This window comes from Eublepharis macularius, chromosome 1 (genome assembly GCF_028583425.1).
Source record: "Eublepharis macularius isolate TG4126 chromosome 1, MPM_Emac_v1.0, whole genome shotgun sequence".
Classification (NCBI taxonomy): domain Eukaryota; kingdom Metazoa; phylum Chordata; class Lepidosauria; order Squamata; family Eublepharidae; genus Eublepharis; species Eublepharis macularius.
The window spans coordinates 226,967,042-227,224,350 of NC_072790.1; the positions used below are offsets into that span (position 1 = coordinate 226,967,042).

General features: G+C 48.0%; 8 protein-coding genes across 16 annotated transcripts; 5 read left to right on the forward strand and 3 right to left on the reverse strand.

Annotated features, from left to right (window-relative positions):
* Positions 1–601: 601 nt before the first annotated feature.
* EHBP1L1 (EH domain binding protein 1 like 1) lies at positions 602–48,185 on the forward strand. 6 transcript variants are annotated; one of them, XM_054990419.1, is made up of 20 exons: positions 602–926; positions 11,215–11,272; positions 11,420–11,515; positions 11,858–11,911; positions 13,007–13,185; positions 13,427–13,581; positions 15,044–15,079; positions 16,137–16,250; positions 20,943–21,279; positions 22,869–24,651; positions 25,608–25,777; positions 26,596–26,644; positions 27,049–28,335; positions 37,713–37,776; positions 38,000–38,076; positions 40,552–40,672; positions 43,320–43,419; positions 45,280–45,353; positions 45,739–45,853; positions 46,606–48,185. In XM_054990419.1, exons 1-20 carry the CDS (start codon positions 823–825, stop codon positions 46,691–46,693), a joined length of 5,061 nt encoding a protein of 1,686 aa, XP_054846394.1. In that variant the 5' UTR covers positions 602–822; the 3' UTR covers positions 46,694–48,185. The 6 variants fall into 6 exon arrangements, with proteins under 6 accessions (XP_054846394.1, XP_054846399.1, XP_054846410.1 ...); XM_054990424.1 differs by having other exon boundaries at positions 40,555–40,672; XM_054990435.1 differs by having other exon boundaries at positions 27,049–27,231.
* Positions 48,175–54,953, reverse strand: KCNK7 (potassium two pore domain channel subfamily K member 7). The gene is made up of 3 exons (XM_054990463.1): positions 54,629–54,953; positions 52,492–52,887; positions 48,175–50,714 (listed from the first exon to the last, which is right to left on the reverse strand). Exons 1-3 carry the CDS (start codon positions 54,951–54,953, stop codon positions 50,497–50,499), a joined length of 939 nt encoding a protein of 312 aa, XP_054846438.1. The 3' UTR covers positions 48,175–50,496.
* A 2,459-nt stretch (positions 54,954–57,412) lies between these two features.
* On the reverse strand, positions 57,413–92,966 carry MAP3K11 (mitogen-activated protein kinase kinase kinase 11). Its single transcript, XM_054990475.1, is given in 11 exon segments — positions 57,413–59,056; positions 60,202–60,546; positions 63,721–63,812; positions 64,941–65,067; positions 66,495–66,608; positions 66,799–67,039; positions 67,643–67,818; positions 73,136–73,284; positions 74,298–74,478; positions 91,640–92,357; positions 92,359–92,966. Coding segments are annotated over 11 exon segments (2,634 nt in total). The 5' UTR covers positions 92,395–92,966; the 3' UTR covers positions 57,413–58,601.
* Positions 92,967–101,740: 8,774 nt separating this feature from the next.
* PCNX3 (pecanex 3) lies at positions 101,741–137,652 on the forward strand. 2 transcript variants are annotated; one of them, XM_054990488.1, is made up of 35 exons: positions 101,741–102,682; positions 104,904–105,100; positions 106,119–106,221; positions 106,870–106,909; positions 107,393–107,488; positions 110,611–111,900; positions 112,851–112,983; positions 113,057–113,226; positions 114,279–114,375; positions 115,202–115,337; positions 116,399–116,559; positions 117,249–117,402; positions 118,974–119,006; positions 119,402–119,573; positions 119,701–119,811; positions 120,506–120,597; positions 121,495–121,604; positions 121,872–121,977; positions 122,365–122,457; positions 122,740–122,890; positions 123,552–123,699; positions 124,675–124,852; positions 126,419–126,527; positions 127,555–127,684; positions 127,842–127,900; positions 128,126–128,341; positions 128,600–128,853; positions 130,579–130,809; positions 131,531–131,634; positions 131,717–131,864; positions 132,103–132,333; positions 134,027–134,301; positions 134,501–134,697; positions 135,496–135,917; positions 137,011–137,652. In XM_054990488.1, exons 1-35 carry the CDS (start codon positions 102,530–102,532, stop codon positions 137,200–137,202), a joined length of 6,492 nt encoding a protein of 2,163 aa, XP_054846463.1. In that variant the 5' UTR covers positions 101,741–102,529; the 3' UTR covers positions 137,203–137,652. The 2 variants fall into 2 exon arrangements, with proteins under 2 accessions (XP_054846463.1, XP_054846472.1); XM_054990497.1 differs by having other exon boundaries at positions 112,854–112,983.
* Positions 137,653–138,595: 943 nt separating this feature from the next.
* Positions 138,596–178,879, forward strand: SIPA1 (signal-induced proliferation-associated 1). 3 transcript variants are annotated; one of them, XM_054995036.1, is made up of 16 exons: positions 138,596–138,682; positions 148,256–149,535; positions 151,195–151,319; positions 152,276–152,464; positions 153,473–153,647; positions 154,122–154,225; positions 154,674–154,831; positions 162,571–163,168; positions 165,239–165,513; positions 167,718–167,945; positions 170,555–170,645; positions 171,677–171,845; positions 171,975–172,073; positions 173,290–173,368; positions 174,206–174,287; positions 177,492–178,879. In XM_054995036.1, exons 2-16 carry the CDS (start codon positions 148,626–148,628, stop codon positions 177,642–177,644), a joined length of 3,435 nt encoding a protein of 1,144 aa, XP_054851011.1. In that variant the 5' UTR covers positions 138,596–138,682; positions 148,256–148,625; the 3' UTR covers positions 177,645–178,879. The 3 variants fall into 3 exon arrangements, 2 of the variants coding, with proteins under 2 accessions (XP_054851011.1, XP_054851002.1); XR_008598011.1 differs by lacking the exon at positions 138,596–138,682 and adding an exon at positions 144,106–144,143 and having other exon boundaries at positions 173,290–173,361; positions 177,492–177,612; XM_054995027.1 differs by lacking the exon at positions 138,596–138,682 and adding an exon at positions 144,106–144,143.
* Positions 178,880–180,657: 1,778 nt separating this feature from the next.
* LOC129325266 (insulinoma-associated protein 1a-like) lies at positions 180,658–181,473 on the reverse strand. Its single transcript, XM_054972910.1, has one exon. The coding sequence runs from the start codon at positions 181,471–181,473 to the stop codon at positions 180,658–180,660; it is 816 nt and encodes a 271-aa protein (XP_054828885.1).
* An 8,102-nt stretch (positions 181,474–189,575) lies between these two features.
* On the forward strand, positions 189,576–229,807 carry LTBP3 (latent transforming growth factor beta binding protein 3). Its single transcript, XM_054990543.1, has 28 exons — positions 189,576–190,036; positions 202,369–202,671; positions 203,757–203,971; positions 204,619–204,724; positions 207,809–207,901; positions 208,360–208,482; positions 209,306–209,464; positions 209,726–209,914; positions 211,136–211,152; positions 211,682–211,766; positions 211,906–212,001; positions 212,246–212,371; positions 213,243–213,374; positions 213,492–213,620; positions 214,584–214,703; positions 215,540–215,662; positions 216,162–216,284; positions 216,817–216,936; positions 218,016–218,144; positions 218,257–218,418; positions 218,531–218,614; positions 219,224–219,352; positions 219,541–219,678; positions 222,125–222,265; positions 222,804–222,965; positions 223,661–223,738; positions 226,805–226,936; positions 227,323–229,807. Exons 1-28 carry the CDS (start codon positions 189,763–189,765, stop codon positions 227,472–227,474), a joined length of 3,840 nt encoding a protein of 1,279 aa, XP_054846518.1. The 5' UTR covers positions 189,576–189,762; the 3' UTR covers positions 227,475–229,807.
* Positions 229,808–235,690: 5,883 nt separating this feature from the next.
* On the forward strand, positions 235,691–248,226 carry MEN1 (menin 1). The gene is made up of 10 exons (XM_054981277.1): positions 235,691–235,767; positions 238,283–238,730; positions 239,359–239,567; positions 240,107–240,235; positions 241,373–241,413; positions 242,264–242,351; positions 242,827–242,963; positions 244,435–244,573; positions 246,241–246,411; positions 246,989–248,226. The coding sequence occupies exons 2-10, from the start codon at positions 238,295–238,297 to the stop codon at positions 247,418–247,420; spliced, it is 1,782 nt and encodes a 593-aa protein (XP_054837252.1). The 5' UTR covers positions 235,691–235,767; positions 238,283–238,294; the 3' UTR covers positions 247,421–248,226.
* Positions 248,227–257,309: the final 9,083 nt, after the last annotated feature.

Here is a 257,309-nt window from a genome sequence, read left to right on the forward strand (position 1 = left end):
TGAGGCCTGGCTGGCAACAGAACTAGGATGCCAACTGGCCAGGATCCCACACCCCTGGCCACTTGCCCAAGAAAGAGAATGTACAGCCAGGAAAGAGAAAGTGAATAGTGTTTTCCTTATTTCTCCACTCCCTAGAAGAAGCGAGTTTCAAAACAAACGCGGGGGTGTCGGTGGGGAGAGTAAAAACGAACACTAACGTTGGTTCTCTGTCCTTTGTACATGTTCAATGGTCCTACTGCATTATCATGGCTTATTGTTTAAAGCTGCTGCTTCTCAGAGGAGAAAAGCACTCTGTACAAGCAGAGAGCCACTTCGTCCTTAAAAAAAAGTTGTTTAGGGAAAAGATACTCTGTGCATGGTCAGAAATACTCTGCTCCAAAAATGCCAGACCACGTATGTATCTAAGCAAAAGGTGGCCAAGCTGAGCGCGGAGAGATGATTGAACCCACGTTCTCTGCTCCAGCCCTCCGATGCTGACTCGCGAGGAGAGGGGGGAGCCACTGTCAGCTGTCGCCTCCCTCCACGCTCCTTTCCTCCCCCGCTCCGCCTTCTCTGAGGTTCACACCCACAGGCTGCCGTTCCGCCTGCACCACTAGCGGACTGCGATCCCCCCTCCCGCGGTTGGATTCTGCAACTTTCTTGCACCAACTTCCTCCTCTGCGAGCGCAGCCTAGGCGGGCGGCGGCTGCTTCGCTAGTCCCGTCCCAGATCTGGGGAGACGGCGATGGGGGCCAAACGGGGAAGAGGCGGCCGGCTGTGAAGAAGGCGAGCCAGCCAGCGAGCGGACCGCGGCAGCCGGCGGGGACGGGAGGAGGGTGGATCATGAGCTCTGTCTGGAAGCGGCTCCAGCGCGTCGGGAAGCGAGCGGCCAAGTTCCAGTTCGTGGCCTGTTACCAGGAGCTTGTCGTGGAATGCACCAAGAAATGGTGAGCTCACCAGAGACTGGTGAATGGGAAGGGGGAGACGGGGCGGGGCCTGCAGCTCTTGTGAATACACAAGGGAAATGGGGGCGGGGCGAAGCAACCAGACAGCAGGAAGTGGAGCGGGCACGAGAACTGGTGAAACGGACGTATGCACCACAGAGGGCGATTCGGTACAATAAAAAAGGTTATGTGATAAAAATAGCGTTTCTACAGCGGTTAATGTTGTTCGCATACATCATCGCTTAAATCTGTACACCCATCCTGTAAAGTAGACCACTGTAAGTAATATTAATACCCCAGATTGTAGGTAGAAGGAATTATGAAAGAACGGTCAGACTAGTGGTACATTGTCTAGTTCTGCAACTTTCACATAGAGGGAAGGAAAAGAAACAGGGCATAGGGGCCAAGATCTTCCCTTGATGTTGCCTTTCCATTGGTGGTATCCAGAGCTTTCCTGCTCCTAAACTTGCAAAGTCTCTTATTAGAGATTTAATGACTGAGAGTTCAGTGTTGGTGAGTGTAAGGTGAGGTACATTGGAATAAAAAACCCTCTTCCCTACATGTCACTGGATTCTGGCCTGGCTAAGGTCAAGAGCGGGGAAAAGTACAGAAGCGGGCAACCAAGATGATCAAGGGATTGGAGCCCCTTTCCTTTGAGGGAAGGTCAGAGTCTGGGACTTTTAAGTTTAGAAAAGGGACAGCTAAGGGGGACATGATACAGGTTTATAAAATTATGTGCAGGTTGGAGAAAGTGGATAGATGGATGTTTTTTCTTCTCTCCCAAAATGTTAGAGTTCAGGGACACCCAATGGCGTTCAGGACAGGCTAAAGGAGATACTTCTTTTTTCAAAACGTAATTAAATTATGGAATTTGCCACCAGATAAGGTAGTGATGGCCACAAACATAGATGGCTCTTAAAACGAGTCAGACAGATTCATGGAGGAGATGTCTGTCACTGGCTACTAGTCATAGTGAATAAGGGGACCCTCCATATTCAGAGACAGTTAACCTCTAGTGCTGGCAGGCAACATAAATAGAGGGCTTTGGCCTGTATGCCCAGTTTGTATGCCCTTTAGGGCAACCAACCAGACACTGTGAAATTGGATGCTCGCGTGATCCAGGATGGCACTTACTTACGTTCTTATGGAAGAGGGATTTGGACCTTTGTGGGCTTTGTGGATGATGGTACAGGCCCTTGGCCATCTTGCTACATCAATACAGTGAGCAGCAAGGTCAGGCATTGTCATGCATTTACAGAATAGTGGGTTGGGGGTGGGATTTGCACACTAGGAAGTGGGGGAGGGGACATGTGCATTGAGAATGAATTAAGTAGATGTGCTGGAAATGATAAACTAAGGAAAGGGAGATCTTGAAGCCGAGGGGATCCTTCAAATGTGCTGGTCCAAAGCGGCCAAATTCTTCATGTTACAAATGCAAAACTACAAATGAGAGATTATGATGTTTTGAGGAAAGGAGAAGGTCAAAGTTGGGGAGGTTAAAAATGCAGCTCCTTACACCTTTGGCCAATATCAGGGGTAGGAACCAAAGTGAACTTTCAGCTGGTAACGCCTCCTTCATCATCTGCCTTGCCGGTATGGATTGGATAGCTCATATCGATGATGGGCGATGGTGAGCTCTTCTGTAAGGATAAAGGGCCACACTTGCTTCATTTTGGGGAGGAGGGCATTGGTTCTAGCAGCTGAGCGCCCAGCCAAGGAGCAAACCAGGAAGCAAAACCCACCAACAAAATATATTTGTAACCATCCATGCTACAGACAAAGATGCTTTATACCATATCAGATGTTTGGTCCTGCTGCTCTGGTATTATCGATGTGCTGAGCTGACTGACAGCAGCCCTCCTGCCCCCGGACTCAAGAGAGGCCTTCCCCTGTATCTGAGGTCTCTTAACTGAAGGTGCTAGGAACTGAACCTGGGACTTTCTGAAGGCAAAGCAGGTGCTCTGTCAGTGAGCCATGATCCCTCTTGGTTGCTTTAGCCCTCAGGGGAAAAAATGAAAATATGTGGCTCAAAAAGCAAATCGAGTTGGGAGTGGGGCTGTGGTTCAGTGGTAGAGGATGGCATACAAGAGGCCCCAGGTTCAGTCGCCAGCATCTCCAGTAAATGGACTTGGTAGTAGTTGGTGTGAAAGACTTCTACTTCAGACCCTGGGGAACCACTGCCAGTAGACAGAGCTGACGCTGAGGGACCAATGGTCTGATTCAGTATAAGGCAGCTTCATGATTCTGTTGTTATTCATTGGCAACTGGCTCTTCATAGGATAAGAACGACTTTCTGGGCTAGCTCATTGGTCTGCTTTCTTCCATAGTAGCTGTAGAAGCATTGCTGGGGAGTGGTATAAAACTCTGATAAACTGGCTTAGCAGTCGGCTACTTTCTCTTTTCAGTCATAGCTCCTTTCTAGTCCTTTGGCATGCCGCAGTGAGTGATCAGTTTTGGCATCCTGCCTGGGAAAGGACAGTGGGTCTGGCAGTCCTGCCCCACAGTGTGATATGGGTCCATACAACAGATAGCAGAGGTGAGGTCTGCCCAGCACTCAGAACTAAAAAAATGACCTTCTGGAACTCATTGATATTTTATTTCTTTTATTCCCCACTGTTATTCCCAATGGGGTCCTAGTATGGCTTACATTGTTCTCCTTCCTTCTGTTTTATCCTCACAACAACCTTTTGAGGTAGGTTAGTCTGAGCGTGTGTAACTGGCCCAGGTTCACCTGGTAAGCTTCCATGGCAGAGTGGTGATTTGAACCTGGGTCTCCCAGATCCTAGTCTGACACCCTTAAACGCTGCAGAACACTGGCTCAAACATACTGGAAAGCTTTCCTCTGCCAATCTGAGGTCTCTGCACATGCTCCCAGGCATTTGCTTCTTCTCATGGTTCCAGGATTTTTCCTAGGTATTGGAAGTTCTGAGCCTGAAGTTTGTATCCACAATAAAGGGACAAAAGAGAATAGGAGGACTAGAACGGCACTTCTGGCATTCTTCAACATTGGAGTGGATGAACATTGGTTGCTTTGTTTATGCGATTGAAAAGTGACGTGGAGAAGTGCAAAAACCGAGCCTTTTCCAGAAGGCAAATTTCTGTCTCTTAAATTCAGTTCTGTCAGTAGTAGGTTTATTTTGCAGTTTTAAGTGAAATGCACACTGCACATGCACAGAGGCTCTTCTTTGAGCTGAACCCTGGCATTGGAAAATAGGATCTAGAGCTGAGTATTGACAGACAGACAATCTGAGCCTTTCTGCTGAACAACTGTGGGATAAAGAGAAGTCCCCCCCCCCCCGGGAGGATTAGATTCACCTTTGCTTTCCCTTTAGTGCTTAAGTACTTAATCTGTAGTTCTAAGCAAATGCTCCTGTTTTTCTGAGGTCCCTGTTAGGGTAATTCCAGATGGGTAGCAGCAAAATAAGACAAATGATCAGTGGTGCTTTAAAGACTAACTCAAATAAATTTGGTTAGTCTTGAAGGTGCTACTGGACTCCTACTTTATTTTCCTTGTTAGTTTATATTCAGAAGGGGAAAGGGAAGCATCGGGAGGCTACAGAAGTGAGCAGGGGAATTGGAGTGGGGCAGAGCCTGTCTAGTGGCACGTGCATGCCAAGTGCTTTCTTGGGGTGCCAGTGAAATTGCATGTACTATAAAAGGTACCCCCCCCCCAAACTTTTCAGTGTCTTGGAATGTGGATGGTCATGTATCTGTCTTTTGGATTGTGTCATTTGGTTATGTTGATGGGGGAGGCAAAATGTCTTCAGGAGATGTGTCCCCTCCCCCAGCCAGGGCAAGAAGCGACTGCTAGGCTTTAGAAGATGCAGATGGAATAGTTTCATGGAGGATGCGATGAGATCCTCCCTCCCCATTCTGACATGACAAAGACCTTATAAGGGCCTCGGGAAATGATAAATATTTAGTCATTGCAGAAGCTAAAAATGGAAAAGGGAGGGTGAACGCTGAAGGGGGAGTGCATTAGAATACCAGACGGGCTGAACAATTGAAGGGGAGCACTGTGGCTTATCAGATGGAGGACCCAACTGAATTAGAGCAGAACCAGGCCCCTCTACCTTGGGGATTTGGGGGTTCTCTGGCTACTGGGCTCTCCGTTTTTCTGCAGCTCAAGTCTTTTTCTGTGCTTCAGGCCTCAACCCCACCCTTGTTCTCATGACTTGGCGAGATTTGGCCCTTTCTTGGCAGTGCAAAGTGGGGGGATGGGGGGACAACCAGAAAGTGTTCAGTTCTTTTTTTAAAAAAAGTTGTTGGAGTTTAAGCCCAGCTGGGAAGTTTTTTGTCTTTAATTCCTCCCATGAGAGAGACCTATTTATAGTTGGTGGTGAAAGACAGGCACTCAGTGCATGTTCAGAGGCACCTATTTTTATTGCTCCAAGGCTGAGCAGTTGTATTAAAATAAGTTTTATGGATAAATCAAACTCCTGCAAGTAACAGTGCTTTAATCACAGAGGCTTAATTTTGGCAGGAATCAGCGAAGGATGGAAAATTTCAGGCTTGGATTCACAAAGCATCCATCTCAAGCCCAGTTCATTGTTCCTAATGTGAGAGATTCTGGGGTGATTCTGGATTTTAAGATCTCTTGAAACTTGTGCTATTTGGTCTGGAAGCTCTTTGTTTTAATATTTTTTTGGGGGGAAAGGAGTTATGGGGGGTTACAGGAAAGTGCTCTGGATGCGTTCAGAGAGACTTTACAATGAGCAGGGCTTTTTTTCAGCAGGAACGTGGGGGAACGGAGTTCTGGAATCTCTTGAAAATGGTCACATGGCTGGTGGCCCCGCCCCCTGATCTCCAGACAAAGGGGAGTTTAGATTGCCCTCCGCGGAGGGCAAATCTAAACTCCCCTCTCTCTGGAGATCAGGGGGCGGGGCCACCAGCCATGAGACCATTTTCTCCGAGGGCAACCCACTGAGTTCCACCATCTCTTTTCCCAGAAAAAAAGCCCTGACAATGAGCGTCCTTGCGCCAAGTCCTTGGGTTAAAATGGGTTCTGTGGATCTTACTCTTCCCCCAGCAAAATGACTAGAAGAGCAGACATTTCTGCTATGGTTTAAGTTGGATTTTGTCTGTAATACCAACATTGTTATGAGTGGTTAGAGCAGTCATCCCCACGATGGAGCCCATGAGTGCCATGGCTTTCAGTGAATTTCCTGGCACCTATGCATTTCTTTCACAAAGCAGAGTCAACTTTCCTGTACTTCATTGATGTAGGGGATGCTTCAGAAGAGCCCTGGAGGCACCACCTTTGTGTCTTCTGGGAGCATCTTTTTGGAAACAGGTTCCTCCATCGTAGGCTTGGAACCTCCTGACATTTTGTAGAACCTTCCAATGTTCTGTGATTGGCCCTTGTAGCAGCTGTTTTGTTACGGTGTCCACTCTCAAAATTTCAAAAGTGCCTGCAGGTTGAACAAGGTCAGGGACCCTAAGTTAGGGTGTCACAGTAGGATTAGGAGATCCAGCTTCAAATATCACCTCTGCCACAAACTTGCTGTGAGTTCTTGGGACACTCACTCACTCTCAGCCTAATTAACCTTATAATGTTGTTTTGATGATTAAATGGAAGCAGGTAGAAATGTCTAAGCTCATCTTTAGAGGAAGAGCGAGATAAAAATGTAAAAGATAGAAGACTGATAATCATATTCATATTTAATTTCCTGTCTAGGTGTATCTCTTGCATGGGGATCCTGAGTTATTTGTATGTGCTTTTCCAGGCCTGTTGAAAATATTGGAGAGATTTTCTACCGCTTAGTTACATAACCAGAACTTGTTTCAGCCTCTGAGCATGTACAGGAGATATGGCTGGCAAGGTAGACTTACAGTGCAATCCAAAACAGAGTTACTCTATACTAAGCTCATTAACTTCAATGGGCTTTGAATAATGTAACTTTGTTTAGGAATGTTGCACTGTTAAGCACCCCCCCACACACACGAGTAACCTTTGTTACGGCTTGTGGCAGGCATTGGTCCACTGTCTCAGTTCTATGGTGAAAGTGATACCAACACTGCTAGGCCTTGCTGTGAGGAGAAGAGAAAAGCGCCTGGTGGCTGTATTGAATTTCTTTGCTCAGCCCAAATTTAACCCAGCGCATGCAGTGGATTTATGACCCCCCCCCCCCCCCGGGACTAAAATTAGCCTTTGGCCACTGGCCTGGGAGGATAAAAGATGCCATTAGATGAAGCTGTTCATCAGAGCTATGTTCTCATGCATAGTCCTTATGGTGTGATCCCATTTGCTGTGGTCATGGTTGTTAAAGCTCCCAGAGAATATCTTGGGTGTGTTAGGGAGAGATTTGGAGGTGAGCACCATCTAACACAACCAAAAGCCACACTATCAGGTACTACGCTTGCCATGAAGTGCTTATTAGCATGTTGGGAGAGGTTGTCGTCGATGGTCTCTGGCCACGTGATCAGCAGCCAACAATATTTCCCTCCATTTTCCCAAGATTCCTAACGCAAGCAAACGACAGCAGCCTTCACCATTTGGTGGGAGGCTGCAGGTGACCGACCCCTCAGAGCCAGGGTAGGTATTTTGGAGTGTGAGAAGGAACAGAAATGCAGCAGGCCCATTGATGAATATGGAACCCAAACAGTGCCACCGGGAAGTTCTCCTGCACATATCTCATTGAAATGAATGGGGGTTTGTTGTGGTCTTGTGCTGCCCCATTCATTTCAGTGAGGTCTGTTCAAGAAAACCTCCTGAGGAATTGAGCAGGGTAGGCCCGAGCTGTCCCCCTTAATGGTTCCAAAATCGCCTCAAATTGCCTCAGAGCAGAACTTCCATTGTAGCAGACTATGACTAAGATGGATTCTTGCTGCCTTGCTGCATTCACCCATGTTATTCAATATTATCATTATTTATTTCATTTATAGTCTGACTGAGGCTCAAAGTGGAATTACACAGTTAAAAACAAAGCAATAGGTAATATTATACATACAACCAAATCCCCATTCTGCTGGGTGACCGTGAGCCAGTCACATTCTCTTAGCTTCACCTACCTCACAGAGTTGTTTTGAGGAGACAATCCGAAAAGGAAAATTCTCATTTTAGAATTTAAAACGCACTAACATGTGAAAACAGGGCAGGATTGGATATAAATGAGAGGTACAACCACACCCCCATAGTCTTAAACTGTTCTTTCTTGTGAAAGGGGAGTCAGGACATATGGGATATGTTCAGAACATGGGAGAGTAGGGATATTGGATTAGAGCGGGTTGGGGATGGGGCTGTAATCCTGGTATCTGTGGGTTTTATCCTGATTTCCACATGGGGAAAGGAATTTTATTCACCCTGGTGCAGACAGCCAGGGTGCCTGGCTCCTATCTCATGGATCTCTGATAATTAGAGAAGGTGGAAAGAAACATGATCGGGCCTGAAGGACAGTAGAGGCTGTTCTTCCATGTGCTTGTGTTGCTGGCTGGGTGTGGCTCACCCTGCTTAGAGGAGGTGGAGGATTGGAGACACACCCGAGGAGCCTGGGAAGGGGAAGATAAATGTATTCACCAAAATAACTCCTGTGCGGAGCAGGAGTTCAAGTTACCACATGGTTGGGATGTCTGTTTATAAAGCTCTTTCAGAATGGAAATCAGGACTTATTCCCTCACAATCTCTGCCACCCCACATACCAGCATAGGCTACAGCACCGGTGGTTAAGGCCCTGCTGCCCAAAGAGAAGTCCATTCTGGGCTCAAAATGAGCTGAGTGCATGAAAACGACAGCCACATTTTTCTTGCTTCATTAAAAGTGCTTGGCTGCTGGACATGTGGAATTGAATCCAGGTCCTTAGCAGGTGCCAGTTGGCCTAACGCTCACTTCTGCTCTTCTACGGAAACCTTTGAGACCATTTCCTCCGCAGAGCTGGCTTGAGGAGAAAGGGGAAACTCTGACACCCTCCACCATAGCCAGCTGAGTGCTGCTGAGGGCTAGGGAAAAGAGAAGAGATTAGGTAATTGACACTCTGCCCTAATTTCTGACCTGTTTAAGTATCCAAACCCCAATATATATGGTGGGATAGTGTTGTTCTCCTTTCTCCTAAAAGCTGTGGGGTTTAGTTCCTTTCTTTATAACACACTGACATAAACCCCCTGTTCTCCTTTTGCACAGTTCTTTAAGCAAGCTGGGGTTACTTGGTGGTGAGGAAAAAGTAGTTTGTATGTGCTCAGAAGTACTCCTTTCTTAATTACTTTGCATATCTGTTTTTTTAATCCTACTCTTCCACCAAGGAGCACAGTGTGGTATGCAAGGTTTCCCCCTTCTCCATTTTATTTGGAAGTAGATCAGACTGACAGAGATCCAGAGGAGTTAGCCATGTTAGTCTGTAGTAGCAAAATATTAAAGAGTCCAGTAGCTCCTTTAAGACTAACCAACTTTATTGTAGCATAAGCTTTCGAGAGCCACAGCTCTCGAAAGCACAGACTGACGAGACAGCTTAATGAGTCAAAGTTCAACCCGTGAACCTCATGGCAGACTGGGGACTTGAATCCAAGACCTTCCACATTCAGATTTAACATTCCTAACTGCTATACCATGCTAGCTGTCAAGCTTAACCATAGGGAGACAAGGGCCATTTCCACACTACTCACCTTCATCCAGAACGGGATGCAACATTGCAAAAAAACCACGGAAAATAGCATCTTCTTGCGCGAGTATGTGCAGCGTCGCGCAAAACTTGCGTGAGAAGACGCTATCTTCCATGGATTTTTCGTGATGTTGCACCTCGTTCCGGATGAAGGTGAGTAGTGTGGAAACGGCCATAGTGTGGACAAGTGACCGATTCAGTCTTCTTCACCCCATTGCTAGAGCATGTCAGTTCTACCCAAGAACCACAGAGTAGCCCCCTTGTTACTGGGTTCAGATGGCTTATCCCCAGTCCAGTATGCACATTTCTTTTTAATGTACAAATTTGGCAATCGGCGAAGGGTAGTTTGTGCTTTTTGAGTGTGATGTGCATTCCTATTTGTGTTTTCTGTTCTGCGGCATAGTTGGAAACACATAATGCAGCCGGACTGAAGCTAAGAAGGGGTTGGCCTGATCAGTGCTTAGGCAGGAGAACTGGGGTGTCCCTCCTTTCCCATGTATGTCACCTAGGGTATCACGATGGCAAGGCATAAATATTTATTGATTTCTCACAGACAGGGACACAAAACAGCTTATATTATTCTCTTCCCCTGCATTTTATCTTCATAAGATCCCTGTGAGGTAGATTAGGCTGAGAGTATGTGCGACTGGCCCAAGGTCACCCAGTGAGTTTCCATGGCAGAGGAGACTTATAAATAACTTTTAATCCTGTGATTCAGAAGCAGGATTGACCTTATTGTTAGGAAATAAATGTTAGTGAGTTATAAAATAGTGCATGTTGTGGAAAAGTGGATAGCGATACTTTTTTCTACCATCTCCTGTAATATTAGAACTTTAAGGACACCCAGTGAAGTAGATTGGCATAGTTTAAAGAATGAGAAAATATTTCTTTGTATGAAATTTACTGCCACAAGATGTGATAGCATCTGGTTTAGATGTGTTTATGGAGGAAGAAGAGTCCATGTATTGGATTTTGTTAATCCTAGCCTTCCTCTAAGGATCTTGGGGAGACAGATATGATACCCCTCCCTTTTATCTTCATGACAATCCTGTGAGGTGGATATGCCAAGAAAGAGTGACAGGCTAAAGGTAACCCAGTGAAGGTAATGGCAGAATCTGTATTTGAACCCAGGTCTTCCCAGCCCTAATCTAGCTCATTAACTTTTACATTAACTTTTCCAGTCATAATGGCCTTTCCCAAGTCCAGCATGAAGTTTTTTTTTTTTTAATTTACAGGTTTGGTAATTGCAGCTTCCACATTTAGGGACAATATACCTCATATACCTCATATTACCAGATGTGGTGTGTGTGTGGGTGCATGTGCATGTGTGCACACACAGAATGTGGGAGGCAATTGCTTTTGGGCCTTGTTGATTTGTGAGTTTCCCAGTGGCATCTGGATGGCCATTCTGGGAAGCAGAATGCTGCAAATGGGTGGGTGGTTGCTCACCTGTGGCAAGTGAGAATTGCAGGAACATATTTGTAAATGGGAATCTTTTAGGTCTTCAAAGTGCCTCAAGTGGGCAGATGGGCAAGTAGGTAACTTTCAGTGATATCCTAAGCAGAGTTATCCCAGTCTACACCCATTGATTTCAGTGGGTATAGACTGAAGTAACTCTGCTTAGGATTTCACTGTTTGTAGGCTAATAAATTTGCATCTTTTTGTGTTCTGTTTCTGAATTGTTCCCTTTCCAACCCTAGGCAGCCAGACAAGCTGGTTGTGGTCTGGACCCGAAGAAACCGGCGGATCTGCTCCAAGGTGTGTACCCATCTCACACAGGTTGGGAATTATCCAGAGGGGCTAATCTTGGGGGGAGGGGGGAGTTGCAGGATTCTAGCCTGTGCCAAAGCTACACCTCTGAAGGGCCTGGTTTATGTTTTAGCTGTTCCCTTCATCTTTTTCCAGGCCCACAGCTGGCAACCGGGGATCAAGAACCCCTATCGTGGCACAGTGGTCTGGATGGTGCCTGAAAATGTGGACATCATGGTGACACTCTATCGGGTATGATAGCCACATGCTAGAATCTAGCCCAGCCTGGACAGTCTTGTGGGTTCTGACACATGGAAGGTGTTAAGATGAGGTCCTTTCAGGATCTGTCAGCAGGTCCTTAGTTAGAATGTGGACAGGGAGCTTGCTTTCAGAAATCCATGTTTACGCTTGTGTCTTTCCCTATATTCACAGATAAATGTACTTGAGCTATCAGCTGTGCCACGCGTGACCCCAGCTTTGTTCCTGCACTAAATTGTTTTCTCGAATAAGGCTAATTGGAGTGTTGTATCCCAAACTTGTGGGTGTTTTGTAGTTCGTGCCTTGTACATTCCATCTGTTCTTTTTCTCTTCCAGGACCCCCATGTGGAGGAATATGAAGACAAGGACTGGACCTTTGTGATTGAAAACGTATGTTGAAATAGGGCAGATTACAGGGGTAGGATTTGGTATAAGCACACCCAAACACAGGGCCTAGGAGCTGGGTTTTTCTCCTTGCCTCTGGAAGCAAAGCATGGTCTTAATCATTTACTATGCTTTATCCTACTACCAAGTCCATTATGGCCTCCGACAAGCCATGCAGCAAAGTTCAGCAAGTAAAATGCAATAAAGTTTTAAGCATAAGCAAACAACACAAAATGTCACTCTTTGAACTGCCACACACAATGGCCAATCAAAGGAAATTATAGGAGCCTTCTTGATAACAGAAGTCTTATCTAGTCCCGAGAGCAGGCTACCCAGGCCTCTCTAGGGAGGCCAAAACTGATTTTCCCATGGGAGCACCTTTGACTCTTCTGACAGAAAATTGCCCACAGCAAGCCCTCTATGGCAGATCTCAAGGCATATGGGAAGATCATCAGATATCCGGAATGCTTAGGGCTTTCAAGATCAAAGCCAGTACTTTGAATTCAGCCAGAAGCCCACAGGTAACCAGGGTTGAGAGTAGGTAGCATGTGGTCCGACTCCTTATAGCTAGCGCCTGTCAAGAGACATTGGTCACCCTGGCCAATGTATTTATATTTAGTGATTTTGAAAAACAATTGTTTTTCTATGGAGGAGAGAAGGACAATGTAATTTGCTGTGGGTCTCCATTGTGGAGAAAGGTGGGATATAAATGAAGTAAATATTAATTTGTTTTGAAGCATGGGAAGTTGGACTCCTGGGTTTGGTGAGAATTTTATTACAATCTGCTGAACAGGGATTCCAGACTCCTATCCTTTGTGCTGAGATTTTATAGTTTTGAAAATCCAATACAGATTTATGCTGCTCCTGCCCCCAGTGACACATCCCAAAATGATGTTTCAGCAGAGATGAACAGGGTTGCTATTTCAATAGCAGGATCCATTGAGGTTGGAGAGTATGGATTGTGAGTCTTGCATCTTTTAGGGCACTGCAGGAAAAAGAAGCCCAAGAGTGGTAAATTGTGGGAGGAGGGAAAGAAAGGCTGAGTTTGTGCGTGGCGGTCAGTTCCCCCTGCTGAAACTGTGACCATTGCCTCTGCACCAGGAGTCCAAGGGGCAGCGCAAGGTCCTGGCTTCGGTGGACGTAAATCTCAAACGCTTTGCCAGCCCAACTCCTACCCAAGTCGACCTAAATCTGAAGCTGAAGCCACGGTCAGTGAAGGTGGTGGCAGCTACACTCCAGCTCACGATCTGTTGTGTGTTCCTGTACGAGGGGAAAGCCACGTGAGTACTACCTCAGGGGAAGACAGGCTGATCTCCCATGGGCCTTTCTTAACCAGAGACTGGATTGGGCTCTACCAATCCCTTCTCACCATATCATAGGATCTCCAGAAAATGAAAGGGTGTAAGAGAGCAGGGAAGTCACTTCAGGCTAAAAATTCTGCCATGGGCAGCGGGAGGGTGTCTTTCACACATGCATAATTTGTGCTGAAACCTCTTCCCATCTCTTCTCATCCTACTGCAGGGATGAGGACATGCAAAGTCTAGCCAGCCTCATGAGTGTCAAACCCTCTGATATCGGCAACCTGGATGACTTCGTTGAGAGCGAGGAGGAATCAGAGGAAGCCCCAAAGCAGAGCCAACAGGGAGACGGTGCAAACCAGGGGGTGCCTCCTAAAGGTGGGGGCAAAATATTAGCTTGCAGTGGAGCTGAGGTTCTACAGTGTGTTTTACTTGGCTCTTGTCAAGTTTAGTTTGAAAGGAAAAGAATATTGCTCAGGATAGAAATGGAGCCCACCCAAACAGTGCCAGTCCTAAATGGCTTGGAGCCAGGTTATGTAAAGCATCGCCTGTCTCTACCTAAACCTGTTTGGATGCTTAGGCCATTATTGTTGGCCCTGTTCAAGGTGCCCATATGGACCTTTCTCCACATGAAAACCCAGGTGGTGTCTTCCCTCATCTCCTTCTGTAGGCTTGACTTGGGCTCTGCCAGTCTTTCCTCCTTGTATATAATAGGATTTTCATTTCTTTGGGAAAAGATAATTGCATGTGCAGTGGGCTGTAAATTTTCCAGCTGTTGCTAGTACCATAGATATTGTTAGAAACTTGCCTTGACTCAAGCTTTGGTGAGAGGTGGGTTAAAATAGTCTAAATCATAAACAAAAGTTTTTTGCTAACAATTTCAGTTGAAATGCTTGATTTCATTTTGATGCTTGCATTTATTGTGCTTTTGTTTCCTCTTTTTGTCAGCTGACTCAGAGTCCTGTTGTCAGGCAGAAAGTGGCATCAAAGAATTCTTATCTAAATATGTAATAAATATGAGAGATGATATTTCAGAGTGGGAGATGCACCACGGAAAAACAGGATGTCTTTCCTCTTTTTCTAGCCCCCAAAGTTGCTGGTTGCTCTGCCATTGTCCTGGGCCAGAGTTCCTCTTGTTTTCTACAGATGTTCCTAAATCTCTACCTCTTCCCTGTGGTGCCTGTACGAATTCAGGATTGTGTGCACGCTTTGCTTTTCTTATTTTTATAATGGTGTAAATTCAAGAAGCTGTGCAATGTGCGAAAATTAAACATTTGCATCATTTGTTATTCTATTACTGGTCATGGGAGGAATGTCCAGGAATTGTGCCAGACACTGAAGACCTGCCCTGCCCAGCCCAGAAAATCTCCCTCACCTTCTTGCTTTTGAAGTTTCATCAAGCTTTTGCAGCCATGAGGCCTAGAAACACAATTTTTAATTATTTATTTAAAGCAGACTTTCTTGAAAGTCTGACCCCTCTGTTGTGTACCAAGTGCTGTATTGGTACTATGCTAACATAACATTTCAATGCATTCCAATCAGACCCTGTGTGAAACCCTTCCTTTACAACCCCACCTCAGGTATCTGTGGGTGATGGGTGTCTAGACTTTCTTTGTTGTGCATCAGGAAGTTTTGCATCTTCTTCAACTGCTGGAAGCATCAATACTTATGCATGCACTTTTTCAAATGTCTCTTTATTTTTTTCTCCTCTTAGGATCAGTAGTTTTCCCCACACCGGCCTGTGCTGTTGCATGCCTGATCTTCTGCCCATAGTCATTCTCCTCCTTTCTCTCTCTCTCTCTCTCTCTCCGTCTCTTTCTGTCTGTTTTCATGTGTTCAGGATTCCTCCAAAACGTGTTGACGGACTATTTCTCAGGTAGGCTTTCCCAGACCCCTTTCCTGGTTGCATATGGGTGCAAAATCAAGGTACACTCAAAATCCTTTAACCGCACAGTCCTTTTCACAATCAGGGTGTCAAAAGGGCAGAATTGCACTCCTCTAAGTTCCTATTTGGGTCCAATCATAACTCTCATTTGGGTTAATGCGTCTGACTGCTTCTCCTGGGGTATTGCTTACTCTGGATCTTTCCTTCATTTATTTATCTTCACCAATGTACAATGATGGACAACTTAAGCAAATAAGGACAGGTCTCTGCCCTGAGCTACTTACAGTGTAATTTTAGAGATGAGTAGGATGCAAGGAAGAGGCCAGGGAAACAAGAGACAACTGATCAAAAGCTGTTCTGAGAACTGTGTTGGCGTTGCAGTTGTGGATAAAGGGTTAAACTTACACATGACACTGGAATTCCACAAATGGAACTCCTGACATGTTTGCTTATAAAAAACAAGTACAGTGGGGCTCTAAATGGATTGGGGCTATGGCGCTGGGAAAGGGTGGGTCAACTCTTTCATTCACTCACTTCCACATTGCTTCTCTGATTGGAAATGGTCCCCTCAGGCTGTATTTTTAGACCCAGCAGGGAAAAAGAGAGTTCTTTGTATTGTACAACTAAGTTTTCTCTACCAGAACTTAAAGCAACCTGAAAGAGTCAGTTTCAGTTTGGGAAGAATTAACCTTTTTCCCCAGAGTGGTACCTTCTCCCTCTTGGAAGGGAGCATGAATAACATGTCTGGAGTTCCAGTCATGGAAATACCAGAGACTGAACCTGGGATTTGTTGAACAGCACATGTCATTTGGCCACTTAAAGGAATTAAACCGAAGGCTTCACAGGTTAGGTTGTTTTGATTTGAAGGGAGAGAGAGGGATATCAGAATAATGAAAATATGTGGGAGGTGTTCCAGACCAAAGAGCAGCAAGGGAAAATGGACAAAGTCATTAGAGATCTTTAGCAACCAGGGCAGGCAGCAAATGTTCACCCTCTCTTTGTTTTTCTTTTCCCCTTGGACTTGATTTCTCCCTTCCCCATTACACAGACACTTCCCGAGATTTAAACACGTTAGCAGAAGAAGATGAGGATGCCTCGGCCCAGGGCACAAGCAAAGTGGTGTCAGCAACTTCTGTTTCTTCCCAAGCCTTCAGGAAAGAAGGTACCTGCTATGGTAGCATCTTCAGTTATGCAGGGGAGCCAGCTGGGCAGAGGGGTGGCCTGGTGGAATTAGAGCAAGGGGAGGTGGGGGAGACAGGACTCCTAGATGTGACCCTCGGGCCTAGCAATGATGAAAAGTTGTACTAGAAAGTAATAGTTGGCAGAGGAAAGAATTAAAATGCTGACATATGAAGCTGCCTTAATGTGAAGACAAGCCGTTTGTCCATCTAGTCCCAAAACAGTTCACTGTGATTGGCAGCAACTCTTTGGGGACTTAAGAAGTTAAAAAGTCTTTCCCAACACCTGTAAACCAATAGCCTTTAAGTAGAGCTGCTGGGCTTGAACCTGGGACCCTCTGCTTGGAAAGCAGGAGTTCTGCTATGGAACTACAGGCCCAGCCTGGAAACTGGAGTAATGTACAGCACAACAGGAAACCAGTGGATGGGCAAGGGACATTTATTTTTATTTATTTATTTATTCGATTTTTATTCTGCCCTCCCCACACCAGCAGGCTCAGGGCGGATTACAACCATATACAATTAAAACACATTAAATAACATGAATTTTCCAGTGTTCTATGGAACTGACTAAAATGGATGGTGGGCAGACAGGCTAGCAAGGATTCAAAGTTCCAGTCAAAAGTGAGGATTGTTATCTTTAGAGTCCTTCATGGCCCAAGTCTAACATATCTGAAAGACTATTTCTTCCCCATATGCCAACTATGGTCTTCTGGTTGTTACTTTCTAGTTAAGGTGTTCCACATAAAGTCTCTTCCTTTTCTATAGCAGCTCCCACCTTGTGGAAAAGGCTACCTGGGGTGGTGAGAGGTTCTTTAGAGGTTTTTAGGAAAGCCATTTTATTCCTATTGGGTTTAAGCTGCAGGCATTTTCTTGTGGGAGGGAAGAGGGTAAATGGGGTTTTACTGTATTTTTGTATGTTTTTAATTTTTGGAACCGTGAGCTGCCCTGGGACACAAGGCAAAGACAGGGTAGAAATACTTCAACTACTGAAAGAAAAGATGGATGGCGTTCAGACATGGCTTGTGTAGTGTAGTGGCTATAGCATCGAACTGGGATCTGGAAGATGCAAGTTCAAATCCCCACTCTGCTATGAAACTCCGTGGGTGGCCCTGGGCCAGCTACACCCTGTCAGTCTAACTTGAGTATAAAATGGGGAACAGATCTGAGTTCTTCAGAGGAAGGATGAGGTAAAAACTGTTGTAGATGGCCTGGGGGCCACTTCTGTCATTGTTCTTCATAGGTTCAGGATTGGCTCAAAAGCTTTACTGGCCTGAAGGAAACAAACCAAAGAGCTACCTTTCCCAAAATGGGGGACCCTTACATTGAAAATTCTGACATCATTGCTAAAAGATTGCCTTCCATTTTTTTTCTTGGTAGGCTCCTTGCTTTAAAGAGCTACATGAAAGGCAGTAACTGAATCTATTCCCATCAGTCCACTCCCATGAGAGGAAAAGCTGCTTCTGTTGAATTTCCAACTATCAGTCAGCTGTTAAGAGACAGTGCTAGGCCTATAAAGCCAACAATTCATTTTCTCAAATGTATGAGTTGGTACTGTAAGGAAACTGAGGAACAAGTGTCTTTTGTGAGGCTGTGCTGTGCTAATAATCCCTAAACATCTACAGAGTGCCTTTTTGTAACCACGGTCCTTTTCTTTGTATAACTATCTCCCTTTTGATGGTTGTTGTGGACAATATATCTCCCTTTCCTTCACAACAGTTCTATACGATAATTTCCAAATCATTATATTAAGCAAAAAAGAATATTGACACGTATCCAATGAAGTTGATGGGCAATAGATTCAGAACCTGTGGTATTCTCCATTACATTGTATGGATGTGAAATTTGGACAGTGAAGAAAGCTGACAGGAAGAAAATTGATTTATTTGAAATGTGGGGCTGGATGAGAGTTTTTGCAGATACCATGGATGACCAAAAAGACAAATAAGTGGGTTCTAGATCAAATCAAGTCTGAATTCTCCCTGAGACTGAGGTTATCATACTTTAGTCACATCATGAGAAGATAAGACTCACTGGAAAAGTCAATAATGCTAGGAAAGGTAAAAAGCAGTAGGAAAAGAGGAAGACTCAAAATGAGATTTCTTGACTCAATAAAGGAAGCCACATCCTCCAGTTTGCAAGATCGGAGCATGTCTGTTAATGATAGGATGTTTGGGAGATCTTTCATTCATAGTGTCACTACAAGTCAGAAGTGACTTGACAGCACATAACATGCACACTCAAAGATTCAGAATGGACAAAAGGAAATACTTTCTCAATGAGTAATTAAAATGTGAAATTCACTGCCAGAGAATGTAGTGGTGGCCACAGACATAGATTTCTTTAAAAGGAGTTAGACAGATTGATGCATGATAGGTCTTTCAGTGGCTACTAGCCATGGGATCCTCCACATTCAGAGGCAGTAGACCTCTGAATACCAGTGGTGGTAGACAACATCAGGGGAAGTCCTTGGCTTCTATACCCTTATGTTGGCCCTCCATGGTAACTAGTTAGCCACTGTATGAGACGAGATGCTGAAACAGATGGACCACTGGTGTTTGATTAGCAGAGCTCCTCTTACGATTTTATCCCAGAGATCACTAAATCCTGAATACTTACTGTATCTTATTTTAAATTGTTTGGGCTTTAAGAACTCTACTGTATTCACAGCCAAGGTGGTTTCAAGCAGCGAAAACGCAAATGTGTACACACAGCATCCATTTTAATGCATACTCTGTAAGTGTGAAAAGAAACCATGGCATTGCAAATTTTTTTAAAAAAAGATTTCTGTGTGTTTTTAAAGACACTTTTGGAGCAAACGAAGATAGATCACACTTTCACTTTCCACAGAAAAGATGAGGTTTTACTATGTCAGGTGTGCATGCATCTAAAAATAAAGAGTCAACACTTTTCAGATATAAAAAGGGGTTACGTGTTGAATTGAAGAGACCAACGATCAAATCTGTCTCAGCCGCAAAGCTTGCTGGGTGGCTATTCTTTCATACAGGGCTGGATCTAGGGTTGCTGGTGCCCAGGACAACTCAGGTCACTCCCAGCATTGCATGATGACGTCACTTCTGTGAAGTCATCACGCAGGGGCGGAGCATGCCACCTGCGCGACAAGCCGGGTGCTCCGGCGCACCGCGGAGTTCGCGGAGGCAACGTGGAGGGCTAGGAAGCTGCTCGCGCCATTTGCCTGCCCTGCAGGACAGGGGGCGGCCAGCCACCCCCTGTCCTGCGGGGCAGGCGAAAGGCGCGGGTGGCCTCCCAGCCCCCTGCGCTGCCAGCGGCTGGCAGCTGCGCTCGGCACCCCCTCCTTGGCGGTGCCAGGGGGAGACTACCCCCCCTGCTCCCCCTTGATCGGCCCTGCTTTCATAGCCTAGCTTACCTCACAAGATTCTTTTGAGGATACACAGTACACAGCCCTGAATCCCTTGTAGGAAGGCAGAATAAAAATGTAATAGGTAGCTAAATAATCATCACGATATGATGTGATGGGAAATGTCCAATTTGTGCCAAAGTCCAGCCCCCTAGTTTTGGAGGTTTTTTTTTTAACGTTAAGGCTGAGCCCTGGAATATATAAATGCCTCTGGGCATATGCAGAGCGGCTCTGTTCAATATCTTCAGCCTGTTCCCATACATTTAGGTTTGCACCTTAAGCACAGTTCTCAGGAAATAAATCCCATTGCCCTTAGCAGAAAATCTTTAGCTTGAACTTTTTAAAACATTGACTGCTGGAGATCCTGAGCAGATGGAGCGCCAACTCCCAGGCCTTTTACAAGCAAAGCAGTGGCTGTGATAGAGCAGTCCATGCACCTTTGTCTCCTTTCTCAGGAACTAAAAAGAAAGGAAAAACACTTCGCAGGAGGATCACTCCTGTGCAGACTTCTTAAAGCCATACCTTCTGGCTTCTTCTCTCCATCTACACATTCTAACCATCCCTATTTAGGGGTTTCCTTATTATATCCGCATTTTTGTCTTTTAACGCCTTACTGCAAAAACTGATCGTCTACTTTGGCAAATCCACATCCCTTTTGCAGCTTCTTTCAAAGCTGCAACTTTCTGTCTGATGATTTCGGCAGGTCTCCAGTTCCTCCTTTGCTGATGCTGTGCATGGGCACTGAGAGTGGAGATTACTATTACTTGTAACGCTGTAAGCCTTTTCTTAGGATCATTTTTGTCTGTCTTTTATGCAAAGCAGCTGCAAAGGCTGTGATCTGAAGTGGAAAACCAGTGTGGGTGGAAAGGGGTTTCTTAACCGTCCCCCTACACTGTTTCCCTCCACTGAAAATTGCCTCCTCCCCCTAGCTCCTTTTGTGCCAGTATGATGCCCACCCGTTTCCCTTGTGCCTCATTTGTCAGTCACCGAACCTCTGTGGGATTCTGGCCTAGGAATGTACAGTTTGTCTAAAAACTCTAATAACATTTTGTCATTTAAACATTAATCAGAAACAGCCTCTGTTCCAAGGAGGAACAGAGCCTCCGTTCCAAGGAGGGGGATTAACTCTGCAAACACTCTTTTTTTTCTCTTGGCTGTCAATAACAGAATGCCCTGCTCATCACCGGCATTATTGTTCAAATGTTACAGAAATATATAAACAGTAAAAAAAATACTTATCTCATAATCATTTAAATGCTTAATAATTTATATCCCTAATTTGGTCTTGTCCTTGCAGCCGTCACTGAGGTACCCAGGAAAGCTGCAGACTCCCTCTCTGGTAGTACCTCCCGCCCGGACGCCCCTCATTCCGTGGCAGAGTCCGCCCCTGCCATCTCCACGGTCGCACCCCTAGCAGTAAGTGGTGCAGATTATGCTGGGAATGTGGGATATGGAGGGGCAAGCAGTGTGTGCCCAAGAGGAGCGACTAGCATCCAGAGGGGGACAGGCACCCGGAACCAAGGGACAGGCACTTCCGCAAAACTGGCACAAGCACGGGCTGAAGAGGAGAAGGAAGAGAAGGGGTCTGAGCGGTCAACCGAATGTCCAGCGTTACCGAGCGCCACTGAAGTTTGGTGAGTCCTGCACTTGGAAGGGGGCAGAGATTGTTAACCTGTGTCCCTCTTCTGAATTGAAGGGAAGGACGACTTGGCTGGTAACAGCAAGAAGGACTGGGCTGATCTCTCCCTAACGTGGCACAAGGGAGTGTAGGAGCCACCGGGCTATCTGTCCTCTGCTTGGTCCTGCAAGGAAGATGCCTCTATTTTGAGTGGCCCAAAATGTTATGCAGCACCAAAGAGCAAGCAAGACAGACAGCTGCTACTCTTGTTTCTCCTTTTTCGGAGGGGGAAGAATGCCAGATATAGTTTTCCTCTCTCCCCCTCTGAGACCAGGAAGAAGCAAGGCTGTTTCACCCGCAAGGAGAAAAGAGAAGTTTGTTTTTCGAAGCAATGGGAAGTGAAAGGCTTCTGAGTGCAGTGGAGGGGGGGTGAGATTCTACTTTTTGGCAGAAAGGAAGGAGGGAGGGAGCAGGATATTGCTCTGCCCTCAATCATGAACGTAACAAGCACTGTTCAATTTTCTTTTGGTTTCCCCACAAATGGTCACTTTGGGGTTCTATGGAATTTTCCCTTCTCCTGGAGCACATGACTGGACTCGCTTGCTCAAGCTTTCTACAGTCACTTCCTCCACAAGGGCCTTTCTCTGGGTTCTCCTGCATGTGGCCTGTCTGAGTCATGCAGGGTGTTCAGTGGGTGGGAGCTGGTGGGTGGATGGCCCTGCTGTCTAGCAGCACCAGGGAGGGGGTCATGGTGGGTAAACTAGCTGCCCTTTTGACCTCTTTCTACTCTGTGATCCTAAAGAAAGGACTGCAGGGGGCAAGATGCATTTAAAAGGAAACCCAACCCATAAAAACAAAACCAATCATTATGAAGAGTTGTGGGCCGTCATGTGAGATAGGAGAGGGCCAGCCCCATTGCATAACTGACCCAAGGGATTGCCATGATTGCAGTAGATGAATTGAGAATCTGTGCCCACAAATAATTTTTAATGTGGGATTTAATGATGGGATGCCGGAGCATCCATGTTGGGCTAGCCTGAAGTCCTCTTTGAAGACCTCTGGTTCCTGGCAGGTGGAGGCAGTTGCCTCCTGGGGGCTTGTGGTGCTTACAGGGGTCTATTCTACCCCTGACCTGTATCAAGGTCCTTTCCTGTATTCCCACCATGCCTCCCAAATTATCCCACCCATCTCAATTTCTTGAGGCCAGTTGCTAGCCCTCAGGCCTTTTCTCTGGCCTTCCTGTCGAGCGTATTTAAAGCCACCGGGTTTTAGCACTCATAACAGTCTTTCTCTACATAAAAAAGAGAGACGTCTCACTAGGAGACAGACTGACTAAAAGTCAACAGAGTAGGTTCTGCATGTTTCTGAATATTTGCCTTGAGAACATTTATCTCAAGGGTGCAAAGTGGAATGGAGCAGAATAGAAGAAATTTGATTCCTGGATACAACTCTAAAGGGGGGTCATGGTGTAGAATAGGTGGAGATATGCTTAAGGGTTCTGTCTTGGAGGATATAACTTTTCTAGCCAGAGGAAGGTGGGTCATCCTTTTGGGACTACTCCTCAGAACTTATGCAACTCCCAAAATCTCTCTCTCTCGCCTCCAGGCCTACTGATGTCTGGAGACCCCGGGAGCAGAACCCTGTATCTGCACCACCGAGGAAGAAGAATCTTTCCAAGGGACCTGCCATACTCAAGGGCATGCCTGAATTGCATTCAGCTGCACCTGAGGCACCCCCTGTGAGGAAACGCCGTGTGGAGAAGGCCCCGGCACCTCCAGGGAGTCCCCAGGCTATAGTGGAGATGTCCCTACCCCCAGAGAATGACTCTCACCCCATGACATCTGTTCCCCTGGGGAGCTCAGCGTTGGAGAAGTCCTGCGGAAGCCCAGCGGAAGTGCCCTTCTCTCAACCGCAGTCCCACAGTTCTGTAGTCATGTATTTTGTGGAGGAGACAGGCCTGGCTGAACAGAGGCCTGTCATTGTCACTGGTGAATCAGGATCAGCAGGGTCTTCAGATGCAGCTTTCCTGGCATTGTCTCCTGTCGTGGGGCTCTCCCCAGTCGCACAAGATTTTAGAGAGCCACACAGCCATGAAGCCCAGAGCTCAGGGGAGGATTGGTCAATGCCAGAAGCCACCCCTGCGTCAATGAGTTGTAGTGTTTGGGCAGAAGCGATGGAAATGGAGTGTGGGGGAGGATGTGCAGAGGCAGTGCAGCCATTGGAACTACCAGTGGTACCCCCAGCAGAGCCGGCAAGGTGTGGGATGGAGGAGGAACAGCCTGTAGTTGAGCTTTTTGACAGTGAGAGGAAGCCTGTGATGGGAGAAGCATCCCTTCTGTGGCTTGTAGCTGAACCAGAGAGAGGCCAGAGAGAGGCTGAAGTCAGTCCAGAGGACTGTGGTACTGCTTCTGGAGGGGAAACTGAGTCCGTACCTTTTCCAGAAGCCTCTCCTCAGATGGAGAAGTGTTGGGTAGGGGGAGGGTCGGATGCAGAGAGCTGCCAGGTCTCTGGAGTGTCTGTAAACCCGGTTCTGCCAAATGATCTTTCCACAGAAGCCCTTACAGAGCAGGAAGGGCAAGAGGTACAATGGGAGGTCGAAAAGGACTTTGCAGGTGGCAAACTTCGAATCTCAGCAGACTCATTGCCTCCTGAGGAGGGGTGCCAGGAAGAGGTTGCAGGAGTGGGCTGGGCAGAGGCACCAACACCTCCCCTGGCTGTCCTGCCTGATCCAGAGGTGTGTAGGGGAAAGGAAGAGGACCCAACAGGTGTGGAACACAGTCTCCAAAGCCTGTTAGAGGATGTGAAGGTTCCTGTCGAAGAGGAGAGAGGAGAGCTGGGTGATGGAAGCGACGTGGGCCAGAGTATGGCTTCTAGAGATGCCCCTCAGCAGGCAGCAGAAGAGGAACTTAGAAGAGGGGAATGTGTTGCGCCAGAGAAGGAAGAGGAGTATGGCGAAGGGGAGGATGGTGGATGGAAATTTCCACAAGGTTCTCTGGAGGTCACACTGGCAAAGGCACACAGACCTGTCCAAGAAGCTTTGCCTATAGAGGTCTTGGAGAGCAGCACCCCCAGCGTGGAAGGGGTGGGGATTGGCCACGAGGAACTGAAAAGCCATGATCTGCTTGACAGAGAAGGTCAAAAAGAAGAAAAGGGAGCTGCCATGGAGGGGCCGCATACAGAGCAGACACGAAGGAACAGTGAGGGAGCAGAGGCCTTGGCCACATCTCCCCCCAACCCAAGCCCCCCATCACCTCAGGATACCACCTTGCCCCTCCCAGCTCCCCAGGCCCTCCAGGAGAAACATGACAAACCTACTCACAAGGTTCTGGTGCCCACCCCCATGCCCTGTGGCACAACACCGGATTTCAGAGTTCAAGAGGAGGCCCAGGTATAGATGGCCAAGCCTGCTCCCTTCTCGTCTTTGAAAGCTGCCTATACATTTTCCAACTAATTCTGGTTGGATTGTTTTTGGGTGGGGGGGGTGCTTTAATTTGGGTGGGGAGGGAGGAACAGGTAGGCAGGGTTGCTATGGTAATCTGTGAAATTTTGGGCCCTGAGAGTCTGTTTCCTTTAAACTGGTAAATTCTGGAGTGGTGAGTTTTAAACTCTGTGAACTGAAGTGGGGGTTGGGAAAGTACAGCTAAGGGGTTCATGGGAGAGAAAATGCAATCTAGAATGGAAAAAATGGAATCCTGCACTATATGACGTGGAATATGGGATTGGGTAGATCCGAAGACAAGGGGTGGACATTGCATTCTGGCCAGGGAACAGGCTAGCAGTGTGTCTTGGCTCCTTACAGAGCCAGTTCAGGGACCCTAGAATATGTGCATGAAGCAACACACACAAAGCTATTCTACAAAGTGTGTGTTTTCTGCAGCAGTGGTAGTGCAGCACAAGTGCATTATTTACTGCCTGGTAAGGAATTTGGCATCCATTCATTTTCTAAACAAGCAAGCAATTGCACTCTATGATACTACCAGGAAACAGGGTGCTTTGTCATCTTGTTAGAAATGATTCAGAAATTATCTGGAAGAAAACAGCACTAAGGTGAATAAGTTCTGCTGCTGATGCCGAAGGGAGCAAAAGGATACAAAAATATTGTAATCCATGTGATTCTGTTGTTGTTGTTGAAAATTCCTGGCCGCTGAATTTACACAGCAGTATACAGAAGGGGTTCTGTGCATATGTGCTTCGAATGGGTTCTCCCACCCCTGCTGTAAGGTCTGGAGTATGGAATTTGGGCCAAAAAGTCTCATACCTGTAGTGGTTCAGCTGGGACGTGCTTGTATGCCTCCCCTCCACCACTGCCTGCGGCCATAACTACTTGCCTCCCTGCTCCTTTAGGTTGATTCCCCTTGCAGCCCAACGCTCGTGAGTTCCAGCCAATCGTTGTTGGAATGGTGTCAAGAGGTGACGGCTGGTTACAGGGGCATCCGTCTTACCAACTTCACCACATCTTGGCGCAACGGCCTGGCTTTCTGCGCTATCCTGCATCACTTCCACCCTGAAAAGATGTGAGTTGGGTAGCTGTAAAGTGGGACTGAGGCATATCATCAGAGCTTCTGGTGCAGAGGGGTTCCTGGCTTTGATGGGATCCTGCATTGCTGTTTATTAGGACAGCGCAGCGGCATGCAGGGCACTGTACAGAAAGAACGCAGAAAGGGCAGGCATGCTGAGGTCTTGCAGCCAGGGCTGTCAATCAATATGCAGCATTTTAGTTGGATCAAGCGCCTCTTTTTTAATCAGTGCATGATATTTAAATAAACTTGCATATTACCAAAAGCTCCCCATAAGAAGAGGTCATATTTAATTCTACATGTACAGTAACACACTGGAAGAAAAGTAGCTTCCAGAAAATAAGTAAGTGTGCCTTTTTACTTATAACTTCACCAGTATAAAATGCCCCTCACTGATCCAGTGGCAGAAACTTTTAGCTGATTCATGTACATGTTCATCTGATAGTAAAACTCTGAGCCCTTATCAGGTGACTGGAGTAATAACAGAAGGAGAAGAAAGAGCTTGAGAGAGGAAGATGGGTCTGAAGGGGGACCTGGTGTTGGTAGTGGAAAGTGCAGGCTGATGAGGGAAGGGCGATCCACGGAGGGGTTGGCTGAAGAGGAGAGGAAGGGAGAGAGAGACACCATGGAGGGTGGTTGTTGCAGGATTACAAATGGAGGGGAGAATGGAGAGTGGGAGAAAGACTTTGAGGAGGGGCAGTGTGTGAGAGGGAGAAGAGTCCGGGATGGCTTCTGAAGTGATAGAACATTAGAGGGTCTGGGACTGGGGCAGCCAAAGGCCACTCATTGAGTTTATATTCCCCCTCCCTCTTCAGCACATATGAAGCCCTGGACCCACTGGATATCAAACAGAACAACAAACTGGTGAGTTGGAAGCTCCAGCCTCCGTGGGGTGGGAGAAAAATGAAGGCCACCTAGAAACACTGTAGTATTGGGAGGGTGTGGAAAAGGGAGGCTTGCATCCTTTGCTCTGCCAAGGACTCTCTGGGTGGCCTTTTGGGCAAGCCACTGTTAGCCTCACCCACTTCCTAGGGCTGTTCTGAGATAAATAAAGAGGTGGGGTGGTTTGTGAGGGTGGGGCCTGGATTCTGGAGTCCCCTGTCACACTTTGCTCTCTTCTTCTCTCAGCCTCTGTATGATTACTGGAATTAAAAAATGCCATGGAGGAGGACAGGTTAATGATTTGAAAAAAATAGTTCCCTTATGTTGGGAGAAGTTTGGATAAATATCAGACTCTGAGTTTCTCTCCCTTCCTCTCCTGCTATTAGGCCTTTGATGGTTTTGCTTCCCTGGGGATCTCTCGGGTGATGGACCCTGCTGATATGGTTTTCCTGACAGTGCCAGATCGGCTGATTGTCATGACGTATCTCTGCCAAATCCGGGCTTTTTTCACCGGACAGGAACTGAACGTGGTGCAGCTCGCTGACCACAGCAGCCAGACCACCTACAAGGTGGGTAAATTTGATACGGACTCCTCTGGCTCCGTTGATCCTGCCATGTTTTATTCTCAGCATCTCCAAGCTGCTGCTTCTCAGCCAGAGGCTGCCAGGAGCCTAGATGCTGAGGACTCTGGGATGGCAGTGGCCTCTTGCACCATTATGGGGGAAGATAAAAAAACAGATGTAGAGGATCTTCCCCCAAAGCATACGGGGAGTGTGAAAGGCGCAGACGTTGCAAAGGGCTTTGGGAATGGAGCTGTAATGGAGGACTTGAAGGTGGAAGCAGGCAATGCGGAACCCGTGCTGGTTGCACAGCCAGAGCAGGTGTCTGAATATGTGAATGCTGCAAAGGATGATGGGAAGACGGTTGTAAATGGCACCACTGCCAAACCAGTTGAAGAACTGAAGTTGGATCTCCTCGGGTCTGTGGACTATAAAGCAGAGATTGCAAAGGCTGATGGGCAGGGTGAAAGTACCCCAAGCTTGCAGCCTTTCCCCAAGAACTCTGTGGTAGAGGCCTCAAGGTCTGAGGAAAAAGCATTTACAAATGGTGCTGTTGCCTGTTCAGCCATAGAAAATGAGGCAGAGTTTCTGGCTCAAGTGGATTCTGGGACTGAATCCTCAAAGCTTGATTGGGACGCAGTGCCTAACAGTGCCATGATCAATCAAAGTCCTGAACAGAAGGAAGACTTCTCTGCCCCTAGGGATTCTGGGACTGAAGCCTCAATGCTTGATGGGAAGGTGTTGGCTAGCAGTGCCGTGCCCATCCAAGACACAGAACCAGGAGCTGCAAGGGATTATGGGATAGAAGCTGAAAAGTCTGATGGGAAACCATTGGCCAGCAACGGTGAAAAGCTGGTGCCCCCTCCACGGCTAAAGCGGCTTGCCTCCCGGACGGGTGGTGAGCGCCCCCTGCAGCGCACCCTCTCCACAGGGAGCCAGCAGGGGCCTGTAGCCCCACCGCGGCCCCATGCAGGCAAGTCCACTTTCGCTCATGTGCGAGATGCAGACCTGGTAAAGAAGCGCCGTTCGCGGCTCAAGAGCGAGTCCTCTCTGTCAATGGACGAAACGGATGTCGGTGGCCCTTCAGAGGAACCCACCAAAAGGCCGGCTGTGGTGAGTGGTGCTCACAGGAGGCACTGCATGCGCTTTCTGGTGTTTCTGGTGGGGTGGATGTCATATGACAGGTCGTCAGTCACGGGGCCTCTGACTGGGCTAATCTTTTGGAGATGATTTGTGCTGCCCTGATGAACGAAGCCCTTTTTTTGCTGGAGATTTGATCAGAGACCTCAATGATGTACGCAGAATCATGTTCCCCCTCCCCTGGCTGAAGCCAACCCTGCATGTTTGTGTTTGGGGACAGTGCTACCCAGCATTTCGGACGACGCATAAGTTTGATAAACAAGGTGTCTTCCCCATAGGAATGGGATTTTGTGGTTTCCCCATCTCTGGTGCAGGCAAAACACAGCAGTAACGGGGCCTCCACGAGGCAAGTTTCCCCACAGTTTCCCTGCCCCAGACTCTGGAAATGGCAAACTCTCCTCCCTTGAGCCTAGGATTGCCAAGTCCCTGTACCCTCCCAGCAGGTGCGGGGGGTGGGGGGAGAACTGGCACTTATCTCATGCCTCCAGAGTGTCCTGTTTCACATGCGTGCAAAGTGCATGCTCCCGGCATGTGCGTGATGACGTCACTTCTGGGAAGTGACGTCATCACGCTGGCTACAGGTGTGCTTCCACGCTTTGTGTGGGCCTAATTCTGGCTCATTTAGTGCCAAAACTGGCCCCGGCGAAGTGCGGGAGCACGCCTGCTGCCATTGCGACAATGGCTGATTCCGCACACGTTGGATACTGCACTTCCGATCCTCTTTATAGATCATTTGGAACGGATTTTTTTGTGTGCGGAACAAAAAATGCACCTCAAACGATTGATAAAGTGCATTGAACGTGCATTATCCAATGTGTGCAGAATCAGCCTTGATCACTTCAGGCAGTGGCATTATTGCACCCTGCTGGGAGCACGCCCGATGTGTGTTTTCCTGGGTTGCCAGTGACCAGTGGGCAAGGAGGCAAACCCCTGGGAGATTGCCTGCTACCAGCAGGCACGTGGGAAGCCTACCTGGAGCACCAGAGCTTTTGCAATTTTAAAAAAAGTAAGAACTCAAATAGCATTCTATTGATATACTATTATAGTAATAGATTAAGCAGGTTCTCTGAATTCCCAGCTTTTCATTTTAAAAAGTCTCTAGCTCCTTTGGTTGCAAAGATATGCCTTTTCCCTTATATCTCCTCTAGCAAAGGGTCTTGAGAATTTTTTAAAATGCAAGCTGAGAATTCAGAGATTCTGCTACACCTATTATTATAATGGTATATCATTAGAAAGCTGTTCTACTGCCAATTTTGAAATAAAAAATATAAAAGCCACCCAGTAGTGGGGGAAGGAAATGGCTGCCTTGAGGACAAAGTCAGGGAAAATGGCTGCCATGTGGGCCAGAAAATCCTAATTTTTCTACCCAGCTTTACTGCAATTTCCCCCAAAACTTCAAAGTAAAGCAGGTTTGAGAAATATTGGAGAAAAGCCCTAGGGGTGCACAAATGCACCACAATGGGGAAGCAAGAAAAAACCCTACTTCCCAACAGGAATGCCAGGTTCCTAGGGATCCCAAGTGGCCACTGGTGGCAGGCTGTCCTGCTTCCAGAGGTTGCCGAGTCTTAAGAGTGCTGCTGACAGGTAACGAGGTCCAGCTGGCAAGGCGAGGAATGTGCAAAGTCCGTAAATCAAGGGAGTAGTCGAGGACAGGCCGGGTCGGAGGTCAGAGAGACAGTTCCAAGGAGCAAACACAGGCAGTACAGGAGCAGCTTAGAGAACTCGTTGAAGCCACGCTGAAGGGAGCCCTCCCTCTGGCTTTTATAATCTAAGGGCATTCAGTCAGCTCGCACAGCTGCTTCAAGTCTCCTCCTCTGAAGCCCCTCCTTCCTCTGAGAAGGCTGGCCTGTTCAGAGCCCGGAGGCGTGCAGATTGACGTCGGGTCTGTAAGTCTCTTCTGTCCCTGCTACGCCGACGTTGCTCTCGGTAGTCTGGAGATGTTGGAGGGGATAAGGAAGCTGGCTGCATCTGGGCCGGTGGCTCTGGGTGGGGAAGGGGAACTTCTGGCTGGGATTCAGCCTCTGACTGTTCAGCTGTGGTCGGCTGCTGGGAGACAGGCTGCTCCTCCCCAGGAGGAGCAAGGCTGTCAAGCAAGCGTCAGCTGTTCCAGTTCCTCCTCCTCAGAGGACTCGTCAAGCTCAGGCTGTACTATGACACCATCCCCTCCCCCAGGGCCCCCCACACTGGATGGGGCCGGTTTCCGTGGATAGGCCCGGTGGAAGCGGCGCACCAAGTCGGGGGCATGAAGATTCTCCGCAGGTTCCCAAGAGCGGTCCTCGGGTCCGTACCCCTTCCAGTCCACCAGATACTGGAGTTGGCCACGTCGTCGTCTGGAGTCCAATATTTGCGCTACTTCATATTCCTCCTGGCCCTCTATCGTGACAGGTAGTGGTGGCGCCTCTGGATCTCGGAGAGGATGTGGGGGGGCAACGGGAACAAGGAGGGACCGATGAAACACAGGATGAATACGGAGCGTAGAGGGTAGCTGTAACCGGTAGGCCACGGGGTTGATTTGGGCAGTAACTAGGAATGGGCCAATAAAGCGGGCATCCAACTTTCGGGAGGGCCTCTGACTGCGGAGGTGTCGAGTTGAGAGCCACACCTTGTCCCCAACCTTGAGAGTCTCTCCTGGCTGACGCCTACGATCAGCAGCCTCTTTGTATGCCTCTTTGGCCTGGTGTAGTTGGTCCTGCAGGACCTTATGCAGTGCCTGCAATTCCTCCACAAAGTCATTGACAGCTGGTACTGGTGCAGTGGGCATGACCGGCGGGAAAAACCGGGTATGGAACCCATAATTGGCCATGAACGGGGTCTGACGGATTGAGGTATGCACTGAGTTGTTGTATGCAAACTCCGCCAGGGGGAGCAGTGGGGCCCAGTCATCCTGCTGGTGGTTTACATAGCACCTGAGATACTGTTCCAGTGTGGCATTGGTGCGTTCCGTCTGGCCATCAGACTGGGGGTGATAAGCGGAAGATAAGTGTACTTGGGTGCCCAGTAGGGTGTGTAGGGTGCGCCAGAAGCGGGAGGTGAACTGGGTCCCCCGATCAGAGATCAGGTGTTCTGGCAATCCGTGGAGGCGGAAAACATGGTGTAAGTACAGCCGGGCAGTTTCGCGGGCAGTTGGGAGTCCGGAACAAGGAACAAAGTGAGCCATCTTAGTCAGGAGGTCCACCACCACTAGGATGCTTGTGTTCCCTGCAGAAGTAGGGAGGTCCGTGACGAAGTCCATGGACACAGCTTTCCAGGGGCCATTAGGAGTGGGCAGGGGGAGCAATAGTCCTGTAGGCCTGCCAGGGGGATCTTTGGCTTGCCTGCAGGTGCTGCAGGAGGCTACGTACTGGGCTACATCGGTCTGTACATGGGGCCACCAAAACTCCCGGGTCAGCAGATGTGCTGTCTTATACCGACCAAAGTGTCCAGCGGGTTTGGTGTCATGCGCTAGTTGCAGGACTTCGGTCCGTAGTGGCCCCGGTGGCACATAGACCCGGTCTTGGTGGGTGAGCATCCCCGCCTGCTCTCGGTAACCCCTGGGGGGATTCTGCGTAGGATCACGAAGACACTGGAGCATCTTCATGGCGAAGGGGTCACGTAGCTGTTGTTCCTGGATCCGTTCCTGGAGCGAGGCAGTAGGGGGCACGGCAGCAAACACTTCCGGCGGTAGAACTGTGGATAGAAGCGGCTCCTTAAGGGACGGGGAAGCGAACTCAGGTTTTCGAGAGAGGGCATCTGCCCGCTTGTTCTGGGAGCTGGGAATGTAGGTAATGGTAAAGTTAAAACGGGAGAAAAACAGGGACCATCGAATCTGCCTCTGGTTCAATCTACGAGCAGTCTGTAGATACTCAAGATTCCGGTGGTCTGTGCGAACTTGCACGGGGTGCCGGGCACCCTCTAGGTGGTGCCGCCAGACCTCAAACGCTGATTTAATCGCCAGGAGCTCCCTCTCCCAGATGGTGTAGTTTTTCTCGGCTGCGTTGAGTTGCCGGGAGTAGTAGGCGCAGGGTCGTAGAGGGCCCGCGGCAGTGTCTTGCTGGGATAACACAGCGCCAAGTGCGACACTGGAGGCATCAGTCTCGACCACAAAGGGTATGCTTGGGTCTGGGTAATGTAGGAGCGGTTCCGTTGCAAACCGGGTTTTTAGCTGCTGGAAGGCCTGTTGCGCTTCTACTGTCCAGCGGAAGGGTTCTCGGGGCCGTAGCAACTTGGTGAGGGGCACTGTTAGGAGGGCAAAGTTTGGGATGAATTGCCGATAGTAGTTGGCGAAGCCAAGGAACCTCTGAATGTCTTTCCGATTTCGAGGTGCCTGCCAAGACAGCACTGCCTCCACCTTTTGGGGGTCCATCCTTATGCCCTGTGGGGTGATGAGATGCCCTAGAAATTCTACAGTGTCTAAGTCAAATGCACACTTCTCCAACTTAGCATACAGGCCATGTTGCCTCAGGCGTTGGAGGACAGCCCGAACATGTTTGGTGTGTTCAGCGGGGTCCTGGGAGAAGATCAGGATATCATCAAGGTAAATTATCACAAAGTGATCCAGCAAGTCCCGGAAGACATCATTCATGAAGCGCTGGAACACAGCTGGGGCATTACAGAGGCCAAAGGGCATGACTAAGTACTCATACTGGCCATACCGGGTACCAAACGCAGTCTTCCACTCATCTCCAGGGCGTATACGCACCAAATTGTAGGCGCCTCGCAGATCGAGCTTGGTGTACCTTTGGGCCCCCCGTAATCGGTCCAGTAGTTCTGGGATCAGTGGCAGTGGGTAGCGGTCCCTTATGGTGATGCGATTGAGGGCCCGGTAATCATTACATAGGCGCAACTCCCCGGATTTCTTTTTTACAAACAAGACAGGGGCTGAGGTAGGGGAAGTGGATGGACGGATGAATCCTCTTTGCAAATTCTTGGCCAAAAACTCTTGTAGGGCTCCTCGCTCAGGTTCTGATAGGGAATACAACCGCCCAGTGGGCAAGGGGGCATCAGGAATAAGGTGGATGGCGCAATCATATGGCCGGTGTGGGGGCAACCGGTCGGCGCCTTTCTCTTGGAAGACATCCTGGAACTCTGCATATTTGGCTGGGAGTGCAGACAGATCTGAACTGGTGCTCCCTCCCAGGAGCACAGAGGGCGCCTCATGGGGACATGGGGTCTGGAAGCGCAGGTTCTGCTTGCTCCACTCAATCAAGGGGTCATGCTTCTTCAACCAGGACATCCCCAGCACTACCGGGAAGCGAGGCATGGCAGCGATGTCAAAGCTGAGCTGCTCCTGATGGTTCCCTATGTGCAGACCTAGAAGGTGGGTTTCCTGAGTAACTGGACCCGAGCGTAGAGGCCGACCATCGATGGCTTCCACCAAAACTGGCGTCTTTTTGGTGCGTGTCGGCACTTGGTGTTGCCTGACAAATTGGGCATCCATATAGGACTGGGTTAGCTCCAGAATCCACCATGGCGTACACCAACAACCAGCGCCCCTCTGGTAGCTGCAGCTTCACGGGGATCAGAAGATGCTGGGGCCCAATGTCAGGAGGCTTTTGGTGTTCTATGGGGGGTCCAGAATGATAGGGGTGGCCTCCCCTTAAACCCTGGGGTGTAATGCTGACAGCCGAGGCTTCCACTTCCCTGGGCTCTGGGGTCAGGCTTCGGGACAAGTAGGAGCAGGGGTTGGATCCCACAGCAGGTGGTTGGCTTTCGGAGTGGCAACGTACTTCCTTGCGGCCCTGCCGTCGACTCTCCAGGCGACCGTCGATACGCAGGCAGAGTAAGATCAGGGCTGGGAGATTTGGAGGGCGCTCAACTCGGGCCACTTCATCTAGCACCTCCTCAGACAAGCCCTCCAGGTACTGGTCCATGAGTGCGGCCTCATTCCAGCCCAGGTCCTGTGCCAATAGCTGGAAGTCAGTGGTATAGTCCCTCAGAGTACCTGGCCCCTGCCGCAGCCGCCGAATGCGGCGGTTGGCCCGCTCTGCCTTCAGAGGGTCTGCAAAGATAGCCTTCAAGTGTGCCACAAAATCAGCAAAACTACTCAGCAGTGGTGAATTCATGAGCAGTAAAGGTGTCACCCATTTGGCAGCGTTCCCCTTTAAGAGGCTTAATACAAAACCGACCTTGGTCTTGTCATCAGGAAAATCTTGAGCCCGCAGCTCCATGTAGAGCTGACACTGTGCCAGGAATACAGGGAACTCTTCAACATTCCCTGCAAACTTCTCTGGAGGCTGCACTGGGCATTTCCGGGGAGGTGCAGGACCTGGCCTCAGGGTTACCTGCTGCTGCAACAAGGCTATGGTCTGGGTTAATTGCTGCACCTGTGTCTGCAGCCACTGGGTCTGGGCAGCAAGGTCAGTAGCAACAGCAGTGCCTTCCTCCATTGTGCTGGAGAATTTTGAGGGTGGCTTCAAACTGTCCTGCTTCCAGAGGTTGCCGAGTCTTAAGAGTGCTGCTGACAGGTAACGAGGTCCAGCTGGCAAGGCGAGGAATGTGCAAAGTCCGTAAATCAAGGGAGTAGTCGAGGACAGGCCGGGTCGGAGGTCAGAGAGACAGTTCCAAGGAGCAAACACAGGCAGTACAGGAGCAGCTTAGAGAACTCGTTGAAGCCACGCTGAAGGGAGCCCTCCCTCTGGCTTTTATAATCTAAGGGCATTCGGTCAGCTCGCACAGCTGCTTCAAGTCTCCTCCTCTGAAGCCCCTCCTTCCTCTGAGAAGGCTGGCCTGTTCAGAGCCCGGAGGCGTGCAGATTGACGTCGGGTCTGTAAGTCTCTTCTGTCCCTGCTACGCCGACGTTGCTCTCGGTAGTCTGGAGATGTTGGAGGGGATAAGGAAGCTGGCTGCATCTGGGCCGGTGGCTCTGGGTGGGGAAGGGGAACTTCTGGCTGGGATTCAGCCTCTGACTGTTCAGCTGTGGTCGGCTGCTGGGAGACAGGCTGCTCCTCCCCAGGAGGAGCAAGGCTGTCAGCAAGCGTCAGCTGTTCCAGTTCCTCCTCCTCAGAGGACTCGTCAAGCTCAGGCTGTACTATGACACAGGCAAACTCCTGATGGTGTACTGGCTTGACTGCCAGTCACTGGCAACCAACGGGAGGTTATGGGCCACCCAGAGATTGCCCACCACTGGTCAGCAACCCGGGAACTTGAGTGGTGCCCATGCTCCCAGGGGATGCTATGATGTCACTTCCTGAAGTGACATCATTGTGCTGGCCACAGAAGTGCTCTCGTGCTTCATTTGGGGCCAGTTCTCAAAGAATTGGCTCTGCACAGAGCACAGGAGCACTCCTGCAGCTAGCATGACCACATCACTTTTGGAAGTCATGTCATCCCATTAGTTCTGGGAGTGCACATGAGAGAAGAACACACTCCCAGTAGGTATTGGGCCCCCCCCTCTCCTGCCAGGAGGGTATAAGGACCTGGGAACCCCACAGGTCCCCCCAACCTAAAAGTGGGTGAGAGAGTAATGCAGGGGCTGGGGAGGTGATATTTACTTTTTCCTGTGCACATGCACAAAGTGCTTGCCTGTGTTCTGGTCTGATGACATAATTTCCAGCATGACCTCGGAAGCATCAGCCAGAGCCAATTCAGTAGAAAGTTTAAATCATAGTCTTTTGGGGCTGGTTCTTACTGAATTGGTCCTGGCATGACCTGTTGCTTCTAGTTCTCACTAGAAATGGCATTGTTGGCCAGAGCTGCGTACCTGCGCACCCTCTTCTCTAGCCTGCATCCTGGCTTGCCTTCCCCCTTCCCCCCTCCGTTTTGCCCCTGCTGGCAAGGTCAGCTGTGGTAGGGGATGGCAGCTGGAGGTGGGGGATCCCCTGCGCCGAGCAGGGGGCTGGCAGCCGCGCTTCTCAAGTATTGAGCCCAGGGCAGATAACCCATGTGGAAGCCCGCCTCCAGTTTGGTTTTCTGCGGTGTGCAGCTTCTGGGGTGTAGGTTGCATGGTCTGAAGTAGCGAGGGGGGCTCTGGGAAGTGGATGACTTGTGTGTCGCCATTAGATACCTTCCCTCTCTTGTGGGAGTTTCTGCTGCACAGCCTTTGATTCCCCCTAACCCCCCTTCCTCTGCCTCACAACCCTGACTCTGTGGTTCATTTCTAATTTGGTGCCAGTTTGTTCTGTTGTCTCGGGCCTCTCTTCTTCCCTAAGAGCAGGTGCATTTTCTCTTCCATACTTTCCAATGGGCAATTTGCCTCAGCCCAGGATTAACAGTGATGGGTTTTTAGATTGCAACATAATGGGAACAAATGCAGTATTTCAAACTGGTGCTGTGGAGCAAGTGTTGAGTATGCTGCATTTTGGGAGGCTCCATTTCTCATCATCCTGGTAACCTATGAACTAATCAACTGTTATTTAAAAGAACGTTGTATCTTTTCTGTCTCTGGGGTTGTATACACCTGTCTGGCGAGGTGTCCCTGCATGTAACAAAATGGTGTTGGATCTAGAAATGCTTCTTCTACAATAAACGTATTAACCTTGAAATGGTTGCATGACTGTCTTTTTAAATCCTGCAGCAGACTAACACCTTTGGAATCTGCTTTTTCGACCTATCATGCCTCTTCTGGATCTCAAGATTCTCTCCATTCATATTCACTAATTCTACATTAGTGTTTACCGTGGACGGCTGGGCTGACAATGCCCTCCTTACTTTTGCCAGAACCAGAACTTGGGAAGGGGATGGGTGGCCATCAAGCGAGTTCTGTGGCTACCCCTCTGTCTTCTGCATTGCCTTTTCCACCTCTGCATTTGCATCTGATGCAGGCAGGGAGCCCCCCCCCCAAAAAAAACTGATTGTTCTTTGCTTGGGTGTAGGGAGTGGTGTCAGATGCAAATGCAACAATCCTTATGTCTCCCGTGTTTATTCTTATGAATAACATGGCATAAAAGAGGTAAAACCAGTGATAATTCCCATTGAACTTGAGGACTCTTCACACATTACAGAGTATGCAGGTTGAGAACGCAGTGTACAACTGTACCCCTGAGTTTCTCCAGTGTGCCCGATAGTACCCCCCCCAAGACTGTTTCAGGTTGGGGAAGAGGTGCAGGGTGGAGAAGGATCACAGTTACAATCCAGATCAGGTACAATGCTTCTGAGAATCAAGAAGAGTCCACAACTCAAGTCTGACTGTTATACAGGACTCAGGGTGGGGACCTCAGACCCAACCTGCATGTTTTGCAATGTGTGCATTGGAAGAGGCAGGTTGAAAACGTGTGATTTCTCCTATTATGATGAGATTTCCCCTTTTAAAAGTGTGTGTGTGTAAATAGTTGGGTTCTATAAACAAGTTTATTTTTTCCTAAGATAAAAATAATTCCAAGGCTCGACTGTGTGTGTTCTGGTGTGGTGACCCCTTTTCCTCTCTGATCTCCCAGGATGATAGCCCTGATGAGAGTTTGAGACTCAGACACGGCTCTGCAAAGGCACAGCAAAATACAGGTGAGTTTTGGGGTTCTTGCCTGGGTGGGTAGGTATAAGCTAACGCTTGCAGCTGTGTGTGGGAGGGGCTTTCTCTCCGCTGCATCCCAAATCTTCTTTTGAGGACCATCTGGAGACCATGGAAGCTCCATCCTACGCTGGTTCTAGCTATTAGCCCATGCCCTCCTTCTTAGACACCTGTTGTCAGCTCAGAGTAATCAACCTTTTGCTGTATCCATTATAGCTCCTTCCAGCACTACTTCCCAGAACCCGATCCAGGACTCCAGCCTCAAGAACAGCACCAATGAAGAGGAGGTTCCGGTAAGGGGCTGGGAGAGCCAAGTTACCTGTCTCATGAGGTGTGGCGCACTTTGCTGGGACAGCACAGAGTGGGTCCTCCATGGTCAAGAGCAATCTACCTCTAATTAATTACCAGATGATTGAGAACAAATGGTGTGAGAAATCAGCAGCCTCGAGGTGGGGGGAGATGGGTAGAAGTGCAGGATAATTAAAATATTTTAAAGAAATAAGTATATGGTCTTCCTTCCCATTGTGCCCTGTTTGTGAGCATCTAGATGGCCTCTGTTGTAGACAGAGCACTGGGCTACAAAAACCTTATTCTGATACCAGACAATGTTTAAGTCCTTAAAAATAAAGGAGTTAGAGCCAATGCAAGAGTTCTCTTGCAGATTTCTTAATTCAAGATCCCCTTGGATTGCAATCGCACAGATTTAGAATCATGGAATCATAGGATTGGAAGGGACCTCTAGGGTCACATAGTCTAACCCCCTGCAGAATGCAGGAAATTCACAATTGCCTCCCCCCTACACACACACCCAGTGACCCTTACTCCATGCCCAGAAGATGGCAAAACTTCTTTAGGATCCCTAGCTAAAGTGGTCTGGGGAAAATGGCTACTGACCCCAAGGTGGCGATTGGCATTACCCTGGACATGTAAGAAGGGTGCCACAAGAACTTGAGAACTTCATTTATATACCACTTTTCTTCCCAGTGGTTTTTATCCTCACAATGACCCTGTCAGGTAGGTTAGGCTGAATGTGTGTGACTGACCCAAGGTCACCCAGCAAGCATCCACAGCAGAGTAGGGAGGGGAGTTGAACGTGGGTCTCCCAGATTCGAATCCAGTACTCTAACCAGTATACATCACTGCCTCTGAAATAAAAATACTTTCATGCTCTTGTGGATAGTTTCAGGTGGGCAGCTGTTAGTCTGTAGTAGTTGAACAAAACTGGGGTCCAGTAGCACCAACAGATGTTTGTTCACTCCTGGGAAGATCCCCAGATACTTGTTCAAATCTTCTGCCTGCTTTGTTGCTCTGGAGGCTGTCTCTCCCCCCAGCCCCAACCTGGATCCAATTATGTTTGTGGTGAGCCACTCACCCAACCCCTCCTTAGTGGAGAGTAGAGCCATCCCCACGTACTCTGTGCCATTGTAGAAATTGCACGAGTGATGTGCATGCAGCATGCATGATCTTAGGACAGCAGCTCCTTTGGACCACAGGAACCAAATTCAGCAGATCCATTCCTCATGAGAATAGTTGGATCTCACAGGGCAAATGGCTGGTAATAGGCCAATTTCCTTAAGACAGCAAGGTTTTAGGCCTGAGAAGGCTGGAAAACATGCGGCCAATCCAGGAGAGAGCTGGTTGGTGGAAAGGGGCACGTTCCTAAGCTTTCCCCAGTGGGTATGTTCAGGGCTTTTTTTCTGGGAAAAAAGGTGGTGGAACTCAGTGGGTTGCCAGCAAAGGGGGCAACTCTAGGCAGGAGGTGGTGCCCCTGGTACCACATGCGCGCGCGCAAAGTGCACGCATGCTCCCAAGACCAATGACGTCACTTTGGGTCAGCTGGAACAAGGGGGGAGTTTTTAAAAGTTTAAATCGCCCTCGGCGAAAATAGTCACATGGCTGGTAGCCCCGCCCCTAATCTCCAGACAGAGGGGAGTGTAGATTCCAGTAGATGGTTCCTGGATTCCCCTCTCCTAGGGAAAAAGCTTTTGGCTATGGAGACACAAAGCAACCATGTGGGCAGGGAAAATTGATGGGGAGGCAGTGGGACAACTTGACATAATTCCAGAAAAGAAGCTGTTGGATCCTGCTGGAGCGGCGTGGAGGGCAATCTAAACTCCCCTCTGTTTGGAGATCAGGGGGCGGGGCCACCAGCCATGTGACCATTTTCAAGAGGTTCTGGAACTCCATTCCACAGTGTTCCAGCTGAAAAAAAACCCTGGGTATGTTCAACCTCTTTCTCTCTGCCCTATGCCAGAAAAGCAACATAGTTCATAATTTACAACAAATGCTTTGTATGCAGAATATATCCCAAATTTAATCCCTGACATTTTCAGCTGGAAGCTCTCAGGCTCTCAGTAAAGGAAGCTGCTGCCATTCAGTAGCTGGTAATACTAGGCTAGCTGAACCACTGGAGTGATTCTGTATAAGGTAGTTATGTATGTCCGGTTCCCCCTCCTGGTAACCCTGTGAGGTAGGCTGCTGTTCCCATTTTAATGACTGGGGAAGGTGAAGCTGAAAAACTGAGCAACCTGCCCAAAGTTGGGTGGGCAGGCCAAGGCAGAGAGGAGACAAGTCCCCCCATGTCTGAGCATGGCTCTCCAGCCCCTAGGCCACAAGTTTCTTGTGAGAAAAAACAAGGCTTATATTGAGAGGGTGGGGACTGTTCGAATCTCATCGCTGTATTTTGCTTTCTGGAGGGCAGCCCTCTTGCTGGCTCATGCTGCCCCTCACGTCCTCTGCTTCTAATGTCTGTCCTGGATTTGCCTTAGAAGTTCCAGGATACCAGCCAGTACGTGGTAGCTGAACTTCGGGCCTTGGAGACGGAACAGAGGCAGATTGATGGACGGGCAGCCATCGTGGAGAAGGAACTAAGAGGACTCATGGAATCAGGTAGGGAAAGGATTCCAGATGCAGAAGTGACCGAATGTCAGGGAGGAGCTTGTGGAAGAGGAGAGTGTGCACCAAGAGAACATGGTTCTGATGGAACAGTTACAGGAAACGGGATTTCCTTAGAAGTGACCCTATGTAATGCCCCACAGCTGGGGGGGGCTCATCCTCCCCAGGAATGAACCATGGTTTATCCACATTGTTAAAGATGAGCCAACACTCAAGAGATGCCAAGGTTCTACTTTTTATTGATTAGCTTCATGCTAATGAGCCACTTCCAAGGTTGCAGCTGGGCTGGTTTGTTCACTGCCTGCTTTCACCCAGGTTCTTAGGCATGCTGACATCCTTCACCAGGTCACTAAGCCCTAGCCACCTCATCTTCTGGCAGGGTTACCACTGGCTGTAGCTAGGTCCCCCCAGCCTGGCCCAGTGGAAGCTGTGGCTTCTTTGGCCAGGAATGCCACCTTCCTGGTCCAGGGGACTCCTGTGTCTCTACTCACTGTAGAGAGCTCAGCTCAAGTTGGCTATTCTCCTTCCCTGTTCCTTGCTGGTCCCAGTCAGGTACTTTCCCCTTACCTCCTTCAGGTGAGCCCTTCTTATCCTCCTCCTGGCAGTTCCTGATGCTTAGTGCCTACTCCTGAGTAGATCTTTTCTCCCAATTAGACCTTTGTCTTGAGTAGGCCTTCTCTCCCTGGGGAACTAGCCCTAGTTGTCCTTCCTCTTATTTGTTCTTGCCATGCCCTTACCAAGCCACATGTGCCTTTTTCTATCCCATTACAGGACTTTGGCATGTTTAGAGCAAAGCCCTTGTTCCACCCCTTCTCCACCAGGGCTCAGGTGCCCACGGTCTATGACACCCTCTCTGGTCCTTGCTGGAGTTTTGCTGTTCCAAGCAAACTTCTGGTGCCACCCACTGTCTGAAAGTGGAACTGCCACAGAAGACCTCAGGGTGCCTTGGAGTTTGTTGGCTGGGAAAAGCCGTACAGCTAATATTGGTCCACGCAAAATCTAAAAACAAAATCTATGTAATACCTTTCTTTGGACCAACCACATTAGAACAAAACTCTGTGTAAGATTTCAAACTCACCAGCATGGTGGCCTGAGGATTTTGCCTGACTTCTGTCTGGTTTGGGATGTCTGTGTACTCGAGGAGTCTGGTAATTATGGAACATCTGCACCTCAGATGTAAACCAGTTCAAGAGCTTCTCTTGTACAACCTTGATTTTTGTCATTTTGTGAAGATTAGAGAGTGTTTTTTTCCCACAGAGCTGCAGAGCCACAGATTTCACTTTTCTCTTATTTTGCACCCATGACAGTTAAGCAGATCTGAAAGTGCTTTAAATATGTAGTTGTGGATATGCCCCTAAGTTTCTTGTGGGGGAGGATGCACATGCCCACAACACTGTGAGGAAGGCAGAAAGGTGCCTTTGTATGAGTTAGAACCGTCCTGACTTGATGCAGTATTGGGGCGGCAAGAATGTTTCTCCTATACACATGCCAGCTGCATTGATGCTTCCTTTCCCCCTAATTGCATTTCAACTGTCATCCTTTTAGTAGTTCTGTAAGAGAGAGAATACCAATGGCTCTGGCTTGTTCTACCATTCTCATGCTATGAAGGTAGAAGCTTCACTTGGAGAAATTCTCTCTCCTGGGTAGCTATTACAGGAAGAAGGTTTCTGTCCCACATGACAGGGCACTGGATTTGAAAGGGTGGCCAGATCCCCGCCCCATTGTTGCTCTGACTATTTTTTACAATTTAGTGGAGCTGTCTTGTGTTATAAAGTTGCCCTGGTGAATGGTCTACTGGTGGGAGCTGCAGACGCTCAAGATTGTGGCTTCCCTTCCATTAAAAAAAAAGCTTCAAAAGGAGGGGGGAATCTTGATCTTGTGTAAATTTGTGGTTCCTGTCTCAGCTGTACATGTGAGTAAACTGCTCAGTGGCATTTCCCCCACATGGCCAGCAGGCTCATAATTGATAGTAATTCTGAGAGTCTAATGAGGAGAAGGTACAAAACTTGCCTTGCTGCTATCTTTTTTGTAGTGTGCTGACTCACAGCATTGTTCACTGTCAACTTGCCTGTAAAACTTTCACTTGTCACTTTCAACGTTAAGAGAACTCTCTTCCTGTTCACAGAAGCTTTTCTGTCTGATCGCTTAGAGGTGATGCATACTTCTCGTAGGTGACCAGAGGAATGTCTGTGACCAGAGGAATGCCTGAGAGCCAGTTTGGTGTAGTGGTTAAGAGTGCGGGACTCTAATCTGGAGAACTGGGTTTGATTCCCCACTCCTCCACTCGAAGCCAGCTGGGTGGCCTTGGGACGGTCACAACTTCTAGGAGTTCTCTCCGCCCCACCCACCTCACAGGGTGTTTTGTTGTGGGGATAATAGTTACACACTTTGTAAACTGCTCAGAGTGGGCATTATGTTGTCCTGAAGGGCAGTATATAAATTGTTGTTGTTGTTATCTGTAGACAAGCCTGAATTTAGGGATAATGAATCTGCATTGAAATGATCCCAGGCGAATGCCCCCAGGCTCACACCCAATGGTTCCGATTAGACATAGTTGAACAACTGAGGCCAGGAAGTGCATGCGTGGGACATGCTAGAATGAGATGATTCTCTCCCTCTCTCTTCGGCTGGTCCATCTCAGGTGCTGACAAAGTGAAGGAAGAGGAGCTGATCCAGGAATGGTTCACGCTAGTAAATAAGAAGAATGCCCTGATCCGGCGGCAGGACCAACTGCAGCTTCTGTGAGTGTGGGTACGGAAGGGGTGGCAGAGAGGAAGAGGAGGGACTTCTTGCGGTCCTTGGCCATGCCAGGGTGAAGGAGAGGCTTTACGCCTATGGGGATGGTTACCAGTCAAGAGAAGGTGTTCAGTATGAAACTCCTGAAAAAGGCAGCGTTCATCCAGCACGTGACCTCACTTCGGCAAAGCGTGGTTGCTCCTGTTCCTTCTGATGTGCCTGTTCACACCCTTGAGGGCTTCAGCTCCAAGTGTAAATTGTACATCTGAACGAGCCATTGCAGAATAAATGACCCAAGGAGGATGGTTGTTGTGGGTTTTCCGGGCTGTATTGCCGTGGTCTTGGCATTGTAGTTCCTGACGTTTCGCCAGCAGCTGTGGCTGGCATCTTCAGAGGTGTAGCACCAAAAGATAGAGATCTCTCAGTGTCACAGTGTGGAAAAGATGTGGCAGGTCATTTATATCTACTCAGGAGGGGTGGGACTGAGCTGAGTCATCCTGTAAGAGTTTCCCAGGGTGTGGAATGCTAATGGCGGGAGGCTTCACTGTATCCTGAGGAGGTTCTTTTGCATATGGATTGGTGCTTGATGTGCTAATCTTCTCTGCAGGGCTATTGTCGGGTGTGGAGTGTTTTGTTAGCCTGGTGTTTTTCAGAACTGGAAACCATGCTCTGTTCATTCTTAAGGTTTCTTCTTTCCTGTTGAAGTTTTCCTTATGCTTGTGAATTTCAATGGCTTCCCTGTGCAGTCTGACAAAGTAGTTGGAAGTGTTGTCCAGTATTTTGGTGTCCTGGAATAAGATACTGTGCCCTGTTTGAGTTAGGCAATGTTCGGCCACTGCTGATTTTTCCGGTTGTCCAAGTCTGCAGTGTCTTTCATGTTCTTTTATTCTTGTCTGGATGCTACGCTTTGTGGTCCCGATGTAAACTTGTCCACAGCTGCAGGGTATACGGTATACTCCTGCAGAGGTGAGGGGGTCTCTACTGTCTTTTGCTGATCATAGCATCTGTTGTATTTTTCGGGTGGGTCTGAATACTGCTTGGAGGTTATGCTTTTTCATAAGCTTTCCCATCTGATCAGTAATTCCTTTGATATATGGCAAAAACACTTTTCCTGTAGGAGACTGTTTTTCCTTGGTTGTTTGATTCATCCTGGGTTTGATTGCTCTTCGGATTTCATTTCTGGAGTAGCCATTCGCCTGAAGTGCGTGGTTTAGATGATTAATTTCCTCATTGAGAAAGTGTGGCTCACATATCCATCTTGCACAATCCACTAATGTTTTCATTATGCCTCTTTTCTGTCGGGGGTGGTGGTTGGAGTTTTTGTGTAAGTATCGATCAGTGTGAGTTGGTTTCCTGTAGACCTTGTGACCTAACTGAAAGTTTGCTTTGCGGATGACCCAAGGAGGGTCTAGCATTCCTGGAGGCAGTTGCCACATCTGGTTGCCTGTTCATCAAGGGTGGAGTGTGACAGGTTTGTCTGAACTGGCTGAAACCGAGGCTTGCATGACGAAAGAGCTGAACTACAGGCGCCACACTGACAAGAGACTCTGTGTGTGTGTGCAATGTTGCCTTTAGATCAGGGCCCTGCTCTGATGCTTCTCAAAGTGCCTCTGTTCTCCACCCCTTTCTAAAGCGGTATGGTGGAGAACATTCAAGAAGCCCCTGAACATAACCTCCCTTGCTGGTAACCCACTCCTGTCTAGACGTGCGCATATGCGAGAGAGAGAGAGAGAGAGAGAGAGAGAGAGAGAGAGAGAGAGAGAGAGAGAGAGAGAGAGAGAGAGCGAGTATAGGACTCAAGGCAGCCGCTCCTAACACTTGTTTGCCATCCTTGGTGTGAACACAGCCTTTGCTTCCTCCTCCAGGATGGAAGAACAAGACCTGGAACGGCGATTCGAACTCCTCAGCCGTGAACTGAGAGCAATGATGGCCATTGAAGGTGAGTCATTGGCCCTGGGAAGGGAGAGGAAGGGACAGGGAAGCTGCAGCCTTGGCTGTAGGTTGCCCACCTCACAGGGTTGTTAGAAGGATGAAATGGAGGATGGGAGAATGAGGTAAGCCGCTTTGGGTCCCTACTGGAGGGTGAAAGACACAGTATACATGAAATAAATAAGAATGCCTCTGGATTCAGACTGTTGGGTGACTCCAGCCTTCCCTCTGTACCTGGACATGCTGCCATCTCTGAGGCATCCCAAGAGTCTTCCTGGACTGGGGAAAGGTCAGCAGAGTCGGCCACAGAAGGGTGCAGAGCAGCATAAGGGATGGGACGGATGAACTGTAAAGCCCGTGATTAACGAGGGTCTGCCTCTCCCCACCCTCCCCAGACTGGCTCAAAACAGAAGCTCAACAGCAGCGTGAACAGCTCCTCCTGGAAGAGTTGGTGTCCCTGGTGAACCAGAGGGATGAACTGGTGAGAGACCTGGACATCAAAGAAAGGATGTGAGTAGCCTTTACTTGGTAGGAGTTGCCAAGGCAAAGATATAAGCACCAGGGAGAGAAAGCATCCCAAGAGAGCAGGAATCAAAATGCAGAAGTTTAGAGGCCCTTAGACTGGATGTCCTCAACACAGGGATTCCATGGACTGTTGAAGAGGGGCTGTGGCTGAGTGGTACATCATTTGCTTGGCATGTAGAAGGTCTCAGGTTCAATGACATCTTAGTTAAAGTGGTATATATAAGGGCACTAATCTGTCTTGAGGAGTGGTATATATGTGCAGTTGTTATTAAAGTAGCTTCAGGTCATTCTGCCAGCAACCAGAAGATCTCTTGTTCAGACTTCCTGCAGAGATGTTCCTGCGATTGGGAGCAGGGCAGTAAGGAAGACGTTAGTGCCTCTGAGCATGTGTGGGCTGCTTTTCCCTTCGTAACCACAGCTTACCTCCGGAATGGGCAGGGGCAGGGCTTTCAAATCTGAGAGAAAACGATTCCAGCAAGGCGTGAATGGTACCTTGCATTGTAGAAATTAATTTCTGGGTGTGGAATGGTGCTTAGTGCTTAGGGGACACACACAAAGCATGAGAAAAGTGTGCATATAGATGGAAATCTTAGAGGATAATTAAATTTGTGCCTCTGTCCATTGGGCACAATATATTAACATATGGGCATATGTTAACAAAGGGTTAACATCTCTCTATTATCTCCCCCCACCCCCCAAACCCCTTCCTTTCTCCCACCCTACTTTGGACCTCTCAGTGCTCTGGAAGAAGATGCCAGACTAGAACGGGGACTGCAACAGAGACGGCGCAAGCTCAGTCGCAAGGAGAAATGCCGCGTCAGCTGAGGCTGGCAAACTAAGTTGCCACTCTTCCACCACCCCACCCCGCACCATATACGTCAGTGAGGGGGGAGTTAGCAAATGAAAGCTCTTCTTGCTCCCTAAAGACAGCCCCTGACCCAATCCCCACCAGTCTTCACAGGGGCACCCTTCTGCCTTGACACAGTATTGCGTCCTGCCTGTGCCAATCATTACTCACAGTCCTTTGGGGCCTTAAGCTGCTTGTCGCTTGACATAAGTTATGCCAAAGAGGATTGGGGGGGGGTGCAGTCCTGAGCTGCTTTCTTTCTCTTACCCCATTTCCAAGACTTAGACAATATTTCGGATGGCATTTTTTAGGGCAGTGCCCATGAATCTACTCTCCGGAGAGAGCAGAAACCAGCCTTTTAAATCTCTCTCTCCAAACTTAGAACCTATTTATTCGTGTGCGTGCTTGTCTGCGTGTGAGCTCCCACTCTGGTTTCAATGGCTGCCTCCTCCCCTTTCCTTCCCGACCAAGGATGCTGGTGGTTTTTTTTTTTACAAAGCTTTCTTGGGGCTCTGTATTTTATTTGTTGTTCTTATGGATGGTACAAAAGTCACAAAGTGCCTTCGACTCTCTGACAGTGATATTTGATCATGCAAAATTTCAATTCCCAGTTTTGCACCAACCTTCCCTTCCCCCACCACCCCGCCTCAAGCCCCCAGTTCAGTCTGTTTCAGGTTATTTGCACTAAATTTGTACCAGGGTTTGAAATAAACATATCAAAAGACACGAGACTTGAGAAATTAGTTTATGGCAATGCATTTATCCAAAGTCCTCTTTGTATGTTTTACACACACACACACACACACACACACACACACACATTTTAAAAAACAGCCTGTCACTAGTGAGATCCTTCAGGGCTGCTGGTCATGCCACTGTTACAGGAGCCTGCAACCTGTGGTTCCTGCACCAAATGTGGCTCAGTACAGAACTAAATATGACTCTTAAAAAAGAAAATTTTAAGTTAAAATATATTGGAGGGTAGGTGGGATGCTAGAATAACCAGCATGTGAAGAAATGGCAGGCAAGTTTTTTTTAAAAAAATGGGGCTAAAGGGCTTTGTGCCCTGACCTGGATAGCCCAGGTGAGCCTGATCTTGACAGATCTCAGAAGCTAAGCAGGGTCGGCCTTGGTTAGTAATTGGATGGGAGGCCTCCGGTGAAGACCAGGGTTGCAGAGGCAGAGAATGGCAAACCACCTCTGTTAGTCTCTTGCCATGAAAACCCCACCAGGGGTCACTATAAGTCAGCTATGACATGAGGGCACTCTCTACCACTAAAGGGCTTTGTAGAGATGCCTTATGGAAAGGGAAATGGTAGAAGTGAACAGTTGCCAGGAATCCACATGAAAACCATGCAGATTTCTGCCACTGCACTAAAGCAATTTGGCACGGTTCTCCTACCCCATTTATGACCCACTGTGAGACCACTCCTGAGCCACTTCTTAATAAAGGACTTGCAACAATCATCATTTGGGCTTCAGAAATTTTATGGTTTATTAACCCACATCAGTGATCAGTCATGGTAAGTTGTTTATTTTCAATTGTCTACATGGATTTTCTTATGCTGGGTCTTTGTCGCTCTCTGAATTTTGATGTGCGTTGGCTCTCACAAAAGGTGGTTGACCCCTGCACTGTTATGTCATGTTTCAGAATATTGCAGCAACTCAAGGAGATGTCAGCAATAGGATGCTGACAAACAGTGTTGCTTCTGTGAGGGAAGAGAAAGTTCAGCTTGAATGGAAAAGGAAATGTGTGTGTGTGGATGCACATGTGTATGCATGCATTCAAAAAAGGACATCTAGGCTGTGCAAATAATACAAATGATTCGGGACATATTATTAATATTGCCCCCAATGGATCAGGAATCTCACTGGCTTCTCAGGATAGTCCTCCAATCGGGTGTCATTTCGTAGAAAAAGAGCTGGAGGAACTTATTAGCATAACTCATTAGCATATGCCATGCCCTTTGACATCACCAGAAATGTGTCATTAGCATAAGTGATTTGCATATGACACACCCCCTGACATCACCTATCCTGGCTGCTTTGGAACCAATCCTGGCCATTCAGGGCTGAAATTGGGCCCAAAATGGCAAAAGGGGCTGAAAATGGCTGAAAAGGGGCCCAAAATGGTCAGGATTGGGCCACTGCTGAACAGGAGAGTAATCTACCACCCATCAGCTTGATCCGGGCCGTTTCAGCCCCAATCCAGGACAAAACAGACCCCAAATGGCTGAGAGTCAGGTGGGAGGGGCCACCTGACACGTGACCTTTGGGGAACTGCCGGAACTGTGTTCCAGCGTGTTCCCCCTCGAAATGAGCCCTGCCTCCAATACAGGAGACTTTTTTACCCCTAAGTGGCTATAAAGTCATCCAGACTCTATGCTGTAATTCTTTTTAAGAGCAGATTTGATGTCTGTATGCCTGTCAGCAGGGCAGCAAAGACAGACCACTCACCAACTTGCTGTCTGTATATTTGGGGAGCTCCCCAGGTAAGTAGGAAAAAACTAGTTTGTAAATTACCCCAAGAAATGGCTTGATAAGGACCGAGCATGCTCACTGCCCTCCACAGGACACGGAAAAAAGGAAAATGGGAGATTTGGCCTGTCCTGGCCCTTAACAGTTTATAACATTCTGGAGCAAGTGCAAGGTACATCCCCCGCCCCGCCCCCAGCCCTCTTCTACACATCTTTTTACTCACACTGCAAAGTTCAGTCCCTAGTATATCTAGCGCAAGAGGATATCGGAAACAAAATCAAGTCCCATAGTACTTAAAGACCAATAACGTTTTCCAGGGTAGTTTTAGGTGAGTAGCCGTGTTTGTCTGTAGTAGAAGAGCAAGAATTGGGTCCAGTAGCACCTTAGAGACCAACTAGGTTTCCAGGGTGTGAGCTTTCAAGAATCAGAGCTCCCTTCGTCAAACGTGGAGCAGAAAAAGTGAGGAGTCTTTAAAATCCAGGTACAGGGTGGGAGGCATATTGCAAATTAGATAGGTAGCTAGCTATAATAAATGTTGTAATTAAGTTGATAGAACAGAGGTGTGAAGTGCATAAAATTAGCATCTGTAGTGTGAGAAAAATCCTATGTCCCAATTCAGCCCTGGGATCCCCAGGGTTCACGTTGCTAAAGCATTGGGATGTTCAGATATGTGACACAGTTGGGAAAAAATATGGATCTGTTGTGTCTCAGTGTCAAGTGTGTCTGAAGCAAGGGAGTGTACATTTTTGGAGCGTCCAAAATTCTGCCAGCAGCTGAGCCAGCAACCACCCCAAGATTCTTGGAGGCCCAAGTCAGAGCTGAACAACTCTCCTGTGCAGCACTCAACTAGAATAGTTGTTTTCATTTGCTAAGATATGGCAAGGGGCAACAGGGACATCTGCTGGCCCAAACTAGGTATCTGGCGCCAAGCTTCCTCTCGGGCTCTGGAATAAATTTTTTTAAAAAACTGCCAGGGGTTAGCCTGGAAATGTGAAGTATCCTACTTTGGTACTGAGCATGGGCAAAGAGCATCTTGCCTACCATGGAAGAACAAGCTCTCCACGCATCTCACTATACAGAGTTGGGTTTTGCAATCAGAGCAGGATCCAACGGCTTTTTTTCTGGAATTATGTCAAGTTGTCCCACCGCTTCCCCATCAATTTTCCCTGCCCACATGGCTGCTTTGTGTCTCCACAGCCAAAAGTTTTTTTCCCTGGGAGAGGGGAATCCAGGAACCGCCTACTGAAAGGGAGTGAGGCTGCCGTTGGCGTTGGGGAGGTTGCTCGCCTCTGCGGAGGAATCGTCAAGTGGTTTCTTTTTCCATGGGCATGTCTGGGGGAGGTGCCCCAGACACAGTGTCCAAAGCAAACTGGTCCCTGCCCAGAATTTCCACCTGGTCATCATCCTCCCCGGGAGTGTCACGGGCAGGGGCGAAGAAGCGGATGAAAGCACGGACTTCCCGCAGCTTGTATGCGGTCTCAAGAGTCAGGATCATGGCCAGCAGACCCACAAGTAGATAGCCTGGAGAGAGGGCGGGAAAGAGAAGACAGTGAGGAAGGAACAGCTTCTCATCTCCTCCACCAGAGCAGGAAATATGGAGCACAAGTTACCACTGTGACGTTCTCGTGATATTGTTAATGTGGTATAGTCATAGCATCCCCTGAGCACGTACCTGGAAGCCAAGCTACCAGTCCTCCTTGTTACAGATCTCCATTATTTTCAGCCTTGCTTTTATTTATTGCTTCCTTTTGCACAAGCCCATAAACCATTTTTCCTCCCGTCTGCACTTTGTTCTCTCCCCACCTCCCTGCCTCCAAACTTCTCTGTGTGGGTAGCTCTGTCCAAGCCAGTCTTCCCACCTGTCATCTAGCCCCATCCTTACTACTCTTTGCTGCAGCTTCCTTGGCTGTTCTTCCCATTTCTGTCTTGCCCGCGCTCATGCAGACAGATTACTAGATTCCTGGAGCTGAGAAAACACGGCATCTTTGTTCTGTAGAACACACAGCACACCTGTTAAGTTTATTTCAAACGGCGCTCTGCAATCCTTATTTTCATTCCTGTGCCAGTGAGGTCAGGACCTCCGTTTTATCCGCTAGGGAAACCAAGGTATGTGACTTAAGCAGGCTTTGAACCCAAGAGGTCCAGGCACTAGTTTAATTACTAACACAAGAGAGGCTGGCCTTACACTTAACCATTTAGCCCCATCCTGTCTGTTTTTGCTTCCTTATCCCAGCTGAAAGGCTTTAATCATTTTGTAGAGAAGTGGATAATGCGCTGTACACACAAAAGTGTGGTTGTAGTTTCAGACTAGAATCTGGGAGATCCGGGTTCAAATATTCACTGTTCCATGATGCTTGCTGGGTGATCTTCGGCCCGGCCACTCACCCTAAACTGGTGGTCAAGCCATAGCTATGGCAACTCCTAGTGGGGTTTTCAAGGCAAGAGACTAACAGGGGTGGTTTGCCGTGGCCTGCCTCTGCGCAGAGACCCCAGGCCTGCCTTGGAGGTCTCCCATCCAATTACTAACTAAGGCTGACCCTGTTTAACTTCTGGGATCTGATGAGATCAGGCTCACCTGGGCTATCCAGGTCAGGGTCACCCTAAACAACCTCACAGGATTGTCACAAAGGTAAGCTGGAGGAGCAAAAACGGATGTCTGAGCTCCTTGGGGCAGGATAAAAAGTATTAAATAAAATAAATATTCTGCTTTTTAAGACACAACTCTGAATGTTTCAAAGAGGAGCCCTGACATTCGAAGCAGGCTCTTGTCGCTAAGCCCTTATCATACCTTTAAAAAGAGTGAATGAGTCCAGAGCCAAGTCCTCTGTCCAGTTCATCTCCTTGCATCTACAGCTTTCGTTTAATGTTATCCAGGCTTTGTTTTCTCAAAGAGTTTGCCCCCCTTTCTACTGCACCTTTAACAGCCATATGATAGGCAGAAGGTCAACAGGTTACTCCCACCCCTACACACACACACACACAGCAGCTCCATCTGAGAAAAGATGCAGCTGCCAGATTTCTTATGCAGCTGTTACAAACTTAAAGAGACTTGCCTGAAAAACTGGAGCTCACATCCCAAACCTAGTGGTAAAACACTCCTCACCCCCCTCACCATAGACATACTGACTTGCCCAATAATAGAAAAGATCAACAAAAGCTCATATCCTTCTACAAATTTTGTTAGGCTTATAGGTACTACTGAACTCTTGGTCTTTTCTACTGTTACAGACTAACACAGCTACCCATCTTGATCTTGCCCAATAATGTTTGGGGGGCAGTGCCCCCGGCGGCGGCTTACAGGTGATGCTGAGCTCATACAGCTCATGCAGAGGTGGCTGGGAACTTCCCTTGGGTACGTAGTCCCCTAGGCCAATGGTGCTGAGTGAGATAAAGCAGAAATAAACAGATTCCAGGAAGTTCCAGTTGTCCTCCAGAGCCCAGAAACAGACAGCTGGGATCAGGATGAAGAGTCCGAGGGTGGCCAGTCCAAGCCCTGCGGCATGTGCCAGGGCAACATGGGGCAACGAGAAACCCCAGCGCGTGTGGATGTACAGAACGGGCCGATAGCTCACAAAGGGCAGCAGGTGCTGGAGCAGACAAGCCAGAAGCAGCAACGTCATTGGGATCCCCAGAAGTGAGTACAAGATGCAGAATATTTTGCCCCCATCTGAGAGAGGCACCGTGTGGCCGTAACCTGCAGGGAAGAGAAATGGAGCCGTAAGCCGCTATCCAAAGTCTGCACAGTCACCTTTGGACCCATGGACAAAGAAAGGAAGAAGCAAATTAAGTAATTCTTTGGATCAAGTCATGTCTAAAACTCAGGATGCAAGCTTTCGAATTACACAGGGTTCTCCCTCAAAGTGGATGTTCTAAATGATTTGGTGTTTATAGTAATGTGGTAGCTGTTGCAGGTGCAGGGATCTTGTCAATTTCATTCAGAAGAAGGAACCAGAATTAAAAACCACTCTCACTCTGTTTGCAGTCTACAACTATCACACCCAAACCAGGAAGAAATTCTTACTATTTAATCACTGCAATCATTATGATGTCAGTCTAAAAAGTATTCAATAGTAACTGGTTCCTTTTATATTATCCTGAACGTATAGCCTGAAGGGCGATTTCTTTTTCCATTTTTCTTTGCTGATCTGTCCCTCTATCTTTAGCAATCCTCTCTAAGGCACTCCCCAAAGCAAAATCAGAACAGTGGCTTCCTAAGGACCGGAAGTACAAAAATCAGGATCGCCCCTGGTTGCATGTATGTGCCTTTCTGAACTAGAGAGCATCTCCCACCATGTGAATCCTCCTGGAGATCAGTGTGTGTGTGTTTGCTTAAGGATCCAAAATGAGTGGCAGTTTGGCGTTCCTTGCTTTAAAAGACTTCCCTCCCCTTCCTTTCTGCTTTGTTTCAAAATCCCAGCCCTTGTTTGTCATTACTGTGTGTTCAGACATCTCCTCTAATCCCACTTAAATGCTACCTCCTAGAGATGCCACCTGGACATTCTGTTTATAGTCTGTATTTTGGGAGCTGAATGCCTAGAGATTTAGTCCGAAGAGATTGTCTCCATGCTTTCTGGGGAGGCAGAATGACATGCCTGAACAAAGGAACTTTAATCACTGATGCCTGAAGTTTGAACAAAGTGTGTTTGTGAAAGAAAAGGGTTTGGCAGCTGAGAGTTGTTCATAGCAGCGCAACGCAGACATTCTTTTGTGCATTTTCTCTTCCTTGCGAACAAAAATTGCCATGCCAGGATAAATAAAAGCTTATCCTGACCATTTGTTTTCCAGTTCTGCATTTTCCTACTTCAGGCTATACTCCTGGATGGGCTGTTTTTTTTATCTTGCCTCATTGGAGCACTAAAAGGCTGGCCTGTCCCAGTTCTGCCTGATTAAAAAGGTGGCAGCTCTTTAACTGTGGCTGATTTTATTTTTATGATGTTTGGTTCTTTTAGTGCCTTCAGTGGCTTTCAGTTTTCAGATTTCCCCTTGTGTCCTCTTATGACAGCACTGCTGATGGAAGTCCTGGCAGGGAGGATAGAAATGTGCCAGCAGCCCCTATGCAATAAAATGGCCCTGAGTATCTGGAGACGTGTCATGTAGAAGTCTCAGGAACCCAGAGGTGAGTTCCGTAGAGTGATCTGGGGGAGATCACCTCCCAAAGTCCTTTTACACTTAAAGGATTTGCGTGGTTCTTGACAGCAGCCACCCCTACCCAATCCCAAGTCTGGGTCGGGAAATTCCTGGAGGGCAGGTTCTGGGGAGGGGAGGGGTATAACGCCATCGAGTCCACTCTCCAGGGGAACTGGTCTCTGTGGCCGGGAGGTCTCCGGCCACCACCTGGAGGTTAGCAACCCGGACTAAGGAGCTGCTGAGGTGGGAGCATCGGGGCCACGCCTGAAGAGCGCGGGGTCCCCCCTCGACAGGCCCCGGCGGCTTACCGGTGGTGGTGAGCACGCTGGCGGTGAAGAAGAGCGCCGAGGTGAACTCCCAGTTCTCGTCGCCGGAGACGTTGCCCAGCCCGGACACGCCGTAGCTGCCGGCGGCCACGAGGCGCTCCAGCAGGCGCTCCAGCTGCGGCGCCGAGAGGCAGGCGCGGTGCTCGGTCAGCAGGCTGGCGCGGGCGGCGCGCAGCTCCCGGCGCAGCGCTTCCTCCGGCGGGCCCTCGAGGGCCACCAGCACGGCGGCGCCCAGCAGGAGGAAGAGCAGGTAGGCGCCCAGCAGCAGCCCGTAGCGCCACGACCGCGGCACGCCGCGCAGCTCCATCGCCCGCCGGCGCCAGGTGCGCACCAGCCAGGGCCGGCTGACTCAGAGCCGCAGGCGGGCAGCGTCCCGGGGCGGCGCTCGGCGCTGCGCGCAGCCACCAGCGCCGCTCCTCCGCCCCCAAGAGCGTTTCGGGTCGGTAGCCGCCTTGGGCTGCGGTGGAGCGGGAGGGCGCCGCGGCCAGAAGGGAGCAGAAGCGGCAACGGGGGAAATGCGGCGGGTTGGAGATGGACGGCACGCAAGCCTGGGCAGAGGAGGAAAGCCAGCCGGCCGCCCAAGGGGGGGCGGGGGTTGGGTGCTGGGAGAACTTGCAGAAACTACCTGCTACAGGTACATCAGGATGAGTGGCCGTGTTAGGCTGTCTGTAGCAGTAGAAAAGAGCAAGAGTCCAGTAGCACCGATCAGACTAACAACATTTGTGCTAGGGTGTGAGATTTTGTGAGTCACGAAAGCAGCAAGAGGTTTTCTATAGACTGGAGGAAGATTCTTCGGCAGGCTGAACAGCAGGATTGGAGTCCAGTGGCAGCTCTGAGACCAACAAGGTTTTCGGAGTGTAAGCTTGGGAGGGTCAGAACTTTCTTTTTTAAGACACTAGTACGGCACTTGTGCTTCAGGTGCCTTCCTCAGTCCCGCTTTTGCCTCTGGCCAACAGCTTCAGCAGGGCTGTTTTATGATTGGGAAACCTTGCCAAACCTGTTTGTCCAGTAGCAACAGTAAGGAGGATGTCTACATGCTACAGGTAGTGAAGCCTCCACCTTCAACTCTCTTTAAAAAAACTCTAGGGTCCCCCTCTCAACCTCAATTGCCATTTGAATGGCTCCCTCCCCTAATAACAGATGGCACCCACAGCAGGTACTTTTAAATTAGGACCAATGAAATTGTCAAAAAGTTGGGGGAAAGGTTTCCAAGTTCCCACCAGGCTTGATAAGGCTGGATGATGAGCTCCTCACCACCACCCAAAAAGGAGAGAGCTAAGTGGCTGCCAGTGGCCCACGATCTCTTCTAATAACTAATATTACACTGCTCTCACTTTTAGATATTTTCCCTAATTTTTTTCTTCATTGCTGCTATACAAAAATCAACATTTTCAGTGAGTCTTTCGTTATTCCCTGATTATGCGTTTCCTACGTGGTTGCACCGCCAAGGTAAATGCCATCAGAGGCTATTCCAGCGCAAAGCTAACACAAGTGGGTTCTCAGGACAGGAGACAGCTGGCAAACTGCAGCAATGAAAGCAACAGATGGGACTGAGTCTTGGGGCGGTGGTGGGGGGGAACCACACCATAGAATTGCAGCACTGGTTTGACCTGCTGCTTCATTTCCAGATAAAGTAAGCAGGAAGTTTTCAGCTTCTAGCTATCAGTAACATATGGTAACCCTGAGGGTTGCTGGGGCAAGGGAAGAGCCCCTGCGCTAGTTTCGTCCTTGGATTTTGTTCATACATTCCAAGGTGCCAATCAGGAGACCCAGCCACCCTGGCCATAATTAGGGGCTCTTCGACACCCCCCCTTTCCCCCAGCGCCAAGGCAAATGCTAATTCCAGAGCAGGTTCCAAGTCAAATTACTTTTGATAACAGAGCGCTGTGTGTTCTAATCTGTATGCAAAGTATACTTTCAAGCAAGCCAACGCTTACAAAGAGCCACCTAATAGCCCCCTGTACTATCTTTGGTCTAGCCTCTCCAGCTCTCCCCCCCCACCTCCCCCAGCAAAGGGATTTCACCAGCCTTGATTCCGAAGAACTGGAGGTGCCAAGGACTGAACTGCAGCCCTTTAACATACGAAGCAGGAAGTCTAACAAGGAGCGACTTCTCCTCCCAAATAAGTGCAGCAGAACAATCTAGCCCGGGAAGGTGGTGGCAGCTCTCCAAGGTGTTTATTTTCCTGGCCAAGAGCATTTTTGCTCATGGGGTGGGGAATTGCAGAGGCTCCAAGAGAGGCTCAGGGACCTGCCAGAGAGCCAAGAGGGTCAACAATGAGGGTGTGGCCAAAATGCCTAGGGAGTCTTAGCTTTATAATGGAACAGACTAGCATTTCAGGGTATCAGCGCTGGGGAAAACGTACAATCTCCTGTGGGTGTGGAGCAAGCCTTGCATTATCACCCATGAACACACTAAGAACACACAAGAAATTGCCTTACATCCGAGTCAGATCACTGTCTGCTCTGACCAGCAGTTGCTCTCCTGGGACTCAGGTCAAGGTCATCCATGTCATCTCCTACCTGATCCTTTTACCTGGAGATTGAACCTAAGACTGTCCGTACGTAAAGCAGACGCTCTGCTACCAAGTCACGGTTCCTCCCCCGGCACAGAATATGGCCAAGCTGCTCTTTGGAACCCCCTGCAGTCTCTAGCCCTGAGGCCCTGGTGCTGATGGAGGGATGTTCAAGCTGACCTGGAGCAACCCTGGTTGCAAGATCTTGGGTCTCTTTTTAGACAGAGACAAGAATGGAGACCGGAGGCAGCAACTGGAGGTTTATTTGGTCTCATTTCACAGGCTTGGCCCTTTCCAAGCTGGGCTGGGCTTGACACAGGTGGCTCCCTTGCACAACTGGGGTGGGAAGGGAACAAGGGAGCCTGGCACAGGCACAAATTTAAAGGAAGGGTAGAAGTGGACACAGTAGAATTGCACGTTCCAAGTGCTAATGACTGCCAACTGCAGGAGCTCCTCTTGCTGCAGAATCCTGGGCATGAAGAACAGTTTTTGCACACATGTACCATGACATGCATGCATGCACAAACACACACCACACTCACACACTCACAATGCTTGTCACACAGGTGGCAATGCCCTGAACCACAAGCAGCCCTTTCCCCACTTTCCAACTGGCCTCTTCTCATGCTTGCACCGCAGCACATGTGCAGCATGTGCTCACTTTTGCACATGGGTGTTGCAAGGCAGCCTTTGCTCCTCCAGTGTGCACAAGGGGTTCTGTGCTTCTGGCTCTGCTAAGCTTGAGGAGGACGAATCTTGAAAAGTATTGGGGGGGGCGGGTTTTGCACACAAACACACACACCCCATCTCCAATGGGCACAGCCATGGCTGCAGAAGCAGCAGGGGCCAGCTGGCAAACAGAGAAGAGATGGGGAAGAAGATAGCTGCCAGTCAGCAAGTCTGGTTGATCCACTGCCAGGGGAAGGAGGGATCTCTGGCAAGATGCTCAGTTGGCGCATGCAGGGGTGGGGAAACGAGAGGCAGCTCCCGCCACCATGGATCTGACTGGTTAGTGTTCATTATACGGAGGGGCATGAGAAATGGCTCATCCATCACACTGCCCTCTTATTCCACTGCTCTCAGTATACACATGCACTTGCACACACGCACACACCCTCCCAACTTTCTCAGCTCTGTGTTGCGCAGGACGCTTCCATCCGCTATAAGTGGTTTCACATCCTTGAAAGAATTGGCTGAAGGAGCTCAGTGAATGACAAGGAGGAGGGAAGAGGAGTGTCGGAGGAAGGCCCCTCCAGTAAATTCCCCCTCCCCCTTACAATCTAGGAATATTCACATCCTCCCTTTGGAAGCAGTTCACACTCTGGTCTCACACTTGCAGCCTCGTGTCCAATCACGGTTGAGCGTGAGGTTCTGTCAAAGACGCCAACTTCCTGAACAAAAGGTGCACCTGGAAGGTGGGACTTCCTTTTTTGCTCCCATTCATTTGGGGACTGCCCTTCCTTGAGGCGTTGCAGCTGCTGACCACCAGGGTGGGGCTGGGAGTTCTTCTTTGGGTGGGAAGGGTCCAGTGGTCCGGCCCTGCGACAGAGCGGGACTACGCTGCCCTGGAGCAGCCAATCTGGATGCAACAGTAAAGGGGTCAGAGGGCACAGGTGTAGAAGGCTCCGTTGGAGCTGAGAAGTCCCCACAGGCAAATGGATCAGGGTCACACACCACAAACGGATTGGTTCCGTCGGAACTCCGTGGTTTGAACAGGCGTGTCCCCAGTTGCGGGGACTGGACGGGTGAAGCGCGGGGTCCAGAAGACACAAAGCTCCAGGGGTCGATACGACTGCGGACGGGAGAAGGCCGGGGCCGGGAGATGAGGCTGGAATGAGAGGGAGGGCGAGGTGACCTTGGGCTACGGGGAGAAGAGGGAGATGGGAGAGCTCCATCTGAAAGGAACAGAGAAAGAAGAAAATGTCAGCAAATGTGTAACAGTACGTTCAAGGAGGGGGGAAAACTTTCCTGAGCAGACGGCGTTAACTGGAATTGGCTTGCAAAAACCCACACCCAAATGGCAAGCTTGGAGATGGGCAGATTAATCAACTACAGCTTTAGCTTGATCAGTGAAGCCAAGAACGGCATGCACACAGCTTGTTTTTAAGCTACGTTGCTTCCGGTGTTCACGTGTAATGGGAAATTGAAAAGAAAGTCTGAAAACAATGACTTTTCCTTGTTGTGACGAAGGGTAGCTTTTGTTCACCAAATTGTAAAAAAAACTCTCTCATTCTTCCTCTGACAAATCAGAAAGGAACCCACGTTGAGATTTTGAAAACATGCAAGTGTATTTACATGTCATTAACCAAATTAATAACCTTGTAATCAAATTAAAAACCCTGTATGCATATTTTCTTCAATCAGCATGTCTATATGTATACACACAACTCCCTTTTCAATAAAATGTATATGTCCTGTTGGCTATAAGGGCCCTGATCCGACACAAGAATCAATGGTCTGCTATTGCGTCTGCTTATCCCTGTCAAATGATCGCTGGCTGCATCATTCAACTGTTAATAGAGCAAGGAGAACCTAGGATGAGGGATCTAAATGTATATCCTCTCAATCCCTGTTTTTGTTCACCAAACGAACGGTGCTATTAATGCACATAAGCTGACTAGGGGACCAGCACATAAACTGCACTGCTGGATGGAGTCAGGAACTATGAATACCGCACCCAATGGTACCTGTATCTGCTTTTGCACTTGTAGCTTATACCTGGGAGGTCTGGATAAGAAGAGACGTGTGCCACAGACTTCCCATTCACAATAATTGCCTTGGTATTGTGGTGCTCGTGGTAAAGGCAGGACAAGGGGGAAACGGGGATCTCGGGTCTCTCCACATGTGGGTGGACTGAGCATCATTCTAGGATTACAAGATTTTCTTTTCATGTGTCCTGATACAGACTATCCAGACTAAAATTTGAAATTTCAGCATTTTGGATTCAAATTTGATTTCGGCAGATTTTTGGTTATGCTTCTTGTTCGTGTCAACTTCACTTGAATGTTGTGTTGTCCGAATGACTCGGCCAGTAACCTACCCCATTTCTGAGCTTTGTTGCTACGACCCTCTGCAAGTCTTGGGATCTTGGGCGACAGCTGGGCCCAGAGGGGAGGCAAAGACTCCCTGTCGCCCCCTGAGGCCAAGTCAACGAGGAGATCAGTGGGCGGATCCTCTTTACACAACTCTACCAGTAGGGCAGGGGTGGACTCTCTTTGGGGAGGGGTCGGTGGGAGTTCCTGAGGCACAGATGGCAACTCTCGACCCAAGCCGAGGGACGCAAGCAACGCTGTGCCCCGGAGCAGGGCCCGCTGGATAAGTCGCGGAGGGCTGGGCCGTTCCGGTGCTGGATCCTCTGCTTCTGCAGAATCACCTGGGATGCTGCCTAGAAGGAGAAAAAAGGCAGTAAAAAAATTAGGCATTTTATAGAATTAAAAAATGTGCCCTGGAGACTGTATTCCCAGGATCAAACGCAATCTTTAAACTGGATGCTGTATCCCCATGTTTAGATCCCCTAAGTGTTGCAAGTCAATTTGGTGTCAAAAAGAAGGGAGCGGGAGGGGTATCTGAGAAAGGCTGGTATTATGTTCCTGTCTGCAGCCCTCCTTCCATGTGGTTCACTCAGGGTTGGTGCATCAAAAGATCCTGTTTGTGGCAATTCTATAATTTTTGCTTGGCTTTCTAGACCGGCCGTTTCCCTGAAGAAATTCAACTAAGAGGCAAGACATAAGGACCACTTCTAGTGAAGTGGTTGGAGTGCTGGACTAGGAGACCTGGTCCAGGTACAAAAACAGGCTGGAGCACTCCTGTGACCCACAGCCACCCAATTTGTCCCTGCAGCTGGCTGCAGAAGTGGGGAGTGCTGCTGAGGGGGAGGAGTGGCAAGGGCCCTGGCATGTTCTGGGAGTACAGAGACCAGGTCTACCCAGCTGGCAGAGCCATGACAAGTAGACCTGGCCTCTGTGGGTCCAGAAGCCAGGTCTACCAGCCCAGCCAAGGAAGGGGAAGGTAAACCTAGTCTCAGAGGGAACAGGAAAGGCTGGGAGGGGGGAGGAGGAGGAGGCAGGCACCCGGGGTGCTCCTGCGCCAATCAGGTGGGTGGAAAGGCGGGGGGGGGGAGAGGAGGCAGATGCCTGGGGTGCTCCTGTGCTGATTGGGCAGGTGGAAAGGTGGGGGGGGGAGGAGGCAGCCGCCCAGGGCGCTCCTGCACCCATCAGGCGGGTGGAAAGGCCAGGTGCACGGGGAGAGGAGGATGCAGGTGCCCTGGCGGTCTTGTGCACCCGGCAGCGGCCCGTTCTGGCCCCCTTGGGTCTGGATCCCACAGCTGCAGATGGGAGTGACACTCTGCTTATCCCCGCTAGGGGTGCGCTATTGTGCCTGTGCTCTGGGATAACCGGTGAGTCGTCGGAAACCCGCTTACTGAATTATGTTATAGGGTAAGCTTTTTTAAGTCAGAGCACACTTTAGGGGCTCTTTTTAACTGGAGATGCCAGGGACTGAACCAGGTGCCATCTGCAGGCAACACTGGCTTTGCCGCTGAGCCATATTCCCCAGTTAGCATCAGCAGGTGCCGATGCTCCTTTCCAAGCTGTCAAAAGCAACACTAGCTCTTTTCCGCACGTGTGTGTTTTAAAGCCACTAAAGCAGGCCAAACCGAGTTTTTTGTCTGTTTGGCATCAAAATAAGGGAATGGAGAGGGGAATTGGGGCAACGGCCTGGTATTAAGTTCCTGTCCTTGGTTTATTAAGATGGCCACCTTGCAAGATCTGTTCTTAGCCTCCCGGGAAATAAAATCATAAAGAACAAGTATAAGAAGAAGAGCCATGCAGGATCAGACCAGCCCCTGGTTTCCAATAGTGGCTAATCAGATGCTGCAGGGAAGCAGAGCGTGCCTCCCCCGGCAACTAGAACATAAGAAAAGCCCCGCTGGATCAGACCATTGGCCCATCTAGTCCAGCATGCTGTCTCACACAGTAGCCAACCAGTTACTCTGAGGGACCAACAACAGGGCACGGAAGCCCTGATATTGCCTCCTGGCACAGCTACTCAGAGATTTAATGTCTCTGAATGAGGAGGTTCACTTTAGTAACCAAGGACAGAATTATCCTCCATGAATCTATATAATCCCCTTTTAAAGCTGTCTATGCCTGTAGTCATCACTACACCCTCTGGCAGTGAATTCTGTATTTTAATCGCCTGCTGCGTAAAGTATTTCTTTTTGTCCGTCCTGAATGTAACGCCCATCAGCTTCATTAGATGCCCGTGAGTTCTTGGGAAAGGGGAAAAAGTTCTCTCTGTCCACTCTCTCTACACTGTGCATAATTTAATAAACTTCTATCATGGTGTCCCCTTTAGTCATCTCTTTTCTAAGCAGAAAAGTCCTAGACTCTTCAGGTTTTCCTCATAGGAAAGATATTCCAACCCCAATCATTTCGATTGCCTTCTGTATTTTTCTAGCTCTGCAATGTCCCTTTTGAGATACAGTGATCAGAATTGCACATGGTATTCCAAATTAGGCCACACCAGAGGTCTATACATAGGCATTATAATATTGCAGTTTGAATTTCAATCCCTTTCCTAACAATCCCCAGCACAGAGGTTGCTGTTTTCCCTGCTGTAAAAGGGAGGGGTGGCAAACCCCGTTATAACCTGGTATGCTAGGAAGGACAAGCCCACGGCAAATAGCCACTTATGTGGCTATGTATATATATATATATATCTATGTATGTCTTATGGAATCAGACTAACGGTCCATCTAGTAAAGCATCCTGTTTCTCAGAGTGGCCAACCAGGTGCCCTAGAATGACTCCAAATCAGCAGCTCAGAGGCTAAAGCCACCCTCTTTGGTTGCTCCCCAGCATACGGCATTAACAGGGACATTGCCTCAGAACACAAAGGCTCCATTTGATATCATAGCTAATGGCCATTGATGCATATACCCCACATGACTTTGCCTAGCCCCCTTTTAAAGCCATATAAACTCGTGGCCATCACTACACCTTCTTGCAGGGAGTTCTATGAAGTTCATTACGTGTCATCTTAACAAGCATTTTCTTATTGTCTGTCTTGATTCTACTACCCATCAAACTTCATTGGCTGTTTCTCGGCTCCTACTTTTTTGGAGGAGGAAGAAAATTTCTCTCTATCTGCTTCTCCACACTATGCATCCTTGTATAAGGATGCCCTGAAATGGCTCCTTTTGGCCATCCCCCTTGACTAAGCACCCTAACCCAACGGCTTCAAACTAGATTGTGGGCAGCAGCTGGCACTAATGAAATTAGTTCATCGCTGGGAATTTAACTGGAGGAAATTGGGCATGGGAGAAAGCATGGCTTCAGCCTTGGAGCACTGCTAGAACCCTAAGCCGACAATGCCAGCACTGCTAGAACCCTAGGCCTTTCTTGAGCGCTTCTTTTTTCCATGTGAGTACACAGATACACTCAGTATCTGCAGGGAAATCCTCAATGTGCAACTCCAACGTGCCAGATTCAACTGACCGAGCACTGTCAAGGCAACAGCAGCGAAAACTTGCTGCAAGGGAGCACAGGCAGGGACTCACCATTCTGGCTGAGCTGGGTCTGGATCTGCAGAGGAGGATTGGGTGCTTCCGGCTCCATGTACCAGGTAGTTTCTTCCAACCGTGATCTTCTCCTGGAGGGGACGAGAGAGGAAAGTGTTTATCATCCATTCAGAGATATTGCACATCTCTTTCCCACTTGCATGGATGATGAGGAGAATCCCTGGCCTTGCGCAGATTATTCATGCTCACCAGTGCCACAGCATACCTTTCCTTTTCTGCTTACCCTCAACAGGAGTGTTGGGAGCCATCCTGGGGAAGCTCCACGGGGGCATACCTTGAGAACCCGGAAATGTTCCTGCCCAGCTTATTCACCCTATTCAATGTTTCCCTTAGGAACTGATGTCCTGGGAAAGTATGGAGGGGCTGTGTGGCTCACTGACAGAGCCTCTGCTTTGCATGTAGAAGGTCCCAGGTTCAATTCCTGGCCTCTCCAGTTAAAAGGATCATATAACAGGTGATGTGGAAGGCCTCTGCCTGAGATCCTGGAGAACTGCTGCCAGTCAGAGTAAAAAAAACTGACCTTGATAGATCAATGATCTAACTTAGGAAAAAGCAGCTTCATCTGTTCTCGTTTTAGGTTTCCTTCCCATCTCAGTGAAGTGACCAGGAATTCGAATGTCCAGGGGTTCTAACCCCCCTTCCCCGCAAGCCTCCTTGCTCCCAAGAAGCCAGAAATTTGGTCATTACTCCTCTCTTTCTGACTTAATTTCCAAAAATGGGGTGAGTGATGCTATGCTTCAAAGTCAGTTTGGAAGCCATGCCCTGGAAGACCTGACCTCAAATAGGTGGGTGGGGAAGGAAGTTATGTTGGCTCAAGAGTGAGGGAAATACCCTTTGCATATGCTCAAAGGAACACTTCTGTATCATCATCTCACCGATTTCTGCACTGAGTCCCCCTGTTCTGACTCCACGGCACAAGCAGACAAGGCAAACGAACAAGACAGACTCACCCTCCTGCTCTTCTTGCTAGAACTAAATCCCTGCAGCATTTGTTCAAAGTGAAGTCCAGAAACAAAATGGCTACAAAACGTCCAACCCCACCCTAAATATACCAACCTACTTTCAAAGTGGGGACAAGAATACGGTTGCCATTTGGCACAAGACCATCTCAACTGTTCTCTGCTGCAAAGGGGCATAATTGAAAATTAGCAGGACAGACAAGCAATAGTGGGGAGGGACAGAGAAAGGGTGCCCCCTACCTTCCGTTCTGTGTAGTGCTCTCCCATGGTTTTGGGGAATTGGGGCTCTTGGTACGGCCGTTCCAGGTCTCCTCCCCTCGACGTGGTGATTGGCGCCCCCAATTCTGATCATTTTCACTTGGGTCCACTGTGTGGGAAAGGGGGATGTGCATCAAATGGCATGTCTACACATCAAACTAAATGGTGCATTTAACGCGAATTGCTTAACGCACAAAATCAGCAGCTGAAGCTTATCATGGTATGGAGATAAATAACACCAACTGGTAAATAACATCCCCTTAAGCTTCTATTAAAGAGGCAGGACATTTTTTCCTCAAACGGGCAGCCCAATTTAAGACTTTTGTTTGTTTTCCAAGTGCAGCTGCTGGGAATACTTTTTCAAGGAAGAGACCAGTGCAGGGGAAAGGGTCCTTAACTCTTTTGTTCCTTGCTCTTTGCCCCACTGAAAAAGTCACCACCCTCAAGTCACTTTTATCCCTGCTGGGGAAAATGCATTGGGTACCTGTATTATTTCATCCAGCAAGGATTACAAGAAGCTGAGGGTTGGGGGTGCCTTTTATAATCTGGAAAAATGCAGGGGAGAAAAATGGCTCCTCCCTCCTCCCTGGCACAAAGGTCCCCTTTGAAAAAACAGCCCCAGAGGTTGCATTTGGAAAATGAAAGAAAAGTCTTTCCGAATTCTCTTGGAAGAAAATGTAACATTTTTAGCCTTAGTTGCAAAAGGCTTAGTTTAGCCTTAGTTGCAAAAGGCTTAGTTTAGCCTTAGTAGCCTTAGGTCTCCACCCATGACACCAGCTTATTTTTGGCCAACCGGAAAAGTGCAAACGGCTATGTTAATTTGCAGTTCCATGAACCTATGTTGCAACTTTCCTCAGTGATGACATCAATATGAGCAACAGTCAGAACATTGCAAAATTTGCTATTTCCATGCAAATCACTTTTTTCTATATTGGGAGAGCTGAATCAAGATTTCTGTGGCATAGCAACATTTCAGTTGATACTATTCAAATGAACTCTTACATCTCACTGGCTGGTGAAGAAGACTTTAGATTGTCCCAATTCAGGTCCTGTACGAAGCTATTCCATTGGCCCACATTCTATCGCTGACCCTCTTCCCTCCAGCTGTTAGAATATTTGTGAACATCTCAGGACATTGCGACAGTTCAGCCTACAGCTGGTGTCCAACTCACATTCCTGCATTCATCCCTGAGAAGCATTACGAATTCTCATGGCCTTTCGCCCTCATTCATGTGGTCATTTCAAAACAGATCTCCTTAACAGCAGGTAATTTTTATGTCAGAGATTCATCTTTTAATTAATTCCTCCTATAGCAGGTATAGTATATTAAGATAAGAAAAGGAAGTGGGACCACATGCAACTTACTGCAATGTCACTATCTAACTCTCAGGGCACTCCTGATTCTAACCTCAGAAAAAAACACAAGAGCCCTGCAGACTGCAGTGTCCAGCATCTCGTCTCGGCCAGTGGCCAACAACAGGGCATAGAATACCTCTCCACTCCCACCCACCACAGGTCCAAATAAATGTCACTCACATTGGATAGCTCGGAATCGGGGAAAAGTGGGGGAGCCACCAGTTCCCACCTCAAAGAAGTCCTTTCTCTTGTCCAAACCAGGGGAAGCCTGTACTGTGATGCGGTGCTTAAAATCTGAGAGAAGGGAGGAGAGAGGAAAACACATTATGGTCCAGTCATGGCCCCCTGGCCCAAAGGGGAATGGAGAAGGAAGGGGGGGGGAAATATATCCAGAAAAGCACTGCCACAACATAGTGAAATGCCAACTTTCAGCTCACCCCCAACTGAACACACAACCACAATCTTTCCCCTGCCAGGGCCGTACCGAGGGGCATGCTGATGCGCTCGCCATCCCTCCCTTTCAGCTTGTTCCTCTTGAAGGTCCCCTTCCGCTTCTTCACATGGGGCCGTTCCCGGTTCATCTGCTGAATGAGGAGGCTCAGCTCGCGCTCAAAGACCTCCAGTTCCCACTGGGCCAACTCGTGCTCCCGCTGGCGCAGAAACTCCTCCTGGGACTTTTGCTTCAGGGCTGCCTGCTTCAGCTCCTCCTCACGGCTCAACAGCTCCTGAGTAGAACAGGGGAAGGGGCGCACATCAGGACCTGGGCAACCAGAGAAGAAGCTGGGCCCTGAGACCCTGGGGCTGGCGGTACCTCGTTTCTGAAATGAGTGGTATTGGGCCTGGAGGTCCCACCTGCTGACTTGGAACACCTTTTTCTGGTCCTCAGAATGTCCTGTCTGTTCAACCCTCACTGCCCATATCACATAACTCCTTCCGTCTGCATGCCCCATGCAAGATTTTAGCCCCAGCCAAAGTGATCTTCTGCTTTCTGTTAGTGAAGCTGTGCTGCCCATCAGCATTGTGTGGTTAGTTTTGTCACCCAGATCAGGTTCAATGTTTATGAATATTCCATGACACTGCAATAACTGTAGAGGGGGCAAGAGTCTCAGTGGGAGACAATACTGTTTTTTTTTAACCTATTCTATCTATCTATAAAAAATATGACACATGCATGGTTGTAAACTTGGGAATGAGGGTTCATCACAGTATTTCCTATTGTGTTGTACTGACAGAGCAGGTAAAGTACTTTAGTTCCCTTTTCTCCTCTATGGAGCATGGTTTAGTAGTAGGAAGAGGCAGCCGGTCCGATACTATTCTCTCTTCCTCACCTTCTCCTTGGCACGCAGCTCATCAAACATGTCCTGGATCTCAACTTTCCAGTCATCCTGCATAGAGTGGAAGGACTCCGGGGGCATGTCATGGAGAACTTGAGCCTCCAGCACCATCAGCTGGGACAGGATGGATGCAAAGCTGGGCCGCCGATGCGGGTCCTGTTCCCAGCACTCTGGTGAGAAGGGAGAAACAGAATGCAAAGAAGTGTCAAAGCCAGTGGGTGGAACCATCAGCTTCTCTGCTGTCTCTCCTTCTGCAGCTTTGGAGCCCTTCTCTTTGACTGGCTGGCTGCTATTTATTTGGTACCCAGTGGGAGCTAGGCACTGTACAGAACACAGATATGATACTTTAGACAGCTTAAGGTCAGCAAAAGATAGAGAGGTTAGACACACATTTTTCTGGGTCTAATCCTCCTCTGTTTTTTTACTTTACTATTTTATTCATAGGAGAATATTCACTATTTTATTCATTGCCTGGTGACATCTATGTTATCTATCTACTCATTTTTATACCATCTTTTCTCTAAGGAGCTCAAGGTAGTGTGCATGATTCTCTCTCACTCATTTGGTCCTCACAACAAAGTCTAATGTCAGTCCTAGAATTGCTTATGTTCTGTTCCAGCATTTCTTCAACTCTGTACTGGATTCTTGCTAATGCTATGTCTTTGTAAATTTGTATTTATTAACTCTATGCAGGGCTTTTTTTCAGCTGGAACGCGGGGGAACGGAGTTCCGGAACCTCTTGAAAATGGTCACATGGCTGGTGGCCCCGCCCCCCTGATCTCCAGACAGAGGGGAGTTTAGATTGCCCTACGCGCTGCTCAGCGGTGCAGAGGGCAATCTAAACTCCCCTCTGTCTGGAGATCAGGGGGTGGGACCACCAGCTATGTGACCATTTTCTCCAAGGGCAACCCACTGAGTTCCATCACCTCTTTTCCCAGAAAAAAAGCCCTGACTGTATGGCATTGCTTACGGAAATGTCCTTGATCATGATTTTACTAATCTCACACTGTGTAATCCGCCTTGAGTCTCAGTGACAAAGTTGGACTATAAATGACATAAATAATAAAATAAATAAAACAACCCTGCAAAGTATATGGAGAGTGAGTGACTGGCCAGGGTCACCCAGTAAGCTTCAACCTCTAATCTGACACTGTAACCACTACACCACACTAGTTCTCAAACTTGAACACTTGAAGGATTCACAACTGAAGTTATATCCTATGAATTCAATGTACACTGGAATTCAGACACGTCTCTCTCAAATCAGGACTGGCCCAAGATGGTAGTGCTTTTTGGATGATCCGTTCCACCATGCGTAGGGGTGAAGTGGCATGTGTGGTCCTCCCAGTACAATCACCATTTTGTCTGAAAGGGGCAACGGATGGATTTTCAGTCTCAGAACATGTGTATCAGAATCTTGTTTTTCCCAGGGTCTGCCATGCATGTACCAAGGCTGAAAATCCACCTGTTGTGCCTTTCAGACAAAATGGGGATCTCACATTCCGAGAGGAGCGTAGGTAATGCGTGCTCCTGAGATTTGTGATTGATGGGCTTCCCGTTACTGTGACTGAAAAGACTTTTGTGGCTGCTGTCTTAAGCATGGTATGATCCTGAGAGGCGCACCATGCTGCAGGGGATGCTGAGTATTGCCAAGAGGGGGAAGGCCTGGGCGGGGCTACAGAAAGTGTGAAAAAAACCTTCCTTGATTTATGAGGTGTTTTCACCTGTGGGGACAATGGGGTGGAACAGGGCACCATAAAGCCCAAGAAAATTCTCCACATTCAACTAAGACCGGATCAGGGCAGGTCTACCTGCCGGAGTTTGTGTCTGTATTTGTAAACAATACATTTTTGTTGTGTCTATTTAAAGATGCAGAGGAAAGCAGAGGCACCAACAGAGACACAGTTTGGTGTAATGGTTAAGTACGGCAGGACTCTAATCTGGAGAACGAGGTTTGATTCCCCACTCCTCCGCTTGAAGCCAGCTGGGTGACCTTGGGTCAGTCTCAGCTCTCTCGGAGCTCTCTCAGCCCCACCCATCTCACAGGGTGATTATTGTTGTGGGGATAATAATGGCATACTTTGTAAACCACTCTGAGTGGGCATTAAGTTGTCCTGAAGGGTGGTATATAAATCAAATGCTGTTATTATTATCATTAATAAAATGAGTTACCCCAGCCAGATCTAGAGTACCATCACTATTTTTCACAGGGCCCCCAAGAGATTCTCCTGAAGACAACTTTTGTTTAAAAAAGGATCTGGACAGTTCACTGAGGCTGTTGCCAGGAAATAGCGTTTTAGAAAAAAGGAACCGGGGCTTAGGCCTACGTAGAAGCCCAGACGTCTTAGGCTTACACAGAAGCTGCATCTCCTTAACATGCAACGTATGGAGACAAGAGCTTGGTAAAGTGGTCGGAGTGTCAGATTAGAATTTGAGGGTCCCAGGCTGAAATCCCCACTCTGTTGTGAAGCTTGCAGGGTGATCTTTGGCCAGTCACTCTCTTTCAGCCTATCCTACCTTATAGGGTTGTCGTGAAGGTAAAATGGAGGGGAGGGGAAAAGATGTAGGCCACCCTGAGCTTCTTGGAGGAGGGGAGAGATAAAAATGTACAAAATAATTATAATAAGCAGCAGCATCTCAGTAGTGAGCAAAAGACAACCTATACATGCTCAGAGGTACTATGATTTATTACATGACTTTGTGTCTGCATTTTTCTTTTTAACAGAACCATAGCCTGAAAGGGTTAAATCTAAATGGGTGTGGTTAATGGAAGAGTAGGGGATCAACTGCTGAAAAGTCTGCCCACGACTTCAGATCAACTGCAGGGACCCTAGTCTTCCTGCACTCACCCTCAATAGCATGACGCATGGTCAGAACTGTATTGTGGTGGTGAGGCTTGGATCTCCTTCTGCACAACTTCTTGGTTGGTACAGGACTGTAAAGAGTAGTTAGACCCCTGGTCCATTTAGTCCAGCATCCTGTTTAACTCCAGGGCGTTTGATTCGCCACTGTAAGGTGCAGAAGCAAGACACAGAGTTCAAAGCCTCCTCTTGTTGCTGACCCCCCAAGCAAATGGTATTCAGAGGTATTCTGCCTCTGAAAGTGGAGCATTTAGTCATCAGAGCTTGACAGCTTTTGGCGGAATAGTCCTCTAGAAAGTTGTCTGATCCCCTTTGTGAAGCCAGCTGAGTTGGCACCCATCACTACAATGAGTTCCACAAGTTAACGGCACATTGTATGAAGTACTTTTTTGTACCTGTTGTGGTCTTTATGGTTTTTAGGCATTAAATGAAAAGCTTTCTACACATTCAGTTTTTTTGTGCAGAGGTTGCTGATGTTGTACATTTCTTTTTTGTTGTTGCTTTTTGCATTTTAGGGATACACATTCATATCTGTGTGTGCACATTCCCCCCTTTACTGCTGTAATAATTACTAGCTTTTTATTAAGTCCTGGATATTGATCTTGCTGCTGGTTCTGGTGACTGTTATCAATTACTGATCAAGTACTGCAATTTAAATTCTGGATTTTACTTTTCTTTATTTGTTTACTTATTTTAATTAATTAATTAATTAATATTACTATATATTTATTTACTATATATACAAATTTTGTTAGTCTTATAGGTGCTACTGTTCTCTTGCTCTTTTCTACATATACATATTCTACCTTTCTGCCTAATCAGGGGCCACCAATTTAAAACAAAACATTATAAAACACATCATACAACCAATTAAAACACAAAATAAAATACACATATAAAAACACAAAACCAACAATTAAAAAACTGGGCAGGGAAGAGGGGATCATTGAGGGAACATCGGATGGAACAATTCCCCCACTGGCAGAAGACAGTGATTGAAGTGGACAGACGAAAATCCCTGGGGAGGGAATTCCACAGTCTTGGTGCTACAACCAAAAAGGCCCTTTCTTGGATTACCACCTGCCTAACCTCAGCCAACAGGAGCTCCCAAAGCAGGTCTTGGAAAATGAACACAGGGGTCAGGTAGGCTTGTATGGGAGTAGCAGTCCTAAGCCATATAGAGCTTTAAAAGGTCAACAGCACCCTGAATTGTGCCCAGAATCAAACTGGGAGCCAAAGTAGATGGGCCAAGAGTGGAATGATAGGCTCCCTTCAACCAGATGCCTTGGAATATATTGATAGAAAGTTATGCGGGATACAGATCTCTTAATAAAGATCAGTCTAAATAAATGGACTGGGAGAGAGTTCAGTAATAATGGGGGGGGGAAGCAAGGGAGGTCCACCAAATGTTCACAGAAGAGGCAAGCGCAAAGTCGAGCGCAGCCTTGTGAACAGAGACTTTAGGAGTGGCAAGGCAGAGAGCACAATGCAGGGTTACTGGTGTGGAATCAGTGAGATGGGGAGGGCTGCCAGCAGGTGGACAGATGCTATATAACACAGAGAGTAAGGGGTAAGCTAAGGGGGGAGGTTTGTAGCAGCCACTGACTGAGCTTGTGCGGATATCACAGAGGGAAGGGGCAGACAGCAGAGGCTTGGCCTCCTTTTGGCTGAGAGGACAGAAGGGCAGGGCAGGCAGCAGGGACAGGGGAATGAGAATGCAGATGGGCCTAAATGCATTATACAATGTTTGACCAGACATAGGCTGGGGATTTGTGTGTTGAGACTTAAATTCCCAGGTGTGTGGGGGCCCAGTTCCAATCGGGACCATGATGCACAGGGACAGGGGGGTTTAAATAGCCCTTCCTGTGCTGTTTTCTTGTCCTGAAATGACTTGAGAGAACTGCTATTGGCCCTGCCAGGAAAACTTATGTGTATATGGATATATGAATACAATGGGCAAATAATGGATCGCCTCTGCCACGGCAGTTTCAGACTGGGAAACTGATGCTGGAGTGGAAGGCGTAAACCTCTTTTCTCCATGGCCTTGATGTAAGTCAGTGCCTGGGAGTTAATTTTCAGCATGGAATTCCCAGCACAAGCCAGGTCAATAGAATCTAGGATGGACTCGTAAACAATATGTCATGTAACTACTCTAAGAGGAGAGATGTATAGGCTCACAGACAATGATCCAAAAGATATCACCTAAAGCATTGGCGGCAGGGCCTCTTGTAACAAGTGACTATTTAAAGTCAAATTTAAAAGGAAAGCCTTGATTAAAATAATAAAAATGTGTGCAGAAATGTACGATTTATTTATTTAGAGAATGTATATGCTACCTCTCCAAGGACCTGTTTGGGACAGCTGGAAAAATGTTGATGTATTTAAGGATATTTACAATTATAATAAAGAACGTTCAAGTGCATACATGCTTATAATTTAAAATACTATTATTGTTTTCAACCAGGCCTCACAGGAAGTCACAATGCTGATCTGCGTTGGACTTGCGGGTTCCACTAAACAGTCTCACGACAGTCTATTTGCTCTCCCACTGTCTTCCTCTCTCAGGAAAGCCCAGCTCTGCTCTCAGAACAGTCCCAAGTCTTGCCTTCTTCCTTGGTCCTCTTACCTGCCATGAGGCGTGCAAAGGGTTCTGGGCAGGTGGATGGAATAGGTAGTGTCAGCTTGTTCACGGCAACTCCGTAAGCCACAGCGAGCCCATCAATGCCCCGATATGGGACTTCCCCCGTAAGAAGCTCCCAAAGAAGGACCCCGTAACTAGAAGAAAAGGGACATACAAGAGAGGTCATGAAACAGCAACGTGCAGAGGGGTTGCCTGGGACCCCTTCTCCTTGCTTAATGGGACGCTCACCCTTATTCAGGCAAAATCCAGTCATGTTGACTCCTAGACTACCCCCCTCCGAGGGCTGAACAAGATCCTGGGCCTACTTATTTTGTGGGATCACAGATTCTAGAGAATAAAAAAGGCACTTAGGAATTAAAACACATCTTTTTTGCACTGTAGACAAGGGATGGTTGAGAATTCTGGCACAGGATAGTGGATGAAACCGCAACATGACTGCCCCAGGAGGCGAAGCCAACCACAAAACAGCTGCTGCAGGAGGCACAACCAACCACACAGGAAGCTCAACTACTGGGAGGGGGGGGGGAATTGAAAAAACACACCGTGAAAGAGGAATGAGAGATAATAAAACCAACTCTGGTGGCAGCTGCTGCTGAAAAGAAGTTATTTTAATTTGCACAGCCAACCAGATCTCCAATGGCCAATCAGAAGCCCTGCTGGGCCCCATCTGGCACCACCCACTTTCTAAAAACACCTGGCGGGTGCCAGGAAATGTGTCGGTGGGCAGCATGGTATCCATGAGCACCATGTTGGGGACCCCTGCTATAGACAACAGCTGAGATCAAGCGTGATGGATCATTCCATTCTTCCTTATTTTGTGAAATACCCACCATCAGTAACCCAAAGCTTTTTGGTCATTTGGGAACCAGCCTCGTCTCTTGCACACACAACACACACACACCCTCTCTCTCATATGTATAAAAGTGTGGTTGTTTCTTCAATTCACCCACTGAAGAATTCCGTAACTCTTGGAAGCTTTTCATTATGAGCAGCAGCGGGAAGGAGGGGGCAGTCTCAGACACATGGTACTCATGTGGGAACTGGGGGCTCTGTTTTGGTGTGAGGGGCAGCTTGCCTTTCCCTGCCCACTTGGCATTCTATGGTCCCCAAACAGGTGGCCATGCCTGGGTCGGGGCCCCTCTCTCACCTCCAGATGTCGCTGCCCCGGGAGAAAGTGGAGCTTTTAATGACTTCGGGTGCCATCCAGGCATAGGTGCCCGCTGTGCTCATCTTGGTTGTCTTGTGCCACTCACGGGCCAGTCCAAAATCTGTAATCTTCAGGGTCTTCCCACTCACATCTCCATTGTCCACACATTCAGCCAGGAGGACTGGAAGAGAAAAAAAGACAAATCAGCAGTCACGGTATTTGGTAGAACCAGGGAAAGGGGCTTGGAAGTCCAAGAACGAGCAACATGAAATTACTAGAACAGTTCCTGAGACCTTTGTTCTCTCCATCTCTTGAGAAGCCAGGACCTCAAGCCAAGAATCCTGGCTTGCTGGGGAATGGATGGGGGAGCTGCTGTTTAGCTGTAAGGCTGCCATCAAATATCACAACTACCTAGAGTTAGTACCGAGTCACTGTCCATCACAAGGGAAAGGAGAAGAGGACTGAAATCAGAGATGCATGCAAGACTGCACATGTTTAATTAAACGCAGCTCTACTGAACATCTGAATGCAACCTGTCGCTAAGGCTCAGTTCTTGCGAATAGCAAACAGAAAAATCACTAGAGCAATGCAGCATTTTTGTTTATTTCCATATGGAGATTTTGCTTGATTTAGCATTCAAACTGGAGTGGGTTTTGGGGGGGGGCAGGGGGGAAGCATCCACATGACATTCGCCTAATTGTCCACTTTCTTGGCTTTACCCTGCTTTACACCGACCTTTACCAAACCTGAATGCTTTGACATGCAGACAATTCTGTGTAGCTCTCATTGCTGTTGTGAACGTAGAGGCAGTCATGCTGGCAGGAGCATCCATGTGGCAGTAGAGCACAGCAGTAAGGAAGCCAAAGTGGAGCAGAATATCTACGTAGAATTGTGGGCTAGTTTGATACAATCTTTTTGGCAAGTGATATTCAAAGTGTGTTTGTGTGCTGTTTGAATGAGAAGTTGTGAATTTTTGAAGAATAACTGCTAGACTACTATAGCATTATAACGATGGAGTGCGATGTCCTACTAGTTCCTCTGAATATCTAACTTTCATTTCTTTTAAAAAGCAAGTCTGTAGCCTTTTCATTGCAGAGATATAAACTGAAAAGTGTACCCTTACACCTCTGCAACAAAAATGTCTAAAAAGTTTTTTTTAAAGAAGACAAACCTAGAATTTAGAGGAAGAAGTACATTGTGAGAATAGATCATTATAACATTACAGCAATCCAGCATTTACCTTTCTAAAAAAAGCCTCAAGGAAATCCCTTCAATGGTCAGGGTGAGGGGAATGGAGGGAAAATGGCGGCTGATGCTGGACAGTGCACAAGAAACCTCCCAAATGGGCACTCCGTTGCTGTTGTGTACCCCTCTGCATTGATAATGAAGTGGATGACAGAAAAAAAGAGAATTCACTTTATGTGGATGCAACCCAGGTCTCACTGAATGATCCTTCATTATAAAAGGATTCTAGACAATATTTTTCCCTGATATGGTGCTTTTCCATGTGTAAGAATTTTTTCTTCCTTGCAGAAACAGTCCATCATGTGAGCACTCAGCTGCTGTCTGAAGGGGTACAGTTTTAAGAACTTGGATTAAAGCAGGGCCACTTGGGGTGGGGTGGGGGTGCATGCTACAAAACATCCCAGCCTGCTTCTGCTGGTATTGAGAAACTAACTGGAACTCCAAGAGGTATTCCCTCGCCCCCATGACTGGGCATTCCAGAAGCCACAGGTAAGACAAGAGGAATTGTGGCCTACTGGTAGAATATCTGCTTTGCATGCAGAAGGTCCCAGGTTCAGTCCCCAGTATCTCCAAGTTTCAGGTAGGAGGTGATGCAAAAGCCCTTCACCTGAGACCCTGGAAAGCTGCTGTTGGTTCAGATAGAGAATACTGCCCTTCACAAACCAATAGTCTGGCTCAGTACAAGGCGACTTCATGTGTGTGTTCAGAAGTGCTGATCTTTCTCTGAGATCCTGCGCAGATTTAACATCGCCAATCCCTTAACTGTGAGAGTAAGTTTTGAGCTTGCAAGTACTTTCTCGTCTCTCCTGTCTGGCATAAATTTCTCTCCCTACACCCCTTTCCCTTGATTGCTTTAATCAGATTTCTGTGTAACATCTACATGGGCATAAACCACCATTAATACCTATCAGGACTGTCCCAAGTTGAAACCCATTTTTTTTTTGGTATAGGTAACTCACACCCGCTTCAAACTCTGGTTTGCATTACCCAAGGTTACCAGGAGTGCAGATGAAATAAACCATGGTTAAGGGAAGAAGGTTGAAGCAAGACAGGGAAGAAATCTACATGCCAGTGGCCTGATCCTGATTCCCTACGCAGCCTTAGATGCTGGCTGGGTAAACTTGGGCCAGTTGCTTTCTCTCATCCTTAAACATAAAAGGTGAGTCGTATTTCCGATGACTCATCTCTTATCCTGGTGCAGGCACACTGAGAACCCTGCAGTATGCCTGCGCCAGGATAAAAGGAGAGTTGTTGATGGCAGGCCTTTGAGAGGCCTTGGAGCCGGCAGGGAGGTGCAGTGTGGGAGAGCCCCTCCCACGGCCTTCCTGCTGCCTCTGTGGTGGCTGCGGTACCATGGAGCTAGCGGGGACTGAGGTGCAGCATGGGGGAAGCCACCCTCCTGCACACAACCTTCCTGCTTCCACCTTGACCCTGCTGCTAGAGCCCATTGTATTTATTTTGACTATGGGCTCTGTTGCTAGTCCTAACCTATAAGACTAACAAAATGTGTGGTAAGATATGAGCTTTCATGAATCACAGCTCATGTTTTAGATACCTGAAGAAGTGAGCTGTGACTCATGAAAGCTCATACTCTACCACCAAGTTTTAAAATCTTATAGCACTGGATAATTGCAGCAGGAAAGGGCTGGGAGGTCGGCCTGTCCATCCTGCTGCCTCCTCACCCTTATTGGGCTGTGGAGGGCTTGGCAGGCAGGCAGGTCCTTTCCTCTGCCAGCCAATTCCAGGCCTGATTTGGGCCGCTGTGAAGCCCAGGAGTGCTGCTGGGGGGGGGGGGTGAAAAGGGCCCAGAAGCCCTCCTGCGCCCTGCAACCACCCGATTCGGCCCCGATCTGGGCAGCTGCGGAGCCCGGGAGCGCTGCCTGGGGTGACAGAAAGGGCTCTGGAGCACTCCTGAGCTCTACAGCGGGTCAAATTGGGCCCACTTCAGGCCGAAATCGCCCTACTGTGATGTGCAGAAGCGTGCTGTGCCCTCAGGGAGTGCACCCATGGAGATGTGTTCCCCCACCTCCCCTCCCCATCAGGCTGGCCTCTAAGAGGACAGAGACCAGGTGTTCCTGCCTTACAAGTCTAAGGCAGGTAGACCTGGGTTCTGCGGGTCTTGCAAAGTCATGGTGAGTAGACCTAGCTTCCAGATGAGTGAAGACCAGATCTACCCACCTTGCAAAACTATGGCATGTAGACCTGGCCTCCACATATTCAGAGGCTGAGTCTACCTGCCTTACAAAGCTATGAGTGGTACACCTGGCCAACAAGAAGACAGAGGCCAGGTCTACTCACCTTGCAAAGCCATGGCAAGTAGATTTGGGATCTACAGGTCCAGCAGGAAAGCTGGACTGCCCCTTTGTATGCCCCCGCAGATCAAGGGTTGGGGGGAAGACTGGGGGGGGGGACAGCAGGCAAGACTTGCTCCCCCCCCCCACAGATCAAGGCTTGGGAGGGGAAGGCTTGAGGGGGAAATGGCAGGAAAGTTGCGCTGCCCTTCTGTGGATCCAGGGCAGGAAAGCCGTGCTGCCGCCCCCCTACCCTCGTGCATGGATCCAGGCTTGGGGGTGGAGCACAGGCCAGCTAGGCATGCCCCTTGCCAGCCTGGGCCAATTGGGGCTGGGATGGGCGGAGCTGACCTGAGGGCCCTTCTGAGGCCCCAGAGGCTTGCTCCGACTGCACCTGCACCAGGATAACAGGGTGAGTCGTCTGGAACGCACTTACCCTTTTATGTAGTAAGATACCGTAAAACCCCATTTACTGCCCTCCCAAGAAAATGCCTACAGCCTATAATATAATAATTAAGTGCCATTAAGTCGCAACCAACTTATGGTGATCCTTCATAGCGTTTTCAACGCAAGAGATGAGCAGAGGGTGGTTTGCCATTGCCTGCCTCTGCTCAGCAACCTGAGTCTTCCTTGGTGGTCCCCCATCCAAATATTAACCGTGGCCAACTCTGCTTAGGATTCTAAGCTCTGATAAGCTTGGGTTAATCAAGGCTATTAGGCTGCCTATACCCCATTAAAAGTCCTCACAAACGAAAGGATCTTACAGCATCTCCCAAGAGGCACAGGAATGCCTGATTTCCTATGAAAAATATACACTCTGTAGCATTTCTCCCTGGGCCTCCAAGACGTGCTGCTCCAGTGTGTCACTTTAGCAACTGCTACCCTGTAAAACTTCACAGGCTGCTTTGTTGTTATTTCTTTGGATTGTTCAGTGAACACTGGATGCTTGCATTTGTGTCTTTACTAGTTATACATGCATGCACTGGCATGAAAAACAAAAAGTTTATATTTTAAAACAAGGAATGGATTTTTTTGAGGAAGATTACATACAAGTAATATTCCTGCCTCTCAATGGCTTTTGCTTGCAAACTATTTCTGCAAAATCCAGGAGGGCTTTTAGTTTCCTTGTATTGCCTTTTGGGGATTCTTGGGCAAGGACTGCTCTGAAAGCAGCTCCCACAGAAAGAAAATCACTCCACCAGAACAGAGTGGAGATAGGTTTGTGTACACACTGAAGGCAAGACACACCCATACCTGGAAGTCAGCCCCAACATGCAATGAATGTGGCCCAACCCTAGCTGTCTGGATGGCCCCAGGGCCTACATCACATCCTGTTTGGAAATAGAGGGGGGGGCACAGTAGCTCAGTGCCTCCAATGCTGCTAGTGCTTATACTGGTACCACAAGGAAAAGGATTCATGAGCAGTGGACTTAAGGCGGAGAGATAATATTCAGCCTTCCCCTCACAATCTTGTGGTTGCACCTCTCCCCTTCTCTAAAGAACTGAATTCTCCTTCTTTAAAGAAACATCAGTGAATTTCAAAGAGGAGCATAATCTCTGTGTCGGATTCTCTTTCAGTAACCATTTGCATGAATATAGGCATTTTGCACATGCTCAGAGGGGCTCTCATACATTCTAGGACTAAGCCCCGGCATTCTTCTAGAGCGGCTTGGTCTTGGGACCCCAGCCCCTCTTTTTGAAGGACGGCCAAGATTTCAGCTGAATATTTTTGTTTACAAATGTTGTTTGCACAGGTTTGGGGGTGGTTTCCTCCTCCGGCCTTTGTGGAGTCCGTGCCAAGGCTCAGCACTGACAACTGTTTTCAGCACCAAGGTTTTAGCTCCTGAAAAAGTGCCTCTGGGAGTCTTTCTACACGAGACGCCTCAGCGCATGTTCGTCAAGTGTAGGGAGAGGCAATGTTATCCAGGAAGGGTAGTTTAAAAAGACAGAGCTGGTGGAGATGGCTCCTCAGAGGGTTTGTTAATTTCATCTTTGCCTCCCAGAAGGCTGTCAATTTCACCTCTCCCTTTAAAACTGTGTGGGATTGCAACCAGAGGGTAGCAAGGAATGGAAATGGGCTGGAGCTGCCTTCCAGAGCCGGGCTTGGATCTGGAGAGATTATAACAGGCTGAAGTTTCTCTTCTGGCATTTCACAGCCCCTTTGCACAGCTCCAATGTATAGCAACGCCTTTTCCTGCCGCTCGCTCTGTCTTTTTAAACTATCCTTCCCAGCTAACATTGCATCTCTCATCACGTGTTCTTCACATGTCAGATGTCTCGTGCAGAGAGACTTTGAGCGTGTATATCCTTTGCCACTGATAAGTAACTCAGCCAGCCCCCAACAGCATCTGAACTTGGGAGGAAATACCTGTGGGCAAGAGGAAATGACTGCAGAGGAGGATTTCCCCTCAGTACTACTACTTTTCGAGATTAAATCCCAATCTTTCCCCCTTTTTGACAGATATGAGAAGGGTACTGGCCCCACACAACTTCCTGGGGAAACAGAAAGAGGGCCTAACTGCATGTTATGTTTTTCCTTGAGTCCCCTCAATCAGATGTGCGTCCGGAGTTCTGTTCTAAGAACTGAATTTACAGACACCTGCAGACCTGTTCAGAATGGGGCAGTGGCATGTGGGGAGAGAGTGCTAAAGCCTCCCCCCACATGGTTTTCTGACCTGAAATGGCCCCAGGGAAGCACTTCGCAAACCTCATTAGTACATATGAAACCCACAAGCCAACTAGCACCCCCCATGGTCATTTCATGGGGACAAAATGATACACATGAGGAACATGAAGCCCCTTCTCCTTATACACTGTAGTCCCAATCCAATTCAGACTTCATGTCCCTGGGAACTGACTGCCCAGTGAGGAACTTGCACGAGTGTATTATCAAGGCTGGTGTGTGAGGGGGAAGAATAAGTAGCACAACCCTCTGAGGGAGGAGGGACCCACAAACTGAGGCCTGGCATCCTGGAAGCCACCCAGATACAGCCCCTCTCTGCATCTTGAGCACCAGCCAGCTTCACTGTGTTACAACAGACCCCTGGAAAGTCGCCTTTATCAGCACCTCCCTGGTGCTAGAAGGGTTTCCTGCACAGGCAGCTCTTCGCCACTCTGCCAAACTTCCTCCATGCTCTTGGCACTCAGATAATGGAAACTGTGCCAGGATGAGACAGAAGGAGACACGCTCACTTGCTCTAACTTATTCAATGCTATTTGGAAGAAGAATCTAGTTCTAACGCTCCAAGAACTTGACCCCACTCCACCCCAAAATGGAGAGATTTAGAGTGCAGCCTGAAATGGTGAACCTCCCAGATGGCCTCTTCTAACTTTACCCTTCCTTTTTGCTACAATGGCTGCGTCTCCCTTTCTGTGTGTTCGCTGTCACTGGATTCCCACATCTTTCTGTGTTCCCTTCAAGTCACTAGCCCTCACATTTAAGACCTTCAGACCAGGAGCACCAAGGGTTCTACCCTAGAACCACGGGCTCAACTTAGAACTCTCCTTTCAATGGCAGGACTTAGGAGGAAATCATACAAAAACATGTAAGGATAGTGCTTCTGTCAGCAAGGTAATATTAAGACTGTGGAGTTAATAGTCTTATGGGGAGGTCTCCTTTTAGATGGCAATGTACACTTGATTGGAGGGGGGGGGCCTGCTGAGCGTGTGAGCAGGTGCCTTGGATTTCTGTCCCAAACTCTGGCCCTGAGGGCACCACTGAGCAACTGCTGCTGAAATTGCTCAGCTGGAATTTGGGTCACTTTTCCTTGTCAAAGACCATGTTTTCCAACCAGGCTGTAGTCCCTATACTTATCATTTTAGATATTAACCTCACCTCAATTACTCTAACCAAGACTTAGTGTTTTTTTATACATTTATACCTTTCCTTTCGCCCCATTGGGCCCCCAAAGCAGCTTACATCATTCTCCTCTCTTCCATTTTTTCCCTCAAAACAAAGTCTGTGAGGTAGTTTAGGCTGAAAGTTTGACAGCCCAAAGTCACCCAGAGAGCTTCCATGACAGAGTGGAGAATTGAACTTCTGGTTTCAGGCCTGGCCATGGTACAGAGATGGCTCTGGTTGCCCTCACAGGTGATCTGCGGAGACACCTGGACCGGGGTGGGTCGGCACTGCTGATACTTTTAGATCTTACAGCAGTGTTCGACACGGTCGATCATAATCTTCTGACCCACCACCTTGCTGATGTGGGGATTCGTGGAACAGCCCTGCAATGGCTGAACTCCTTCCTTCGCAATTGGGGACTGAGGGTGGCACTCGGGGAACAGATGTCCGCTCGCCATTCTTTGGTATGCGGCATCCCTCAGGGGGCGATTCTTCCCTGATGCTATTTAACATCTATATGCGCCCCCTCGCCCAGTTAGCCCGCAGCTTTGGGCTGGGTTGTCACCAGTATGCAGATGACACTCAGCTCTATCTGCTGATGGATGGCCAGTCTGATCTCTCTCTGGATTCCTTGGCCAAGGGTCTTGAGGCTGTGACGGTATGGTTACATCAGAGTCGCCTGAAATTGAATCCCCTGAAGATGGAGGTTCTGTGTCTGGGTTGTGGGGCGATCGAGCTGGGGACCCGGCTCCCAGCCCTCAACAGGGTACAATTGAAACCTTCACTGACGGTGAGGAGCCTGGGTGTGACCTTGGATGCCACACTTTCAATGGAGGCCCAGGTCATGACCGTTGCCAGGTCTGCCTTTTTTCATCTTCGACAGGCTAGGCAACTGGCGCCTTATCTTTTGCCCTGGGACCTGGCCACAGTAATCCATGCAACGGTCACCTCCAGGCTAGACTACTGCAACTCACTCTGCGCTGGGCTGCCCTTGGGCCTGACCCGGAAGTTACAGCTGGTCCAGAATGCAGCAGCATGCATCCTTTCTGGGACACCAATCCGAGTGCACATTCATCCTGTACTGTGCCAGCTGCACTGGCTCCCAGTGGAGTTCTAGATCCGGTTCAAGGTGTTAACCTTCGTGTTTAAAGCCCTTCACAGACTGGGACCTGCATACCTGTGGGACTGCCTCTTCCATTACGTCCCCTGCAGGGTGTTGCGTTCTGCAGACAAGCAACTCCTGGTGGTCCCCGGCCCGAAGGACATCCGTCTGGCATCAACCAGGGCCAGGGCTTTTTCTGCCCTGGTCCCGGCCTGGTGGAACGCTCTCCCACTGGAGATCCGGGACCTGTTACAGTTCCACAGGGCTTGTAAAATGGAGATGTTCCGCTGGGCCTTTGACTGAGTGCCAGCAGGTCCTCCTCCTTCAATCTAAGACCACCATTTTTTCTGGGGCTGCCCTCGGCCATCTGCTATGCCCATATACAGACTCCCAATATTTGTTTAAATAGCCTGCTCCTGGACTATTTTAATGACTTTTAAAATTTTATTATTGATTTTATGGTTTTGTGACTTTAAATGTATTTTTTAAATGTTGTTAGCTGCCCTGAGCCTATCTGTGGGGAGGGCGGGGTATACATCAAATCAAATAAATACATAAACAAACTTGGGTCACCCAGATCCCCAGTCTGTCACTCTAGCCACTACATCACACCCTTTCAAACATTCCTTAGCCCTCTCATTCCACCCTCTGTCTCAGGGCCAAGCTACAAGTGACGAATGACACTTGAATGGCAAGTGGATTGAGTGGAGGGCAAGTGAACAGGGAGAAATACACTTGCCGTTCAAGTGTCATTCGTCACTTGTAGCTTGGCCCTCAGACCACTTCAGACACCTAGTACAGAGAGAGCGTTGGACTACGATCGGAGAGACCAATGTTTGGATCCCTTCTCTTCCATGGAAACTTGCTGGATGACTTTGAGCCAGTCACTTTCCCTCAGCCTAATATATATCTCACAAGGTAGCTGTTGTGAGGAGAAAATGGAGAAGGGGAGAACAATGTTGTAAACAGCTTTGGTTCCCAAAGGAGAGAAAAGCAGGATATAAACATCTAAATAAATAAATACTTCCTGTGCTCCTGTTGCTTCAGTTCTGCCTTAACTCTTCTTATCCTTAGGCCTGCTTCCCCATCTTCATCCACCAGGCTCTTTCCCTTTCTCCCTCAAGGACTACTTTAGCCTCGCCTTTCCTGTTCTTCTAAACCCCTCCATCTTGAGTATCTGCCAGTCCCTCACGTCTCTATCTTCACCCATCTTGTTTGCCTAGCATAAACTGTAACCTTTCCAGGACAGAAATGGTGGTCATTTCTCTCCAGCCTATCTCTGGAGTCCAATGGATGCTAAAACTGTTTTGACAGACTGCGTGCTCAAGTGAACTCAGCAAAAACAAGACTTCTGGGAAGGAAATATTGTACCAAAGGGGAGAAAGGAAGTGGCAAGTTTTGCCTTCAGCAGCCACCTTGTAAAAAGACACCCTCGCTGACTAAGAAATCCTGGCCTGTAATCTCAGGTATGGGAGAAGAGGAGGTGATGACTCAGCAAAGGAACTTGGCACATACTCAAATGCAGTTTTTGCATTTTCAAGGACTAGATTCCAGCACTGAGAATTAGATTAAGCTTCCTCTGAGAGACCAAAAAGACCCCACCACTACCATTAACCTAGGCCCAAGAGAAACCATGAAGGGGAATTCCTCTTCCACCCTGGTGGGTCCCCCACCCAAGTCTTGACCGCTTCCTCTGCTAGGCAACCTGGCACGTTTAAGCCTGGCACCAACGCAGAAATCTCTCTGCCGTCCTAGCTGCCGTTGCCCCCCCGCCCCGCCGCTGCATCTCGGCCCCGTGACCCGTAGGCGACTCAAACATTTCCCAGGGACTCTGCGTCACTGAGCACCCCATTGTGAACAAGGCTGGCAGCAGAATCAGCCTATTGTTCTGCTAGGCCGTGGGGAGGGCGGCCTGCAGAGACGGGGCTCCCCTGGCAGAACCCTACGACGGCACCCTTCCCTACCCCCACGAGTTGGTGCTCTGGGACCCGGACTTTTCCCTCCCTTGCCGCCCCCTTCCCCCACTGGTCCAGGCAGAGAGGAAGCCTGAGTAACAGCTAGCAGGAAGCGGCTTGGAGGAAGCAATGTGGCCAGGCCCACCAGACTGGGTCATTGTTTAGGCGAGGATGGTGAACAACACTCTCCCCTCCCCCCCATCCAACAGAAGGGAAGCCCTCTTTGGAATAACACCATACTCTCACTCTGACAGCCACAGCTTCACAAGAGCCCCATGGAGTGGCCAATCGAATACACACGAGTCTTTAGTGATTCCTGAAGGAGGGTATAAACTGAGGCAAGTGTCCAATGGCAGGAGCTAACCCTATAGAGAAGAGAGTGCCGCTCGAGTATGGGCAGAGTGCCTTCCACATGCCCCACAACCAGCTCCTTCACATCTGGAGGCATCTTGCTGGATCAGAGCCAGGCCCTTTCTATAGTCCAACCTTCTGCTTGCAAGAATTGCCTGCCAAAGAAGTCAGGGGCAAAGTTTTCCAGAACATAGGGCTTTGCAGCTTCTGGGCAGGATGGTTACACCTGGGACTTAATATCTCAGCCAGGGTTCACCATTTGGTGCACTTCCAAAACCTATTTTCAGTACCAAGGCCCCAGAATATGCAAAGGCCAGCGTCTCTGAGCATATGGCAAGAACATTTTCTCACAACTGAGTCCATACTCATCCCCCTTCCCATTCTTTTTAATCATTTCTGGTGAACTCAAAGACTAGCACACTATTTTGTGTCACATTGGTTGGCCCTAATAAAAGGCACTACATGGACTGTACGCCTATTGAACGCAAGGGTGAGTCTGAGAGTGCAACCTCCAGGCTGGTTTGAGCCCCAGTACTTTATAAAAAAATTTTTCCCATATCACCGGTTGACATCCCCAGCTGAGAGATAACAAAGAGACAGGCCTGCTGGACGTGGGGGAGGGCAGAACTGATACTGGAACTGCCAGTCAATCGGGTGATAAGGAAGCAACTGGTAGAACTGGAACCTGATCTTCATGGCAGGGGGTGGGCGGAGTGAGAAAGAGGAAAGACCAGAGAGGCAAGGAGGAAGGGAGAGGCACTGGCTATGCTCCCCTTCTGCCTTCCCCGTGACTTCTCTGATAAGCAGTAGCTTCCTGTGCTCACTCTAGCTTGGGCAGGAAAACAGAACAGAAAGGGAAGAGTTAGTGGGCCTCCCACTGCATTAAAACCAGTCTGGTGCTGAGAAGGTCCATGCACATGGCACTGTCCCTTGCAGGAGGCTAATCTCAGAGGGGGAGCCACACTGGTCGGCAGTCAAAGATCAAGACTCAAGTCCAGTAGCACCCTTAAGACCAACAAGATTTCCAGGGCATACACTTTCAAGAGTCAAAGCTCTCAAAGGCTTATACGGACAAAAGGAGCTCTCAAAGGCTTATACCCTGGGAATCTTGCTGGTCTTTCAGATGCTACTGGACTCAAATCTTGCTCTTCCAGGCAGCTGTTACTGGGGGATGAGTCTTGCCCAGCCAAAGAAGCAAACAAGACAGTATTTGTGTGATTGCCAGACCAGCAATGAAACCAGGAAGGAAATCCAATAGGGATAGGGTAGGGGAGAGAGAACCCCCCCCCCCCAAAACGACATCTAACAAGCTGACAACTAGAAAGGGCCCCTTCCCTGCCACCAACATACTGGGGAGGGGGCTGAGATCAGCTGATACCCCCCTCCCAAATTTGCAAAATGGGGATGATACAGGATTGCTGTCTAACCTGCTATCAAGCATGAAGCATTATTGGAGGGAATCGCGCTGAGGCAATTGTTCTCTCAATCTTACATTTCATCTTACATATCTATGCCATCTCTCCAGAGAAACTGCTCAAGATAGGTTCTAGTGCTCACTGGACTCCTGCCACACTTTTAAAAGCTAAAACCTTCTGCCCCACAAAAAAAAAAGAGAGCTGAGATTCACAAGACTCTGAAAAAGATAATGGACACAGCTGCAGAGTCCATATTGTCAGGCAGCCACAGAATATATTCTCTCCCTCCCCATACATTCTTCTGGCTCAGCGGGATAACACATGTGAACCTGTCAATCTGTCCCTGGGTTCAGACCCACATTAGGGCAATAACTCAGACCATGAGGATGAGGAACACAGTAAGCATGAGCTGAATGCCTTCCCCTACCCACTGGAAAACCACAGACACACACACATTTGGGATGGGGCGGGGGGAGAGCACAGCTTCTAAAACTGAGAGTTTGGTTTTCACGGTATGATTCAGCCTCTTTACCTCTCTTTAGAAAGTGTTCATCCCACCATCAAGAGACATGAAGATAATTGTATCTGTGTATTTGCTCTTTCTCTCTTGCACACATATACACACTGTTTGTGTTTCCATAATTAATACACATGCCATATCTGATGAAGTGAGCTTTGACTTGTAAAAGCTTATACCCTGGACATTTTCTTGGTCTTTAAAGTGTTACTGGACTCAATTTTTTTCTACTACTACAGACTAACTTGGCTACCGCTGGAAAGTACATACAACAAAGGGAAACAGATTCCCATGTGATTATTTTGTAATTAGCTTTGTCGGGAATTCCCATTTGGGATTGCACAATTCTGTGGTGTTCACTCCCCCTCCCTTACACTCACTGAATGCCTGTAAACTCTGGACTCTAATTGCTGTGCAGCAAAGATCCAGCACCCTCAGGTGCTGGAGATCTCAGGGAGATCCATTATGATACTGTGGTTAGAGTATAAGGCTAGGAACTTGGAGACCCAGGTTCAAATCCCCTCAGCTGACCTCAGGTCAGATACTGCCTCTTTCTCTCACAGCCTAACCTACCTCACAGGATTGTTGTGAGGCTAAAATGGGAAAAGGCATGCAGTCTTAGAGAAAAGGCAGGATAAAAATGTGTTAGGTAGATAGATTCTTGTTTTGGCATAAAGGCTGACCCAACTGTATAGCAACCTGAACGTGACACTCACCGCACAGGTTTCTACCTTACACTGCCAGCCTTACTTAGGATCTGCTGTATAAGAGGGAGACAAAACATCTGCTTTCAGGGTCAGTGTATTACCAGGGTATCCTTTTACCTCAAACATCTTGCCTACAAGTCTAAGATTTAGGTCAGGCTAAATGTGCATGAAATTCTCTTGGAGAATGAAATTCTGTAGATATATCACTGGTGGAGTGAGAATATGTAGCACAAACAAACAAACAAACAAGAGTAGAATAATATGCATACATTAGGCATGTATACTCATCTGTATACAAACTGTAAGGTCCAGAATATGTTTTCCCCCCTACTGCATTTGTCTGAGATGATATGTACATTACATTTTACTCCTTGGGTGCTTTTCCAACAAGTAATTGTTGGATTCACCCTCCACTTACCCACATTTACAAGAAAGGAAGATGACCCTGAATGTAAGATCATCTCCTTGAAAAATGTTATAGTCCAAAAGCTTTTTACTATTGGACACAACTGTCTGTGCAGATTTAAGATAACTTTTTTAATGGCATGTTTGTGTGTATGTGTGTGTGTGTGTGGGGAACTAGTCTTGCATTTGAGTAAATACAATAGTCAGCAGTCCACCTAAGCAGCCTCTGGAAGTCATTTGCTAGAAGGGAGGTTGGGATGTACAAGAGAGCAACTGCAGCCAACCACCACAGTATTGTGGGGAGCAAGGGGCAATGCTCCCCAAAGATACAATCTTCATACTCACCAAGGAACTCTCCTCTTTCTCATCTTTTCACATGCAAGTTAGTTTTCACCCTGAGATCAGGTTTCAGCATCAAGCCCTGCTTCAAACCACCAGTTCACTTCCCCAGACAGATTCATGTGGTAGTACACACGGACTCTTTCGAAAATGCCATGACCGATTTTATATGTATTAATTCATTCAAATATATACATTCTTTCAATATTGCTCATGGGCCTCTTGCTGAGACTGAGTACACACATTTGTACATTACATTTTACTCCTTGGGTGGTGTTCCAACAAGTAATTGTTGGATTCACTCTCCAGTTACCCACATTTACTTGAAAGGATGACCCTGAATGTAAGATCTCTTTGAAAAATGTTATAGTCCAAAAGCTTTTTACTATTGGACACAACTGTCAGTGCAGATTTAAGACAACTTTTTTTTTGATGGTATGTTTGTGGGGGAAAGTCCAGTAGCACTTTATAGACCAACAAGATTTTCAGGGTATAAGCTTTTGAGAGTCAAAGCTCCTTTCCTCAGATACTAGAAGTACACAAACAACCTCAGATCCCATGGAGTGCTTACGCTGTTGCAAAGATTTCCATTAAGAAAATGTGACTTTCTTGCCTCCCCGCTCCTGCTGCAGCCCAAAAAGCACCACCATCAAATGCTGCTCCAGAAGTAGCATTTTGGAGGATGTGTTGGGCTACAGCTGGAAGGAGGGGGGGGAGGAGTGGGAAAATCACGCTCTTTTGATGGAACTTCCATCAGTGAAAATGATCCAAGTAATCCTAGTCATACAATGGGTCAATCGCAACCATACCCAAAGACAGGCTGTAGAGTAAGACAGTACTTTTATCTTCCTGAGAGATATGGCTACTGGCTCATGGTATATACACATCCCATTGCCACCTTTGGAAAACAGGTGGGGCGGTTAAAAGAAAGTAATATCTTTGACCAGAGGCAAAAGAACTGTTGCACCTGCACCCGCTCTCCCTTGTCTCTCCCCCTTTACATCATCTGCACCCTCTCCCCCTTGTCTGTCCCATCCCCTTCCCTGGTCCCTTTGTCTCCCGATGGAAACCATGTTATGTTGGGCACTGTTTGTATTAGCAACCCCAAATATCACCTGAGCTGGTCTTCCCACCCCCATTACACTGTCTGTGCATGCAAAGACATTGCTTTTTCACTTTTCCAGGGCTTTTAACCTCCTCCCCCTCATATTATTCTGCAAAGCTGGTACTTAGCCCTGAGTGGCCCACTCTTGCAGAGCCACTCATTGCTATCAGATACAGTATCTACTCAAATATAATGCCATCCAAAAAAAGGGGAGGGGTCATTTGCTTATAAGTTGCAATTATGTCCATGAAGAGATTCTTGAGTGTGTGCACAACACTTACATTAAAGGTCATCTTCCTTTTGAGTAAAGACAGTATGATCAAGTAATTGTTCACTTTCCATCTACTACCCTAACATTCCATCACATGCCAGTTTCACCAAGAAGCAGGGTGTACGATGAGGCTGTACAGACTGAAGCAGGCTGGATTTTCAAGGGCTGGAGTCAAGGCAAGGCAGAATGCAGGGACGACACCCTCTCCGATAATGTCTCCTCTTTAGTGAATGACTCCCATTCATGCCCATCAAGGTCAGTAAAGGGCTCCTCATGGCCAGCACTCTGACAGTCCCTGCAAATATATACCTCCTGCCCTCCGCACGCACCTTCCCATCCTAATGACAGCTCTTTCAGTAGTACTACTCAGGAACGATCATGCTGTCAACCCTATGCCCCTAAGCTCTTCCAAGTCCATTATTACAACTGCCTGATAATACATTATTATAATGCAGTTGTATGTGTGGCTGGGGGAGGGATTTAAAAAATTAATGTGATGGCTGAGCTAAGATTTGAAATGGAGTCCTTCCGGCTGACCGTTCATTCTCTCAACTGCACTGTTATACCATTTTCAGCCATGAGACAAGTGAAGGAGGCAGTGCCTCTGAACATGCACAGAATGCTTTCCTGTTACCCCAAAGTAACTAGCTATGGCTGCTTGTCTTCCCAAGATTGGGGGAAGGGTTTCCACATTAAGAAGTGGAAGACAAGATATAGAGGGCAGTCCTACGACTCAATAGGAATCGGAGGCCTTATTTTGTACTGCTAGGCCACCAGCGGCATCCGCCAGCCCTTCCCTGCCCACCTTGCAGATGTAAAGGCCCAACCCTCACAAAAGGAAAAACTCCTGATCCCCAAGCTCTTGTTTGCATGGAAAGAAAAACATTTCTCTCGCTCTTGCAAGAGGAAATGGTGCACGTAGAACCAGTTTCTGCGAGAGCCAGCGTCACTTCCTTCTGGCCTGGGGTGACAGAGGTCACACTCTACAGACAAACTCTTGGGGAAGAAGAGGAGGTGGGCAAGTCAAGCAACACTTTAAACGAATGAGACATATCAGAGCTTATGCCTGCCTCTGCTGTAGAAGCCATCCCCACTAATCACAGATATTTGGACATAGGAGGTGCTTACTCCACGGTGAACAGGCAGCACTCAGGACATGCTCAGTGGCTTTCTCTCTCTCTCACTCCATAGGATTCCAGAGAGGCACAAAGGCTAGTCCCAGCTCATATTCATCCTTTATCTTAATGCTTTGTAGTACCCTTTTCTAGCCCACTGGCTAGAGCTCCTTTTTCTTTTTAGGTATTTGAGAGCACAGGTTAATATCTTGTGGACCTATGATAGGAAAAGGGGAGGGGGGCGGACACTGCTACCAAAGTTGCTCTCTCTGCTCCACAACCCTTCTTCGTAATTCCACATAGACAGGGAAAGGTGCTATCGGTGAGGGGAAAGCATTCAGTAGGTCAAAAGTGGCCACAAAGGATGTAGTCCTACATGCTTTTGGCAAGGTCCCCATTCATTTCAGTGAGGCTTTTGCACTCGTTGGGTGGATTGTCCCCCAAACTGGAACCAGATATGGAAGGAAGGAGCTGTAAAATTAATATTGAGCACTGACATTTTTGCAAATATGCCTCAATTTTTGTAAATTATTGAGGGAACTAATTTTAGCAAGGAATCACTTAGCAGTATCACCTTGTAAAATCTTATCAACAAAGCTGAAGGTGCCAGGTTTGGTCTCCCTCCAAGCTAATTTTTTAACACACAAACACACCCCCAATTTCAGGTCAACTCCATTACTTACTATTGTTGGACTTCAGGTCTCGGTGGATGACTGGCACAATGGCTTCACAATGCAGGTACTGCATCCCCTGGGCAATTTGCACGGCCCAATTGATGAGAATGTGTGGCGGTACCCTCTGCCCGGCCAGCATCCTGCTGAGCGGACCCCCTGCGGCATATTCCATCACCAGACACAAGTTGGGCTCCTGCAGACAGACGGCCTTGAGAGCAATGATGTTGGGGTGCCGCAGCATGGCAAAGAGCCGGGCCTCCTGCTGCACCCGCTCTGCTGTGGTACTGATGTCCTCATCTGGGTCCTGGCGGGCTGCCTTGACCGCCACCAACTCCCCACGCCAGCTGCCACGGTAGACCTTGCCAAAACCACCGACCCCGATCACTTCCTCCAGCCTCAGGTCACGGAAGTCAGCCTCAGGTGGGCCCTCAGGCCCAGAGTAGCCCCCCGTCTTGGGCGAGACATAATTGGAAGGAAAGATGCCCACTTGGTCATTCACCTTGCCAGCCCACCAGCCTTCGTCACCAGAGATAGCGGCATCCCACGAAAGGACCTCCACCAAGTCGCCTTTGCGCAGGGTCAGTTCATCACTGCTGGCGGCCTCATAGTCAAACAAAGCTGTCCAGACAGGGTTGGCATAAGCCGTGGTGCCCCCACTGCGGGAGCCCCCTCCCCCCCAGGCCACCAGCGGGGCCTTCCTGAACATACTTTTTAGTGGCTCCATGGGGGGTCGTCAGGGCCTCCTTGGTCCAGGAAACCCACATCTAGGTCATCAGCATTGCTTTCCACACAACTTTCCAGCACTTCCAACGGGGTTGGGACCATGTAGGAGAGATGCCGAGGAAGGGGCAGGAAGGGAAGTAGGACTAGCTCTCCTGCCTGCCCACGGCCCCTCCCATCGGGGGAGCAGGACCCTCCCCTGCGTCTCAGTAAAGAGTGGGGGCTTGGAAATTCTCCACTGCCTCCACCAGGGACGGTAGACTTCCCCGTCTAGTCTCTTCCAGAGGGACCTGCGGGGAGAGGGGCGCTCCCTGCCGCTTAGTTCCTCCCTAGGGTGGCCCCTTCCAACCCCCGAGCCCGGGCGGATCGTGCCGGCAAAGCCTTGCCTGCCGCCTGTTTCTTTCGGAGGAACTCCGCCGCGCTCCGCTTGCCCGTCCCGTCCGATCCCTCTCTTCGACGCTGCCTTGGCCAAGTTGCGCCGGCTCGGCGTCCAGCGCTCGCCAGGCTCCGTCCGTAGCCCCGCGCCTGGAAGAAACGGAGAGCGAGCGAATGGTTGGGGCTGCCGTCTCGTCGAGGGGGCGTACGGGTGGCGCGGTTCCCCGGCTCCGTCTCTTCGCCCAGTCCAGGCAGAAGTGCCGGACGAAACGAGGCAGGGAAGGCAGGGCAGGGGAGGGGTTTGAATTCCTCCGCCTGCCCCGGGAGAGGCGGGTCTCTCTCGCTCGCTCGCTCTTGTGCCTGGGTGGAACAAAAGCCAAGCCTTGCGTCTCAGCCAAGGCTCAGCCCCGGGACGTGTTTGCCCTGTTGGGGCTCATGGCTTCAGATCTGCGCGGAGAAACAGAGTGGTCGTAAAGGTCTCTTCCAGGGGACCAGGTGAAATTGGGAGGAGGAGGCCAGCTTCGGAGTCCCACAGAATTCTTCGCTGCTTAGTTCCTTAAAAGTCGGGATCTTGCAGCCACCCAATAAAAGGCAAAATTCTTCCAACTGTGGATCTCCTTTGGGATTAACTGAGCAACTACGGCCTGCTGACAAAGCATCTGTGCATGTGGAGAGAGCTCATTCTATAGAACACCATGAGACAAAGCAGAGCCCTCTGACGATGATTAATAATTACTATATTTTAAGACCTTTTCCAAGTAGTATTCTACAATAAAATGAAAGACAGGGTGGGCCTGCAGATTTACAACCTAATATATATTGAAGATAACGTCAAAACCAGCAGACTTAGTTCAAGAAGGGCACAACCTTGGAACCCATTACAAATAATCATTAACAGATCAATAATGCAGCAATTAAATTCACTTCCTGGCACCTCTGAATGTGTCCGAGTGTGCTGAGGGTTCAGTGCTGGTATCTAGACGTGTAGGATTCATATCAGAAGAACCAAAGCAAGCCTGTATGTCTTCAGAAATTAGCTGTGGAACCTCAGGGAAGCCAAAGTATTTGGTGACAATGACAGTTCCACAGTCCGTAGAATCTGAAAGGCTGCACACCTTAATTTTCTCTTTGTCAGAAGCCAGCTCAGCAACAACTCCTGCCTAGGCTGGGCAGGGTGCCTTTTCATCTCCATTGCAGCCCCCAAGCATCTTGGCTACAAGGGACCGGAGCAAAGTTTCCGGCAGGAATGTAAACCCCTTCCCCCGTGCTTAGCCTCAGATCCTTTGTTCAGTGTCAATAATACAGTGCTTGCAGTGGGTCATTAATCTGAGACCTGAGAGTCTCAGCAGCCAATAGCAAAGCACGGAATTATTGGGAAGATGACCCATCGCTGCCGTTGGGTTCATCCAAACACCAGAAGAGTTGGAGCAGGTCATGTGACCGACTTTAGAGCATCCAGGCCAGACTGCTTTGATCTGAGCAAAGGTGAAACCTTTGTCCCCTACTGTTGTTCTCCAGATTTGGGTGGATCTACTCTGGGTCGAAAACCAAGCTGATCCTGTGATATCCCCATTGGACCACCTAGCTCGGTCCTGTGTGTTCTGACTGGTACCAGGTCTTAGGCATCCTAGGCAAAGAAGGGTGTTTCTCGACACCTGTACCTGTGCTGTACCACTGCCCCTCTCATTCTCCTCTATAAGGCAGGAAGTTACAGCAGAATTCAAACTAGCGTCTCCTCTGAGAGATCAGGAAGGAGATTCTCAAGGGGTACCATGTCTAAGGGTCCCCCTAGACCATGGGTCCCCTTGCCAATCTTTTTGAGCCTGTGGGCTCCTGTGGAATGCTGACACAGTGTGGTGAGCGCAACCACAAAATGGCTGATGAAAGAGATGGAACCACCCATAAGATGGCTGCTACAGCTTACCTGCAGTCACTCAGTGAAAATGCTTGTACTGTGGTGGCAGCTACTGGCCAAAGCAATGTTTTTAATAACGTAAAAACAACAACATTCAATTTAAAAATCTGTAAAGCCAACCAAATCTACAATAGCCAATCAGAAGTCTTGCTGTGTAAAAGCCCCCACCTGGCCCTGCCCACTTTCTAAAAACAATTGGTGAATGCCAAGAAAGATATCTGTGAGTGTCATGGCACCCATGGGTAATCTTTTGGGGATTGCTGCCCTAGACCCTGTAACACACAAGGCCATATTTCCTTCACAAGAAGCAAGCATGATCTGTTCTTTCCGCTCTTACTCTGTAATCCCAGTCTTACTACATTGTATATTGGATGTCTTACACTCTGATAGATTTTTAAAAAATATTTTGTAATCTGCCTTCGTCTCAACAAGAAAGCAGTCTATAAATGAATTAACTAAATAAAATAATCTCCTGTCTGATCCAATGCCCCCTCTACCTGGCCATACTTGGAAAAGTGAGGAGATACTAATTATTTAGTTTATGCTCTCAGTCCTGGTTTATTATCCTGACTACATTCAGGCTAAAGACCAAGCAAGAGTGTCACTGAACTCAACAAATACTCCACCCTCTAGACCACAGGAAGCCCAGGGTGATGGATGGTGGCATCCTAAAGAATTAATGAACAGGATTCTCTAAAGCACAGAGGCAGATTTTACTCTGTGGATATACTTTTAATTGTGGGAAGTGTTTGTGGCTTGTTTATACTGAAGCACATGGCCCAGGAGGTAAGCTGAAAATATTAGAGCCTTGAAACTCTCCATCAGGGAGTACCATAGAACAGCAGGTGGCCCCAACAGCTGCCAAACTATGCTTCATAGGGAAGGCTAGCCAAAGTTGCCACCAACTTTCAACTATCCTCTTCCTTTCTCCAACTCAGTTTAGTCTTTTAATGTTCAGCCAAGCACGAGTCAACATAGAAACAGATAACAGTGTACCTTCAGCTGTAGTGCAACTAGAACTCAGGCTTCCTCACGTTTTGACATTATCATGGTATCATGCCATTAAGTTCAGATCATCACTCCATGAACCTAATGCTTTACCATCTCTACTGCAATTAGTGTTAGCTGATTCTTGGTTCAAAACTTGGCTTAGCCCAATTGATCCATAGCTTGCCACATTAAACCCAAGCTTGATTCGGGTTTCACTGAAAAAAATCTTTTCAAGAAGTACAAAACTGATTATTTAAAGAAGCCTGGGCTGTATTAAAATTCAAAACTGATCGGAAATGTTCCCAAATTTATTTTCATCTCTCCTATCAGAAAATGTTTGAACCGGCTAAATACCTCTTGTACTTAACAATTCCAAAATATCGACACTCTTTCATGTTACTCAGATGTAATGCGTTACCTTCTGCTGAGATGAAGGGCCGTTTTAGCAGAATTTCCTCTGAGAAGCGTATTCATTGTATGGATCAGGTTGATTCAACTGCCCATATCCTTTTAAACTGCTCCCGTTATAATTTACTTCACAATCAATATATTACTCCCTGGATTGAACGTCTACAGAATATTTCTGAACAACAAAAACTAAAGATCCTGCTGTCAGGCAAGATAAACAAATGTAGCCATATTTATCCATGGAGTTATAAACTCCTTATAAAATACTTGACGTATGGCTTGTAGGCTGTTAAGTTACAGGGAAAGGAAAAGAAACAGATAACATCTGTGTACGATTTTGCTATATAAATGGTTCGTGTTTTGTTTCTGCTAGTTAATGTGGGGGTTTTGACTATTTCTCATCTGTGGTTTGAAATGCATCCCTCTGAAGAAAGAAGGTGGAGGTCTGGATGGGTGAGTGAAGTGTGTTGTGTCTGGATGGTAGCTGTACTCTGGAGGGTGGGCGGGCAGAGTGAACTATAGGCTTAGGGTGCTGAAGGAAAGTGTTCATTCTGTCTAGTTCAATGAGTCTGTGTGGAAGTCTGAGTTGCTTTGTGGATGAACACAGTGGAAGTTGCAAAAGAGGAAGAGCATAGCCAGTCAAGCAGTCTGTGAGAATGGCTGAGAGACAGTCTGTCTAGTCCTGTCAGTTAGAGAGTCTGTCAAGTTTAGTCAATCTGTGTGGAAGTCTGTGTGGTGAGAGGAGTTATTGCATTACTCTGTGAATGAAGAACTGAGGGAAATAAGTCTTTGTGACCAAGTCTATTATTTCTAGCCTAAGTGGCAACTTGTGTGGAAAATTAGTCTTTGTGACTGGGACCGTGAATAAACATTTAAGTATCTATGTGTAATTTGAAACCACCAAGCTTAGGAACCTCTGCTGAAACTTAAATGTTTATCAATACTCTGCAATCATTATGCATTTGTACTTAAAAATCAATTCTATTTCTGGTTAAGCAAAATACCTCTTCCATCTGTAGTACAGGATCTCTTTCTTACAGCCACCCCCATGCGCTGACTGTTCTGTCATAATACCATCTATAACTAAGCTTTCCTAAAATACCAGTTAAATTGCAGAGGTGCCTTACAGAAGTGAGGGAGGCAGCAATATATAAGTCACACAAAAGGGGCAAAATGCCACAGGTGGTGTTAGGGGTGGAATTCAAACTCCAAAGCGAAGATGTTCTCAAGGTAAAAAGCCTGGGTAAAATAGGGACCACCTGAAACTCTGTTTATGTGGGAAAAAATTAGTATTGGTTGTGACCAGAATCCTCCTGAGGTAGCATGAGGAGGAACTGTAAGAACGATCCTAGGCAGTTTAAACAAAAATGCTGCAACCTGCACTGAAATAACCATATTGGCCTCCACTTTGTTTCCAGCCAAGTTCAATGGGCTACTTTCAAACTATACAGTTCTATCAGTAGTTAGTCAGTATGGTGTAGTGGTCAGAGTGCTGGATTAAGATCGGAGAGAGACCTGCTTTCCATAGCACATGCTGCTGAGTCCATTGTGATGATGTCACTTCGGCTGGGAAGTCATCACTGGTGCCAGTGTCTGGGCTGACCAGCTGCTCTTGCAGGCATACGCAGCCTCAGGAGGCTGCCTGGGTGCCCAGGCTGGTGCTTCACAGCTGCAAAAAGCTGGCAGGAGTGCCACAGAGGCTGCCCAGGCTGGCTGTTTCTGCTGGCGCTGCACACACCTGGGCAATGGTGGGGCAGGGAGAGGTGTCTGGTATTCAGGGAGCATTTTCCCTGCAGAGTCCCCCCCCAAAACTGGACTGTTTGGGTGAATACTGGACACCTGGCAACCCTAGCCATGAACCATCCTGGGTAACTTGACGCCAGCTGTCTGCCCTCAGCCTAGCCTACCTCACAGGGTCATTGTGATTATGAAGACAGGAAAGAGACATACACCACTCTGAGCTCCTTGGAGAAAGGGCAAGATCAAAATGTGGTAGTATAAACAAATTATGGCTGTGCTAAATCAATTAACATTGGCGTACTGTTTTGTTATTACGAAGATCAATTTAAAGCATTTCTATCCTTAAAACTTGTTATATCCTGGAACCCACATGTTTAAGGACACTTTCTCACTTATGTGCCAGTTACAGTGCTCAGGGCAATCTCTCCACACAGTTCCTCCACCCCAGGTTGTTCACTACTCCTCTACAGGAGGTCATACATTTTCTGTTGCTACACCCACCTTGAGAAATGGGCTACTGAAGGAAGGCTACCACATAGCAGGTGTAAGTTTTGCTTGTAAAAGATTTGGGTGGTGTGTGAACTTTTCCCTAAGGGAACACCTTTGTCCATACAAATTTCACTGCAATTTAATATCAGCCATGAAGGTCTTGCTGCCAGTTCCACCATTTATACAGGCCAGAATGGTTTCCACCAGAGGCAGGGCCTTTTCTTTTATAACCCTAGAGCATTTCCAAAGGATGCCTGCTTATCTTCCCACTGATTTTATGCAAACAAGCAAGGGCACTCTTGTTTCATTACCTCTTTCTGTTATGGCTGAGATTTTCAAAGAATCCAAATATCAAAATTTGGGCTTTAAATATATTTTGAGCCAAAGTGTGGAGAACCAAAAAGAGACAGTTTGGTGTAGCGGCTAGAGTGATGGACTATGATCTGAAGGACCCAGGTTCAATTCCCCTCTCTGCCATGGAAACTTGCTGAGTGTCCTTGGGCCAGTTACATATTTTTATCCTAACCTACCTCACAAGGTTGCTGTGAGAAAAAAGGCGGAGGAGAGAACAGTTTAAGTCACTTTGGGGAGAGAAAGGCAGGATATAAATAAAGCAAAATAAAAATAAAAATGGGAAAGCAATATATAATAGTTATTTATGTAGTGATTTCTAGTAGTTCAAAGAACTTTGCACACAGCACCTTGTCATAATATTTACAAAAGCTGTATAAGGTGGGCCAGTAGTATCATCACAATAGTGAAGAAGGGTTGGGGGCTGGGGATAAGAACATAAGAAAAGCCCCACTAGATCAGATCAGTAGTCTGTCTAGTACAGTATCCTATCTCATACACTGACTAACCAGTTACTCTGACAGTCGAACAACCAGGCATAGAGCCGAAGCCTTCCCCTGATATTTTTTTTCTGGCACTGGTATTCAGAGGTTTACTGTCTCTGAATGTGGACTTTCTCTTTAGTCACTGTGGCTAGTAGTAGCCACTGATAGACCTATCCTCCATAATCCTGTCTAAACTCCTTTTAAAACTGTCTATGCCTGTGACCATCGCTACATCCTCAGATAGTGAATTACACTGAAGTCTATTCCAGTGTTTATCAAATGGAACTGAGAGAGGAGTTACTTTCCTAAAGCCATATAAGGAGTTTACAATGAGAAGATTTGAACTAGGGACCTCCCAGAGCACAGCTCTTTCTGGCTTGCTTCAGGCCATTTGGTGCATTTGTTTCAGAGCTGAGATTTGAACTAGAAATGCTTCAATCATGCTCTTTGCAGCTCCCAAAGCAGTATTGCCTTAAAAATAAATTTCCCTAAAATTATTTGCACACATCCATCCCTAAATTAGAATTTCTAAATTTCTTCACATTCTCCTGTTGTTACCTTTGCCTCTTCCTATATTTTCACTTATTCTCACTACATTGTCAGACTTGCTTTGTAGGCTCTATGGGGCAGAGCGTTGTCTTTCAAAGAGCAGGAGTGCATTTTTCTAAAAGGAATAATGCTGTAGTACAACAGAATGTTTCAGGAGGAAGATTTTTGTAAAAGGAACAGGACTGAAGACAATTCTAATGTATATTGTATGTATTATCCTGTTCTTACTGCATTGTCTTCTATTTTTGTAATCCCGTTTTCTGCATTGTTCCTGATATATCAAATCTACCTTTTTCGTTACTCATTGTTTTTCTAACTTTTGTAATCCTAGTCCTATTGCATTTTTATTGAGAAGTTATGCTGTTACTTCTGATTACAACCAATAAACGATGCAATAGAACTAGGACTAAACAATTGTTTCATATCATGTTAAGTCACCTTGAGTCTCAGCAAGAAAGGCAGAGTATACAGTAAATAATGAATCAATAAATAATATAGAGGGCTGGGAATTGTAAAGTCCTTCACTAGGCAGCCTTAAGCAAACCAAAACACTGTTTCTATTCTACCTCCCCTGTAAGCTTGGACTTCTTGACAAGCCTGCTTCAGGAAATACTTCCATTGTGAACAGTTCATTATGAGATTCATAAAAATTACTGAGCTAGCATGGTGTAGTAGTCAGGGCTCAGACTTGGACCTGGCAGACCAAGGTTCAAATCCCCACTCTACTATGAAGTTTGCCCAGTGACCTGGGTCAATCACATTCTCTCAGCCCAACCCCAAACCAACCGTGAGTTCCTGGCAGGAAAAAAATGCCAAACAAACTTTCTTGTAAAAAAATATTATGTATACCTAGCCTTTTGCTATAAAATACCCACCAAACAGTTTACACAATAAAAACATAATTAAAATATAAGTTGATTGATGTATAACACCAGGAACCAATAATTACCCACAGCAGTCCAAAATAATTAAAACCATCAATCTGTAAAGCTACTCAAAAGCTTGCCAGAAACATTTTAAATTCTTCTAAAAATCAAGAGGGTCAACACCTGACATGCCTCAAGGAGAAAGGACAAATTTCTGCAATCCATACCCTATTATATTCTTTAAGGAATGCCCTGGCTATTGATCATATACTATAAATAAACAAAATTGTTAAAAAAGGAATTGTACAGTTTTGGCACCATAATCAAGACAGCTATTTGCTGAATCTCAGGATGGTAGTAATCAAAAAATGGGCTTCCTGAGAAGACCATACTATCAAAGTTAGCTCATACTGAAGGTCTTTAAGGTTGAAAGACAGCACTTTAAATTGAGGCTGAAAATTAATTGGAAACCAATGAAACAGGTTCAAAAGAATCAAAAGTCATCTGCCCCAGAAAGCAACCAAATAGCTGCTAGGTCAATTAGTTCAGAAAACTCTTATAGAACCTGTTATATTACAACCAGCCAGTTTGAACACTCCAAAATAGCTGTTAGAAAAGGCTGTTTTTGTGACTAACCAAATTATTAAGCATTACAAGCGTTGACAGCATTGCATTAAATAAAAAATAAACAAGCATGGAGTCAATTATACAAACCAATAACCAACGTATTATGCTAACTCTTACTCGCAGGACCACTACTTTCCTTCCCCTTTTCAAGCATTTCAACATGTGTAGGGAGTAAATTTTAATGTATTTCTCAGGGGGAGAAAAAACAATATCTCTTTTTCAGTACTCGCGCATTTTTAATGGCCCTTTTATATCCCGCCCTTAAAAAAATTAAAAACCCGGAAATTAGCGCGTGCGCATTTTCCTATGCAACGCCTCCTACCAACGTCCGTCCTTCTTTCTGACCATAGTGTCAGGTGCGCCTGCGCACCTACACAATGGGCGCGTGTGCAAAAGGAGGCTTCCTTTAACAGAATCGACGAAGGAACAGAGGCGCATGCGCAAAAACTCCCAAGAGCCCCGCAACGTAGCGTGGGTGAATAGTGCATGCGCAAAAACGGTTGTTTGTGCTCGCGCATCAACACTGCTTCTTTCGTGACCCTTCGTTTTTGCTTCCTGTCTAGAAAGGGGGAGGAGGGGAACGGTGGCGCATGCGTGTAGCCCAGGCTGTTCCTAGGGCTCTTCTTCCGGCCTCTTCAGTCCTTGTTTAGGCTTAGGCGCCAAGATTCCCACTTCTTTCTAGTCAGGTCGGGATGACCTTTGACCTCGGAAGTGAACAGGAGTTGGGTTCTCTCCGCGGGGGGTGACTGGGGGTGGTGGCCGTTACCTGGTTTGTTTCCGGTTCCAACTTCTCTAGGGACCACCCCAGTGACTCGGAGCTGCCTTTCCTGCTCGCCCCATTAGCCGTCCCTGCCCCTCCGAGGCGGGCTTTTCGCAAAACCCTTGCTGAGGCTCCTTCCCGTTCCGGCTAGATTTTGAGAGCGTCTCTGTTGCCTTGGCCTTGGTTTCGCTTAGGTCGCCTCCTTTTGGGTGGCCCCACCGGTTTCCCTTAGGCGTCCTGGGTGCAGCTCCACCAGAGGGTGGTGGAACCCATTTCTAGAAACCACGATGGCGTGAGGAGGAAGGCAGCGAAGAAAAAGGAGGTCGGGGGGAGGGGGTGGCCGCTCGGAGGGGAAGCGCAGGTAGGTTCGGCACGCTTGCTTTGAATGGGGAGCCCAGTCGTGCCGTGAATCACCCCCTCCCCCCCTCTGCTAGGGAAGTGTTTTTTGAGGGGGTGCAGCTAAACCCCAAAAGCAGGGTGGGGGGGAGAAGAGGGTTCTGGATTCTCCAGCCCTGTGGATCATGGGCCGTAAGCTGCCTTGATGAAGGACATTGCAAGTGCCAGCTGGGCAGTGGTGTTCCTTGAGGAGGAGGAGGACGAGGAAGAGGCGGGCCCACCGTGGACATGGGGTCGCAGGTCCTGCAGATCCTGCGCCAAGGCGTGTGGGCCTCGCTGACTGGCGGCTGGTTCTTCGACCCGCACCAGAGCACCTTTTCCAACTGCTTCCACCTCTACACGTGGATTTTCTTGCTCACCTTCCCCTTCTTGCTTTACATGGTGAGTCTGGGGATCATTAGGTAACATCTGCTGCTGTGAAGGTGGCTGGAGGAAAGAAATAGGTATATGATGGTGGTATTAACATCTGTAGCAATTTTCTGTATACAAAATGTACAACTTCAGCCTTCTATATTTCCCCTTCTACCTAGAACAGCTTCTCCACTAACCCATTTTCCTACTTTCCTTCAAGGCATAAAAAATTGCCCAAAGTCTGAAACTGCAGATGTAAGAAAATGCCAGCCAATTGAAGATTAATAAGGACACTCGAGGTCCTTGAAGCTGTAACCCTTTTCATCATTAGCTCCATTAGCTGTCCACCTTTTGCGTCAGAAGCTTTTCATATCTTTGCAAGATGTCTGTGGAAGCTGGGCTTGGGTTGCCATAACTGCAGGCTGAATTTCAAAGCAGGCAGTCAGACAAGCAGCTTGAAACTACTTTATTTTAGTTCGTAGCTGGGAGAATAACGCTTGACTAGATGTAAGTGCTGAATGCTATGAGCGAAATAGCCTCCCTCAACAGCTATTTCTTTCCTAAGACAATCACAGCATCTAATTTTTGTAGTTTCTATGCAGTACCTTTCCAGTGCATACCAAGGGAAGCGGAAGGCGCAGCTCACAGTATCATCCAGAAAAGAAGTTGTGTTGTTACTTCTGAACCCTAATGATGATACAAGAGAAGCTGGAGTTCATTGGTGGTGGTGGCTGACTGCATAGAAATATCAATGTAGAATTTCTTGCAATGGAAGAAAATGGATATTCTGGGAAGTAAGACTGTGGGTTAAAGGAGGCACAATGCTGTAACATCTTCCCATTAAAGAACCTGCCCTGTAAAAAGTTTGGAAGTTTAATTTTCCTATCGGGGTAGTTTTCCTGTACTGTAAGTTCCTGTTTTTTGTAAAGGGATTGAGAAGCATTGTGGGGAGCTGTTCTAAAACTGCAATCTGAATGGAAGGCTTGGAGAACATCCCAGGTGTTCAGGCATCCGTAAATGTGCTGCTGGCTGGTGTCCAGCAGTTTTAATGCTTGCTCCCCCATTTGCAGAAGGCTGAATGTTTATGTTAGAGTTTTGAAGTACATTTTTCCAGCCATGTACTTAGAGAAATCAGAGAGTTGGTTTCGCTATTTAGCTGCCATCTTCAACTACAGTCTTGGAGTTGGCAAGGAATAAAGAACCCCTTTCCTCCCTTTTGGGCTAGAGGATTTGTGTGTGTTTGGAAAAGTCTGCAAATAGATGGCTTCTGCTTGTAGCTCTTCTACAGCCTTTCATGTATATGTGTTTGTTTCCTGATTACAGCCTTTTTCACCATGAACTTGCTAGGGAAGGAACAACGGCACCTGTGTACGTACTTGTGTGCTGGATGGCATCTGTTTCTACAATTTTTTGCAGTGGGAATATAGAGACAAGTCTTCTTGTTTGGGGACAATGCTGTAGGAATGTCTCTCTGAGTCATTGTGGCACAATAGTGCTTGCAAGTGGGATAGCTCAGATAAGGAATGCAAACACCCCAGTCAAGAGCACAGCAGATGATGTATTTTTCTTGATTTTTTTGCAGCTCTGTGACTGAAATAGGCTTGTTAGCAAAGTGTCACTGCTGATGGTAAATTGCATGCTGGTGTCCTGTCTGGGAGCCAGCCCTGCAAGTCTGAAGGCTGCAAAACGAAGCTCTCTAGAGGGAGAATGCTTGCTTAAGACAAGTCTTTGTGCTGATACTGAGGTTAAAGAATTTTGCCTTCCCAGTTCCCACCCCCTTCACCTTCTACAGCTGTCTGAGGTTAGGTGCCTAGTTAGGAATTCATCATTCTGATGCTCTCAGTGTTCATTAAAAAAATTACCAGCAAGTGTCTTGCTCCTATTGTCTGTGAAAGGTAGTTTTGAAGTGTACTGGTTTTGAGTTATGCATAGCTTTTTGTCAGGTGTGGGAGTTCAAAGCAAAAATTTGAAATGTTACCTCATGATTATAGAAGCAATGTTTGTATTTTCACCCTTTTAATTTTTTTGCTTTGAACATCTATATCTGAACAAGAGTTCTGTGTTACTCAAAAAAGCTCTTTTCCACCATTTCCAGCATAAGCTGGTTTCAGAGAAGCTCTACTTTGCTTACAGTTTAGGAGTTACAAAAGTGCAACCCTTCAGGGGTAGCCTAATTTTGTTTCTGTTGTGCAGGCCTTTACAGACCAGATTCATACACCCATTGTTAATATGAGCCCTTTTTTGGTGACAGGTGATGCCTCCCAGCATTGTGGTGGCAGGCATGTATTGCGCTGTGGTGGCTACATTCTTCACCACTGTCAAGACTATCAACTATCGCCTACACACCATGTTTGATCAGGGTGAGATCGTGGAGAAGAAGAACTCAGTGCTGGCAGAGGGGGTGAAAGCTGATGAAGGAGCTGCTGCGGATGAGGGGAACTTGCCAAGGTGAGGAGGGAGGTGGCTGTTGGCACTGCAGGAGAGGGATTCTGTATTTGCTTGCATGGATCCTGTATACTCTTGAGTTAGGGGGTTTCTCTTTTTACTTTATACTTTCTGGGCAGGACTAATGGTTTCATGGAGTACTCCCAAGAGTTCCTGATGAGTTGAAAATATCTGGAGTTTTCCAAATGAAAAGGCAGGACTGGGGTGGGGGGTGGGAATACAGATTCACAGGCAAGTGTTGAATTTTGTGAGCCACTTGTAGGTTTTAGGCTGTGGTCTGTGGGAGGCCTAGAAAAACTTCCAGCATACTGAGGGGCTGCTGTAAAATATCTAGCTGTGCAGGCAAACCAGGCTGTTGTGATTTTTTCAGCTCTCTGAACAACGTGCCCATCTTGTTCCCTACTCTGAAGGGTTCTGAAATTCCTTTGGTTGCCTTCTCATGGAAAGCCAAGGAAGCAGTGCATGATTTTTCCCAGCAACAGGCAAATCTAAAATACGGAAGAATAGTTAGTAAAACAGAATTACCTTCTGAATTGCTGGTGAGCTTCTGGACAGGATGGCGTACAGTTCATAGGACTGAGGGCAGCTCTGTAGGCAAATGCATTCCTCTTTGCCCTTTCTGGAATTTTTTGCATGCTTAAAATTGTATCTGCTATTTTTACTGATGTGGCTATTAAAGCCACATAGTAAAGACATGCCATCAAGCTGGTGTATACTGCCATTAAAGGTAGTGTGCCTTTATTATCTGTTTAGATGTTTATTCACAATTTTTCTACTCGATGGGGATGCAAAGTACAACATTCTTTCCTTCATTTTATCCTCATAACAGCCCTGTGAGGTCAGTTAAGCTGAGAGAGAGTGACTGGCCAAGTTCACTCAGTGAGCTTCTGTGACAGACTGGGGATTCCAACCTGGGGATCCCAGTTCCTAGTCTGACACTCTAACTATTGTGCCACATTAGCTTTAATGGCGTACTGGACACCTGTACGTAACTTAACATAGACATCTCTTTCTCTTGTAGAGACCCTAGCGGAGTGGAGATGACTGTGTTCCGGAAAGTCAGTTCCACGCCTCCAGTGAGGTGCAGTTCCCAACATTCTGTGTTTGGCTTCAACCAGGTCATGGTACGAATGAGGGAGACACTTTGGGGGCATTGGTCTGTCATTCCTTTCCTGGAACTTTGCAAAAGGGAGGACACAGAACAGTGCCTATTTTAGAACAGTTCAGCACCATCAAGGGAAATCTTCTTCCTGGGGATACATCTGGCCTAGATGAGCTGTTGGCTCCCTTCCCATTATATGGCTCTATAAGTTAAGTTACAATTAATAAAAAGAAATGTGCTAGGGCTTATGCCTGTCTGGGCATTGTGGATTCTTAGTTTCCCAGTGGAGAATGAAAGGCACTTCGTGCCTCCTTATTTTTTTAATGACATGATGAGCTGTGCAGAAGGGGTTCTGTGGCTAAGCCCTTGAACCCCCGGTTCAAATTAAGTGTTGCAGAACGTAGAGAAATAGGAGCTCATCCAATTAGGTTCGTGTCTGTGAACAGGCTTGAAGAACTTGGTGTAAGGGAGTCTTTACATGTCCCCTTCTCACCTTGAGATTATAGAAATGTTTGTTATTATATGTTGAGATTATAGAAATGTTTGTTATTTCTGCCAGCTTCTAGGTTCCCCTTCATTACTGCCTCTGCTTTTGAGAATCCACCCATTATCCTCTTGCCAAATAATAATTTGACTGTCTTGTGGGGGGATTGTGTGTTTTTCCTTCTAGGATCTGCTGCCTCACATGGAGGATGGGGGCCCTGTCAGAGGTAAGCAGTAAGAACTCTGCAGATCCTGTGTAGCTTAATATATGCTTGCTCAATCATGCAGAGCAGTTCACTGCATACATCTTTGCAATGAATGGAATTGGGTCCAGTTTTCCCCAGACTATCAAGAGATTCATGTCCTCTGCCAATTTCTGGCTGCTAGCATATTTGTTTACTTCATTTATACCCTGCTTTTCTCCTCAATAAGGACCTAGAGTAGCTTACATTGTTCTGTTTTCCTCTATTTTATCCACTTATGTGTGTATCTTCAAATGTGGGCAGGGAATGATAATGCCTGAAGTGGCTCCAACGCTGTCTTGCTCCTGAGCCAAACAGGAGGAATCAGGGTTCTCTCTCTGCAGAAGGGATGACCAGAGAGCAGGCATGTTATGACTGAGGGGAAAGGGCATAGATTAGGGCTAGAGTATGTGAGACCTGTATTGGGCTGGAGTGGAATCTCATGTTTTCTGCTGCTTTGTTCTGCAGATATTAAGGAACTCGTGCGTGAGCAGGGCAGCAACAATGTCATTGTCACAGCAGCTGATCGGGACATGCTTCAACGCCGTTCCCCTGAGAACTGTGGTAGGTCTTTGGCCTTGGTTTGGGGATAAGAGGGCACTGAACAACATGACCTTTGGTCCCCCTTGCTCAGTATTAATCTATTTTGTTGAGGCCTTGAGCAGAGAAAGGGCTTCTCCAGACTGATCGTATGAGGTTTCATCTTTTTGGAGTTGCATGGAGAGCCAGTTTGGTGTAGTTGTTAAGAGTGCAGGACTCTAATCTGGAGAGCCGAGTTTGATTCCCCACTCCTCCACTTGAAGCCAGCTGGGTGACCTTGGGTCAGTTACAGCTACTAGGATCTCTCTCAGCCCCACCCCACCTCACAGGGTGTTTTGTTGTAGGGATAATAATAACATACTTTGTAAACCGCTGTGAATGGGCTTTAAGTTGTCCTGAAGGGCGGTCTATAAATCAAATATTATTATTATGGGGCTGAGCCTCCAACATCCTAAAAATGCTCATCTTCCTAATGATTTGCTTCTGGTGCTCATGATAGGCCTTGACAAATTTTCTTTGGCTTGAGGGGCCAGCCCCCAAATTTAGGAACCAGTCTCATTTTTCAGCTTTCAGGATTTCATATTAATTTTCTAATTACTACCAAAAAACCTAATTCTAGCCTCCTCACCGTTTCTTGTAATTTTATCAACGCTATGGAAAAAGTGTTTATGGAATGTAAACAGATTTGGGAGTAACCCTGCTTTTCATAGAATCATAGAGTTGGAAGGGGCCATACAGACCGTCTAGTCCAACCCCCTGCCCAGTGCAGGATCAGCCTACAGCATCTCAGCCTAAAGCATCTCTGACAAGTATTTTCAAAAGCTAGCCTCTCCAGTTTTTCAAAAATTCATTATTTCTTTCTAAAGCTGCATTTAATTGAATGTTGGTGCTAGGTGAACATACACAGTAGCTGGAATAGTATATGTATTCTTTATTTTAATATTGATTAACTCTGATTAAGATATGATTTGAGTACTCTGTATTTTAATAACTCTTGTAGTGCACAATCCTACCCCTCTTTTGATCCTGTAACTCCCCCTCTTTTTTCTGTACCCTTTTTATTTTGGAAATATTTAAAAAAAAATTAAAGAGAATATTGGTGCCAGTATAGAAAGCAGCTCATTAAGAAATGGGTTCATCCACCACCATTGAATGGTATAAAGTTAACATATAAACAAACAGTAAGAACTTCATGCACATACGGTTTAGTGTTATACAAGACGGCATATTCTGATGTGAAATGATAAATAAACTTTGTGCTTCTGCTGAAGATTACTGCGACACGCAACAATAAAAACAGCGCTGAAAATACTATGCATCCCAATTAATTTTCTGGGTGCCGTGATGACCTGGTGCCTGGAATTGATCAAGCCTTGGCATATGATTTTGATAAGTGTGTGTTAATGTGCTCATGTAGGCTTTTTCTAGCTCTATGAAGTGTGGCTCTGTGTATCAAGAGTCAGCTTGCTCTAGACTTACATTGCTACACAGTGAGGAGAGAAATTCTTGGCCTTGCTAGACCTGGGTATATGCACTATGCGGCTGTTGCTTCTTTTGATATTTGGGACCGAGATTGAAGACTGCGGAAGGAGCAGATAAATATTTGTTGGCAAGTTGGAGGGACACCAGAGATGGAAAGTTTGGCTGGTATTTAGTATATATTTACTACATAACTGGAGGCAAGTAGCCAAAGGTTATATATTTGGTTAGCTAAAGGTATGTGTGGCTTCAAACGTAGAGATGCCTTTTGAGTGAAACTACCATGGTATATTGCGAAATGCTCTTGCATTGTTCATGAGTTGAAGCACTTACATGTGATATTGGATTCATTCATTCATTCATTCACAATCTGCCTTTCTCATTGAAATCCAAGGCAGATTATGCAGTGCAAGTGAGACGCAATATAATCAACAGCTAGGACATTTACTGACCAAGTACCATAATGAACAACAGTTAGGATAGTCACTGAAACAGATACAATGGGGTAAGGTAGCAGGAAATTTGAAAACGAGCATAAAGTTGAGCATAGAGATGAAATCTTCTGAAACAACGCCTAACTAATTTATGTAGCATATTAAGCAACATGGAAACTCTGTAGTCATGCTTATCTGCATCAGCAGACAGTACCCAATAGTGTAGTATATAGTCTGTGTCCCTACCAAAGCATCTCTCTGAGCTATTTCTTATGACATAGCCCTTTAATCTGAGTAGGAAGCCCTCCTGAATAATTCAGTTCTGCATAGTTTGTGGAAAGTTACCGCCCTCTGGAATAGCCTGCCAGAGTGGTGCAGAGAGTGCCTTGAGTAGCTGCATTTAGGAAGGCGTGCAAGACAGTTTTCTGTTTTTGAGGGCGTTTGGTGGAGAGTAAATTGATTCGCAGATTTGGCTGCATTTTTAATTGGTGCCTTGGTTTTATCTTGCTTAAGGGACTGTTATGGTGCTTTTTGCGTCCTTACATCTTGTTGCTGCATTGCTAACTTCCTAGAGTCTAAGAAGATCCGGTGGGACGTATATATTTTAAATGAGTAAATAAACAGACCTGTGGTGTGCATCAATCATTGCATGTTGCATTTGGGTATTGGTAATAGCTCTGTTTTGTTACATCTTTGTAGATATGTGGGAGTCTGTATGTGTGTAAAGTGGTGCCAAGTCACAGGAGACTTAAAGTGACCCTATAGTGTTTCCAAGGCAAGAGACGGACAGAGGTGATTTGCCATTGCTTGCCTCTGCATAGTGACTCTGGACTTCCTTGGTGGTTTTTTGTCCAAATATTAATCCAGGCTGACCCTTCATAGCTGTTGAGATCTGCCCAGATCTAGCTAGCCTGGGTTGTGTACACAGTGAAAAAGTCGTGTAAGTGGAATCATTGTGGAAGTCTATACGTTACTTGTAGTCTGAAAAAAAAAGGCATAGAAATGCTGTCTGTGTAGTAAATGTATCCTGAAAGCAGCTGTTAAAAGCTCTACTATTTGGGCTGGTTTAAGGCTGAGTTAAGACTGCTGTTCTTACATGTGCAGCCATTCATGCATATCTGTGTGTGTACACTTTCATAACTATCTGGCTGCAATCCTCACCAGTCAACATTTTTATGTTGTGTTGCATTGCTGTTTCTGTAATCCTCTCCCCCTGTCTTCCTTCCTCTGTAGCTGCTGAGGTTCCCAGGGTGCCCTCTGACCTAGAAGGTACGAATGGTAGCCTGTTGCTTGTGCCCAAGACAGAGCCATCAACCAGTGGGAGGAAGCAGCCCCCATCTCTCCCGGTTCAGACGTCCATCCAGAGCACAGACTCGTCAGAGCAGTCTCCCCCAGCTGGGACAAGCTCACGGCTGCCACGCTGGACCGCCAGTGAGTCAGAGAGCTTGGGGTACACACCGCTCAGCCCTCTGATCAAGAGCAGCTTGAGCGAGGAACTCAGTCAGAGCTTTCTGAGTCTGGCACTTCCTGAGGCCAGTAGCCACAGCCGCCGCGAGAAGCGCCGCTCAGGAGCTGATTACCAACCCCTTGAGCCCCGACCAGAGCGGCCCCTGAAGGCTGGCTCTTCAGACAGCTGTTTCAGCGGTACTGACAAAGAGACACCCAGTACCCTGAGCAGTTACCGCAGTGAGAAAACCAATTCCACCCATCTGGACAGCCCCTCCCTTGGGCCGGCCCCTGGAGAAGGAGCGGCAGGGGAGGAGGCGGTGGCTGGCATATCTCCACCCCCGGATGGTGGCAGCGACACAGACGCTCTGTCGGACAGTGAGCTGCTGCGTTCCCCTGAGCTGGGCCTTCTCGGGGAGCTGAGCTTCGACACACAGAACACACTAAACTCCTTGGAAACAGTCAAGGGCGACACTGAGCTGTGGAGTGGCCCTGAGCCGGAGCAAGTGGTACGGCCAAAGGAGCTGGGCCTCAAGGGTCGCAGGCGTCTCTCACGCAAACATGGCAGCTCCTACTTGCCCATGCGCACCCTTCTGGACAGCAAGGCTTACACTGAAGGCTTTTTTGCTGACGAGGACTCTAGTGACTGCAGCGACTTGAGCCGTGCCTCCAGTTTGCATTCCCAACACAATTACAGCACCGATAGTTCTTCCAGCACCTCTTGCTACTCTCCCGAGCGTCACACCCCTGCTCAGCACGGGAAACACCACCCCACTGAAGCCAAACCCCCTCCACCTCCAGCCCCTGAAAGCGCTGCCCTCTCAACTAAACACTCTCATTATGCCCAGCGCACTGGCAGTACAGCCAGCGCCAAGACCCACGCCCGTGTGCTCAGCATGGATGGAAGCAGTGTGGAAGTGAAGCCCTTGGGCCCTCTGACAGTCTCCAAGTCAGATTTGGAGTCCCATGCTGGAAAGCTGGCGGCAGAGCAGGAGTCGGGCAGCGCTGTGCGCAGCCAGTCAGCCAACCAGCCTGGCTGGAGAGGGGAGCTGCAAGCTGAAGGGGCCGTCGGAGGAGGTGAGGGCCTGAAATTGCCTGATTTGACTCAATGAATAGACAATTTGTGGAATTCACTGCCAGAGGATGTAGTGATGGCCATGAGCAAAGATAGCTTTAGAAGGAGATTAAACAGATTCATGGAGATCAGTTCTATCAGTGGTCCCTAGGCCTGGTGAGTGAAGGGAACCTCCATGTTCGGAGGAAGCAAACCTCTGAATGCCAATGCTAGGAGGCAACATCAGGGGAAGGCCTTGGTCTCTGTGCACTGTTGGTTGGCCCTCCAAGGCAACTGGTTGGTTACTGAGTGAAACAGGATGCTGGATTAGATGGGCCATTGGTCCCCTCTAGCAGGGCCCTTCTTATGTTACATGTTCTTAAAATGTGAGCCTGCACCTTAAGCGGAGTGCTCCTGATTGGGGGCGGGTCTAAATCTTCAAGAGTATGCCTGATACGGGAGGAGTCTTAAGAAAAGCTTGGTGGGGAAGATGGGGTGGGTAATGTATTAATAGCTTGGCTCTGGGGCAAGCTTCTTAGGGAGGTTGGGGGGATCTCCTTCCATAGAATTTTCAGGAGAAGGCTGAGCAGGTGGCTCCTCAAGACTCAGGCTTGGAGTTTGGAGACACTGAATGGTGGCTAAAAAGTTGTAAACGGGAGTCCTAGTGGAGCGCCTCCCCCCCCTCCTTGTGTCTCAGCCACTTTCAGTCTGGGGCTCCAGTTTTAGTTAGTATAAACACTAAAGCAATCTCTCCCCCCGCCAAACTCGTGTCAGAAGATGTTTCTCCCTCAGATTGTTCCTTTCCAGCAAGGTGGGCAGCCTCTAGACCCACTCTTCTCCACCTTCTCTGATTCCATTGTGATGATGGAGAACCTGTGAGGTGGTTTGTATGTGTGTGTGTGTGTGTGTGTGTGTGCAGTGCCATGTGTCTTTACCTCACACCCTTTGTTGACTGTTCTTGTGCTCTCACTAGCAGCTCCCGCTGGGGAAGAAGGTTCCAAAGCGGACCGGTCAAGCAGTGTAAAGCGCATGCAGGCCATGAGGCGGCGGCATAATGCAGGCAGCAATCCCACCCCCCCATCCTCAGTGATGGGATCCCCACCCAGGTAAGACCCTGTCTTCTTCAAACAGTTTGGGCCTTTTCATTGTTCTGCTTCTCACTCCTCCCCACCTCTGCAGTTTACAGGATCTGCAGCGGGGCCGGGCCTCGTCGCATTCCCGCGCTCTCACCCTCCCCTCAGCCCTGCAGTTTGCCAGCTCCCTTCTGCTGCCACGTGGCGCCATTCACGAAGCCTGCAACTTTGACGATACCTCTGAGGGCGCCATGCACTACTTCTATGATGAGAGTGGTGAGTGAGTGAGGGGAAGCTGCATGCTTGCCAAGGCATAGCCTGGTGGGATGCTCCATCAGGGGTCATGTAGGATGTCTTCTGTACTGCTTAAGGGTAGGAGTAGATTTCCCTCAACAGAAGGATCCATATTTGTTCATTGGTTGTTGTGGGTTTTCCGGGCTGTATTGCCGTGGTCTTGGCATTGTAGTTCCTGACGTTTCGCCAGCAGCTGTGGCTGGCATCTTCAGAGGTGTAGCACCAAAAGACTTTCCAGCAAAGTCTTTTGGTGCTACACCTCTGAAGATGCCAGCCACAGCTGCTGGCGAAACGTCAGGAACTACAATGCCAAGACCACGGCAATACAGCCCGGAAAACCCACAACAACCATCGTTCTCTGGCCGTGAAAGCCTTCGACAATACATATTTGTTCATGTTCAGTTAAGGGAAGGTTCTCCCAGAATGCTCGATTTTTCTGAGCAAGAAAGAAGTAATTGTCTTTTTTGTGGCGAACAGACACTCCCCGAGTAAGGAGAGGATAATGAACGAGGGGCTTAGAAAGGCATAGCCCAGTATGGTCCTGCCACCTTCTTGCTTCGACTCATGTTTCAATGTAAATGGAGCAGGTGTGTTTGAGTGTTTGCTGAAGTGATATAATTATATGCAGGGAGGTGGCTTAGAGGAGTTCTGGCAGGTGTGTTCCAGATCTCTGAGGGCCTTGCCAATGACTGTTGCTCCATTGCTGCCCTGCTCCATAGTTTTATTCTGAGCAGGGCTCCCAGGGGTTTGTGTCTGGTGACATTTCTAACAAAAACACCTTTAATTGTGATGTTAAAAATCATGTATGTCAAATAGCCCCAACTTGACAATAGTATTCCTTCTACTAGTAGCCCTCTCGCACATTGCACTTTCATCCACATTTGCGCATTTAAAATAGAACTAGAAGGAACCCCGTTTGAGGAAAGATGTGTTCTTCTGGTTGATTATTCTTGGAGCTATTTTTTTGGGAGGAAGAGGTTCAGTAGCAATTGCATGCACTCTGTTGCATGGTCATTCTTTCTCTTCTCTTCCAGGTGTTCGGCGCTCCTATACATTTGGTATGGCAGGGGGTGGCTATGAGAACCCAATTAGCCAGCAAGTTGGAGTGGACCATGCTGCCAACAGTGGCTGGTGAGGCCCTCTTTATCGGAACTCTGAGCAATCATTGTCATGCATGCCTTCCTGTAGCCAAGGGGCACTAGGCAAGGAAGTGAAGGAGCCCCAACCAAGCTGTTGACTAATACCTTAGTGTGTGATGATGAGGGCAAGAGAGGGGTTGCTACCAAGGCAAGGATTGCACCATGATTTTAGAAAATTTGTTGTGGTTCAGGCCTCTGCTTGTCATGGCATGCTTTTCTACAGTGCCAAATATTTTGCCAAAAAATCCTGCATTTACACAATCAGAGGCATGTAGCATACTCTGCTTGTGTGCCCACCTAATTTTTGTTCCACAAGCAGGGCCACATTTAGTGAAATGGATGGATGTCATCCCAGAGTTCTTATCTGTTACGTATTTTGGTTGGAGCCTTTAGGACGGCTAGACATCGCAATGAGTGACTAGTCATCAAACAAGTCCCGTTCTGCATGACTGACTGAAGTGTCCTGGGGATGGGTGGATTGGACATGCTTTGGTCTTGCATGTTTCCTTTCTCTGTACGAATAGTGTGTGTGTGTTGGTGGAGGGTGGTGTTAAACAGAAATAACTGAGCCACCGGCTTTAGCAGGGATCCTGTCCCTCTTGCTCAGGTCACTTCAGTCTTTCATAAGTGGAATATGTGAATAAACATCTGGTTGAAGTGGATTTGGAGGTTGAAAGCAAAGTCTGCAGTCCCAAGAACATGCTTATTATCCACAAGGACCTCTTTGTCCAGTTGATTTGTAGTCTTTAGAGTATGGTGCTTTCCATTGGCATTGTTTGGGTGATCACTGCCCTTTCACCCATTGTTTGCCTTGGCAGGGACAGACATTCACATTCTTCTAGCTTCAACTCCGCAGAGGTGCCTGAAGGAACTCCTGCCCTCACGCTGCTGCAGCCACGGCCCGTGGTTCTTCAGGGTATGCAAGTGCGCAGGGTGCCTCTGGAGATCCCTGAGGTGAGCCCCCCTGAGTTCAGGCTGATGGGTCACATCTGAAGAATGTCTCCATCGAACTTCCATCTTGGAATTTGTCCTTATCAGCTTCTGGGAGCAGGAAGCCATATTGTTTCCTCCCCTAGGAGCACTGAGACTTCTTGTGCAATCTTTAAAAATACATCTGCAAGTCTACGACCTCAGCACTTCCCTTTGTATTTGTAACCTGAATTCTGCTACATGGGAAGTGTCAGACTGGCAGTTTTTCTCACTTGTGTTTGTTCTCATTGTGCTTATTGAACTCATACCTGGCTCTGTGCTGAGGAAGGCAAGGAAGGAGCCCTACCAAGACAAGGATCACTGCATTTGTTTAGGGAACTTCGATGTGATGCAGGCCTACCTTTTGAGAATCCAGCAATCGTGTCAGGGCTGGAAAGATTATGGGCCTGTAGTGTTGCAGCCCCCTCCAGATTTTGTCCTCTGTTTTTTCTCTCCTTTATGAAGTGTGGCAAAGCCTTTTTATTCTTCAAGTGCTGCCGAGACACCTATTGGCATTTTTGCCCTATTCTCTTCTTACACATGCACAGAGAGAGAGAGAGAGAATATTATATTTCCTTAACTTACTGCAGTTGCAAAAATATGAGCCTCCAGTACAACTATCTTTTGGTGGGAACAAAGATTATTCAGGGTAGGGAGTAGTTTACACAAGTTTTAACAGCTAGTACTGTAAAAGCATGATATCCCTAGAGGGCAGGAGGACTGGAATCCTGGGACTATGTTTCCTACAAACATAAAATATCAAGCAAGCCTATGTAGGAACAATAAAAAATCAGAATCATGGAGTTTCTTCCTCCACCCTGTGAGAGAAGATCTAATTTTCTTCTCAATTTCTCTCCATTCTCTCCAGCTCCTCTTTTGAATCCACAAAAATATTCCCCTTTTTAACAATACCATACCACGTAAGAAATACTTAGATTCTTGTAGTGCCCCAGATTCTTTTCTTATAGTGCCCCAGGATGGCGGAAAAGCAGGACGGTGAACGAGTAATTTCTTACACCTCTTGATGGTTCTCTCCTACCCCCCAGTTTGACCTTCTGGACCAAGAATCACTGCATGAGTCGCAGGAGAATACACTGATGATTGAAGACAAGTGCCACCCACGCCAGTACTACAAGTTCTGGGTGCTCCCTGGGCACTGGATGCGCGTGCGCTATGACCGTCTGGCCCTGCTGGCTTTGCTGGACCGGTGAGTGCCTGGCCTAGTTGCTGTTCCAGCTAGGCCCAAGGAAGTCTGTGCTCCTTTGTGCCATCCTCTGAAGTGGCACGCCAGGCATGGTAGCAGAAGCAGAAGCCTCCAAGATCTTCTTAGATCTAAAGGGTTGGAGCTGGGTGGGGAGAGTGAATGCAGCCTGTATGGATATTGGTTCCCCACTGTTTTCAGTTTTCTCAGCCTCTTCACAGCCCAAAGCGTTGGCAGACTGGAACTTCAGTAGATGCGCCTTGCCAGATGAACTGTGAATTCTCACAATGCCCACTTGGGTAATTCTGGACAGTCATTTGGAGGAGGTGTCAGAGCCATTTTATTTGCTGCCTGCCTCGAGTCAGACTTTTTTTATGTCCCTGCGACCTCTGTAGAAGCACTACTAGATGTATCATATGAACCAAAGCTTCCTTATTATTATATTCCAGCAAGCAGTTTCTGAAAGATTTGGTGCTGCTTCTTGGGGGTGACTGGAAGTTCTGTACCCTGTTCTCAAATGCTGGCAGCATTTAGTAAGCAAGGCACAGCACTCTGCACGGGCTTCTGGAGCTCAGTCCTATCATTTAAATTTAGAACAAATGAAGGTGTGGATTGTGGGCTTCCTGGAAATGGGATCTTCTGTTCTAGTCAGTTCAAACAGTTGGCTATTGTTCTTTTTTCTCCTGCCCCTCCAGGAACCGGCAGGTGGCAGAAAATGTGTTTGTGGTGTCACTGGTGAGCTTGGTAGCCTTTCTTGGCTATCTGCTCCTCCTCCAGGGCTTCTTCCAGGACATTTGGGTGTTCCAGTTCTGTGTGGTCATTGCCAGCTGCCAGTATTCCCTGCTGAAGGTGAGGCCTTTCTTCTTCCATCGTGTCCCTCTTCAGATCTGAGTGGAGTTTTGCTGCCTATGGATGCCATCTGGCACAGCTCTAGGCATGACTTTTCTCATGCCCTTTATATACAGGGATCCCCTCCCATATTGTCACCAGTGTGACTCTGAGTCTCTATACATGAGACATCTTACATGAAGACGCTCAGGTGTAAGGAGATACACTGTTAGCCAGGAAGAGTAGTTCAAAAAGACAGAGCCAAAGGCTCTATCGGTTTCCCTTCGCTGCACAAAGCCTGCAGAGATGGCTCCTGAGAGGGTTTGTTAATTTCATCTTCACCTCTCAGAAGGCTCTGTTAAGGCTCTGTCAAATTAACAAACCCTCTCAGAAGAGATCTCTGCAGGCTCTTTGTAGAGAGGTGAAACTGATAGAGCCTTTGGCTCTATCTCTTTTTGAACTGCTCTTCCCGGCTAACATTGTGTCCCCCTACACTTGAGCATCCTTGTGTAAGAGGTCTCATCTAGAGAGACTCTAAAATCACCATGCAAGAGCCACTTCATACAGATGCCTTCCGTACAAAAGTTAAAGTGCATTAAGTGCTGGACTGAGGTAACCCTTTAGATGGATGTGGGTGATCGTCCCTTAAAACATTACGGTGGTGGTTGGGGTCAGATCTATGTGAAAGATATATTTATACATAAATAAGTTTTGAGAAGAATTTCACTTACGAAACACAAGCTTGGTTACATGTTTGCATTATTAGAATTTAAAAATAGCCCTTCTTCCTAGTCTAAGTGATGGATGGGTGACACGTACTTCCAAATACCTCTTGCGTCTGTTGAACAAAGTCTTTAACTAATAGCATAGCATTCCACGCTCAGGCTGATCTACAGTTTTGCATTGTTTATGAAAAGAAAACCCACACCGAGGAATAGCAACGTGTGTTGCAGAGGCTGCATGGTGAGAAGAGAGTCTAGTCATTTGGAAAGATTCCCACACAATGCAAGAAGTGAAACATACAGCAAAAAAGAATGCTCAGCGGATGAGCATTTGCTTTGTATGCGAAGATTCCAGGTTCAGTCCCAAGCAGTTAAAAGGAGGTGGTGATGTGGAAGACCTCTGCCTGAGCCCCTGGAGAGACATTGGGATGTTGATTTGTGGTACTGCTAAACCTATTTTTGCCCAAGATGTGTAGGGCAGAGAAGGATAAATAGGCCCTTGCATTTTCCTCTGCAATCCAGGCCGGCTGACTTCACCCAGCTGGAGATTTCCTCATGTGTTTTGTCTGTGCGGTAGAGAAGGGCAGTTGTATGGCATGGTTGCAGGGGAAGACCAGCAGATAGAATTAGGGCTCTTCTCTCCTTCAAATACCCCCTCCTCTTGCCACCCCTTTCCCCAGCTATTTTGCATATTGGCAGCAGGTGTTTTTTCTCTTGGTTGCCAAACTTGTAGAGCTCTGTCCTGGCTGAGTTTTCAGTACTACTTTCCTCTAGCAGGGCCAGAAGTGGTTTCTGGAAGAGGTCAGAGGACTCAATTTTTCTGCTGCCACCTGACTGCCTCTTTGAATTTAATTCTTTATTTATTTGCAGAGTGTGCAACCTGATGCTGCTTCTCCAATGCACGTGAGTATCCAACTGTTGTTGCTTGGGTAGGCTTGATGCTGTGGGGAAAGAGTGCATAGGTTAGTGGAGGGGAAGGGTTCCCTCTGAGGAAAGCATCTTCATCCAAAAATTTTTTGGCACACCTGTGTTTTGTAAGCAGCCCCTCCGCATCCAAGGGCCCCACAGAGTGGTCTTGCAAGCAACCGCACCCCGCCATCAGCTATTCCTAAGCAAGGGTGGTGTCGGCCATTCCTCTCCAGTGTTTTCAGTGATATACTGGAAAGGTGACCTGAGAAGCAAGAATGCAGTATTCCCTTCCCAGTAGTAGGTCCTTGCGTGCGCATTATATTTAAATGCTTATATCCAACACAAAATAGGCATGGCCCCTGCTTTACAGCCTCAGTCTCTGTTGGCAGGGACACAACTGGATCATTGCCTACAGCCGGCCTGTTTACTTCTGCTTGGCGTGTCTGTTAATTTGGCTGCTGGACTTCTGTGCCCGTGCGGTGCCCTTCCCTCCTGTTGCTGTCTATGGCCTTGCACTCTTCTCTGCTGACTTCTTCTACTGTGCCCGTGATGTGGCTACTGGTGAGTGGCTGAACGTGGGGTGGGTAGATACTTATTCTGCAAGGGGATTGTGGAATCCCTGGATAGCTGGGTGGTAGGATGGTGATGCCTCTGGCTCAATTTCTCTCTCTTTTTTTTTTTGGCCCAGTTTTCACCCTCTGCTTCCCAGTCATCTTCCTGTTTGGACTCCTCCCCCAAGTCAACACATGTTTCATGTATCTTCTGGAGCAGGTGGACATGCACATCTTTGGTGGAACAGGTGCAAAGGAAGGGGGCAAAGGGGAGAACGTGGAGGGTTGAGAGTTCTTGGGTTCCGTTCGAGACATGGAGAGTCTCCTCAGTTTGCAGAAGGCATCACTGAGATGGACCCTCCATTGTTTGTACTAGAATTGGAAAGAGACTCCAAAGGTCATCCTGGCTAAGACTGTAGGTGGTGGGGTTTGAATCCCCATTTTGCCAGTGACCCTGGGCTACTTGTACTCCCTCATCCTAATCTGCCGCACAGGATTGCTGTAAAGAGAAGGGAAGAACCAACTGACCTGTCTGGAATTCCTTAGAGAAAGGATGGGATAATAATGCTATAGACCGTATTTGTCTCTTAAATGTTCATCATTGGCTGGACCACAGAGGGCTGCAGCAATCAGCTTCTGTTCCGGGGCTCTCCTACCTACAAGAGAAACCCTGTTCTCTCCAGTGGGGAGGTGGTTGGTAGTTTCTTGATGGAAGAAACCTTGCATTTGCCAGGGATATTTGTGATGCTTGATCTGTCCTAGGATTGTTTTGTTGGGATTCACTGATACGTTGATACAGGAGGCAGGGTGAAAGTATAAGAGTCAGTGATACACCATAGTGGGCAGCAGGTGATGCTGTGCGTGCTTTCCTTAACCAAGGATGGGTTGACAGGGAGGGAAGAAACCAGGGTGTTTATAGGTCTCTTTTCTTTCTTTCCTCAGCTGCTACCAGCCCACTCACTGCCCTCTACAGTCTCCTTCGCAGCATCCTTGTGGCTGCCCTTCTGTATGGGTTCTGCCTTGGAGCCATCAAGGTACTGTCCTTCCTTGGGTGGTGGGTTGAGTCTGGCCTTCAGGGATTGAGATGGGTTTTAAGATTAAGCCCCAGGTGGCGTTCACGTTGTGAGGGGACTTGTTACTTTGTCCCTGGATGAGGGAGTGCCGAAGTGAACCTACTTGATATTTTTTCTACCATTCGTGTGTTTATTTTTCTCCTAGCATCTCTCCTTGTCCTCCATGATCTTTCCTCCCTTTCACTGAGAGAATGCCCCCTAGTTTGCCCAGTTTAAGGGTCTTTGGGATGCTGGTGGATGGTGGAATTGCTGGATGGCCCTCTGGCTAGTTGTATATCAAAAAAGAAACTGGTGGGACCATATATCCAAAAATTATGAATTGTGTGAGCAAGAGAGACTTCAGGTCTTCAATGGCTTTAACGGTCACTAATTTCAGGACAGACAGATGGAAGTACACAGTGCATAATTTACTTATTAAATTCTGTTGCAAGATGCAGGAGCGGGGAAGCTACTTTAGTTAGAGGGCTTTCTAAAGGTTTCAGAAAATGTCATGATAGCCAAGTCTGCAGTGTATATTATCCATCATTCCTAAGAATGAAACCCTATATTGGGAAGCAGTGTACCCCTTAAATGCCAGATGTTAAAGATGGACTGCATGATGGTTGTCACCTTTGGGTGGTCCTTGTGAGCTTTCAAAGGTGACAGCGAGAACTGGGCTAGGACTAGATAGCATTTTGGGGCTGATCCACCATGCATTTGTTGAGGCAGGTCAAGCTTTGGCAAAGTAAGATTACATGGAAGCCCTTTGGGGGCCCTTTTAGGGCTGCCTGTGGCTGAACTCCTTTGGGTTGGACATTTAGAGGTCTATGTGCTATGAGATCTGTACTGAGCTGATTCTCTTTCACTGCCATCCTTCAGGCTCCATGGGGTGACCAGCATGTGCCTGTCTTCTTCTCCGTCTTCTGTGGACTCCTCATGGCTCTCTCATATCACCTGAGCCGCCAGAGCAGTGATCCCACTGTCCTCTGGTCTGTATCCAACCCCAAGCAGGGGTGCTTCGGTAGTGGGATGGTTACAGGGAGATTAGTTCAGGGGAAGATGGCCAGACTGGGATTTTGTCTTAAGCTGCAGTGGGAGGAGGGTGCTGTGTGTTGCCAGATGTTCTCATCTCTAGGAAGTGAGAGGGAGGAGAGAATTGCGGGAGACTCCCAAAATGAGTGTGAGGTGGGATGGGGGGAAACAAGACTGCTGGGGTTTCACTGAGCGTGTCCTCTCCCCCCCCCCCCCCCCGCCAGGGCTTTGATCCGAACCAAACTCTTCCCTGAGTTTGAAAACCGCAATGTGGAAAGCCCCCCTGTCGGAGTTAAGGACCCACTGCCTGAGAAACTGCGCAGCTCTCTGGTGAGGGGACTTTGGGGAGCTGGGAAGGGGTGTGGAATCGTCGTAGGCAGGTTGGATCTGCTCGCAGGCGGTGGCCAAGTAGGATTTGGCCTGCCACCTAATTCCTGGTTTCTGGTTTTAATGGTGGGAATGAAGCCAAAATAGGACAGTAAACAAATATATTTATATATATATGGGCAGAGATAGTAGTCAGTAATGGAAAGTTGGGCTGGGCTTTGAAGAAGAAAAGTTGCCTGGAGAAATTGGAGGGCTGCTTGGTGGGAGGAAGAGGTGGGGGAGGGTGCCAGCTGAGGGTCTGGTTGTCCTTGGACGAGGGGGCTGGGTATCCTGAAAGTCCCAGCCTCTTACTTCTTCCTCTCGTTTTGTCTCATCCTCACCATACCCCAGAGGGAGATCCTGCACTCAGACCTCGTTATGTGTTTGGTCATTGCTGTCTTGACTTTTGCTATCAGTGCCAGCACAGTCTTCATCGCTCTTGAGGTATTCCTGAGAAGCCAAGTGCAATAGAGGTGGAGGGTGTGGGTTTGGTGACATTTGGGGACCGGCTACACAGGCCTTTGTGTGTCATCTTGAGGTATTTCTGAATATGCCTCAAGTGAAATAGCTGAGGTCGGTGGTGGCTGCAGCTGAGGTCGGTGGTGGCTGCATACTGGCCAAGTGCACAGAGGATTCTGTCACCTGCACTTGAGCCACAGTTGCTTCAGTTGTATCTTTGTGTCTGCTCCCTTTCAAGCCCTGTCTCTTTGACTGTGCTGTGCTCAGTCTGTTCTAGGATACGTGCTCTACGCTTTGGCAGGCTTGGTGGGCTTCCTCACTCATTACCTTCTGCCCCAGCTACGGAAGCAGCTGCCCTGGTTCTGTCTCTCCCAACCTGTGCTGAAGCCACGGGAGTACAGCCAGTTCGAAGTGCGCAGTAAGTATTGAGGAGGGGGGTATGTTTGTGCCTGGGAGTGAGCCCCTTTCCTTACTTTCAGGAATGGGTGTTCATGTTCCCTCCCAGCTCACCCCTGGGGACATACATGGAAGAAAGTGTGCCTTTGTCTGTCTGTACATGAGAGCAGAACTTGGAGGTAGTATAGAACCCTTGCACGTCTGTCTCCTTCCCCGTCCATAAACCAACATTGTGGGCCTCCGTCCCCTAACTCACATTCCATCAGGCCTCCTGATGTAAAACTTGCCTATTCTGGAAGGCTCCTTTTAGGCTTCAGTGATCCTCTCTTCTTTTTTAAGCAGTGTTCTAGCTTTTATTATTGTATGTATTTATCAATGTTTAGCTTTTGGGGGGTGTTCCTTGTAGGACATAAATGTGCTCTGTATACCCTTCTGCTGTGAAGCTGCCATAGGAGGGTTCAGTGACAGAGTACGTGTTTTGCATGCAGAATGTCTCTGATTCAGTTCCTGACATCTCAGTTGGTATTGGGGCAAGGCTGTTCTCTGCGTAAGCCCTCAGTCGCCGCCCTCTGCCAGTCAGAGCAGGAATGATGTGTTGGGTGGTCTGATTTGTGATGTGGCAGCTTTGGAAGTTAATAGATAAGGGGATGCCACAGCAGACCTCCTCCTCCTCTCCCCTTCAGATGCTGCCCAGCTGATGTGGTTTGAGAAGCTCTATGCCTGGCTCCAGTGTGTGGAGAAGTACTTCATCTACCCAGCCGTGGTTCTCAATGCCCTCACCATCGATGCCCATTTCGTCAGCACCCCACGGCAGGACAAGTTTTGCATCTAGTAGGTGCTGTTATTTGAAATGCTGTCCTGTTCTGTGGGATTTGCGGGGGGGGGGGGGGGTTGCACTCTGAAAGCGACTGCCAGCTCTGCAGGCTGGAAAGGGATCTGAGGCTGCACGAGGGGCGCTGCAAATCCTCTGCTAAAAGTCTTGCAGAAGGAACTCCGGAACTCTGCAGCTGTTATTAAATTGCAGCAGTTAAGAAAGATTTTAGGGTTGTGCCCTTCTGGTTATGGGGAGAGTTGCTGCAGGCTCCTGGAGTTTGGTGCTGCAGAAGAGTCCGTTTGGTGTAGTGGTTAAGAGCGCGGGACTCTAATCTGGAGAGCCGGGTGTGAGTCCCCACTCCTCCACTGGAAGCCAGCTGGGTGACCTTGGGTCAGTCACAGCTTCTAGGAGGTCTCTCAGCCTCACAGGGTGTTTTGTTGTGGGGATAATAATAACATACTTTGTAAACTGCTCTGAGCAGGCATTAAGTTGTCCTGAAGGGTGGTATATAATTGAATGTAATTAGTGTTATAAGTTGCCCTTGCTCAGCTCCTTCCTCTTGGGCTTCTGAAGTACTCGAGCTCATCCCTTACATGTACAAGAACTGCACACTTGCTGGGATTCTCAGTGTGCTGAATTGTGTGCTTTGCATTTTTCTTGCCTGCCCCTACATGGCTGACTGTGCTTTTGTGTTCCTGTGACTGCTTTGCACAAACACAGAACTTGGTCTGGAATTGGGCATCTGGACCTTTCAGTTCTCTTACAAAGAGCAAGCTCTGTAGCTCTTCTGGTTGCAAAAGCCCATTTGAGCTGTGTGTTGGAGCAGGCAGAATCACAAAACCCACTTGCGAGGGGCTGAGCAGCATTCTGGAGACTAAAGAGGTAAGCTAAAAATGTATTTGAACAGCAGTACATTGGATTTGACTTCCAGGATTCCCTTTTTTTAAAAACCAGTCAGTACCTTCTCCTTTCTCCCCTTCCCTCCATCCCAGTTGCCGTGCCCTTCTCGTCACCATTGCAGGCATGAAGCTCCTGCGCTGCTCTTTCTGTTGTCCTCCCCAGCAGTATGTCACGCTGGGCTTCACCGTCCTCTTCTTCCAGTTCGACTACAAGCACTACTCGGAGGGCTTCCTCACCGACTACTTCGTCATGTCCATTCTCTTCAGCAAGGTGTGTGTGCTGGACGGTGGGGAACACAGCATCACTCAGGGGCCTGAGGAATTAAGATAATGCTTGATAGGGCACCCATTTGTTTCAGTGCACGTATCAGAAATCGGTTGACACAGATACCAGATCAGTGACATTCAAAAGGAGGTCTGCAGAGACTTGGTGGCTTGCTTCTGCTAGTGAAGGCAGCCGTTGTTTGCATCCTGACCCTCCCTTAAAAAAACGTGCTTTGTGTTTAATCTGCGTTTTGTGCAAGCAGGATTCTTCAAAATCCTGGAGAACTTGCCCTTCCCATCTAGCCTTCACTTCTGGTTCACTGGAGCTCATCAATGCCATCCGTCTCATGCATCAACACATGCCCTCCACACCCCACCCCAGGATTCTGCAGCCAAGACACTCATCACCGTTCGTTCGTTCATTCATTCATTCATTCATTTCATTGGCCACACAATTCATTAAAAAATGCTCATGGCAACTAAAAAGTTTCTGAAATACTACATACCTGAAATAAAAGCTATATAAAACAGTAAGTAAAATCAGCAACACATTAAACAATTTTGCAGTAGTTGAAACATGAGGGCATAAACCCGGGGGGAGGGCGGGGGGGGGAACCAGAGGCATGGTCAAATTATAGATTTTTTTCAGCTGGTGTTATAAAAATGTAATAGACGGGCAAACAACTGTGAGAAGCTAAGATGCCTTCATAAAATAGTCCTTATTCCTCGTTCACACCGCCACACACACCTATTTCAAGGAGAGAAAGGGCCACTGTTGCTTGGCTTTTACTGACAAGCAGGCAGCACTTTAAATACCCCGGTACCGAACCATTTAGGCTTTAAAGGTAGGAACTAACAGGAAGTAAGCAAAGGTCTTTTAAGAATGATTAGCTGTGTTCTCTACACTACGAAGGGCTTTTGAGTTCCCTTATCAAAAGCTACAGTTCTTGCGCTGCATGCTGCGCCACATTTCAAATAGCAGAGAGTTTCACGAGTGACTTGCAGTGATGGGGAATGCACATATTGTACACCTTTGTGTGCAGAACACACAAAGGCCCTTGGGGTGCACCAAAAGGATCCCCTAGATTGTGAAGCAACTATTAAACACTAGACTCTTTTTCCGTGTGCTTTTGGAAAATGGTCTCTAACATCCTGATGCCTAGTTTCCGCAATCCACTCAAAGCTGCAAGGTAGCTCTGGACATTTATCTGGCAGCATTCCCTCCCAGGTCTAAATGATTCCCGCATCTTTGCACTGAATCCCTTCAGGGGAAATCGCTCTGCTCCTTGTAGTGGAAAGTGCCGTCAAGTCATAGCTGACTTTTGGCCATCCCTGCTGGGGTTTTCAGGGCAAGAGACTAACAGAGGTGGTTTGCCATTGTCTGTCTCTGCATAGTGACCTTTGTCTTCCTTGGTGGCCTCCCTGCTTTGCTTCCAAGACTTGATGACACTGGGCTTGCCTGGACTATCCAGGCAGCAGGTGCTCTGCTCCGACTTCTCTTAAACGGATTTGATCCCTGCTGACTTTCTGTGTAAACCTCTCTTTCCTTTTGTACCCCACCATTCCTTTCCAGCTGTGGGATCTCCTGTACAAGCTCCGGTTTGTGCTCACCTACATTGCTCCCTGGCAGATCACGTGGGGCTCAGCTTTCCATGCCTTTGCTCAGCCTTTCGCGGTGCCTCGTATCCTTTTGTCCTCATAATGATGGAGAGGAATAGATGGGGTAAAGGTTTCCAGGACGGCGTATGGTACGAGGAGAATGAGCATGAAGAGTGGAGCCTCTTTAACACAGGACCATCAGGATCATCCAAATGAAACTGGAATGCAGGCGGTGGCTAGATGTCTAATTAACCTATAGAATTTTTTGCCACTGGAAGTTGTAGCGACAGCATAAGTCACTTTTAAAAGGATTATTTATTTTTATTTATTTATTTAATATAATTTTCTAGCCCGCTCTCTGAGTAAGCAGGCTCAGATTAGATTTGCATTGGATTGGTCTCTTCGTAAATTATTGGCCAAAGCAGCTAGAGGTTATGCTTCCATATTCAGCAGGATACCTCTGGTGTCAGATGGGGGGGGGGCAAACCTCTGGGAATGATCGCTGTCACTAGGATTGTCTGTTCTGTGTTTCTCGGTCATAAAAAGATCACAGAATGTAGTATTTGCTTCCTATGGCTTTCAAGTTTCATTTAAAACAAGCAAGTTTCTAGTCCTTGTGGCTGTGAAAGAGCATCTTGGAATGTCTGATTAATGCCTAGTACAGTCTAAGGCACCAGTCTGGTAAGACTTGCTCAGTGAAATCCTAAGCAGAGTTACTCCAGTCTAAGCCCATTGAAATCAAAGGGCTTAGACTGAAGTAACTCTGTTTAGGATTTCACTAACAGTGTAGGAAGGAAGGACGTGACATGGTAGAGCTCCTTCCACAGACAGAGCAAGTTCTGCAAAACAGGCAGAAGTTGCATGTCTGCTCGCTCAGTTTGCAAATTGTGATGCAGGTGCTAGAATTCAGCTTTTCTTAGGTAGTTGAGTTCAGTATATAATTTTACTTTTTAAGCACAGAACAGAGAGAAGGAGTAAGGGGCTGGGAGACGGGGAGAACAGAGCTCTGGTCCTGTCCAGGGGCTGCCCAGTGAGCTCATCCTTTCGTGTAGGTCTTGGGGTTACATCTTGCTTCCTGCCCTGGTGTTTCCTTAACCGCCATCTGCCCAGACTCAGCCATGCTTTTTGTCCAGGCTGTCCTTTCCGCCCTGTTCTCCACTCCCCTCAACCCGCTGCTGGGCAGTGCCGTCTTCATCATGTCTTATGCCCGTCCTGTCAAATTTTGGGAACGTGACTACAAGTGAGTAAGACAGCCTGTTCCTTCCTCTGAGGACGGAGTGGGGGCACAGTGCTAGCATCCCCTAACAAAGTGCTGTGCCGCTTGTTCCCTGGGGTGGGTTTTTCTGTGTTTGAGTTTGCATAGGTCTTAAACTTTGCCCCTCTTTCCTGCTTCTCAGCACCAAGAGAGTTGATCATTCCAACACCAGACTGGCCACACAGCTTGACCGTAACCCAGGTGTGTTTCAGATGATACAGTGGTACCCGCGGTTGGGGAGGGGAAAAGACAGTCCTTGTGTGAAGACAGCATCCTCCACATCTCTCCCTCTCATGTGCACACTCAGAGAACTGCGAACAGAGCTGGTGCACTGCATCGCAGAGGTTCTGAGAAGGTATAATTTAAGGTAGTATCAAGCCCATCTGTAAATACCTTTCAAAACTGGTGTATGTGCCTTTTTGGCAGGCGCTGATGACAACAACCTGAACTCCATCTTCTACGAGCACCTGACCCGCTCGCTGCAGCACGCTCTCTGTGGGGACCTTCTGCTAGGGCGTTGGGGCAACTATGCCACGGGGGACTGCTTCATCCTTGCCTCGGACTACCTGAATGCCCTAGTCCATCTCATTGAGATTGGCAATGGCCTGGTCACTTTCCAACTGCGAGGCCTTGAGTTCCGTGGTAGGTACAGATAGACGTTGTGGCAAGGGTGGGAGAGGGAAATAGTAGTCCTGGGGGAAGCTCAAGGTACCAAGGAGCTGTGTGGCTGAAACTCCCCTGTGATTCCTACTCGGTTATTACCTCAGGGTGTTTACCTCGGAATCACAGTGACCTCCAGTTGCGAGATGTGCATTTTGCAATGGCAGTTTTCTGGTAGGAGTGTCTGCGTTTATTAAATCCACCCTGTAGCACATGTGGGGGGTTTCTGCTCTTGTCCAGGTACGTACTGCCAGCAGAGAGAAGTGGAGGCCATCACAGAGGGCGTGGAAGAGGATGAGGGCTGTTGCTGCTGTGAGCCAGGCCACTTGCCCCGCATGCTGAGCTTCAATGCTGCCTTTGGGCAGCGCTGGCTGGCCTGGGAAGTAGCGGCCACCAAGTACGTCTTAGAGGGCTACAGCATCAGTGACAATAATGCTGCTTCGATGCTCCAGGTTTTTGATCTGCGGAAAATCCTCATCACTTACTATGTCAAGGTGAGGAGGGGAGGGGGAGTTTTGTTTTTTAAAGCCTCCTTTCCTCCAGGGAGCTGGAGATTAGTATGTGCGTTTGGAGCTCTTATCGCAGCATTGAAGCTGATGCACTTCAATTCCTGCTTCATGCTGTAAGAGGTTACAAAGGAAGTAAAACGATATTTTGTGGATCCTTCTGAAGAAGCTTATGGTGGAGTGCATGCACTTCCCAGTTTTGCAGCACTTTGGTTACCAAAGACAAGAGTCCATTTTTAGCCTAACTCTATATATTGCAGATCTGCAGTCATCAACTTGGCTGCTTAGTTCAGATCAATACATGAAATTCAGAGCCCTCCTGCAGGCACACCCACCTCCATGTGTATGCTCTGCCCCTTCTCTCCTTACCTTGCTTTCTCCAGAGTTCCCTTGTCTGTCCACCCATTTGAACACATGAAGCTGCCTTATACTGAATCAGACCCTTGAGTCTATCGAGGTCAGTATTGTCTACTTAGACGGGCTGCAGCTCTCCAAAGTTTCAGCAGAGATCTTTCATATCACCTGCTGCCAGATCTTTTTAACTAGAGATGCTGGGGATTGAACTTGGGACCTTCTGCATGCCAAGCAGATTACTGAGCCATGGCCCTCTCCTCAGGGAATTCAAAGGAGGGTGTTTTATGCATTGGTCCATCCTACTTTATAGTGTCTTTCTGGCAGCATCTCCCAGAGGTCTCGGGCAAAGAAGGGTCTTTGTCAACACCTGGCTGCATGAGAGCCTTTTAACTGGAGGTGCCCAAGATTGAACCTGGGGCTCTTGGCATGCTGTGTGTATGCCGTGCCATTGAGCCACCCCACAACAACACACAGGCCATACTGCCAGCACCAATCATGACTTGCCATTGGTGACCCATCAGGGAGGAGTTAAAATCCTCTTTTGCCTGCCTGGCTGAGACGGCAGAAATGGGGGCTGGGGGTTGCCAAGAATACAAGGCTTCGGGACTGTTTAACTTGATTGTTCAGGACCTGCCCTAGAAAACTTCAAGCTCCCATTTTCACTGTGCTGGAGATAAGAGATGGAGGAGGAGATACATGCCTTTCCTTCCCATCTCCTCTATCCTTCTGTTCTTCAGATGTGTCTGCTGGGCCCTCCCATAGGGTCCTGTTTCTCAGTCCATTTCCACTGACTCCCTCTCTTCAGCCATTTTGCGTGAGTTGTGCACATGGAGCTTAGGCCATTCACTCAAGTTTTTAGCCCCTCTGCACCTCTGAATCAGTTTCCTACACAGTGCCTCACACTCTTCTGTCCCTCTGGAAAGCCATGTGTGCACACACGTGAAGCTGCCTTCCACTGCATTAGACCTTTAGTCTATCAAGGTCTATATAGTGTGCATTGATGGGCAGCAGCTCGCGGAGGTCTTGCCCATCACCTGTTCCCTGAGCTATTGAACTGGAAAAAGTTCCAGTGATTAAATGTGGCACCTTCTGCTTGCAAAGCAGCTGCTCTACCACTGAACCGTGGCCTCTCCCCAACCATCAGAGCAAAAAACTAATTTTCCCTTCCTTCACAGAAGCCAGGCTGTTGGTCAGGATTCTGTTACTGAGAGTTTTATCTTGAAGTACAAAAGTTTTGAGAAGCGCTTCCCAGGCTGAGTGGAGGCTTGCACACAAAACAGCCGTGGTAAGCCACACACACAGTGCTAACATCATTCTCTCTCTTTCTCTTCCACCCATCGACCACTTCCTCATTGGCAGAGCATCATCTATTACGTGACCTGTTCCCCAAAGCTGGAGGATTGGTTGGGCAATGAGGGGATCCAGGAAGCCTTGCGGCCCTGCACCTCTCTCAACTACGCAGACAGCGACCCCACTTTCAACCTCAACATAGATGAGGACTATGACCACCGCATGGCAGGGATCACCCTGGCTTCCTTTTGCAACATCTACCTCGACTGGATCCAGTACTGTGCTGGGCGCAGGGAGAAGGTGGGCCGCTGCAGCAGGATGGAGAGAGGGGTCCAGGCTCTTAAACGAGAGGCACTGGGGCTCAGCCGGGCTGCACTGATGAAAGTCTTTCCTCATCCCAAATGCAGGGGAAGGCTGCTTCTGGTCTCCCTCACTCCCAGTATGGGACCTGTGATCCCCATCATGGATAGATCCTCCTCCTCATTCACTCTGTTGTGATAGAACTTAGTGCCTGCCTACTTTGTTACTTTATAAGCTATTGCAGGTTTCTCTGTGAGGGAAGAGTTTCTCCTGTATGGTGATCTCTGCCAGTACATGTAACACAGGCCTGAGTCCTGACATTTAAAACGGAGGTGGGCAGGTAGAGTCCTGGTTCACATTTAGCTCAGATGCCGGGCTTCCTTCCCCATTGGCCTGTTGGTGACACTGTGGCCGTTTCCAATAAATCTACAAAGTTTTGGAAAGAAGAGAGGCAACAGGGTGGCTTCTTTGAGGCTCAGACAGGTAGGAAAGTTTGGTCAGGCACTTGGAAAGGAAGAGAAGGGTCTGCCAGTGCAGAAAAGTGACCAGGAATCCTCCAGCGTCTTCTCAAGCATCTCTTAGTCTAGACTTGAAGCACCCCTCACCTGATGTAGGACAGAGTGGCCTGATCAGATGATGGTTCAAGGCCTGATTCTGTTTTCTTTCATGTACTTCCTTTCATACTGCTGTTACCAATCTGTCTCTGTCTCTCTCTCTGCAGGCAGTGGGACGGGAATGGAACTCCCCTCTGGTCACCCTGTGCTTTGGGTTGTGTATCCTGGGTCGTCGGGCACTAGGCACTGCCTCCCACAGCATGTCAGCCAGGTGAAATCTTCTCCCCACTCCTTCAAATGCTTGACTCCCTCCTCCCTACGTGTTCTCTTATGCATCCTACCTCTCTCTGCAGCCTGGAGCCCTTCCTGTATGGCCTGCATGCACTCTTCAAGGGAGACTTTCGAATCACGTCACCCCGTGATGAGTGGGTCTTCGCTGACATGGATCTGCTACACCAAGTGGTGGCACCTGGGGTGCGCATGTCCCTCAAACTACATCAGGTGTGCTCTGCTTTCCCATCCCCTCCTCCCTGCTTTAGGTAAGGTCAGGAGACCTTAAAAGGGAAGGAGGAGGGTCTCTAGGCAAGCATTTTAAAAAGGTAGAAATTCCCCATGTTGTCCCGGAATGAAAATGTTTAAGCAACACAAGACCAAGGAAAGAGGGCTGCTGTCTGGTGACATCCTTTCCAGAGGTCGAAAAGGGATCCCCCCCAACATGATGCCTCCCTCCCCTTTCAAGGATCATTTCACCTCCCCTGATGAGTATGATGACCCAGCTGTGCTGTACGACGCCATAAAATCTAACGAGGAGAAGATGGTGATCTCACACGAGGGGGATCCAGCCTGGCGCAGTGCCATCCTCACCAACACACCCGCCTTGTTGGCCCTGCGTCACGTGATGGACGACGCCAGTGACGAGTACAAGATTATCATGCTCAACAAGCGCTACCTCGGATTTCGGGTCATCAAGGTGGGTCAAAATCTCCAAGTCTCTGAAGACATTAAAACTTGGTTTGGGGCTGGTTGGGCGGAGCCAGGCTGGAAGGGGCAGAAGTAGGTGGAAAGACAACCCTGGCCACCTAAAGTGGTCTTACAGTTTGAGGATGTAAGAACCAGCCCATCTTGGAAGTGTTGTTGAAGGGGAGGGGCAGAGTTATTCAATGGGTAGAGCACCTGTTTGGCATGGACAAGGTCCCCAGTTCTATCTTCAGGATGTCCAGTTAAAAGACGCAGATAGTAAGTGATAGGAAAGTCCGCCTGAGAACAGTGGCTTGAATGCTGAGGGCAAAGAAAGGGGGCTTGGGGCAGAAGGGAATGAGGAATGTAACCTGCTCTTGAGTTCTTAAGAGGCTGCAGGATCCTAGAGAATGTGAAGCATGAGTTTTCCCCACAGAGCACAGAGAGAGGGGAGAGGTAGAGCTACCTCCCTTCTGGGCTTGTACCATTCCTTGTACTATTCGGACTTGTAGTGGCTTCCTGCTGACCTTCCCCTGAACCTCAGCAGTCCAAGTTGTGAGGCGGTCCTAGTGCTGTACCGCTAATGTTCAAGAATAAGCAAACAGGAAGCTACTTGCCTATCCTCTGGAGCGTAGCAGTCTTTGCACTCTTTGGTAATTCACTGTTTATCTCCACAAGCACCTTCCCACACCATGTTTCTTCCACCACTATAGCTGTAGTGGCATGTGCCAACCATTAAGGCAATGGAATGAAGCCACCAGTAAAGTAGAGGGATGTTTTTGCATTCCTGGAGGGGAGGACAACCCCAGATGTGTGAGTGGGGGAGTAGATGATTTCCCCCACTTTTATCAGAAAAGTGTGATGGGGGAGTACCCTCCAAAGTTGCAGGAGAGAGGACAGAGTGTGTGTTCTGCCTCCAAACGCCATGGAAACCTGGCAGGATGACCACAGAGAACATCAGTAAATCTCTTAGTTGTTGTAGATTTTCCAGGCTGTAAATCTCTTACTTCGCTTGTTCTCTGGCTGAATGGAAGCTAGTAGCTTGCCTGGGGAGAAAATAGCCTCTAGTGATCACAGCCAAGCAGTCCAAGTGGTGGGAAGATGTGACAGGCGGGCCAAGCTCCTTCCCAGCCAGTGTGGCATACTGGGTTAGAGTGTCGAACTAGAATCTGGGAAAATCAGATTTGAATCACCACTCTGCTGTGGACGCCTACTGGATGACTGTGTCAGCCACCCACTCTTAGCCTAACTTTTGGCAATAAAATGGAGGGGGAACTATGCCTAACCTGTAAGAATAGCCTGATCTGTGGGAAACTGGAACAGTTTGGGTCAGCAAAGCCCGAATGGCCAGGAAATCTCTGCACACGTATATCCAGAGCCCTGAGAAGTATCCAGAACTGCAGTATTGGCATAAGTGGTGCTTGTCTTCCATGACAAGTGTGTTCACTTGGGTCTTGTCCAGCAATTCCCAGTCCAGAAACTTTTGAAGCAAAGAAATCGCAAACTAAGCAGTGTGTGTTTGGCAAGCGCATGATGCAGCATCTTTTCTGAAGCTAAGCAGGTGTGTGCATTTGGGAGGGAGACCTCCCGGGAAACCTGTGCCAGCACATCTGTGACGGCAGAAAGGTGAGATGTAAAATGCCATCAATCCCTTCTTTGAATCCGAGCCTTGTGGCGTGACTCTGCTTCTCCTGTCTGCCTCTTAGGTGAACCGGGAGTGTGTGCGGGGTCTATGGGCCGGACAACAGCAGGAGCTTGTGTTTCTCCGGAACCGGAACCCGGAGCGTGGCAGCATCCAGAATGCGAAACAAGCCCTGCGCAACATGATCAATTCCTCCTGCGACCAGCCCATCGGTTACCCTATCTATGTCTCACCCCTCACTACTTCCTACGCCGGCAGCCACCCACAGCTGCGTTCTCTGTGGGGAGGCCCCATCAGCTTGCACAATATCTCTGCCTGGTTCATACGGAGTTGGGAGAGGTGAGGCTTTTGTGCAACAGGGAGGACAGGAGGAGAACCTTCCAGTCTCTGAGAGCCCTTGAAATGCTGGATGTGGAGGTTAGGGATGGGCTTCCGATGTCCAGCAAGAGCAGCAGGATGGGGCGGGGGGGGGGGGGAGGCAGTAGCAGGTGAGGACCATTTTCACACACCCCCACCCAATTTCCCCTCTGCTCTGCAGGTTGCAGAAAGGCTGTGGGGCCGGCTGCAACAGTGGAGGGAACATCGAGGATTCAGATTGTGGTGGCGGCTCTTCCTCCCTCAGCAATAATCCCACAGTCCATGGGTCTCAGGTCCATGGGAGCACTGGCCACAGTGCTGGACCGATGGCTACACATCCCCTTGAACCTGCAGTCACCACCGCCCAGCCTCAGGCAGGTATGGAGGCCTTCTGAAGTTTGATCCCATGTGACTTTGAGGAGAGGAGACACCCCAGGGATGCCATTGGCTGGGTTAATGAGGTAGCTCTTTGGGGGAGTGAGAGTAGGATGGGAGTTCATCAGTTTCAAAAGCAAGTTTTCGAGAGGAAAAAAAATTGCTTTTTTCAAAGTCATAGAGCATTTCAGTTAGCGCACACTCCCTCTGTTCCCAAGCCCTAGTATTTGCTTTCTTTCTTCCAGCCCTCCTGACCTGATATTTTTTTCACCTCTCTCACAGACAGCACAAGGTGTCTGGACATTTGGTTGCTGTCTTGCTGCTGGAATGGCCATATGATTTTAAAGCAGCTCCACCCCAGGCCCATGCAGGGAGAGGGTGGCTGAATTTTTACCATTTACTGCGTCTCTAACATTCGGGCACTCTGGACTCCAAAGTCTGTTGCTACCCCTTGCGTGCTGATGTGTCACTCAGCCTTCTTCCCCCGACTACCAGCAAGGGGCAAGGTGGGCAGGGGTGCTTGGCACTGACATGGTCTGGTTCTCCTTGGTTTTCTGGAGGTCTTAGTAGGATTTGCCATGGGAAGCAGGTGTCTTCCCCATGCTCAGTTCCTAAACTGCGGTATGCCCCAGGGTTCAAGCCTGCTGGGAAATCTCCTGGCTGCTTCTCCCTTCAGCCTCGTTTGCCAGCTGCATTTACACCGTACTGAGGGGAAGCTGCTCTGCATGTGTTCAGGTGTATTGCGGCCTTGTACTTTCAGGCAGCCTGACACCTGTGTTTTTTTTCTCCTTCCCTCATTAGGACTTGAGTCCAACCTTCCTCCTCAGAGCCAAAGCTGGCTGGTCCAGCCCCAGCCGGCCCCCTTGTTGAGCCAGGGTGATGGACGGCCCCTGCCTACCCCAGCTGCATCTTGGCCCCCTGGCCCACACTTCTTGGGAAGCCAGCTCTCGTGTGCCAGCTCCTTGGCTTCCGTGGCCGAGGGGACTGGACGTGCCCCTCTGCCTCTCCGCCCGGGACTTGGAACTCCCTCTGCCTTTGCCTATGAAGGCCTCTGTGGCAAATGGAGCCTGCCCAGCCGCAAGGGACTGAACGGGCTGGCTGGGGGCGAGATCGACGTCCCACCTGGAACACCCCCAGCCTGTGCCAAGGAGAATTCTTCTTTATCGCCTTCTGCTGTTGCTGCAGTGGGGACAGTGGCCGTTGGGGGGAGTCCTAAACCTCAGGTGTGTATCCTCTTTTCCCTCTCCCAGTATAGCATATTTGCTTGCTTTTTCCCCTTTCCAGACCACAAAGGCGACACAGTATTGGCTTGCCTCCACTTTAATCTTAGATATTCCTCTGGTAATCTGGCCTGGAAAACCCCCAGGCTGGCCTGTGTTTAGGTCAGCAGTCCTTACCCAGTGAATTGTTCCTGAATCCAGACCAGTGTTCCCAGGCCTTTCCGTGTTGTGTTCTACCCCACGGCCAAGAGCACAGGTGGAAAATCAGCAGGTCTTGGTTGTGGCCTTCCTAGTCTTCCAAGTTTCTCTAACGTGAAGACCTGTAGCTCACGTTAATGAGAAACAGAGAAGAGAAAAAGCTGGTCTGTACATTTTCAAGAACGCCCGTCTTCCGTTATTTATTAAAGTTGACATATTTCTGGAGTGAGCCCTTGCACACATTAAGCTCTGATGTGCACACTTGTTTGTGCATACACAACTCCGCACCTTCTCTACGCAAGTGCCCTCACACCTCATACCCTTTCCAGGTGGCAGACTCGGTATGGTGGTGTCCTTAGGGCTGCAATCTGATTAGTGCTAACAGGAAGCTATTATGTTGATTCCCTCCTCCCCCATAATGGCAGGCAGGGGTGTCTGAAGGGCAGGAGCAGGATTGGCTAGCTGGTTGGGTTAATGTCTTTAAAAGGAAGCAACTTAGGATAAATCCCTTCTGCTGCAATGCAACCCTTCCCCCCCCTTTCCCACTTCATCCTCGACTAGATCCCCTCACCCTTCTATCCTCCTCCGAGTCCATTCTTAAGTCCCTAAGTCAAAGCCTGTTTTTCATCTGTTAAGGTATTTGGGGGGAGGAGGAGAGAATATGCAGTAGTTATATACTATTTTAGGAATACAGACAGCATAATTTCTATATGAGATACAGTACAAAGCTTTTTGGTTCAAATGAGAGGCTTAATTTAACAGCCTCCAAAGTGTGAAGTTCTATATTCCCATCTCCTTTTTTTTCTTTTCCGAACATCTGTAAAAAAATTAATGCTGTGAAACACATCTCACCCATGAATCTGATAGACTAACACAGGTCTTTCTCCCTCCTCTACAGCCCCCTACCCCGGGACCAGTCCCTGAAGGCATTAGCGACGCTCTCACCCCATCACCTCCAGAACTGTTGACTACAACCTGCGGGAGCTGTCCCCAACCAGAGCCTGCCCCTACCGTAGCAGAGTGGGGTCGGCAACGAGAGGAAGAAGATAGCCCTGCAGCTGCACAACCGCTTCTGGAACATCAGTACTGAGGGGGAGGGGGGCCCCTCAGTGTCCAGCAGAACCACGGGCTGGTCCCGTCAGACTTTCTTCCTTTCCCCCACCCCCTTTCCAAAAATCCTGTTTCCTTGTTCCTTCAGGACCATGGACAGCAATAAGGGGAGTGGGGGCTCCTTGACCGCTGCAGCCTTCTGTGCCCCCATTCCCCCTCCCTTCCCCTCTGCCTGCAGGGGCAGGCTTGACCTTTTGGGACATGAAAGAGGGGAGGACCCCATGCACTGCCCCCTCTTCCTGCCCCACATGGGACCCATCTTGGACACCAAATTCATGTTGGTGACACTCAAGGAAGATTTCTTTTTGCTCTTGTTGTTGTTCCTTGGGATTTTTTTGTTTGTTTGTTTTTCCCTGTCCCCCTTTTCCAAATCCTGGATTTTTGGTTGGTATAAAAATTAAAAATACAGGGGGGAAAAACATTGCACAATGTTTTGAAGACTAAATGATGTTTGTGCTGAATTCATGTGTTCGTAAGAAGCGGGAGTTCTCACTTCCCATTTGTGTAGGAGCAAAGCCTTTGAGTCCCCATCTTCATTGCTGAAGGCTTCCGGTAGAGTGGTGTGTCTTCCTCAATATAATCCTTAAAGTTGGTTGCGGGGGGGGGGGGGGCAGATTAGGCTTCGGGTTTTCCTTACACCGGATGCTGTTTAGGAAAGGAGGGGGAAGAGTCTGTTTAAACCAGCTTTGATTATTAGTCTCTCAACTGTAGCCCCATATATACTGTACCTGCTGGATTTCAAATGAAGATTATGCTTTCTTGCTGGGCTCGAAGGAAGGAGAGAGAAGAACATTGGCCAGAGCCCAAACTGGATCCTATGTGTGTGAATTAAGGAGGCCTGTGGGTGCAAAGGCCTGGTCTTCTTTAGGAGTCCATTGTTTTGGTTTATGCCCCTGCATGTACTCTTGTGCCCCCTGATCCTAATTTAGTGTCAATGCGTTCAACCCTTTGTGTGCTGCGAGGAGCTGCTGGAGGGAGGGTAGTCTTCCGGTGGGGGGGGGGGCGCAGGAAAAATTTTCGAGGGACCCAACTGCGGAGGTAGGCGGAGAAGTCAATGCCTCCAGGCCGCCCGAGGGTGCCTTTTTGCGCACTCTGATAATGTTTCCAAACGAGGTCAGGCGCTGGCAACCTCAACGCGAAGCCTTCCGTGCTCCTCTGCCTGGGCGTGCAGCGGAGTTCCAGGGGCGGGGCGGGCTCAGCCCCAGGCCAGCTGTCGCCCGGCTTCTCCCTTTCCTGCGCCTGCCCCGGCCGGCCGTCTCCTCCGCTGCGTGACGCTGCCAAGCGCTCCGCCGCCGCCGCCCCCCTCAATCTGGGTCTCTCCGCCCCCGATTGAGAGGAGGAAGGAGAGGGCGGAGCCAGGGCGGCAAGGAGCGGGGGCGGGCGGCCGGCCCGGGAGGGGACACGCGGGGCTGGCGGCGGCGTCCGATCGCGCGGGCTGGAGCCACAGCGGGCGTGTTGAGGTAGGTGAGGAGCGGGCTTACTTCTTTCGGTGCGCCCTGGCCGCGCTTCGGCACGTGGATCGGGGATCCAGGCGGAGATTGGAGGGGGGGATCCGGGACTGGGAGGGGTGCAACGGTCCGAAAGCGTGGAGACGCCGCCTTTCCAAATGGGTGGGGGCGGGCGGGTGCTGATCTTGCATTGATTTGAAAAGCGGTTTAAGGGCATCGGTCGACCCCCCACTGGACAACGGCACGCGAGGCAGGGCCCGACCAGGCGAGGCACACGGGCGCGCATCTTGACACACTATGGTGCACGTTGCAACGTGACAGCATTCCCCCCCCCTTTAAAAAAAATGACCGGCAATACGGTGCATTGCAGCGCGCTCGCTACACAAAACCTACGAAAGCAGAGTTCAGCGACACAAGAGCGGGCAGGAAAGGGCGACGGGCGCGCACCCGAGAAGGTGCCCACGGCAGCCCACCATGGCTATTGTGTGCCAAAGACCCTGATGAAATCTGTGCCAGAGCTTCGTTGCAGGTCAGAGTAGGCTCCGAATTTCTCCAAGCCTTGTCGGTGGAATACTGGCGAGAAATCTGTAGCTGAACACGAGCATGTACAGAACGCTCTTCCTCATATGATTCGGAATTTGGCCTGTCGGCAAGCATCTGGCTTTCAGGGCAGAGGCTGTGCTTTTCAGGAGGGCATGCGCCCCACTGCCTACCTTCCTTTTTGTATATCTTAGGAGATTGCCTTAGTATTCATAATGGTGAAGATCCCCAAATCCCATTTAGGATGGAAACTCAAATCTATGAGGCTGATCAGAGAAAAATACCTATTTTTGTTTCCTTTAGGGGGGAGAGACGAACACAGATGGGGCTGCTAATTTAGTTTACAGGTCAGTTCAAAGCAACATCCTTTCTCGCTGGCCATTGTGTTGATGCGCACAAGACCAGATAATGCATAGCAGCAACTCCTTTGCGCCCATCACTCTCTGATCATTCCTTCTGTCTCCGTGTGAGCCTTACTGACTTCCACTTAGCAGTGCCAGGCAGGGACCAAGGACTGTCAAGGGCACAGAGCTATAAACCAGAGTGGTTTTTCACTCACGGATCTCCTTTTCCCCCTGGAGGTTCACCAGAGTCTTAGCATAAGCATGGTTTAGAAACAGGATAAGATGATTCTGTTTCAGCCAGCACTCCGTTCTAAGATCTCTTACAGCTCCATACAGTCCTTTTGTTCATAAGCAAGGCCTCTTCCACCAGAAATATCTCTGCTTTCCTGCCAGTCAGGCCGACATAGGAGATCTTCCTGGTGGACGTTGCTCATTTAAGAGTAATTGATTTGCCATTTAGGTAATCTTTGGGGGAAATGGCAGTGAGTGATTCTAACCTGTGAAAGATTAGGATGAGTGGGAGCTTAATTTATTTGGCTGAAATGTGCAGGTAGGTTCATGATAATGATCCTGTGACTCGTGCCTGGGAAGGGGCAGGGGAAGCTCATCTTTATGGTGGCTCCGAACAAAAGAATTTCTGAGATTTCTAAGAGCTGGCCGAGATTCACGAAGGGGTCTCTGGAATGCACTTTAGAGGTAATCAGCAGAGATTCTAATCTGTGTGCCTCCAATTATGGGATCGGAGCTCTTCTGTTTGTTTTGGTGGGTGGGGGAGTTAAATTAAAAAGTAATTAGTCTGGTGTAGAAGGAAATGCCTCGTCACGAAGGAACCTAATTGAGAAATTATAGAGTGAATCCACCCACTACTACGAAGTAGAGGCTATTTTTGGAAATCCAGGTTTCTGCCCTGTAAATTCAGGTGCGCATGCTCGCGTCCTTCTAGCCACTCTGAACACACTCTGGAATGGTTAATAGTGACTTCAAGTTCACGCATCCTGCCATGGGCCCTTAGTGTTTGAAAGCAAACTCTAACGCTGAGGCCTGACCAAACCTACTAGCTCAGGGGTCAGCAATTATTTTTTTATTAAGAAAGCAATCTACGTAGAAAATCGGAGCAAGAGATCAACAGACAGTATCAGAAAGCCTCTTTGCATAATGGAAACTATACATTGCTGCAAGCCCTTTATTAGTAAGTAACACACAGGGAGGTACACAAGAGCACCTGTACAATTGTTTTAGTGTACTGCCAGGAGTTTCTGCATGCTTCACACATTGAGTCTTGGCAACAGTTCACCTCTACCCTTTCTTTTTCTCTGTGTATTTTATTTCTAGTCCACCTTGTTCACTGAGACTTGAGGCAGATTACACAGTGTAAATCAACATGATTGACAATCTGAGACGTTCAGTAAACAATACAATAGGATCAGGATAGCAGAAATTTGAAAACAAGTAGAAATCTGACACAACTGAGGTGGGGGGAAGCGGAAAGTATAAGCAGATTGATATGATATATTAAACAACACAACTATCCAGTAGGAGCGTACAGCAACATGCAGTACACAGTAGTATACTCAGGGCTTTTTTTCAGTGGGAATGTGGTGGAGAGTTCCGGCACCTCTTGAAAATACTTAGCAATAGTGTGAGAAAATAATATCATTTCGAAGAATTCTGTGTTTTTCTTCCTCATTTCCCTTTTGAGAGTTCCGTCACCTCTTTTCCTAGAAAAAAACCCCTGAGTATACTTATCCATTTACTAACACTTCTCTGAACCATTTCCTTACGGCACAGCTCTATTGCCTGTGTAAGAAGCCCTTCCAGAATACTTCAGTTTTAAGAAGCTCTTTTGCCCCCTCAGAATCACTGCCTGCCAGTCCTTTCGCATACTGGTTATTCTAGTATCCCTTCATTTTCTTTCTTTTGTTTTAAAGATCCATATTTGGTTCCCTACTGGACTGTGTTTGTCTCCGGACACCCCCATTTGCAGACCCCTGTGCTAGCTGTTCTTGGCACTGGCATGTTAAAGGGTAACTGAATCACCCAGCTACTCAGACACACACTGACAGTTCCACTGTCTTCCCATGCAGCTTGTAGCGGTCAGTTCCACAGATAATGTTTTTCATTTGTATGTAAAAGGAAATTTTGATTGTCTTTAAACCACTGTGCTGTTTCTACAACAATAAATTAGTTTAGAAAAGGTGCAATAGGAGAAGACACTGGCCAAGAAGATTTTATCCCTGCATGTTGTTAGCTGTGGAAATAAGGGGAGTGAAAGCCCACTGGTTGGCATTCTGTACACTGTTCATCAGATTTTCCCATTTTTAATCCGGATGAATTACAAGAATGTAAAAAAGCCACCACTCTCGCCTAGCTCTTTCACTAAACTTGGGTTGCAATCTCTGCGCCATTCACCTTCTCACGTTCATGTCTCTTCATGACATAGGGCTGGTTCAAACATGCAGGGTTTTTTCACTGGATCAGCGCAGCATCAAACAATGGCTTGCATGTCTGAATGAGCCATCACTGGTCAAGCACCCAGAGAGAACTTGGGCAGTCCTGCAGACCTCTAAGTGAAGTCAGTCTGCATAGCTTCCAGGCAAAGCGTTGAGCATTCGGATCAGCAATGAATATATATATATATATATATTTGTGCATGTGTGAACCATCTCTCTGGGCCAAACAGGATGTTTGTGGGAGCCTGGGAATATTCACTCCCATTTAATGTCCAAAGAAATGATGGTGAGTGGGTTCAATTGGGAGGGCAAAAGAAGTGGATGTTTGGGGTGGGGGCCAGATAGGGAAAGGAAGGACTAAGGAGACCCCCCCCCTTGCTTCTAACATCTTCCTTCCCCATTGTTTCCTCCTCTCCACAGGTGTTTTTTGGGGAGAGAAGTCAGATAGTAGAACCCTGAGTAATGTTTTTGGGATTCGGAATAGCCAGCCCAGTGTCGTGATTAGAGTGTTTTATTAGGATTGAGGAGCCTCGGTTTTGAATCCCCGCTCTGCCGTGGAAGATCTTGGGCCAATCACTCTCAGCCTCGCAGGGTTGTTGTTGCAAGGATAAAATAGCAGAAAAGGAGAATGAAGCTGTAAGCTACTTTGCATCCCCATTGGGGACAAAATCAGAGTATACAAAAATATATATAAAATAAAACTGACTTCTCACCTTCAGGCAGCTGCTCTTATCGGTTCCAAAGGACAGAAGTTTCTCAGTAGGTAGCAACCGATGTTTCTTCTAAGTGAGCTTGGTATAAAAATTGTGCCGCTGGCTTGGGTGTCACTGCCCTCTGGATCAGGTGGAATGAGCAAGGGGCAGAACTGCTGGCCATATCGAAATGCTGGCAGGTGCCTGTGGAACTTGGCTGTACAGAAAGCTCAGCATGGGGGGGGGGCTGCTCTGAAGACAGGCTTGGAGTGTTTTTAAAATTAGGGTGGGGTGGAGGACGATGCCTGGGCTGCAGAGAAGCCGCACAATTGCCAGGCTGCTCCCAGAGCGTTGCCAGGGACTTCTCAATGCTTCCCTGTCCAGATTGCAGGGCCGCCGGGGGCTGACGCAGCCCAAATGGCACTCGGTGGCCTTTTCCTCCCCCCTCCCCCCTGGCAGAAGCAGAAAGCCTCTCATTCATTGCTTTTGGAAATCCAGCTGCAAAAGGGCCCTTTTGCATGACCATAGATCTACAGAAGGGATTGAGGCTAGAATTGGTGGGGGGGGACATTGTCACTACAGTACAGACCCAGGCCACAGCTGAGGGACACTGGTAGCATCTTCCCCTCCTCCTAGTATTTCATCATTCCCCCAGCAACACACAAGATAAAAGAAAAAAAACCCCATCAGTCTGTGGGGCACCCAAATTGTTAGATTTGAGGGAGCAGGAGATGGACGTCGCCTCAGACATGGTGGTGTGATCCTGGTGAGGCCTGGATAAAATGGACAGGAGCTGTGTGCAGCACAATGGGGGGGGGGAGGATTTACGGCAAGGCCCAGCTCTTTCCTGAGGATGTTGCGTGAGAGGTGGGGGGGTGAGAAGAGGAAGAAATACAAATGTTGCTGAGTTGGGGGGGGATTGGTCTAGTTTGCGCCACACTTCCTGCGCTACAGGAAGCGTGTCACCGCGGCGGCGCTGTCAGGCCAGGTCGGACTGCTACCTCTCAGCAAAAGATACTGATTCTCTGGACAGGGTGAGGAAGATCACTATTGGGGAAGTGGAGTTTTGAATATGGAGGGAGGTGCTTTATGAAGGGGCCACAGCCTGGTAGATGAGACCGGCAAGGCCCACAAAAAATCACCCCTCTTGCAAGAGAATCCAGCTTGGGGTGTTCTTCGGTAGACCCTTCTCTGCCCCCTCACGCCTTATTTCACACACACACACCCTGTTTTTTTCTGTCACCAAGGTCTTTGTCTTTTCCTTCCGTTGCTCTCCAGCGCTCTACACTCCCCGCCTCCTGCTCCCCCAGCCGCTGAATGTATGTTGTGCCTAACGGCTGCTTCCTTCCTCTAAATACTAAGCCTTTTCTTCCCTTCCCTTAGTGCGTAAAGCAGCCGCATGAGGCTGTGATGGCAGCTTCTCTTCCTTTGGCTTGTGGGGCGACCGGTAAGAACCCAGAGCAGGCTGGATATCAAAAAGATTTTTAGGTTGTTTACAGCGGTGCAGATGCACCCAGCAAAACATTATTTGGGATAATTTTGTGGGTCAGTCCACTCTGACAGTTGTAGTGTGCAGCTTGGCTTACTTTCCTGACCCACCTAGAACTATTTGCTTTGCAAACACTGTTCTGTGAAGGGCACCTGTATGCTCTCGGCTGTGTGGAGAGTCTTGTGTGCGCGTTTGTGTGTATGTTGTTTCCCCCAGTGGGTCCTGTGTGCGCAGCCTTGTGACTGCCTTTGTGGCTGGACCGTGTTGATTGTGAGAGTTGTTAACTGTGGGAGAACAAGTAGAAGAGTCCGGTCATAAAACCAGATATGCGTTTCAGCTGAAAGGGCTTTTGCTCTCAGTTTGCAGGTGTGGGAGATGCAAAACACTGACGTCATTTGTGAGAACAGCTTGCGAAGTGACAGTTCTCTCCTTTGCACCCACAGTAAAGTGCGATACCAGAGTAGCATGCGCCTGTCTCCGTCAGCGCGGTCAGATTTTCTTCATGCCGTTTCCACAAGCATGAAAAATTTCCCCTTTTAGGAATGGATGGCTTACCTGGCTTTGAAATGGCCAGAAAATAACATTTTTACGCTGTGCAAATGTGCGGAAAACACTGAAGCATGACAAGTGTGTTAGAGACCAGCAGGTGAGGCCACCCGCTTTCCCTTCTAGTAGCCATCTCTTCCAGTTGGCACCCAAGTATGGGGCCTGTGCATATTATGAATGACAGAGAAGGGGAGGGGAGGCCACTGGGGCAGGAAGCCGGCTGGATGCACTCAGGATACATTTGCTGCGAAGACATAGCGACAGGAAGTCCCCCCCCCTTTAAATCAATCAAACTTGGTTTAATTTCTTGTGATTGTATGGGGTGGGTGGGTTGTATGCTGCCTCTCCAGAGTCCTGCTTGTGTCAGGAGAAATCCCTTTCTTAAAAAAAAGAAGAAGAAGCAAATTCTGCCTTCCTTTCTTATCAAAGGCTCCCTGTACTGATGGAAATTTCCCGCTGTCTGTGACAGTTGCTCACTTACTCCTCTCTGTTTAGTCAGGCCAAGTTTCCTCCTGCTCTTTCTGCCTTAGTGCCAGGAAATGATCTTTTTGATCTTTGATCGTTTGCAGAAGTTTGATGTTGCGCTTTACCATACGCGAAGCGCAGGAGCCAAAGCTGCTTCAGCACGCCCCATGATCCTTTCATAGCATCGTAACATGCTTCTGTACTTGCAGACGGCCTCAGAAGAAGGTCAGTTTCTGTTCCCCACACCTCCACAGTTAGCACGGAACGCAGAGTTGTTATATTAGGAAGAGGAGAGTGTAAGAGGTGGTGCAAATCAGAGCTCTTGTTTGGAGTTGAAAACATCATATATCTAATTCCACACCGGGCTATAAAGTGTGGATTAACAGATCAACAAAATGGAGCTAGACAGATGGAGGGAAGGGGATTTCTCTACAAAATTAAAGGAAGTCCCAAGTTTGCAGAAAAATCAGAAATCTAGAAAAAATACAGAGGGGTTAAAACGTTCCAAAAATAATAAAAACAGTGCCTGTAGCTTTAAGAAAAGACTGTCCACTGAGCTCTCAGATGCCAACTTGGAGGTTGCTCAGCAACTCAAACAATATTGCGGAGTCTTCCAAACCTTGTTTTCTGTAAAGCAAAGCTGTGGGGAGGAGGCAAGGGTGGACTTGGTGGCCAAAACAGTCCCGTAAAAGGTACTGTACCCCTCCTCTGCCATGTCCTCTGATGCAGGAGAACCTGCATGGGATAGGCCCAACACCAGCCACTGTGCATCTGCGTCTGGCCCACTGCTGCCATCAGCCACCACTTAACTGGGCCACACTTTTCCTGAGAAGAGGCTGACCAAGGGGAGGGAAAGTGAAGACAGGGGAGCAGATAAAGGTAGGTTGTCTGGTGGGTGGGAAGAAGAGAAGGAGAAGGAAGCAGGAGAAGGAGAAGAGGCTGTGGCAACCACCAGTGAAGGGAAAGAGGAAATAGTGGATGAGGGAGAAAATGAGATGGCTCTGTGCAGGTCCTCATCCTACTATATAAAAGATGAGACGTGTTGGTGACAACTCACCTTTTATCCTGGCACAGGTGCAGTGAGGGGCCTTCAGGTGCGCCTGCATCAGGCCTCTGAAGGGTCATGGCGCCGGCGGTAAGGCCCGGCCTGGCACAGTGGCACAGCTTGGGCACGGCACATGGTCCTCCCAAGGCCCCACAGCTAGAGCCCTTTGTATTGTTTCACACAACGGGCTCTGGTGCTAGTTAGTCATATTGTATTCTTATCTGGGGACAAATTTCTAAGTGCCAGGCTCCACCCACCCTGAGAGGGGAAAATTGACATTCGTACATACTTGCAACAGATTTTTTTGAAAGCCAGGGCAAGCTGATGCACGTGGGTATCTTCAGCAGATTCGAAAAGCTGGTTTGTTATTCCTGATTCCCAAATAAAATGGCTGGTCTTGTTGGCTTCTCTCTGTTTGATGGCAGGCCACCTTCATGGGGCGGGGGAGGGGGGCCTTAACTGTTTTCAAGCTTCAACCAGCTGGCTCCTAATTAATTGTTTGCCAAATTGTGCCCCTCTTCCTAAGCTAGTGGTTGTTCCCTAACCGGGCATGACCAGTGCCACCTGCCCCATCTGAACTGTGTGGGCTGGGCTGACCTCTGGGACCTTGAATGCTGACTGGAAGTGACAGATGGGGGTGTGGTGATGCTCTGTCAAATAACTAGGCTGACGAGCTCTCCGAGTTACCAGAGATTTTATCCTAAATGTGTGGCGTGTCCTCGGAGCCCCCTTTTCAGTGCTTTGGCTGACCCACAGATGCGGCCGAAATGAAAGTGAGAGCAACACATGCGGAATGAAGGGTTTTGATTTTAGCCGAGGCTCCATCCCATCTGGAAAGCAGCATCCAGAGCTGAGCTCCTCTTTGTCCTTAGTGTTGTGCGGAGAGCACCTCTGACTGGTGGGAGCTGGGGGAGGAGCCTGACTGGGAAGCCCCTCCCTTCCTTGTGAATGCCAAATGGGGGTGTCCTCAGTGCTGAAGAAAATGCACACCGAATGCAGGGAGAGACACCATCTCCTACAGTGTATTATATACTGCTGACTCGAGGCACTGAAGCTAATTTCCAGGGCTCTAGCAATTCGGAATGAATTGTAGCATGTACTATTATGGGGGGGCAACTTTTACACTGGTCCCTCTAACTATCCCTTTAATACCCGTTTTAGCTGCAACAATTAGCAGGTGCTGTTATTTTGCTCCATGCCATGGAGCAAAATTCAACCAACCGTTTCTGCATATTAAACCTCTCCAAAAGGGACAGGACTTTTTTTCCTCTCCAGTAGGCAACCTTAATATGCCTACCGCTCTTCCCAACTCTCTGATCTCTGGTTCTGTCCTAACACCCTTTGCAACCCACCCCAAACAGATTAAACTCCATTTTAGTTCCTGTGTTTTGTTTCCCCCGCCTCTGAGGTCTGCGCATGTGCCTGCACACCCTGAGTGAAAAGGGCAGTTCTTTGGGCTCCCCACATCTTCGCTGAATGAAGGACAAGACTCAGTTTTGAAACTAGAAGAGGATATTTTGTAACCCAGCTATTTTGTGTATGTGCATGTGGAGGGGTTCCCCGATCACCGAGCCTCAGTGCTTTTTGGCAGTACGCAATGTACACTTCTAGTAACGTGCAAAGGAAACCTTTGTTTCTCTCTGAGGTAGGCCGTACTCCCATGAACGTATGAAGCTACCTTCTACTGAATCAAACCCTTTGTCTATCAAGGTTAGCGTTATCTTCCCTGACTGGAAGCAGCTTCCTTAGAAGCTTTTCATATTGTCCGCTAATTGATCTGTATGTTCTGGAGTTTGGATCGGGAATCTTCTCCGTGTAAAGCCGTTGCTCTGCCACTGAACCCCGGCCCCTCCTCTGATGTTCACACCACATCTGAAATTGGCAGTCAAGGCTTCCAGGGCATTGCGGAGTGGATTTTTGCAGGGCTGATCCCCTTTCTATTGACTTCCCCAACAATCAGTACCGATTCATTTGGACTCCCCTTCCTCCACATCCTTTTCTCTTTCTTTTGCAGGACACCGTGCACCCAATGGCTGGATGTGTTTGCCCCTTTCTAGCAGTTCTCAAGAAGTCCCCATACCTGGCTGCTGTGTACCGATGTGTACCTCTGTAGGGCGTGGGGATGCCATGGTGCCAAAGACCAAGTGGAATCCCACCTACCAAGGCTACATTTAAAAGGATTTGGAAGCCCCTCCCCATGGGTGGGACGTCTCACCACTTTCTCCTAGGCCACATTTGCTTACTGCTCGATTAGGGGAAAGCGCAGGCAGCAACAGGGCTTGCCTACCAGCAAGCAACCAGAGACCCGAGTGGGATCCCAGACTTACACGTGCCCTTTGGGTTGCCGGGGCAGTGTCAGGGAAGGGGGTCGATGCCCGGAGGCGATGCAGTCAGACGATCTCTTTATCCGCAAGATCCGACGCCACTCGAACCGCCCACATCTCACTTCCCTCTCTTTTGACGCTTTCCGGGCCCCCAAGACTTCAGCGGGTGAGGGCCCCCTCGTGGGACATTGTGGCCCTCCCCCAAGGTCCCCCCGACACAGCTATCTGATGCATCGAAGCAATAGTGACGTGACATTAAGTGAGGGGGAGCAAGCACCCACCCCTTCCTCCGGTCCCCCCTTGCCCTCAGACCCAACTAGGATCCCCCTTAACAGCAGTGGTCTGAATTCCGTTGCAAAGTCTGCAGTGCCCCCTCGGGCCCGGGCGCACAGCCATGAAGAGCCACGGGCTGGCAGCCCCACCGCACGGCGCTTCCGTGACCCCCTGCTCCTCCTAGGACTGTCGACCAATGAAGTGTGGGAGACAGAGGGGGATGGTGTACCTGCTGGGCCTGGCGATGGAGGCGGCTCACATCCTGTACCCTCTGAGGTGCCTGCACCTGTTTGGGGCCGCCACTTGGCGCACTATGACGTGCAGAGCATTTTATTTGAACCTGGCGAGGTGGCCAGAGAAGTTGAGAAGCAGGGTAACGTCAGCACAGGAGCATCGGCCGCCTCGCAGCCTCGTCTGGCGGGCATGGTGCCCCCCATCGAGGGTGAGATGGGTATGGACAAGGATGGACCTCTGGTGCTCAGCTGTCCCTACTTCCGTGTGGAAGCTGGGGGTGAGACTGAGTGGGGGCTAGGCCAGCACCGGCAGTCCCTGGCGTGCTTCCATTATCCCAATATGGCCGTTTCTGTGCTGGAGGAACCCCGTGAAAGCTACGGCCAGAGAACCAGCCGGGTGAGCTATGCAATTGAATACGCGGATCTAGGAGCCTGTTACTATCGGAAGCACTTCTTTGGCAAGGGTGAGTGGCTGCTGGCAGGAAGATGGCATTGTGTGGTTCAGAGGGAAGGGTGCATCGAATAGCCATCTTCAGGTATCAAGGGGGAAAGGGGGCACAATTGTGGGTACTGGGCTGTGGCTACTGGCTGTTGCCGTACACAAGATGTTACCATTTTGATTTGGCAGCCCAGAAATCCTTAGTGGAGCATTCATTCCAGTTTGCCTCCCCTTGTGTTGTATAAGTGCTAGGAATACCAATTGAAGAAGCCGTTGGGTGCTAAAACATTTAACCCTCTGCAAAGCCCATTACGCCATCAGTTGGGCGTTATTGTTGATTAAGCAACGCTGGATGTGCTTTGAAGTGCATTGGGTAATGAGTTTTTTAATAGCAGCAGGCCCTGCAGTTATTCTGTGTAAGTCTGCTGTTCGAGAAGAGGATGCCAGACTTGATGGAGGTATCTGAATGATGGAAAGATTTAGGCTTGGGGGAGGGTCCCTACAGAGGTATCATCCGGGGTGTGGAGGCACTGGTAGCAAACTGGTTTATTTAGAGATTAGCAACTAGGTTCTGAATGTGTGGGGTAAACACTTTCTGTGACGTTTGTAAAGGAATAGCCGTGTTAGTCTGTAGAATTTTCTATAGGTCACAGAAACTTCACGTATGTGAAGGGGAACCTCTCTGCAACTCCCCCACCCCCATTATCTTCCCCATAAGAAGAATTCTGAGTTGGGTAGAAAGGCAGCATAGAGATGTTTTAAATAAGAATAAAAGAAAGAAGTGAGCTGCGACTCACAAATGCTCATATTGAAATAAATAGTCTTTAAGGTGCCACTGGAGATTTGTTGTATTTGGGGGGGAATTGTGTTTCCTTTCTGAACCATCTACTGGTGCTTTTGCGCTCTGACCACCAACCAGGTACAGAATGTCTGAGGGGAGTAACTAGTCTTCTTTTCTCCATCCCCATTTCTTTGCTGCCACAGAGTCTCTCTACACAAGACGCCTCAGCGCATGTTTGTCAAGTGTAGGGAGACACAATATTAGCCGGTAAGTGTAGTTTAAAAAGAGCCGGCAGAGATCACTCGTCAGAGGGTTTGTTAATTTCATCTTTGCCTCCCCAAAGGCAATTTCACCTCTCCAGTCTAAAGCTGTGTGGGATCACAACCAGAGGGCAGGGAGGAATGGAAATAGGCTGGAGCTGTCTTCCAGAGCCAGGCTTGGACCTGGAAAGATTAGAATGGGCTGAAGTTTCCCTTCTGGCATTTCACAGCCCCTTCACGCAGCTCCAGTGTATAGCAAAGCCTTTGCCCTGTCGCAGGCTCTGTCTTTTTAAACTAGCCTTCCCGGCTACCGTTGCATCTTCATGTGTCAGGTGTCTCATGTAGAGAAACTCACAGCTAAGGTAGCTAAAATTGTTGGTGGCAGTCGCAAGCAGGAAAGTTGCCTGTCATGGCCCCTTCCAATTTCTCCCTTCTCCTTTTCTGGAAAAGATTTCACAGATGAGAGAGGCGAGCAGCAAAAAAGGCATTTACAAGGCAACAGCTGGGCTCTTGCAGCAAAGACCGCAGGCCGGAATTGGCCCCAGAGGTGCCTGCTGAGAAAGGTTCCGCTTTTTGTGGGAACTGTTGGCTCTGTGGGCAGTCGGGCCATCCTTTCAGATCCCCTTTCCTTTTCTCCACACAGAGCACCAGAACTACTTTGGGATGGACGACCAGCTGGGAGCGGTGGCAGTGTCCCTGCGGCGTGAGGAGAAGGAGGGCAGCACGGGCCCTCAGTACAATTTCCGCCTTATCATCCGCACAAGCCAGGTGGGCTCTGCTGCCTTACCACTCTATAGTGTTTGTTTGGTAGCCATGGCCTGCAAGGCGCTGTACAGCGTGACCTCATGTTGTGGGGACACTGGTCATGCAGGCAAAAGGGAGAGGGAGAGAAATGGGGACCGATGCAGAGAAGTAGGAATGGGCCAGAGGATGGGGGTGGGGGAGCAGTGTGACAAAATTAGGAGCAGGGGGATTTGCACAAAGCGCAGAGATCCGCTGTGATGTGGGAAGACCAGACCGAATATGAAGAAAGGGGGAACTGACTGCAGAGGAGAAACCATTGAAAGGAAGTTCTCATTTCTGAGGTATTCGGTCACGGCTGTGGGATGTGAGCACAGGCAATCTGTCTTGCTGCTTGCCTTCTGAGAGTCAGGTCTTCCTTCTTTGAGGCACAGTGACTTACTCAAGACCACGTGATCTGTCTGTGGCTGAGAAGGGCTTAAAATCAAGTATCCTGGAGGGCATTGTGCCCATGACACCACGCCAGCTCTGAGTCTCTCTACACGAGACATCTTACATGAGGATGCTCAAGTGAAGGGAGACGCAATGTTAGCCAGGAAGCCGAGTTTTAAAAGACAGGTCGTAAGGCTTTGTCAGTGTCACCTCTCTAGAGTGGGAATCGCTCCTCAGAGGGTTTGTTTATTTCCTCTTCGCCTCCACAAAGGCTCTGTCAGTCTCACCTCCCCTTCTGGGAGGCGAAGAAGAAATAAACAAAACCCTCTGAGGAGCTATCTCTAGATAGTCTGCTCTAGAGAGGTGAAATTGACAAAGCTTTCCGATCTGTCTTAAAACTCAGCTTCCCAGCTAACATTGTGTCTCCCTTCACTTGAGCGTCCTCATGTAAGCTGTCTTGTGTAGAGAGACTCTCTCACGCTCTTCAGTGATTGTTCTTCCAAGTCCCTTGATGCCTGTTGCATTCCTTTCTCCCTCCTCCACTCCACCAGCTCCGGACCCTGCGAGGATCTATTCTCGAGGAAGTGTTGCCCCTTGCTGCTCGCCACAGCTCCCCCCGAGGAGTCGCCCCTAAGAAACTTCTGGAGCACTTGATCCCAGAGCTGAACTTGCAGTGCCTCCGCTTGGCCTCCAATTCCCCTAAAGTGCCAGAGACCTTGATCAAGTTGGATGAACAGGGGGTAAGTTGGCAGCTAGGGGAATATGGACTGAGCCTGGGTGTAAGAGAAGTGGGGGCTCCCCTTTTCCCACAAGGGGATCAGAGTGGAAGGAGCACTGGAGGCCAGGTAAAGGTGGAGTCTTTCCCCATAGAGCACCACCTAACTTGGCTTTGCATTTGTGTTAACCTTCCCTGGCACTGAGTTGATTGCACGTTCACATAGCAAAGCAGAATTGTGCATTCTGAGAACTGTTGCTTTCTTCTTTTTTTAAGGGGTGGGGGAAGCAACTTTCAGAGAACTGCTTGAAAATAAGCCTCTCTACACGAGACCTCTTACACAAGGATGCTCAAGCGAAGGGAGACGCAGTGTTAGCTGGGAAATGTAGTTTTGAAAGACAGGCGAAGGCTCTGTCAATTTCCCCTCTCTACAGAGCAGGCAAAGATCACTGCTCAGAGGGTCCTCTTTGCCTCCCAGAAGGCTCTGTCAATTTCACTTTCCCTTCCAGGAGGCAAAGACAAAATTAACAAACCCTCTGAGTTAGCAATCTTCGCCACTGCAGAGAGGTGAAATTGACAGAGCCTTGACCTCTGTTTTTTTAAACTACACTTCATGGCTAACTTTGCGTCTTCCTTCACTTGAGAGTCCTCGTGTGAGAGGTCTCATGTATAGAGGCACAATGTTTTAGGGTAATGTCTGCTCGACTCCAGAAACAGAAGAAATTTGCCGGGGGGGGGGGAATGTTTCCATGCAAGGCACGGCCTTCTTTACCTTTCCCCGTGAAGTGTGTAAAATAAGCACAGATGGACATTCGCCTCATTTATGCACTTTGCGGAATTCTGTGTTCTTAGTTTTCCTTGAACTCATGTGGCTGCTAATCTGCCATTTTTTCTGGGTAGCAAAACCAGTTCAGACAAGAGCCCATCCTAAAATCATGCAACATGGTTGTGCAGCGAAGCTATGCAGGCAGGTCACTGAATGGCTCTTGTTTATTTGGGCTCCCCTCGCTTTCCCTCCTTCTTCTGCCCACAGCTCAGTTTCCACCGGAAAGTGGGGGTCCTGTATTGCCTGGCTGGCCAGGGCTCCGAAGAGGAGATGTACAACAATGAAGAGGCGGGGCCTGCTTTCCAGGAGTTCCTGCAGCTGCTCGGAGACCGCGTGCGCCTGCGTGGCTTTGACAAGTATCGCGCCCAGCTAGACACCAAGAGTGAGCCTGGAGCATGTCTGATGTGTTTGGTGGAGACTTTTTTTTTGTTTTTAAAGCCTTCCATAACAGACTAGGATGAGTTAACAGCATTTAATTATTGTTGAAGAACCTTCCTGATCAGAGTCAATGTGCCTCGGAATGCTGGTCCTTTGGGGAGTGGGGTTGGGATGTCACAGGGAGGTTTTGACCTCTGCTTCCCTGCTGATGTGGCCTCAGCTAGATTTGTGGATGATGCAGCAAATCTCTTCTTTGATGGTGGGCAGAGGGCGGAGATCTAGCGGAGCAAAGAGTCCGGTTTCAAGCTCTCTCCCATTTAGGCTGTAAACGGACATTTTTGTAATAGCATGAGAAATTATCAGAAAAGCAACTGCACACCCTCTGGCATTGAACCTCCTTTTTGGTGGACAGGAGCAGGAATATTGAGAAGAGACTCTAAAGGGAGCGTTCTCACATTCTCTCTCCTTCTCTTTGCAGCTGATTCCACAGGGACTCATTCCCTTTACACTGTGTACCAGGACTATGAGATCATGTTCCATGTCTCCACTATGCTGCCCTACACCCCAAACAACCGTCAGCAGGTAAGCATGATAGACAGTGGTGGCCAACGGGCAGCATATTTGCACACGAACACACATGCGTGCATGTGGACTCACCAGAGAAAGCAGAACATCATTTATGGCACATTGTCTCCAAATAACAATGTGCTGTAGTGGTTAGGGTGTTGGACTATGTTCTGTAAGACCCAGGTTCAAATCCCTGTTTGCCATGGAAGATTGCCAGGTGACCTTAGTCCAGTTGCTCGCTCTCAGCCTAACCTACCTTACAGGGTTGTTGTGAGGATAAAATTGGAAAGGCGAGAATGGTGTATGCCACCTCGATTTCCTTGGGGGGAAAGGAGCATCATAAATGAATGGAATAGTAAGCGGCCAAGCACTATTAGAGCGTCTAGGCCGTCCAGAGACTGCATAGTTGTTTGGACCTGGGGTGCTACAATAAAAGCCCTCTTTCCTCCATCCTCTTTTGCAGCTGCTGCGAAAACGCCACATTGGGAATGACATTGTGACGATCGTCTTCCAGGAGCCAGGGGCCCTCCCCTTCACACCCCGTGTGATCCGCTCCCACTTTCAACACGTATTCATTGTGGTGCGGGTGCACGAGCCTTCCAAGGAGCACACTACCTACAGGTGAGAGGAAGGGTGGGGTGGGGTGTGCTGTGCTGTGCCATCCACAGAAGGCAAAGATGGATGGAATGCCCCATCTTGGCACTGGAGAGAACTTGAGAGAAGGCACCCATACCCTTTCCACTGGTCTTGATCCGAGCCTTTTTTTCTTTTTGAAATGCCTAATAATGAAGACTTTTAAGAACTATGGTTTTTCTCCACCTATTCACCCACCTTTGGCTTTAACTCGCTTAGAACTGGTGCCTAAGTGATTCCCTGCAAACTGCAGTTTTCCAGTCGGAACAGAGCCTCAGAAATGTAGCTACTCCTCGTGTCTCTAACAGGATCCTCATTCATTCATTCATTCATTCATTCATTCATTCATTCATTCATTCATTCATTCATTCATTCATTCATTCATTCATTCATTCATGTCATTTATGTCACTTTCTCACTGAGACTCAAGGTGGATTACACAGTATGAGCTTAATACAATCAGTATCAAGGACATTTCCATACAGTGTCAAGGACATTTCCATAAACAATGCTATAGGGTAAATATAAATAAGTTTACAAAGACATATCGTTAGCAAGAATCCAATACAGAGTAGAAGAAATGCTGAAACAGAATGTAATCAATTCTAGGACTAACATTTGACAATAGGAAGCACGGTAGAGCATAGGAGTACATATTTAAAGCAGCGGATAGTATGTAAGGCAACATGGTGAAGTCTATGGTCCCTAATGCATTAGAGAAGCATCCAAGACTTCATCCCTACAATACATCCTATCTGAGTAAAAAGCCTTTTTGAATAATTCTGTTTTGCATCATTTGTGGAAAGGGAGGAGAGTGGGGGCTCTCCTGACTTCCTCAGGCAGGCCGTTCCACAGGGTAGGGGCCACCACAGAGAAAGACCGTGTATGGGCTACTGTTGATTTTGCCCATGTGCAGCCTGGCACGTATAGGAGATGCTGATCAGATGAGTGAAGCTGCGGTGGAGGAACATACAGAGAGAGGCGGTCCCGTAGGTATGCTGGACCCATGAACAGCTTTGTATTTAATAATCAATACCTTAAACTTAGCACGGTAACTGATAGGTAGCCAATGGAGTGACTGTAGGATGGGAGTGATGTTCAAGCTCCTGCTCACTCCTGATAATAGTCGAGCTGCAGCATTTTGCACCAATTGGAGTCTCCTAGTTAACTTAGATGGGAGACCTATCAATTCAAATACCTTTAATGGCATACAAAGGAGATCTATGTATAGTGGATCACATTAGTCAAGCCTTGATGTTACCATAGCATGGATCCATGTGGCCAGGTCGGCTGTGTTGAGATAAGACGCCATCTTCCAGGCTAGAGTGAGGTTGTAGAAAGCATTTTTTGTGGCTACCTTGACTTGTTTTTCTAGTAGAAGCACTAGATCTGGTATAACTCCTAGACTCTTAACTGAGTCCGCAAGGGTCAGACGAACTCCATCGAAAGTGAGGACTACCATATAGTTCGAGATCTCTGCCTTCCCAACAATCATCACTTCAGTCTTGTCTGGGTTCAATTTCAATTTGTTGTTTTTCAGCCATTTCACCGCGGCTGTCAGGCAGCGATCTAAGATTTCTACTGCATCCTGTGGGGATCTGGATAGCAAGATATAGAGTAGGGTGTCATCTGCATATTGATGACATCCAACTCCATTGCTGCGAATGAGTTCTCCTAAAGGCTTTACATAGAAGTTGAATAACATAGGAGATAAGATTACGCCCTGTGGAACCCTGCGAGATAGCTCCCATTCTGGAGATTGCTGATCTCCGACAGCAACCCTTTGAGTCCATTCCGTGAGAAACAATTTAAACCAGTCCAGGGCACATCCTTTGATGCCCACTTCTGTTTCTAAATGCCTCAACAGGATGACATGGTCTGCTGTGTCAAAGGCTGAAGATAGATCCAGGAGGAGCAAGAAGGAGGTATAGCCTTTGTCTATATTCCAATGGAGATCTTCCACTAATGCTACTAGTGCTGTCTCTGTACCATGACCTGGTCTGAATCCTGAGTGGAAAGGGTCCAGAGTGCTAGAGTTTTCCAAGAAGATCTGGAGTAGGTCAGCTACTTCTCTCTCAATCACTTTGGCCAGAAAGGGCAGATTAGAGACTGGGCAATAATTGGCCACATCAGTTTTATCTAGGATTGGTTTTTTAATTAGCAGATGGATAACTGCCTGTTTGAGCTGTTGGAGAAAGGTGCCCTGAGTTAGTGATTGATTTACAATAGTCCTTAGTAGTTCACTTATGCGGTCCTTACTAGATGTTAATAGCCAAGATGGGCAAGGTTTGAGGGCACAAGTAGTGGCTTTCATAGACATCAAGATCCTGCTAAGATCTGTCATTGTAATTGGTTCAAGGCAGTCCACATGTAAGCCAGATGGCGCATTAAGCATTTCTTCCATCTCATTTGTATTGCAGCTAGCATCTAGACCAGAGTGTATTCGTGCTATTTTATCAGCGAAAATTTTAGCAATGGCCTTGCAACTAATTGTCTGTTCTTGGGACTGTAAAGATTCAGATTTAGGGGTTAGGAGGTGTCTGGATATCTTAAACAATTGAGATGGTCATGAGCTAGCCAATGCAATCATTACCGAGAAATAATGTTTCTTTGCTGCTTTCATTTCTGCTTCGTAGGCCCTCCAGTGGGTTCTGTAGCATGCTCTATCTGCTTCCGTGCCAGTTTTTCGCCAGCATCTTTCTAGACATCTTCCAACCCTCTTTAAGTCAGCCAGCTCCGTGGTAAACCATGGGGCTGGATTCCATCCCAAGGGCCGGAGGGGTCGACAAGGAGCAATGGTGTCAGTAGCTTCAAGGAGATTCGCGTTCTGTGCTCCTACAGCAGCTTCTGTGGAGTGTGTGTCTGGAATTCTAAAATCCCCCAAGGCATTTTGGAATCTAGACGGGTCCATGAGCCTTTGTGGGCTAATTATTTTAACTGCACCCCCATTTTGTGGGGTGTTGGGGTTATATTCACTTTTGCCTTCAGCCGATGATGATCTGATCACGGTTCAGGCCAAATCTCCAGTGTTGAAACAAGATTTTCCCTCAAAGAGCGCAAAATATTAAGTCTAAAGGGTGGCCTCTTTCATGTGTAGGACCTATCACTATTTGAGAGAGGCCCAGGCCTTGTTGCCTTCCCAGCTTTAACTGGTTTAGCATTACATATGCACTGCCACAAACCACAATTAATACAAAGCAGCTCCCTCATTGACAAGGGTTTGCAACACCATTTTAAGCCCTGGTCTTGAACCAGGATTTCACGCCCTGCTGAAAGGGTCATGGTTAGCGCCAGTGGAGGTGTCGTGCAAAAGCATGGTTGAGGGAGATGGGGGGGGGAGATATTATGCAGGAGGAGGAAGCAGAGAGTACATAAATTCCCGAGGATGACTTCCGATCTGCAAACCTCCATTGGCAGGGAAATAGGGTTACCTCTGCACCTGGCCTTATAATAAACAGCAAATAAATTGGCAACTAGCGAACAGTTGGCAAACAGAACAGAAAACTTGCTTTTTTAGTAAAACCATAAGAAGTCATGTATTATTTATTTAACATTTATTTACTTCCTTTGTACCTCGCCTTTCTCTCCAATGGGGGGGGGGGATCTAAAGTTACTCACATCATTCTCCCCTCCTCCATTCAATCCTTGGGCAACCCTGTGAGGTGGGTTAGACATGATTATGACTGGCCACCAAGCTTCCATGGTAGAGTGAGGATTCAAACCTGCGTCTCCTAGACCCTAGTTGGTCCCTCTGTCCCTCTTTCAGAATGGATGGATGCTGAACTTTGGGAGGGAGAGGGAGGATTCCGAGAACTTCCACACAGGTCATTGAAGAAAGAATGCATTGGATTTAACTAGGCTTTCAGATTGTCTATGGTTATCTTGTCCCAATTTCGTGGATCTCAAGTAAAAGAATGAGGCCACTTCTGAGTTCCTCATTCCTTCCTCCGTTTATTTCATTCAAAGATGAAGCTGGGCTTAGGGTTCTGCTGTTTCGAAGCCTGTTGTGAGCAGGGAGGCCATCAGATCCTTGAATGGACAATCTGTAGAGACATTTAACACAGCAAGAGATAAAAGGTTGCTAGTGACCATGTCAGTGCGCAGATAGATTCCCAAATCACTTTGCCCGATACCTTTTATTTAGGACCAACCAAAATATCGCAAAATGAGGCGCATCACAAAACAGTGCAAGCTTGCAGATTTTTCAGAACTCTTCATCAGACTGGCTGTTCAGTATACAAAAAAGGAGGAGGGAGGGAAGATAAATTGTTTCATGCTCAAAATCTGTAGCTGTAGTCTTAATCTGGAAAGCAGGATGTGCTGTATATTAAATAACAACAACAACAACATTCAATTTATATACCGCCCTTCAGGATGATTTAACACCCACTCAGAGTGGTTTACAAAGTATGCCATTATTATCCCCGCAATAGAACACCCTGTGAGGTGGGTGGGGCTGAGAGAGCTCTAAGAGAGCTGTGACTGACCCAAGGTCACCCAGCTGGCTTCAAGTAGAGGAGTGGGGAATCAAACCCGGCTCTCCAGATTAGAGTCCCGCCCTCTTAACCTCTACACCAAACTTGGTCATGTTTGATGCAAAACATTGCACCTAGTTGTGGGGGCAAAGGAGACGAAAACAGAAATGTGTTATCCCTTGAAAACACTTTCTCCCAGAAGATGCCTCATTTTGTCCATGGCGCAAAGAACGTTCATTTGTGCTAGAGGAGTTTGTTTTCTGCAGGGAACAGGAGCGAAAGAGTTTTGAAACTCTTCCTCTTTCTAAGAAGTGTGCCCCCTTGTGCTGAAAGGGAGGTACAACCTCTTAGAGTGCAATACTTCAATAGGAAAAAAAAGCCCCCCTTTTTGCTTGTGGCTGTAGATCTGTTCCAAACCGCAAAGCCAAGAGCAGCTAGTCCCACAGGTGTTGTTCAAAGCAGGGCAAGGCATCCCTCTCAGGAAACACACAGTTGGGGCAGAGTAGGAGACCGACAGCGCCTGGCCGACCGGCCCCGTCCCTCAGAAGATTTTTCTCTTTTTTTTTCGCAGCTGCTAGTGAACTGGGCAGGCGTCTTCATTTCAATAAGGCTTGCTCAGAAAAACTTCCTGATGAATTTGGCCCATGTCAGTTGGGGACGTGATTAGATTTTCTGCCTCAGGGCAGATGAACATGTGATGCTGTTCCAGGAATGGAGCTCCCAGCATTCTTTCCTTTTAAAAAATCATGGGGGGGGGGGGTTGATTCCATTCAGGACTGGAATAAGAGGGCAAAGGGGGGGGGATTAAGCCCTCCCTCTGTGCTGTTTTCTGACCTGAAATAGTCCTGGGGAAGTCACTATTTGCCCCATTTGGGCAAATTTACAGGTACCTATATTATACTAGTGGCAAGTCCACTGTATGATACGGCAAGCAGTATCTTCCCTGAGCCCGTTTCAGATAGGAAAAATGATGCAGGCGAGGCTTAAATCTCCCTCTCGCTGTGGTCTGGGACTGAATCACCCTCCCAAACATGTGATTTTTTTTCCTTAATAAAGGAAGAAAAAAGGCATCGAGAGCTCTGTTCTGTGAATTCCCAGCATCACGTGCAGCCAGTCCCGCAGATATCAAACAGCATTGAGCTGTGCAGGTCTTTGATGAACGATGACCTCCTTTTGTGTCAGAGTCTTTAAGAACAGTGTCTAATGCCTTCGGAGCTAAACAAAGAGACTTTTCATCTGGGAACCGCAAACTGACGTACAGGAATCCATTCAAAGTCATACTTTTCAAAAAATACTAGATTCCAACTAAAAGTGCCTCTCAAATGGAGTTTGAAAGAAAAAAACCCCCACCCCTAATTCATTCCTGAAAGTTTACGTTTGGAATGCACATTTCTCAAGAGACCTGGTTAATAACGGTAGCTGTGTTGAGCTTAGCTATCGCACGTTTCTTTCAAGTATTCCTGTTTAAAATCAGAGTTCCTCAGAACGCATTGTAGTGAGGGCCTGAGTCTTGTTCCACCACGTTTGGACACTTGAAGCCCTTCCCTGTGGAGAAACCGAGCCTGTGGATTCATCTACTGTCTACTGGTGGCTCATGCATGCTTGGTGTCTATTGCCTTTCTTCTCCTTCGAAGACAGTGGGTGACGTTCATAATGTCGCTTTTTAAAAAACATTTCTAGTCTTTAGAATAATTTTCACTCCCAGCTCCATAAAGCACAGCTCTCCAGCACTGGTACACCTTCCCAGTTGATGCTCATTGTCATAAGGTGGCAGAGGTGTTTTCTGTGAACGAAGGGGCCAGCAGGAGACCGATAACGAACCTTAATCAATGCAAGCACGCCTTAGGCTTAAAGTTGCAATTTTGTCCCATGGATTCCTGGCCTTTGGAGAGGTAAAACACTCTTGTATAAAAGGAGGAAGAATTAAAGACTAGCAAACTAGCTGTCTTGGGTCCTGATCAGGGAGAAAAGCAATATATAAATAAACAAATAAGAGGTAAAGTGATGCAAAGCAAGTTCTGAAATCTGGTGCTTCTGAAGGTCACTTTGATCCAAGCTAACATAGGAGTCTAACTTCCTATGGCTGCTACTTAATATTTGCTTATCACATTCCATCCTTTACGATCTAACAGCAGAACAAAATTTGAGTCCAGTAGCACCTTAGAAACCCAAATTTTCCAGGATATATGTTTTTGTGAATCAGATCTGAGATATGACAAAGTGAACTTTGACTCACGAGTGCTTACACTCTGAACAATTTTGTTGGTCTCTAAGGCACTACTGGACTGTTCCATTCTGTTACTACAGGTTAGCACAGCTATCCACCTAAAAATTATCTCACACTCACTCTGAGTGAGCCGATTAGTCTTTGGCTTAGATCTTATTTTAAATCAGACTCTCTTTGCATCTTCCTTCTGTTGCATTTATAAATTGGCCTGATGGATGTGTACCCTGTGGATCTGACAAGTGGTCTGTGACTCACAAAAGCTTACGCTGGAGTAAATGTTGTTTAATGTGCTGTTGTGCTCCTGCTGCTGCTACAGACTAAGATGGGTTACCCCTCTGAAATTTTGGTGGTATGCACCTGTATGCACCTATTTCTGCAGTACTGGCAGATTCTCTTTCAGATGGCTAACTTTGGGCCTCCAAGGCTGTGAACATCAGAAGTACCAGAACCCTTTTTTTAGAAAAACAGCAATGGGGGGAGGTATTTTGCCTTTGAATATTGAATTTTGTGCCTAAGACCAAATTCTGTGGTTGTACAGAAACACAGCATGTATTCATCATGAGTCCCGAAGTCTTGATTCAGGTTGGATTCCACCTCTGTCATGTGGCTTGTTATGCATTCATCATCCTCTCTCTACTTCAGTATTTCTATGTTTAAAATGGGTGGGAGAGCTGCTGTAGCACAGTGGTTAAGTGGTTCAGCTGCAAATTAGCACTCTATTGGGTCGAATCCCACCACTGCCATGAGCTCAGTAGGTGGCCTTGAGTCAGCCACTCCTCTCAGCCCCAGCTCCCCAGCTGTGTTGTGGGGACAATAAAAACACTAACTTGTTCACCACTCTGGGTGAGGCACTAATCTGTCTAGAAGGGCAATATATAAGCGCAGTTACTATTATGATTTATTTTAGTCACCTACTTTCAGTCACCCCAGGGTGCATTAGAGGGCAAATGCAGTGAGAAGTCTAAAGTTGAATGTTTAAAGTGAGACATAAATGATGTGTCTTTTGTTCCCTGACCATGACCCAGTGTGGCTGTCAGCTGCACCAAGGACATCCCACCATTTGGCCCCTTCATTCCAGCCAAGAACTGCTTCGTGAAGGGCCCAGATTTCCGGGACTTCCTGCTTGCCAAGGTTATCAATGCAGAAAATGCTGCTGAACGCTCAGGGAAGTTCCACGCAATGGCGACCCGAACCCGCCAGGAGTATCTGCGTGACCTGGCCCTCAACCACGCCACCACCAGCACCCTGGAGGCTTCTTCGTCTCGCCTTGCACTCATTGCTTTGGCTTCTAAGAAGCGTGAGAAGGCCAAGAACACAAAGGGGGCAGAGGCACACAGCGCGGGGGCATTGGTGTGGGGCGTGTGGGCAAGGGATGGCAGCAAGGGGCCCGAGTGCAAGACCCCCGAGCTCCGGTGCCTGCTGGGCATCTCTGCTGAGTTTCTCGTCCTCATTGATGCCCGTGAGAAGAGGGTGGTCTTTAACTGCTCCTGCCGGGACATCCTGGCTTGGACCTTCTCGGAAAGCTGCACTTTGGACCTCTATTATGAGACGGGGGACTATATTTGCATGCGCGTGGACGAGGGACAGGCAGCAGACATCAAGGACATTGTCCACAGGCTGCAGGTAAGATTTGAATTTAAAATGCTGCAGTACTACATTTGGGCCCTTTGGCTCTCTTCTTCCCAAATTTAGATGATTTGCACATGGTTTGTTGTTTGTGTATGTGGGGTATATTCTCCCCATGCTCAGAGGCACTTTTTTGTTTCTTATTGCAAATTGTAGGGCTGGAATGCCGGTTATGAAAATAATCTCTAGGGCTCAAATAAAACCCAGAATCTTTGGGTTCCGTTATCTTTCTCAGTCTCGACAAGCATCAGGGATCTTGTCATTTCTGTACAGTGTTTTTATTTGGATATTTACATCCCTTGCTTTTCTTTCCAATGGGGACCCAAAGCTGTTTATGACATCATTCACCCTCCATTTTATTCTCACGACAACAACCTTGTGATGTATGTTCGGCTGAGCGTAACTGGCCAGGGTAATTCAGCAAGCTTCTGCACCATACTGTGGAATCACACCTAGATCTCCTGGATCCTAGACTGAGATGCTCACCACTACACCATGCTGACAAGTATCAACTGGACTGTGCCAAGTGCACAAGAAGGCACTCGGCCAGCTGTGTCATAGAACACTGAATCTCTTTCATGTGGATTGCCTGCTGTCCCAGTGGCACGCCTCCATCCTCTGTGACACTGCCAAGGGTTCAGAGATATTTCGGTGCAGCCAAATGTCTCGAGCTCACCTTAATATGGAGCTAAGCCTGCAAAAAAATTTTCACTGATTTATTTTAAAAAATTCGTTCTGCCTTTTCTCAGCTCAGGTGGCTTGCAATGGCAAAACATGTAGCAATATTAATCAAAATCTGACCGTAACTTTTCAAAAACACAAATCCTCTGTTATTTAAAAGGTTTTTGTCCCTCGCTTGCAGCCACCAGCAAGGCAGTGATAACAGAGCCTGTGCTGTTACACAGAATAAGAGCCTGTGCCTTTAAAGGCGAGGCTGATGGGAGGTGTAGTCTCCTAATCATTTTAGGCAATTTCCCCTAAGGGGAGCGGGACATTTGAGATTTTTATTGCAGGTCCTCCTGCTTTAGCGTGAATGTATGACCCCTTTCCTGCCTTTGCTTGTCCCATTCTCCTGTAGGGGATGAGTGGGACAAGCCAACGCTTTATTCTCCTTATTTCCAGGCTACGCGCCTCTCCACCTCCACCTGACCCAGGGCATCTCATTCCCATTGAGCCAAAGAGAACTCACATTGAGCCATGAGCCGAGTTCTTCCTTTATTCATAGCAGAGGTTTATTTGGAGATTGCGGTAAAAGCGTTGGCTTGTCCCATCCTCCTGTAGGGGATGAGTGGTACAAACAAAGGCAGGGAAGGGGTCATACATTCACTCTCCGTAATGAAACAGAGGAACTATAATGAAGTTAACAATGCTAGTAGCAGGTCTGTGCAGCCAGGTGCCTCCCAGGGTCAGATGATTTTGCACTCTTGGAAAGAGATGAGAGAATCCACACCTGTACCTCCTGTCATCTCTGGAAGGCACTTGAGAGAGCCTTTGTTACTCCTCACAGCTGGCTGTCCATTGTCCTGCAATAAAGGCACTCAAAGCAGATTGTAGTCTGCTGATGGTTACAGCCACAGGGGCCCCTATAGGAAGAGGTCACTTCTGTGGGTCCCAACCAGTGAAGGGCTTTAAAGGTAAGCAGCAATACCCTGCATTTGGCCACAAAGCAAATCAGCGGAGTCATTACATAAATAGCCAGATGTTCTGCAGGAGGTTAGCAATGGTCCTTGAAACCTAGTTTGTAGCTTCTGAATTTTTTGACAGCAGCTGCAACCCGTCCCCTAGCTCAGATCCACCCTCACAATTCTGTTCACAGAGCTTAAGAGAGAAGGGACTACCCCAGGAGGGGAATCCTGATCAAATTGATGCAAATGGCATCTAGCACACCATCTTTATTGTGTTGGAATGACCTTAGGTGTCATCTTCAGGACAGAGGTGATTGCTCGAATACCAGCTCATGTGAAAGTTGGAGAATCTGCCATTCTATATCTTCCTCGTGGCCCTTAATGCCTTCTTCTTGTGGTTCTCTTCCTACTCTCTCATCCGGTTCCCCGGTAATCCTAACAGCTGGTGACCCGAGGGTGCGAGACACGGGAGCTAACGCTGCTGCGGAACGGAGTCGGCCAGCTAGGCTTCCAGATGGACCCCGATGGTTTTGTGACCGAGGTGGAGCGCTTCACCTTTGCTGAGAAGGCCGGCCTTCAGCCCGGAGCCCGCCTGGTCCGTGTCTGTGAGAGAGCGCTGCCCAGCCTCAATCCTGGCCAAACCACAGAGCTGCTGCGCACTGCCAAGAAGGTCACCATCACAGTCGTTCCCCCGGATGAGAATGGAAAGCCCAGGAGGTGAGCCTGCTGCGGGCGAGGGGGCAGGGGCTGTGGTGTGTTTCCCAGGCTTCAGTTCCTTCAGAGCTCGCCCTTCCTTGTCCTGGTGTGGCCTCTCTTTCTGTGCAAGTAGCCAGTGGTCTTGCAGCAGGACTCTTGCGGTGGGGCCCAGTGGGGTTCCTCTGTGCACTGCCATGGCAGAGTGTCAGAGGGTAGTATACCCTCAGAAGACCCAAGAGGCTGATGGAATTCCATCTGGTATTATGAAGTCACTGCCTGTCCTTGGTCAGAACAAACAAGGGGCACAGGGACTGTTCAGGTTGCCTGTACTGTATCTCTGATGGTTTATGATGAAATCAGAGATTCTGGAAATGCCTGATTCTGCATAAGATATAAAGTTCTAGACCTGTACAGGAAACCTTGTAGATGTACAGCACTGTCAGGTTGGTTGGGAACAGAGGTCTAGTCTCAGGGCAGAATTTTAGCATTGAAAAATAGAATGGAGCACATGTAGAAAGCAGAGATCACTCCAAGGAGGTACAAAGTACCCAGTCCTCACCATCTGCTTAAGCCACAGCCTGCTCACAGGTGTCTTGAAGTCATAAATGGGGCTTTTCCAAGTCAGGTTTGTGCCTTCCTTTTCATGTTTAAGGTCCAGCAGTTCTACAGAAATTTGCTTATGTATTAATTTAGAATATTTATATCCTACCTCTCCACAGTGCCCAAAGAGGCTTACAAAATATAAACATACAATTATAAAACATAGTTTAAAACACACAATGTGAAGCACATCAAGTTAAAACATTGTCAGAACCAGCTGCCAGAGACGTTCATTAATCACTTCCCCTAAAGGCATCCTAAGAAATAAAAGGTGAGCCATATTGGCGACAACTCACCTTTTATGTGGTGCAGGCGCAGTCTGTGAACCGGCAGGAAAGACAGGCCCACTTCCTAGCCCCTCCCCACTGTGATCGGCCAGTGGAGGGAAGGGCTCACCCACCTGCACAGCCCTCCACAACCGGATCTGGGCGACAATGCAGCAAGACGGACAGGCCATCTGGGAGCCCTTCCCCACTGCGATTAGCTGGCGGCGGGAAGAACACAGCCCTTCCCACCCTGATCAGGCCAAGCGAGTGGTGGAGGCAGGAATGTCTTGCCCGGCCGCCCTATCCTCCTCCTGCCCAGATCAGGGCACAGGGGAAGCTTCGATGCCCAGCCCAGCCACCCTGCCCTCCCCCCAACCAGATTGGGGCTCAGGGGAGGTGGCAATGCCTGGTCCAGCCACCCTGCCCTCCCTCCGCCCAGATTGGGGCACAGGGAAGGCAGGAATGCCCAGCCTGGCCCTGCCCAGATTGTGTGCTGCAGAGGGGGCAATGCTTGGCCACCCGGTGGGGAAGGGGGCAGTGCCCAGCCCAGCTGCCCTGCCCTCCTCCGGCCCCATTGGAGTACTGTGGAGGGGGCAATGCCTGGCCCGGCCACCCTGCCCTTTCTAGAGTCCGTTGTATTTCCCCCCCACAACGGGCTTTGTTGCTAGTGTTGAAATAATTCCACTAGGCGCCATCTATGGAAGGAAGAGAAAATAGGAGCTTTCTGTACCGTATCTGGCCAGCTGTTGTAAAGCATGGCTGCAGCCACTGAAAAAGAATGTGTATGGGATGTGGCTGAACAAACACCCCAAATAGACGGGATTATCAAAAGTGAGGCACCTAATAACCATAGTAAGCAAATGGGCTCATATGGAGAAAGGTGGTCTATTAGGTGTACAGGTCCCAGGCCATGCGGGGCTTGAAAGGCAATTACCAGCACCTTGAATTGTGAGCAATCGATGAAGCTGCCAAAGTACCAGTGTTGTATGATCACACCAGCTTAAACCAGTCAGTAATCTAACAGTAGCTTTCTGTACCAGCGGAAGTTTTCGAACAGTTTTCAGGGGCAGCCCCATGTATTTGAGACATTGAGACATTTAAGACATTGTTAGCCCACCTTTCTCTGATAATTGGACTCAAGGCAAGTGACTATGTTATTAAAAATAACTGTTAAAGTCATTACTAAACAGTCACACTTGCTTACAGCAACCCAGTGAGAGATTAGTCATTCGCAGTAAAAGCCTTCATAAAAAATTCTACTTCATATAATTTCCAGAGGTTAACTTGAGCCACTGTCTTGGAGTGACCCCTCATTGGATAGGGCTCTGATGCCATTCGGCTTTTTCTTTTGGGGAGCAGGAGTTTCTCGGAGCTGTACCAGAAATCCTTGAAAGAAAAGAGGAGGAGTGAGCCGCCAGCCGGGGAAGCAGAGCTGACCAGGCCAGGGAGCGAAGCTGGATTCAAGCCAGCCGCGCTTCAGCTCCTCCACTCGCTGTCCATGCAGGACGGGCCCCCTCACAGCCTGGCAGAAGAAAGGACCGAGTTTCTTCGGAGTCACAGTGATGGAGAGCCCTTGCCCTCAAACCCGTGAGTAGCCCCCAGTCTCTGGCCCAGAGCTTGTACATTGCCATTCACAGCACACACGCACACACTCTCTACCTTCTCCACAGGTATGGAAATAGGCATGTAGCCCTGGTCAACAGTTGTCTCTGGAGGTGTCAGCCAGGCTCCAAAATGGCCTGCTAGTTAGATTGACCATTCTGCCCCCCCTCTCTTCCCCTCTATACTATCTGAAAGATGAACACACGAGGAAGAGGATAAAAAAGAGGCGGGGGGAGAGCAGCCTATGTTAGCCGGAATACAAATGGGCATTTATGTTTCCCTTCCAACACCTGTTTCCGTGCAAGAGTCTCAAGGTAACAGGCGTTTCAGGTAGTTGGAGGGACGAAGAGGTTTGGAACCTGAAAGAACACCTGAAATTTCTCAGTGGGCCAAATTCAGGTTGGTAGCTGCTAGTTGGTAACATCTATTATTAGCACTTACATTCTTTTAAGAGCAGACTGGGCAGTCCCTGCCCAGACGGTGTGAGTGATGCGCCCTGCGGTTTCTCCAGTGTTAGTCAACTTTTTCAAATGTGTGAAACTGTCAAGCCAGGGCTGTGAGAGAGATTTTTTGTTTGGCTCCAGGATGTGGTTGGATCTAAATTTGACCCTCTTGGCGCACACACACAAAAAAACCCAGAAGGGGACTGAGGGGGGAAAGTGTGAAGAAAATGTGATTCAGACCTGGTGCCTCAGTTGTGGCTGGGTCGGGAAAGAGGTTGCCTTTTGCCTAAAATCTTTGAATTTCCCATCTCAATGGGGAAATCTCAACTAGAGGAAGGAGAATAGGTGGAGGGGAGTACTCCTCTGTTAAAATTTCATTTGAGGATGACTTGGTGCAGGACTGCGCACCTGACAGGTTGTGGCCTGAAAGTAGCTTTATCTGGTTGCTGGTAGCCAGGTTTAGTCACAATGAGGTGGAAGATTGGTTGTCTATTTCATATATAAATAAAGGGAAATGGCTTTCAAGGATTGGGAGCAGAGCAGAGATGGAAGGAGAGCAGAAATAGCAAGTTTATATTCAATGATTGCATGTGCTTCCTGATTTTGATTCTCCCTAATTGTGAGAGTCTTATCCAGAGGTGGGCAGATGTTTTGGCTGGAGGGCCACATCTGAGTGCTCTCTTTTGAGAGAGCTGAGTTGGACGCCGGCTCTCAGCAACTGGCAGCGGGCACAGAAAGAAATGATGTCCGCCTTGGAGCCCTCAAAAGTCAGCAGAGACTCAGATGTGGTCAGCTTGGCTGCTCTGAATGGCTCTCGGCCATCAAGCTGTTTAACAGTTTATTGGGAGCACAACTCCATCACCTGATATTGCAACCTGCTATACTGGTGCTCCTGATAAACGGTTAAGCGGCTTGAGATCCAGATGAAAAGCCCTCATGGGCTGAATGTGGCCTTCCAAGCCCTAATTTGCCAGCCGTCCCTTGCCGTGGCTGGATGGCACTGGCTTTATTGGATGGTCCGTCTGTATGGATTCCCAGATCACTCTCTGGAGGAGGATTTCTTTTGTGCCGGTACAGCCCACTGGCACCTCTTTCTGGTTGATCTCTTTTTGAAAGAGGCCAGCACGGTGGTAGATGGGACTGCAGAGAAGGCACAACAGGGTGTGTCGCCTGCCCTGTCACTTTCTCTGCACTTCCACCAGGCAGCCGCGGGGACTGCAGAGAAAGTTGCGGAGCAGACCATAATATTCTGTCACACCAAATAATGATGTCATCAATGGGCATAACTGTATATTGGCTGCCCAGTTGCTTTCTCTGCAGGCCTTCATTGTGAGTACCATCGCTTTTTTTAAAAAAAAGAAAAAAAGCACTGCTCTAGAAATATAGCGCACCCTCGGAGAATGCAGGGTGGCCATCCCAGACTGGGTCTAATCCCCATTAAGAAGCAAAATTACCTTGGAGACTGTGGAGTGGATGAAATGTGAAAGGCTGTATTTCTCCCTCTGTAGCAGCATCTCTGATGAAATGTCAGGAGCTGAATTGCTCTACAGACTCTAAGTGGCACGCTCCCTTGGGCTCATTTCAAGGGGGGACGCACAGGAACGCATTTCCTTCAGTTCCCCAAAGAGGTCACATGTCAGGTGGCCCCGCCCACCTGACTCTCAGCCATTTTGGGCCTGTTTCGGCCTGGATCGGGCCTCTGATTGGTGGTGGATCACTCTCCCGCTCATCAGTGGCCTAATCCTGACCATTTTGGGCCCCTTTTCAGCCATTTTCAGCCCCTTTTTGCCATCTTGGGCCCAATTTTGGCCCTGAATGGCTAGGATTGGGTCCAAAACAGCCAGAATAGGTGATGTCAGGGGGTGCAGCATATGCAAATCAGTCATGCTAACGACGCACTTCTGGTGATGGCAAGGGGTATGGCATATGCTAATGAGTTATGCTAATAAGTTATGCTAATGAGTTCCTCCAGCTCTTTTTCTACGAAATGACCCCTGGATATACTTGCTCTCGTGAAAACAGTGAGGGCATTGCCATGAAGGGGCTAGTCATTATTACAGGGTTCTCCATCTGCTCGTTGTAAAGATCAGTTCTCTCCATCCTTCAGCATAAATTCTCAGCTACTTCCTCGCCATGTCTTCTTCTCCTCAGGGTACCATCTCAGGACGTCTCTGTCCTCCCCAGTCCCCCTCCTGATCTCATCTTGGCTGCCACACCTAAAGTCCCTCCAGACCAGGCGACTGTAAGTATCTAGTTGTTGTACGAATGTTAGCATGTATGTCTGGGTTCCGGGTGTTTCAAGGTTCGTCTCTTCCCATATGAACAACCCCAGAATAAAATGGCTCTCTCAGGGATCTTGTTGCATGTGCCTCCTTTGCCTGAGACAGAATTGTTCTGAGTGGGGCCCGAGACCTGGTGTTAATGTCATTGCATCCATTGGGAACAGTGATATTCATTTCAGCATTCATGTCAGTGGAAAGTTGCCTCTGAAGTCCAAAACAACAGCTTTTGATTGCAAAAGAGGGAATTTTGCAGAATAACGAGGGGACTAGTTAGAATAAAGTTAAGTGAATGCCTGGCAAGTTTTAAAAACTATTCTAATGGAGGCCCAGATTCAGTTAGATACTTCATGTCAGGAAAGGTACCACCAAGTCTAAAAGGATGCTTGTGTGGTTAAGGACCCAAGTCAAGGAAGGCATGGAAGGCAAAAAGCCTTCTTTTAAAAAGTTGAAGGCTTTTCCAGATAAGACGAACAAAAAGAAACACAGATTCTGGCAAAACAAATGTAAGGTGAGTAAAAAGAGAATTTGAGGAGCAGATGGCCAAGAACATTTTTTCCTGACACAGAAATACCACTTCTGGTGGCACTGTGCTTTACCATCACCCGGTGTGTATTGGTTGAAGTCTCCAATTAGGATCTGGGGGACCCAGGCTCAAGTCCCCCCCCCTGCTCTGCCCTGGAAGCTTGGGCCCGTCACACACTGACAATGAAATGCAGAAGCAGGAAATGTTGTGAGCTGCTTTGGGGAGGAAAATGGGATATAACTGAAGTAAACGAATACACTTGCATTGCATCCCTTACTAATATATAATTAGACTTTTTAAAAAGAAACCTTCCTTTTGCCTTTCTTGCATTCATTAAGCCAGAAGGACTAGAAATTTGCTTTGTTCCGAAGAAAGGAAAACTGAGATTCTCTGGATGCTGAATTTCTGCATCAAAAACTGAGTCTGCCCAGAATTACAGAATGCCCAGAATCCTGTTCTGTCTTCCAGGACCATCCCAGAGAGCCTGTTGCAAATAAGAAAGGGCCCATCACAGTCCAAGAGGTCAAAGGTTCCTGGTCTCTGCCCCCTGGGGACAGGGCATCTTCCCCCTTGGATCCCAGTGAAACGGAGAAGTTCCTGCCACGGACTCTTTCTCTGAGGAATTCCATCACCAAAAGTAAGAGCCCTCACCCTCCCGATACACACCAATGCTGTCCCCTAGAGCAGAGGCGCCGATGCAGCGACCCTTGGCTGAGATCGGTGTTCTCCAGAGGACTGAGGAACTTGTGTTCTCCTCTGCCCACAGTCCTCTCTGAAGCTGGCGATTCCCTAGAGGATGAGTGGGAGTCCATTGCTAATTTGGCATCTGCTTGTAACAGCATCTTGGAAGCTCTCTCCAGGGAAGGTGAGTGCTAGACGTTCAGACTGACTGGCTGGACTCCTCCCGGCCGGTATTCTGTGACACGTGGGGTGAGGCTTTCTGGTGACGGGGGCGGGGGCAGTGCTGGAGTCTGATTGCGAAGCAAGCAAGGATGGGCAGCTGGAGTTGAGGGCTACAGAAGGGCAAGCAGAAGTTGAGGAATCTTGGCATGTACAGAAGGACCCAGGGCAGGTGCCAAATTAACCCTGGGAGAGGGCCTCTCAGAAGTCCCTTTTGGGAACCAGTTTGGGACCCGACAGGGCTATGTTGGTTGGGCAGGGATAGTCCCTGCCTCTAGATCCTGGTTGTAGTCCCAAACGGCCAGTTCCCAGTGAAGGAACGATGAACAGGTTCTGTGGCTCTAGCTGGATGTTACGCCTCTTGCCTTTGGAGCCGAAGAGGGCTGGAAGGCTGCAACTGTAGCTTGGCAGGGAAGGGAGCATGAGGATTGTGTTGCTTTTTCTGATGAAGCTAATGTTATGTCTTTGTAAACTTGCATTTATTTACCCTATGGCATTGTTCATTGAAATGTCCTTGATACTGTTTGTACTATTTTCACACTATGTAATCTGCCTTGAATCTCAGTGAGAAAGGCGGAGTATAAATAACATAAATAAATAATAATAATAATTAGCCAAGCGTTACCTCCCAAGACCAACCCACCCACCCCAGTCCCATGAGCGAGGCACGAAGTGAGGGCCCTCCACTCTTGACGATCTGCAACATTTGTTATCCCAAGTGGTGTATTACCAGACAGGGATGTTGTCATCTAGCAGTATTTGCCTGATTGGCACTGATAGTCCTCTGCCTTTCTCTATATGTTTGTCTAATATTTTGTTGAAATGATCGTTGCATACTGTGGTAGTGAGTTTCATAAGATAAGATCCAGAGGAGTAGCTGTGTTAGTCTGGATTAATAAAATAGTAAAGGGTCTGGTAGCACCTTTAAGACTAACCGACTTTATTATAGCATAAGCTTTCAAGAGCCACAGCTGACAAAGAGAGCTGTGGCTCTCGAAAGCATATGCTACAATAAAGTTAGTTAGTCTTAAAGGTGCTACTAGATTCTTTACTATTTTTCATAAGATAAGAACATAGAACTTGAGAGAGAGAGTGTGTGCGTGCATGTTTGGAGGTGCTCTTCTTCTTTTTTTTGGCTTGGGCTGGGTCTCTGATCTTGTACCTCTTTTCCTACCTCGCAGGACAGCATGTGCTGGAGACCAGGGAATCTTTGAGCACGGCCGTCCAGAAGGGTTCCTCTCAGCAGCATCCCAGTGAGGAGTAAGAAGGAGCTGCGTGTGTGTCTGTCCATCTGAGCATGCTGGGGACAAGTAACTGTGGCATAGGGAGATCTCCACCCTGTAATCTCCCCATATTTCACCTCGCTGCCCCCCCCCCCCGCTCCCCTCCACAGGCCAATGCAACCTGCCCCCTCACCCCAAGTCTCTCTCCTTTGCCTGTCTGCAATGATCTCTGTGTGGAGACATCTAGTGGCCAAATTGTGCGCTGCACATAACTTAACCTTTTCGGTTTGATCCTATGCGCGTTCTTTCCCTGCTATCTCGGGCTGCTCCTTTTCAAGATATCTGTACCTGTAGAGGGGCATCCTCTTCTCAATATTTGCAGGCAGTTATTTGAGATGCAGGTTGATTTCATTGTGAACACAGATAGCTACTCTGCCTGTGGCCACCAGTAATTTTACCGGTCAAAAATAAGGGGTTTTGTTGAGAGACAGGGACGGAAAGTTTCTTACAACCTCTCTGTAGAATTGCAAAAGCTATTCAGAGGTTTTGCTGGGTCTGAAATGAATTTAAAAAATCAATCGTATGTTTGTGGGAACATATGCATATATTTAAGTCAATTGAGAATTGGGGGGGGGGGCGCTGAAATTTTATGAAAAGCAGAAACAGTGGCCAGAAAAGGGAGAGTGATATAAAGATTGCAAGAGAAAGGAGATCACGGTCAGGCCTACTGTTTTGCAAGGAAGCATGCAGAGAGCAAGGAGAATAGAAGCCGCCCAGAACAGTATTGTGTGTGTGTGCTTGCTTATAACACATTAACTTGCTGCCAATTTCTTCCTTTGCCCTCCTTCCCAAAATCCCCTTTCGCCCTGCCTAGATCCCAGCAGGCTCTCAGCCTAGCCGACAAGGTCCTGCACTTGGAATCCACACTCAAGCAACTGCAGGACGATCTTCAGAGGGTGAGATGGGAAAACAGGGCAGGAAACTGGGGGCGGAAAGGGGAATGCACACGCCCGGCCAGATCAAAGATCCTTTTCCTTAAAGGAAGGAATGCCTGGCTGCTGCTATGTTTAACCCAAGAATAATCAGGGTGTGCTTGCAGCGGTGTGGGGCGCCGGCGCTTGTTTTCAAGTAAGGGAACATCTTTCTAAAGCAAATTTTGGAACCAGCCATGTCTATCTGCAGCGGCAAAGCACTGATCCGTCCTGAAGAGGAAGGACTTGCTAACCTGATAGGTTTCATCTAGGGATTTACTTGTGTGTCCTCAACAAGACCCCTCCCTGCCGGCCTCAGAGTCGATTCAAATGCCGTTTGCACCCACATGAAGGGTGCTGGAAAACGATCCTGTGCATCCTAGTGATGCTGCTTCATACTGAATTGAGTCCATCTGTCTCACTGGTCTTCAGCCCGCAGGTTGGGACCTTTAGGTGAGTGACAGCTGCCTAGTGCCCATGCACAGAGGAACTGTTTCTCCTGCTTCTCTTTGCACACAAGCAAGGAGAGGAGCGGCAGGGTCAGGCAGTGATTCCTTGAGGCCATGGCCCTTGGCTTCTTTCTTAGTATGGTATGAGTCCTGCTGCTCTCGGTCTGCTGCCCATGGTCCTGCCCTTGACACTGGTGAGCCAGTTTAGGGTAGTGGTTAAAAGCAGCAGGACTCTAATCTGGAGAACCGGGTTTGATTCCCCACTCCTCCTCTTGAAGCCAGCTGGGTGACCTTGGGCCAGTCACAGCTCTTCCAGAGCTCTCTCAGCCCCACCCACCTCACAGGGCATTTGTTGTGAGAATAATAACAACACACTTTGCAAACCGTTCTGAGTGGATGTTAAGTCGTCCTGAAGGGCAGTATATAAATAGAATATGATTATTATTGTTATAATTCTAGCTTCTCCTTGTCCTGTCATGTGGCTGTGATATCGTCTGCTCATAGATAAATGGGTACCATGCTGGAGCTGGGGGTTAAAAGTGGGTCCCAGCTCTGGAAAAGTCAAAGACCACTCACCTCTTTATTTATTTGTTTATAACTCACTTTTCTGCCCAGTGGGGGACCCACAACAGTGAACAACATCATTCTTCAGTATATCGGCACAACTTTGTGAGGTGGGTTAGGCTGAACGTGTGCAACTGGCCCAAGGTCATCCTGCCAGATACTGTGGCAGAGTGAGAGTTTGAACTTGGCTGTTCCAGCGCCTAGAACAGAACTCTAACCACTATACCACACTCCCTCTAGCTCAGTATTGTCTATTGTGATAATTCCCAACACCCTTTAAGTAAAGAGGCCAAGGATCACACCAGCATGCAAAACATGTGCTCTGCACTTGAGCCTTAATCTCCCTGTGTGATGCTTTGTATCATCTAGAATTTACTTCCTGCACAGATGGCTCCAATGTGTGGACAGTTTCATTGGCAATGCCAGCAGCCATTAAGGGTCCAGATTCTCCACACCAATGGCCATGGCATTGTAGTGCACACATATTACAGCTTCCACATGCACAACGTTGCCACACCAAAATGTTTTCTAGTGGCCTTCACCTGGGGTCTTCGTGAACCTCAGTTTATACACTCTGTAAAACGGATATGTTAGGCCATCTCAGAGAACTATTGGGACTGTGACAGGGAATGAGATAAACGGTATATTTCCATCTCTTAGAAGCTCCTAATAATAAAAACACAACAACAACAACAACAATAATAATAATAATAAGCATTAGAACAAACTAAGCAGTTCATAGTGCTGTATATAACAATTAGGAGACCAACTAAATATTACACAAAAGGTGTATGTTAAGGCTGGCAATTTGTGATCAACCCTCCAGATGTGCAGTTTAATGGCAGTAAGCTGCCTCGAGTGTGCAAGAAAATAGTGGAATCCTCAACATGACAATGTAGCATTCAAGGTGAGGTGTTGTCACAAGTGGAATGTTTTAGAATATCTGTATTGTATTTGCCTGTGGTGGCAGAGCCTCAGTTGCTGATTGGCTGAGCTGCTGTGATGGCTCAGAATGTTCAGTCGCCCAGGAACTTAAATCATTTGCAGCCCACTTTCTGCGAGGGAAGAGAAGGTTGTCATTTTGGATGGAGGTTACAACCTCACACAGGGGCAAGCTGAGAATTGGGAAGAAGCCCCAGGAGGTTGGAAAGCTGAGGGATGAGAGAGCTCAGCGGGAAAGAGGTTGAAGGAAGAATGAGGAGCAGGCAGTGGACTGAGAAAAAGTTTGTGAAGCAAGAATAGGTGGAGGATGAGGCTGGTGGAGACAGGGGAGGGAGAGGCTGGTGAGGATGGGGACTCCGAAGAAACCCAGGATCCTTAGGCTCCAGAGAGGCTATTTGGTCTGCAGGAAGTAGAAGTTCCAAGGAGGCTGGTCAAGACAGTGGCTAAAGGAAGTGAGACTAAACAGTCAGTGGCCTGAAATGCAGAAATATGAAGGTCAGCAGTGGAGACATGGGATTGAAGGGAAGGAGAAAGCAGCACTGAAGAAAAATTACATGTGGACCCAAAGGGCATGAAGGCCTGTCATTGGGAGACAGCCAAGGGAGCAGAAGGTTGCTGGGTCTATGCCCATCACTGTCAACACTGGAACCTGGCAATCTCAACAGGCAACAGCAGGAAGCCATTGTGGGCGGAGAGGAGGGGCAAGTTTGAATTGATCAGCTATTCCTGTGCTGCAAGTCTTCTAGATCTATTGAAAGTGTTAGGGAGCCAGTTTGGTGATGTGGTTAAGAGCGGCAGGACTCTAATCTGGGGAGGCGGGTTTGATTCCCCACTCCTCTGCTTGAAGCCAGCTGGATGACCTTGGGTCAGTCACAGCTCTTTCAGAGCGCTCACATCCCCACCCACCTCACAGGGTGATTGTTGTGAGGGTAATAATAACACACTTTGTAAACTGCTCTGAGTGGGTGTTAAGTTGTCCTGAAGGATGGTATATGATTCTATTATCATTATCATCATCATCGTTGTTGTTGTTATTAGTGAGATGTGGTTTCACTTTTGCATAATTGTATCAAATGGGAGCTGCTTTCAGGAGCAGTATATTCAGTATTATTCAGACGGATAATATATTTTAAAGCATTTATAATATTGAGGGTGGAATGAGGAGGAAGCTTCACCCTCCCCCCACTTTCCTGCCTCGCAATCCCAGCTCTGTCCTTGCTCCCCTCCTCCCCAGGAGAAGGCTGAAAAGGCGGCGCTGCAAGCGGAAGTGCAGAGTCTTCAAGAGAACACGCAGCGCCTGAAAGAGGCTTCGGAGAGTGCAGCGGCTCAGCTCAGCCAAGTCACACAGATGCTGGGGGGGCCTCCCACACCCCCCCACTGTCCCTGAGGCCTCGAGACGGACGTCCCTCGCACCTCTTGGTGGTGTGCTTGCCTCTCCCCCATGTGTACTTGAGGCACAACAGAGACTTACTTCACTGGTCTGTGTGATCCTGGCTCCCAGCTCCCTCCCTCCGTCACCAAGACCCTCCTTGCATTGGCCCGTGACCCGTGTCCAGAAGATGCGCTCTTGAGCTGCTCTCACCCCTGATTTGGAGGCGCTGCCCATTTTCAGAAGGGGGGAGGCAGACAAACAGGTGCTCCGCCCACTTAGAAAGACTGCCCCTGTTTTCCTTCAGGAGCAGCCACTCGCCTTCCTGGTGATTCGAGCACCAGTCAATCACCTTGATTTGCAGCTGTACAACCTGCCCACCCATGGCAGGTAAACCGGCTGACCAGCAATGGGTTTTTACTGGGTTGTGACTTCGGACCCATGACTTCTCTCTGACTATAACCACTAACCCCTGTGGAAACGCCACACCGGTGGGTCCATTGGAGGATAATTCACCAGGCAATAACTGCAGACCACCTCTGGGCATAGGGGAGAACGTACCAGACCTGCGTTAATTTACCTGCCATGCAGGGGCTTGAACAAGCCTTGAGATCCTCTGGCTGCCTCCTCTTTTCCTTCCTCCTCCATCCTCCTCTCCCACCTGAATTCCAGCACTGATTCGGGCTGCTTTGGGTCCCACCTCTAGCCTTGGGTGGGGGGGGGGGGCACCAGCCAGCTCGTTCATTAACTGTGAAATTTTTTGAAAGCTGTGACAGAACCCATCTCCCACCCTGGCCCTTCTTTTTGCCTCTTATCAGCTGTCTTGCATAACCTTCCTTGGACTCTTCCTGGAGCGCAGGCAGATGACCCAGCCAGCGGTTTGCCTCCCCCAGTGGTGCTAGCCATCAATAATTTTCCATATCTGCTCCCCACCTTCCATCCTTGGAGCTGGGCTTTGCCCCACATGTGGTTGCAGGAAGGATTGGGAGGGGTCCCTTTCCCCCTAGTTGTCATGCCTTTGTGTTATGTAAATACTTGAGTTTCCAGAGACAATGTCTGTCTGTTTGTCTGTCTCTCTCTTTCCCTCTCTCTCTCTCTCCTTTCTTCTCAAGGGACCAAGGTTAACGGAGGGATGGGGGGGGGGGGCGGGAGTCAGTGGTCCACCCATCTCCCCGCACCAGCTCCTCCAGCCTCCTGTCTGTATTGGAACTGAATGTACAGAACGCAGCACCCCTTCTTGTGCAATAAAGTCATGGTCTGCAGCTATGTCCTGGCTGTTTCTGTCATCTTTGGGGAAACAGGCCTGGGAAGCGGGGGCAAAACAAAACAAGTCCTGTGGGACCTTAAAGACTAGCAACATTTATTCCCGTACAAGCTTTAATTCCTTTAATGATAATTCCACTGGAATTATCAATAAAGGGAGGGACAGTCTTGTGCAGAGGAAGGAAAGGGCAATCTGAGGGAACTGCTATACCTCACCAGCAAAAAATATCTTGCCCTTTCCCGAGCCTCTTCTGTTGCTGGTTCTTCTGATAATTCTCAGTATGATTCCAGGTGGCTTTTTTTCCGGGCAGAGGACGGAAACAGTTTCTGTGTTTGTCCGGACTTGTTCTTGTGAGACTTGTATTTAGCGGTTTGTTTCTTCCTTACAGGCTCTATAATTAGGTGGGCTAAATCTCGGGTCTTGTGGAGGACATTTTATAATCAATATAATAGAACCCATGTGAGTTTTTCACCCGTCTGTCTTTCTCATTGGCCCTTCCCGTCTTTACCTTATGGCTTTGACCTCCTTTTTTCAGCCTCCACCCATCCACTCAGCAGTTCCCTGCTTCTTAGCACACATGCTCTCTCTTTCTCTTTCAGCTACCCAGCCTGTGTGTCTGTTAACTCACCTACTTCCAGGGGCCACTTTCTGCTTGGCCTCCTTGTCTTCAGCCATCTTGTCTTTCCAGCAATACTGTCTGCATGCCAATAGAGCTCAATGATTTTTTTTCCTTTCCCTTGCCTAACGGGCCTTTCCCCTCAGAGGCTGTGCTGTTTCTCAGTGTTCTACTGCTGACAGTTCCTGTGAGAAACTGAAATAAAACAGGAGTCCAGTGGAACCTTAAAGACTGTGACAGCACTTATTCCAGTATAAGTTTTTGTGAGCCAGAGCTAACTTCATTAGATGTTTGGAGACACTAGGCTAGCGCGTTCATATTAATTGGAATATTTGCAAACATTCTATGTAATCACAGTAGTTCACCTCTGTGGGGTTGCTGCTGCATTCAAACAACAGTTTAGTGCCAAGCTGCTGCATTCAGCCCAGTTGGAGCTATTTTGCTCTTTAATGCAACATTGCTTGTCCCACACCATGAACTCTCTTCTGCACACATGCATAGAAAAGACGCAAGACCAGTTTTTTTTAAATCCTCCATTTACTATCAAACAAATGCAAGCCCCTATCCCATCTGTCAACATTCTGCATTAATATCCCCCTTTCCGCTCCCCACCCTCTGAAAAAGAAACTTTAGCAATTGCAAAGTCCACAGTTCTGACTCTCACAAGCATCTGAGGCATTGGGCCTCTCTCCGGTCTGGGTACAGGATGGAAGGAAATGTAGACGCCTGGAATCTCTTTTGTTGACCCTATGAATGCACCACAGTTCCAGTTGGACACCTTCAGAGTCCAGGGTCAAGATTGTCTTTGAGTCCCGCTCCAACCTCATGGGATTCAGGATCTGTGCAAAGCACCATTGCAAAACTGCACAAGGTTTTAGATGCTCTCAACCCCACTGAAAAATGGGCCCAACCATTGGACAGTTCAAGGGCTTTGCCAGCTTGCAAGTCACACAAATTATTTTTAGCTCTTGGTGATGGGGGGAGAGCAGAAGGGGGAACTGGGGTGTGCGGTGAGACCCACTTCCCCAGTGGGGGACAGGAAGGAAGCGCTGGCAGAGAGACTTTTCTTGGTGTGGCTCTTGCCCATTTCCGCCCCTTTACCTGCATCTAAAGGAGGCAGCCTGGCCCAGGCAGTGGGAGGAGCAGGAATTCTAAGACGACTTCTTTGGCCAGGAAGCGCATAGAGGAGTGAGATTGCCGTGGAGTCGCTGGCTTTCGGACAGCACCGGCCCGGTGATGGTGTGCAGAGCCAAGTGCTTGCATAGGTACGCCCGGCGCCGAAACCGCTTGGGACAATGAGAGCAACGGTAGCTGCCCTCCACAGTGCCTGGGTGTGGTGTACTGGGACTGTCGGTTGCCTCGGGACTCTCGTTCTCCTTGGTTCCCTCTACGTTGTGCCCGCTACCTCGGGGCTTGTGCCAGCGACGGTGGGAAGCCAGGTTGGCTGGGCAGCTGAAGGTCTTGCTGCATTCGTGGCAGCGGTACTCAACCCGGGCAATGCGGGAGCAGCAGTGTTGGGCCAGGGCAAGTGGGCCAGGGTAGGATTCCTGGCAGAGCTGACAGACAAAGGCACCCAGCAAGACCACTGCCTCTGGGGAGCCCTCCCTGGGACCCAAGCCAACTCTCTTAGGCAGGGGGTTTGCTTGCTTCACCACAGCGCAGGCCGAACCCAAGCCAGGAGACTGTGAGGCACACGCCGGAGCAGATTCACCTGGCGCTGGCGATCCGGAGTTCAGGCCCCGATCGAGGCAACTGGCCAACAGAGCAGTGCTTACCAAGCGCAGGGGGCTCTGGGATGGGGGTCGGGATTCTGGCAGCCCCCCCACTCTGGGCAGTTTCCTCTGGGCTGAGGGTAGAACTACTCCGCTGGGGAGCGGTGCAGTCAGTGGGTCGTCCTGCAGTGTTCTGATCCGGTAGGAGATGGGGCCGTCTCGGCGTGTCCTCTTCACCAGGAACCCACGAGGCATTTTACAAGAGCCTTGACGTCCCAGAGATCTGGGCTCGCTCAAACCAGCTGTAGTTAGGCAATGAGTCTTGATATCCCAGTCGGGACTTTAGGCTTGGTATGCTCTTACAACCAGTTAGGTCCTGGTGCTGGCACGCTTCTCTCCGGCTCCAAATGCCGCTGCCTGCTGCAGATTCTCTCCGCTGCCTCTCCTTGGCCTTAGAAATGCTTCCAGGGTTGGTGTAAGGAATCTGCCTTGGTTTTCCCAGCACAGGCAAGTTGGACGGGTCTGATCAGACCCTTTGCAGCTGCCGCCGGTGGCTCTCCCCCAGCCCTGCCTTCAGTGGGGAGCCAGCTGCCCCTGTATGCAGGCTGCCCCCTATATAAAGCCCCGGGCTCCTATTGTGTGGGCTGGAGGCTGCAGATGGCTGGTGTAGGGCAACCAATGGGCGCTGGGCTGACTGCGTGGCTGAGAGTCCCGTGGGGGAGAGGCAGCAGATGGGAGCTCTGGCCCTGGCGCGTGGGCTCTGCCATTATGCAGATTGGGGGCAAGGGGTGGCACACGACTGCCGCCACAAAAGGGGGGGTGGGCTGAGAGCTGATACCCCAGGGAGGCTGACAGCATCAATGGACCAGGCAGGGAGGGAAGGGGGGGACTGGTGGGAGGTTAACCCTTTGCATGGAAAGGAAGGAGCAAAGAGAAGCACAATGCTGACTGGCCCTGGTGAAGATTGCATTTCCCTGTTTAATTATCGACAAAACAAAAAGGGAAATAAGTCTAGGCCAAGACATTTTAAGCAAGTATTGAGTTCAGCTGAAGTTCTAGCCCACCTCATCACACAGAGTACTGGGGCAGGAGATGGATCCCCCCCAAAATCAGAACAAGAAGTATCCATTAAAAATGTCAAGCCTCTTTCATCTACATCACTACATCTGATAACTTGATTTTTATTAGAAAGAGAATGAATGAACGAATGAATGAATGAATGAATGAATGAATGGGTATATTTTTCATTAATTAAATCTTGAGCAGCACTAGGCCTCCCTGGGACCCTTGCATCTGTTGGGGTGGGGGGTGGGATTAGTTTTGGTTATTTGGGGAGAAAAATGTTGTTCTGCACATACTTAATGACACCTTTTATTATTGACCATCTTGAGAGCTGAGCCCTGCTGTGGAAAATGGGCTGTGCCTAGGGTAGGTCAGGCTGGAGTGTGTGTCTGCATGTGTTTGGGTCTGTGCATACAACTCTGTGGTATTTTGTTTTGGAATTCCTTGCGGATCAGGAGGCCTACCTACAGTTTTTGTTGGTTAAATCCAAAATCCCCCAAAATAGCTGAGAAGGAATTCTTCAGCTGAACAGTAGGTTTGTCCTACCGCTGCTAGGTAACATTACCGAATTTGGCTCCCGCTGACTCTTGACTAGAGCATCTCCTCAAATTCCTTTCCAATTTTGCTACGATGAGGACAACCGTTTTCTCTGCTTGACAGGTGATCAGAGTGTTCCATTTAGTGCTGTAGAAGCATCTGATTAAAAGTTGACTTTTATATTCTCAAAGGGAGAATTGCTTTTTGTTTTGTTTTATTTTGCTCCTTTGTCCCAGCAGCCGCTGGTGTAACTCTAGACCTGAATTGCACTCAGCACCACTCAATCCACATCTGCAACACATCTGGTAAAACTCTAGATCCATGCTTGGGATCCTTCTATCATGCCCTGAAACATCTTTCTTCCCTTTTGTGTTGAATATGCAGCCTGCAGGAAAAGTCCTGTAGAACTTGAAAGCTTGCACATTGTTGTGGGATATTTTGGCTTGTTCTAATAAAAGGCGTGACATTTGTTTTTTGGAATGGTTTCTTAGGGGTAATTTGTAAGAAGTGCTTTAAGGTTATTGAGCTAGCAGTTGAAGAGACTCTAATTCTGATCCAAAGAGTTTGGGACACTGTACAGGAATCATGTTGTCTTTACAACAACCTTGTGAAGAAAGTTGGGCTGTGAGCAAGTGACATGTTCAAGATCATCCAGGGAGCATGACCGCTGACTGGGGATTTGAACATGAGTATGCCCAGGGCAAGTTAATACTCTAACCACTATTACACACTGACTCCCCTCATCATCACTGAACAGCCAGAGTGGTGTAGGGGTTAGAGTGTCAGACTAGACCAGGGGGACTCAGATTCAAATTCCCTCTGCCATGGAAGCTTGCTCAGTGACCTTAGGCCAGGTACATACTCTTGGCCTAACCTACCTCACAGGGTTGTTGCGAGAATAAAATGGGGGAGAGAAGAACAATGTAAGCCATATTGGGTCTTCATTGGGAAGAAAGATGAAGTATAAATTAAGTAAATAAATATATAAATATCAAGCCGTTGTCACATGCACACACCCCAGCCAGAACCACCACTCCTCCAACTTGGCAGGCTGGAAATCCACAGAAATGGGAGTAGGGAGTTCTGACTTAATATAGGGCTGGTGACCTCGAACAAGAAACACTTCTGGGGGTACATCCACCACCATGTGAGATTTTAAGAGGCCACCTCACCATGGGGTAAAAGGTTGCTGTGAATCCACTCTTTTCAACCCTTTGGTTCTCATTTTATCCTGATTTGACCCTGGTCTTGGCTTTGGAACATAACTTCAGACCCAAGAATATGTCCCACCTAATGAGGACACTGCAGGGCTTCCAGATGGGAGAGCTGGGCATGAGCTATGCACCAAGGTGCAACCCAAACTCTATGTGTCTGTTGATCTCCTTCCCTGATTCAACACCGCCCAGGACAGAATCATGCCATTAAACACAGATTCTGTGCCGATTTAGGCCTCAACATTGTTACAGAGTTTGTTGGATTTTTAAAAATACCACAATGATAAAGGAGCTCCTTTGGCTTGTGTACCTCTGGAGCGATCGGTCTGAGGCATGCCTTATCTCGGATTGCAGCCTACACAATGCTAAACTAATGATCTCGCCTGGCAAATCCCTGTTTGGAAATCCAGAATTCATGATTTTTTTCAAACCAGCTTTTGGCACACCGGAGGTTATTTTACTCAAGGATCAACTCCCCCAGGTGTCCTTTGCCCAAGGTAGTCCAAAACCACATGCACAAACAGGCCAGCCAGCCAGCCAGCCTCAGGGGCTTTTTCAATTGTCTTTGCCGGGGGTTTTCAGCTGCACAGTTGCTCATTGTGTGTAAGAGGCGCAGTTGGTCTCGGATCTCTGCACACAGGGGGACACCCCCCCTCCCGACCCTCCACCCCCTGCACCCTTGCCCCCTGTTCCCTAGGGGTGGGGGCAGGCCAGGCTAGGCCTCCTGGCGCATTGAAAATTCGCTGCCTCTCCCTCCCCCCAGGAAAGCCAGGGAGTGTGTCTGAAAAGCACAGACACGCGCCTGGCCTGACCCCCGACCCCCATCTCCATAAAGCTGCGAGGCCCCCTTGCAGATGCCAGACAATAGACCCCTCCCCATCCACACGCACACTTCTGGAGCTGTCTGCGATTAACCCCTTCATACCCCATGCCTGAAACGTCCAAACTGTGAAGGGCAGGAAAGAGAGCCAAAGTTGGGAGGTTTTGCCGCACAGTTGTAGGGTATGCCTTACAGAGGGCTTCAGTAAGAAGGATCGCCAAGAGGTCACCTAGTCGCATCTTCCTGGGAAGGGGATTCCACGGCTTCTCTGAACCATTAAGCTTTTTGCAGGGCTGCCATCGGAAGTTCCCCCTCTCCTGACACTTAGATCTCCATTTAAGAGCTCTTCTTGTTGTCCACCCCAAATCTAGCCCTGTCCACCCCCCATAATCTGAATCTTTAATTTTCGGAACAATGTTGGCAAGTCATACCAATAGGGCTGTTCACCAATGACAGAGTGTTTGTTCACTGCCTTCATCTGCCTTTTAACTGAATTCTTGATGTAAATAAGTTTGCCTATTACCCAACACCTCATTCCGCTTGTCTTTTTCGAGAACTCAAAGGCAAGGTGAGATCATTGTTGTCATGACCAGAAGAAAAGAAAGACTTGAATTTTTCATTCATGTTCTCTTCTAGTACCTTTCCCCCAAACAGCTTTTTTAAAAATGGGAAAATTAAAAAACAAACAAACACAGAGTGTGCTTTAAAAATTTAGCCCCATTGATTTGCTTCCCCAGTTAAAGCACTAAAAATTGACACAGAAAAGTGAATCTAGGGAGTTGCCGTCGATGGAATTAGCTCAGTACTGTCTATTCTGAGAACAGCACTCCAGTATAGAGAAAGGCCTTTCTCGGCACCTGCTACTCAATATAATTGACCACGATCACACATGAAGAGACACCTTCTCCCAAGTCACACCATTTATTTATTCATTTATACCCCACTTTTCTCTCCAGTCAGGACCCAGATTTCCTGGGTCATCCTGCAAGCTGCCATGGCAGAGCAAGGATTTGAACTTGGGTCTCCCAGATCCTAGTCTGGCACATTTACCACTACAGCTACCACTACAGCACACTGGCTCTTGAACTGACAAGTTCAGGATTGTCTCCTCTGGCAGTGGCTCTCCAGGATCACAGGCGGTAGTCTTTAGCACCACCTAATACCCGGTCCTTGGAGATGCCAGAGCATGAACCTGGGACCATCTGCATGCTCTGTCACTGGGCCACAGCCTCCCTCTATGCACTGAACATAGGAACCTCTCACTGTACGTGCTCTGCTGTAGTCCTTTCAAGCAGCAAATGGAACTCCCATTAAGGAAAGAGACACTGTGGCTGCTGATTGGAGGCGCTGGGATAACCTAGGAACAGCCAAGCACGTTTATCCATTATTTTGCTTTCATTTAAAAATTATTTCTATCCCTGTTTTCTACCCAATATCCAACACATAATTTTAAATGAATGAACTGAAACAAGAATAAAACTACAAATTAATAAAACTACAAGGTATTGGTTATCACGTACAAAGCTCTTCACGGCCTTGGCCCAGCATACCTACAAGACTGCCTCCCTCCCTATGTTTCTCCACGGCAGCTTCGCTCATCTGAACAGGGTCTCCTGCAGGTGCCACCCTGCACATGGGTGGAATCAACAGCAGCCCGTACATGGGCTTTCTCTGTGGTGGCCCCTACCTTGTGGAATGGCATGCCTGAGGAGGTCAGGAGAACCTCTGCTCTCCTCGCTTTCCGCAAATGATGCAAAACTGGATTATTCAAAAAGGCCTTTGAATTGTAGGGAGGGGGTCTCAGATGCTTTGCTAAAGAGTTAAGGACCATAGACTTCACCACTATGTTCCCTTATGTACTATTTGTTGCTTTAAATATGTGCTCCTATGAGCTACCTGTGCTTCATGTTGTCCGTCAGTCCTAGAATTGCTTATGCTCTGTTTCAGCATTTCTTCAACTCTGTATTGGATTCTTGCTAATGCTATGTCTTTGTGAACTTTTATTTATTAACCCTATGGCATTGCTTATAGAAATGTCCTTGATACTGACTGTTTAACATTACATAATCCATCTTGAGTCTCAATGAGAAATGCAGACTATAAATGACATATATCACCATCATCATTATTATTGATGACGATCAGGGCTTTTTTTCAGCAGGAATGCCGTGGAACGGAGTTCTGGAACCTCTTGAAAATGGTCACATGGCTGGTGGCCCCGCCCCCTGATCTCCAGACAGAGGAGAGATTAGATTGCCCTCCGCACCAGGCACGGAGGGCAATCTAAGCTCTCCTCTGTCTGGAGATCAGAGGGCGGAGCCACCAGCCATGTGACCATTTTCAAGAGGTGCTGGAACTCCATTCCACCGCGTTCTGGCTGAAAAAAAAGCCCTGGTTTTCATCAGCCACTAAAGACATCCCTACAGTGGCTAAATGCAAGACTACCAATGAGTATTCATGTGTAACGTTTCTGATGCATTCCAAGCAAGCATTCAAAACACAGGTGGCCACTGAATGATGGATGGGCAGATTGTCCAGCTTTGTCACTGGAACTCACGGCGGATTACACAGAGTGAGTCAATACAATCCACAGGATGGGGCATCCAATAAACAGTGCAGAAGATTTGATTGCAGAAATTTGGAGCCAACCAGAAATCTGAAACAGAACTGAAGCAAAGGGCAAGTATTAACATGTCGTGCTAAAGGATGCAAAAATTACATAGCAGGGTCCAACTTAATAGTATGAACTATACATAGTATTATAGACTACTGTCAATAACTCTACCCAAGTGTCTTTCAGAACTGTTTTCTTACAGTACAGCCCTATTAGGTAAAGGTAAAGGCAGTCTCCTGTGCAAGCACCGAGTCATTACGGACCCACGGGGGAACGTTGACATTTTCTTGGCAGACTTTTTCTTATGGGGTGGTTTGCCATTGCCTTCCCCAGTCATCTACACTTTCCCCCCAGGAAACTGGGTACTCATTTTACCGACCTCGGAAGGATGGAAGGCTGAGTCAACCTTGAGCTGGCTACCTGAACCCGGCTTTCTCCAGGATCAAACTCAGGTCGTGAGCAGTGCTTGGGCTGCAGTACTGCAGCTTAAAACTCCTCTTGAATAATTCAGTTTTGCATAGTTTGTGGAAATCCAGGAGAGAGGGAGCCTTCTGACCTCAACAGGCAGGCTATCCCATAATGTGGGAGCCACAGGAGAGAATGCATGTGTTGTTGGCACCTGAAGGAGTTTCCTGAGACGGAGACGTTATGATTTCATTGAATCTCTGGAATGCATCAGAACTTCCAGGATAGTATCACAGACCAGGGGAGGGTGTGTGTGTGTGTGATGCACTGGCATGGACTTTCCCTGCACGGCTCCTGTTTGTTCCAATGAGGCTAGGGCATGAGACCTCTGGGATTAGCTCCGGCACCAAAATGTCTTGGCCCAGCTCTGCGTGAGTCACCATGCCAATTTGTCCCTGCTAGTTTGTTCATCGTTTCAAGGGTGGTTTTGTCTTCAGGGCCGGTTTATACATGTACAGGTACATTGCTAATCACTTGGTGGATCTCAGCCAAACTGACTTCCTTGAAAATGAACCGTGGTCTGAGTATGAAAGTTCATGGTGATGAACTTGTGCTGGGCTCCTTCACACATGCACCCTTGATCCCCTTCCCTGGTAATCTTTCAGCCTCAGTTTCCTAATAGTAATATGGGCATAGTGATAGCGAACAGAGGGACCAAGTAAGTAGTTAAAACTATACTTTTCACACTCACAATGATCGGTGAATTAACAGGCAGCAAATGTTCTCCAGCCCACATTGTGGCATGCAGGGGGCAGCTAGTGTCGCTTCACAAAAAATACAATTCCCTTTTGTGACTGCTCACCGGCTCACTTTCTTTAAATGGGACGATTCAGGGGTTTAAAAAATCCCCCCTCTCCCCGAAGGAAAAGGGCTGAGAGACCCAAAGCCAGTCTGTCTCTTTAGGACCTTTCTAAAAAAGTTGGCCCCAATCAAGGCATTATCTCCGTTTGACTGCAAGGTCTTAATTAGACAGACCGATGCGTGTTAATTGCCTCTCTGTGTAACCTTCAACCTGCGCCTTCAAGGCGGAAAGGCGCCTCACTGGCAACCAGCCATGATAGAGAAATGGAACCTCCACAGCCCGGGGCAGAATACCTCTGAGGTCGTACGAGTTATGAGAGGACAAACAAGACGGGAGCGCTGCTGCTGCTGCCGCTGCCCCGCTTGCTGTCTTTCTATAGGCATCCGGTCGGCCACTGTTGGAACAGGAGGCTCCGATCTGATCCGGCAGGGCTCCTGAAGAACCGGAGCATCGCTCCCAGGCACAGCAGCCAGAAGGAGCGGCCCGCAGCCCGCAGCCTTCACCCAGTCTTCTCTTCGCTCTGCAGTCTGTCCCTGCAACAGCCTTTTTCTTTTTCTTTCTTTCTTTCTTTCTTTCTTTCTTTCTTTCTTTCTTTCTTTCTTTCTTTCTTTCTTTCTTTCTTTCTTTCTTTCTTTCTTTCTTTCTTTCTTTCTTTCTTTCTTTCTTTCTTTCTTTCTTTCTTTCTTTCTTTCTTCGGCGCGCCCCCTTGCGGCTCCTCTGCCCGGCCGGGAGCCGCCTCTCCTCTCCTCTCCTCCTCTCCTGCCGCCGGCGCGGCGTCTCTTGGCGGCGCTCCCAGATTCCTGCCCCCGGCCGGAGATTGGCTGCGAGGCGAGCGAGCGGGCCCGGCGGAGCGAGCGTTCTCCAGCCTGGCAGGGGCGCCCGTCCGCCCGCCGGCCCCTCCTTCGCCGCCCGCCGCTCCCTCCCGCTCCCGGCGCGCGGCTTCCCCGGGGCGCCCCGTCGGGGCCAGGCGCGCTGGGCTGCGCTGCTCGGCGCCCGGGTCGGCCTGGCCTTGGCGGCGCGGGATGCCAAGATGCCCTCGCGGGGGCTGGCCGTGCTGTGGCTGCTGGCGCTGGGCTGGCCGGGCGCCGCCTGGGCCGTGGCAGGCGCCTCGGCCGCGGCGGGCCCCTCGGAGCGGACGGCGCTGGCGCGGGAGCGCTTCAAGGTGGTCTTCGCCCCCCTCATCTGCAAGCGGACGTGCCTGAAGGGCCAGTGCCGCGACAGCTGCAAGCCGGGCTCCAACATGACCCTCATCGGCGAGAACGGCCACTCCATGGACACCCTCACCGGCTCCGGCTTCCGCGTGGGTGAGCAGCACCGGCCGGGGGAGGGGGCACCCGCAGGCGCGCCACAGCCGAACCACCGGCCCGTCTCCCGCCCTTGCGGCGGCTAGTTGCGGGTGGGGGCGATGCCTTCGGGATTCCCGCGGAGTTCTTTCGGGGTAGTTGCCTCGCCTCGCCTCGCCTCGCGCGGAGTTCGGCCTTCCCCTTGGGACGGCTTCTCTAGAAAACAACAGCCAGAGTCCCGCCAACGAAGGGTTAACGCCCTCTGTCTAGTCCTCCTTTCGGACAGACGGTCGCTCATCCACTTTCCCTTCCCTACCGAGAAGCGTTGACTTGCGCTGCTGCGCGCAGGGTGCCAAAGGATGCCACCCCTTCAGGTGGGCGTTCTGTGGTCCTGCCAACTCAGTGGTCTGGTACCACACTTGAAAGTTTCAGGTGGGTAGCCATGCTGGTCTGCAATAGAACGGCAGGATTTGAACCCAGGGGCACCTTAGAGGCTCACAAGATTTTCAGAGTATGAACTTTCAAGAGTCAGATCTCTAAGGTGCCCCTGGATTCAAATCTTACCCCTCTTAAGGATTATTCAAGAGCAAATGTCATTTTCACCACAGGCTGTGCACTTTCAGGCACTTACTTCTGGTCACTGGTGCCCCAGGGCTTTCCCACTTTTCCCACTTATTTTTGCCGAGTTTTGAGATAATAAGGCACTCTTTGCTACAGAGAGTCTTCCTCCCCTCCCTATTCTCTTTCCCTCTCTCCCCCCTTGCCTGTTTCTTCCCTCAGCTGCTTTTGGCTGGCGGAAAACCTTACCTCATGTCCCGGCCCGTCTCCTGGGGCCCAACGGCCTGAGTGTGCGGCGGCTGAGCTCAGAACCGTTAGCCAAGCGAGCACACAGGCAGATCCGCACTGGCTTGCTGAGACAAACACACACACTCAGGGCTCCAACGGCATTCGCAGAGGAAAAGCAGCAGCCACGATGAAGAGGAAGGGGCTTAACTTCAGCCAGAGTTCTCATGGCTCGGCCCCAAACTGGCTCAGCTTTCAGGGCAAACAGTTGAGCGCTTAAGCCCTTGGTTCATAAGATCCTTTTTACTGCTAGCTGCAAGTAGGACGGCCAGCTTCTGAGCTACACAGAATTCTGCTACTTCAAGAAGGAATCACTAAAAAGGTGGGCGGGGGGGAGAGTCTGAATATATACTTTACTACAAAAACAAGAGGCTGGGTAAGTGGGGAGAAAGGTATTCACTGAGCATAGGGATTAAGTAATGCAAGCAGTGAGCCGTCTTCAGCAGGTTCTTGATGTAAGCATGGTGCTGCAGTCACTTTCTGACACCTAAGAAACAATGATGTGCCTCTAAGTATCCTCCTGAGTAGCAGAGCCTTTCCCATTGTGTAGTTTCCAGGCAGGCAGTAGCCCCTGCACCTCTTCCTTCGTCCGCTCACTTTTCGCCTCTTGTGTGCCATGATTCCTGCTTGGGTTAAACCAACTGAACAGTAAAGCAGTCGTCTAATTGCTTTGCCGCACAGTCAGAACCGTTTCATTCAGTGGATAAAAAGGTGTTGTACTAGCAAATGGGGGACTTGGGTTCAGTCCCCTTGAGCTAGTCACTTTCTTTCTCTCAGGCTAACATACCTCACAGGGTTGTTGTGAGAAAGAAATGAGACAGGGAGAACTGCATATGCCACTCTGAGGTCCTAAAAGGAAGGGAGGGATAAAATGCAAGTGGATAGCTAAGAAGGAAAAAGCTATTTGCAACCACTTTACTGTGTGGTACATTGGGTTTGCCGCATGCCGGGGGCTTGATTTCGGCTTTAATTTTTAGACAATTTTCAACAACCCTCCTCCCTCCCCAAATTGTGTCAAATATTGGATTTATCAAATTAAGAATGTTTGTTGTGATGTCACAAATTATCAAAGCCCACCGCTAGGTTGCTCTGTGAATCCCATGTCCCGATTGACTACTGGTTTACTTTTAATTTGTTTCCTTTTTGTTATGGAAAAAGAGAGATGGGGGGAGAGAGAGAGAGAGAGAGAGAGAATGTGGGATTGAGATCTGATGTAGCAAATAATCTAAGAACTCGTGAACTAGGAGCTCCCTGGATTGAATGTCATTTCTGCCCTGAACTCACCCACCCTATGAGATTGTTGTAAGGATTATTGGGGGAAATATATGCCATGTTCTTTAAATAGCATAAAAGTGCAAAGTGAATATTGAACATTACTGGCCAAGAAGATGTCGGTTTCAGATACCTAAACAGGGCTCCTAAAATGGACTCGGAAACTTTCTAAATGCTTTGATCGGATTTACCTCATTCTTTATCAGTCGTCGCATGACTGAGGGTGTGTCAGTGTGCTTGAATGTGTGCGCACACGCGCGCGCGCACAAATTGGCAGGTCATATTGTGCTCTCAGCGCTCTCTTGGTTTTCCTGCCTGCTTGCTGCGTGAATTTCTTTACCAGCTGGGCCGGAAAATAGCTGCCAGTTTCCCATTTGGAATAGACGGGCGTCTGGGGCAGAAAGAAGGGAGTTCTCATGGAAGACTTTTCCTGGCTGATGCAGTGCATGCATGGGGAAAGGGGGGGGGCTTCATATCTCTGCAGCAAACTAAATCCAAAGGCAGAACTTTGGCCTAGAAGCCCATCTTGCTAGCCAGCAACTGGCGTGGTGGGGGCCTCTGGGAATGTGCAGAGAGCCAAGGCCCTGAATCAATCCAGTCTTATTCTTGGTTCCCGGCCACAAAGGACAGCCTCTCCCCACCCACCTGCATTCCTTACTTTGGATCTGAGCTTCTGCCCCTTTCCTGCACTGCCTTCCTTTCTGTTCCTTGGTGTTTGTTTTCCTCACGCAAAAGTTCAAGATGCCCGGAGAGCCAGAAACCACAGCATTTGTTGACTTTGCTGCTTGGGAGGGAATTATAGAGAGAGGCCGAGGCCGTGGTGGAAGTGATGGGGCCGGAGTGGGAAGGAACCTCTGCTCCTCTCAGCTGGCCTGGCTGACGACTCTGCCCTGTGCCTCAGTGCCTGCCCCCCACCCCCTGTCTGGGCTAGTCCAGCTTCTTTGATACTTAAATTCCTAGCTGGAATTGCCTTATGCACAAAATGTTCTCTATGGAACTAGGTAAATACTCTCTGGTCTTTCTTAATTTTACAAGACCCTTCTGGCACATACAAAAATATAGTTGTGTGCCTCATCTTTGAGTGTTTCTGAGTTGCTTAGGTCTGTCCTTTCTTATGAGGGCCGATTCTCACATGTGTTCTTGAGTCGTACTCGATGACACTCCGGCAAGAGTGTGAATGGTTTCCAGTGAGAAATCATAGAGTTGGAAGGGATCTCCAGGGTCATCCAGTCCAACTCCCTGCACAATGCAGGAAATTCACATCCACATTCCCCACACACACCCAGTGCTCTCTGCTCCATGCCAAGAAGATGGTAAAACACCTTCAGGATCTTGTCTCTCACTCCCTGAAGGAAATACAGAGCTTTCCCACATTCCATTCTTTTTCTGCAGCCCCTTCCAACTCCCGGAAAGACCATTCCCAGGTTTGCAGAACCAGCATGGAGGAATAGCCACATGGAGGGAGGGGGCTTGAAGGAGGAAGGACAACAGGGTAAAATTGCTTACTCTTTCCGCAAGTTATAATCCACTGGGAAAAGGAGTTGATTTCATCCCGTTCCCCATCATTTTCACCCACCAACCAGCATAGTGGTTGCTCTGCACTGATCCTCATGGATCCCAGGAGTGATCTTTCTGGGGTTTGAAGGGGCCTGCAGGAACAAACATGGGAGAACTCTGCTTGCCTTCAGCTTCCTGAGGTCAGGTAGCAATTTTCCCCAGGCCAGTTTGGCTAGGGATCCTGACGGTGCTTTGCCATCTTCTAGTTTGGGGTCAGTGGGTATATGTGTGTGTGTGTGGGGGGGGAGGTATTTGTGAATTTCCTGCATTGTGCAGGGGGTTAGACTAGATGTCCCTAGAGGTCCCTTCCAACCCTATGATTCTACATGGATGACTGAATACATGCCCTTGTGTTTGAGTTGAGACTGGATGACAAGGGTACTGCATCTGTGGTGCTGGATCTCTGATAACCCATTCAAAAAAGTGAGTCTCAAAAGTCTTTTTACACCTTCAGCCTTCTGGATGAGCCGGCTGGTATACAATTAAGGGATACTGTTTTGCTGAGACTCTGAACATTCCTAGTGCAGAGGTTCCTGATTGTTCTGGGAGACACTACTGATGGACCTCTGGATCTGCAAGGTTCCTTTTTATATCTCATGCTATTTAATGTCTACATGAAACCACTGGGAGAGGTTACCCAGAGATTTTGGAACAGAGTGCCATCAACATGCTGATCAATAATGAAACCAGTTGGGGATTGAGGAACTGGCCTGTTCTGGATGGGGGGTCATACTTTTCCCTAAGGAACAACTTTGTGGCTTGGGGGTGGTATTTGATCCACATCTGCGGTTGAGGAGACTGATAGCATGTAGCCCCTTCCACCAGCTTTAGCTGGTCCTTCAGTAGCAGCTTTTCAGTTTTCTAATTTGCCCCCAGTTACGTATACATAGATGACAACTAGGTTGGATTACTTTAATGCACTTAACATTGAGCTTCCCTTGTTGACTGTTCAGAAGCCGCTGTGGGTGCAGAATTACAGCACCAGCTTGCCAACAGGTGGCTTCTGTAGAGAACATTTTACACCTGTCCTGAGACAACTGACCTGGCTGCCAGTTTGCTTCCAGACTCAATTCAAGATGCTGGTTTTGATCTTTAAAGCCCTAAATAGACTTGGGCCGGAATATCTGACGGACCACCTGCTTCTGTATTTTCCTGTCCATCAGTTAAGAGCTTTATCACTGGTCCTGCTTTATCTTCCGTCAGTAGCGGAAGCAAGGCAGACTGCTACAAGATGCAGGGCCTTTTCGGTTATGGCACTCCACGTTTGAGATGCCTTCCACTCAGCTATTCACCTGACACTGGATTTGATGATCTTCTGGTATCAGCTAAAGATGTATCTGTTCACCTTGTCTTGTTTTTAAATGGTCAGTGGGGTTATGGTTTATTCTTTTTCTATTTTTGTTGTTTGTATTAGGTGGGTTAGTTTATGTTTTAGGGTTTTTAGTTGATTCTTTCCTTCCCTTTATGATGTAGTTTTATAAAGGCTGAAGTCCAGAAAGGCTTCCCAGCTCTGATCGGACCATAGGCTGTGGACCTGCTGTGGAAGGGCTCCACTAGGGCACTCATTCTTGTTTGAACAAGTATGAGCTAGGGACACTGAATGGGATCCAGCAGGAATCCTTGGTAGCTGACAGAGGCAGGCGTGCTGAACAGGGTAGCAGAGAGGCATCTTTTCTAAAACATTAGCAGTTTGGTCTGGAAATGTTGCACTGTGAGGAAGTGCAGTGTCATCTCAGGGTTTGGATGGACTGTGGATCTTGACCTCTGAAAAGGTCTAACCAGATGGAGGTGTACACTCTCACATAACTGTAAGCATACATGCAGAAAATGTCACATCTAGTTGAGCCCCAAGCCTGCCCATGAGTTTCACCACTTTGAGGTCAGGAAGGAATTTTCCTCCAGGCCTGACAGGCCAGGGATCCTGGAGGTTTTTTGCCTTCTTCTAGGCATAGAGCAGGGGTCAGTGGGGGAGTGGTGGGGTAGCTGTTAATTTCTTGCATTGTACAGAGGGTTGGACTAGATGACCCTTGGAGTCCCTGCCAGCTGAATGGTTCTGTGAGCTGGGGTTCAGACTGGTAGTGACTGACTAGGAAGGATATTGTTGGCTCCTGGTATAGTTCAATTAAAATGTTGGCTCAGTGTGTGTCAGTAGTGGGGAAAAGGCAAAGTCTTTGCTCGTGATTTTTAGGGAAGAGATTGAAAACAAAACAGTTGTAGAAGCCTTGTACTGTAAAGATCCATGGTGTGGCTGCATGTGGAATATAATATACACCTTTGATTGCTGTATCTCAAAAAGTATATTACAGAGCTGGCATAGGTGTCTAGGTCCTGACCTGTATAGCCCAGGTGAGCCAGCTCTCGTCAGATGTCAGAAGCTAAGCAGGGTCGGCCTTGGTTAGTAATTGGATGGGAGACTTCCAACGAAGACCAGGGTTGCAAAGGCAGGCAAATGGCAAGCCACTTCTGTTAGTCTCTTGCCATGAAAATCCCACCAGGGGTCACCATAAGTCAGCTATGACTTGGAGGCACTCTCCACCACCACAGGTACCCAAAAGGGCACTCAAAATGATCAACAGAGGCCAGAACATCTTTGCTATAAGGAAAAACGAAGGCGTTTGTGCTTTTCTGAGCGTAATTTTGTATGATTAGACAAAAAAAAAGGCAGGGCCCAGGTCCAAATCCACAGCGCCCCACCCAAGAATCCCAACCCCCGGGACAAAAGTGTAGGTTCAAAGGAGGCATGCTACCAGGCACTAGGCATTCCATTGCAGCCCTGACAGCACCAGCAGCCACACGGGGCCAGGCAGAGAATGTTGCACAGAGTGGGAAAGCACTGGGATGGTGTGGCTAGGACTCCTGGCTCGGTCCCCACATGTGGAGGGGCGAGAGGCAGGCAAAAGCCCTAGAGCCGTTTTGTCTCTGCAGACTGCAAATGGCAGGGTGGGATGGTTCAGTCAATGGGCTGCCCCAGAGATCCATCAGTGTGGCTGGGACGCTACTCCACATACACGCCCCAGCACCCATGGAAGCAGCTCCATGCCTCCACTGTGTGGCTTATCAGATGCCAGCAGTGTTGTGGGAGAATGTGGGGCACAGAGAACCTGCCCCTTTCCCAAATCAGTCACACACACCAGCCCATTCCCCAGGAAGGGTCAGCCTCCAAGGGGCCATTTGACCCCTACTATGTTTTGCAGCCGAACAAAATAGGTCTGGTGGCACTAGATGCCCATGGCTCCCTGGCAGGGTCCACAGTCTCACCTCCATGGGGGAGGCATTGTCTAGGGGACCTCCCCTGAGGCATAAGCCACTGTCATCCTAATAACGCCTACCAAACCTGTGAGGAAGTGGTCTGCTACTGCAACTGACTGATCTGCTGCTGCTGCTGCAGATTCTACACAGGGCTCAGAATCCCTGGATTGCTTGGCTGGCTGATCCAGAGAGCTCAGTGGGTCAGCCATACCCCAAACCATAGATGTGCCCTGCCCCCCACCTGAGGGGAGGCTCCCTGGCAAAGGAGTGTGCTAAGAGCCTATTGTGGGGCACCAATCAGCCCTTCCAACCCTCTTAGGTAGCTCTCCCAGGGACACTTCCCATGGGGTATGCATGGGGCTAGGAGGGACTGGTTTGGGCACTCCAGCACAAATGCAATGCTAGCTTTGGCTGTATAAGCCAGCGCTGCCAGGACAGCACCTGGCCTCATGCAAGGGAAATTGGGGAGGTAGGTGCAGACTCCTGGGCCAGGGCGGCTGGATTCCTGCCCTTGCTTACCTGTTGGTGCATGACTGCCCGTTTGGCTTGGGCCTCCAGAGATATGGGGTACCTGTTACAGTTCTGAAATGAGACATGTCAGCCACACGATACGGATTTTGCTCTTGCCATTGGGTGATAGTCCTAAGTGCACTCCCAGTAGTGCCAAGTGCCCACTCTGTGCTTCTCCCTCCACTGAGGTGCAACACTAAGCATGCACAGCTGGAAACTCTGAGACAGTGTCCTGTGCTATGTGCCCTACCTACTGAACTATGAGGCATCCTGGCTGGGGTTTATGTAGGTCTGCATGTAGTGCTGGGGGTGGCAGCAACTGGGTGTTGGTGAGGGGTTGGCAGACGCTGATCAGTTGGGGCTGTAGTTGGCATCCTGTGTTCTGCTGGGACTTTTGGGTGGGGTCATGGCTGTGGGGAAGCACTTGGCCCTCTCCATTGCATGGCAGCTAGTTATGACTATGCCATATGCATAACTTTCTATTGCTGTTGGAAGGGCTGGAGGAGTTTAGGGGGCCAGCTAATTCTAGCCATGGCCCCAGCTCATTCAGTTCCATGCCAATGCAAAGATTTGTGGTGGTGGCCTGTTGGCAGATAGCCAGGGCGGGGCAATGCTGGTGGCCAGGACCGGTGTGCTGGTGTCAGGGCACTCTGCTGGCATAAGTCCTGCTTATGCTGGAAAATCTCATAGATATGCCAGTGTAGCACCTAGCTGGCTCCCTAAATGCTCCCACCCCCTTACGATTGCACTGATAGAGTCTTACAGCATTTTAAATACGAACGTATTTATTGGCCCATAAGCTTTTGTGAGTCGTGGGACTGGTAGGCCCCCAGACTAGGGCCGTTCCCACACTACTCACCTTCTTCCGGAACGCTGAGGAACGTGGCGGAAAAAAACATGGAAGATAGCGTCTTCTCGTGTGAGCTTTGCGCGACATTGCCCAAAAGACGCTATCTTCCGCGGTTTTTTCACCACGTTCCGCAGTGTTCCGGAAGAAGGTGAGTAGTATGGGAACGGCCTCAATCTCAAACTTCTCCAGTTAAAAGGGTCAGGTAGTGGGTGATGTGAAATTCCTGGACATGTTCCGTAACGTTACAAGACACAGATGAAAAGATTTGGTTAAAGGAGTAAAGGATCCACTCAGAGTCAGCATGGATTGTGCCTAACTGTTGAATAACAACAACAACATTAGATTTATATACCACCCTTCAGGACAACTTAATGCCCACTCAGAGTGGTTTACAAAGTATGCCATTATTATCCCCACAACAATAATCACCCTGTGAGATGGGTGGGGCTGAGAGAGCTTTGGGAGAGCTGTGACTGACCCAAGGTCACCCAGCTGGCTTCAAGGGGAGGAGTGGGGAATCAAACCCGGCTCTCCAGATTAGAGTCCTGTGCTCTTAACCACTACGCCAATCTGGCAAACTGGAATGAATCTGTACATAAAACTATAAGGAGGAACACTTGTTTTTTTGTAGAAAGCTAACCAACCCAAATTTCTACTGAGTCCAAGTCTGGCAGTATAAACTCTGTAGATGAATTCCAAGACAGGCAGGAATCTCCCTTTGAAAGTTTTCTGCTAAGAACTGTGAAATTTGTTATGAAACTGCTGTGTCATCATTGGGGGAAGAAGGGAGGGAAGGAAAAGGCTCTTGAACACTCCCTGAATTAGGCATACCTGAGCTTTGATTATTAATGCACTGGGAAGTTTCACATCAGCTGTCCAAACTCCCCCAACAAGTGCGAATGGGAGCATTTGAGGCTACCATCCAATGAATGCAACCCAGCTGGTGTTTGAACTTCAAGAGGCTCCCACTTCAGAGTCATATAAAGGAACCAATCTCCAGAAAAAAAACTCACCGAGAGGCTGAATTCATTCCAAGCAAATAAAACAAGCCGTGCATTGCCAGGTATTCAAGGGACCGTTCCAGGGACTCTAAAGCAGATCTGAAAGGACATTTTAAAAAAAAAATCTGGCCAACTTTTGGAATTTTAAATGCAAAAGTTTACAGTTATTTTAACTGCGATGAAGGACGTTTTTAAAACAACGGCGTCTTGTGTTGGCTAATTTCTAAGCAGTCATACTAAGCAGCAACTGACTGACTTCAGAGAAGAATCCTGAGGTAACTTCAAGATGAACAGATTTATTCTGTGGCCTGTTTTCCACTGTGGATTAGGGCTGCCCTGAGAAGAGGACTCAGACAAGGTCAAACCATTGGTTTCGCTGCAACGGATGAATGTGAGCAATCTTCAGGAAACATCCTAAAGACTACCATCCTGATTTTTAAACCCAAGCACTCCCACAATAGGGAATACTGTAAAAAATGTGTTGTTAGAATGAGAATAGGAAACTTTCTGGTTAGAAAAATAAGTTAATTGTAGTTTGTCGTCCCCCCCCCCCCCCCGCGTCTCCACATAGTTATGCTCCTAATCCATTGTGGATCAGGCCCACCCAAGATTTCCCTGGCTCAGGGTGGATTTTTAAGATCTTTATGATGCTTAAGTGATCCTGGGGGTGGGGAGTGGAATCCTCCTCTGTGACTGAGCCTGGCAGGAAGCTTAAGGGAGACCTGGGCAAATTTAAACAAGTTGGTTAAGAAAAGGCAAAGCTTTCTGAATTTGAAAACAAAGCCAAGTTTTGGTCATATGTATCCAACATTAACAATCCATATCAAAATACATAGAGACTTTGGGCTTGGCGAGACGGTTCTAAAAGTTTCTGATGACTATGAGGAAATGGCTGAGGTTTCCACATTTCTTCACAGCCTCACCTGGAAATGTGGCAGCCGCACTCAAGGAGGAAGTCTGTCAGTGGCCCTGGCTCTACTGGGATAAATATCAAGGAAACCAAAATGGCCGAGAGGTCTTTCATGGATGCTTATTTGCTTGGCAACCCTGGCCCACTTTAGGCCTGGTGTGCGACAGACTTCCTTACTTTGGCTACAAGGTCCAGGAATTTATTTAATTGCACAGACACTTACTCACGAGGAAAGCTCCAAACCTTTCTGTGCTGGGCTCGCCCCTGCATGGCTGGTTTCTGTTCTTATTTGTTTTGTGAATGGAGGCATTTGGGCAGGGCCATTATGTAGTGGCTGACCGATGCCCAAGGGAGGGGCCTGTGTGCTGGACGGGGTTATTTGCCGGGCTTCCCGGCTGCTGCTGACTCAGAATCAGGCCTCAGACTCTTCAAACAGGCTGAAATGTTGTCGTAACCAAAGCCTTTTCCATGGCAAAGTCTCCAAAGCGCTGGCAGCTTAATGAGAGCAGTGAAGCATCCATTCCCCACCCGTCTGTCTGGGACCTGTTTATCCAATGGTTTGTCCTGTTGGGAAGGGACACCACAGGGTCATTTGTCATTGCTGGCTGTCTGGCGCAGCGGAAGAAGCAGCAGATGTATTTTTAAATCCAAATAAATTCCTTCTGTGCACCTGTCTGTGTGTACATGTGTGTGTGCCTGCGGACACGCTCATCTGTTGTGGATTCCCCTTGGTTTTAATCTTTGCACATTTCCATGTATATACCCATTACATGTTTATTGAAATGCCTTTGATATTGTCAGTACTGACTCAGACTGTGTAATCCACCTTGAGTCTCAGTGAGAAAGGCAGACTATATATAAATAAATAAAATAAATAAAAGGGGCTGTTTGTTCTATGCTATTGTCTGGCATGGCTCTCATGTGCAGAAAAATGGGGGGGGGGTGTTAAGGACCTGAGGAAGTAGAATGGACTGAAGAGCATCATGTTAGACTGCACGTAGTTAAATTCAGTTTTGAACGTTCCTTTGCATTAAACACAAAAAAAACCTTGCAAGATGAAAACTAGCAGAAGTTGCTTGCTGTGCTGGTTTTCTATCTTCTGTTGACTTTTTAACATTCCTGGAGTGTTCCAAAATATGATCCTCCATGATTCCTCCACCTGCAGTGTGATGTGGTACAGTCCATTCCATCACCGCATACCCAACTCACTATTCTACATGTGTGAATGAGACCCTATTGGCCTGGGACTAGGGAAGGAAGGGAAGATCCTAATTCACATGGCCCATTGGCACAGGAATGCTTCAGCTTCACAAAGGTACAAGATATCTTAGCCAGAGATCTGCTCCCTGAAAAGAGCAAGAGTCCAATAGCACCTATAAGACTAACAAAATTTGTGGTAGGGTATTTTGTTAGTCTTATAGGTGCTACTGGATTATTGCTCTTTTCTACTGCTACAGACAGACTAACATGGCTACCTATCTTGACGTGCTCCCTGAAAGGCAGAGCATTTTATGCCAGGCAGGTGAAGGATTTAATTGCAGCTGGGCATTGAGCATGTACAAAGTGCTTTTCATTTATCTGAAAATATGAAGCTGCCTTGTACCAAGTCAGACCGCTGTCTCCTTTGACTGGCAGAGTTTCTCTAGGGTCTCCAGCAGAGAAGGTATGCTGGGATGCAATTAATGTTTTTTTACTCAGATTGGTCTTAATAAAAGCTTTTACCTGGCTGCCAACTTTTTTTAGACCAAGAAAGTCAATTCCTGACACCAGCTACTTTCCTTAACTAGAGGTGCCTGCAATTGTACCTGGAACCTACGTGCAAAGAAGGCGCTCTTGACATGAGCCTTGCAGGACAAAACTGGATGTCATGGCATCCGCTTGAAATAGTGTCCACAGTGAGGGAGAGACCATTCCTCTCTAATACGGTGTTGCCATCCACTGGTCAGATGATGTCTAGTTGGACCTTCACTGCTGGGTGATCATAGCTAAGAAGGACAGATCTCAGACTGAGGAAGAGCTTCCTGACAGCCGGTGCTATCTTAGAAATAACATCTTGCTTGGCTGGGTGCAGCAGTGGGTGGGCTATAAGAGGACTGGCTGACTTGGCTTGGGAATCTCTCTTGTGCCTCCTACGTTAACTCTTTCTCTCCCTTTCCCACAGTGGTTTGCCCTCTGCCTTGCATGAATGGCGGCCAGTGCACATCTGGGAATCACTGCCTCTGCCCACCAGAATTCACAGGTCGCTTCTGCCAGGTGCCAGCAGGTCGGCAAGGCCAAGGGCAGCAGGCTCGGGTCTCCAGTGAGGGCCTCCCCATGGAGACGGGTTCCAGCAAACATGCCATCTATGCAGTCCAGCTCATCTCTGACAGCCACGGTGACTCACCCTCTGGGCCTGGCTCGAAGGGCACCATCAGCCACTCCACCTTCATGGTGCCTTTGGGACCCAGCCAGCATTCCTCAGAAGGTATCTCAGTAGAGAAGCTTGAGGAAGTGGGGGGTGGGGTGGGGGCGGGATGGATTTTGTAGAAGTGGGCCATATGCCAAGACTTAGTTCTGGGAACTTGTGGAGAAATGTGAGTCTCTGAGCATGCACAGAGTGCATTTCAGTTCTCAGCAGCAGTGCTCAGTTTCTCAGCAGAGAGGTCTTGGTGCTGCTCTGAACTGCCTGGGAGTCCAATTTCCAAATTTTATAGGAATAGTTGTAATGAATAGCAAGAAGAATGGTGAATGCTCAAAGAAGGGTGAACTTTTGAGCATATACGTGACCGTAACTTCTCACTACCACCTCCCATCCCCACCCTCCTTTAGGCGAAAGGAAGAGATCTTCCAAATCAGTCAGGATAATTTACAGGCAGAATTAAACCCTGTTACTTTTCATTTTAGAAAACAGCTCTTGATCCTGGAGTTGCCATGTTAATAATAGTTTTATTACCCAAATGTCAGCAGCACCCTCTTGTGGTGCAACCCTAGCACTGCACTGGGGCTTGATATAAGCCAGAACAGAGTCCTGGGATCAAACTGTGGACAGTAAGAAGCAAGCAAGAGTGCAAATGGGATGTATGCTATGTTTGTTTGCCTTTACCACTTAATAGCTGGCATGAGGCTGAAGTTAATTCCCAGTTCCTTATTTGCTGTTCCTAGTTGCTTATTCATCAATCCAGCCTCCACTGTCGAAGATACTTTAAAAGCTCTTCACTCCAAAGCGAGCATCCCAAGACTCAGGGGACTCTGCTATGCAAGGGGGCCTCTGCCATTCCCTGATCCAAAGCCTGGTTTTAGCGCTGACTGCTCCAAAGTTGGGGTGCCCCCAGGAGAAATGAAGTTTAGGAAACTGGAAGCAGACACACCCCAGCAAGTGATTGGACTGCCCTGCAACATACACCCCAAACTTTGGGGACTGTGCCCTGCGTAGATCCAAAGCCTGGTTTTGGGGCTAAGGGTTCCCCATCGGGTGCCCTCTTCATCCTCCTGGGGCATTTAGAATTAGGGGCCAGGGCTTGCAGATGGGAAGGGGGGGGCTCTCTCTTGGCTCATATTTTTGTCCCCCAGTTCAGGTACACCAGCCCCTGGTCAATGTCCGTGTGCATCACCCGCCAGATGCCTCAGTGCAAGTCCACCGGATCGACAGCCTCAGCTCAGAGAATAGTGGGCCAGGGAGCCAGCAGCACTTGATTCAGCACCCGGCCCCCAAGCCCGCCTATACCCGGCCTCCCACTCAGAAGCCTTTGGGGCGCTGCTTTCAGGAGACGTTGCCCAAGCAGCTGGTGAGTGGGATTGTGGCATTGCGAGGGGCGAATAGCTAAGGGGGGAAGAAGGAGGGGAAAGTGGCTGATATAACTGATCCGGAGTTTGGAGCTGCTTTTGTGGGGAGGGGGGTAGCTACACAGCTTGGAACTGCTTAGTTTTGGAGCAATGTGGCCGTTTATACAATTATAAATAAGGCGGCGAGTATGAAAGGAGGGACGTTTCTGTTTCTTGCAGTGCTGAAATTTGGGGGACATTCAAGAAATTCACAGTGGGAGAAGTTCAGTTGTTTCTGGAGTGCCCTGCTTGTGAGCTTCATGGCTGGGCACATTTGGCCGACTATTGTCTGGGGAGAAAGTGGCGGGCTAAGAATATCCTTTAGTCCAACACGGCAAGGCAGTACCCAGATGGGAGGAGAAACCGTTGCAAGTACAAGAAGGCAGCTGCTCCATTTGCTAAGCATGTGTTTTTAAAAGTGTTATTGAGAGCTAGAAACTTTTAAAGTGCAAAACCAAATCAGCCCCCCCCCCCCGGTTTCTAACCGCACTTTTTGCACATGATGCAGAGGCTGGTGGAAGTGGGGTTGGGACGCCTGTGGGCTGCAAGTGTTTGGAATGGGTGAAAATCTCTCTAATCTTTTCTTTTGCTCTTCCTGTTGGGTTCGCAGTGTGGAAGCAACCCTCTTCCAGGCCTGACTAAGCAGGAAGACTGCTGTGGAAGCATTGGCACCTCCTGGGGGCAGAACAAGTGCCACAAATGCCCCCACTTGCAGTGTAAGTCACTTGGCATCGCCTTTCTCCTCTAAACTGTGGCACTGCTTTCCCTCCAGTCTCTTTTTATAGCTGCCCGGCTCCTTCCACTGGTTTCACCCATGTCAGCTACCCGCACTGCCCGTCCCCGCCATCACTCAGTACTGCTTTTCTGCCCTTATTCCTTCACACACTGTCTTGCGTTGCTGGATACACACAATCAAGGGGAAAAGACAATATGGTGGGGAGGGGACTTCAGCTTATACTGGGGAGACCTGAGTTACCCCACCCTTCCTCTCCGAGCAGCTCAGGATAGTGTCCATTTATTTATTCATTTTATTAAACTTTTAGCCCACCCTCCCCACAAACGGGCTTAGAGCAGATAAAATTAAGCATTTACACATAAAAGTAAAACAACAATAAATAGCTAAAAGCCATCAACATTTCCTCATGGAAACCCTCTGAGGGAGGTTGAGAGCCAACCTACAAGTGAGGCCTGACACAGGTTGGACACTTGTCAGCTTACCTCAAGTTTTGATGGGAAATGTAGGCGTATGGCTCTCCATTTAATTGAAGTTTACAGAGCGGCAGTCTATGGGAGGGAGAACGTGCGGTCAGGAGGGGCGTGCCGGCATCGGGCTCTCGCCGGGCGCCCCCCCTTCCCCTCTGCTGGGTGTGGGGTGGGGGGTTCTGTAAACTTCAATTAAATGAAGAGCCAAGCTGCAAGACCAGGATGACTACATTTCCCATCAAAACTGGAGGTAAGCTGACAAGTGTCCAACCCGTGTCAGGCATCACTTGTAGCTTGGCTCTAAATGGCCTCTGCGTGAGTTTTTCAGGGCAAGTGGTTCCCACCTACCCCTGCCCCCCCCCACCCAATGGCAGCATTTCTTAAAGCTTCTGCACAACATCACTACACAATCCTCCACCTTCAGGTTTTCCCTTGTCTCACGATGTTTTCCCCTGAACATTGCTTTGGTAAGCTCTTTCTTGGAAGCTCATACTCAGAGCAGATTTGGTCACCAGATGGTTGGGAAGGGCAGACTTTCAGGTCTTATTGCCCACATCTGGTGCCAACCTCTCACACACCCCAAAAAACCACTGGCTTTTTTTGGCAGCTTAAAAAAAAGTTAATAGGTATATTGCTGTTAGTGTTGTAACGTCGTTGCATACCTCCTGCCAGTTTTTTAAGCTGGCAACAAAAACAAAGCAGTCCTGTTCCAGCCTCTACCCACTACGCTGGCAGCCTCACTCCTAACTAGGGTTACCCTCTTGCCTTCTTGCATGTCAGCACTTGGTCCCTCCCTCTGCATGGCTGGCAGGGCTCCCTTGGGCCTCCAGCAATGAGACCCCATTCCCAGTGACTGGAGATAAGAATATCCTCTTTGAACCAAAGGGAGCCACTGAAAATTTCCCGAGCCCTGCACCTCTATGCCAGAAGAAAGCAGCACTGGCTCAATCTCTGCTAGGGTTGCCAACCTTCAGGTGGGATCTGGAGATCTTCCAGAATTACAACTGATCTCCCGACTACAGAGATCAATTCCCCAGATAAAATGGCTGCGTTGGAAGGTGGACTCTCTGGCATTATACCCTGCTGAGGTGAGGTCCCATCTCCTCCTTTCCCCTCTCCAAACCCCCATTCTCTCCAAGCTCCACCCCGAAATGTCCAGGAATTTCCCAATGTGGAGTTGGCAACCCTGGTTTCTGCCCGTCCCACAGCTGTCGACTGTCGACTCCCCCCTGCCCATCCTGCCAGGGAAACAGCAGAGGCTTTCTTAGGAGAGTGAATCTCTTCAACTTCCACATATTTCATTGTATTCAAGAAGTGCATGGAGGTGGGTGGGGGTGGGGGTGGGGGAGAAATCCATTTGCTCTCCGTGTCGGCTCTGCCAACAGAGTCCCTATGGAGCCAGCGGTGGAGGAATGGGGCCAGAACGTCAGTCCGAGCCCTCACCCCTACCTGAGCCCTGGCTTAATGGATTTTCCAGTTCATGCAATCGCCATGCAAGAGGCCGAGCTGTTTGTGTTGGCTGTCGCCTGGAATGTGCTCAGTCAACCCCAGCCCTTCCCTTCTCCCCTCCGCCCCTGCAGTGGGCAGGCCTTCCCCTTGCTTTGGTGCTTCAGTTGCCCAAGGCAGCTTGTGGGTTAACTCCACTCCCCACAAAGAATGTAGTGTTTAGAGATGATGTCAAAAGACGGGAAGGATGACAGAGGCATGCAGAATGTTTCCAGGGCTCACATGTCACTTCTGTCATGGGCACCACTGACTCTGTTATTGTTTCCACCGGAACATTTCTGGCACATGGCCCTTGGAAATGCACAAGTATGCACTTGTCAAGCTCTCTGCTCCCCATTCATTTCAGTGGTTGTGCAGCAGGGAGGTTTTTTTCAAGAACCAGAGTTGTGTGTGTGGGCTCACTAGACTATACTGGAGGAGCGGTAGAGCACGGCAGCCCGAGCCGCATCCCACCCATCACCAAGCTTTTTGTGGGGCCTTCGCCCTGCCAAATCATCTCAGCTGACACCCCCACCCTTTTTTTCCAGGGCTGCAGTTTTCTGGCTTTCTCTGTCTCTCTTTTTCTTTTCTCCTTTTCCCCATCCACTGGTGTTTCCCATCAAAGGAGACAGCCCGGTTGGTTTATCCTTTTGGAAAACTGCAATCACAACTCTTTCCCTCTTCCTGGGAAAAACTGGTCCCCACCTACCCACCGTGTGTGCCCTCCCTCTTTTCCCCAAAGTTCAGCTGGTGGTGGGTGAGGTTGGCAGTGTCTTCCCTCTTCCTCTGGCATCCAATTTGGGGCTCATAACTCTGCCTCCATCCTAGGGAAAAACAAATGTGGGTCTTTCAAGGCCCCATTTCCCTTCCAGAACAGAGAGGAAGAGAGAGTAGTATGTATGGGGAGGGATGGGTGGAAGAAGGTTAATAATCACATCCATAGATGGTAAAATCTCTGGGCAGAGATGTCACTGCTCCTGTATGGCACCTAGCACACCGTGTGGGTGTTCAGTTTTGCCAAAGGCCCAGCCCTTAAAGTGGCTCAGCTGAAAGCTCCATTAGAAATCTCTCTCTGTGTGATTTTTCAAATGCATGTGTTTTCTCTCTTTCAGACTTAGGGGTGCAAAAGACAGGCCCAATCCGTGGGGAGATGGGGAGCGACTGCCCACAGGGGTACAAGCGACTGAACAGCAGCCACTGCCAAGGTACCAAAGGGAGCAAGTCTATGACTCTATTGGGGTGGGCTGGGGGAATTGACCCTGCTCTCATGAGAACTCTTTGCTTCAGACTGTGGAGTTATGAGCCAGTTTAGTCTAAATGATGCAGCAAAATGTAAAGGCTTAGACCTGGGTTCAAATCCTGCATCCAGCCATGGACACTCGGGTTGGCCTTGGGGACTCAGTTTGCCGTCTGTGAATTGGACATAACAACAGGTCTGTCCCGAGAGATTTTGGTGCCTGAGGCAGAACAGCATGCTTCCACATGGTAATTGACATGGGGCCCAATCCTTTCCTGTGTAAGTCCCAATGAAGTGAAGGGAACATACATTCATCAGCGGATGCATGTAGATGGTTGTGGACAAAGGAAGCTGAAGTTGGGCTCCTGTCTCTTCCTCAGTTCCTCTTGCCCTTCTACAAGTCATGCACCTCTCTTTTTCCTGCAGACATCAATGAGTGTGCCATGCAAGGGGTGTGCCAGGGTGGCGAGTGCTTGAACACCCAAGGGAGCTTCCGCTGCGCATGCAAGCCAGGACAGGTGTTGGGGCCTTCGCGTACCCATTGTGTGCGTATGTATCTTGACTGGAGGGAATCTCTCTGAGCCCCCTCCTCCCAAACTCAGCTTCCCAGCATTTGTTTTGGAAATTCATATGCCACCTGCTCGAAGTGGCTCACAATGGGACAACAATACAATGAAATAATTTTTTAAAAAATAATAAACATCAAGCACCCTAAACTGATTTCTACAGATGGAATCCCCTTAGAGAAGCCTGGGCAAATAAACGTTTTAGCTTGGAACCTAAAAGCAATGGTAAGATAGGCGCCAGGTGAATCTCAACAGGGGTGGGCGTTCCAAAGTGCCACCGCTGAAAAATCTCTTGCCTCTGGTGGCTTGTAGTCCTCTGGAACATGTAAAGCTTCTGCATTCTGTGCAGTGCCTTGAAGGCTCTTGGCACTGAACAAATGTTAGTCTTGGCAGCAGCCTTGTCACTGTTGCAATGGGTGGAGTGGAACAGTCGTAGCATCAGAGATGGGGGGAGAGACAGGGTCAGGCCTGAGCCAGTGCAAATACTTGAGGGTCTTTTTGTGCCATGCCATGACACCAGTCCTTGTCTGAGTGCTATGCTTCGATTGCTCAGTGGTCATAAACACCTTGCACATGGACAGAGTCCCTTCCGCCTCTCTTCTTTCACATAGTCCAAGATAGTATGCTGTGCCTGAGGGCACAGTTGGTCAGCAGGTAGCCTGATGCTTCCTTTCTAAATCAAACCCTCATCTGGTGTCTTAAGAATGGAATCAGAGGCCAGGGTTTGTTTTCTTGAGGTGGAAGGGAGGCTAGAATGGAGTCCTGCAATGCTCTGACCTCCCTCTCTTTCTCTGGGGGAGGGACAGCGGAGAAAGCCGGGGAGAAGAGTTCGTGTTACCGTCTGGTGAGCTCTGATCACCAGTGCCAGCACCCGCTGTCCACCAAACTCACCCGCATGACCTGCTGCTGCAGCGTGGGCAAGGCCTGGGGGGCCCGCTGTGAGCGCTGCCCAGCTGATGGGACTGGTAAGTGGGAGCAGCGGAAGTGGCAACGCCAGGATCTCAGTCGAGATGCCTGTCCCTTCGCCCGTTACCTCCTGTGTTTTGCCAAGCCTGGATTAGCCCCTTCCCATTTCTCTCCCCCCCCCCCCCCCCGATCATTTAATACCTGTAGCCAGCACTTAGCATGCTTCTGGCACTAGAGAAGCTTGCAACTACTTGCAGCGAATGTGCAACTGGGTGCTTCTTTTTATGGGGAAGCTCATGCCTCTCTCTCCACCCGGGCAGCTGCTTTCAGAGAGATCTGCCCTGCGGGAAAAGGCTACCACATCCTGACTTCACACCAAACTCTGACCATCCAAGGAGAGAGCGAATTCACACTCCAGATTCACCCGGAGGGCACCACTGACTTGCAGCAGCAGCCCCGCATAGAGCTTCCCACCTATCCGCCTGTCGGGAGTGACTCGCAGGAGCCAGGTCAGTGGGCAGGAGCAAGGGATTGCCAGGGGAAGAGGAAAAGCCCAAGAGGTGGAAGGGCCCTGCTTTGCATGCAGAAGGTCCCAGGTTCAATCCCCGGCATTTCCCCTAAAATTGCAAGTAACAGGTGATGTTGAGGATACCTATTGGAGACCTTTATTTATTTAATTAATTTATGTCCCGCCCTCCCTGCAAGCGGGCGCAGAGTCATTGCCAGTCAGAGCAGGCAGTACTGACCTTGAGAGATCAACGGTCTGACTCGGTATCAGGCATCCTCCGCTGCTCAGGATTTTCCAAGGCTCCAGATCAAGAAACCTCAGGAAGCACCACCCCTCTGCACTTCTTCAGAAATAATGCGTATGCCAAGTCCTAAAGTGCAGGCAGTGCGTAAATTAGCACACCTTATGTTGCCCTCTCAACCACCACTACCCTTATTCAGTCCACTCTCCTGCCCGTTCTGAGATTTCAGCAAAGCAGGAAGGGCCTGCCTGCATTGAAATATGTCTTTACATCTTTTAAAAAAGTAAATCCGGAAGCCAACTTCTGGGCTAAAGATGATGCTTGGCTGGACTCACGGCATGCTTACAAGGGCTCTGACTGGGGCCTTTGGCACATGCGCTATGATTCTGCACGCATACAGAAGCAGTGCAGGGCAGGCAAGCAAGTCCAGTCTGCTGACAACCTGGGGACTCACTTTCAAAAGAGAGGAAGGGGCCTGGGTGGGAAGATATACCAGAGCGGTTGTGGGCAAGGACTCCAGATTGGTGTCCAGGCAGGGGGAGAAAGTGGACAAGTGTCTGAGTCACGAATCTTGAGGTTGCAACCTGGTGGGACAACAATGTAGAATAGAAATTCCAGTCTAGAGTGGCCTGCTGTGAACATAGATGAAGCTGCCTTATGGTGAGTTAGATACTTTGATCTCTCAAGGTTAGTATTATCTACTCTGCCTGGCAGCAACTCTCCTGGGCCCCAGATGGAAATCTTTCATATCTCACAATACCTGATTCTTTGAACCAGAGATGCCAAGGACTGAACACGGGACCTCATCTGGTGTCCTACCACTGAGCCTCGGGTGTTTGGGAGGGTATGGGGGGATCCCCAAATAATTATCAATAAAACCCTACCCAATTCCATGCCTCATATTTCTGCAGGGAGTTGATCCCCGTGTCTTGTTTTCAGAAGCTCTAACCTCTTCTTTTCCTTATGGTTTATGTCTTGCAGTCGTAACTTTAGCTGTGGTAAGTGCTGGATGAGAGGAGGAGGAAATCTGTAATAATATGAAGTGGAAATGAAGTGATCGGCTTATTAAAGAAAAATGACAGGAAACGATTGCTTGGCCAGTCTGCGGAGATAGAGGTCTACCCAGAAGTGGTTTCAGCCCCTTGGAGATTGAAGCCAGGCAGAAATATAGTGAGGTGGTGTTTGGGTGCCATTAAACATAGCAGAGATGGACAAGAGACATGAACTCGGGCCTAATTCACCAGAAAGTTACCCTGTAGAATTCAAGTGAAATGGGAGCTGAGCAAGAAAACTGCTCTTCTCCCTCCGGGGTGCTTGTGTAGGAGAACCTCCTGCCAGATTGGGTCCCAGCCTGATTAGCAAGACAAGGAGAGGCCATGTGATTTTTTTCCCTGCCTTGGCACCAAAATGTCTTGGGTGGGTCTTGACAGGTGAGGCCCTCTCGGAAAGCATTCCCCCTGTCACTGGGAGGGAACTGGAGAGATGGTGCTTCAGGCTAGCAATGTACAAATCCACCCCCATTTCCAGTTACCAGCCTATGGGACGACCTCCGAGGAGCAGCGAGTGGATCATATCCCGGTCAACTTTCCTACCTTCGCTCCCCGTTACCCTGGTGAGTCATCGAGAATTGGTGTGAGGGCCTTGGGTTGGAAACCGTGCCTGGATGCGGCAGCATCCGGTGCTGGGAGGGGGAGTGGTTTGGAAGCCTCCAGGGCCTGGTTCTCAGGCAGAGGCTCCACTTTGACTTGCAGAGGTGATCGCTAAGCCTACGATGGCAGTGCTGGTGAAGTATGAGGAGGAAGAGAAGAACAGGAGCACGATGGACATCGCTCCCACGCAGGTGACAGGTGAGGCCCGAGGCAGTGCCACCTCACAGCCTCTTTCTGGGATCAGCCACAGTCATCCCCTCTTTGCTTCTCTCAGGCCTTTGAACTTGAAGCTCTTACGTCACAGAGCCTCCTGTGGAGACGTAAACAGTCAACTGAACATGGGGATGAAGGGGGGAGGCCTAGTCTGAAGGGCCTTCCAGTTGAGTTTTGCACTTGTGTCTTGGTTGTGTTTGTTTTCCTGTCGCTCTGTCTTTCTCCTCAGAGATGGACATCTGCAAACTGAACCGCAACATCTGTGGCCACGGTGAATGCATCCCTGGAACCCCTTTCCATACATGCGATTGCTACCCTGGGTACCGCTTGCATCCTCAGCTCAGACACTGCGTAGGTAAGGGGCGTCTTCCCTTAAACGCACACTCCTTCCTTCTCACGCCCAAACAAGTTTTACTCACCATGCCATCCTTGTGCGTAGCCTTGGCTTGTGACTTTTAATGCTGCAACGATGCGGTAATGATCACTTCGACTGTACAATTAGGGTTCCGCTATGGGACCTGTGTTCAAAATCCAAATGTGTGTTCCCTTCTGTGTAGCAGAGGAGAAATTTTGCCCTACAACTTCAGGCTGGATGGAGTTCGGAGGACCTCTGAGCATGTGCAAAAAGTCCCTTTCCTACATTCCAGTTCCAGTAAATCCAAAAGATAGGGAATGTAACTTCCAGACAGCAGAACCACAGAACCTACCGTTATATGCACTTGTGTGGTCAAACTCTCCTTTGAAATGTACACTTGTGTGCTTAAGGTTGGACTGGAACTGGGGACATCTAGAAACAAAATGCCTCTTGGCCATAAAATTCTCTGAGCGACCATAAGCCAATTATTCTTTCTCTCGAGCCCCAACCTACCTTACAAGGTTGTTGGGAGGATAAAATGAGAGTGAAGGCAGGCCTGCCTGCCACTCTGTTATCCTTGGAGGATAAAAATGAGATAACAGCTTAATTTCTTTTGTGTTGGTAGTCATTGAACAATATTGTGCAGTACATGGTGTACTTAAAAAAAATTCAGCAAATGAAGCTGCAGTTCTATGACTCCTGGCTGTTAGGAACATGGCAACATTTCTGGCTCAAAAAACAGCATGGCGACCCCCTGATTGGAGGGCCATTAATGATTAGGGAAATGGGCGGGGGTGAATAGATACCCGAAAGTTCATTTGGCCTTGGCAAGCAACCGTATTCCTGCTCAGATTCCCTTTTCCTTTGCCAGATGTGAATGAGTGCGAGACAGAGCCCTGTGGCAGTGGGAAGGGGGTGTGCATGAACACTGGGGGTTCCTACAACTGCCACTGCAACCGGGGATACCAGCTGAAGATTCACAAGGGGGTGCGGTCCTGCATGGGTAAGTCATCCATAGGACTGGGCGAGGGTTGTGGTGAGGGGGAGCAACATACCAGGGGGTGAGGGGACACACTGAACCTGCCTTCCCACTCTGCGCTGTCTTCTCTCCCCTGTCCAGATATCGATGAATGTGCCAAGCCCAATATCTGCGGGGACCGAGGCTCCTGCATCAATTTCCCAGGACACTACAAGTGCGATTGCCACCCAGGCTACCGGCTGAAGTCCTCCCGCCAGCTTCTCTGTGAAGGTACAGGGCTGGCGATGGAGGCCTCCTTGGGAGGTGGTGGGATCTCCATCTTTGGAGGTTATTAAGCAAAGGCTAGATGGCCATCTGACAGCAATGCTGATTTTGTGAACCTGGGCAGATCATGAGAGGGAGGGCAGGAAGGGTTACATCAGTGCTTAGTTCTCGTTCCCCTTTCTTCCATGTTCAGGGTAATGCCGATTGCCACTTTGGGATCATGAAGCAATTTTCCCCAGGCCAGTTTGGCTAGGGATCCTGATGGTGTTTTGCCACCTTCTGGGCAGGTCACAGGGTATGTGTGTGTGTGGGGGGGGGCATATTTGTGCATTTCCTGCATTATGCAGGGGGTTGGACTAGATGACCCTGGAGGTACCTTCCAACCCTATAATTCTATGAGAGGGGTTGAGGCATCAGATCTGGGGCAGAAGCAAAGCTGAGTTCTGGAATACAGGTGAGCACCTCTGAGCGGAAGCAGTGTACTCTCACCACTGAGGAGCTAAAGCCTTGAATTAGCAGGAAGGGTATTATGCTTGCCAAACAGCTCTGTCTGCACGTACTGCAAAATCCCCCAGTCTTGTATTAAGGAAATACTGATTTAGGAGTTTAAAATACAGAACACGAGCTTTTGAGTTACACAGAATTCCTCTTCATATGGAAGACTGAAGAAAATAAAGGGGTGAAGGTTTCTCTGCCAGGGCAGGGTATACACTTGGTTCTTGTGTGACTGCAGAATTTTCACTCTCCAGTTGGAAACTGTGGCTTGATTTGGGCTACAAAGAGGCTGTAGAAGTCCAACCGGAAAAAAGGGTCTCATGTGTCTTGAAAGCTTGCATCTTGTACACTATCTGGCCCAAATGCTGGAATAGGCGTGTTGTGGAGCCAGTGCAGTTCTCCAGCCATTTCCCAACATTGCTAATTTTTCTTTGTTTTGTTTTCCCCTTTTCATTACCATCATTTCTTTTGTAGACATCGATGAGTGCCTTGACCCCGGGACATGCCCTGACGGGAGATGTGAAAACAGGCCCGGCAGTTACAAATGCACCCCCTGCCAGCCAGGCTTCCGTGGCCAAAATGGGGTGTGTCATGGTAAGAGATCAGTTGTGGACCCCATCCCAGGGCTCACTTTAGTCCAAATTTTCCATGGCTGAGGTCTGGAGCTCATTTTCAATGGCAGGATCGTGTCCCTGAACCTGTAAAATGAAAACAAACAACGAAGTGGCCTTGGTTATACAAAGAGGCCTTTCCTTGACCACTGAGTGACCACAACCAACCTCCACAGATCAGGACCCGGAGGCAAGAGTTTCCAGATCAGAATCGAATAAACCTTCCTCCCCAGTGTCTCTCCATTTAGAGCTTGGCCAGTGCTCTGGCCATTATACACCATTATTATTTCCAGTGCTGGTTGCAGATTCTTGGCTGGTTGAAAGACACTCAACCCACCTACACGTTTTGCCATTAGTGTACATACACTCTCCCTCGTGAAATTCAGCAACATGGGAGAAACAGTTACCACTTTAAAAGTAAAAAAAGGTTTCTAGTTCTCATGGCAAAAAAAAAGTGGAAAGGGCTCTTCCCTCTCTTATTTATTGATTCCATTTGTATCTTTCGTCCTGGAACCTGAGATGGCGATTTCTGAGCATTCTCCCTTTCAGACACTGAACAGGTCCAGAGCAGCTTAGTTTCAGCAAAGTTGCTGCATCTTGTGCCTTGCAACCGTACCCTTGAAAGTGTATGAAAACCTGAATAAGCGGTGTGTGGCCCCATCTTTCAGCAGGAATGGCACCGGGTGACCTTGGGGGTTCTCTCTGGCTCTGGAACTCCTTTTGGGGGTGCCTTGTAGTTCTGCTTGACTTCAGCCCCCTTTCTCCACTGATGCATTGGGGGCACAATGAAGGGAGCCCACAGGATTATTCTCCCCACAGATGTGGATGAGTGCTCCGAGGAGGCCGTCTGCAAGCACGGGTGGTGTGAGAACGTGGCTGGTTCCTTCCGCTGCACCTGCGGGGATGGTTTTGTTCCTGCGCCAGATTCCCGCAGTTGTCTTGGTAACTACCTTCCCTTGGTTTGCAGAGGGGGAAGGAGGAGACCTGTGTGGTCTGACATGCGTGCCTTCACAGCAGCCCAGCTGCTGGCAAGGGGGAGCGCACAGATGGGGAGCAGGCAGTAGTAGGAATAGGAGTCTTGACCCATGTCCACACAATCGAAGCACCACTATTCTTGGAGAGAGTGACCCAGGAGTTGTGTGTGCTGATCTGGAATGTGTCCTAGATGCTTAGCGTAACAAAGCTCCGAGGCAAAACATATTAAGATGCACTTTTCTGAACATGTGCAGAGCACCTGTCTCATGCAGTGCCTGTGCCATGTTGACTGCCAGCTGCTTTTTCTTTTAGAAAATAGACACTTGGTCCTTTTCACTATACATGAAGAAGAAAAAACGTTGTTTAGGCCAGCCGCGTGCTAGCTAGGTACTTTATAGGACGGAACACAGATGATGACGTCTCTGCCCAGAAAGGGGCTTCTCAGTCTTGCCTTTCTCCTCTACAGATATCAACGAGTGTGAAAACGGGTCTCTGTGTGCCAACGGGGTCTGTGTGAACACACTGGGATCTTTCAAATGCCAGTGCCCAGTGGGTTTCCAGGCTGTGAAGGAAGGGCCTCGTTGTGAAGGTGAGAACAGGGTGTGCTCTGTGAGGATCATTCTCTGTATTGGCTTGAGGTGGGGAGAGAAGGGCTCTTATAAGCTTCATTTCAGCCAGCTTCAGAAACAGGATTTGAATTCCAGGAATTCTCTGTGAGTGCCTCTGAGCACGTGCAGAGCGTTGCTGCTTCCTCATCTCCCTGAGGACTGCATATGACAAGTGCATGGGACGCAGCACTTCTCTTGAAAAATTAACTGTGGGATGTGTGAACATGGGGGAAATTACCCTTGACTTGGGCACCCGCAGCAGAGATGCTGGGTGGGATAGGCGTCTGTTGGTGTTTCTTGCCTTTATATTCTGGGTTAGGAGCCAAAATATCTATTCACTCTCCCCCCTAACCCTCCCCCCCGAGCACAAGAAACTGTGATGAAGTTGAAAGTGATCAGCCTCCATACATATAATTGGATTGAGACAAGGCCTTCAGACCACCAGCAGTCCAAGCAGTACCTCTGTACTTTAGAAATGCACCCCTCATTGCTCTCCACCCTTGGTCAGTGCAGATGTGAATGAGTGTGACTTCCCAGCTGCCTGCGTGGGGGGCGAGTGCCTGAACACCGTGGGCTCCTACCAGTGCCTGTGCCGACCAGGCTACCAGTTGGAAAGTGGCAGGAAGTGCCAAGGTATGTGGCCCTTTCCTCACTACTGCACTGCAGCAGGGTGGTAATCCAGCCATGATGGGGTGGGTAGGGTGGGGAAGACTGCCTGCTTGCTCAGACAACATGGTCGTCTTTGAAAACTGTGAGTAGAAGCTCCTCCGTGAACAGGAGGGCATCCTGCCTGCGAAAAGACTGCTCTCACACACATTTAGGGCCAGTTCTCTGCCCAGATCACCCAAGCAGCTGCTTAGCATGGCACAGGGCTTAGCTTGCTCCCTAGGAACATGGGCATTGCCTCCTGGAACCACATTGCCACTGGCTGAGCCCAAACGAAACCCATGCTGCTGTCAACAATAATGGGGCTTGTCTTGTCTCAGTATATCCTCTGCCTAATGCCAGCATTCAGACCTACATCATGGCCAGACCCCACTGGCACTAACAACAACAACAACATTCGATGTATATACCGCCCTTCAGGATGACTTAACACCCACTCAGAGCGGTTTACAAAATATGGCGTTACTACCCCCACAACAAAACACCCTATGAGATGGGTAGGGCTGAGAGAGCTAGAAGCTGTGACTGACCCAAGGTCACCCAGCTGGCTTCAAGTGGAGGAGTGAGAAATCAAACCTGGTTTTCCAGATTGGATTCCCGCGCTCTTAGCCACTACACCAAACTGGCTTTCAGGGGAGGGCCCAGCTTGCAACTTCCAGTGATGTGGAAGGAGGGAGAGGTGTATCTGGCTGTGGCTACAAAATACCTTGGACTGTATTTGCTTGCACCTTCTAATCAGGGCTGAATCCACATTACCTCTGCACGTCCCGGTGTTGCACTAAATGTTTGCTAAACACCCAGAAGTACAGCGTCTTTTTAGCGCGATTCAGAAATCGCGCTTGAAAGACACTATACTTCCGGGTGTTTAGCGAACATTTAGTGCAACACTGGGACGCGCGGAGATAATGTGGATTCAGCCCTGGTCTGCAGGCAGTGTGGGGTACATAGACGGGCTCCAAGAGGTGAGATTGATGTGGCTGGAGCAGGGAGAGGTGCCTTTGCCTGTGGCACAGACCAGTGAGCTAGTGTGGCCTTGCCTCCTTCAGATGTCGATGAGTGTGCCAAAGACCCTGACCTCTGCCAGCCACATGGAGCCTGTGAGAACACTGATGGCTCCTTCGTATGTGTGTGCGATGAGGGATATGCATCCTCAGAAGACCAGCAGAGTTGCGAGGGTGAGTGTGGCTGTAGGCAGGGAGAGCCGATGTGGCGTCCTGTGTTCTCGAGAGAGTGGTGTTCCTGGTATTTTCAGCATGGGAGAGTGACCCTCTCTGTCTTTCTTCCCAGAGCTGCCCCACAACAAAAAGGAGTGCTACCTGAACTTCGATGACACTGTCTTCTGCGACAGCGTCCTCGCCACTAACATCACCCGCCAAGAATGCTGTTGTTCTCTTGGGGCCGGCTGGGGGGACCACTGTGAAATTTACCCTTGCCCTGTTCTCAATTCTGGTATGGGGGCTAATTGGACTAGGGGGTAGAGGTGGGAGGGGGGAACTGTTGGGGACTGGGAGACGCAGGAGGGTGTGTGGTTCCATAACATCTCTTCTCTCTTCACCTCTAGTGGAATTCCATACTCTCTGCCCAGATGGCAAAGGCTTCATTCTGGATGATACCACCCTTAACTATGGCATCCCAGCACACCGTGGTGAGTCTTCTGAGACACAGCAGCCACTGGCTTTCAGTGCCCCACCTTGCCTGCAAGAAAGGGTTTGCAGTAACCCCAATTTTTTTCTGTAAGTGTGCCCTACTCTGAGGCAAGTACCTTGGACAGACTTATCCCCCACTCTCAGCCCACCAAACTGGAGCTGTGTCACAGACTTATTAAACAAGGGAGTCCTTCGGAGCATGTGCAAAGTGTCTCACCCTTGCATAATCAGCCCTCGTACACATTTCTGGGATTGTAGGAAGTTCTTTCATGGCAGTCAGTGTGGCTTATCCTTGGAGTTTTGAGACCATATAAACTGGAACGGCATTGTTTGTAAACTCGGGATAGTGGCAAAAGCCACCTCTTTCTCTGGCATGGGGTACAGAGAGGTAGACTGCCTCAGAACCTAGAGGTTCTATTTAGCTGTTGTGCCCTATTAATAACTGCCAATTTTTCTGTCTTTTCTTAAAAGCTTAGAGGCACTTCTCCATCTATCGTAGTGTAGTACATATGTTAATTGTGAAGAATTGTTTATAGAAACAATACATTCATCATTGTACTGTCGACAGGTGTATGGTGTGGCCTGACAGCCTCCTCTCTTTGTTACAGACATAGATGAGTGTGCCCTCTTTGGGCAGGAAATCTGCAAGGAAGGGAAGTGTGTCAACACGCAGCCCGGTTATGAATGCTACTGCAAGCAAGGCTTCTACTATGACGGCAACCTCTTGGAGTGTGTTGGTAGGAAGGGGGGAAGGGAACATGCGCACCTTGGTGTGGCAGTGCAGCTCCTAAGATCAAGAAACTGCAGAGTGAGGTCTCTTGTCCCTATGTGGGACGATCTTTGAGTGCTGCCTTTGTGGGTAAGGATGTTCCTGTGCATGTGAAAGCCACAAGATTTGAATTCCACACTTCTCTCTCTCTCCTAGATGTGGATGAATGTTTGGACGAGTCGAATTGCATGAATGGGCGCTGTGAGAATACTCGAGGGGGTTTCCGCTGTGCCTGTCCACTCTCTACCATCTATGATCCTGCCCAGAAGAAATGCATTAGTGCCAGTGAAATTGGTGAGTGGTATGTGCTCTTGAAAAGCAGTTCTTGGCTTGCCTCGATATCATTCCTACCTCCTGGGTTGAAGAACAAGCTGTGGATTCCATTTTGTTTACCCAAAGAGGGCCCAGACAGCTGGAGGTTTTCAGATTTTCTCTGTTGTCATGGCTGCCTCATGAAATAAACCAGATGTTGCTGCTAAGGTACATGGAACATTCAACAGAGCCTCAAACCCTAAAATGAGAAATAGCATTAGCAGAGGAGGGGAGAATACAAGGAAAGTGACAGCATAGTCTCAATGTTAAAGGGCAAACCAGGCTCAGGGTGAGCTTAAGTGAAATTATTTGTGTACAAAATAAATGGAAAAATCAAATCTTTTTACCTTCCTGGTATCCATCCCAAAGTTTAGGCCTCACTTGTTGTCAGGAGCATAAGGGTAATGGTTAGACTGTTGAATTAGGGTGTGAGAAAGTCAAGTTTGAATCCCACTCTGTTTGCTGGGTGATCTTGAGCCAGTCAGTCAGCTTAACCTACCTCACAGGGTTGTTGTGAGCATAAAATGGTGGAGAGGAGAATGATTTAAGCTGCTTTGGGTCCCCACTGGGGAGAAAGGCAGGGTATAAAGGAAGTAAATGTAATTATATGAGTGAGCCTAGGCCTCTTGCTCCTACAATCTCTTATTTTCCCAGACTTAACCTGGTAACAGCCCCAAGAAGGGCCGGGCCTGTTATCCCTAAATGCTCCTGTCATAAGTTTCAGCATGGTTTGGGGCCACTACAGTCCCAGATAGTGTTGCCAGCTCCAGGATGAGGAATTCCTGGAGATTTTGGAGGTGAAGCTTGGAGAGGGCAGAGTTTGGGGAAGGGACAGACCTCAGCAGGGTATAATGCCATAGTGGTGGTCCTCCAAAGCAGCCATTTTCTCCAGGGGAACTGACCTCTATGGCCTGGAGATCAGTTGTAATTCCGGGAGATTTCCAGTCACCACCTGGAGGCTGGCAACTCTAGTCCCAGTGGACTATTGTTTTCATAATTCCTAGCGGCTTTGATGCCACTGCATTAGGCAGCGTTGCGGCCTAACAGAGTCCCTGAAGCCTGACTTTCTTACTGCCACTGCCTAGGGTTGCCAGGTCCAGGATGGGGAAGTCCTGGAGATTTTGTGGGTGGAGTCTAGAGAGGGTGGGGTTTGGGGAGGGGAGAGGCCTCAGTGGGGTATAATGCCATAGATTTCACCCTCTAAAGTAGCCATTTTCTCCAGTGGAAATGATCTCTGTTGCTTGGAGACCAATTGTAATTCTGGGATATCTCCAGCAACTACCTGGAGGCTGGCAACCCCACCACTGCCAGATGTGTTTGGCAGGATATATTGCGGGGGAGAAGCTAGGTGCATTTCAGGCCTGAAAAAAACGGGCTTGGGAGGTCCTTCTAATTCGTGGCTTTTCTTGTCCCCCAAGAATAAGTTTCACTCCTCTTACTACTTAACAGTGTTGGACAGAACTGAGGTGACCCAAATTCAAATCTCCACTCAGCCTCAAAGTCTACTATGATCTTGGTCTAATCATCATGGGATGTATGGATTCTTCTCTGTATAGAATACAAACAATAGAGAGAAATAAAATTTAATTGGCTTACGGGAAAACAAAGTACCTCAATTGGTTGTAGAGTTGCCAGCCTCCAGAAGCAGCCTGGAGAGATCCCAGGCTTAGAACTGATCTCCAGGCTAAAGATATCAGTTCCTGTGGAGAAAATAGCTGCTTTGGGGGTGGAGTTGATGGTATTATGCCCCATAGAGGTCCCTGCCCACCCCAAACCCTGCCCTCCCAGGATCCACCTCCAGGGATTTCCTATGTGGTTGCTTAGTGAAGCTGCAAATTGGTTTGAGGCTGCTTTTCTTCTGGAGGGAATCATAAATGTTTATTTACTTTATTTATAGTTTCCCTTTCTTTCTGAGAGTCATTACAGAATTAGAAAATGATGAATTAAAAACAGTATAAGACATACCATGAGCAATGCAAAAACTGGGTTACGAGAATTAGAAGACAATTGCAGTAAGCAATTCCAAAACTGATGATGCAAACCCCAATGATGTTTAAGACAGTCTGTACTGAGGATCTGATAAAATGCAGATTTATTTAAGCATCTGCCTTTTCAGTAATCAGTCAGCAAAACCATTCTTTAACACACATGCAGGCATCAATATTTCAATTGTTTGTTGTTCCTGTTGTCTTCTGTAGTGAACACTTTGGTAAGAGAACATTACTTGCCTGCTGTTGAAACTATGAAATCCCATGAAATGAACTGTGTCTGGAAATGTATTTAGCTTGGTTTTATGCATCAGGCCTTAAAGATCAAGGAGACATTAAAACATCAAGACAGGGACAACCCTTCTAATGGGGGGGGGGGATGTCTGTGTGTTGTGAAAAGGACACACGTGAACAGCCTGCTCTCCTGTTCTTGCTATTAGATGTGGATGAATGCCAGGATCCTGGGGTGTGCAAACTGGGGCGCTGTACCAACACTGTGGGGTCTTTTTCCTGTGACTGCCACCTGCCCTGGACTTTGGACCCCAGTGGCAAGGAATGCCAGCTCCCTGAAACACAGGCAGGTAAGTCCTAGAACTCTAGCCTGGTGGATTCTGGGTTTGTGTGCTGAGGAAGGGCTTGTGACTGAAAGCTTGTATAACATTATGGCTAAAGTCCAAACATTTCCTTTTTTAAAGAAAAGGATCTGGGTTCCTCACAGCAACTGCGGGGAATGGCAATTCAAAAATAAAATGAAGCACATTTAGGCTTGCAGTGATGGCATTCTGAGCCCAAATGGGCGCTGCTTTGGTTTTGAATAGCCATTCCTTCCAGCTGCCTGGACCAACTCTTTTAAAAAGCGAATGTCTCGTTTGGCCCAGAGAGACTGAGTTTTGAATTAGAAAGAGACTGGTTCAAAGTTTACTTCTACCTTGAACCTGCAAAATGGCTTTAGTCACACCAGGCTTTCTTTACCTTTGCAATATGGGGGCCATACTTCCTACCTAACAGGATTGTTGTAGGGATCTACATAAAGCATTTTGAATGCTAAGAAGAACTATGCAATCCCTCAGTGCTCTTAAGCCGGCTGTTCTCTTTCCCTCCATTTTCATCACCCTACAGACAAGGTGACTGACCGTCGTGATGTCTGCTGGCAGCTCCGTGGTGAAGATGGGATGTGTTCATCTCCATTCAACGGTCACCAGCTCAGCTATGAGGAATGCTGCTGCCAGTATGGGAAAGGATGGGGCTACCAGTGCCACCCTTGTCCCCCACGAGGCCCAGGTAACCATGGATGCTGTGGAAGTGGGATGGAAGGAGGAGCCATAGAACATGGTAGACTAGAGGAAGGGGAAAGAGCGCTTCTTAGCATATACAGATTGCCTCTCTCTCTTGCCAGTGGAGGAGAGTGCCCTCAAGTCATAGCTGACTTATGGAAACCCCTGGTGAGGTTTTCATGGCAGCAGACTAACAGAGGTGGTTTGCCATTGCCTGCCTTTGCAACCCTGGTCTTCATTGGAGGTCTCCCATCCAATTACTAACCAAGGCTGATCCTGCTTAGCTTCTGAGATCTGAGGCTCACCTGGGCTGCCCAGGTCAGAGCTTCTCTCTACCCACATACCTGCAATTACAAGGGAGGGCTTCCAAAGGGTAGAGTGATGAGTCTCAATATTAAAACCAGTATTGGACAGAACTGAGATGTGGAATCCATTGCCAAGGCCTGGGTGAGTCCTGGAAATGAGTGAAAGGATTAGTGTAGAGTGAAAGGATTAGTGCTTGGGGCTCATCCCTGGAATGTGTGATGTGACTGATGAAGACAGTGTTGTCTTTGCACGTGCCTTTTCTCTCCCCATTGAGAAGAAACCTCTCAGACATGTGGTATAGGGCAGGGGGGGGGAGGCTTCCTGGCACAACTGGGCCTTAGAACAAAATTTATAAAGCAAGGAAGATGTGGCTTTTTATGTCTTGTCTTGCCTTAGGCCTGAACTGCCAATCCACTCCAAGTGAGAGCAACTCATTCTGGGACTTCAGTGCTTTGTTCAGTAAGGTGCATAAAGGTGAGAGTTGCGTGGGAGGCAGAGGTAGGGAGGCAGCAGAGGTCTGTTTAAATAGGTAACCTAGTATAATTGTGGGGGTGGGGGGCAGGGATTGCAGTTGGGTAGAAGCATGTGTAAAAGGGGCATTTTTATGGGACCCTGAAGCTTATAGGGCTCCTCCCTTGCTATGAGGGGGCTCTTTTTCTGTCTTTTAACTTTGCATGTGTGTGGATGTGTGGGGGAAGAGGCAGGCTGCTTCTACACTTTAAAGATTCTCCGTAATGGATGAATTTGCTTGTCTTCATCCTGCCCCACATCTGCCCATTGTTTGTAAAATACTGTGTAGCTTAAACTTCCCATTCTATGAATGCCCTTTTCTGGCTGAGAAAATTGACCATTTGGTGAATTTTATTTATTTATTTTAATTTATTTATTATTCGACTTCTAGTCCGCCCTCCCTGCCAGGCGGGCTCAGGGCGGATCACATCATTTAAAATAAAATAAAACATGATTTTGTACAATTTTACATAAAAACATTAAAAACACTGTAACAATCTAAAACTAGTTTTTCAACAGTACTAATATAATTTCCAAGGTGGCAGCCTATTTAGAAATAGGCCTCCTTCCTCTCCCCTCCAGCATCCCTGAATATCTATTTATCCTTCAGCTTCCATCCTTCTGTGCTCTGTTTTCTGTTGGTTTGGGGAAAAGGCACAGTTAGGATATGTGAGCGATTGGTTTAAAAAAAACAACAGGGCTGAATCCACACTCACCTATTTTCCGTTTTTCAAATGCAAAGATTACGTTGGTTTCTATCCCGCAATTTTCAATCCACCATTCATATTCATGGCCAAATTGCGTATGCCTCGCACGACCCGGTGTTCACATGTTTGAAAGAAATCACGCCATAGTGGGTGGGGCTTAGCCCACCCACACCAACCCCACCCCCCTTTTTGGGTTTTTTTTAGATTTCCGCTATATCGAAATTGCTATGTTTTGAAACATCAATGTGCAATAGGAAGGGCAATACTGTGTGGTAACCAGAATACACACAAAAAAGGAACCAACCCACAGTAATAAGGTCTACAGACCCATACAAGAATTATACAGTCACACAAGTGTAACAAAATAAGCCAAACACTTTATATCTCTCTCTCCAAGTTCAGGCTGCTGGGCCATTTCCACATGGCTTACCTGAAGCTGCGCCATGCCGCAACGTTGGGGATCGTGCCAGGGAAAACGCGAAATATCAAATGTTGTAGAAGGTATTCCTTTTTTCTTGTCTGCATGCGCTCAACAGGGCGCCAGCTGAACTCCTGTTTCGTAATCTCTTTTTCAAGAGCGCAATTCCATATGGAATTGGAGGAGAGAATGTAACTTTGCAGAACTGCACAACCACCAATTGCACTGCGCTCTTGAAAAAGAGATTACGAAACAGGAGTTCAGCTTGTGCCCTGTTGAGTGCATGGTGGTCTGTTATCTTCCCTGAGGGTTGGACGGCTCAGCTGCAGTTTCTCCCGGTGGGGAATTGGTCTCAGGAACATTATCGTCATAGACCACTGCAGACAAGAAAAAAAGGAATACCTTCTACAACATTTGAAAGTTACTTTTGGGACGTTACACCCTGTTAGGGGAGGACTTTTGGTTTGTGCATTCTTTATAGTGCTTACTTAATAGCTGTGAACAGCAGCCTGAACTTGGAGAGAGAGATATAAAGTGTTTGGCTTATTTTGTTACATTTATGTGACTGTATAATTATTGTATGGGTCTGTAGACCTTATTACTGTGTGTTGGTTCCTTTTTTGTATGTTTTGAAACATCAGCAAATAGAAATTTCGCGTGCCAATTTTTCTTTGTGTTCATTGGTTTATATCTCTGGTGGGCAATTTAAAAATGATCTAAAAAGGAAGCACTTAAGAAAGATCGTTTTGTTGGGCGAAGTGGCTGCTAAGAATCAGGATTTACCCAAGTTAAAACATCACTTTCCCGATATTTCTATATTCTCTTAGTTCCAAACCAAAAAAAAAAAGACGTAGAAGCGGCCATGGAGTCCTAGGCGTTTGTGGCGCCAATAAGTGTTCCCTCGCATTCAGTACGGTTTTCCTTTTTTGTACAGTGGAACTGAAGTGGGGGTGGTGAGAGGGGGCGGGCGTTTGAAAACTGCTTCTAAGCATTCACATCCACCATGAAAACTGCAGAAAATAACCGAAAACAAGCGTTGAAACCACAACGAAGGAAACACATAAGACTTGCGAGATTGAGTTGAGGGAGTGTGAACAGCACTGAGAATTGCGCTGAACAAGCGGAAAAATGGCGGGGGGAAAGTGTGGATTCAGCCCAGGTTTCCTCTATCACTTGCTCATCTTAGTCTGTGAATCTGAAGGCAGATAGAGTGCTCTTTGCACTGCTTCCACACACAGTTGTTGCTTCCCTGCCCCCCCCATCACACATTGAATTTAACTTTTGGCTTCTGCACAATGTTGCTGTGTTTCTGCCAACTTTCCATGTTTTCCTTTCCTGGAACCTCCTTTGGTTGATTTTTACTGAAAGCAACTTTGGGGAAAGTGCGGAAGGAAAAGTGTGGATTTCTGGACTTCCTTGCCCACAACCAACACAATTTTCCCTCCAGCCTGCTACTCCCCTCAATCCCTAACAGGCTTTTTGCTGTTTTTTTTTTCAAAATTGGAAGTAGTTTAAAATTATAGCAGTATCCTGATTAACGATAATTTATACACACACTAAAAAGCAAAAAGCTCATTGGAGGGGGGGGGGGTGGCAGCAGGCAGGACAGGGAGCGTGGAGTAAATCTCTGGTCGAGGCTCCGTTGCCCCTGCAAATGCAGAGGAAAATGGGGACGGGGGAGTCACCACTGCGTGGAAGCCTCCTGGCTCCTCCCAGTCTATTGTTTGCCTTCATTCAGAGTAGGGGCAACAAATCAATACCCGGGAGGCCATAATAAGGAGATTCTTCAGCTTTGACTTTCACCAGGCCCCATTTTGAGGAGTTCTGCCTCTTGGGGAGATGGACACTTTAAGGTCGCAGCTTGCACCCCGGACACTAAACTGTTCCTCTCCTGTCTTGTCCCAGATGCCGACAGCTCAGAGGAGGATTCGGATGAATGCCGCTGCGTTAATGGCCGCTGTGTCCGCACCCAGCAAGGCTTGGTCTGTGAGTGTCCCTTGGGCTTCCAGCTGGACACCACCCACACCCGTTGCCTGGGTAAGAAGGAGGGGGCTTTGCTTTCCCAGCATGCTCTGAGACAGCACTCTTGGTCAGGTCAAACACTGACTGGATGTCACAGTGCCTCTAAGTACAATGATGGAAGGATTTGCCACAGTGAGCAACACTGGAAGTTCCCCCATCCTCTTTTGTGTTTTCTCCTTCCTTGGATTCTATAGCCCTCCTTATTGCAGAAGAACTCTTAAAAACGTCTCCTCCTTTCTCCTTTTCTTCCTATCTCACTCTCTCTTCTTTCTTACTGAAGAATTGTCCCAAAGGCTTCCAAGACTCAGATTTCAAAAACATGAAATAAATCAGTCAAGAAATACATGCCGCTCTGATTCGTTTGCGTACTCCTGATTACAAAACTTTGGATGTTCTTTCAGATATTGATGAGTGCCGGGAACTGAACCAGCGGGGGCTTTTGTGCAAGACAGAACGCTGCGTGAACACCAGCGGCTCCTATCGCTGCACCTGCAAATCTGGTTACGTGCGTTCCCGATCTCATGGGATCTGCATCCCCCAGCGGCAGCAGTAGCCTGGGGCGCTTGCCTCAGACAACCTCCTTGCACTGGGCTGGCCACGGTGGGCTTCCTCGGACTGATCACAGCTAGAGACAGAAGACTGGACCAGCAAGGCAATTCTGAGGATCTTAAGGACTATTTTTTTTTCTACCGGCTACAATGAAGGGGCATTTGATGACGTTGTTATAGACTCCCCACCTACCCCCATTTCAACTCCCTAACCTGCTGAATATTTATCATTAGGGTTAAAATTGCATTTGGTTTGCACTTGTTTCTGTAGGATCCAGAAATAAAGCTCCTTTTTGTACATAATAGATATTGGTGAGGGGGGAAAAACCCCACCCAGATTTAATCAGTTAATTACTAGAGGGGGGAAGAACATCCTAATAAAATGTTCTGAATCTCATTGTGTTGACAATGAGGAGAGAAGACGGTGGGCGGTGGCTACAATCTGCAAAAGAATTAATGGAGGATTCCCTTGGGGGAATCGGGCACTCCTGTGATGGGCATTTAAATTTAAAATGATGTTTATATGCTGCTAATTGGGGTAATCCCAGGTTCTTGAAGGAAAAGTGAGATACAGAGGTAAATTTTGATAATATTGCTCTCCTCTTTCTAGAAGAGGGGTTTTTTTTCCTCCACTGTTGGGGGATAAGCATCCCAAAGTCTGAGGAAAACCCACAATGGCCACCTAAAGTTGTTTTCACAGCAGTTGGCTCCTCCCTCTCTCTGAAACAGAGTGAAAAGCTATAGAACACGATGGGTGGAGTCATAGGAACATGCTCAGACTTCTGCCTATCCATACCGGTAGGTTCACTGTGAATGTGGAAACTTTGAGCCCAGTGAATGATCTGAGCACATCTGATGCTGTAGCATTAGTAAAGCTAAACATCTAATCAGCAGCCTGGATGGGAAACCACTGGGAAAGCACCATTTCATAGGAGAGGGGTATACTCATAGTAAACATTTTCTAGCAATAAGTAGGGAAATAAACCTCTTGGTTAGACTACACTTCAGGTGCTTCCATATGGAGATTTTGCTCTGGTTTGCTTTGGATGTTTTTTGAGCATCCAAATGATATCATCCCCTAATTGTTCACTATCCAGGTTTTCCCCTCCTTTGTTCTGATCTTTCCCAAACCCTAGGGGGACCCTGTGAGGGTGGAAAGGCAGGGTAAAAAAAAATCTTGTAAATAAATAAACATGGCTTGATAGGATCTTTTGGGAAAGATCTCAGTCAGAGCATATTTGCATGCCACATGGACAGGAAGGTACACGTTTTTGCAAGTCCTGCCCCCATCAGCGCCATTTTCCTTGCTTCATACACTTGCAGCTGCTATTTCTGTGACTCACCCCCCACCCTCAGCCATATACATCCTACTAGAGGACTTCAGGGGCTTTGTTAAAAAGTGGTAATTAACACATCGGGTTCAGCAATATGTCAATTATTGATCACTTACCATTTGTAATTGACATATTACTATGGTTTAAAAACTTTAATTGAGGTCTCGCTGCAGAGTAATGCTATAATATGTCATGTCAATTATAGGGTTTTTTTTAAAGCATGCAGAAATCTCACGGTGGCACAGGAGGGGAAAATGGTGGCCATGCGGGTTGAAAAGAAAGTGCAGGAAACTGTAGTGTAGATGCTCCGTAGCCACTGCAAGTGCCTCAGTATTCTCAGCGGCAGTGAAAACTCGATGGAGAATCACCACCACTGTGTGGAAGAAGCCTTAGGATGTCAGTATCATATGTCTGAGCTTCTCACTGAAGATGGTAACTCCCAGTTTGGACTTGAGGTGCTTTCCACAAAAATGGTACCAAAACTGAAGAGGTTGATTTGCAAATGTTTCTTTATGTAGACATTTTTAATTATGCAACATAATGGTATTTGTATATAACATTATTTCGCCCAAAGCTTACTTGGTCCAATTCTTAATATTAATGACTATCTTTGTACATTATAGCAATTATTTGTTACTGTTTTATTTATAACTTCCGTTGCTTGCCCTTTCTCAAGGTTTTTTTTTGGGATGGGGGGGTTTATTGCTTTGATCCTCACACAGCCCCTATGAGGAAGGTTAGCTTGAGAGACACTGACACCAAAGACTACGCATTGAGCTTCATGGCTGAGCCGCGATTTAAACAAGGAATGTGCAATTGTTCTCCTTTTTATTTCTTTTTGAATGTGTTTATATTCTTCCATTCCTTTTTGGCCATCAGTTTTGTAGAGTCGGTTGTGTTATGTACGTACATTGTACAGTTTTTATAAGCCGTTTATACGTACAATAGATGCCATTAATACATTTAATATACAAATAATTCTGATTTACTAACACAAAAAATAACATTGAAAATGTTGTACTTTTATGGGGGGGATGGGACTGGTGTGATTTTGCATGAGGGAGAAACGAAATCTACATGGTCAAAACAGCAGAGATGAGAAGTTTGAAATGGTCCTTACCTTGGTTCTAGATCTCTCTGGTAAGATGAGACGTCACCTCAAGCAGCAAATGCCAGATGGGATTGAGGGCAGCTGTGTGGGAGACAGACAGACCTGAAGCAGGGGGGAGTTCTGCAGGGCAAAGGCCCACTGAAATGAACAGGAGTTCTTGTTCATTTCTATGAGGCTTTGCTCAAGAGAAATTCTGGTAGACTGAGGGCCATGTTCATTTTTATTTATTTATTTAGACAGTTATACCCTGCTTTACTTCCCAATGGGGACACCAAACGGCTTACATCCTCCATTTCCCCCATTTTCTCCTCACAGCAACAATCTGTGAGGTAGATTAGGCCAAGTTCACGACTACCTAGTAAGTTTTCAAAGCAAGATGGGGATTTGAACCTGGGTCTCCCACATCCTAGTCTGGCTACGTCACAACGGCTCTAAGGTCACCAAAGTGAAAGACGCCTCAGGCCCCAAAAAGTCATCGGCTGGCCTTCAGCCCAACAACGGCTGCTGTAATCGCATGTTCTGGATTTTGGAACGAGGAGGTTTCTCCTGCTTAACAGGTGAAATCTTAATTAGCAACCAAAAATAATTGAGTGAGAAATACAGTGAGTCTCCCATTACCAGACACCTACAAATGATGCTTAATTTGGCTTCCTATACTTATTTAATTCATTTACAGCCCACCTTTCTCACTGAGACTCAAGGCAGATTATAACATGCAGAAAAACAATTCAACCAGACACCCACTAACAATGCAATAGGATTAGGATTACAGATATCAGGAGACAATGCAAACAGAAAACTGTCCAAGGCATGACATACCATGAACAATGCAGAGAGTAGATTATCAAAGCACCTGCCTGGACTGTTCTGCAGTTCTGATCCCCTTGTAAAATTGCCCTCCTGAGCATTTCTGTTTTGCACATTTTGCAGAATGTTGGCAGTGCAGTTAGGCAGTTAGGCAGACGAGTTAGTCTTTTCAGGCTCTGCTTGTGTTTTTAGTGGCAGGGCTCAAGCTTGACAAATGAAGGTGCTCAGAGCCAAGTGCAGAGGGACCATATTCAGTCCCCCCACCCCACATCTGGGATTAGGGGTAAGAGCTCCTAGGCTTTGCACCACGCCACCCCTAAGATATTGGCCAATGCTTGTAAGTTGTGCCTGTGGAGAGTCAACTGTTTCTAACCAGCAACATCTCACTCGATGCCATAGCTTTGCAGTTTATTTGTTTACATTATCTATAGTTCACCTATCCTATTGTTTACTGAATGTCCTTGCCAATGTTTGTGTTGATTTATACTATGTAATCCGCCTTGAGTGTCAGTGAGAAAAGTGTACTATAAAGAATGTAAATAGAAAACATTTTTCTCCAGGCCTGTTGGCAACCCTAGATGGCTAAGACTTGCCTCACCTGTTCAAATGGAAAAGAGAAGTAGGGCTGGGGGTTCCCACTTCCCAGCTACACATTCTTTGCTTAGTAGCATCTGTTAGCATCCAGAGTAGACTACAGTGCCAAACTCCCTGTTGGGTTGTTGAAGGTGACACAGAGAAAGTACAGCTGGTTCACAATGTGGCAAGAATGTCAACTTGAGGTAACTGCAATGAGGATAGCTCTGTTCGTTTATTAATGATTTTGGCATGCCGACCCAATGAGTTTGGCTACCACAGTCTTCACAATCCCCATAGTCCCCATTTGATGCAAATAGGATGATGCGTGTACTTTCTAGCTTTGGTATGGGTAAATGTGTACCCTCAGATCTAAGCTTCCAATCACATGTAGGGAAAATGCATATGTTGCCCTCTTCACACAAAGTAGTGACTATGTTGGGAGAGAATTGTGCATTGCACAATCTCCCTACGCATAATTGGACTGCCAAAATCATAGCAACTAAACAGGACTCCTGTAAATTCTTCTCCGGCTATACCAGCTCCCGTTTGTACCTGGGCATAAGACACAGGTCTGTATTTTTAGCTGTAAAGGTCTCAGCAGTTTGACACCAGAAGAATGCATCTGTCCTGTCTGTGCTCTGAACTCATCCAAAGGGGCAGTATGGTGGGATGCTACAATGCCTGAGATATGACAGATGGGGCCCTAAAGTAGAAATGGCTGCTTAAAGACATGATTTTTTAAAGGGATTTAATAATTATATGTTGGAAGAAGAGGATTCAGCACTGTGCCTTTCCTCAGGTTTCAGAGGGGGACAAACTGAACAGTTAGAAAGATAGAGAGGTCAGGGCACTCTGTTTACTGCTCTGACTGTCCTTTGGTATGTAGATTGCTATTCTCAGGATTTCCTCCTCCTGACTTCTTCCCTCTCACTTCTTCTCTTCCTGGCATTGTTCCAGGCAACACCTCTCTCCTCTCCTCCCTCCACCTTGGCAGCATGGATGCAGGCCTTGTCCTAGCATCCATGTCCATCCTTAGACTAGATAGGTAGGATCTGTCTCTCCTCCTTTCCTATCAGTGTATGGAGTTCCTACAATAAAGAACTCTTATTTCTTTTCGAAATATAAAGCAAGTGGGTGATTTGTTATTTTCTCTCCTGTACACACACCAGCCAGCAGAACTAGCTCACAACAACCTATAATCGTGCTTCCTATGCCTAATGATAGACTCTGCTAATGGCCCAAACATGGCATCCTTTAATTAGGTTTCTGGGGGCTACATATGATTTATTTATCATTATATAAATAAATCCTGCTTAAAAAAACTGTTCTGGAAAGCTTTAAAGTCTACATACGAATTTGTGATGTTTTAATTGGTATTACTCTTCCATTATTTTGGATTGTTTTTTAAATGGATCAATATAGCTACCTGCAATAAATGCATAGAGGATATGCTAGTGCTTGTGGCTACACTTCATGAGCTTTAAGATGATACCTCTGACTTCCATCTCCCGCCAGAGGAGATAACCCATGGATAACCCATTTTCATACACTACTCAATCATTCCCCCCCTTTGAAGGTTGCCAAATAGCATGGACACAAATGCCCTGCTCTTTTAATAGAAGCTTCATGAGATATTATTGACCTCCATGTCATGAAAAACTTCAGCTGCCCATTTCCACACATTACGTATCTACACAAAGGAGATAACATTTTTCTCTAGGCATCTTGGCAGTTCTTCCTTCCTCTACAGAACTAATTGACTGTCAGAGGAAACAGAGCAGTGAAAGGAACTCTCACAGGTTTGTTTTGTGAAAACTCGCAAGACAAAATTTTATGCAAATGGTGGGACCTACTTAGGGTTGCTACCCACAGCCCCAGAATTGGGAGCACAGAGTGAAACCATAATAAAAATCTTACCTGAGTCAGAACATCAAAAGTACTTTATTAAAATATACCACCCTCACATTAAAGTGACTTTTTGCAGTCATGCTACACCTCTGCTTTTCCTTGGGCATTTATATAATAAATAAAGACAGTTCAGTGAAAAAAGTAACCTCTAGCAAGTTGAAATATATTGCTCCCACGTACTTCTCTGGAAAAGTCAATAATGCTAGGAAAAGAGGAAGGCAGTAGGAAAAGAGGAAGATTTAAAACAAGATAGCTTGACTCAATAAAAGAAGCCATGTCCTCGTTTGCAGAATCTTAGCAAGTCTGTTAATGAAAGGATGTTTTGGAGGTCTTTCATTTATAGGGTCACCATAGGTCGGAGGCGACTTGACAGCACATAACATGTCCAACTGCAAGCTCATATTTGGTACTAAAGGACAGCTAATTAGTAAGAAATTAAATGCTTTAAAATCCAAAAACAAGAATGAAATCTGTTTTAAGAACTTTTATTAGGACCAATTAAATTGACACAAAACAGTGTGCAAGCTTTCAAGCTGATCTGTATCTTCATCAGGCTGAATGTTACAAAATTTAAGATGGAAAGCAGATTCTTCAGACCATGTTATTAAGGTCTGATCTTGCACACATCATTTGATGAATGCAAGCAAGCTTAATTTTATTGCTGCCCTGTCACCTTACAGCACATTCTCTGTGAAGCTGTATACAGTCCATGTCTTCAATTCTTTTTTCTGTCACAGACAGAGAATCTCCAAACCCATCCAAAATAGACCCAAATGCCAAACGAGAATCACAGTTCCCCTGCAGGCTGAGAGCAATAGGAAGTACCTGTTAATTTTTGTATTAATTGTGTTTGAAATAAATTGAAGGTATTGCACTAAGCTCTTCACGGCCTTGGCCTGACATACCTACAGGACCGCCTCCCTCCCTATGTCCCTCCACGGCAGCTTCATGCATCTGAACAGGGTCTCTTGCAGGTGCCAGCCTGCACATGGGGGAAATCAACAGCAGCCCGTGCACAGGCTTTTTCTGTGGTGTCCCCTACCCCATGGAATGGCCTGCCTTGAGGAGGTCAGGAGATTCCCCCATGCTCCTGGCTTTCTGCAAACAATGCAAAACTGAATTATTCAAAAAGGCTTTTTTCTCGGATTTGAGGGAGGTATTGTAGGGAGGGAATTTCAGATGTTTCGCTAATGAGTTAGGAACCATAGACTTCACCATTAGGTTGCCTTACATATTATCTGTTGCTTTACATATGTACTCCTATATACTACCTATATTCATATACTATACTATACTCATGTTGTTTAATGTCAGTCCTAGAATTGATTATGTTGTTTCAGCAATTCATCAGCCCCATATTGAATCTTTGCTAATGCTATGTCTTGTAAACTTATATTCATTTACCCTATGACATCGTTTTTGGAAATGTTCTTAAGACTGTATGGAAATGCCTGCCATTGTCCTTGCTACTGATTGTACTAATCTAACTATGTAATCCACCTTAAGTCTCAGTGAGAATGGCGGGCTATGAATGACATAAATAAATAATAAAATCAGCTAAAGCCAGAATAGGTGAAATAACGTTCCTTCCATTCTGTTGACAATTTCTGCTCTTTGTTAGCTGAAATTAGGTATCCTTGAACTAGCAAAAGTCATAAAGCTACATTCTTGGTGGAGAGTGCCCTCAAGTCATAGCTGACTTATGGCGACTTATGGTGGGGTTTTCTCGCAAGAGACTAACAGAGAGAGTTTGCCACTGTCTGGATCTGCAATCCTCGTCTTTTCTGCAAGTCTCCCATCCAATTACTAACCAATGTCTACCCTTCCTAACTCCCGAGATCTGAGGAGATCGAGCTTGCCTGGGCTATCAAGATCAGGGTACAGCTGTATTAGTCCATGCAAAATCCAAAACTAAGAACGAAAGCCGTGTAAGATCTTTTATTAGGACCAACCACATTAACACAAAACATTGTGCAAGCTTTCGAGCTCCCCATAACTCCTCAGCAGGCTGGAAGTTACCAAATGAAAAAAAATAAACAATTTGCGGAAAACAGATCCTTCAGGCGTTAGGGTCTGATTTTGTACGCATCGTCTAAAGACTGTTCACTAGAGAGCCCCTCCCTTCTAAGAAGGGAGGATCAAAGGCCCGCAACTGCAGCAGAATAATTAACTTTTAAACTTTGCAACCAAAAGAAGAGAGGCAAACGTAACCCCTTCATCCCTCCTTCGTCCCTTCTTTTCTTTCCACCCTTTCAGGTATTTAAACTCGTTCTGCAAAACCAGAACAGCAGCCCAGAAGAGCATAAGACTACAATTCCCACAATGCGCAGAGATACCATCTGGCAGGGGGTGGAGCTGGTGAAACCCAACCAGACTCCCGACGTGCCCTGCGGCTGCCTGGCTGGCACCTTGCCGGAAAGAGGGTTGGGACCCAGGGCAAAAGCCGGACGAGCTTTTCCCAGCATGCCTCCTCGACGCAAGACTCCAACTCCCGTGTTTCCGTGCGCGCCGAGCATGGCCGCGAGTGCTGGAGCAGCGCATTCAAATTAGAGAGCTGGAGAGGTGAGCCTGCGAAGGGGGTGTGGCGGGAGGAATATGGTCTTGCTTGGCGCCCCCCTTGCACCTGCTAGCTTCTCCTACAAAGAAGCATGCAGGGGGGGATTCAGTTGCAAGCGGGGCGGCAGTCGTGCTGCAGGAGAGTATATGCCTTCTCCCGCCTTGGCTTGGCGGCAGTTGGGGGCGGGGAGGGGATTTGCAATCACGCATCTTTTTCGGAAGTTCTTATCCCGGCTTATTACTGATAATCCTCCTCTCTGTTATGTTCTGGTGCAGTTAACACAAAAACTCGAAGGGTAGCTGGCTTTACTCGGTTGTAAGAGAAACACAAAAGAGCCCTGCGTTACTTGGCAGATACATTGTTGTATCTGCTTTTGTGGGGATTGATCAAACCAATGTGCGTTCGCAGCAGTAACAAGGGATAAAAATGGGCTTGCTATCCGAATTGAAACCGATTACTGCTGTTGTGAAAGTTACTGAGCATGCATATGAAATAGATCCTTACGCAGAAATGTCACAAGCTGGACTTCTTGCAATTCCTGGTCTTGCTTGCTGTTTACTGCCGGTGTCCCCCATGCCTGTATGTCTCCCTGTCTGCTAACAGAGGCCATAGTTGGAGTGTCTGAAATGGCTTGCCCCTCACAAAACTGGTGCTACAATAAACTATTCTTTAAGGTGATACACGTATTAATTAAAAACCACTGCCCACAAACATTGTGCATTTGTGAATGATTCATATAGAACTTTGTTTTTGAAGCCTGAAACTATCTGCATATGTAAAACAGTCAGGGCTATTACCAACTCAGTGTGGGGACTAGAGTTTTCCTAGAATTACAGCCAGGGGTCATTTCGTAGAAAAAGAGCTGGAGGAACTCATTAGCATAACTCATTAGCATATGCCACCCCCTTGACATCACTGGAAGTGTGTCATTAGCATAACTGATTTCTGTATGCCACACCCCTTAACATCACCTATCCTGGCTGTTTTGAACCCAATCCTGGCCATTCAGAGCCAAGATTGGGCCCAAAATGGCAAAAAGGGGCCCAAAATAGTCAAGATTGGGCTGCTGCTGAGTGGGAGAGTGATCCACCACCCGTCAGAGGTCTAATCTGGGCCGTTTCGGCCCCAATCCAGGCTGAAATGGGCCCAGAATGGCCGAGAGTCAGGTGGGCGGGGCCACCTGACATGTGACCTCTTTGGGGAAATGCTGGAACTGCGTTCCTGTGCGTTCCCCCTCAAAATGAGCCCTGATTACAACTGATCTCCAGAGACTACCAAGATCAGTCCTCTTGGGTTCAGACCCAGTAGCACCTTAAAAACCAACCAGATTTCCAGGATATGAGTTCTCGAGAGTCAAAACTCTCTTTGTCGGAAGGGTATCTTACAAAGGGAGCTCTGACTCTCAAAAGCTAATATCTTGGAAATCTAGTTGGTCTTTAAGGTGCTACTGGATCTTCCTCTTTTACCACATACCAACATGGCTACCCACCTGAAACTATTCTGAAGGAACTGACAGCTATGGAAGGTGGGCTGTATGGTATATCATGAGGTCTAGGAGAAGTAGAAGTCCTAGAGTGACTACAGTGGGTGGATGCTCTAGGAATTTTACTTCTGTGGTATATGATTGAGCTGCTACATCCTAGGATGAACATACTAGCCTGTAGCATCTTTACAGGTGACAATCAGAGGCTATTGAGAGCGGTATAGGACTAAGGTTGACTTTATCCTCCTGTGAGTCTCCAGAGTGGATTTTTCTCCTTACCACTGAGAAAAAACGAGAGGATTTTGTTTTAAGATTGAATGGAATATAACTGCAGCCAGTTATAACACCACAAATCTTTAGGATCAAAGGGTTAGTATGGCATACAGAACACGTGCATAGAGGATCCTATAAGTGATGTAAGGTAGAAGAAAAAGAAGGGGAAAGTGTTAGATTTAAAAATTGAATTTTGGTGGGAGGAAGTGACCTCACAGGAAGGGGAGGATTGGATAAGCTGACGTTTGACTTGAATGTGCCATCCACAGGATATGATGTCACATCCCCATCCAGTTCCCTCTCCCCCCTCCTTTATTAGAAAATTTCTTGAACTTTCCCAAGCCAGAGTTGCCACCTCTTAAAAACAGCCCTGTAAGGTAAGCCAGTGTTGTGCCTGTGCTATGAGGGGTGGTGGTGGAACGGAAGCTGAGAGAGAAAATTATTTGCTTCACGCCCCCTAGAGAGTTTATGACCATACCAAGGTTTGAACTACAAGGCTGTAATATCCCATCTACATTAAGTGGCTGCATTACCTGCCCCAGGTGTGTCAAACCTCTGATGGGAGCTCTCAAGCTGCTCAGGTTCAGCAATGTTTCCTAGCTCTTCAGGATGTTCCTAGATAGGAACAAGTTGTGGCGGAGTCTTCTAAATTAATGACTTCTTCTTCCACACTTAGATAATCTGTCTTACTCTTTGGCTGATGGAATGTGGGTGGTGAATTCTTCCACTGTATATGACATTTTTCTCTCCTTCCCCCCACACAGCTGTCCTTTACCATGGGGCTAAAAGGAGCCCAAAAGGCACTGTTCCCCTTGCGCTCAGTGTCAGATGTGGTGCGCCTTTTTGAACTGGAGCTTCGCCGGGAGCAGCCGGACCTTGTGCTTCTCTCCTTAGTCCTGGGCTTTGTGGAACACTTCTTGGCTGTCAACCGTGTCTTGCCCACCAATGTCCCGGGCATCAGTTTTGAGCCAGCCCAGGGACCTGACAGCTTGACTTACTTTCCGGTGGCTGACCTGAGCATTGTTGGCGCTCTACATGCCCGTTTCACAGCTCAAATCCGCGGGGCTGTTGATCTCTCGCTCTATCCTCGTCCTGATGGCTACTCCTCCCGGGAGCTGGTCAAGAAAGTCTCGGATGTCATCTGGAACAGCCTGAGTCGCTCCTACTTCAAGGACCGAGCACACATTCAGTCCCTGTTCAGCTTCATTACAGGTGAGGCCTCGGGCTCTCTGAAGTGTTTCCTCTGCTGCTATTTTGAGGCCTCCCATTGTGGAGATGGGAGGGGCTATGGTTCAGTGGTAGAGCATCTGCTTTGCATACAGAAGGCCCCAGGTTCAATCCCCAGCATCTCCAGGTAAAAGGACCAGGCAGTAGGTGAGATGAAAGACCTCGGCCTGAGAGCCTGGAGAGCTGCTGCCAGTCTGAGTAGACAATACTGACCCTGACAGACTGATGGTCTGATTCAGTATAAGGCAGCCCCATATGTATTCTTTTGGGAAGGAGCTTTGGCTCAGTAATAGAGCACCTTTGGCATGCAGAAGGTCCCAAGTTCAATCCCCAGTATCTCCAATTAAGAGATTCAGGTAGTAGGTGATGGGAAAGACCTCCGCCTGAGACCCTGGAGAGTTACTGCCAGTACACAATATTGATCTTGATGGACCAAGGGTCTGATTCTGTACAAGGCAGCATCATGTGTATTCCTGAGATATTGAAATGCAGTGATGTTTTGAAAAAGCGTGACACACCCTAATGGCAATTGTGTTGCATTGATAGCTCTCCTTATGACTGGCCTGTCATGCCTGCTTTAGCCTGACACCAGTCTCTCTTTTCTCCTTTTCAGGCACCAAACTAGACAGCTCAGGAGTGGCATTTGCAGTTGTGGGGGCCTGCCAGGCACTGGGCTTGCTGGACGTGCACCTGGCGCTCTCCGAGGACCACGCTTGGGTAGTGTTTGGCAAGGATGGTGAGCAGACGGCAGAGGTGACGTGGCATGGCAAGGGCAACGAGGACCGGCGTGGGCAGACAGTGAACTCTGGCGTGGCAGAGCGGGTAACCGTGCTTAACTTGGGGAGAGAAGCATACCCCTTGGAGGGTTTGGTGACACAGAGTGTAGCAGAAGGCGAGTGTGTTCTGAGAAGTGTCTGGCTTGAATCACACTTGTGCTATGACCTTGTGAGGTGGCGTGGGCAAGCCATTTTTCTCTTAGCCTCTCTTCCTTGGCTGCAATATGAAGGTAGCTACAGTTGGGGCAGGGGAGAACAGAGCCACAATTCTGGGTGGGGAATAGCAACTACAGTTTGGAGAGAAAAGGGAGATGTGGTAGAGGGCTGCATACCAAATGGCTCATGAACATCTACAGATGACCCTACTAGCCTACCTTACAGGACTATATGGAAAGGTCCCCGAAAGAATGTATGTGAAGTACTTTGGATCTGTGATGAAATGCGTTCTTTAAAATGTTGTTTTTATTATCATCTCCGTTTTCCATGGTGTATAAAATTCCCACAATTTGCCACTGGAGAGAGGAAAGCAAGCATGCCCCGAAGCCCAAGATTTCTCACCTGCAAATCTCCTCCTCCTTTTGGCAGAGCTGGCTTTACCTGAAAGGCTCCTACTTGCGTTGCACTCGCCAGATGGAGGTGGCGTTCATGGTGTGCGCCATCAACCCATCCATTGATCTGCACACAGACAGCCTTGAACTGCTGCAGCTGCAACAGGTGAGTCTCTAAGTCTGGCGTGACTCCCAAATCCCTCCTTGGAGGAGTCCCTCTCGAGGACCTTCTGCCTCCTGTGCAGGGGTGTCCACTGGACCTTATAGGCCCCTTTTGAACCTGAGCATTTTTCTTGCTCCATCCTGATGCCCTTTGCCTTGGTCTGCACACACATTTCCTCTAAACCTTCTGGATCATCCTTCTTCCCATTTGCCTCTTGGGGGGATGGGGTAAATTCAGGTTTACAAAAAATTATGTATGGGGTGGAGAAAGTCAAGAGGTCCATCAGTGTTTGTTAACTACAATGACTAAATTAAAACTCCGAATTCGAAGACTGAAACCCTCTGAATACTATTTGTATTACTGCAATGTGCTGTACATGGGGCTGCCTTTGAAAAGTGTTCACAAACTACAACTGGTGCAGAATGCTGCAGCCAGAATGCTGAATGAAATGGGTAACAGGGAATATAACACTCCAGTCCTGACTCATCAGCACTGGCTTCCAATTTGTTTCCAGGCACGATTTAAAGTGCTGGTGTTTTTAAAGCCCTATCAGGTTTGGGAACAGCGTACTTGAAAGACGGCCTACTCCTTTATGAACCTACCTGGCCACTGTGGTCATCTTCAGAGGCTCTGCTTCAGGTGCCTCCTCCTTTGGAGATTAAGCAGGTGGCAGCCCAGAAGAGGGCCTTTTCAGTAGTGGCTCCAAAACTCTAGATCTCTCTTCCCAGGGAAATTTGCCCCTCCCCTTCTTCTGTTGGCATCTTCCCCCAGCGAGCAAAGCCTTTTTTGTTTCCCTTGGCATTGCCTCAGTTGATCCCTCCTTCCCTTAATGCCTTTGTTATCTTTGGCATTTATTTCAGGCTCTGGTTTTAAATAGTTTAATGATGGTTTTTTGTGTGCTGGTTGCAATGGCTTTTAAAATGGGATTTTAATTTTTATGTTTTAATTTGTTAGCTGCCTTGGCAATCCTATGAGAGCAGAAAGGCAGGGTAAAAATCTTGTTAATAGCAGTAGTAATATTTGCTGGGGTCCAGGGGGACATTGGGTCGGCAGCTGTGTGAAACAGGATGCTGAATGGAAAGGGCTGTTTGTCTGATTGAGCACGGCTACTCTTACGTTCTCTGTCTCCATCCTTTGCAGAAGTTGCTATGGGTTCTCTCTGATCTGGGCCATCTGGAGAGGTCAGTATTCTGGAGGCCTTTCTCTCCCCACTCCTTGCTCTACACGCGGCCACGTCCGTGCCAGCAGTTATTTCCGCAACAGTCCCTAACTCGTGGCGACTGTCCTTGTATTCTCGCAGAGGGCTGATCTGTGTGTTTGTGTTCTAGTTCAACATTATAGAAACTGTGCAAATTTTTAGATTTGTTTACCTCCCAGTGGCTGGCTTCTCACTATATATAAGACCTCACGGGAGGACCTTGCCACCTAGGAGTGGGGCTGTGATCAGTGATAGATACCCGAGACCCTGGAGGGCTGCTGCCAGTCAGAGCAGACAATACCATCCTTCATAGACCCAATGGTTTGACTCACTATAAACCAACTCCCTGTGTGTTCACCTGTGAACTGGCTTTTCCCTCAAGATTAAATGTTATTTATTGACTTCATTTATACCCTACCTTTTCCCCCATGGGGGACCCAAAACAGCTTACGTCAATCTCCTCTGCTCTGTTTTATCCTCGGAACAACCCCGTGAGATAGGTTAGGTTGAGTGTGTGTGACTGGCCCAAGATTACCCAGTGAGCTTCCATGGTTCTCCTGGGTCCTAGTGCAACACCGCACTGTCTTTGAATGCTATAAAAGGTGATCTCTTTCCTTCCCGAAAGCCAGACCGGGGCAGGAAACGGGGATATCCCCAATGGCCCTGTAAAATGCGATACATTTCGTGCAAAAAATGTGCACGAACCATATCAGGTTGTTGAATAACCCATCCTAGTCCTCTAGTTGGCTATAGCAACGGCTGAGAGAAAACTCTCTCTAAAGATCAGCTATCCCTTTTCGCTAGTCACCTCAACACCTCATCTTCTGTCACAGGTACCCAATGGCTCTGGGGAACCTGGCTGACCTGGAGGAGCTTGAACCCACCCATGGCCGACCTGACCCGCTCTATATCTACCATAAGGTATCGTTTTGTTCGGAAGAACCACATGGTGCTCTCTGTGGTGAAAGCAGACAGGATATTGCTGTAGCTGTAGCAGATCTTTGTGGAGGAGACTTGGGCTCCCTCTGCATTCCTGCAATTCATCCCTCTACAGCTCGGCTTACTAACTATTTCCTTAGAACGCACTAAAGCCTCTTGCTAGGTGTCGGGGCTGAGCTGGTGCCCAAAATGGTGGCAATGACTTGCTACAAGAGGCTGCATCTTCTGCCACGTGGCAGGGGATCTTCTCAGACTGCTTTACCATGTTATGCCTATGCTGTTTGGGAATCATCTTCTTAATGGTGTGGGTTAAATTATGTAGCATTTTACCTTAAAGGCTATTTTATCACCTTTTTCTTAATTTTTTTTCAATACATGTAGTCAACTGATCCTAAAATGTCTGGATCCGATTCCACTCTTCTTTAAGCGCTTTCTGTCTCCTGTCCTCTTCACGTAGGGTATCAACTCTGCTAAGCAGTACTACAACAATGAACACATTTACCCGTACATGTACCTTGCGGGCTACCACTGCCGTAACAAAAATGTCAAGGAGGCACTGGAGGCCTGGGCCGACTCAGCCACTGTGATCCAAGAGTGAGTGTTTTCTCCACTGGCAGAAATGTAGTTCCTTTTCCCCTCTTGGTTGTGAGCAAGTGGAACACTGGCCAAACTGATAAGGGGGGAAAGACAGAAAGACCAGATAGGAATCAAGAGCTGCTTCCACACACAGCAGCAGGATTTGAATCCAGTGGCAACTTAGAGACCGACAAGATTTTCAGAGTATAGGCTTTGGAGAGTCAGAGCTTAAACTCTGAAAATGTGACTCAAATCCTGCTGTTCTACTGCAGACCAACACAGCTACCCACCTAACTTCCACATGAAGGTTTGAACAAGAGTAGGGTTTTTGTTTTTTGAGGCAGGGTGAGAATGCACACAACATGCTCCTCTAATCATCTAGTTTCTACTCTGCTCTACTCTGATCCTGATTTGCTTTCATCTTTTTGGAAAGATCACAATCTAAGTATATTTCCGTGCCATGTGGTAGGAAGTGTGTGTTTCTGAAGGTGCCAGCCTCAGCCCTCTGCAGCTCCCATTTTCCTCCTGTGCCACTGGAAGGTTTTTTGGACTTTAAATCCGTAATAAAGAGCCCAATGGCGCAGAGTGGTAAGCTACAGTACTGCAGTCCAAGCTCTGCTCACAACCTGAGTTCAATCCCGGCGGAAGCTGGGTTCAGGTAGCCGGCTCAAGGTTGACTCAGCCTTCCATCCTTCCGAGGTCAGTAAAATGAGTACCCAGTTTCCTGGGGGTAAAGTGTAGATGACTGGGGAAGGCAATGGCAAACCATCCCGTAAAAAGTCTGCCAAAAAAACGTCGTGATGTGACATCCACCCATGGGTCAGTAATGACTCGGTGCTTGCACAGGGGACTACCTTTACCTTTTACCTAAATCAGTAACAACAACAACAACCATAACAGTGTGCTCATATACCACTCTTCTGGATAGCTTAGTGCCCTGCTCAGAGTGGTGAACAAAGTACTGTTGTTATCCTCACAATACAGCTGGAGCTGAGAGGAGTAGCTGACCCAAGGCCACCTGTTGAGCTCACAGCAGTAGTGGGAGTCGAACCAGCGGAGTGCTGGTTCACAACCCAGCCACTTAACCACTGTGATACAGCACCTCATATCCCTGACATATCCCTGTAGCTTAAAATTGGCAACTGACATAGCATTCTACTGTAACCTTACAGCAATATGCCAATTACCTTTTTTCTAAGTCCTGTGGTGGCATTCAGTTGTGAGAAATGTGCTGTGGAACACAAGATTAAAGGGTACTGGGATGGTAGGGAAAAATAGCTGGTATAATATTCCATTTGATAGAAGATTTTGCCCTTGTGAGCATGGCATTGTGGAAGAACAATCAAGATTATACTGTCTTATCCTTTGTATAGTTCTTGTTGATTTCTGCTCATTGAGTTAGATATAGAGCCGTTGTCCATAAAACAGTTCTCACTCCTGCAGGTGAAAGCCCTCCTGCATTCGGGTGCCCTATTCTTCTCTTTTCCAGTTATAATTACTGCCGGGAGGATGAAGAAATCTACAAGGAATTCTTTGATGTGGCCAATGATGTAATTCCTAATTTGCTAAAAGAGGTGGCCAGCCTTGCTGACTTGGCGGAGGAGAAGGGGAGTGGTGAGAGAGGAGAGGTAAGGAGGGTGGCTGACGGGGGATAGGGGCTGAGGATGTCAGCTGCTGGTGCCCAAAAGTGGGGGAGGAGAAGTAGTTGGGCTTGATGGCTTTTGATCGGTGTTTGGCACGAGGTGCTGGTAAAATGCACTGCACTGCTTTGGACTGCAGGTAGCGGATTCCAGTTCTGAATGTTCCTTTGCATTAAAAAAAACATTTATAGACAGAAAAAGAACAGGGAGAAAGCTTCGAGTCCAGCAGCACCTTAAAAACCAACAAGAATTTCCAAAGTATAATGAATAACGAAGAGAGCTTGACTTGTGAAAGCTTATACCCTAGAAACTCTTGTCTTTGAGGTGCTACTGGTCTCGAACGTTGCTCATCTACTGCAGACCAACACAGCTGCCCACCTGAAACCAGCAGGGGGAAAGGTGCTGTCCTTTCTGCTCTCAGTGCTGGTTTCCAATTTGCCAGCATTTGGAGTTGTTGGTTTTGTGCATAAGGTAATATTCTAAAATGTGATCCATCACCCTGTTGTCTGAATTGGGGCAGTCCGTTCTACCACTTCATTCCTCTTCATTCCTCTGCATGTGTGACCCAAGCATGGAAGGGTGGACACATGAAGGTGCTTTCTAATGAGTCAGACCATGAATCTATCATGGACCGTATCACCTACTGTGACAAGCTGCAGCTTTCTATGGACTCAGGTAGAACTCTTTCACATCACCTGATGCCTGGGATTGAACCTAGTATCTTCTGCATGCAAAGCAGATGCTCTACCATTGAGCCGTGGAAAGAAGGGCCAGACCTTGTGCAGGAGATGGGTATGGAATACAGTCAAGTGGAGAGCTTTAAACTGTGAGGACCAGAAGCTTGAACAAAGATTAAACTAAAGGATTGAGGATGGGGGCTGTGGTTGATAAGGATGTCTTGTGCAGAAATGTGTTAAGAATCCACGAGTGAAGAGGAAGTTCCAGGAGGGCAGATGGGGGCAATCAGTAAACATTGTAGAGTCTTGGAATTGGGTTCAGAGAGGGATCAGCGGTAAATGAAGAATCGACAGAACGTGGTGGCCACATTGGTAGGAGAGAAGCCCGTGAATTAGATCAGGGGTGGGGAAAGCCTTTGGCTGTGTTGTACGGAAATATAAAAGAGGTATAAGGGATGATATTTTTTCCATGTTTTTTCTATTCCTAGGCCGGTTCTTTAAGTTTGATGGTTTTATCATTCTCTGAATTTTTTAAATTGTTCTTTATAACACCAGTTGGTGGTATTATTGCCGCCTTATTGTTTTCTGGTTTGGAGAGCCAGTTTGGTGTAGTGGTTATGAGCGCGGGACTCTAATCTGGAGAACCGGGTTTGATTCCCCACTGCTCCGCTTGAAGCCACCTGGGTGACTTGGGTCAGTCACAGCTCTCTTAGAGCTCTCTCAGCCCCACTCACCCCACAGGGTGTTTTGTTGTGGGGATGATAATAACATACTTTGTAAACTGCTCTGAGAGGGTGTTAAGTCATCCTGAAGGGCAGTATATAAATCGAATGTTGTTGTTGTTGTTATTGTGAATGAATATTGTAGTATCTCGGGAGTCTGTGTGCAGGGTGTGGATGACTTAATATCCAAGTCTGGGTGAACAGCCAGCATGAACAATGTGTATGGAGCAATCTGTCCCATGTCTTTCTCCCCTAGTTGTCTCCATCCCAGGCAGGCGGCTCAGCACTGCAGGACCCAGAGTGTTTTGCCCACCTCCTGCGTTTCTACGATGGAATCTGCAAATGGGAAGAGGGCAGCCCCACGCCTGTCCTCCACGTGGGCTGGGCCACTTTCCTGGTGCAATCCCTGAGCCGTTTTGAAGGGACGGTGAGTGATGATCACCTTTGTAACCCAAGGGAGTGGAATGGGGCTTTGAAGATCAAAGAGATCAAGCATGTGTGTGTATTGGGGAGGGGGAGGTGGGCTGGTATTGAATCGCTTCTAGGGATGTTACAAGCTGACAGTTCCTTGTGGAGCTGGGATCTGTTCCGATGCAGCAGGGGACCGTCAAAGCCTGATGATATTTGTTGGTGAGTGCAGTTATTGGTTGGAACTAAGACCCATCATAGTGTGATTCAAGCGGATTTGGGATACTAGGGTGGGGTGGCTGGGCTAATTTGGATATTTGAAGAGATATATCAGTGTTGGAGGTAAATTTTGGGAGGCCAAGTGTCATCAAGTTTTTCTTTCCATTTAAACTGCCTTCTCATTCCTCTTGCAGAAGTTGCACTCATTGTCAGCATTCTATGTCTGATCCTCCCCCAACGTTTAGAATAGGTCTAAATTGTCCTGTTTGCAGAGAGTCGACACAAATATTTAACTTCAGTGCTGGTTTGGGGCAGGGAAGGATTGGTTTGAATGTTAACTTCCAGGTATGAATCATGTCCTTCCTCCTTCCACTCAGGTGCGGCAGAAAGTGACCCTGGTGAGCCGAGAGGTGGACACCAACGACGACGATGACCAAGGCAGTGAGGACCCACGAGAGGGGCGACGCCGTGGTCCCCGCCGTGAGTCCAAGCCCGAGGAGCCCCCCCTGCCCAAGAAGGTGACCGAGCGCCGACGCCCAAGCTCAGGCCAACGTGCAGACAGGCCTGCTCTGGAGAAGGAGGAGGGGCCCAGTAGTGGCCCTAGCCCACCCCCTGAAGGGCCCATCCTCACATTCCAGAGCGAAAAGATGAAGGGCATGAAGGAGCTGCTGGTGGCAGCTAAGATTAACTCCAGTGCGATTAAGCTGCAGCTCACGGCTCAGTCCCAGGTACAACTGAAGAAGCAGAAAGCCTCGGCCCCCCGTGACTACACCCTTTCCTTCCTCAAGCGGCCCCGGAAGTCCCTCTGAACCAACCAGGGGGCTGCTTGTGGAGCCCACGAGGGTCCCGTGACTCTGTGTCATTTCTCCAAGTACCAACATGTCGCCTGCTGTGCCTAATGGGGAGTGTGGAAAGTGAGGCAGGGGTTGAAAATCCTCCTGAGTAGCCCTCCGGCCCTCCCAGGGACAGATAGACGCTTCTCTTCCCACAACAGGATCCCAGAGAGGCAGCAGAATTCGGTTGCACTCCGTGCATGGATCTCTGGATGTACGGGGGTGCCTGATATGCCTAGTATTGTCATCTGACAATACTACTGTTCTTTCACTACTGTTCTTTCCTCCGAATAGAAATGCCGTTCTCAAATAGGTGTTCAAATCCTATCAGAGCCTTGAGACACTTGTCGACAAGAAAGCTTCGGAGAAAGAAGTGGGTGTGCAAAGATGAAATACCGCTAAGCCGAGGGATGGGGTGGGGGTCATTGCCCTTGCTGCCTCTACTATCATACTTGCAATAAGGGGAGGGGGGGAAGGATTTGTACTGCTGATATATGGATTTTGTAAAAAGGTTAATAAAACGAGGGGCATTTTTTTTTAAAGTGGTCTTTTCTAGAATTTTTTTTTATCACTACAGCTTCCGGTACCTGAATATTTTTTTGGAAAGCTGTTGTAACCATGCTGAGGCAATGCTATGAAGACCAGTTTAGAGATGGGCATATTCAGCCATGTAGGAAAAATGTCTCGTAGTCCTCAGTCTCTCTCCTTCACTGGTACGCTGCCTCTGTTAGCTGATGTATCAGCTCCAACCGCACTGGATGTATATGATTGGCAACATCTCTTCTTGGAGAGTACACAGTATTTGCGTGTTTTTTTTCCAGATGTCTGCAATAAACTAAAATTCCCCGCCTTTCCCTAACTGCTACATTTTTTTGCAGCATGAATTTCCATTGGCTACACAGCTGAGATCAAATGCTGCCGACAAATCCTCCTTATTCCAGGAATTTACCTTTAGGCATCCCAAGATCCTTCTGCTGATGGGAGCAGACAGCCTGGATTTTTTCATCAGCCAGCTACTCTGTTGCGCTTCGTTACCCCAGATCAGCATCAAAGACTGGACAGAAAAACAGGTCAACCCACCCCCAGCTTTCAGACTCTGAAATATCCCTCCTTTTAGATTTCTCCCAAATGCCATGTTGACTCTTTGAGAAAATCAAGCCATTGGCCCTGACCTCTTAAATATGTGCTGCATAAGCCCATTTATTCAAACGGGGTGTGTTTGGAACATGATAACCTGAAAAAGATGCTTTGGTTATCTAGAAATAGCATGTTACCTGTACTAAGAGTACCATGCAGGGGACAATATCAACCCCTTTGTCACTGTTACCTTTCTATCCTACTTTCCTTGCGGAAATTGAAAGCACCATACTTGGGTGGTTCCCAGGTGCTCTCCCACCCAGGCACTCATGGCCTGCAGGTACACATATCCCTCTGCATGCTTGCATGTGTGCACACACATGCCACACAGCACTGGGTTGTACAGTCATCAGGCAAGATTTGCATGTTGAAGGCAAAGTCTTGCCGGGTTAGGATGGTGGTGGGCAAATCTCTGGTGTTGGAAACAAGAGCTGGCATCCAACTCGGGCCCCCCCAAAGCCAGCAGAAGCCCAAGTGTGGCCCCCTCTTAATGGCCCTTGAGCCTCTTGGCAGGTTTTTTTGGGAAGCATCAGTCCAGTAACCGCACTTGCATCAAATTCTGATTTGAGGGTGGGCAACAGGCTCCCCAGAGCTATTTGTACTAACATGGTATAGTGGTTCGAGTGTCAAACTAGGAGCTGGGAGACCCAGGTTCAAATCCACACACTGCCGTGGAAGCTCACTGGGTGACCTTATTTATTTATTTATTTATTTATTTAATTGTATTTGTATTCTGCCCTCCCCGCAAGCAGACTCAGGGCGGATAACAGCATTAAAAACATTTAAAACATTCCATATAAAACATTTAAAAGCATCATACAAAAATATAAAACAGCAGCACTCTTTTTCTTGATGGCAGCAATACAGTTAATTACAAATAGTGCAACAGTACAGTTGAACATAGCAGCTTAAGAACAGTGGTGGGCAGCTCTTATAGGGAGGGGGGTAGATGTTGTATCCTCCAGCCAGCGGAGGCCCAGCCTCAGCCATAAGCCTGGCGGAACAACTCTGTCTTATAGGCGCAGTGGAAAGATGATAGATCTCGGACTAATCACTCTCTCCTGGCCTAACCTATCTCACCAGGTGGTGGTGTGAGGATAAAATGGAAAAGTTGAAAATATTGTAAACCACTTTGGATCTCCATGGGGAGAAAAGCAAGGTATAGGTAATAGAAATTGATTTTTAAAAACTGCCTACCATTGTGGTAGAAGCAGCATTCTGTGAAAGGTGGATGAGGGGAGGCAGTTTATTTTGGTGGTGGAAAGTGGCGTCAAAAACCACAGGGTTTCCTAGGCAAGAGACATTCAGAGGTGGTCTGTTGTTGCCTGCCTCAGTGTAGAGACTCTATATAATGAATTTACATCCTGCCTTTTTTCTTCTGATGAAATTTACGTCCTCCTGGTTTATGGGGAACAGCATCTACCACTTTTGGCATATTAAAAACATACTTGTTTCCAGTCATTTTGAACCTTGTGTAGCCCATTACAAATTTGGATGTGAAATGATTAAAAATCTGTTGACTAAAATTTGGGATCTCTGTGGTGTATGCCCACACACATTTCTGGAAAATTAATCTTGTAATTCAGAGGAGATAACAATGTTCTGTTACATTGGGGAGCTGCACCCCAAATAACATAGGAACTTTCATTTGTTATCAATATATACATTTCTAGCTTGCTCCAAGAAGATTGGAGTACATAGCTTTCTCCTTCCATATTTTATCCCCACAAGAACCCTGTGAGGAAGGTCTGGCTTGAGGGGAGAATGACTGGCCCAAGGTCAGCAAGTGAGGCGCCGGAGTAGAGATTCAAACCTCTCAGCTCTTACTACACCACTTTCATCTCATCTTATGCTATAGCTGTGCTTCCTCCTTCAGGAGGGAGGCTTAGAGAGGCTCTGTCCAGATTACTTTTTTCAGGAGAACTTCTGGTGAATTATGCTTCATGCTAATTAGCGATGATGGGTGTGGGGATGTTGTCTGGTTCTTCAGCTCCTGGTCTATAAACATCTTGGGCTAGTTCCATCCCCAAGTTAAGAAGTTCCTATTTATAGCTGGTTTCAGGGGGTTTGGCCCCCAATTAAAGGCCACGGAGGCTCTGTGTGTCTTCCCACAGAAACCACATTTTGTCCTTTGTTCATAGGCAGCCAACAGCAGCAGGCATGCAAGCCCAGCCTCCCTCCCTCGCTCCTGGCAGCCTCTCCCAGTCGTTCCTTCCAGAAGTCTGCAGCAATACAGCTGGTATTTCTGCTCTTCATGCTGCACAGGCTTACCCCTTTCTACGTTTTTGCTGTGGTTGGGAACTAGGTGGCCAACTGTTCCATGGCTTTGTGGCTTGACTTGAATTCAGGGGTGAGCCCCTGGCCACTGCAAGGAGCAGGTTTATACAAGTGCATCTCAGCATGGACGGCACGGCTTCACTCTTCGTGAGGGAGCTTAGCCGGGGCTCTGCTGGAATGTCTTCCCAGTTATGAGTTCAGAGCATGGATACAGTGCCCCTGTCTTCCCCAATGATCCCTAATTCAGACTGGCATGAGCGTCTCTCAGTCACCTAACACTGAATGGTAACATTTAGTATATTAACTCTGTGTGAGAGGTGCTGTCAAGTCACCTCTGATCTATGGCAATTCTATGAATGAAAGATCTCCGAAACGTCCTGCCATTAAGAGCCTTGCTCAGATCTTGCAGCTTCTTTTATTGAGTCAAGCCCCATCCCATTTTAGGTCTTCCTCTTTTCCTACTGCCTTCCACTTTTCCAAGCATTATTGACTTTTCCAGATAATCTTATGATGTGTCCAAGGTGTGATAGCTTCATTTTTTTTTTCATTTTAGCTTCTAGGGAGAATTCAGGCTTCATTTGATCTACAACCCACTTGTCTTTTTGGCCATCCATGCTACTCGCAAAACTCTCCTCCAGCACATTTCAAATGAATCAGTTTTTTTCCTGTCAGCTTTCTTCATTATCCAACTTTCACATCCATACATAGTAATGTCAAAAAGAGTCCAGTAGCACCTTTAAGACTAACCTATTTTATTGTAGCATAAGCTTTCGAGAATCAAGTTCTCTTTGTCAGATGCATGGTGCATCTAACGAAGAGAACTTGATTCTCGAAAACTTATGCTACAATAAAATTGGTTAGTCTTAAAGATGCTACTGGACTCTTTTTTATTTTGCTACCACAGACTAACACGGCTAACTCCTCTGCATCTATATACATAGTAATGGGGAATATCATAGTTTGGATTATCTTGATCTTGGTCCCCAAAGAGATATCTTTAAGGATCTTATCTAGTTCCCTCACAGCTGAGCTTCCATGTCTCAGTCTTCTTTTGGGTTCTTGGTTGCAGTCTCCCTTTTGGTTGCTGAATGAGACAAGGAATAGAAAATTTTGAACAATTTCAATTTCGTTAGCTTTAAAATGGTTAATTCCTTAATAGTCATTACTTTTGTTGTCTTAATGTTTGGCTGTAATCCTCCTTTGGCGCTTTCTCTTTTAATCTTCAACAGTAGTCATTTCAAGCCTTCACTATTTCTGCCAGTAACGTGGTATCATCTGCATATCTCCACCAATTTTCACTCCATCTTCTTCTAGATCTAATCCAGCTTTCCTTATGATATTGGTCTGCATAGAGGTTAAATAGGTAAGGAGATAATATGCATCTTGTCAGACACCTTTGCCAATTGGAATTAAGTCTGTTTCCCCATATTCTGTCCTAACAGTAGCCTCTTGTTGAGAGTACAGGTTGCACAACAAAACAATCAGATGTTGTGACCCTCCTTTCTTTTAACACTCTCCATAGCTCTTCATGATCCACCCAGTCAAAAGCTTTGCTATAATCTATAAAACACAGGATGATTTTCTTCTGAAATTCCCTTGTATGTTCCATTAGCCATTGGAAATTTGCAATGTGATCTCTAGTGCCTCCTTTCCTGAATCATTAATTAAGCTGATTTCAAATGTCCCCCCCAAAAGCTTTCTACTATGCATGATCTCTATAATCTGGTAAGATCAACCAGATCAGCTGCATGTTTCAGGTGGAGGGGCTGAAGCACAGCAATGGAGGGGGGGAGTTGCCTTTTTTTAGCATCTGCTCCCTCTGGACTCTGTTGAAAAGCAGGCCATTAGAGGCGAGCCTCCAGCGTAATCTGTGGTGGTCCATCTGCAATGATTCATTCAAACTGTGACTTACAGTTGAGTTGGGGGCTGGCCGCAAAGAAGGCCAATGCGCACCTATACTTCTTCAGAATATTGTGTGGGATCTTTAGACAGGTGCAGTTTGTCATGCAGGTACATGAACACCAGCCTCCTTTGCTTTTGTGCCCCCCCCCATTCAGCACAAAGTGTCTTGTATGTGTGAGCCCCCCACAGTCCATGCAGGCCTATAATTTACAAAGCATCTGGCTGGGAAGAGAAGTGTTTGGATGAAAGGCTTATGATGTATCCACCCATTTGCCAACCTGGGTCCACCTAGCAAATGCTACCTACTGTTCTGTGTGTTTGCCAGGTGCAGTCTTCTTCTGCCCAACGGAGATCTTGTGGTTCCCATTTTATAGAATGGCCTTTTGTTGGAGGTCTGCAAAGGAAGGCTGCCTTTTCCATGGCAGATAAGAACAACCCTGCTGGATCAGATAGACATTGATCCATTCCTGCAGTCTGTTTTACAGTGACCCACCAGATGCCACCAGAATGCAGAAGCCCAAACTTCCCCTGTTGTTACCCACCCCAGCACTGACATTATTACCTCCGAATATGACTGTTCTATTAGTTATTTATGCTGTTTATAGTCTTCCTTTCTCACTGAGACTCCAGGCAGATTACACAATGTAGAGCAATACAATCAATGGCTGGGACATTCAATAAACAATACAATAGGGTATGGATTACAGAAACTGGAAAACAACCAGAAATCTAATATAAAACATAAGCATGAACAGTACAATAGGGTATGGATTATAGAAATTGGAAAACAACCGGAAATTCGATATAAAACATAAGCAAATTGACATGATTTATTCCATGACACAAATCTATTCAGTAGGAGCATAGGTACAGCAACAGACAGTACAGAGTAGTATAGTCTACTATCCCTATCCCTTTCCAACATCTCTCTCCTTACTGCACAGTCCGACCACCTGTGTAAAAAATGACCTGAATCAATTTTGCATAGAGCTGCTGTAGCACAGTGGTTAAGTGGTTTGGCTGCAAATCAGCACTCTACTGGTTTGAATCCTGCTACTGCCATGAGCTCAGTAGGTGGCCTTGGGTCAGCCACTCCTCTCAGCCCCAGCTCCCCAGCTGTATTGTGGGGATAATAATAACACTAACTTGTTCACTACTCTGGGTAGGGCACTAATCTGTCTAGAAGAGTGTTATATAAGCAAAGCTATTATTATTATAGTTTGCAGAAAGCCAGGAGAGGGGGCGGGGAGCCCTCCTAACCTCCTCAGGCAGCCTGTTCCATAAGGTGGGGCCGCACCAGAGAATGTGCATGTATGGACAACTGTTGATTTAGCCCATTTGCTGAATGCTCTGTTCAGAGGAGTGAAGTTGCCATAGCGGGAATGTAGGCAGAGAGGTGGCCCTGTAGATATGAGGGGAAAAGGCCATTGTATGGGACAGCCAAAACCTTGAACTGAGCCCATGCTCTGAACTGAGCCAATGGAATGACTGCAGAATAGGAGTAATATGCATGTTTTGCCTAGATCTTGGTAATAATCAAGCTGTGGCATTCTGCTTGTCTTCGAATGGATTTCGAGGGAAGATCTACAGCAGTGTAGTCCTGATGTTTCCTGAGGTTCTTAACTGAGTCTGCAAGGGTCAATTCCACACCATTGGAAGTGGGGAGCACAATGTCCCTCAATATCTCAACCTCCCTAACCAGCATCACTCCGTCTTACCTGGGTTCAGTTTCAATTCTGTACTCTTGACCACAGCTGTCAGACAGATGTGGCCATTGATAGATTAATCCTTCCAAAAATCACAGGTACCTTTTGATGATTAATGGTGCCGGTACTGATGGAGGGAGCTTGACTCTCAAAAGCTGACACCCTGCTAATTTTGTTGGTCTTTAAGGTGCTACTAGACTTTGATCTTGGTTTTTTTTTAAAGAGGGCATTGTGACATTCTAATGCTTAATTGATTTAAATTTTGTACTGATGATGTAGTTTAGCCTGTTACTGGAGGGAGCGGCATTGAAATTTATGGAGAGGTTGGAGTATAAATGTTTAATAATAAAATAATGATGCAGCCCTATCGAAGCTATACAGGGTGGGGGATGAGCAGGATGGGAGATGTCCAGGGGACCCTCTTCCCCCGGTGTTCCTGCCCCCCTCTCCTGGTGTCCTGTCTTGTATTTCATGATGGAAGAAAGGTGACTTATAAGTGAGTTTCTAGCTCACTGGCATGGGTGTCAAATTGAAGTGTTGGTCGGTACTCTAGTCACTCTCTAGTAGTAAAGGAGCAGCAAGCATGGAAGCAGGGAATTTTTAAAAGCGACACTTTTTCTGTCACAAGCACTTAGATAATTATGCAGTAATGCTAGGGCTCCCATTGTGCAGTCTAATTAGTGGAACGACTTTCCTGGCCCTGCTGGCTTTCGAATGCAATCTCTTCCCCCTGCTTTCCAGGGGGGCGGGGGAAGCTGGAGTGGTCTACTTGTTTGGCACAATGGGGCTTCATTGGCAAAAGAGGACCACTTGGCCGTTCGCCTGTGTGTGACCGAATGTTGCAGGCACCAGAATCTTCAGGAAAGGAAAGGAAACGAGAAAACCCTTCTTTGCTGTGGCTTGGTGTAGACATTAGAGTGTCAGACTAGGATCTGGAAGATCCAGGTTTGAATCTCTGCCATGGAAACTTGCTGGGTAACCTTGGCCCAGTAATACTTTCTCAGCCTAACCTCCCTCACAGGGTTGTTGTGAGACTACAATAGGGAGAAGAATAATGTAAGCTGCTTTGGGTCTTCATTGGGGAGAAAAGGTATAAATAAATATAATCAATAATGTAGGAGCAGATGGAAACGGTCAGAGGCGGCTGTCAGGCTTCCTGCAGGGCCTTCCTCCAGCAGTTACCTTCCTGGAAAAGTTCAGCAGTAGCTGGAATGGATGGACTTGGGGGGGGGGGAAGGTTCAACAAGGTTGAAACAGCCTTGGGAAAAGCTGCTCCCCACCTCCCCTGTTTAACAAAGGCAAGTAAATCTGCACCACAACAGGCGAAGTGCCTTTCTCATGTCCTGGTTGCTGGTGCTAGCTGGCCCATATAATGCTTGCATTTGATGGGCTGCCCTGCTAGATTCTGGGTCAGCTGCTATTTTTTTAACAAGGCCTGTGGTTTGAATTGAGCAAAGTCCGGAAGGGGGAAACAGGGTTTTGTCCCCCTTCCCCAACTCATTCCCACATGACCCAAAGAGTCTGCTCTTTGGTATCCTCTCACCTGTGGAAGTAACTGAGAAGGATCTCTAGATTGGCTCATAGCTCCATCCAGTCCAGCATCTGTTGCCCACAGGGGCCAACCAGAAGACCCAGAGGCACAGCATGGAGAAGCTAAAATCTTTATTACCTTTCAGCGACTGCTCTTCAGAGGTACTGCAGTCTCTGAATGAAGGCATCCCATTTAGTCAGCATGGCTTACAGCCATTTGTAGGCCTAACCTCCACAAATATGTCCAATTCCCTTAAGAAAGCCATCTAAGCTATAAACCATAGCTATATTCTGTAGTTCCAGAAGTTAATCCTATGCTGTGTGAAGCTATCTTTCCTTTAGTCAGTGTCAGCAGTTCACTCTTATTCATCTGTGTCTTGATGTAGGCAGGGGTGTGAAAACGGCTGAAATGCATAAAACTGGTATGGGCTGAAGGCAGCTGAGTGACCCCCCCACACACACACACACACCTCACAGGGTGATAACACACTTTGTAAACCGCTCTGAGTATGGCCTTAAGTTGTCCTGAAGGGCGGTATATAAATTGAATGTTATTATTAAAGTCAGCCTTCTGTTGCTGTTCACACTGAGGAAAAGTATGTTAAAAGCCCCTTTTGTTTATCACTGAAGTTCAGAGGAAAGGGTGAAGGAGCAGAATATGTCTCTGATAATTTAACTGTTTTAACTCTCAACTTACCACAAACTGCAGCCAATAAAAAAGAGCAAAATATTTGAAAAATACTGTATTTTTTTAAAAAATTAAGTACTTAGAAAAGCCAAACAGCAAAGACTGTTTTAGAAAAGGGCCTCCCACCTTCTCTCTTACAAAGGTGGGAAGTTCATTTAACACTTTTCCTTTCCTCCCCTTAAAAGTTATGTTTATCCATACGCTCATGAGTTCAGATTTAATTGAAAAATTGTGCAATCAATTAAAACCCGCGTGATTTAAGATTTCTTTAATGAGATTCTTTCAGATATCTAGCAGTATTATCAACAGTAAAACCCCATTTGAAAACCTTGTTGGTCTCTAAAGTGCCACTGGACTCAAATTCTGCTGTTTTAATGAGGTGCCAGCCCTACCCACAGGGGATGCAGGTTTAAGATCGCGGGCATAGCCGGGCAGGGAGGGGGGGATAGAGGAGAACCCCTTGGGGGCGGATTAAACTCGGGAAGCAGCAGTTACCTCTCCTTGTCTTGTTTTTCAAAGCCGGGCTGTGTGATCACAGATGAGGCTCAGGTATTTAGTCAGGAATTTACCCCGCCCTTCCTCCAAGGAACTTGGCGCGGTTCCTTCCTCCTTTATTTCATCCTCA

What these genes read in the sequence shown, in the direction of transcription:
- EHBP1L1 (XM_054990419.1), top strand. Translation starts at nt 823, where the DNA reads ATGAGCTCTGTCTGGAAGCGGCTCCAGCGCGTCGGGAAGCGAGCGGCC. An exon ending in CTGTACGAGGGGAAAGCCAC is followed by an intron (nt 13,186 to 13,426) that starts GTGAGTACTACC and finishes ATCCTACTGCAG; the next exon opens with GGATGAGGACATGCAAAGTC. An exon ending in CCGAGCGCCACTGAAGTTTG is followed by an intron (nt 21,280 to 22,868) that starts GTGAGTCCTGCA and finishes TCTCGCCTCCAG; the next exon opens with GCCTACTGATGTCTGGAGAC.
- KCNK7 (XM_054990463.1), bottom strand. Translation starts at nt 54,953, where the DNA reads ATGGAGCTGCGCGGCGTGCCGCGGTCGTGGCGCTACGGGCTGCTGCTG. An exon ending in CAGCGTGCTCACCACCACCG is followed by an intron (nt 52,888 to 54,628) that starts GTAAGCCGCCGG and finishes TCTTCCCTGCAG; the next exon opens with GTTACGGCCACACGGTGCCT. An exon ending in GTATGAGCTCAGCATCACCT is followed by an intron (nt 50,715 to 52,491) that starts GTAAGCCGCCGC and finishes CCCTCTCTCCAG; the next exon opens with GCTATCTACTTGTGGGTCTG.
- PCNX3 (XM_054990488.1), top strand. Translation starts at nt 102,530, where the DNA reads ATGGGGTCGCAGGTCCTGCAGATCCTGCGCCAAGGCGTGTGGGCCTCG. An exon ending in CAGTCTTCATCGCTCTTGAG is followed by an intron (nt 122,458 to 122,739) that starts GTATTCCTGAGA and finishes TGCTGTGCTCAG; the next exon opens with TCTGTTCTAGGATACGTGCT. An exon ending in TCAGCCTTTCGCGGTGCCTC is followed by an intron (nt 126,528 to 127,554) that starts GTATCCTTTTGT and finishes CCATCTGCCCAG; the next exon opens with ACTCAGCCATGCTTTTTGTC.
- SIPA1 (XM_054995036.1), top strand. Translation starts at nt 148,626, where the DNA reads ATGCAGTCAGACGATCTCTTTATCCGCAAGATCCGACGCCACTCGAAC. An exon ending in CGCCCAGCTAGACACCAAGA is followed by an intron (nt 153,648 to 154,121) that starts GTGAGCCTGGAG and finishes TTCTCTTTGCAG; the next exon opens with CTGATTCCACAGGGACTCAT. An exon ending in GAGAATGGAAAGCCCAGGAG is followed by an intron (nt 165,514 to 167,717) that starts GTGAGCCTGCTG and finishes TTTGGGGAGCAG; the next exon opens with GAGTTTCTCGGAGCTGTACC.
- LOC129325266 (XM_054972910.1), bottom strand. Translation starts at nt 181,473, where the DNA reads ATGCCTCGTGGGTTCCTGGTGAAGAGGACACGCCGAGACGGCCCCATC.
- LTBP3 (XM_054990543.1), top strand. Translation starts at nt 189,763, where the DNA reads ATGCCCTCGCGGGGGCTGGCCGTGCTGTGGCTGCTGGCGCTGGGCTGG. An exon ending in GGAAGGGCCTCGTTGTGAAG is followed by an intron (nt 216,285 to 216,816) that starts GTGAGAACAGGG and finishes TGGTCAGTGCAG; the next exon opens with ATGTGAATGAGTGTGACTTC. An exon ending in CATTAGTGCCAGTGAAATTG is followed by an intron (nt 219,679 to 222,124) that starts GTGAGTGGTATG and finishes TCTTGCTATTAG; the next exon opens with ATGTGGATGAATGCCAGGAT.
- MEN1 (XM_054981277.1), top strand. Translation starts at nt 238,295, where the DNA reads ATGGGGCTAAAAGGAGCCCAAAAGGCACTGTTCCCCTTGCGCTCAGTG. An exon ending in CGCTCTATATCTACCATAAG is followed by an intron (nt 242,352 to 242,826) that starts GTATCGTTTTGT and finishes CTCTTCACGTAG; the next exon opens with GGTATCAACTCTGCTAAGCA. An exon ending in TGAGCCGTTTTGAAGGGACG is followed by an intron (nt 246,412 to 246,988) that starts GTGAGTGATGAT and finishes CCTTCCACTCAG; the next exon opens with GTGCGGCAGAAAGTGACCCT.